Source organism: Pituophis catenifer, unplaced genomic scaffold (assembly GCF_029215685.1).
Source record: "Pituophis catenifer annectens isolate HBS135680 unplaced genomic scaffold, rPitCat1.0.hap2 SCAF_11, whole genome shotgun sequence".
NCBI lineage: Eukaryota > Metazoa > Chordata > Lepidosauria > Squamata > Colubridae > Pituophis > Pituophis catenifer.
This window is the reverse complement of record NW_027256891.1, coordinates 17,825,011-18,113,368: the sequence shown is the minus strand read 5'-3', so window position 1 is coordinate 18,113,368 and position 288,358 is coordinate 17,825,011. Positions and strand designations below refer to the sequence as shown.

At 43.2% G+C, this 288,358-nt stretch overlaps 1 protein-coding gene across 1 annotated transcript; it reads right to left on the bottom strand.

The window, feature by feature from the left end:
* Positions 1 to 132,126: 132,126 nt before the first annotated feature.
* PCDH19 (protocadherin 19) lies at positions 132,127 to 279,160 on the bottom strand. Its single transcript, XM_070951726.1, has 5 exons — positions 277,314 to 279,160; positions 272,432 to 272,759; positions 195,351 to 195,409; positions 184,399 to 184,568; positions 132,127 to 132,765 (listed from the first exon to the last, which is right to left on the bottom strand). Exons 1-5 carry the CDS (start codon positions 279,143 to 279,145, stop codon positions 132,173 to 132,175), a joined length of 2,982 nt encoding a protein of 993 aa, XP_070807827.1. The 5' UTR covers positions 279,146 to 279,160; the 3' UTR covers positions 132,127 to 132,172.
* Between the last annotated feature and the right edge of the window lie 9,198 nt (positions 279,161 to 288,358).

Here is a 288,358-nt window from a genome sequence, read left to right as displayed (position 1 = left end):
AAGTTAGATCAAGCACCTTATCAAATGCTGACATTTTCCTTGGTTTTTCAGTCACAAATCCTGTTTTTAAAAATGAACTAGAATACTAGAGAAGAGAAGAGAAGAGAAGAGAAGAGAAGAGAAGAGAAGAGAAGAGAAGAGAAGAGAAGAGAAGAGAAGAGAAGAGAAGAGAAAAGGAGGGGAGGAGAGGAGAGGAGAGGAGAGGAGGGAAGGGAGGGGAGGGGAGGGGAAGGGAGAGGAGAGGAGAGGAGAGGAGGAAAGGGAGGGGAGGGGAGGGGAGAAGAGAAGAGAAGAGAAGAGAAGAGAAGAGAAGAGAAGAGAAGAGAAGAGAAGAGAAGAGAAGAGAAGAGAAGAGAAGAGAAGAGAAGAGATCTTTCCAATAACCATGATTTTTTAACAAATATTTTTTTATAAATAAATATTTTAATAAATATTTTTAGATACTTAATATATCTATAAAATATTTTTATAGATATTTTTATAAATAAATAATTAACCAATACATAAAATTATCAATTATTTCACACATTCTTTTACAAATGGCAGATCTCTGAATTTTACTTACCCTTCCAAGCACCCATTGCTTGACAGTCCTTAAGATTCTCCTATTTTATTATATATTTAAAAATGTTATAATTAGATCATCTCTCATCTCTCCTCTCTGACATAAGTAAAATGAGGTAATTAATGCTTAACCTACTCTGCAGTAATTGAAAGGGCCAAATTGATCCAAACCTATTTTTATGGTCTCCCACCAACAAAATAGAGATTTTTATTCCGGTTTTCAATATCCTGGGAGATTCTTTTAATTTAGCTGCTGCTGAAGGCAGAAGCTTTTATGGATAGATGAATTAATCTGTTTCCAGACCAGTCTATTTCTAGTCCATATCATTTTTCACACTGTTATTATTAAGTTTGCTCTAACCCATTATCACAGTAATTTACCGTAATTTTAAAATTTATGTGAAACTTCACACGTACCGGTGTTTTACATTCGTACTTTTTTAAATATATATATATATATATATATATCGGTGCATTTTTAAAAGCTAAGCCATTTTAAAGAAAAATGCAGGCCTCTGCGCATAACAATTGGCTGGCACAAACCAACATCCATTTTTCGTGCATTACATACAGGCTTAGGATCTTTCGAGCAGTGGTGAAATGTAAAATTTGTTATTACCGGTTCTGTGGGCGTGGCTTGCTGCCAGGGTAATGTGACTGGGTGGGCGTGGCCAACTTTTTTTATTATTATTTTTACTTTTAAAAGCATTTTTTCTACGTCTTCGGCTAAAGAGGCCGAAGAGGTTGTAAAAAAAAAAATGCTTTTAAAAGGCTCTGACGATCCCTTCGTTCATGTCCATGTTCATATTCATACCTGCTATCTTGTACATGTTTGACAAGCTAATAAATACAAATACAAATATTTCCATCTCAGTTTCCATGTGTTTAAAACTATAGGGAAAGTAGGATAGTTCTGGATATGCCCAGGGCTTTAAAAGAATGAAATTGTAGGCAGTCGGTGATCCCTTCCTTTGGGGAGCTATGGCTTTAACCTCCTTTTTGCCTCTTAATTCCTGAATTACGTTATTTTGTCACCCTCTTCCTCCACGTACACCATACTACCACAAGATATCAATTTCAAGGCAATTGTTTGCAAGCAAACAAACAAACAAACAAACTCACAACCCTCTAATAACCAGCAAGCAATTGATCTCCAAGAGAAAGGGAAAACAGAGAGGATTCATTTAATGGCTGCTCACTTCACCTAAGCTGCTGGCAACAGAGAAGAAGCAAAAAGAATCCGCAAAGAAGCCACACAACCAGAATCAATTCTAGCTGTATTCCACCCTTCTTGTAATGACTACAACAAACAGCTACGGTTGGAGTTATTTAGAAAAATGCCTGGATGGCAACCTGCTATTCTCCTCAGATTCAGACTCACTGTAGTGTTTAAATAAAAGAGAAAAAAAAATAAAAGAGAAAGAACACCTTCGCGACAGGCTACTATTCCCCCCAGAGCAGCTGCTCAGGTATTTTTGTAAACAATGCATACAACATGTGCGGAAAAGACATTTTCTTTGAAGGGGGGGAGAGATCCTAAGCAATTTATTTTCTTTCCCTTTGATGCAAAGTGCAAATTTTTCCCCCTCTTCCCAGAGCTGGAGGAAGCTCAGGGCAGTGAATGAACAGGTTTTTTTGCAGCTTCCTCCTGGTCAGTTAGAAGAAGCATTGCTTTATAATATGTTCTGTGGTGCGCTCTGATCTTGGATGTTTTCTTGCAGACATTTCATTACCTAATTAGGTAACATCATCAGTGTTAACAGAGGGTAGGTATCAGTGGTGTGATTCAGCCAGTTTACACCTATTCGGGAGAACCGGTTGTTAACTTTCTAAGCAGTTTGGAGAACCAGTTGTTGGAAGAAATCTTATTTTGTTTTTTCCCGCTTGACAGGGCTAATCCTGTAAGGAAGGCAGGAAGGAAACATTCTGGTGGTGTTTCTAGCCTAATCTTTATTGCCCTGCTTATGGAAACTGCCTCTGGTTAACCCTTATTACATTGTAACAGCTAAGGCGAAGCGCCCAGCGACGTGAGTGATGTTGAGTTGGCCACGCCCACACAGTCACATGAACAATGGACTCAGGTACAGCATTTCAGGCATTGACCACTCTGTTGCTGAAGTCGTATTTTCTGCAGTCGAGTTTGAAGCGGTTTACCTTGAGTTTGTATGGATTGTTTGCCCGTGTATTATTGAGGTTGAAGCTGAAGAAGTCGCTGACAGGTAAGACATTGTAGCAGATAATTTTGTGTACTGTGCTTAGATCATATCGCAGGTGGCACAGTTCCAGATTGTCCAAGCCCAAAATTTCAAGACTAGTGGCATAGGGAATTCAAGTCAACTTTCAACATCATGGGCTTCTAGTCTGGTCAAGCTTTCAAATGGGTGCAGAATTCTCTTGCGGAGAATCATTTTCCATGAGATTCAATAACCTTCACCAAGATCTTCGGCAGAAGATCCCCCGCTTTTGACAGCCAAAGTGCAGACAGTGTTATCCTTAAAGAAACATTCAGAATGCCAATGAAATGATTTGTTGGTTAAGTTTGAGAACAAATGGGGAAAAACGCTCACACAGTTCTGCATCATTGTTCATAAGCCATCGATGGCCCTCCTCACTATAAATGTGATCATTTCACGACATTCATCAGAAAAGAGACTTTCGACTTTAAAAATAACTTCCTTAATTCTGAAAAACTTCAAAGAACACTCTGCGGAGAGAAATGGTGCAATCTGCAGAGAATATTTCCAGCAGAATGTAGAGAAATGTTCACGCTTAAGTGCTAACCGAAGTTGAGAAGGTTACTCTAAGGTTACCCACTATGTAATCCTGATGCTATCAGTCACTGCCACCCAATATCATTTTTTATATTCCTTGAACGTCTCTTTCACGTTTGATTTTGAGATGTCACATTTCTCCCTTGAAACTCTGTGTTTTGTAGCTGACTGTACCCATAAAGAACAACCCACTTTAAATATATCTTGATAATATCCATGAGCTGAGATGATATTCAAGAGATGCTAACATTAGTGGACATCAAAGGCCTTTTTTTGCACATTCACTCAAAATTAAGTCTATATGGGAATCGACGAAATACAAATTCCTTTGACATCTTTAACCGTGTTGCTTTGTTTTCTCCAAGATATACATTGTATGGATAAATGTAAGACCTGCCTTTAAATGCCTTCTTTCATGGTGGACAAGGTGTCAACATTTATCAATATAAACATCTATAGGCTAGTCCAAAAAAAGGAGCATGTGCACACACCAGCAGCTATGGACATTGACAGAAAGAGCATGGGATGATGGATGAAAGCAATATTTTTCAGCATCTCTTCAATAGCAAGCCATAACTTCTGTCCTTTTCTCACTATAGTGATCAAAGAGCACTTGCAATCCAATTGAAAAAAAAAAACATTTTAATTTTGTAGCATGAACATTGCTGGCTATATTTATTTTATTTATTTTATTTATTTTATTAGTTCAATTTATATGACGCCCTCCTCCGAAGACTCAGGGCGGCTTACAATGCACTTATAGCAATAGCCTTCATTCTTTTATATATGCCTGCTTATTAGGGCTTTTAGCCCCTCATAAGCGGTGTTTCTACAAAGTCAGCTTATTGCCCCCACAATCTGGGGGGCATTATAAGTTATATAAAATAATTTATATTTCACTGATAAAGAACTAAAGGGAGATTAGTATAGATCTATTTCAAGCTATTTAGCTCTCATCAGCTAGCCATACCCTTACTTGGATTCGAACTTGGGCTGCCTGCATGTTAGGCAGTTGTATTAACCTCTGAGCCACAAATTCTCCTCCCTTCATTATTAAGTCATAATGGATCACCTTGACAATAACGAGCCATTATATTTCTATATGTCACATTGGAGATAATCAGTGGTGGGTTTCTACCGGTTCGCCCCGGTTCGGGAGAACCGGTAGTGGCGGTGGCGGGAGGCTCCGCCCACCCTCCCGGATGTCATCATGGATGCCCTGTGCATGCGCAGAAGTGCCGCTCGCGTGGGAAGCCAGCGCATGCGCGCTCACAGTTCTAAACCAGTAGTGAAGGTAAGTGGAACCCACTCCTGAAGGTAATCAAGAAAAATAGAAACCAGGTGTTTCTTGAATCTTGCCCTACATTTCGCACTGTTACATTTCCTTAAAATCTTAATGGATTTCTAAACTTTCCGCAATCCTGTGGTAGCAGTGGTTATAATAGGGAAAGGGAAAGCATCCCATTATATAGGAACCATTGAAATATTTACATGTACTGACTGCAGCTAGAATAGTATTTGCATAACAATGGAAAAGTGAAGTGATCTCTGAGTTCCAAAGTGACTCTGTCCATTTCTGCGCAGTTAAAGATTTTCAGTAATATTAATCACTTTGGAACTCAAGGATAAAAGTGAAACTAAGTACTACAAAATCTGGGAACAATTTTATGATTGGATAGATAACAAGAGGGTAGCCAAGACAAATGTAGAGTATTAGAATAAAAATATAGATGTTGTTATAGATAAATGTATGCTTAAGAGATAAATAAATATACAGAAATAAGGGAAAAAGTATTAATATCATATCATATTATGTTTAAATAGTGAACAAAACTTAAGAACTATATGTTTACATGAGTACTAATATTATTGTAAAGTGATGTCATATCTATGTCCAATGTTTTTTTTAATTTTGTATTATTAATAAAAAACTTTTTAAAAAGGAAAAGGAAAAGTGAAGCGATCCCAATGGATGAAAAGGTGATTTAAAAAATACTAGAATGTGCAGAAATGGATAGGCTAACACTTATAATTAAGGAAAAGAAAGAAATTGAATATTTTTTTTTTACTTGGGACTTATTTTACGATGGTTAGCTGACAAAAACAGGAGCTAGAAAGAGGGCAATATATGAAAGAATCAGTGATATAAGGAAGGTATGTTAAATTGATTAAACATATATAATTGTTATTATAAACTTTTATTCATTAAACATGAAACTCAGTCAACTGAACATTTAAAAATGTATCATAAATACCATTTACAGGTGCTAATGGCTGATACGGGTTGCTGCCAGCGTCCTAGGTATCAACCAAGTTTATTATTATTAATATTATTATTACAATTGATACAAAGATGATGAATACTGTTGTAAACACTTTGATTATTATTTTTTAAAATGATTTGTACCCAGACAACACACTGTTCAATTGAAATTGGAATGTTTGTATGTTATAAAATAAAATAAAAACTTATTATAAAAAAAAAGAAGAGAAATATTATACAGCAATCACCCAGTGAGTTTCTATAACTGGGCTGGAATTGAATCTGGATGTCCTCAGTCCTAACTGAATATCTTATTCACTAAACCTCCCAGGTTCTCTTTTATTTATTGTACTGTATCCCTTACCATTTGGCTTTAACGAAAAATAAAAGCAGCTATCGAAAGATTAAAAACCCAATGGAAAATATTTTAAAAGCATAAAAAAAAAGAGCTTGAAAAAAGATGCGTATCTAAACATTTTCTAACTAGCGAGCCAAAGAAAAGCATATGCAATTCCTAAGATATTGTGTTCCATAACTCAGAGATCTGCATAATGCAGGCATTATGCAATTCCTGCATCCTGCACCTTCTTCAATGATGCCACAAAGATTGACTGTCTTCACCCAAAACATTAAATCATGATTTAAACATTGTTTACTGAATAAGTTATACTTGCCTGGATTCACACAATACACTAAACCATAAATTACATTTATATACCATACTGATGTAATATTATGCATCACGCCTATAGTTTCCAGTAGAGGGAGGGGGAAGCATATTTTTAAACTAATATATTCTTAAAATGCCCCAAAACTCTTCAGCATGATGTAATTTATATATGCCTATTTTTGCTTGCTCTCATAGGCACTCGTTCTCATACATATGCACTTTTTCCCCCGGCAGGTTTGACAATGATACAGTAAATGGATGAAAACAAGAACGATGTGGGGGGGGGAGGGACCCCATCCCTTCACGAGAAATTAAAATGCACCAAGGATACAGCTGGTATAATGACACACACAGTGCTTGTTGATAACAAAAACAAGTGACTTGTCTTGTTTCAAGATCAGTACAGCACAGATTCATCAAAAGCAGATGAATCCATATATTCTTCATAGGTATGTTGATTTTGTTCTGCTCTCATTATGATTGACAGAAAGCGACGTGGTGGCTCAGTGGCTAAGACGCTGACTTTGTCGATCGAAAGTTCAGCGGTTCAAATCCCTGGGGCTGCATAATGTGGTGAGCTCCCGTTACTTGTCCTAGCTTCTGCCAACCTAGCAGTTCGAAAGCACGTTAAAAAATGCAAGTAGAAAAATAGGGACCACCTTTGGTGGGAAGGTAACAGTGTTCCGTGTGCCTTTGGCGTTTAGTCATGCCGGCCACATGACCACAGAGACGTCTTTGGACAGCGCTGGCTCTTCGGCTTTGAAATGGAGATGAGCACCACCCCCTAGAGTCGGAAACGACTAGCACATAGCACGACTCGCACGAGGGGAAACTTTACCTTTACCTTTACATTTATGGTTGACTGAGCACCCAGCCATTTTGTATCATATCCATATAGTCTTCCCCAAAATCAGAGCAGAAGTTTAAAAATTACAATTAGAATGAGCTCAACCCAAGGAAATAAGAGTGCAGTGGAAGCACCAGGTATTTGGTTATTCCTTCCAGGCTGAATTCAATTAAAATTAAATAACAAATGTAGTTAGAAGTCTTAGCTATGAACTTGGTTAAAATGATCAGCATCCAGAAAAAAAATTCCTGCATTTTTCTCCATTCTCATTCAAGTTAATGAAAGGGAAATGGTCTTCTATTTTTATTTTAAAAGAGGAGAACATTTTTTGGCGTTCTTACAAGGTAGCCACAGGTTGCATGGAAAAAGTCTACCTTGCTTTGTTTAACCCACTTTCCAGTCCTTTGCAGTCTCCCAGGTTTCTCTTACTTTTGTTAAATTCCATTGTAAAACTTTAACATAAGACCCCTCCAATTGAGCATAGCAGACTGTGGAATCTGGGTATCCAGAGATGCTTCAGAACAAAGTTGAGGTGTATGATGCAAAACACAGCAGTAGTTCCCACTATCACATCCAATGAGGAAGCAAGATTTAAAAACCCCAAGAAAATCCAAAAAAAAGCTTTCAAACATGCTGAGAATTAGATAGGAAAAACCTTTTTCATTGGCAAAAGAATAATAATAATAATTAAAAAATTCCTGCAAAGCAGAGTGTTAATTAAAATGGGTATTTGTGCAAAGAGTTTTAAAAACGGGGTTTTTTGTTTTGAATATATTCTATTTTTAAAAAAGAAAACTCTGCTGTTTTGGTTTGGAATACTGTTTTCTATTTTGATTGAATTAATGTTAGTAGTATGGTTCAGTTGTTATGCTTGCCGCCTCAGTAAAATTAGGATGAAGGATGTTCTAAAAATATTAGAGTAATGACAGTATCAACAGCAAAATTGGAAAGAATGCCTGTTTATTTCCCAAAGATGTTCTGGTCATTTTGTGTTCACTTCAGGTTATTGTAGTTCAAAGCAGATGTAAATTCTCAACCGTCCTGCAAAACTGCATTTTCTCAGCTCGGTTTTAATCAATAAACTGTCATTTTCACATCTAGCTAACACAAGCCTGGATCAACTTCTCTATCAACTGTGTGTCATAAAGGTCATGCTATCCTTTGTGTTTTGTTTGTAACAGCACAAACAGAGCAATTAACTTCCCCTGGCCATCTTTCCCAAATAAAACAAGACGGCTGCATGTTGGAATTTGGCGGTGCCCTTTATACCACAAATTTGTTCTCTCTGTTGCAGCATTTCAATAAGAAACATGACATAGATGAATGAGAACTGTCATGGAATAGAAGGGAGGGGAACCGGGGAGAGATATTTTTAGATGGTGTTTCCCAAAACTTAAGATCATTAAGGTGTCTCCTCCAAATTGACATGGACCTCTGTTTTCTTTTATGACTGAAAGAATTGAACCTAAAGTTTTTCTTTTTTTTTTTTTATTGAAGCAAATTCCCCTGACGTTAGCTTGCTTTTAAAAATATAACTGCAGGAAATGAAGAAGCTGAGCTGGAAGGTACGGTTAAACATGTTATGGTTTAGAGCAGTGGTGGGTTCCTTCCGGTTCGGCCCGGTTCGGCCAAGCCGGTAGCAGTGACGATATGACGTCACCGAACCGGTTCTCTTTGTTTGGGAGCTGGGCCCTTCTGTGCCCCCCCCCCCCCCGCGTTATTCTTATTTTTTATTTGGCCCCACCCCCAATCTATTTGCTGCCTCCTGAGTCCCAGCTGATCGACTAGAAGGAAAAAAAAACTGTTTAAACTCTTGCTGCGGGGCTTCAAAGGGCCGCCCTACAGCTGATCAATGTTAAAAGGCAGTGTGGTGGTAGACCAGTGCCACTCGAAAAACAAATGAGTAGACCGGTGCCTCCAAAAACAAATGAGTAGACCGGTGCCTCCAAAAACAAATGGGTAGACCGGAACGTTCCAAGAACAAATGGGTAGACTGGTACAGCTTTGCAAGCAGTTAAAAGCCTGGTAGACTAGTACCTCTGCTAAGCCCTAAAGAATTGTCACATGACCATCAAACCACACCCACAAAATAAGCCATGCCCCTGGTTTAGAGTCATTGCGTTGTCACAAAAGACCTAAGTCCAGCCCTCCATGAATTCTGTTGACCTTTACCTAGTGCCAACGGTAGCTTTGATTGCTAATTGACTAAATTCTTGAATTAGAGTTCGCAATAATAAACTCTTATGTGTTTTTAATCACTACCGGTTTACCCAAACCGGAGTGAACCGGTAGCATTTCACCCCTGATACAAAGTCCTTTAAAAAAAAAAAAAGCATTGTTTTGTGAACTTGATTTGTTTCTAGCATTTGCATCAGGGTTTTGGAGTTCTTTTACCTCTGGATTCAATTTTATTGAATTCAGTGACACACAAGATCGACCAAAGGGATGGCAATTAGCAGGTACCTTTCAGATGCTATAAAATAGTTCCATGGGAAGACGTCTCCAAGGTCAGCTTCCAGCCAGATTGGGGTCTGTTTTCAATTGTTATTAATAGGACGAGTGAGTAAGATGTCTAGTTAATCAGCTTTCACCAGAAATGCTCCGTTTCCATGATAACCTGGTTTTGAGGGAGAAATGGAATGCTGACTGTCAGGTATAAATGCTCTGCCCGTGCCAGGGATCAGCTATAGTGCAGTAGTGCAGGGGTTAACCCAGACTCCCACCTGGTCAGCTCCTCCCATAGGCCCCTCCTTACCTGAATCCCCGCCCACAGGTATAAAAGGTGGGCACACCTCTCCTCACCCCAGTTCCTGATGCATTCAAGTGATGATGTGATGAACCTGCAAATAAAAGAGTTATATTTTACCAGATGACTCAAGTCTCTTTATTGGGCCTGATCCACCATTCCTTGTAACAAAATGGTAGCAGAGGATGGTTGGTAAGGCCCAAAGATCCCAAGCCACAAAACAAGGACCCATACCTACCTGCAGAATGGCGACACCTCCGAAGCAACGGGAGAGCAACCCATCGGACTCGCCAGGGAAGGCAGGAACCTCAGCCACCCCCAAAGCCACAGCGACAGAAGAAAGGGGGGAGATCGAAAAAGGAAAAAGGGCCCACCACCACGACCAAGAGGAAGAGAAGCTGCGACTCGACGTCCTGCAGCTGCTGAAAGAGCGAGCCGGTGACAAGAACCTCCTTGCCGACCTGCGGAGCTTCATAATCGACCGCGAAGTGGCAAGGAGCGAAGAGGGCTCGGGCTCTGAACTTGAGGAGCTGGACTCGGTGAGTGGATCGCCCAAAAGGGCACTTCCAACGGCCACCGAGCCCCAAAGCCCCGCTCTAAATTTGAAATGGCGGCCATCTTTGTCCACATGGTCAGACAAGATGGCCGACCCCCAACCAATCAGCGATCAGAATTCAAAATGGCCGGCGCGCGAAAAATGCCGGGCCATAAACAATGATGAAAGTGACCAGGGAGAGGGAACCGAATCTGACTCCGACCCCTGGTACACCCCCAGCGAGCGGCAAGTCGATAGGGCCATGAAGACCCTTGCCGCCGCCTTCGGCCCAGGCCTCAAAATTACCAAAGAGAAGCCGGAGAGGCCGAAGCAGAAGGGAAGACGAGGAGAGGGACAGCGGAGCGCCCACCCAAGAGCCACCGACGCCCGCGGCGATTCGCCAGCCCACCTTCGCACCCCAGGGACACCGCGCCTCCGATCGCCCAGGCCGCGCACCCCGGACCGCATGGATTGGGGCAGCTACTTACAGCCGTCACCGGAGCCCCAACGCCGCCAGGATCTTCACTCGGGAGAAGCAGCCGCTGGACGACGCCCCCAGGAGCACATCTGGACCCCCAAGTACGAAGCCGAGGCCTACCCGACCGGCAGAGGCCTCCACAGCGGAGCCGCGATGAACAGGTCCTTCCTCGGCGACGGCGGAGCTGAAATGGACTTCGCGCATGCGCTCTTCCACCTGGAAGAAGAAAAAAGAAAAAAATTACAAAGCGGGACTTTTAAATTACCGGCAAGCGTTCCTATGCCCTATTGCTGCTATAGAGACATAAGGAACCATGGACAGCAGCCAGCAGTAAGTAATTTTACTACTAGTGCTGGGAACTTACCTGTTGACTTTCCCAAGTTGAGGATGGATGGGGGCAATATCCTAGAGTGGTCACAGCAGCTCCAGGTGGTATTTCTGAAAGAAAACATGTCTCATTTTATTAATGACCCCCCTGAGAGACCATGGACTTTAGAGCTAGATTGCATGCACCATAAGGCATTCTACCTTTTAATTGCCAGTATTTCCCCCACCATTTACCACTGTATTGGCCACAACCTCACAGTATCCGAAATCATAGGGAAAATGTTTGGGTTGTTTTATAGTGAGAGTGTGTCCACCACCACACAAATTTCCAAGGAATTCTTTTCCGCCAGACTTAAGCCAGGGACACCCATGAGTGAGCACCTAGTGTCCTTAAGCGGTACCAGAGCAGAGCTACATCTTAGGGGAGAAGTTATTTCTGACCAAATCATGAAGAGTGTGATAATCAACTCTTTAGATCACTCATGGAATAGCTTCCTGACACACTTAGACACCGTCAGCCTAGGGATGCTGTCTGTGGAGAGGCTATCCAACAGGCTCATCGCAGAAGATAATCTGAGGAGGGGCCACCCCGGCCCTCCCAGAGAACACAAGAGTGAGAAGAGAGTAGTCTTCCAAGAGAAACAACACAACACGCCCGAGTGCTACATCTGCGGGTCGAGGGGACACATCAAAAGGGACTGCCCCAAGAACTATAGGGAGAGAGGCAGGCCAGAGCATAGGTACAGACAAACAGAAAGGCACACATCCGAAGATAGGTATAGGCGTAGAGACTCACCCATCCCCAGGGATAGGAAGGGAAACAGGGACAGCTCACGCGACAGCAGGACAGGGTCCCTATATGGGATAGGGGAGCACACACACACCACACACCAAAACAAAGACACCAGCTCTTGGCTCCTGGACTCGGGAGCCTCCAACCACACCACATACAATCAGGAACTCCTCTCATCATTCAAGAGAGAGGATTTTTCTATCAAAGTTGCAGACCAAAACCAAGTTAGAGTAACAGGCAAAGGGGCAATTACATTACCAGGCGTAGGGAAAATAGAGGGGGTACTACTAGTCCCGGAGATACCCCACAACATCCTGGCTGCAGTAAAACTTAGCAGGGAATCAGGGATTGAGATGATATTCTCAAAAGGCAACGTGAAGGTTAGCAAGGACGGGAAGGATATAGGGAGAGTAACCATTGACCAAGGGTTACCATACATAACTTTCTGTGAGGATTACGCCCACAGCATAAACACCAGCTCAGAGAATGCAGAAGACACTGACCAAGGCAGGGCTGAGGGTGAACAGGTAGACGGGAGGGAGGTAGATAACAATGACAACACGACACCAGAGACACAACACAACAAATACACCCAAAGGAGACCCTCAATAGGCAAACCAATGCACGACAACTGTGCCCACCTGCTGCATCGCAAGCTTGGACACGCCAGTTTTCCTGTGATACAAAAAATGGCCAATTGTACCGAGGGTGCCATAATAAAAAACTGTGAAAACTACCTCGAGTGCTCGGTGTGCAAGTGTTCAAAACTAAAAGTAAAACCCAGACCCAAGAAGTCATTACGCGCCGCCAACCAAATATTCGACCTAGTACACATGGACCTGGTAGGGCCCCTAAGGCCATCCATAACTTATAAAAAAAGGTACTTCCTCACCATAGTGGATGACCATAGTCGATATGGCTTCGTCTACACCTTAAGAAAAAAGGATGAGGCCTTCCAAAAATTCAAAGAATTCTATAAAAGAGTAGAAATCCAAAACAACAAACAGATCAAACAGATCATGACCGACAGAGGGTCTGAGTTTCTATCTAAGGACTTCTCACATTGGCTCAGGTCCAAAGGCGTGATTCACTTTACGTCGTCCCCGTTTTCCGCCTTTCAGAACGGGGTCGCAGAACGACGGAACTCCACGCTGCAAACGATGGTCAGGTGCGCCCTAGAGGACGCGGGAATTGGCCAACACTTCTGGTCTGAAGCCCTGGTCTACTCCAATTATACATTAAATAGAACATGGTCCAGTGTGATAGACAAAACACCCTACGAGGTCATGTATAACAAGAAGCCGCAGATAGCACACCTACATGTGTTCGGTGTAACGGCTGATGTACACATACCCAAGCAGTTGCGCAAGAAAGGGGATAAGGTGTCCAGAAGGCTCAGGTTTATGGGGTACGAGCCAGGAACCAAGGGCTTCAGGTTTGTGGACAATAATAATAGGTTTGTGGTCTCCAGAACAGCGGCATTCCATGAGCAAGCCAACTGGTCCAGGTTACACCTAAATGAGGTACCCACCAAGCAGGAGGATAGCCCAATCGAGCAAACCCAAAACAAAAACAAGACAGTGAGTAAGCAGGAAGGGAGCAGGCCCAAGCCCGACCTCCAAGGCATCAAGGTTGAGGGATGGAAAGAGAATCATCCCAAGATAAGTGTCGAATCACTGACACAAAGAGAAGCCAGATATCTGCATGACACTGAGCAGGCAGCAACCAGGCCGGTCAGATCGACCAGAAACCAGCTGCCAAAAAGGTTAAATGATTACGTGATGCACGTGCATGCAAACCACGTTACGCCAAACTCATACGAAGAGGTGCTAAGACTACCCCAGGGGGAGAGGGTAAAGTGGGAGTTAGCCATGGCCAAGGAACTGGACAGCCTGAGGAAGCTGGAGGTGTACACCCCCACCAAAGTCCCAGAGGGCAAGAACACAATAGGCACCCGATGGATATTCAAAGTCAAGAACTTAGAGGGAGGCCAAAGCCTATACAAGGCAAGATTAGTTGCCCAGGGGTTTGCTCAAAGGTTTCCGGAGGATTACACAGACACCTATTCGCCCACCGTAAGAACAGAGAGCGTCAAGAGCGCCCTGGTCATCGCATCCTTGCTAGGGCTGGAAGTACACCAGTTCGATGTGCAGACCGCTTACCTGCACGCCAACCTAGACAAGGAGATATACATCAGAGCCCCCCACAGCAAAGAAACCAACAGAGGGGACACCTGGTTACTTCATAAGAGCCTGTATGGACTAAAGCAATCAGGCAAACGGTGGTACGAATGCCTGGTAGAGGCCCTGAAGTCTATGGGATTCACGGCGACCATAGCTGACAACTGTTTCTTCACCAGGAAAGAGGGGGACTCACCAGAATACATCCTAGTTTACGTGGATGACATTCTATACATCAGCAAACACGAAGCCAACCGCAACACCTTCGCCAGCAGGCTGAGCGAGCATTTCACCCTAAAGTACCTTGGGAGGATAAACCGATACCTGGGAGTACAAGTCAACCAGACGCCAAAGGGTTTCCAACTGTCGCAGAAAGAGAAGATAGAAGAGTTGCTCCATAAATGCAACATGGCAGACGCCAAGGGATGTGATTCACCCATGCAGGCGGACTTTCTAAAAAACATGCATGATGAATCACCCGAATTTGGAGACAACACGCTGTACAGGTCAATCATAGGCTCCCTCCTGTATATCGCCAACTGGACCAGACCGGACATTGCCCTATCCGTTAATTTACTATCCAGGCACGTGAGCAAACCCACCACATACCACTGGGACGCAGTGAAAAGGGTACTAAGATACCTGAAACAGAGTGTCAATGCATGCTTAACCCTAGAGCCTGAAAAATCCGAAGAACCCATCCTCTCATGCTACGCTGATGCTGACTGGGCCGGAGACGCCAAAGGCCGCAAAAGCACATCTGGGTACATATTCTACTTAAATAACTGCCCAGTGCATTGGTACTCAGGCAAACAAATCCTGGTGGCAACTTCGACTACCGAAGCCGAATACATATGCCTCTCCAAAGCCGCCAACAACCTCATCTGGTTCGACGACCTACTTGCCAGCGTGTGGAGAGAACCAGCTTACCCAATAAATATATATGAAGATAACAAAGCCGCCATAGAGATATCCATGTCCGATGCTGTGGGGCAAAGGTCAAGGCACATAGACATAAAATATAAGCACGTTAGACAGCTCTCCAGAATTGGTTTCATAAAAGCCATACACTGCGATACAGAGGAACAGACCGCAGACATACTCACGAAACCCCTACAAGGCAAACAACACTCACACTTAGTTTCCAAGCTCAACATCCACCCCAGGGTACCAACTAGTCAGTCAGGCCTACAGACACGGGTCAGGCATTTAGAGGGGGATTTGTCAGGTATAAATGCTCTGCCCGTGCCAGGGATCAGCTATAGTGCAGTAGTGCAGGGGTTAACCCAGACTCCCACCTGGTCAGCTCCTCCCATAGGCCCCTCCTTACCTGAATCCCCGCCCACAGGTATAAAAGGTGGGCACACCTCTCCTCACCCCAGTTCCTGATGCATTCAAGTGATGATGTGATGAACCTGCAAATAAAAGAGTTATATTTTACCAGATGACTCAAGTCTCTTTATTGGGCCTGATCCACCATTCCTTGTAACACTGACAATGGACTGCTTCGATAAATCTTGAGATCATTAATGTGGTCCGGCTGACAGCTTTTGTTTGCCTTTATTTGAGTGATCTTAGAAATCCGTTTTTAAACTAAATGCCAAGTTGGCTTATCAGCTGCCAGAACAGCGACCACTTTAGCCTGCTGCAGCAAAAAATCAGCAGAGAGGTCTGCGGCCTCCTAAACAGAAGCAATTTATTATCACATCAGCTTTGGTGAATCACAGTTCATTGCATCAGAACTGGTGGAATCTGATCTTACTTCTATTATCTCTACAGAGGTAGAGCTTAAGCACAAGATATGGGAGGATGTGATCCACAAGGGCATGGTGGCTATCGGTCTTGACTGCCCGAACAAACATTCAAAGAGTCAGGAGCGAGTGAAACAAGATATAAATCAGCCTTAGTTCAACCTGACTATGTATATCTTCAATCCTGAATGTGTGCAATATGTTGGCATAGAATTCATCATCTTGAACAATCTGTTTTCTTCCAAAAGGGGAGGGGGGAAAAAAACCTAAAAGCTTAAAAGAGCAAAGATTGAATTGAAACTGTAAGCGTGTGTAAAGCTGAATGGATGCTTCAAAACTAAAGTGAAGGCCAGAGCAAAGGCAGAATTTGAGCCCTGTAGCAGACAAGGATTCATCCCATAGAAGATGCTCAATAAAACGTTTCAGCCGTGAACCAGAAGTCAAAATCAAAGAAACGATCAGTGATCAGAAAGTGTGGGGGGGGGGGGGAAGGTGGAAGCCGAAAAATGAACCTGTGGCCAATGCAACATCATGTCAGGGGGCAAAGCTGAGAAGCAAGCTAAGAAACACGACCAATGGGAGATGGAGGAGATAGGGATTCATTGTATCTGGGGAAAATAATTTAGAACTCAGACAAGATTCATTTGGGATGGGAAGCCATCTGGGGAAGGTGATGAAGGGAGGGAGGGAGGGAGGGAGGGAAAAGGGAGGGAGGGAAGAAGGGAGGGAGGGAGGAAAAAGGGAGGGAGAAAGGAAGGAAAAGGAGAGGGAGGAAGGAAGGAAGAAAAAGGGACGGAGGGAGGAGGGAAGGAAGGAAAAGGGGAGGGAGGGGAGAGAGGAAAAGAAGGGAGGGAGGAAAAAGGGAGGGAGGGAAGGAGGTAGGAAGGAAGGAAAGAAGAAAAGAAGGAAGGAAGGAAGGAAAAGAGATGGAGGGAGGGAGGAAAAAGGGAGGAAGGACAGAAGGAAAAAGGGAGGGAGGGAGGAAGAAAGGAAAAAGGGAGGGAGGGAGGGAGGGAGGGAGGGAGGGAGGAAGGAAGGAAGGAAGGAAGGAAGGAAGGAAGGAAGGAAGGAAGGAAGGAAGGAAGGAAGGAAGGAAGGAAGGAAGGAAGGAAACTTGTCTTGATGTTGCTGCAAGTCACTCTGAGTTTTAGGAGATGATTGAAGCCAAAGCCTAATAATAAAATTCTCAACCGAGGGACGGTTTATATTCTCAGCAACCAGGAGCACATAAAAGACTCATAGTTCGCAAATTAGAGGAGAGGTTGAAAGAACTTTGCTCGCTCGAAAAAAATGAGCAAGACAACATCAGAAAATCTACTTACAATATTCGTTGCCCTTGGAAGGGACCTTTTTCATAGAACTTTATTGTTTGAGGAACGTTTTATATTTTGCTCACAGAGGAACATCTAGAATTTGCAACGTGCTTTCTTTCCAACTGATAAATTGTTATGGATAGCAGCAGGGGTGAAATCCAGCAGGTTCTGACAGGTTCTGGAGAACCGGTAGCGGAAATTTTGAGTAGTTCTGAGAACCGGCTAATACCACCTCTGGCTGGCCCCAGAGTGGGGTGGGAATGGGGATTTTGTAGTATCCTTCCCTCAGGAGTAGGGTGGGAATGGAGATTTTGCAATATCCTTCCCTCAGGAGTAGGGTGGGAATGGAGATTTTGCAGTGTCCTTCCCCTGCCACGCCCACCAAGCCACACCCACAGAACTGGTAGTAAAAAAAATTGGATTTCACCATTAGTTGTTGTTGTTGTTGTTGTTGAAGTCAGCCAATTTGCACAGTAAGTGAATCAGGTAGAAAAATGCACAGGAGGGCCCTGAACGCCGCATTTTAACACCTCAGAGTTACAAAATCAGAGTCCTTGGCAAAGCATTTTGTAAGGAAAAAGTAAATGTTCCAACACCAGCAAGGTGAGGTAGCTGTTCAAATGAAGGGCTTTACTATCAGATTTTGCTCTGATGTGCTCCAAATTTATCCTGCAAGGTCGGGGTGACAAGTTAGGTGACTGTGGAGAGCTTCACAACTCTTCTCTGTGGGAAAACGAAGCAATAAAATTCATTGTACGCTATCTTTAACACCTCAAAATTTTAGCCTGTGAATTGTTACGGGTAGCTTCACCTGAGCGAATAGTGCCATGGTCTTTTTTCCGAGTTCCACTCATGAAGAATAAAGAAGTAACTTCCTAGGCCTGATACAATATTGATCTCTTTCTCCATAGGACCCAAAACATTTAATTATGTCTGCCACAGCTTCATACCAGTAGTGAAATTCAATTTTTTTTACTACCGGTTCTGTGGGCGTGGCTTGGTGGGTGTGGTGTGGCTTGGTGGGTGTGGCAGAGGAAGGATACTGCACAATGTCCATTCCCACCCCACTCCAGGGGAAGGATACTGCAAAATCCCCATTCCCTCCCCACTCCAGGGGAAGGATACTGCAAAATCTCCATTCCCACCCCACTCCAGGGGAAGGATACTGCAAAATCCCCATTCCCTCCCCACTCCAGGGGGAAGGATATTGCACAATGTCCATTCCCACCCCACTCCAGGGGAAGGATACTGCAAAATCCCCATTCCCACCCCACTCCAGGGGAAGGATACTGCAAAATCTCCATTCCCACCTCACTCCAGGGGAAGGATACTGCAAAATCCCCATTCCCTCCCCACTCCAGGGGGAAGGATATTGCAAAATCTCCATTCCCAACCCATTCCTGAGGGAAGGATATTGCAAAATCTCCATTCCCACCCCACTCTGGGGCCAGCCAGAGGTGGTATTTGCCAATTCTCTGAACTACTCAAAATTTCCTTCACCGGTTCTCCAGAACCTTTCAGAACCTGCTGGATTTCACCCCTTCTTCATACCCCTCTTTGTTTCACAAACAAACAAAAAAAGGAATGTATCTAGAATCACATTAATGTGCCCTGTTTTTACCCATGAGATGATCTCAAACATTTCGCTGTTCAAAGACTAAGCTATACTTCTCTTTCTGCACGCAAAACCCACATTCCCCGTATCTGCCCAAATTTATGGACTAGTGTACCACGCACTAGCCACATCCTCTAACTTTTTTTTAAAAAAGCATCTCCTAAGAGCAGTAACACAATAGACAACAATATTTCAGAGATTAGGACAAGCAATTAGAGACCATTCCATAAATACGATGACAGCTAGAATTTATTGGCATTGGGCCTGCCAACACGCAATTCTTTAATCCTTTTTTCGGGCATCAGAAAATGAGGAGAAGGGGAAATTACCATTTTAATCATCCTGGAGAACTCTCCCATGCTTTCTTATTATCTAAACGGAAGCTACCAAATGGAGGCAGTTTTCACATTAAATCAGCTTTAAAAAGCTCCAAAGTAATAGCTGCCAATTTATGCTTTTCATGGTAATGACACCACTCTGGTCTATTTTCTCAACAAGAAGCAAAACGCACACACACACACACACACACACACACACACACACACACACACCACAAAAGTAATGGGTAAAATGCAAATCACAAAGGTGACTTATTTACCAGAGTTTGAATGCTAAACGAGTACCAGAGATTGATACTAGAGAATTGGAAGGGAGCATGCATTGCAGTATCACATAACACATTGTAGAAAGTTAGCACCCAGCCCTCTCCTAGAAGAATGAAATATTCTAGGAAATATTAAAAAGGCAGAATATCTCCCCTAAAAGAGAAATAAAAACCTTAAAGGAAACAGAAACTCAGCCCCAGCACCCTGCCTCCAGCAGATATTTTGGTGCCAGCTTATCTACAAGACAAAAGACTGGGCCAATCTATCTACAAAACAAAAGATCTTCACCCTCCAGGACATAATAGGATTATCTATCAGCAGAGCTCACCACATGGCACAACCAAGCCCGTTCATTACATCACCCAGCAAGATTCAACCAAACTTGATCCAGACAAACATGACTCCCCCTGGGAATCTGACAGCCAATAGAATACATGCCCTTGCCACAGGAACAGGAAGCTCAAGTTCAAAGGCCCAAGAGAGGGTATAAATAACAATCACTCTCCACTGCATGTGGTCAGCTACTCAGGACTTCAAACCCATGTGGTCCTGTTCACCAATAAACCATCTTTCCAACCAGCCTCCATGTTTCCAGTGTCTTTCTCCCCACTTGGAGCTGAACCCAGATGGACATTTCTTTAAAAAATATCTATTTTTAATACAGTTCTGAATTCTTGTAAGATTCAAAACTAATGCTAACTGGTGTGGTTTATTTAAAGATACACGTAGAGATGTTTTCCGAGAGATCTCTGACAGGAATGAGCTGAACTTAACCAATTCTGGCTATTTCTTAACTTTTGATTAGTTTATTGCTTAAGTAGAAAAGTTCTTTTGTTTTTCTCTATATAAACTTGTGGCGCTTTTAGATTCCTTGATTATGAAACCGAAATCTAGAAGGCAGCAAAAAAAGGAATGTTTTCAATACTCTACTGAGGGAGAGCAGGATAGGAGAAAACCAGGCTAAGGTTGAGGGAGGGCTCAAATGTGTCATCAGTCTCTAGTCCCTTCAAACCCAAAAGAGATCTAAGACCAGCCCACCTTGAATTCCATTGGCTCTTATCTACTGCCAATTTGCTTTGAATGTTAGTAGTTCAGATTCTTGTAGAGACCTTAATCCTGCAATAAACCTATATATTCATTTGAACGGCCTGGAGTCCTGATTTCCTGAGCATGACAAGGAGTTTGTCAGGCAAGCTGAGAAACAGCCGAGAGCTTTAGCTGAATTACAGTGTATTACTGAATTATAAAGCATGCAAGAGGGGGAAAAGGGCTACCTGGAATTGCTTAGCATTTCAGAAGCTCTTTTCCATGAGTTATAATTTTTTTTGTTTAGAATGATTGTGTTTATGCAGATAAAAACGTGATTACATGACATGAATCAAGTATTTTGGAGATAAAGCAGCAATCTAATTTTTGGATCAGAAAAAGGTGGTGTTTAAAAAAAAAACCTCTAGTAATCAAGTCACATGATACTAAATGTTTCTGACATTGAAAATTCCAGTAAACAACCCACTATAGTCTTGGAAATAAATATATCCACAAAGACATGTCCCATTTACAGTGTCTATTAGAAATAATTTGCAAGTTCTAAGCATCCCTTCTAATGTCATGCAAGATTATCCACAGCAGGCCTTATTGAAATTTTATAGTTACCGGTTGTTGTTGTTTTTTCCTTGTCTATTCATTTTTGTTGTTTTAATATTGCAGCTGGAACAAATAACTGAAGTCAAAGCTTCTTCTCTGGAATAAAAATGACACCAGTAAGGGAAGAGGTTGTTGTGGCTCCATTACCTGAGCCTGTGTCATCGGCAGGAGAGGATTCCAAGAGTGAAGGAGAGGAGTTGGCAAGGCCTCCCTCTCCAGGACCCTCCTCTCTGGCAATGCCTTCGGTGTCCACTGAAGGGCAAGAGATAGGGCCGGGGCCAAGCACGTCCACACAGTCACAGATGGACAGTGATGAGGGTAATGAGTCTTGGCTGGATCTACGCCAGCGTCGCAGAGATAAGCGCACGCAACAAAAGAAAAGGCATGCCCGAGATTAGGCTGAGTCACTGGACCACACTCCACAGGGTATAAAAGGGAGCGTGGTGGCCAGTCAAACCTTGTGACGAACAAAGCTGAAAGCTTCCACGCCATTCTGCATTGCCGGACTTTTGCTATAGACTTTGCTGGATTATCTCTGGACTTGATTAACTCCATAATTATTGAGCTGTTTCTTTTGATGTATCAGAAGTGGGGAGAAGTTATCTCTCCTCTTCGTAAATAATAAACTCTTGGCAGGCAGCCATTAGGTTGTTGCCAAGTTCCATTATCATAAGGAAAAGGATTTTGCCGGCTGGTTTGGTCTTTAACTCTTGAACGTCTGTTGGTGTGTGTGCGTGTGGTTGGGGACAGAACAGAGGTGCATTTTAAGTTTTTGCAAACTTGGACATAGAAAAAAAAGAGTTTTAGTTTCAGTTCACCTTCCCAGTTTTAGAACTCATTAATATCGTTTCAACTCTAAATTTAATTTCAGTTATTAAAAAAAAATTCCTACAAGTTTATATGTTGGAGTTTAATTTTGTGAACTTAATCTTTTACAGTAAGAATCTATTTTTATAAAGTCTACATTCAGTCTTGTTCTCAACTTTTTTAAAAAATCTAAATCTTGAGTTGAAGAGAAAGACAAAACTAACAGAGATACTATTACAATACATGTTCCTACATCCAAATCAAATAGGCATGCTTTTAAGCCACACAGTTGTGAGTGTATGATTATATGTTCTTCCACAGAAAAAAGATTTTAAAATCCAACAATATTTGGAGACTCAGTTTAATGAACTTTTAAATACTCATGCTAGACAATTTACAGTTGAATGACAAAAAGCTTTTATGTCTGCTAAACTGGAACTTGATTCTATTTATAATTTAATACAGAATATCTGATGAGTTGTACAAAGCAGAGATGTTGAAAGTAAGGAAAACACCTGATAAACTATTACGACTGAAAGCACTAGCAATATTAGTTCTATCAGAGTCGGAACTTAATAACTCTGATTTAATAAATCAGCATTTTTTTTAAAAAAAATCTATATCAACCAGTTTCTTCATCTTGACAGCGACTTCTGAGAGTAGACACACAGACACACATATAACATTTCTGAGATATAAATCCCACTTTTCTGTTTTTGAAAGAAGGCTAAAATGACCTTATCCTTTTGTATCTTTGGCCCAAGCTGAATGAGACCACTATGACTATTAACACGAATTTATATTAGTTGCAGAAATTAAAAGACGCTTGCTCCTGGGGAGGAAAGCTATGGCAAATCTAGACAGCATACTAAAAAGCAGAGACATCACCCTGCCAACAAAAGTGCATATAGTCAAGGCTATGGTTTTCCCAGTTGCAATGTATGGCTGTGAAAGTTGGACCATAAGGAAGGCTGAGCGCCAAAGAATTGAGGCCTTTGAACTATGATGCTGGAGAAGACTCCTGAGAGTCCCTTGGACTGCAAGGCGATCAAACCGGTCAGTCCTAGAGGAGATCAACCCCGGCTGCTCTTTAGAAGGCCAGATCCTGAAGGTGAAACTCAAATACTGTGGCCACCTAATGAGAAGGAAGGACTCCCTGGAGAAGAGCCTAATGCTGGGAATGATTGAGGGCAAAAGAAGAAGGGGACGGCAGAGAACGAGGTGGCTGGATGGAGTCACTGAAGCAGTCGGCATGAGCTTAAATGGACTCCAGAGGATGGTAGAGGACAGGAAAGCCTGGAGGAGCATTGTCCATGGGGTCGCGATTAGTTGGACACAACTTTGTGACTAACAACAAATATTAGTTGTGGTTATTTTAAATACTTTTGGTGTGTGTGTGGAGGTCTATTGTCTGCAACCCAGAGTTTGCCAGCAGTTTTAACATGCTTCAAAATAAATTAAATAAATAAGCAGTAGAAGCACCGAGTTAAAGGTCACGGGGCGGGGGGGGGGAAGCATTTGTTGAACAATAAAGTTTGTCCAAAGATTGCAGGCAAGCAAACTCTTTATTGAGTTGCACCTTTGTATCTTTAGGAAATAATAGATATTCTTAAATTGCTCAAAACAGGAAAAGTTCCTGGTGCTGCAAGCTATATTAGTGAGTTATGGAAGACATGTATTGATCCTTTTCTTCCCTATCTTATCTGGGGAGTTTATAAAGATTCCTTTCTGAATAAAGAATTTCTGATTCCTTTTTAATGAAATGCATTTATTTATTTTGACAGTAATGGGCCAGTCCAATCAGAGCAACTATGATTTTGAAGACTGTGGTCCAAGCTATTGTCCAGATTTCTTATTAACTGTTGATGCCAATGTTATGACAGTGAGCCCTGGTGGCGCAGTGGTTAGAGTGCAGTACTGCAGGCTACTTCTGCTGACTGCCGGTTGCCGGCTGCCTGCAATTTGGCAGATAAAATCTTACCAGGCTCAAGGTTGACTCAGCCTTCCACCCTTCCAAGGTGGATGTGCTGTTCAGATGGTGAATTATAGCGAATTAGTTATCTTAAGAGTTAAGAGCTGTCTCCTTAAGAGATTGCCTTGTGGGAGATGTAGGGAGAGATTACATTACGGGAAATGTAGTCCATGACATGTGACTACATCTGTGTGTCTGATTGGCCACTGAAGCTCTCTGCTTGGGGTGTAGAACAAAGCCATTATGTGCTTGTTGACTTCCTTAGAGAAAGATCTTTAATAGCATAGTAGCCAGCAATCCTAGGAACTATTCTGCTGGCAGTTTAGTAGTTGTTAAAATAACAACAACAAAGAAAAACCAAAGAAAATCTTTTCCCAGTCCCAATTATTGTTGATAAGCGAAGACTACCTGTGTTTGTCTAGCTATATAGCTAAGCATGAACATAACAAAACTCTAAATGAAATGAAAATATTAGAGAAAAATGTTGGAATATTTGAGGGAACTCTCATATAATAGATTTGGGCTTATTTAATGACTTAAGTAAGGGATGCGGTGGCTCAGTGGCGAAGACAGTGAGCTTGTCGATCAAAGAGGTCGGCAGTTCAGTGGTTCAAATCAATGCTGGGTTTCAAAAAATTTTACTATCGGTTCTGTGGGTGTGGCTTGGTGGGCATGGCATGGCTTGGTGGGCGTGGCTTGGTGGGCCTGGCAGGGGAAGGATACTGTAAAATCTCCATTTCCTCCCAATCAGCTGGGACTTGGGAGGCAGAGAATAGATGGGGGTGGGACCAGTTAGAATTTTTACTACCAGTTCTCCGAACTACTCAAAATTTCCGCTACCGGTTCTCCAGAACTGGTCAGAAGCTGCTGAAACCTCTGGTTCAAATCCCTAGTGCCACATAATGGGATGAGCTCCCTTTACTTGTCCCAGCTTCTGCCAACCTAGCAGTTCGAAATGACTTAGGTATAAAAAATGATTGCTGGAAGGGTATGTCTAATTTGACAAAAAGAAGGACTAGGGGAGACATGATAGAAGTGTTCCAATATCTCAGGGGCTGCCACAAAGAAGAGGGAGTCAAGCTATTCTCCAAAACACCTGAAGGCAGGACAAGAAGCAATGGGTGGAAACTCATCAAGGAGAGAAGCAACTTAGAACTAAGAAATTTCCTAACAGTGAGAACAATTCATCAGTGGAACTACTTACCTCCAGAAGTTGTGAATGCTCCAACACTGGAAGTTTTTAAGAAGATGTTGGATAACCATTTGTCTGAAATAGTGTAAGTTTCCTGCCTAAGCAGTTGGAAGGGACCTTCCAACTCTATTATTCTATTCTAATACAATAGCAGCCAAAAGAAGTCACAACAACAAGTCACAATTCCGGCCAGAGCTGTTTCTCAAATTTCAGTCTTGACAACTTAACACATATCATATCTTCAACAGAGTCCAAAGGGGGTTGGACTAAAAAGACCTCCAAGGTCCCTTCCAACTCTGTTATTCTACTCTACTCTACTCTACTCTACTCTACTCTACTCTACTCTACTCCATTCTACTCCTCTACTCTACTCTACTCTACTCTACTCTACTCTACTCTACTCTACTCCATTCTACTCTACTCTACTCTACTCTACTCTACTCTGCTCTGCTCTGCTCTACTCTAGATGTTGAACAAACTTCTACTTTCTCAAAATAGGCAAGGAGAAGCCTTTTCTCCAGGTAGGCTATGGAGGATAAAAGCTGTAATGTAATCTATCCAAAGGGCATCAGGATATAGTATGGTTCATTGACATCACACTGAACCGAAGTTCCTTATTTGGGAAACTGTGATCAATTAATGGTGGAAGGATTTCACCTAAGGAAAGGGGGGGAAAAACCTGAACGCCTTGCTTTTGTACTTCGAAGGATAAACATTGGGCAGGAGTGACAGGCTTTCTTTTGAGATCTCGCTTTCAGTCTCCCCAAAATACACTTGAAAATGCTATCAAGTGTCACCAAATTCCTATCACGGTTGTGTTCACTCTCAACGCTCTAGACATGAATTCTATCTGCCTTCCCTTTCACTTCACTCCATGCACCAAATTGCTTGATAGATAGCACAGTAAGGAGAAAGGGAAGGCAAACATTTATTTTGGAGCAGTAAAGAGGACATTCGCAAGATGTCACAACTATGAAGCACAAAAGACACTGCAGCACCACCAACACCAATTCAATCATTCAATTAAGAGATGTTGAAAATCAATAAGGAAAAATTGGCCTCTGCCCAGAATACAGAGATCTTGAACTTCATGGAGAAATAAATGAGTTCACATCTTCCATATAAGCTTTTTTTTCCCCTCTCCCATGTCAACATTTACTTTCATAGTTTCAGGTTTGGAGAAAGCTGGTTTTGATAGCTCAAAAGTAAATGCAATTTGTATACCAAAATAAAAGCTAAACATAGGCCTCTGATATACCTTCTTTTTTTAACTGAGTGGGGAAAAAAAGAGCTGTTATGCGAGAAGCTGAATGCAACGATACTATCAATTTTGAGCAGATTCACGTGGGTGTGTGAGCATACTAAAGATTCCACAGAAACAAAAGTTACTCTAACGCCAGATGAGAGTCTTGTAAAGTTTATTGAATGTCAGTTTTTGACAGAAGGTGTCTTAATGCTGCTCTGTCGACAGATTGGGGCTGAGAGTGGCCTTCCAATATAATAGCAGTCGCACAGAATGCATAATATCATTCTTCAAATGAGCATCATATTCTTAAGATTTCAGATATTCCTCAACCCATTGCCAAAATGTTTCTCTGCTCCCAAATACATACAAACATACCAATGGTGAAATCCAATTTTTTTTTACTACCGATTCTGTGGGTGTGGCTTGGTGGGCAGGGCAGGGGAAGGATACTGCAAAATCTCCATTCCCACCTCAATACAGGGGAAGGATACTACAAAATCCCCATTCCCTCCCCACTCCTGGGGCCAGCCAGAGGTGGTATTTGCCGGTTCTCCGAACCACTCAAAATTTCTGCTGCCAGTTCTCCGAACTGCTCAAAATTTCCGCTACCTGTTCTCCAGAACCTGTCAGAACCTGCTGGATTTCACCCCTGAAACATACACAAAGAAACAAGGGCTCAGTGAATCTGCCCAGTCTGTTTATTAGTTGCATATCAAACTCGAGGTGTTGTTTTGTCTTTAATATACACCAAAAAAATGTGAGTGTATTTTAGAGCATGTTTCTTCAAAAGACTTCTTTGTTGTTTTGCAATTTAGCTGAAGGTCCAGAGCTTTTCTAAACAATATTTTTAAAAAATACATTAGGGTGCCTTGTTTTCATGAATATGTGCATTTTCCATTAGGGCTTTCCTTTAATCAAAGTTTTAATGCATATTGTTGACGAACTGTGTTATAACATTGGGGGAGTGTGAATTTCAAATTATCACTAAGGTCCTAGCTGCAAATTCAGAATCGGAATTTGCCTTAAAATGCAAAATAAATTAACTTTTCTGCCATCCAATATATCACACACCCCCTTTTTTTTTTTTTTTTTTTTTAAAAAGGGAGGACCACTATACCAGAAAACAAAATATGTTTCTACAAGGTTAGAAAAACCATCTTGAACAGAACAGAATTGTGATAGAAATTGTCCCTTCCATGGCTTATAAATGGTGTTGTCTAATCAATGTCAGCCACAGCTGCATGCTATCTAGATGGGATCAGAGCCATTTTTTTTTTTACATTGCTGGTGGATAAATTCATCAACCTTGTTATTCACGGTACTCCTTCACTGCTTCATAATTAAGCTCAGTAATCAGAATTGTTTTTGATATTCCATACGATCATATTTCTCATTGTTTTCCCCTTTGTTTGCCATGAATTGTAGCTGATTGCATAGTATTTAAGTATCATTTTTAAATATACTTTTTCCCCCCTAAGGAGGAACATATTTAAAATGGGTCTTACTACTTTTTATGCTGTAAAGTATATTGGAGTCAATAGGTATGAAAATTCCTTACACAGGGAAACCCTATACCCGTGATGGCGAACCTATGGCACACATGCCTGTTCTTTCCCAGCTCCAGATTTCCGAGGATATTGACACACACCAACGGTCCTTATCAAATTTATTAAGTAACAAGAATAAACAAGACCGGCAAAGGTTGGCAACCAGCCAAGAAAACAAGATATGATAAACCAAAATACTCTGATAATAATACAAGTTGTTTCCAGCAAGAACGCACTAGCTGAGTGCGACTTAAATAGGCTAAGGGAGTGGCCAATTATCCTCAAGCCCTACTCACAAGTAGACCTCCTCCTCCTGAGTAGCCACTCCTGCCTTTTGGCAGCCCTGCGTGCCCGAGCATTGAGGAGAGGCTCCTCCACTTCGCTCTCTCCACTGGAAGGAGCCTCTGGAGGTTCTGAAGGCCCTGGCTGAGTCTCTGCCTCTGGCCCCACATCCTCTTCAGCCTCCTCGCTGCCCGATGCGAGCGCTGGCTGTGCAGGCTGCTGGAGCGACACCACATCAACCTCCTCTTCATTGGGATCAGCCACAATCCGTGCAGGCCGCTGGCAGGCCATGACAGTGCCACACAGAGCCATATTGGTGGGCATGGGAGCGTTGCCCTAGCTCAGCTCAGCTGATTTTCGGGCCTTCCGGGCCCACCGGAAGTCGGGAAACAAGCTGTTTCCGGCCTCCGGGGGTGGTGTGGGGAAGGTCCATTTTTCACCCTCCCCAGGCTCCAGAGGCTTTCTAGGAGCCTGGGGAGGGTGAAAACAGCCTTCCCCACCCCCCTCAGAAGCCCTCCAGAGGCCAGAAATGGCCCGTTTGCCGACTTCCTGGTCCCACCAGAAATCAGGTTAGCCATCACTGCCCTGTACCATTCCAAATAAATGGCTGTCCGGTCCCTTCTTAAAAACCTTCTGTGATGGAAGACCCACAATTTTTGAAGGCAATTTGTTCCATGGATTAATTGTTCTCACTGTCAAATTCCACCTTGGTTCTAGGTCGGATGTCTCCTTGGTAGGTTTCCGTCTTTTTCTTCTTGTTCTGTCCTTAGAATCGGTTTTATAAAACTTCAGGAGCTTAAACAATGTGCCATCTACTGTCACACACGAGCGGAAGGCAATACTCGCCAGCCTAATTAGAAGCATCACAAATGTCTATGGAGCTTCCAGTCATCCCGGTGGTCATGGTTGTCCCCAAGGTGTTTTGGTGTTTTTTTTTAAAAAGATACCTGGACTTGCTTTGTTTTTGCTTGAAGACGTTTCGCTTCTCATCCAAGAAGCTTCTTTAGTGACAGAAACATCTTTAAGCAAAAACAAAAAAGAGTCCAGTTTCCTTTTGAAAAAGCACATGTTTGGGACAAACATCCAAGAAGATGTTGGATAACCATTTGTCTGAAGTTGTGAAGGGTTTCCTGCCTAAGCAGGGGGTTGGACTAGAAGACCTCCAAAGTCCCTTCCAACTCTGTTATTCTATTCTATTCTATTCTATTCTATTCTATTCTATTCTATTCTATTCTATTCTATTCTATTCTATTCTATTCTATTCTATTCTATTCTATTCTTCATTCCAATATTCTATTCTATTCTATTCTACTCTACTCTACTCTACTCTACTCTTCATTCCAATATTCTATTCTATTCTACTCTATTCTACTCTATTCTACTCTACTCTACTCTACTCTACTCTACTCTACTCTACTCTACTCTACTCTACTCTACTCTACTCTGCTCCTATTCTCTTTTATTTACACTCATTCTCTCTCTCTTATTCTCTCACTCTTATTCTCTCCCTTATCCTGTCTCTCTTTTATTCTTTTATTCTGCCTCTCTTATTTTCTCTTTCTCTTTCCTTTCTTTCTTTCTTAATTTTTTTAAAATTTTATTATGACACAGTATGACAATCACATAACATACAACATATAAATATCTCCTCTTTTTTAAAACATTGTTTCTTCATGGTCTTTCCATTATTATATCTTTCCTCCCATCTCTCTCCATTTTTCTTTTCCATTGTCCCCTTTTCTTTGGTTACATTAATAAACTTAATTTTATACATTTCTATACATTTATTATATACATATTTTATACTTTTAATTATATCCTTAATTTTATACATTTCTATACAATTGTTATATAGATATTTTATTTCTCTTTCTTATTCTCTCTCTGATACATATATACATCTTTTCTCTCTCTTTCGCTCTTATTATTTTCTCTCTTATTCTCTCTCTTTCTCTCTCCTGTCTGTGTGACAAAATAAACCAAAATAATGAAGCAATTCATGTAAGGAAAGTATCACAAATATTAATTTTATTTCCCACTCCTTACAGCCTGCGTTCTTTAAAAAAAAAAATTAAGACATCCAGCTACCATATATAATAGTTCTGGATCATGGAAGTCAGTTCGTCTGGGACAACCTTCAGATGTTCATGCCACAAATAGGCACGGATTTGTTTGAAACAGGACAGTTCAGCAAGAGACACATTGCTTCTGCTCTCCCAATTTAACCACTGTCTTCAGGGGACAATTGTCTGTCTCCATTCCCCTTCTTTAAAGCACCCAGTTTATTATTTTTTCAATATCTGACCTAAGAGCGCAGAACAGGTAACAGGATATTAACAATATTTGACACATAATCTTCTCCTCTTAAATTTTGCAGCATTTTGCATCATCTGCTTTGCAGGTACCAGCATATCAACTCCTTCTTCTTTTTCTTTTCCCTCAACCTCTGGAGGCATTTTTCTACATTTGATTATGAGGATGATCAAATACATCAATAACCCTGGTAACGGCCACAGCTCTGCAATTATTAAACCAGATTCCCAGCCCTGGAGGGCTTTCTCAGAAACATCCCTACTTTATCAGAAAAATAAGAGAGAATTATTGAGCAACCATACACTAGTTTTGTACAGTTTGAAAGTCTTATTTTATGGATTTGGATGTGTAGATTTGCGCGCTACTATTGAAAAACGGGTCAGGTTTCTTCTCCTCTTCTCTACTGTTTCAAATTGACTCATATATATCGGGGTAGGGATGCGGTGGCTCGGTGGCTAAGACGCTTAGCTTGTCGATCGAAAGGTCGGTAGTTCAGTGGTTCGAATCCCTAGTGCTGCATAACAGAGTGAGCTCCCGTTACTTGTCCCAGCTTCTGCCAACCCAGCAGTTCGAAAGCACTTTAAAAAAAAATGCAAGTAGAAAAATTGAGGGACCACCTTTGGTGGGAAGGTAACAGCATTCCGTGCGCCTTTGGCATTGAGTCATGCCAGCCACATGACCACGGAGGCGTCTTCGGACAGCGCTGGCTCTTCGGCTTTGAAACAGAGATGAGCACTGCCCCCTAGAGTCGGGAACGACTAGCAGGTATGCAAGGGGAACCTTTACCTTTACGGTTGACTGAGCACCCAGCCATTTCATATCGTATCCATACAGTCTTCCCCAAAATCAGGCCAGAAGTTTAAAAATTACAATTAGAATGAGATCAACCCAAGGGGTATCATTTATTTATATCAGGGGTATGTTTGCGCGGTGACTGCAAACATCCAACACCTCCCTTGGTACCTTATTCTCTCATAAAGCTATTGCATAGGAAACTTGACTCGCTACAAAGATCAACACAAGCCTTTAGCATAATATTTATTTGCAGCAACACTTTTAAGATCATCCAGAATACAAAAAGAAAAAAAGAAAAAGCATCTTGAAAAATCTATTTCACATTCCGCTAAATCAGGGGTCAGCAATCTGCGGCTCTGGAGCCGCATGTGGCTCTTTCACCCCTCTGCTGTGGCTCCCTGTCACTCAAAATATGTGTCACAACCACCAATGTGCAACACCCACTGGCACGCGATTTATTGAGCTTTTCAACCCCCAGTAGGCCAACCATGGATAAATCCAAGAAAAGAAAAGTTTCAGAATATTTAATTCAACTACATATACTAGTTTTGTAGCCACTCAAGAAATAGTCAGGCAGGGAAGAGTTTTGTGGCTCCCGGTGTTTTCTTTTCTGTGGGAAACAGGTCCAAATGGCTCTTTGAGTGTTTAAGGTTGCGGACCCCTGCACTAATTTAATTTTGGGGTAAGGACATGGAAGCCCCTCCCCAAACGATCCCTGAACTTAATTTTTAATGAGATAGAAAAGGATTTTTTTTCTCCCCCAAAACTGCGACATTATGATTTGTCTTTATGATTGTTTATTGCCCAGAGTTGCATCTTTGAGAACTTGGTGATATCTTTATACGTTAACCTGAAAATAAACTTTGTGGAACAGAAACAGTCTTCTTTTCAGGAAGAAATCATACGATGGCGCTGAACATTAAACCCAAGGAAGCTAATAAAAATATAATCATTAACGGTTTTCAACATCATGAAAAAAAGGACAACCATCCACACATATGGCCACACCACATGTAACATCGTAGGCATGATACTTGATTAATCAGATATTGGGCTGGTTTGCTCTTTTATATTTATCTCTCTCCTTTTTTCCGCATATTTTTAAATATGTTTTAGGGTTTTTAAAACTCACTGTTCAGAATCTCAGGCCAAAAAAAAAAGTAAGTTGCTTTTTAAAGATGTTTGCAAGAAATTTATGCGTGGGCTTTAACTTCCAACATTCTAATGATGAGAAACAAATAAGTCGCTCCTTGAGGGAAATGTGTGGTCTAAAAACATAAAATGTAAATAAGTAAGCAAACACTGACACGAACAGTATTGTTCTAATAGGATTAATGGCTCAGTCCAGGTAGTAGAATAGAATAACAGAGTTGGAAGGGACCTTGGAGGTCTTCTAGTCCAACCCCCTGCCTAGACAGGAAACCCTACACCACTTCAGACAAATGGTTATCCAACATCTTCTTAAAAACTTCCAGTGTTGGAGCATTCACAACTTTTGGAGGCACTGATAGCACCAGGATCTCCTACGCCACTAAAAACTCAGGCAGAAAGAAAAAAACTCCAAAGTGATTGTTTTGGCATCAAATGGAAGAAAAAGTGTTTTAGAGGGAAATGCCGAAGAAATTTCCAATCGAAGGCTAGAGGAAAGAACCTCATAAAGTAAGAAGTTTGAAAGTATAACCTTTGAAAAAGTAATCCCTAAATGCAATATACCGTACAGGCAAGCCAAACGTATAAATCAACTTTTGGACAAAAAACAGCGAAATTGTTAGAATACAGTTGACCTTTGTTGATAGCATTGCTAAAGCTGTTATTGGACATTACTGAGATATAGCACAACAAATTATCTCAAAAATATGCTGTTTTAGAGGGAAGAATTTAATTTGGAAAACCAGAAATGCTCAGACTTTTATAAAAGGCTCATGAGCAGATTGCAGGTACAGATGGAAATCTGTTCCTATTTGTTGTTTTTTCATTGATGAGTCTGAACATTTCAATTACAAATGTTATTTTACCTGAACTCTATGCTTTAGCTTCCTCAATTACTATCTTTCATTGGAGCTAACTAAATAAAAAAAAAATAGGATAAGTTCAAGGGGGAAAGAATGCATAATTACGATCATGATGCCCATATGGACTTTCACACATCTTCACCAAATAGGAATTTCCCTTAAACTATGTTGAAATTCTTAACCTTTACATATATTGTACATCCATATATTTTCCTCCACCTTGATTTCTGAAACAATGTTCAAAAGGAGTCTTTTTAAATAATAATAATAATAATAATAATAATAATAATAATAATAATAATAATAATAATAATAAAAATAAAAATAAAAATAATAATAACCCGTATCAACCATTAGCACCAATCAATGCTATTTGTGATGCATTTTTGAATGTTCAGTTGACTGAGTTTCATGTTTAATGAATAAAGATAACAACAACAACAACAACAACAACAACAACAACAACAACAACAACAACAACTTGGAACTGGTTAAGATCAGGAGTACTGAAAAAAGAAACAGAAAGCTGTATTTTGGCAACTCAAGAACAAACCTTTGCCACAAACTGCATGAAGACAAAAATTCAACATGTTACCACCAACAGCAAATGCCGCCTCTGAAATGAGAAAGATGAGACAGTCGACCACCTGATCAGTGGGTGCAGCAAAATTTCACAAACTGACTACCTACAACGCCATGACCGCATTGCTAAGATCATTCACTGGAAATTGTTGCATAAGCTTGGATTTGAGTACAGCAAAAACCACTGGGAACATCAGGTTGAGAAAGTTTTAGAGAATGAGAAACTCAAGATCTTGTGGGACTTTAGGATTCAGACTGACAGGCACTTGGTCCATAACACACCTGACATAACAATAGTTGAAAAGAAAAAAGTATGGTTCATTGACATTGCAATACCTGGTGATGCACGGATTGAAGATAAGCAGCAAGAAAAAATCACAAAATACCAGGACTTGCAAATTGAAGTTGAGCAACTGTGGAAAAAGAAATCGTGTGTTGTCCCAATTGTAATTGGAGCCCTTGGGGCAATACCCAAAGGGCTACCCCGCTATTTAGAAATTCTAAATTTACCAGACTTGAACATTTTGACTCTACAAAAAACCACCTTACTCGGAACAGCTTACATCCTCCGACGATACCTTAACAGTTCCTAGGTCCTTGGTTAGGACTCCAGCTGCTGAGCTATTAACCAGCCTCAAAGGCTGTGAATCTCACTAAAGATTAACCAATAATAATCCACCAGCTCCAAATTATAAAGAATTTTTTTAAAAAAAAAAGTGAAGCATCATGGCAGTAAGACAGAAAAGGAGAAACTGCCTCATCACACCCTTAATTCAAACATACTGTTATTTACAACCTGCTTCTTCCTTTCGATGTTCCCACATTTCAAGGCATTAAACTGTTCTGGCTTTATAGCTGTGGCAGATCTCATTTCTCAAATACTAAAATGTTTAGGACTTCCCATTAGACTGATATGGAGGACTTAACTTCTCTAGCACAAGACGCCACTGGGAATCTCTTTCCTGCCTCCGTTGAGTAGTGAGAGGAAGACGTGTGTCCTTTGAAGGTCAAAGCCTAGCCAGAGGTAAATGGAGTGGCCGGATCTACTTTTTCTGCTGGAAAAGAACAACGGAGGAAGAAGCCCATGAGTGGAGCATAAGAGGCGGGAGAGAGGCAGCATAGTGTCATCCATCAAAGGCAGCAATAGCAATAGCAATAGCCCTTAGACTTATATACTGCTTCACAGTGCTTTACAGCCCTCTGTAAGCAGTTTACAGAGTCAGCACATTGCCCCTAACAATTTGGGTCCTCATTTTACCCACCTCGGAAGGATGGAAGGCTGAGTCAATGTTGAGCCAATCAGGATCAAACTGCTGGTAGTGGGCAGAGTTATCCTGCAATATTGCATTCTAACCACTGCGCCACCAGGGCTCCTAATAGCAATAGCACTTAGACTTATATACCACTTCACAGTGATTTACAGCCCTCTCTAAGCAGTTTACAGAGCTAGCACATTGCCCCCAACAATTTGGGTCCTTATTTTACCCATCTCGGAAAGTCGGAAGGCTGAGTCAACCTTGAGCCTGGTGAGAAGAAGTAGCCTGCAGTACTGCACTCTAACCACTGTGCCACCACGGCTCAATGTGCTCACAAATATCTTTCATGGGACTACTGGACTTCTGCTTTCAGAAAGGGCTGTAGGACCACTTGCTGTGACCAATTCACCATGGCCAACTTGCCATGGCCAACTCATCTTGGGACAACTCACCAGCAAGACAATTTGACAAATAAAAAAGTTGACATAATTTCAACAGAACCATGGCCAATAATAATAATAATAATAAAATAAAGGCCAGAAACACAAGAGTTACAATAACAACATTTCCTAACAAAAACATGGTCACCAGTAATAAAAGTAAGTGAATGAAACGATTAATGCAGTGTTGAATTGTCCTGTGGCAAATTGTCCCACTGAGAGTTGGCTGCGGTGAGTTGTCCAGGGGAAGGATACTGTAAAATCTCCATTCCCTCCCCAATCCAGGGGAAAGATACTGCAAAATCCCCATCAGCTGGGACTCAGGAGGCAGAGAATAATAGATGGGGCTGGGGCCAGTCAGAATTTTTACTACCGGTTCTCTGAACTACTCAAAATTTCCGCTACCGGTTCTCCAGAACTGGTCAGAACCTGCTGAAACCCACCTCTGCATTGAATGCTTCTGTCTAGGTATTTTGCCATCTGGATTGTTGATATCAACCCTCTTTTCTAGCACTTTCCCGGCTTCCCGCAGTCTCTCATAAAGAGGCACAAGGAACTGACTTGTGGTGGTTTTTGCTCAGCTGTGTGGCCATATGCCCATAGAAAAGAAAGCATCAAATATTCTGGGTAGCGCTAGCGAGGTTTATCATTGCTTTCTCTCGGGCTTGGTGGCAGGTCAGGGAAATTATAATTGCTAATATTTACCTTCTAATACATTGTGTGGTTGTGATCACACATTCCAGTAACTTTTAACTGGCAGCTGTGGCCAAAGGCTCTATTAACTACCATATTAACTACAGTGTAAAGCTGTTTCCCTCTCCCCCCCACTTTTTTTTTTTATTAATATAATGCACTGCACAGATTTTGTTTACATTTCCATGTGTTATATTTCTCCTTTAAGGGAAATTGGGGGATTTTTGTTGTTGTTGTTGTTGTTGTCCAAAAATAAATAACTCCAGGGCTCCAGTCATTGACAACACAAGCTGTGTTGCACTATGAATTGGAAAACTCCTCTGTAGATATTTCACAAAAGAAGAATGCTGAATAAACTTTGCATACAGAGAAGCTGTTGAATTCCATGGCTTGCTGCACCTGTCAAAAAGATGGACAAGAGCAAAGGACCAAAGATACAAGTCGCAATGGCACACCAGCTTAGCTCTACTCGTCAATAGTGTAGTGGTGCGTTGATTAATATGGGCCAACAATGAGCCGAGGTGAGGGGGAAAAAAGCCATGCAAAAATTCATTCGGACAGATTACAGATTAACAGAGTTGGAAGGGACCTTGAGGGTCTTCTAGTCCAACCCCCTGCCCAAGCAGGAGACCCTACACCCGTGATGGCGAATCTATGGCACGCGTGCCACAGGTAGCACACGGAGCCATATCTGTGGGCATGCAAGCATTGCCCTAGCTCAACTCCAGCGCATTTTCGGGCCTTCCGGGCCTACCGGAAGTCAGGAAACGGGCTGTTTCCGGCCTCCGGGGGGTGGGGAAGGCCGTTTTCACCCTCCCCAGGCTCCTAGAAAGCCTCTGGAGCCTGGGGAGGGTGAAAAACAGGCCTACCGGGCCCACCGGGCCATCACATGCCAAAAGTGGGGGGAGTGCAGGGGGATCACGTGTGCCTGTGCAGGGGGTGGGGCGCATTGAATTATGGGTGTGGGCACATGCATGCACAACGCCCCTGCTCTCCCCCCACTTTTGGCACACGACGGCAAAACAGTTAGCCATCACTGCCCTACACCATTTCTGACAGATGGCAGTCCAGTTTCTTCTTGAAAGCTTCCAGTGATGAAGCTCTCACAACTTCTGAAGGCAACGTCTGTTCCGTTATCAATGAATTCAAGGGACTTATTCTCAACTAAGTGCACCATAGCACCTAAGAAACCTTCTCACACATATTCAATTTTTTTTAAAAAAAAAGTTAATTTCTCAGATGAACGCATTCTCATGTACCCAATAGCTAACTTCGATTCTCTAGCTCAAGCCTGTCAAGATGATGTCACCCATATTGTTGGACTATAATTCTCAGTATAAAGATCAAGGTTTCCCCTGTCGAGTGATGTCCAGTTCTAGGGGGCAGGGCTCATCTCTGTTTCTTAGCCAAGGGAGCTAGCATTGCCTGAAGTGATGTGGCCAGCATGGCTATATACAGGGGTGGACTTCAAAAATTTTAGCAGGGGGTTCTTTGCTCGGTTGCTGGGTGGGCGTGGCCATGGTGGGTGTGGCCTAGTCGGCCTCCTGCACCATAGCAGGCGGGGCATTTTGCCCTCCCTGGGCTCCGGAGGCTTTCCTTGAGCCTCCGGGAGGGCGAAAACGGAGGCCCGTTTCCGGCCTTCCCGAATTTCTGGTAGGCCTGTTTTTTTGCCTCCCCAAGCCTCCGCGCGCGTCCTGCACTTACCTGCATCCAAAATGGGCCACGTGGGGACTCCTGGGAGGGTGGGAGCGGGGTGGGCAGGGCAGGGCCAGCTAGGAGTGGGATTTGGGGGTTCTCTGAACTGCATAGAATCTTAGCCAGAGGTTCTCCCGAATCCCTGCGAACCCCCAGCAGCCCACCCCTGGCTATATGCCAAAGGCACTCAAAATGCCATTACCTTGTTAAGCATTTGTCCAGTTGAGGAAGGATACATGAACAGAATCAAAAAGCCTACACAGAGCCCAATTCCAAACTCCAGAGGGGGGAGGAAAAAAGAAATTTCCTTTTTTTCTCTTGGGGGGGAAATGAAAGCACTGTTTCCTTTGTAGTTTACTAGAAAAGATAGGGAAGGGAGAGAGAGCAAGAAAAAAGGAAGAAAAAAATTGCTTGCTCTTTTTTTCCCTGCTAACCATTAAAAAAGTGCTTTTTAATGTCTCTTATGACAACTCGATCAGCAGACACAACATAATTATGGCAAATTGCTTTGTCTTTTAATTGTTCCTGCAAGGCAATGAAGCAATTGTTTTGTTGACTATTCAAGAGTGGATTGTTAATGACTCTAATCCTGTGATAAACTGACGATCATAATCAAAGTAATTGTGTGCCTCAATTGAAGAAAGTTAGAGGAGAAACAGGTGAAAGAAACTCAGTTATTCCGACTGTAATGGACTTCTGCATTCTCCCTTGGTTGCATTTTATTAAATTGGGGACAGTTATTTAATTTAAGAGAAGAGGGGCAGCTGGAGGCCTCCCCAAGTCCTCTTTTGAACCTTTGGGAACCTATCTCTTACCGTGATTGTAAATTAATGGCATATTTTCCTTTCATTCTGGAACTCAAAACGTAAGAAAAGAATAGCCTTAATAGAAGTCTGGATTTTTTTAAAAAAAACAATGAAAATAATAAAGTCTCACAAATCTCTCTCTAAAAGGGTCTAAGGCCACTCCTAAATATAAAGTATTCCCAGCGACTTCTTTACCCTCAGCCTCTCCCCTGCCATGAGTGGTCGTTTTGGAGCCTCGGCAGTGGTGAAATCCTCCGCAGTTTGCCACTGATTCACTGCCCACACATGTGCGGTGGGTGCCAAATGCACACTGCGTGCATGCATGCACAGTGCGCGCCAAATGCATGCTGCATGCACATGCACAGTGTGCACCATATGCATGCTTTGCACAGAAAAAGGATGCTTAGCAAGGTAAGTAGAACAGTGAGAGGGGACAGCTGTACTACGCTATTTAGATTCACTAGAAAGCAGAATTTCCTGCTTTCTAGTGAATATAAATTGCGCAGCACAGCTGATCATCAGAAATACCGGTTGGGACCAACCAGTAACTTTTTTCGGTAGGATTTCACCACTGGGCCTCGGTCACTCCAAAGTTGCCCATCTTGGAGCAACATAGACGGGATTTTGAAAGTCCCTTAATAAATAACTGATGAGACTTCAAACACAGTATGCTGGTCAAAAACCAAGAGAGATACCTACTGAATCGATTGAGAGGCGGTGTTGTGACCGAGGCCCAAGTAGTGATTACCAAGCACAATTCAGTCCTCAACAAACTTATTTTATTAAAACAGCTGAGAATGAATTCATTCTCAGCTTAGTCCGAAACAAATTCTTCATAACCTGTCCTACGGCCTTATTACCAACCTTTGATGTTTTTGTCAACCTGCCAAAGGCTTTTCTTGGCAAAAATCCTACAAAGTTCAAGAGACGCTGGCAAGAAGCATTGGAATCAACGTTGCTTTTCTACAAAGAACCCAAGAGCTCGTTGCTAGCCTTTTAAGCCTTATGGGAGTGGCCAATCATCTTCTGGCCTTACTCCCGAGTCGTCCTTTTTGCTTCAGCTGCTCTTGCCTTCTGGTAGCTCTTCACATTTATGCAGTAGGAACAGGCTCCTCCTGTTCCTCTGCCTCTCTGTTATCCGCCATTGGAGGCTCCGGAGTCCGTGCATCACTCCCAGATGTCCCTGGCCCATCTCTGCCTCCGACACAGAGCCCTCATCCGGGCCTTCCCCAGACTCCAGGACTGGCCCATTGTCTTCCCCAGACTCCTCACTGTCCGACTCCGCTGCCAGGTCCGCAGGCTGCTGGCGGACCACAACAGGCGGTATGTCATCCATCTTTGTGTAGTAATGAATGTTGTTTAGGAGGGGATAAAAATAAAATAATGAAAGGCACGAGACGAGGAAAATAAAATGAAATGGGAAATCTTATTCCCCACCATCACTGTTCATTACACTTCTCCATATCTGGCCTTGTAAACCATGCTTATTTCCACCAAATCCATGCATAATTGTGCAAATTCCAATTGGTTCTTTATACTTCTTACATCTCTTTTCTGGACATCCACTTGGCTCTTCTTTCCCTCTCTTTTAACCCCTGCAACCTTCATGTATTTGTTTAATGATTTGGTCCTCATTTATTCTCTCTATATGATCAAATCAGTAGTGGGTTTCAATTTCGGCCGCTACCAGTTTGCTTGTGGGTGCACGCTTGTACACACGCGTGATGCTTCTGTGCATGCACAGAAACCTCTGTGCATGCGCAGAAATTTCTGCATGTGCACAGAGACATCCAGGGCGAACCAGTAGCAACCCACCACTGGACCAAATGTCCACACTATACTTCTTTTGCACTGGTCACTGGCTTTTAAATTTAATCCGCCAACATTCAGCATCTTATCTCTTCTTGTTCAACCATGCACATTTCTTCTTCTTTTTTTAAAAAAAAAAATATTAAACATTTTTTAAAAACAAAAAGAAAGCTTTAACACTTTCGCATCAGTCGAGAATTTCATACTTATACATTTATTCGCACATTACTTAAGTAACCCATTCTTACCGCATCCCACTTATTTCTATCTTACTCCTAATATACCCAAGTCTCAGTTCCATCTAAATAAATCAGCAAAAGTCACACTCTGACACATAACCACTTTTAACTTACATGGATAAATATTCATTGCTCACACCTGCTACCCATTATCTTTCCTCCAATGGTCCCATGTTTTAAAATATATTCAACATAATTTTCTCAGAGGCCCATGAAACATAAAAAAAAAAAATTCACTCAGAAGGGTGAAGGGTGTAGGAGTCGCATCCAATTCTGATTCATATGATGCATCTCCACATTACATTAAGAGCATTGACAGATACATACCTTTTCCTAATAAGCTATAAACAAACATTCAGTATTATCTCCAAAGAGTGATATCCCAAAAAGGTGTGTGTTCTTCCTACAAATCAGTGGTGGGTTCCTCCCGGTTCCATCCGGTTCCACCAAGCCGGTAGCGGTGACGATATGACATCACCAAACCGGTTCTCTTTGTTCGGGACCTGCCCGCCACCGTGTTATTCTTACCTTTTATTTGGTCCCGCCCCCAATCTATTTGCTGCCTCCCGAGCTCCAGCTGATCGGCTAGAAGGAAAAAAAAACTGTTTAAACTCTAGCTGCGGGGCTTCAAAGGGCCGCCCTACAGCTGATCAGTGTTAAAAGGCAGTGTGGTGGTAGACCGGTGCCTCCAAAAACAAATGGGTAGACCGGTGCCTGGTAGACCAGTGCCTCCAAAAACAAACGAGTAGACTGGTGCCTCCAAAAACAAATGAGTAGACCAATGCCTGGTAGACCGGTGCCTCCAAAAACAAATGAGTAGACCGGTACAGCTCTGCAAGCAGTTAAAAGCTTGGTAGACCAGTACCTCTGCTAAATCCTAAAGACTTGTCACATGACCATCAAACCACGCCCACAAAATAAGCCACGCCCACAGAACTGGTAGTAAAAAATTTTAGAACCCACCCCTGCTACTAATGGCAATCTCTACAATCTTTGTCAATGGAACACTTTCAAGTCAGTCAGATAGTGAGCAGATAATAGCTAGAGTACAAAAGGTTTGAGGGTTGGTTGGTTACTTTTTCAGATAGAAGAATGTGATATTGGAACTTTACACAATTACAGGCAATGAGATCAGTGAAGGAAAAAGCAATACCTGCATTTAGATAAATGGAACGTATTTCATACTAGTAGTAGACCCCAATGAAATTCATCTTGAAAGCTCCAGGCACTAGCAGAGACAATAAAAGCAGCATTTACAATTACTTCCAAGAGTTTGTCAAGGACAGATGAGTGGAGAAAAATAAATATCTTATTTTTCAGAAGGTTAAGAAGGGGTTTAGTGAATAACTGCATCAGCTAAAGTTTTCTTGCAATGCCCAATCAAATTCAAGCATGTTTAGATACCCTAAAGAGACAGGAATATATATATATCTATATATATACAGAACTTTAGGAATAAGACAGCCATCTTATACTGAAGTTTCCCAACCAAAAGGCCAAGGCAACAGGGATTCTTTTCAGGGGAAAATCAAACTAATTCCAAAAATTCAGCCAAGTGAAAATCAACATTGTGAGAAGCATCTGAAGACATGGAGAAAGTACATAAGAATTTCAAGAAAGATTAAAGAAAGAAGCATTGCCCTCTGCTCTTTTGTACCCATTGGAAGAAATTCAGTTGACCTGACTCATACATCAAGTCAAACTCAACTAACTTGACGCGTCTCTCCCAGCTTTTGGGGAAAATAACAACAATTATTTTCAATTATTCATAGCAGGAACATGATGAAGTTTTACTAATATTAGACTTGCTGAGAGTAAGTTGACATTGCAAGCCAGACAATGTTAAAACAAAACAAACAAACAAAAACTATGAAAGAGAAATCAAAATCAGAATAGGCAACGCTGTGTCCTCCGGATGGCTATGATAACAGAGAATGACGGGAACTGATATCCATAGACAACTGGACAATATCAGATATTTTACATATAAACAATAGTTAATACAATATCTGTTGTGGTCCGCCAGCAGCCTGCGGAGCTGGCAGCAGAGTCGGACAGTGAGGAGGCTGAGGAAGAACATGGGCCAGTCCTGAAGGCTGGGGAAGGCCCGGATGAGGGCTCTGCGTCGGAGGCAGAGATGGGGCCAGGGCCATCTGGGAGTGATGTGAGGACTCCGGAGCCTCCAGAGGCTGGCAGTAGAGAGGCAGAGGAACAGGAGGAGCCTGTTCCTAGTGCACGCATACGAAGAGCTGCCACTACCAATTCGCCCAAACAAACAAAGCAAAGCCAACAGGGAAACCAGATTCACTTAACAACCATATTGCTCATTTAACAACTGCGGTGATTCCCTTAACAAATGTGGCCAGAAAAGTCGCAAAATGGGACCAAACTCACTTAGCAAATTTCTCACTTAGCAACATACATTTTGGGATCAGTTGTGGTCGTAGCAGGAAACTAGCCTGTTTCCCTGAAAATAAGACATCCCCTGATAATAAGCCCAATCGGGCTTTTGATGGGCTAAAATAAGCCCCACCCTGAAAATAAACCCTCCCTGAAAAGAAGCCCTCCCCGAAAAATATTTAAATGCATGCGCAGCTGGTCCCTGCCATTCTCTCTGGTTTGGGTTAGGGAGACAGAGCTGGAAATCAGGTAAGACGGCAAGAGGAGCCCCGTCTTGCTCCATGCGCTCCAAAATAATAAGACCTCCCTGAAAATAAGGCCAAGCCAGGGGTGAAATCCAAAGATTTTCCCTACCGGTTATGTGGGCGTGGCTTGGTGGGTGTGGCAGGGGAAGGATATTGCAAAATCTTCACTCCCACCCCACTCCAGGGGAAGGATACTGCAAAATCTCCATTCCCTCCCTTCCTGGGGGAAGGATATTGCAAAATCTCCATTCCCACCCCACTCTGGGGCCAGCCACAGGTGGTATTTGACAGTTCTCCGAACTACTCAAAATTTCCGCTACCGGTTCTCCAGAACCTGTTAGAACCTGCTGGATTTCACCCCTGGGCCAAGCACTTATTTCTGAGTTCAAAAAAAATATAAGACAGGGTCTTATTTTCGGGAAAACACGGTACCTGTATACCACAAATGCTAACATTCGATTTCCTGCTTCCTAAGGAGGTCTGCTCCACGAATCAATTCCATCCAGTAATTTCCCTTCACCATTTGAAGGATGGCAGGGAGCACAGAATGTCTGTGTATCTCCATTCTATAGGCAATATGATGGAAGAGTGACAACATTTGCCACATAGGGATAAAATAAATTACAAGATTGATAAATGGAAGACAGGGCTTAGAATCAGTACAGTGAGAATCAATAGGAATGTGGGGGGGGGAAAGAGTAGTGAAAGAATAGATGTGTGGAGCATTTGAGATCACATGTACTTCCCTCTCAATGTTTCCCAGTGGAAAAAAAATGGGACACACTCTGAAACCTCTTCTCTGCATGTTGCACGTTAAATTGGCTGCAAAGGGGTGTTTTTTGCCCCTACTCCAAAAATAATGTTCTAACAGAATGCTTAATCTTACAGTGCATCAACTGAAGAAGAGGTGCAACTCTAAGCACATTTGGTAATAGTTACTTTTCGGTGAGACGATTGCCCAGGAGGTGGTGAAGTAGCTGAAACGAACTGAAGTCTTTTGGAAAGGCAGAGTTGGGGAAATTCTGAGCAAGCAATAGGTAGTCACGAAAAATGAAGCAGTAATTGACATTTTTGTTGTTGGCTGTTAACGGTCCCTTACAAGCTGGGCTTGTATTGTCAATTCTTGAAACGACTCTAGATGAAACCTTAAACATCGTGGGCTGCCCCCTGATACCACTAGAAGAGATCGCTAGGGCTCGTTGCCTTAGAAGAGTGAGGAAAATTCTCAGGGACGACTCTCACCCTGGTCACCACTTCTTTACCCTCCTACCAGAAGTGGGTTTCAGCAGGTTCTGACCAGTTCTGGAGAATCGGTAGTGGAAATTTTGAGTAGTTTGGAGAACCGGTAGTAAAAATTCTGACTGGCCCTGCCCCCATCTATTCTCTGCCTCCCAAGTCCCAGCTGATCGGGAGGAAATGGAGATTTTGCAGGATTCTTCCCCTGCCATGCTCACCAAGCCGCACCACGCCCACCAAGCCACGGCCACAGAACTGGTAGTAAAAAAAATTGGATTTCACCACTGCTTGGGATGGTGTGTGTGTGTGTGTGTGTGTGTGTGTGTGTGTGTGTGTGTGTGTGTGTTCCAGTGCCAGCTTCTTTCATAACCTGTATTGCCAGCACCACTAAGGTTTTGGGAGACACCCACCCCCCAAAAAAAGGAAGTAGAATTTCCTGACTGTGAGAGCTCTTAAATGGAACAGCTTGCCTTCTTAGGTCATGGGTGCTCCATCACCGGTGATTTTCAAGAAAAGTTGGTCAGTCTGGGAGGATCTTGAGGATTGGACCAAAGACTTCTAAAGAACCTTCCAACTCCTATGATTCTAAGTGCTGGGAGGTGTTCCTGGGGCTCCAGGTTTAAATTCATCCTTATTGGTGGAAGTTCATGGCGTTTATAAGGGAATAACCTTGGGAAATATGGAGGAAAGAGATGCTGCCTAGGGAATGATCAGATAAAATGGTGTTGTGGCCTGCCAGTGGCCAGCGGAGCTGGCAGCAGATTCAGACAGTGAGGAGGTTGGGGAGGAACATGGACCTGTCCTGGAGTCTGGGGAAGGCTCTGACGAGGGCTCTGCATCGGAGGCAGAGAGGGGGCCAGGGCTGTATGCCAGTTATCAGCTGCCTTTGAGTCAGACCAGTGGTGGGTTCACCTCGGCTCGCACTGGTTCTATAGAACCGGTAGTAAAACCAGTGGGAGGCTCCGCCCACCGACCCCAACATCATCAAAATACTTCTGCTCATGCGCAGAAGAGCGCACACATTCAAACTGGTAGTAAAGGTAAGTAGAACCCAACCCTGAGGCAGATGAACAGCTGGAGCCTCTTCCCAGTGTGTGCATGCACAGAGTTGCCAGACGAAGGGAACAGCTAAAGAACAAGGGTCAACTTGGGAGTAAGGCCACAGGTGGACGATGAAGGGCCCCTCCCAGAGGGAATAAAAGAGGAGCGAAAGGGGAGTGGAGTTTGCAGGAGACAATTAGTTCATTCCTGCATTCTTGCCAAGTATTGCAGCGTCTGAAAGATATCGGCCTGGCCACTCCCCAAGCCTGATAAAGGGCGGTCATTGTGAATTATCTTGAAAGACTGTGGGAGAGGAAAGACTTTGCTGGAGAGGAATTCACTGTAAATTAAATAAAAGGGGTTTATGGGGACGAGGATTCGGCTTCGTGCTGCTGAAGGTAAGAACAGTCGTGGCATAGCCCATAGAAATGAATCTCCCTAGCTTCTCTGGCTGTAAAAGAGGCAATGAGAGCACTTGCAAGATTAATATCAGCCTTCCCAGATAGACCAGACAGGAAATATGAACTAATTCTACTTTATTGTAAGGCTACATTAACAGAATCTTGCAAGTTGGAAAATAGAAATCTCCTGTTGTTCCTTGTTTACAACGGGAATGAACGAAGCAAGTGCGTGCACCTTGCTTCTGCGCATGCGCAGATCGCCGATAATGACATCTGGGTCAGTGGGCGGGGCCTCCCGGCGGTTTTACTACCGGTTCTTGCGAACTGGTCCGAACCGGTGGCAACCCACCACTGGTGAGAACCTAGGAGGGGGTTCCTGCTAAGCCTCTCCCACCAACCCATTTTTCAGCTGCAGGCTATGACCTCATTTATCTAATAAGTAGTATCCACATACTGTTGCATCAGATGAATTTAAGCACTATTTATATGCCCAGCTATCCTTACACTGAATGAAATGAATTGCTAAATAAACGAATACAGGAAGGTACATGTCCATGCATGAACCTCTTCAACATGACCAATTAAGTCTAGCTTCCAAAGCCAAGTAAGTGGTGTGGACAGCAAGAGACATTCCTCTGTAAGCAAACTGTATTTCTGCAATGCTGATATTTCTTTCCTGCCAGGCTGGATACCCCATAATACCTGAAAGCCCTCAAGCGTGAGCAAATAGTTTAACGACCAAAGAGGTTTGCGATGATGAATGTTTAGGATACAGCCAGAATGGTACTGCAGCCTCTTCAGATCTGAATAGCTCAGTCAAACCTCTCTAAGTGGAACAAGAATATGAATGCTGGAGGAAAGCAGTGGCTGGAAGACAGCCAAGATACAGCCCACGGCATGGGAATAGTAAAAGTTGGTCAGAAGCACTGTGGAGTTTCCTGAGCAACTGCCAAAAGCCAAAACTTAACTCTCTGCCAAACTAATATTCCAAGGTATGTTTTATTACCTTGTAAATGGATTGAAACAAATGGCTGGCAGGGAAGGAAAGAGCATTTAAGGTTTTCATTGAAAACCACTGGAAGACTTTGCTAGCTTTGTCCTTTACTTCTGATTCCCCTATTTAGAGGGACGGAGATGGAGATGATGGAGATGGAGTTGACAGATGGAGACAAGGCCTTAAGACAGATGGCCCCTTACTGCTTCTGCTGCTACCCGTGTTTCCCCAAAAATAAGACCCTGTCTTATATTTTTCTTTTTGAACTCCAAAATAAGCGCTTGGCCTTATTTTCGGGGAGGACTTATTATTTTGGGGCACGTGGAGCAAGATGGGGCTCCTCTTGCCATCTTATCTGATTTCCAGCTCTGTGTTTAAATATTTTCAGAGAGGGCTTATTTTCAGGGGAGGCTTATTTTAGTACATGCGCTCAAAAGCCCGATTGGGCTTATTATCAGGGGATGTCTTATTTTCGGGAAAATAGGAGATAGGTTTAGAGTCAAATTTCCCAGCCTGGGCCATCCAAACAAGGACTTCAACTCTTATATCTCCTAGGTTATATTGGAGGGTACTAGGAGCCGTGCTGGCACAGTGGTTAGAATGCAGTATCGCAGGGTAACTCTGCCCAAAACCAGCGGTTCGATCCTCACCAGTTGACTCAGTTTTCCATCCTTTCGAGGTGGGTAAAATGAGGACCCAGATTGTTGGGGGCAATAGGCTGACTCCATAAACCTCTTAGAGAAGGCTGTAAAACACTGTGAAGCAGTATATAAGTCTAAGTGCTATGGCTATAGTTGCAAAAGGGGCCTTGCTTCTGCTAGGGGACATAAAGTGGACCCCTTAGCAAGGAATTGAGCTGTGAGCAGAGGCAGAAAAGTTACACTCAAAATTCAGCCAGTAACAGCAATAGCACTTAGACTTATATACTGCTTCACAATGGTTTACAGCCCTCTCTAAGCGGTTTACAGAGTCAGCATAAGGCCCCCAACAATCTGGGTCCTCATTTTACCCACCTCAGAAAGATGGAAGGCTGAGTCAATCAGGATCAAACTTCTGGCAGTCAGCAGAATCAGCCTGTAATATTGCATTCTAATCACTGTACCACCACGGACGGGTGGAGAGAATGGAAGGAAGGAAGGAAGGGAATGAGAAGGAAGGAAGGAAGGAAGGGCAGTAGCTATACCACTTAGACTTATATACCACTTCACAGTGCTTTACAGCCCTCTCTAAGTGGTTTACAGAGTCAGCACATTGCCCCCAACAATCTGGGTCCTCATTTTATCAACCTCAGAAGGATGGAAGGCTGAGTCCACCTTGAGCTGGGATAGATAGATGGATGGGGAGAGGAGGGGAGGAGGAGGGCGGGGGTAAGGAAGGAAGGAAAATAGCCAGTCACTTAGACTTATATACCACTTCACACTGTTTTACAGCTCTCTCTAAGCGGTTTACAGAGTCAGCCTATTGCCCCCAACAATCTGGGTCCTCATTTTACAGACCTCAGAAGGATGGAAGGCTGAGTCAATCTTGAGCCTGGTGAGATTCAAACTGCCAAATTGCAGGCAGCCGGCAGTCAGCAGAAGTAGCCTGCAGTACTGCACTCTAACCACTGCGCCACCGCAGCTTTTTAAAGATACATAATATGTTTATTAAGAACAGCACCTGCTGAGTGGGCAAGTTATGCATCATGGCACCCCACCAATTTATGTTCCTCCTTTGAGGTTTAGGAGCTCAACTCAACATAGAGTTCCTTCTTCCCAATTATGCCAACACAACAACCCTATGAAGGTGGGTTGAGAACGTGGCTGGACCAAAGTCACCCACAGGTTTTGAGGCCGAGGGTGGGCTTGAACTGGGTTTCTCCACTGCCAGTCCAATCCCTTAACCAGTACACCTGGTTCTGGTTCTCACAGAAATGGCACGAATTACATAGTTTACAAGGGGACATGGTGGCTCAGTGGCTAAGATACTGAGCTTGACGATCGAAAGGTCGGCAGTTCAGCGGTTCAAATCCCTAGTGCTGCGTAACGGGGTGAGTTCCCATTCCTTGTCCCAGCTTCTGCCAACCTAGCAGTTCGAAAGCACATAAAAAAATGCAAGTAGAAAAATAGGGACCACCTTTGGTGGGAAGGGAACAGCGTTCCGTGCGCCTTTGGCATTGAGTCATGCCGGCCACATGACCACGGAGACGTCTTCGGACAGCGCTGGCTCTTCGGCTTTGAAACGGAGATGAGCACCACCCCCTAAAGTCGGGAAAGACTAGCACATATGTGCGAGGGGAACCTTTACATATTTTACATAACATCAGGACATGCTTGGCATAACTGTGAGCAGATGGACAGGGTTTCTTTCCCCAGCTGTGTCTTCTCCTGTAGTGGCCTGCTGCAAACGATAGCAATGCAGGAGGAAAACTTAACTAAGTCTCCAACATTGAAACAGGGTAGGCTAATCTCATTGATCCAGATCTGACTGGTTCCCTTGCCCTCGCACACCCTTTGGCTACCATCATGTTTGTTTTGCTAGCTGCTAGCTTTATTATTCAGAATAAGCATTCCGTGCGTAATTTATTTGTCTTAACAAGCAGCAGAAACAGTAGTAGTAGCATAATGATGGGGAATTGTAACAACATGTTGGTACATTGTGTGTTTCCTGTTAAGAAAGCTCCATTCTATTCTTCCTTTTTTTTTTCTCTCTCCTCAAGAGTCAATTAGCATTCGGTGCCCACTGAGTTGGCGCAACCCTTTAAGACTTTACCTAAGAAAGGGAAGTAGGTGGCACGTGGTTTCCTATTTTCCCTGAAAGCATTTGAGATATAATTGCTGCCGCTAGGATTCGAAGCCAGTGGATATTGTGATTCGACTTATTTAATTGTCTGTGTCAATTAGCTGCTAACATTTTATTGCTCATGTGTAAACCACAGGTAATTGTATTTGGAATGCAATAGCTTCGGAAGGGAGGGAGGGAGGGAGGAAGTCTGTGCGCCCTAGAATTCTCAAGTATTTTGACAGCTGCCTATCATGCATGTTGTCATGAATGAAGACAAAAATATGTGTCGCACAGGATAATTGCAGGATCCGATCTGAGTCGGTCACTGGAATGAGATATTTATTCTTACAAGTTTTCAACTTGTGTTGGAGCCCGTCTTCAAGGAATTTCTCTCTGTGCACACTGAATTGTCCCATGTGTAGTATTTATATGGTGCTTGGTTGTGCGTGGCTTTTAGTTGTTAATTGGGGTGTTGATGCCTGGTTATTAAGTCATTCATTGTTGTTTCCTTGTGCTGCCAAATCCTCAGTTCCTGAGTTCCTAGTAAGCTGGTGGTAAATCAGCACACCTATTGAATGACCAGGGGACCCATTTCCCAGGCTTCAATCATTTCTCGGGCTATTTTTGTCCCTGCTCAGCCAACAATCTCATTAGCTGCGAACTTGAATGCATGTCCTTGTTTATTGTAATGTGAAGTAACCAAGGAGTTCAGGTCTCCTCATTGAACTGCTCACTCGTATCCTCGCAATCTGGTGGTTAGCTTCCTTCCCATCTGTCCTACATAGTCTATATACTGTATACATTTTTTTAACAGAATGAATTTTCAAGCTATACCCCTAAAAAGAAATGTTGTTGTTAGTTGCGAAGTCATGTCTGACCAATCTCAACTCCATGGACAACATTCCTCCAGGCCTTCCTGTCCTCTACCATCCTCTGGAGTCTATTTAAGCTCCCGCCGACTGCTTCAGTGATTCCATCCAGCCACCTCCTTCTCTGCCTTCTTCTTTTGCCCTCAATCTTTCCCAGCATTAGGCTCTTCTCCAGGGAGTCCTTCCTTCTCATTAGGTGGCCAAAATATTTGAGTTTCATCTTCAGGATCTGGTCTTCTAAAGAGCAGTCAGGGTTGATCTTCTCTAGGACTGACTGATTGGATCATCTTGCAGTCCAAAGGACTCGCAGGAGTCTTCTCCAGCACCAGAGTTCAAAGACCTCCATTCTTTGGTGCTCAGCCTTTCTTATGGTTCAACTTTCACAGCCATCCATTGCAACTGGGAAAACCGTAGCCTTGACTATATGCACTTTTGTTGGCAGGGTGATGTATCTGCTTTTTAGTATGCTGTCTAGATTTGCCATAGCTTTCCTCCCCAGGAGCAAGTGTCTTTTAATTTCTTGGCTGTAGTCCCCATCTGCAGTGATCTTGGAGCCCAGGAAAATAAAATCTGTCACTATCTCCATTTCTTCCCCATCTATTTGCCAGGAATTGAGAGGGCCAGATGCCATGATCTTAGTTTTCTTAATGTTGAGTTTCAAGCCAACTTTTGCACTCTCCTTCTTCACCTGCATCTAGAGGCTCTTTAGTTCCTCTTCACTTTCTGCCATTAGAGTGGTATCACCTGGATATCTGAGGTTGTTGATATTTCTCCTGAAAGTTGGTACTTTATCTTCTCTAAAAAGAAATAGCAGGAGGCGTCTATTCCAGCCTTTAAGAAACTCAGTTATGAGCAAGGGAGGTCTTGAAAGAGCCATCTCACCTATTGAAGCCACCAGAAATCCAAGGCTTGCAAAGAGATGTTTCAAGGGAAAAGGGGAGGGGGTAAACATTAGAGGAACTCAGGACTTGCTCCTCCCTTAAGCGGGCTTTGATTACTAAGGACATTTGCCTGAATGGCGTGCTATTCCCTGCCTCTCTTCCTTACATGGTGACCTTTAAAACTACCAGCTAAGCTATTTGCACAGCTTAGGCCAGAAGCTTCAGAAGATGGTAGAGAAAGACCAGCATTAAATTTAATGGCTAAATCACCGCATGTCACTCCAGAGAGCAGCTCCTCCTCCCTCCTTATGTTTCCACTCCAGACCCAGCTGCAGAAAGGATGTGCCGTGTTTTTTTAGGCCAGTTTTGGAAAAGAGCACTTAAACATGTACAATGTATGATTCATCGAGTCTGAGAGGGGGGCGGAGAAAACATTTGGTTTCAGGCAAGGCTTCTGCATCTTAATTACTTTTCTATTAAAAAAAAAATGCATTATCTCTTTTTTTCATTCCAGGCTTCAGCCAAAAGGGATCCCAGAACATCTTATAGATCAATACGAAAAAAAATCCTTACCAACATGCTTAACAAGCATGATCCCAAAGTAAGCAGTGGGTAAGGAGTCAGAGAGAGAGAACAACAACCAAACTCAGCCACCAAGTTTTTTTTTTTAATCATCATCATCATCATCATCATCATCATCATTCATATTTTATTTCATAACCTTGGCTACTTGGATTTGATTTTCATTGGTTGCCAAGTCTGTTCATGCGTTTGATTTGTTATTTAGTATATTATTATTGTATTAGGGACACGGTGGCTCAGTGGCTAAGATGCAGAACTTGTCGATTGAAAGATCGGCAGTTCAGCGGTTCAAATCCCTAGTGTTGTGTAACGGGGTGAGCTCCCATTACTTGTCCCAGCTTCTGCCAACCTAGCAGTTCGAAAGCACGTAAAAAACGCAAGTAGAAAAATAGGGACCTCCTTTGATGGGAAGGTAACTGCTTTCCGTGCACCTTTGACATTGAGACATGCCAGCCACATGACCACGGAGATGTCTTCGGACAGCGCTGGCTCTTCGGCATTGAAACAGAGCTGAGCACTACCCCCTAGAATCGGGCACGACTAGCACATATGTGCGAGGGGAACCTTTACCTTTACCTTTATATTATTATTGTAATGTTAGCTGTAGCCAGATGCAGGTAAATTCATTGATTTAAGGGACTTGCTAGAAAGCGTTTGGTTAAGGGACCCTTCATACATCCAATTAATGCTGCTCTTGCAGTTCAGTTGCTTATTCTAAGGTTATCTTAGAAACAATTACATGTGCAGTCACAGACCCACACTGTCATTTACAGCAATCAAACAAGCAAATGCTGAAAGAGGAAATAGGAGAATGTCTCAGCTGGTGATCCATACCATAAACCAGAGTTTTTCAACTCTGGCAAGTTGAAGATGTGTGGACTTCCAACTCCTTGAACTCTTGAGAGTTCAAGTCCACCCATCTTCAAGCTTCCAAGACTGGGAAACACTGCTGTAGGAAATAACATCTGGCTGAGACTGTCGCATGAACAATACTTGAAATGATCTTCTAGTCTTCAGGATTGTGTTCCATGAACTTTGGGTTTGGACTTGGACTTTCCTTTCTTGCCTAGAGAGGAACCTCTCCTCATTTCTGAATGGTGACTCTGTCAGAGTTTGTTGCAGAAATCACATCCAGAAAGCACACACAGATAACTTGATTCAGCAGGATTCATTAACTTCTCTTTATATACATAATAACACATGAATAAATGTACAATACCAACAGCAGATTCTTCCAATGTGGTAGAGAGTTACAGGCAAAAAAAAACCACAGGCAGAGGAGAGAACAGCAGAGATGAATTTCGGTTTAGCAGACAGACAAGACCAGACTAGTTTAATTCTCAGCACAGAATCAGAACTGTAGGGCTAAGCCATGCCCAGGCTCCAGTCTGTTTCAGTTTCCAAATAGTCCCCATTGGCTGACCTGTTACCATGCCTATTCATCGGCTGACCTTGTTGCTATGCCCTATTCCAGTTCATGAAAATTCTGACAGACTGTGACTTTGGTTAAGATGCCCCTTATGGCATTAAAAGTTTTTTTTTTTAATTTTCAGGTGTGTGATTTCTTTACTTAAGATCGTTGACTCACACTGGCTAGGCTAGGGAATTCTGGGAGTTGAAGTCCACACACCTTAAGGTTGCCAAGTTTGAAAACAGAGCCATGTGGTAAAAAACAAAAATAGCATCCCAATTTCCTGCAATCAAATAATTAAGGATTCACTCTCAGCCACAGTCACGATGCATTGCTCTACTCTCCACTTTGCTACGTAGCAGCCTGTCTATGTTGTGGCCCGTCAGTAGCCTGTGCAGTTAGTAGCTGATTCCGACAACGAGGAGGCTGGTGTGGTGATGCGCCAGCAGCCTGTGCAGCTGCCACTCAAGTCAGACAATGAGGAGGCTGGAGAAGATGTGGTGCCAGAGGCGGGGATTCAGCCAGGGCCTTCAGAACCTCCAGAAGCTCCCATAAGTGAAGAGGAAGAAGAGGAGGAGCCTCTTCTTGATGCATGAGCGCGCAGAGCTGCCAAAAGGCAGGAATGGCTCCTCAGGAGGAGGTCTCCTCGAGAGTAAGGTTTGGGGCTAATTGGCCACTCCCCTAGCCTATTTAAGGAAGGACGACGACTGAGGCAATTTGCAGGAAACAACTTCGTCCATATTACTTTGCATCTTGATTCCAGAAACGTCTGATCGGCTCTTGCTCCTTTCTTGTCAGTTTTCCTGCAAATTGCTTCTGGGCATTCTGCCAACCACAGTAAGATTATGTTTATCTGAAATACTGTGCTTCAGAATTGAGTTATTATTCTTTGGATTCTTGTCCGCTGTTAATGAAGTTAAATTAACAGCCCTTATTCAGAAAAGACTGATTTAAACTGTACTTGTGTTCGAACAACTACTAAGAAAATTAGTAGTCCTTAATTAGTAAACTAAGGTTTCTACGGACTTTGTGTGTGCTGCATTCTTTGGGGTCCGTAGCTGGGGCAGAACAGTCTATAGAAACAGAAAAGTCTCAGCTCTGAGACTTTTCTCTAAGTTAGATAGCATGGACTTTTCTTGGCGGCCCCAGTTCTTCCAAACATTTTAAATCCATTTTTTTCTTAAAGTCCAGCTTTTGAACATCTTCTTCAATGTTGTCTGAGTTCCCATAAATTGGCAGAAGACCTTTGTAAATTATCTCTGTTCCAAGATAAGCACATGCAGATAGTACCTTATCATATCATTTCAGTCATCCTAAATAATGTTTGAGAATATTGAAAATAAAGATGAACTTTAAAGAACAAGATTAAAAAAAAAACCCCAGTGTTCACATAAAATCACATTCTGAGCCGCCTCAAAAAACTTTCGGCGGCTGTATTTAAAATAAATAAACCAGCACACGCGCTTATATCCTGCACAAAAATTGATGCAGCTTCCAACCATCTATTATTTATATTAGCAAACATTTCCCCTCCCAAATCCCTGAACACTTAAGTTTCAGCTTCATCATGCATCTGAAGACAAATGGAAAGCTTCTTCATTTGCCCCTAATAGAACTGTAATAAAACAATCTATATTTAGAAAGGGTTAATCTGAAAATATGAAAGGTAGACGAAGGGCATGCTAATTTGTTTTTCTTCTTTTGTCCTAGAGTTGCCGGACTTATGAGACCTAAAAACAGATCTGTGATGTTAAGCAAAGGAAAGGATAAGCAAGCCAACATAGCTATTTATCTCATTTCTACAGAAAGTGCTTTAGAACTCGTTCAGAAAGCTTTTAGGATAGACAGGATGATGGACAGCCATTTGCCTGAGGGCACTTGGCATCAGCCAAGTCTTACCATTTCCTGTGGCTGTTTATTTAAAGTTTCTCCCCCACCCCCACCCCAAGGGGGAAGGTTAACCCAGAACTTTCAACTCTAAGATCCCCAAGGTGGTTTATAACTCAGAACTTAATAACCCAAGAAGTACTGCAAAACAACCAAAAACAAATCAACTAAAGCAAGAAAAAAAAAAAAGGAAAACACACAGTATTTAGCAATAATGCTTTGAAGAAAACCCATGGAAATGTAAAGGTTGTATAGATATTCGGAGTTTCCAAAGCAAATGCCTAAGCAGGCCCATGATACTAACAAGAATATAGAATAGAATAGAATTCTTTATTGGCCAAGTGTGACTGGACACACAAGGAATTTGTCTTTGGGATGTGTATGAATATATTCGGTGCATATATGAAGATATATCTAGAGCCCTGGTGGCGCAGCAGACTAAAGCACTGTTATTAACATCAGCTGCCTGCAATTACTACCAGTTCAAATCTCACCAGGCTCAAGGTTGACTCAGCCTTCCATCCTTTCTAAGGTAGGTAAAATGAGGACCCAGATTGTGGGGGCAATAAGCTGACTTTGTATAAAATATACAAAAGTATGAAAGCTATTGCTTAACGCATTGTAAGCCGCCCTGAGTCTCCGGAGAAGGGTGGCATATAAATCAAATTAAAAAAATCAAAAAAAAAATTTTTAAAAAAATCTATATCTTCAGTCCAGAATTGAAAATACAAAATGCCCATGCCCTGTTCTTAGTATCTAACTTTCTTATATCTCAAAACAGGCTGCTTGGAGATATAAAGATTAAATATATTACTATATGTTTAGGTTTTTTTTTAATCAATTTATCCTCTGTTGCCTGAAGAATTTTATCTAATTCGTATGTTCCCTTTTGAAATTCAAATTGTGCCAAATCTGTCCTGTATCTAGATTTTATTTGCATATAGGGCCACCAATCAATGTCTATACCCATATTACTATATGTTTAATATAGGATGTTAAATATTACTTTCACATCATACTCATGCACATAGATGTAAGTCCAACTCACATTTTAGATGTCTGGAACTCTCTAATATTTATTTATTTCTATCCCACTTTGATTATTTTTTACAAAAAACTCAAGAGGGTCAACACACACAATACTTCTTCCTCCTCCTATTTTCCCCACAACCACCACTCTGTAAAATGGGTTGGGCTGAGAGTGTGTGACTGGCCCAAGGTCACCCAGATGGCTTTCATGGCTAAGATGGGACTTGAACTCTACCTTGCTATGCCAATACCTCCTTAACAACCGTCAGTATCATTCATCCCATAACTCACAGCCACCAATATATAGACATTTCCAATGCTTTCCTATAGTAGCAAGCAGTGGTGAAATCCAATTTTTTTTACTACTGGTTCTGGGGGTGTGGCTTGGTGGGCGTGGCTTGGTGGGCATGGCAGGGGAAGGATACTGCAAAATCCCCATTCCCATCCCACTCTGAGGCCAGCCAGAGGTGGTATTTGCCGGTTCTCCGAACTGCTCAAAATTTCCACTACCAGTTCTCCAGAACTTGTTTGAACCTGCTGGATTTCACCCCTGGTAGCAAGGAATCTATACCATTCTAAGCATAAACAGTGACTGCTGAAGCCCAAGTCTAATTTTGTCATCCAAATTAGAACTTTCTATCACCTGGGAGGAAACAAATACCACTTCCTTTTTATAGATATTGTGCCTAGAGGTTCTTTCTGTTTATTGTTGGTTGCTCATCACCTAGCTGAAAGGCCAGCTTAGACTGGAAAGTAATTACACCATCTTTGCAATATCCAAGTGTATGTTTTTTGTTGGCCATTTTCTTACAAGCCATCCATCTTTACAAGCTAAAGATTGAAACTCACTGAAATCTGAGTTTCTAACAACTTGCATATTAAAAGGAGTACTATTCATATCTAACTGCTTCAACCACAACAATACACGAGCACACAATAGATACAAACATAAGGTAAACCACTCCAAACTCGATTGCAGAAAATACGGCTTCAACAACAGAGTGGTCAATGCCTGGAATGCACTACCTGATTCTGTGGTTTCATCCCCACCCCCCACCCCCAAAACTTTAACCTTAGACTGTCTACTGTTGACCTCACCCCATTCCTAAGGGGTCCATAAGGGGCATGCATAAACGAAACCAGCGTGCCTACCGTCCCTGTCCTAATGTCCCCATTTATTCGTAACCATCTCATGTATTCATAATGATGTTTATACATTTCATGTATTCACAATTATGTTTATACTTTTATCTTTAATCTTATATATGTTTGACAAAATAAATAAACAAATAAAAATAAAATGAATAAATAACTGCCTATCAATGGAACTAATTGCCTTTAGACCAGGCCAGGAAACATTTAGGATTACAAAAATTCATATTTGAACTGGGTACAATGGTTCAATTGTAAGAATACAATAATAATAGTAATAACAAAAAGGGCCTGGTGGCTCAGCAGACTGATAGCATTGTGATTAACACCAGCTGTCTGCAATTAAAGTAAGATCGAATCTTACCAGGCTCAAGGTTGACTCAGCCTTCCATCCTTTCTAAGGTAGGTAAATTGAGGAGCCAGTTTGTGGGGGCAATAAGCTGACTTTGTATAAATATACAAAAGTATGAAGGCTATTGCTTAACGCACTGTAAGCTGCCCTGAGTCTCTGGAGAAGGGTGGCATATAAATCAAATAAAAAAATAAAAAATAAAGTGTGTTGCCTTGAACAGGAAGTCCTTCACTTACAACCACAAATAGGACCAGAATTTATGTTAAATTCTAAGCAAGATGGTTGTTAAGTGAGTTGCACTTTTTGCCAATTACTGAAGTTGTTAAATGAATCTCATGGTTGATAAGTGAATCCAACTTCAACACCAATTGGAGTTCTGCACAACTTCAAAAACATAGCTCTTCTACATGCAGAGTAAATATTCGAGTGCTGGTCTACCTTCTATTTCCTTTGAATCAAGGGTCATTTATCCTTCTGCCCTTACTAATACTTAAATTCCTTTCAACAACTGTGGCACCTCAGTAGCAGAGGTGATCATTCATTCTGAATATCCAAAGATCTCCTCAAAAGACCAATTTCATTTTGGGGTGATCAGTCTCTGGAGCAAGCCCCCAAACCCAGGTGGGTAGAAAATAAAGTAGGATCTGGCAATTTTTTTCAATAAATCAATACGGATTTGCAATTCCTTCCCATTTTTAGCAATGACGAAAACCATTAATCTCATTTGAAATTGGATTATTGAAAGAATACAGCTGTATGAAAGAGAGAAGTGAGGAATGAATTCTATCAGAAAGGAATGCAAAAAGCATTCCATTCTGGCACGTAGAATAAATTCACGGACTCGGAGTGGTGAAGAGGAACTACCAGCTCCTTTGGAGTAAGCCACAGCAGCAGAATTTGAGTGACTGCAGATTCAGTGTTTGTTGAACATTAAGGCTGCTCTGAAGGTTCATGGGTGAGGTTTGGAAAAGAAGGTTGATGGAGATTCCAAACACCAGAGGACAACAAAGAGAAACCTGCAGAAAAAGCACCTGCTGGATTAGCTTTATCAAGCCTGTGTACTAGAACTCCCACATCCATCAACACTGCCTGACCTTGATGCATCTCATAGTCCAGGCAGAAAAGAAAGCTGGTTTAAGAAAAAGAAAAAAGGCCAGAGACTACACCATTAAGGAATTGCTCGCACAGTATGCCCATAGCTGAGACTGGAAGTTTTATTGAGACTTAGTGCTAGTGTAAGTTCTTGCCTCTCCAATCTTCCCAAGAAAGCAGGACTCTTGAAACAGCAGTGGTTCCAAAAGGAGCTTTTATTGAAAGGTTTGTGATAACAAGAGATCTAGGCAAGAACTGAAGCTTCTCACTTAAGACCAGCTATTTAAAGCCATGCTAACCAAACTGCTCCCACATTACATCATTGCAGGGAAACAGAAACTTCACATAGAGATTAGCACAGTAATGCAGGAAACAGAAACAGAAACTTCATATACAGATGACTCCATTCCTTCCCCCCCTTCCTCCCACCAAAATGCCTGTGTCCCTGTAGAAAAATCTGGGACCTGACAGCAAGAACAGGGAAACAAGCCTCAAAACTGCCATTTCCAGATTGGCGTTTTATTTCAAATGATACTTTGAGTTCTTGGTTTAGGTCAGGTGTCAGCAACCTGCAGCTCCGGAGCCACATGTGGCTCTTTGGGCCCTCTGCTGTGGCTCCCTGTCGGGTGACCCTACCACTGGCTGGCCCTGCTCCTCTCCCTCCCCCCCAGTCACTCCTCGCCTGGCCTGAGAAGGTAAGGGCGATGGCGGGTGATGGAGAAGTGGCCATGGCAGAGACAGAGAGAGGAGGAGAGAGGAGGAGAGAGATAGAGATAGAAAGAGGTGGGGAGAGAGGGGGAGAGGGGGAGGGAGGGAGAGAGAGAGATGTCAAAAGGTTTTTGTGATTCCCAGTGTTTTTTAACAACCGGTTCTCTTCCCTAATGACCGGCTGGGTAGGCGTGGCTAGAGGGTCATGTGACTGGTGGAAGTGAGTGACATCGAGTTGGCCACGCCCACCCAGGTTTTGTGGCTCCCGGTGTTTTCTTTTCTGTGGGAAATGGGTCCAAATGGCTCTTTGGGTGTTTAAGGTTGCAGACTCCTGGTTTAGGTAGCTGATTTGTTTTCCAACCTCTCTCCCTGAATGCTCAAGGGACTGTGCGGAATAAATTTCAGTAAGCTCTCCACACTTTTGGGAGAGTCCATTGTTTGCCTTCTGTCATTTGCTAGTGAGCCCCCACCTCTTGTCTACATTCAATTTCAATTCTATGAGGATAAAGTAACCTCTATATTCCATACTGATTATATAGAACGGCTGAACGTGCAACAAGAGGAGCTGAAATTCAGAACTCTGGACAGCTCCCTAGGCATACAGAAAGGTCTCGGGACCACGGAAGGCAGCTCTATCGTGGGCATTGCTTTGCAGCAGCTGACAGCTTTCTGCCTGAATCCTGTATCTGCTTTTGTTCACAAGGTAACCCTCTTTCTGGTAGTGCTTGACTTCATCAGGGAGCTGCCTGTCTAAAGATTTATGGTTCTTAGTAAGAAAGCAGCCATTTTTTAAAAAAAGGAATATACAAAGCAGTAGAATAAGCTATTCTCGTTCAATGAAAGTTCCAGAGCAACTTCTTTTAGAATTAGGCTGTGGGTTCCAGATTGAATTCTCTTATCTGAAAGAGATGGTTCCAGATTGAATTCTCTTATCTGAAAGAGATGGTTCCAGATTGAATTCTCTTATCTGAAAGAGATGGTTCCAGATTGAATTCTCTTAACTGAAAGTGATGGTTCCAGATTGAATTCTCTTATCTGAAAGAGATGGTTCCAGATTGAATTCTCTTAACTGAAAGTGATGGTTCCAGATTGAATTCTCTTAACTGAAAGAGATGGTTCCAGAATTGGGCTGTGGGTTCCAGATTGAATTCTCTTATCTGAAAGTGATGGTTCCAGATTGAATTCTCTTAACTGAAAGTGATGGTTCCAGATTGAATTCTCTTAACTGAAAGAGATGGTTCCAGATTGAATTCTTTTATCTTAAAGAGATGGTTCCAGATTGAATTCTCTTAACTGAAAGAGATGGTTCCAGATTGAATTCTCTTATCTGAAAGAGATGGTTCCAGATTGAATTCTCTTAACTGAAAGTGATGGTTCCAGATTGAATTCTGTTATTTGAAAGAGATGGTTCCAGAATTGGGCTGTGGGTTCCAAATTGAATTCTCTTATCTGAAAGAGATGGTTCCAGATTGAATTCTCTTATCTGAAAGAGATGGTTCCAGATTGAATTCTCTTATCTGAAAGACATTGTTCCAGATTGAATTCTCTTATCTGAAAGAGATGGTTCCAATTTATCATATCTCTATATTGCCCACCTCACCTAAGTGACTCTGGATGGTTTACCTCAGTCAATGGTTCTGGCATGCTCTAATTATGGTTCTTTCTCATACAAAGTTGAAGTAAGAAACAACACTTTGACGTAGTCCCATCTAGTCTGTTTTTAAATTTTTAATTTAGTTGAGACAACAACATCGATACCACCATGGCTTGCTAATTTTTCCTTCCAAATTACCAGGTCAGGAGAAATGGCAATGTCACAAGAGGTAAAATCAAGGGTAACGGAAGAGTCAGTGAAATATCCAAAATAGTACTATTATGTTGACTGGCTGGGCCAGGGGTCTGCAACCTTAAACACTCAAAGAGCCATTTTGACGTGTTTCCCACAGAAAAGAAAACTCCGGGAGCCACAAAACCCTTCCCGTGCCTGACTATTTCTTGAGCGGCCACAAAATTAGTGTATGTAGTTGAATTAAACTTTCTGTTTTCTTCTGAAAATTTTCTTTTCTTGGATTTATCCATGGTTGGCCTATCAGGGGTTGAAAAGCTCAATAAATCATGTGATGGCAGGTGTCGCACATTGAAGGTTGTGATGCATATTTTGAGTGACAGGGAGCCACAGCATAGGGGTGAAAGAGCCACAAGCGGCTACAGAGCTGCAGGTTGCTGGCCCCTGGGCTGGGCAATTCTGGGAGTTGACATTCATGTGTCTTGAAGTTACCAAGGCTGAAAAACACTGATCCAAAGAGCAGTTAATCTCTACCATTCTGAAGACTTATTATTTCAAACTTTGAATGAATTGCTTTGTTTAGAATTTATTTGGAATTTGCTTTGAATAAATTGCTTTGTTTGGAATTTAGCTATGTCCAGCTTTTAATCTGTCTAGAAAATAAACTAGAAAATAATCTAGTTATTTTCCTTTTTAAATGTGTTACTCTGCTGCCCGTTTCTATATTTTTTGTATTGTTTTATTCCACTTAAAAAGTTATCATCTTGATATTTTTCAATAGGTTCCTGAATTTTGGATAATGATTGTATCATTTGAATAACATTGTTTTAACAAATTGTCAGCCAACATTTGATGCAGGACAGCCTATTAAGTACAAAGTGGAAGAAGGAGAAGGAGAAGGTGGCAGAGAAAATGGAAAGAAACAGGAAGGAAAAGGGAAGGAAACAAAAAAAAATCCTTCATGATATTTGTAATTTCCATTATTTCCACGTTCGTTGTATAGACTCCAAACACTCACAGATCCTTTCCCTAAATCATAAGGAATTCCTCATTAGACTTTATCAACAGACTTAAAGTGTAATTCTTGCTTCCTGATCCATTAATCATCATTCTTTAAAATCTAATCCACTGGAAATATCTTTGTAATGGTTTAAGTAGGGAACAGAGGTCACCATCACTTTCTATCCATAAACCTATTTCAATCCAACCCACAAGCAAAATAAATCTGTGACTAAAAGTTTAGTTCCCTATACTGAATTAGTTAAACTCACTCGTGACATATAGTTGTTGGGGCTTTCTAAAGCTATAGTAGAATTGTGCAGCATATTTTTAAGGCTTGGGATTTGGGGAATGAGTTCGGTCTTCAGCCACCTAATTTCAAACTCTTACGCTGGAAATTAACGTCTTGGGGTTGATTCAATGAATGGCATCTAATGGCACTAAACAGTGTGGCTCAATGGCTTAAGGCGCTGAGCTTGTCGATCAGAAAGGTTGGTGGTTCGAATCCCTAGTATATGTCTCCTGCGTGAGCAGGGGGTTGGACTAGATGACCTCCAAAGTACCTTCCAACTCTGTTACTGTTACTTCCAGAGTGTTGCACAAAGACCATCCGCTAAGGCTTATCAAATATTAGAACCCAGGTTGTTGAACAGGGATTGCTAATTGTTCAGTATTCACTGCTGCATGTCAGAAACTGCCAAATACTAACTACCAGTGCATGTCATATATTATATATTACCAAAGGTTGGTAACTAGTGTCAGACATGATTCATGTGCTAAATCCTAGAGTGCAAATGCTCAGTGTCAAGTGCTCTGGATGAAGATAAAAGACATGCCAAATATATACTGATATTTGCACATTCAGCAAATACACACTGTCAAAATAATAATTCACGGAGGAGTGAGGGCCAGCTCAGTTCAAGATTACATACCCATCCCAAAACATTGCTGTTTGTTGTTTCCTTTTCTAAAACAAAGAAAGCGATATATTTTATTCCCTCTCCCTCTTTTTTTTTTAAAAAAAATATATATCTTGATTTAGAGCGTTGTTTATCTACATTCATCAATCAGTGTAGGCTCTTAAGGGGACCTCTGGGAAAAAAAAAAAGAACACAAATGGACTTTATGAAAGATGCAGACAATACTGGGTGAGTCGCATTATTAATAGGCATAAATGCAAGGGAAAAAATGTCCCTTCCTTATTACTCCAATATCTTCTGGGTTTTTCTTGTCCTATTCAATAAATCTTTGCAAGGCTCATTGGCTGGTTAGATCTGGATTATTTTACTATTGGTACAATCGGGGAGAAGACTGAACAATGGATGCCAATTTTGATTACCATCAAAATTGGCATCCATTGTCCAGCCTTCTCCCTGATTGTACCAATAGTAAATCAACAGTCCAGCTACATTAATCTCAGAATGAGTCTGGGGGACATTCTTTGCCTCATCATGTCATCATCATGCCCCACCTACATATAGTTTAAATCAGGGGTGGGTTCTAAATTTTTTTACTACTGGTTCTGTAGGTGTGGCTTATTTTGTGGGCGTGGCTTGATGATCATGTGACAATTCTTTAGGATTTAGCAGAGGTACTGGTCTACCAGGTTTTTAACTGCTTGCAGAGCTGTACCGATCTACCCATTTATTTTTTGCAGGCACTGGTCTACTATGTATTTTTGCAGGCACTGGTCTACCCATTTATTTTTGCAGGCACTGATCTACTCATGTATTTTTGCAGGCACCGGTCTACTCATTTGTTTTCTTTTAACACTGATCAGTTGTAGGGTGGCCCTTTGAAGCCCCACGGCAAGAGTTTAAACAGTTTTTTTCCCCCTAACCATCAGCTGGGACTCAGGAGGCAGCAATAGATTGGGGGTGGGGCCAAATAAAAGGTAAGAATAATGCCGGGGGTGGGGGTGGGGGTGGGGAGGCGGGGGGGCAGAACCAGTTCGGTGACATCATATCATCTCGGCTAATGGCTCGGTAGAACCGGAGGAACCGGGAGGAACCCACCACTGGTTTAAATGCAGGTCCCCAAAGCTCATGTATAAAGTCATTTCCTCCCCTCCTTTTTTTTTTTTTTCCATTGGAAACCACACATCACACAATGCCTTTGGTTAGCATTGACATCCTATCTACCTTTCCGAAATCCCATTCCACTTTTTCTTTTTTTTTTTTTAAAGGGAAGAAAACGAATCTTTTCAAGACAGGTTGCTATAGAAAGAGGATTGGCAGGGGAAATGCAACCCTCTCCACTTGTTGAAAGTCAAAGGTCAGTGCGGCTGGAAATTCAGAATACCGAGCTACAATCTTGCAAGGGGCCTCCGGGCAGCCCTTCATTTGCATCTTGAGTTCCCATACATTTTTAATACAAAACTCCCCGGTTAGCTGGCATGGCACCTTTTTCTTAATAAATAGAAATTCCTTGTTTGAATTTGCTGGGAGAGACACGCAGAGCAATGTGCCCGCTGACTGCTGGCCGGGTCCGTCAGGTTAATCAGGTCTGGCTCAGCCAAGCAATTACTGGCAACAGGTAGCCAGTGGCTACGTTTTATTTATCGGGGAGGGTGCGTTATTTGGCCTCAGTTTAATGAAGTACGTAAGACACAAGAAACCTGGAGGGCAGGAACTGTTTGCCAAAGGCAAAACACACACAGGCGTTTTTCTTCAAGGCAGCATCAGCAGGAAGAATGGACGGAGGGAGCCGTTTTGCAGCCACCTCTCACTCGAAATCCATTAGGGCCTCTTAATTAACGGCAATTACTTTAATGAGAGGAAAACAACAAATTCAAGAAGACACAGACTCACTCCGTGGGTGGGGCTGGTGTTGCAAAGGGCACCAACCGCTTCCTTTCTGAAATGAAAAGGCTACGTCCTCATTAGCAAATTGTTGGGAGTTGTACTCTTCTCTGCTTTTTTTTCAAAATAGAACCAGTCCTGGGAAGGGACCTGTGGGCATCGAATCCAACTCCTGCCCTAAAATAGCACAGCCTAAAATTCATTCTATCTACAGACCCCTTGCATCCTGGACATAAATTGTTTCAACTTCTACCCTCAAAACGACATTGCACACCAGAACAATTAGACACAAGGACAGTTTTTTCCCCACGTGCCATCCCTCTGCTAAACAACTAATTCCCACAACACTGTCAAACTATTTACTAAGATTGTATTACTATTCTTCTTCTCATCCTTCTTATTACCTATCTTTTTCTACTTATGACTATAAACTTGTTGCTTGTATCTTTATGATTTATATTGTTTTATTTAGTTTCCTAGTATGATTTTGATTGTTTATTTAATATCCTATGACTATCACTGTTGTATCTTATGATTCTTGATGAATGTATTTTTTATCTACACTGAGAGCTTATGCACCGAAGACAAATTCCTTGTGTGTCCAATCACACTTGGCCAATAAAGAATTGAATTGAATTGAATTGAATTGAACTCTATTCTATTCTACTCTACTCTGTTCTTGCATTCTATTCTTATTTTTATTCTATTCTATTCTATTCTATTCTATTCTATTCTATTCTATTCTATTCTTCTATTCTAATTTTAATTCTAATTCTAATTTTTATTCTAGTCTAGTCCAATCCAGTCCAGTCCAGTCCTCCTCCTCCTCCTCCTCCTCCTCCTCCTCCTCCTTCTTCTTCTTTATTCTATTCTATTCTATTCTATTCTATTCTATTCTATTCTATTCTATTCTATTCTATTCTATTCTATTCTATTCTTCTATTCTAATTCTAATTCTAATTCTAATTCTAATTCTAATTTTTATTCTAGTCCAGTCCAGTCCTTATTCTTATTCTTATTCTTATTCTTATTCTTATTCTTATTCTTATTCTTATTCTTATTCTTATTCTTATTCTTATTCTTATTCTATTCTTCTTCTTCTTCTTCTTCTTCTTCTTCTTCTTCTTCTTCTTCTTCTTCTTCTTCTTCTTCTTCTTCTTCTTCTTCTTCCTCCTCCTCCTCCTCCTCCTCCTCCTCCTCCTCCTCCTCCTCCTTTTCTTATTCTATTCTATTCTATTCTATTCTATTCTATTCTATTCTATTCTATTCTATTCTATTCTATTCTATTCTATTCTATTCTATTCTATTCCTTACTAGAGAGACTCTTATCTTCTGAGGACACCATTTTTTTAGGCTGAACTTTGCCCTTGGTTGGGGCTTCACACTAAAGCATTCAGAGGTCGGAATAGGCTGTGAAATAAATTTGATTCAACTTCATTTACATTTCTGTGCAATTAAAATGAAATTGAGTTAATAGGATCAGCCTCCAGGCATGTATTTAATTTTTTTTTCACTCTTCTATCACATTAAAAATTACAATTTGGCAACAGGTTCTAAGGTCTTTAGGGGCTGCATTTAAAGATTACAGGGGAGGCAGTCAGTCTTGGGTTGACTTTTGCAAGCCATATGAGATGCTGAGCGAACGGCCTTAAGAGCTTGCAAATAGCTCTTCCTCTCCTTCCCAATCAGCAAATGGGCTACAAAATAAATGCTTGCACACCCCGTTTTCATACTCATATATGAGTTTGTGGGCATTGTAGGCAAAGAACCATGTTTATCTATGGTACCAAAAATTAAAGGAGTCTGTTAGCATCTTTTCAGACTACCGTATTTTTCGGAGTATAAGACGCACCGGAGTATAAGACGCACCTACCTTTTTTGGTGAGGAAAAGAAGAAAAAGAAATCTCCCTCCGCCTCTAAGCAATTTTGCCTCGTTGCAGCAAACAGCAAACAGCCTGCTTTACTTTCATTTTCATTTTCAGCATAGCTTGATTAGCACAAGGAAAAAAAAATCTGCTCCAGCAATTTACTTCTTTGCAGCAAGCAGCAGAGCCCTGCGCAAAACAGCTGAGACCAAAACAGCTGAGAGTCGGGAGGCCGATGGAATCAACTTGTGCTAATTAGGCTGTGCTGAAGCTGAAAGGAGCTGTTTTTCCTTGCTGTTTGCTTGCAAGGAGGTAACTGCTGTGAGGCAGAGGCCAAAGGGTGCGGGGCAGTGGATGGCGGGGCTACATTCGGTGTATAAGACGCACCTAAATTTTCACCCTCCTTTTAAGGGGGAAAAAGGTGTGTCTTATACTCCAAAAAATATGGTAACAATTGTTCTTAAAAGACATAAGCTTTTGTTAGCCTCTGCTCCCTTCACAAGATGCATTTTGTGCAGTGAGTTGTATTCTCACAAACATGTACCGTATTTTTCGGAGTATAAGACGCACCATAGTATAAGACGCAGCTTAGTTTTTGGGGAGGATAAAAGGGGGGAAAAAATCTGCCTACCAGGTATTCATCTGGCTAGCGTCCTTAGTCTGGTCAGCTTCAGCACATTAGTTTGCTGGTTTTTATCCCCTGCTTGGGGATAATAAACAGCTTCTAAAGCACAACTGATCTTTGGAGAGAGAAGCAATGAGAAAAGCAGGCAAACCACAGAGATCGCTTCACTCGCTAGTGCCTGGTTAGGGCTGGAAAAAAAAACTTCACAGCTGAGAGTGGGAGGGAGCAGGCAAAGCACGAGATCGCTTTGCTCACTAGTGCCTCCTTAGGGCTGAAAAAAAGCTTCGAAAAAGCTACATTTGGCATATAAGATGCACCAAAATTTTCAGCCTCTTTTAGGAGGGGAAAAAAGTGTGTCTTATACTCCGAAAAATACGGTATGCCTTTTAATAACATTTGTTAGTCTGAAATGGCACCACTAGACTTCTGAGCTTGTGTTAATGGGATTCAACATGTCAGGTTGATTCTTTTATCCTCGAATTAATGATTGTTCAGGACAGATGAATTTCAGTTTTATCTCCCTTGTTTTCTGGGAAATGTCATCATTTGGGGGTGGGGAATTAGGAGCCGTCTACAAATCCTACATTAAATAGGGTGAAAAGATAGTTGTTATATTGTGGCTATAATTGGCTATTCATTTCTTTCTGGTTTGGAATACTTTGAAAGCTATTTTAGAAAATTCTAAAGCCAACCAAATATTAAGACAAGATATAATGGGGAAAAATCAACTTTATGTGAAGGAAATAATCTTTTTTTCCTCCCCCACATTATGATTGATACTCTTTCTGCTCTTGTGCAAAATTTTGATCCTGAGAAAAGAATGGAATGGAATGGAATGGAATGGAATGGAATGGAATGGAATGGAATAGAAAGATACAACACTTAGTGATAGTCACGGTTAGTAATAAGCTAGCAAATCGTACTAGGAAACAAGTAAAAACAATATAAATTGAAAGATACAAGCACATGGTTATAGTAATAAGTGAGAAAAGATGGATACTAGGAAGGAAGAGAAGATTAATAGTAGTGCAGACTTAGTAAATAGTTTGACAGTGTTGAAGGAATTATTTGTTTAGCAGAGTGATGGCGTTCGGGAAAAAACTGTCCTTGTGTCTTGTTGTTCTGGTGTGCAGAGCCCTATAGCATTGTTTTGAGGGTAGGAGTTGAAACAATTGATGTCCAGGATGCGAGGGGTCTGTAGATATTTTCACAGCCCTCTTTTTGACTCGTGCAGTATACAAGTCCTCAATGGAAGGCAAATTGGTAGCCATTGTTTTTTCTGCAGTTCTAATGATCCGCTGAAGTCTGTGTCTGTCTTGTTGGGTTGCAGAGCCAAACCAGACAGTTATGGAGGTGCAGATGACAGACTCAATAATTCCTCTGTAGAGCTGAATCAGCAGCTCTTTGGGCAGTTTGAGTTTGAGATGGAATGTAGTCCAGAGTCACCGGATGGAGGGGCTCTTTCCTAGAGGGCAAAGAGGCAGCAGAGCTTGGAATGTCTGGTAGGCAGGAAGAGAGCAAGGCTGGGCCCTCCCTAGCAGTTCACGGAGTACACCTATAGTTATGCAGAAAGTTGCTTTAGTCTGACAAGATTCTGTTAATAGGTGAACAACAATAAAGAAATACTCTGAAGTAACTACACATGTTGTTCTTGGTTCTTTTGAACCTGACAGATATCTAGAGGAACTTCTAAGCCTGTTCTCATCCCGGCGTTATCAAATACCATTAAACAAATGGCTTACAATATCTTGTAGCAGCAGCTTCCACAGACAGCAAAGGAACATGATGTCTCCCTTTCATCTTAAGCATGTGCCATATCCCTGTGAATACGGAGGGAGGAAGCCTCTCTTGGATAGGCAGATAAAGGTATGGGAATTCTCTTATCAACTTCTACTGGTTGACACAGGGGTGCAAGCAAAGTCCCCAAGAACTAAATGCCTTTTTTTTTCTTCTGCTTGTTAGGCTCTTCTGCAGTTGTGGGAAGATGTTCAACAGAAGGCACATAAAGCCCACAGTAAAAGGGAGCAGCAGAACATCTGAAAAAGGCCAGGGGTACTGTGGTGATCTTGCAGCAGTAAGGTGGATAGATGTGACATCCAGTAGCATGTCTGCTTTAAGGTACAGAACGATAAAGAAAATTGCCACAGATTTCTGTGGGAGCAGATTTATTTCATCCATGAAAAGGACTTCACTAACAGCAAAGAGGGCATTATTAAACTTGAGTTCACTAGCTTCTGCTAAATGTCAAAACACGGGTGAAGGCTGGTTTTTGTGAGGAGGTAGAAGTAGAGGCTTGAAAGAACGTAGCACATCTTTTATTCAAAAAGCTAACTGGGGATCATTTCAGCCACATCTGGAGAGTACACAGGAATGGGATAAGTTGATGATAACTTCAGCGGAGACCTTGAAAAAAAGGAACCTTTGCAAATTTTATGGCGGAGGAAAATATATGCCTTTATTAAAAAGCCCTCCCAGCAGGAAAAGACATAGGAAACAAACAGCATCAGTAATGTTATTTTGAAAGCATTTCTTTTGGACCATGGAGCCAACTCATGATGAGAAGAAAGCTCGCAACAGAGTTACCTGGTAGGGTACTAACATAAACGCTTAAGAGAGCTATGGCCGCTTTTGAAAGCAGCATGCATCTGGGCCATTAACACCCCTGACCACAGACAGGTTAGGCATCATGCAAAAGGCTGGTCACTTAGGAAAGCTTTTTTTTAAAAAAAAAAATCTAAAATTAATTTGGGAGTTGTTGAGAGGCCAAGAGGTCTATGTATGAGAGTGAAAAAACCCTGACTAAACAACTTTGTACTATATGTGCCATCCAGGGGACCAATGTACTAGATATTACTGGAAGGAAAAGTTTAAAAAAAAAATCCTAAAATGTTAGGTTTGGGGAAATGAGCTAATTAGAAACTTTCTACTATTTTCCAGGAAAGATGGAGCTTTAGAAGAGCCTTCTTGGTTGAAACAGCAGAGTTGTTCTATTAAGAGCAATAGCAATAGCATTTAAGACTTATATACCACTCCATAGTACTTTACGGCCCTCTCTAAGCAGTTTACAGAGTCAGCATATTGCCTCCAACAATCTGGGGCCTCATTTTATCCACCTCGGAAGGATGGAAGGCTGGAAGGCTGAGTCAACCTTGAGCCTGGTGAGATTCGATCTGCCAAACTGCTGGCAGCCGGTGATCAGCAGAAGTAGCCTGCAGTACTGCACTCTAACCACTGCGCCACCGCGGCTCAGAGATGCTAAGATGATGGGTGGAAGGTCATTAAAGAGAGATCCAACCTAGAACTAAGAAGAAATTTCCTGACAATGAGAAAAAATAATCAGTGGAATGGATGAAAACTGAGCAAAAACACCACAGTCAAGAGAGAGCATGGTACAGTGGTTACAGTGGTGGTTTTCTACCGGTTCGCTCCGGTTCGGGCGAACTGGTAGTGGGGGTGGTGGGAGGCGCCGCCCTCTCACCCAGACATCATCACGGTTCTGCACATGTGCAGAAGCGCCCCACGGGCTCCTGGTTCTGAACCAGTAGCAAAGGTAAGTGGAACCCACCACTGAGTGGTTAGCATTGGGCTAGGACTGGAGACATCTAGATTAAAGTCCCTTTTGAGGTGAACCTGGCATAGTTATACATTGTTTCTAAAGGGGCCACCATACTTTGGAACAATAGAAAAGAATAGAATAGAATTCTTTATTGGCCGAGTGTGATTGGACACACAAGGAATTTGTCTTGGTGCATATGCTCTCAGTGTACATAAAAGAAAAGATACATTCGTCAAGAATCATAAGGTACAACACTTAATGATAGTCATAGGGAACAAATAAACCATCAAATCATATTAGGAAACAGTCAACATAAATCATAAGGATACCAGCAACAAGGTTACAGTCATACAGTCATAAGTGGGAGGAGATGGGTGATAGGAACCATGAGAAGATTAATAGTAATGCAGAATTAATAACTAGTTTGACAGTGTTGAGGGAATTATTTGTTTAGCAGAGTGATGGTTTTCGGGGAAAAACTGTCCTTGTGTCTAGTTGTTCTGGTGTGCAGTGCTCTATAGCGTCATTTTGAGGGTAGGAGTTGAAACAGTTTATATCCAGGAGGCGAGGGGTCTGTAAATATTTTCACAGCCCTCTTTTTGACTCGTCCTCAATGGAAAGCAGGTTGGTAGCAATTGTTTTTTTCTGCAGCAATTGTTTTTTCTGCAGTTCTAGTTATCCTCTGAAGTTTGTATCTGTCTTGTTGGGTTGCAGAGCCAAACCAGACAGTTATGGAGGTGCAGATGACAGACTCAATAATTCCTCTGTAGAACTGTATCAGCAGCTCCTTGGGCAGTTTGAGCATTCTGAATTGGCGCAGAAAGAACATTCTTTGTTGTGCTTTTTTGATGACGTTTTTGATGTTAGGTGTCCATTTTAGGTCTTGAGATATGGTAGAACCTAGAAATCTGAAGGTCTCTACTGTTGATACTGTGTTGTCTAGTATTGTAAGAATATTGTACTTTGGAACAAGCTTGAGAACAAACTGAAGAACAAGCTCAAATCAAATCATATTTTTTTCAGAAATGCTGTGTGGGACATTGACATACTGTACATCCTGGCTGGATTCCCACAACATGCTAAACCATAAACCATAAGTCAAGCAATGGGTTTATGCAACATGCAAAGACAAATCCTGGCTTGATGCTGCTGTAATTTATTAATTGCTGTTTTTACTATACCGTGTTAATATTTTAATGTTTATTTTATTGCTTACTTTGAAGTTTCATAAATGAATGTTAATGTATATTTTAGTAGTTTCAACTGACTGTTTACATTGTACATTGCTCTGAGATCTTTTTAATGAAAAGCCACATAGTCATGGTTTAATAATGTCAAACCACAAACCACTCAACTCTATTTTAGCCTAGTGAAGTGTTGCATGAACCCAAGCCTAGAGAAAGCAAGGAGGAAGGGAGACGGGTCCAACTCTCAAAAAAATAATGTTCACTCTTAACAGTTATTGGATCAGACAATCTTTCTCATTCTTCTTTCATTTCTCCCTTAAAAGGAGTCATTTTGGAGTCTGGGGCTATTATCTCTCCATGATTTCTCACAGCCTGCACGGCCAAATCAGTTTACAAGAGCATCAGACGTTTGTAAGATGGACATGGATGACAATCTCGGCAAGCAATTTCATTCAGCACTAAATTTCAGACTGGGTGTCATGGCAATCAGCAATCAGAAGCACAGATCTCCACTGCTCGCTTCTGATCAGCATAGTTTTGAATGCTCATCAATGGTAGCTCTGTGAACAGCATCCTGCAACGGTCTTATTAGGAGAGGCCAAACCATGTTTAATGTATTCCTTGAATGCTACATGAAGAGGCTGAGCCATACATTACGGTTTCCTTAAGGGTGTGGTGGAGGAAAAATTGGTTGAGACTACGCATCGACTCCAAGGTCCCTCTCACAGTTACTGTTTTTGAGATAGGCCTTGCCTAATCTGTACTTAGTGTCAGCATTCCGGAAAACCCCAACTACAATTAAAAACTCTAAGGCAAGCATTTTCTCAAAGTTCCATTTATTAGAGTAGGTATACTGGCCCATCTGGGAGAACCCGAATCTGAGAGTTCCAGGTTTTCCCTCAGTAAATCAAAACCCCCCAAACCATCCCCTCACTCATCACATGGTCCTGTTGTGGTTTGCCGGCAGCCTGTGGAGCTGGCAGTGGAGTCGGACAGTGAGGAGGCTGAGGAAGAACATGGGCCAGTCCTGGAGGCTGGGGAAGGCCCAGATGAGGGCTCTGCATCGGAGGCAGAGATGGGGCCAGATGAGGTGCGGACTCCGGAGCCTCCAGAGGCTGACAGCAGAGAGGCAGAGGAACAGGAGGAGCCTGTTCCTAGTGCATGCATGAGAAGAGCTGCCAGAAGGCAAGAGCAGCTAAAGCAAAAAGGACGACTCAGGAGTAAGGCCAAGAGATGATTGGCCCCTCCCATAAGGTTTAAAAGACCAGCAATGGCTCTTGGGCTCTTTGTCGGAAAACAACATTGATAGATTTGTTTCTTGTCTTGCTGCATTTATTTCTTGTCGGCGTCTTCTGCTTCTGAAGTTTTGCCAAGAAAAGCCTTTGGCAGGTTGCCAAAGTAGACCAAGGTTGGTGATAAGGCTGAAGAATTGTGTTATGAAGAATTTGTTTTGAATTAGTTTGGACTAGCTGAGAATGAGTTAATTCTCAGCTGTTCTAATAAAGTCTGTTTGTTTAGAACTGATTGTGTCTGATAATACCTACTTGGGCTTAGTTCACCATCTGTCCCATCTCGAGACATCACTCCAGCCACTCCTTCTCTAGATGCAGGATTGTCCTGACCTTGACCGAAAGGAAGAATGCTATTTTGTCTAACTACATTCCTCTACTAAATCCCCCCTCCTACTTTTCCACACATGAGAAGGTGGCAGCATGGAAGCTTCCGGTCTAATATGGCTTCCAAAGCTGACACTTATACCTTTTATTCAGGGGTGAAATCCAGCAGGTTTTGATAGGTTCTGGAGAACCGGTAGCGGAAATTTTGAGTAGTTCAGAGAACCAGCAAATACCACTTCTGGCTGGCCCCAGAGTGTTGCGGGAATGGAGATTTTGCAACATCCTTCCCCCAGGAGTGGGGAGGAAATGGGGATTTTGCAGTATCCTTCCCCTGGAGTGGGGTGGGAATGGAGATTTTGCAGTATCCTTCCCCTGCCACCCCCACCAAGCCACACCCACCAAGCCACGCCCAAAGAACCAGTAGTAAAAAAAATTGGATTTCACCACTGCTTTTATTATATTTTATTCTTTTTTTCAATCTAGCTGTTTTTTGAGGTATTGAGTTTTATAGGGGTTTTTAGATTTTACATTTTAATTGTACACTGCCCAGAATCACATTGTGAGATGGGCGCTATCTAAACTCAACAATAAATAAATATAAACTACACAGCACACCAATGTGACTTCATCATAAAGCTTCTGTAAAGCTTTACAAAGTAAAGTTTCTGTAAAGCTATTGTAAAGCTTCTGTAAAGCTTCCACATTCTTTGGTAGAATACCGAACCATTTTATTTCTCCTCCGATAAAGGCAAACAACCCTTGGGAAAACATTTATTATATAATTAACATACGCAATCATATTTTCTCCGTCCCCAATCGTTGACATCAGTCTGCGCTGGCATGAGAATGTAATGAGATGTTCTCATGCAAATTGCTTATGATGAAAAATACATTAAGGAGGCCATTTGTTCAAAAACACCAACTTCTGACAAATGAATTTATTAAAAAAATGTTCTGCGTCCTTCACTGAAGACTAATATCCTTGATCACTGCTAGCCAAAAATCAGATCTGTGATGTGTATTAGGCATGTGACATGAAAAATCGAGCTAAATGTAATTTAAGGAATGCCTCTTTTTTTTTTCCTAATTGTAAAATCACCATGTGAAAGACACAGTATGATTAAGAATCATTTCTTTTTTAAAAAAAAAAAAAGTGGCATTATTAAGGAAGCATTTTCCATTGTTTGGTAAGAAATATTGCGTTTACAGAAAGGCTAACAGAATCTTAAGACCAGGAGTGAAATGCTCCCGGTTCGGACCGGATTGCCCGATCCGGTAGTGATGGAGACGGGTGTTTCGGAGAACCGGTAGCAAAAATCCCTGCCCCCCCCATTGCCCAGCTGAGCCGCGCAATCATCAGAGGCTTTTTTTTTTTAATTTTTAAAAGCATTTTTTCTACAACCTCTTTGGTCGAAAAAATGCTTTTAAAAGTAAAAAAAATGCCTCTGATGATCGAGTGGCTCAGCTGGGATCATCAGAGGCTTTTAAAAGCATTTTTTCTACAACCTCTTTGGCTGAAGAGATAGAAAAAATGTTTTTAAAAGGAAAAAAAAGCCTCTGCTGATCAGGCAAGTCAGCTGGGATCATCAGAGGCTTTTTTTTAAAAAAAAAAAAAAAAGAAAGAAAGAAAGCCTCTGCCGATCAGGCAAGTCAGCTGGGATCATCAGAGGCTTTAAAAGCATTTTTTTTACAACCTCTTCAGCCAAAGAGGTTGTAGAAAAAATGCTTTTAAAAGTTAAAAAAAAAAAGCTGGCCACGCCCACTCAGTCATATTACCCCCCTACCAAGCCACGCCCACAGAACCGGTAGTAACAAATTTTACATTTCACCACTGCTTAAGACTGCACATCGCTAGAAGTTTAGGAACTGAAACAAAGGACCAGAAAGGTCATCCAAGAACTAGAATCTAAATTTTACAAGGATTGCTAGAAGCAGCTGTGTAGATTTAGCCTTGAGAAAAGGCAGCTATCATAATACTATTGAAATACCAGAAGTAATTGTTACACCAAATATGTCTGTTTTCCATGGAGCCAGAAGGCAGGACATAGACTAATGATCTTAACTTATAAGAAAAAAGATTCTGGTTGAATGTTCAGAAAAGCATCCTAATGATGAGAGCTGTTCACCAGTGAAACCAATAGCCTAGGGATAGAATAACTTCTCTTCACTGAATATGTTCAAGTAGAAGCTGGAGATCCATCTGTCTAGGATGCTTTCATATGAATTCCTGCACTAAGGAGGCATTTGAGTTCAGTGGCCTAAACACATCCCGGTCACTAGGATTCCATAAAATAAATGGAACTTACTTCTCATGTTTGAGGTTACTGTATTTTTCAGAGTATAAGACGCACCTTAGTTTTTGGAGAGGAAAATAAGAAAAAAGCTGATTGGTGGATGGATCGGCCTCCCGGAATACCCCCAATCAGCTGTTCCCAGAGGTGAATTTTAGCAACAGGTTCCTTGGTTGTGAGGTCTGTGAAGTAAGAAAATTGATACTGTACCTTTACAGGGAGGATACATAAGATATGGGTGTGGCCTACTGATGAAAGCAAACGAGCTAGAAATGGATCTATTTAGGTCTCCCACCTAGCAGTTAGAGCTTGCTAGCTGTTAGAAAGGAAAAAAGCCCAGAACCGAGTAGATATGATTCTACTGAGCTGGAGCTACAAAAAACCTTGGTTACGTAGGGAAAACCTGGCTAAAAGAAAAACACACATAAACCCTACGAAGAAGTAAGAAAATATACTCTTCTTTCCTAATAATCTTTATTCTTTATTTCTAGTCTTAAACCATTTATACCATTTATTCCATATTGTATAATAATCTGATTTTCACCCTCTTTTTTGGGGGGAAAAGGCGCGTCTTATACTCCAAAAAATACGGTAGCTTAAAACCAACTGTATGTTATGTGGAATAGCCCAGTTTTGATAGCGATTATAAAGAATGCTCTTATGTGACTTTTCATCCAACTCCAAGAATCTTTGTTTGTTCCTTGTATACTTAGTGTTGGTTTCTTACAGTATTAACAGATAAATCTTGACTTGAATACATCTGAGCAGCACTTCATAGACACCCATTCCACTAGAAATCATTAGCCGTGCTTCTAAATTGCCTATGAGATCATTTCAGGAGACGCTCCAGTGTATTGCATTTCAAGAATACATATATAGAATAATTTCATAAAAACTTTTCTGGCCTATTAAAAAAAATGTGAAACTGAAAGTTGATTAGGCAAACCATAAGTAGAATTTTCTACTTTTCTGTTCCTTGTAGACAACTCTTGACAGATTAGAATTTAGAACAGAACAGAGCTGGAAGGGCCCTTGGAGGTCTTCCAGTCCAGCCCCCTGCTCAAGCAGGAGAATCTATACTATTTCAGATAAGTGACTGTCTAGCCTCTTCTTAAAAATCTCCAGTGATGGAGCGTCCACAATTTCTGGAGGCAAGCTGTTCCACTGGTTAATTGTCCTCACTATTAGGAAGTTTCTCCTTAATTCCAGGTTGTTTCTCTCTTTGGTTAATTTCCAACATTCAGAAATTGAGAAAGTCTCAAAAAAGTGGAGTTTAAAAAAAAAACCTCAAATATTAACATCATAAACTAAAAAGAATAAAATTGTTAGTGTTATTGTTCTGAGGTCTTCCTTCCTTCCTTCCTTCCTTCCTTCCTTCCTTCCTTCCTTCCTTCCTTCCTTCCTTCCTTCTTTCCTTCCTTCCTTCCTTCCTTCCTTCCTTCCTTCCTTCCTTCCTTCCTTCCTTCCTTCCTTCCTTCCAGAAGGAGGCTCCAGTAAAAAATACAGCAACTACCAGGTCCAATGGAATATTGAAAAGATCCCAGACCAGTGGCGGGTTGCTCCTGGTTCGTCCTGGTTCGTGAGAATCGGTAGCGGCGGTGGGAGGCTCCGCCCACCCAGACATCTGCGCATGCGCAGAAGCTTCTGCGCATTTGCAGAAGCGCCGAGCACCCGCACACTACCGATAGCAAACCGGTAGCCCCGGGATTTGAAACCCACTACTGCCCCAGACATATTTTTAATGCAACATACAGCAAGATACATTTTCACTAAATATTGTGCAGCTGTAGCTTTTTCTTTTAGATAACAATTTTTCCTTTAACCTGTGTTCCAATCTCAGCCTATTTAATCAACCTATTCAATCAGGCCCCTCCCAATCCTAAATATACTTTCCTCTGTCAAATACTTAAATGTTCCCCAACATCTCAACATTGTCAACTGGTGATGTGATGTAGATATTTGGTAAAATAAAGCGTATGTAATCCCAATAAAAGAAAAATCAGCTAATCTTGGAGTAAGGAGGACAAAACCCACAGAATAAAGGCTTTCAATAATAGTAGTAGTAGTAATAATAATAATAATAATAATAATAATAATAATAATAATAATGCAGCTTCACATGTTCTCATTTCAGCACAGACCATTTTGACAACGGGCAAAGCTGAATGGTTCAAGGGCCTCATCCATTTTCCTCTTCCAATTCTGACAACTCAGTACATGGTCGAAATACAAAATACTTAGTTTGTTCTTGCAGAAGAAAAACAAATCAGGACAGAACATCCTGATTCAATTGAAAAGGGACAAAGAGGAAGACAGCATTTGCTTACACCTATCTGAGATGCAATTATGTGAATTATATCTCTTAACTCCTATCTAAGAGGAACTCTCAAGAGCATTATTGCTTGAGATCCATGTTTGCATATGGATATTCACACACTCAGTTTTTAGAATTGGTATCTCTACTCATTCTGCAGACACAGTTCTTTTTTCTTTATTGGACGGATTTATATTCTACCTTCCCTTCGAGATCTCAATATATGGCGCTCTTTGATTTTGTTTAAAAATAAGGGGGGGGGAAAGCTAGGCTTAGTAAATTCTTCTGTGGTAGGATATGTGCCACAGTAAACAATCTGCCTATGGAGACTATAGGTTCTTCATATCTGGTGGGGGGGACTTCAAAAAGAGACTAGATAACTACATCTACATCTTGGTTTTCTTGGGCATTGGAGGAGATAGGACTACATTATCTTTGTGGTCCCTTCCAACTCTACAATTCTTGCCTTCCCCCTCCCCCATGAATCCCCCCCCCCATGATCTAGGCAAGGCTAAGAGACAATAGCTGACCTCAGCTCCTATGACTGAGGGTGGACTTCAAGCAGTGGTGGGATTCAAATAATTTAACAACCGGTTCTCTGCTCTAATGACCACCTGGGTAGGCATGACTTGGTGGCCATGTGACCGTGTGGGTGTGGCCAACTCAACGTCACTCGCATCGATGGGCGCTTCGACTTAGCTGTTACAATGTAATAAGGGTTAAACAGAGAGGCAGTTTCTGTAAACAGGGCAATAAAGATTAGGCTAGAAGCACCACCAGAATGTTCCCTTCCTGCCTTCCTTACAGGATTAGCCCTGTAAAGTGGGAAAAAACAAAATAAGATTTCTTCCAACAACTGGTTCTCTGAACTGCTTAGAAAGTTAACAACCAGTTCTCCCGAATATGTGCGAACTGGCTGAATCCCACCACTGACTTCAAGTCTCCCTAGGACAGGGGTCTGCAACCTTAAACACTCAAAGAGCCATTTGGATCCGCTTCCCACAGAAAAGAAAACTCCGGGAGCCACAAAACCCTTCCCGTGCCTGACTATTTCTTGAGCAGCCACAAAACTAGCATATGTAGTTGAATTAAACATTCTGTTTTCTTCTGAAACTTTTCTTTTCTTGGATTTATCCATGGTTGGCCTACCGAGGGTTGAAAAGCTGAATAAATCGCGTGCCGGCGGGTGTCGCACATCGGCAGCTGTGATGCATATTTTGAGTGACAGGGAGCCACAGCAGAGGGGTGAAAGAGCCACATGCGGCTCCAGAGCCGCAGGTTGCTGAGCCCTGCCCTAGGGCCAACCCAACACTTTATCTACTACATCAGATTGGTCTTAACTTCAAGCCCTTGCAAAAGCCATGACAGAAGGCATATAACCCAGAGTGATCGGTCCTGAAAACATGGAATTTTTGTAAGTTCCAAGGGAAAAGAGTGGGTTTAAAGAACAAGGTGGGTTTGTTAAGTTTGGCATATGCGTTTTGCTCTTACGACAAAAAACTGAAAAATCACATCAGCAAATAACCAGTGATGTTGAGAAAATTCAGTGGCTGTAAAACTGGAGGTGGGGGCCACACACAGTTTTTCAGTTCTCCACTCCAAGTTTAAATGCACAGCCCTTCCCAAAACAGAAATGTGTACATCTGTTTTACATTTCTGCTGAACCCTTTTCCTGCCTCTCCCATCCTATTGGAAAACACCAAGGAACATTCACCTTTCTAATCTGCAACAGCCTATTTGTCTTGTAAAGAAAGTGCCCAAAGGAAAGAGAAGGAGAAGGAGGAGAAAATAGAGAAAAAGGGATGAGGATGAGGACAAAGAGAAAGACAATGAAGCTACCATTTAAAATAATTGGCCACCCTGCAGGGGTGAAATCTAAAATTTGTTACTACCGGTTCTGTGAGGGTGTCTTGGCAGGGGGAGGTGTAATGTGACTGGGTGGGCGTGGCCAACTTTTTTTTTTTTTTACATTTAAAAGCATTTTTTTCTACAACCTTAAGAGGTTGCAGAGAAAAAAAATGCTTTTAGAAGCCTCTGACGATCAGGCAAGTCAGCTGGGATCTCCAGAGGCTTTTAAAGGCATTTTTTTCCTACAACCTCTACGGCCAAAGGGGTTGCAGAAAAAAATGCTTTGAAAAGCCTCTGACGATCCCAGCTGAGCCACGCAATCATCAGAGGCTTTTTTTTCTTTTACTTTTAAAAGCATTTTTTTGGCCGAAGAGGTTGTAGAAAAAATGCTTTTAAAAGTAAAAAAAAAAAAAAAGCCTCTGATGATCACGTGGCTCAGCTGGGCATGGGGGGGTGGGCGCAGAGATTTTTGCTGCCGGTTCTCTGAACCACCTGCTGCCATCGCTACCGGATCGGGCGATCCAGTCTGAACCAGGAGCATTTCACCCCTGCCACCCTGTCAGGCCAACAAGCAAATAGCTCTTGATTTTCACCTCTAATTTCAGCAATCTCTACTAATGCTGAGATAGATACGTCCTCTTTTATAAGATCGTAGCCAGCAATTATTTCCAGAATCCCTTCATCTCTGTTGAGAAAAAAAAAATCACTCCAGGCTAATAATTAAAGAGCACTTCTTTCACTTTGGCACCAGTTTTATCTTTAAAAAGAAAAAAAAAAGAAATGAAAAAGAAGAAAAGAGGGAGGGGAATATCGCTTCTGCTATTGAATTACACAAGCATAAAACAGGGAGTTTGATTCTCTAAGAGGACACAGTTATTCAGATACAGTGAATAAAGTGTGTGGGGGGTGGGGTGGGGTGGGGTAGATTTTACAATTTTTAAAAAACCATCCTATGTTTTTAAAATCAAGGAGAGAAGCAAATGTTTCTGATTTTGGTCTTTTTCACACCTCTTCCTTCTATAAGTCTTCATCGTTGGACTGTTTGTTCTTTTTTTTCCCCCTCCTTTTCACTAGCAAGCCCAAATTTGTGCCATCAGCGTTAAATCACAACGCTCTGTTGTTCCATAATGGCTGGTAACTCACCTGCAATCCATAAATGGCTACAGAACTGTCTGGTTGCTCAGGAAACTACTATCAACACTATCGTAGCAGCTTGAAGGATTTAATATTCAGAAAGGGTTCCAGACCTGGATGGCAGGACTGCAAAATTTAAATATCCACACAACCCTCTTCCGGATCCTGCATCTATTTAGGGAAACAGGTTCTCTTCCCAAAACATTTTTTTTAAAACAAGAGAAAGCTAAGTCAAGCCTCTCCATCCGAGATGATTGCATCTATAAGTGTGTCTTCATAATCAAGGTATCTCCCCTGCCAGGTAAGCACATAACTACAGCGCAGGTGGCCAGATTCTGCGCAGTAGCACTGGGGATTCATCGCAAACATGTCAGAGGTGGTATTCAGCCAATTTGGACCAGTTCGCCCAAACCGGTAGTGGAAATTGTCCCACCCACCTGCTCCGGCTCTATGCCGTCCTATTTAGGCACGCTTTTGAGGCTGGGAGCATGCACGGAAGGTGCGCAAACGAGCTAAGCGAATGCATCAGGGGCGGTTCTACTTACCTTTACTAAATGGGCTGCGCCGAAGCATTTTGAGACGTTGCTGTTGGTAGGCGGAGCCTCCCGCCGGTTTTACTACCGGTTCTATAAAACCGGGGGCAACCCACCACTGGCATGCGTGGAAGGCATGCGCATGGGAGGACGCGTGTGTGCTCACATTTGCGAACTGGTCGGGAACATAAGTGAATGCCCCTCCTGAAACACGTGTCTTCTCCACCATAGTTATGTTATAACACAAATGTGTTTGCACTGCTTAGTCCTTTCCCTTTTAGCATTGAACCTATAACAGGCCACACAGTTTATGGATTGTAATTTTAATATAGGTAAAGGTAAAGGTAAAGGTTCCCCTCGCACATATGTGCTAGTCGTTCCCGATTCTAGGGGGCGGTGCTCATCTCTGTTTCAAAGCCAAAGAGCCAGCGCTGTCCGAAGACATCTCCGTGGTCATGTGGCCAGCATGACTAAACGCCAAAGGCACACAGAACGCTGTTATACATTCCCACCAAAGGTGGTCCCTATTTTTCTACTTGAATCTTTTACGTGCTTTTGAACTGCTAGGTTGTCAAAAACTGGGACAAGTAACAGGAGCTCACTCCGTCACATGGCACTAGGGATTCGAACCGCTGAACTGCCGACCTTTCGATCGACAAGCTCAGTGTCTTAGCCACTGAACCACCACGTCCCTATTATTATAGTTTGTATTATTAGTTTATATTATATTTTATATTTATATAAAGAGAAGAAAATAAATATATATAATATAATATATATGTAGTTTATATTATATTATTAGTATAGTTAGACCATGTTTAATTGATAGACTGGATTTTATTATAGATTTTAGTTGTTATTTATTATTTTATACTAGAATTTTTAATTGTATATTTACTGAGCGTTTTTATTTGTTCTGGTCTCTGGTCTAAGACTGTAAGACTGATCGATTGATTAAAGTGTGTCTGTCTTCCCAATCCTCATATAGTCATCTAAGCATGCAAACAGAGTTTATCCATATGCAATTCTGAAAAAAAAGTGGTATCACTTGGAAGCATGCAAAAATAAAATCTTCCCTGGATGCAATCTCCAGATGAGACAAACAGAGGGAAAACAGATTCCTTTCTCCAAAACCCATAAAAGTCAATGACAATTCTGAGATGTATTGAGAGTACTGATGAAGTTACCTAGTTTGGCAATAAAATGTCTGGAAGAAAACCATTAAGCTCAAAGAGCGCCAAGGGCCTCACAATTCTGAGTTAATCTGATTCAGTTTAAGACAGCATCCCACATTTCTGTTCATGTCAATACTTTCTCTGCATGATCAAGAATGCAGAGATTTCAAATCATATAGAACCTGTGTGCTTCATGATGAGTGACACATGGGATTGAAAAATGAGAGACCTTCTGTACCGTGGTGAAATCCAATTTTTTTTACTACCGGATCTGTGGGCGTGGCTTGGTGGGCGTGGCAGGGGAAGGATACTGCAAAATCTCCATTCCCACCCCACTCCAGAGGAAGGATACTGCAAAATCCCCATTCCCTCCCCACTCTGGGGCCAGCCAGAGGTGGTATTTGCCAGTTCTCCGAATTGCTCAAAATTTCCGCTTCCGGTTCTCTGAATTCCTCAAAATTTCCGCTACCGGTTCTCCAGAACCTGTCAGAACCTGCTGGATTTCACCCCTGCTTCTGTATTCAACAACCAAAAGTAACAGCCAACATGAACAGAATATAAGGACTACATTATGGTGACCAGAGCAGCAAATTTACTGGTAAATTTCATCCCTGTGTTGCAACGTGGTTAGATATTAATTTAATGAAACATAAACAAGTAATATTAAAGATTGAACTGACCCAGTGGTGGGATTCAAGTAATTTAACAACCGGTTCTCTGCCCTAATAATTTCTTCCAACAACCAAACTGCCAAACTGCTCAGAAAGTAAACAACCGGTTCTCCCGAAGTGGTGCGAACTGGCTGAATCCCACAACTGAACTGACCCATATTCTCCATTGATATACCCCAATAATGGTGTGCACCAAAAGTGTCTCTTTTGGAATTTGTTTAGATGGCAAAGGAGCCCCTGCCAGTTTTATGAACTCCTTTTTCACTTTAAGTCAACAAGGACAGGTAAAAATCAATACGATCTGTTCAGAAAGTGCTAGATTTATTTATAGAACACCAAATCATCACTTACAACATTGTTTTATACAGACTGCAGATATCTTTTTAATGCAATGTGTCATAACAGCTTCCTTCCATAAGGGCAGCGTGTCATTCTGATGGATTTTAAAAACACAGGGTATATCTGTGAGAGGAAGGCATCAAGACAGGCCTGGCATTTCCTTTGCTCAGCAGAAATATTCCAAAAAGCAAGTAAGAATTAATGCAAAAAAATACCATGCATAATGTCTCTTTCAAAGCAACAGATCTGAGGAAATCCTGAAGATATCTCAAGGCAGATATTTGGCACCGATAGCCACAGAGAAACAGAGAGAAAAAAAACACGTTCTTTTGATATTTTGTTTGCTTAATAAAGCAAAAGAGAAATAGCCACAAATGCATTTTTAAAGCTCAGTAAATAAATAAGCACACAACACACAATTTTGTCTTGAAATGATCGGCATCAACCAAGCTTCTGCACCACATCCTAATTCAAACACTTTTCCCTTAGCTTGCAGCAAAGTCTAGACTTTGTTAACACAAAGAAGTGAGACAGCAGAGATTTTAGTGTCTTGCGCATAGGCTGGTGTTTTGCTCTGATTTCATAAACGCTGGCTTAATTCACACTGACAAGATCTGGGCAGTAAAACAGTAGAGGTGGCTCCGTTTTGCCCTTCAACCGGCACAATGAGTTCCATCTGGGAACGAAACCTGTTGTTTTTAAAACTGCAGCAAAAGGTAAACATGTCAAAAACAATTTTAAAAAGAATAATAAATTAGGACGCTTTCAAAGAGGGAGGAAGGGCATGTTGTTCTAGAACAGTGATGGCGAACCTTTTTGGCACCAAGTCAGTGGTGAAACGTAAAATTTGTTACTACCGGTTCAGTGGGCATGGCTTGGGTGGGTAATGTGACTGGATGGGCGTGGCCAACTTTTTTTTTTTTTTACTTTTAAAAGCATTTTTTCTACAACCTTAAGAAGGTGCAGAAAAAAATGCTTTTAGAAGCCTCTGACGATCAGGCAACTCAGCTGGGATCGCCAAAGGCTTTTAAAGGCACTTTTTTTTTCCTACAACCTCTTCGGCTGAAGAGGTTGCAGAAAAAAAATTGCTTTTAAAAGCCTCTGACGATCCCAGCTGAGTTGCCTGATCGTCAGAGGCTTCTAAAAGCATTTTTTTCTGCACCTTCTTAAGGTTGTAGAAAAAATGCTTTTAAAAGTAAAAAAAAAAAAAAGCCTCTGATGATCGTGTGGCTCAGCTGGGCATGGAGGGCGGCAGGGATTTTGCTACCGGTTCTCTGAACCACCCGCCGCCATTGCTACTGGATTGGGCGATCCGGTCCGAAGCGGGAGCATTTCACCCCTGCACCAAGTGCCAAAAAGGGAACATGTCTATGTGTGCGCTCTGCGCATACTCATTTGGGCCGCAACCCAGAAGAGGAACTGCCCAGGGGACATGCATGACCGAACTTCTGATTTTTGGCACTCAGCAAATCTTCCAGTTACTACCATGCATGCTCACGCCGGAAAACGGAAAACCAGCTCCTCCAGTTTCTGGCACTGCTGCATGCACAAAGGCCAGCTGATTGTCGCGTGTACATGCACGCCAGAAACCCAGAAGAGGAAAGGGCAACGTCACACATGCCAGATGACATGACTCTGTGTGCCACTTCAGACACATGTGCCATAGGTTCACCTTCACCATCACAGTTCTAGCAAATAGGGTGTGTCTGCCTCAATAAAAAAAATAAAATAGTTTGATCGTTCTAGGATGAAAATAATAAAGTGACCTCCTAGTTCAAAAATAGAAACTAAAGCTCACAGTATCTACAGTTCCAATATTAAACTGGACTGCAAAATAATTGCAGTGCCAGCTAAAAAAAAAAATCTCTATTTTTTTGGGGGGGGCGGGGGAACCAAGTACACCTAAAACCCCAGGTTTTAGGAAAATAAGCTCCTTTAAACAGGGAGGAAGTAGCTATCATCTTATCATCTCATGTGGTTTTGAGTGTTAAAGGAAAGAATTAAGTGTATAATTTTCTACAGCTTCTCTAAGTACCTTCTTTCAAGTGGATTCCCTCCCCTGTCTCCCAAGCCCACATGCTCTTGTGGCAGAGGAAGTCTCTGCTTCTAGAGGTGAATTAGATAAGTTTTCTGTAAATCTTAATATTTCCCTTCAATTGTCCTTGCTTTAAATATAAACAGTAGGTAGGAAGCTTCTTCCGGGTCTCATACAATAAGGATGAAAATGGTGCCTAGGTGGTATTTTAATTGTAGAAAGCAACATTTGTGTGGTTGAACCAGGGGTGGGCTGCTGGGGGTTCGCAGGGGTTCGGGAGAACTCTAGCTAAGATTCTGTGCAGTTCGGAGAACCCCCAAATCTCACTCCTGGCTGGCCCCTCTCCTCCCAGGAGTTCCCACGTGGCCCATTTTGGATGCAGGTAAGTGCAGGGCGCGCACAGAGGCTCAGGAAGAGCAAACAACGGGACTACTGGAAATTCAGGAAGGCCAGAAATGGGCCTATTTCTGGCCCCCAGAGGGCCTCTGGAGCCTGGGAAGGCCGTTTTCACCCTCCTGGAGGCTCAAGGAAAGCCTCCAGAGCCCGGGGAGGGCATAAACGCCCTCTCCCCCACCGTGGTGCAGGAGACTGACATGGTCACGCCCACCATGGTCACACCCACCCAGCCACCGGGCAGAGAACCCCTTGCTAAAATTTTTGAAGCCCACCCCTGTGTTGAACTACAAACATTCCACGTGTTTTCTTTGTTGCAAGTTTCCTTTCTGTGTGCCCTGCCTTTCAGATGACAGTCCCTCAGTGCGAAAAGCTGCCAAAGACATTTCTCTATCCGAAAGCATCTTCCAATTGAAAGGCTGTCAAGATGAAAATTCGTTTACGGCTAAAGAATCTTACGAGGGAGAAGTTTAAGCACTGACATTCTCCATCGAAACAAACACATCACCAGTTGGTCCAAGATTGACAAAATACACTAAACCCCTTTTAAATGATGAGCACATATATATATATATATATATAACGTAGTAGCTGGATACCTGTACTTCACTACTTATGACCATTTTTCACACTTATGACCATTGTGGCATCCCCAATGGTCTTGACAGACTCTTGTTGTCATCATCACCAACAAAATATATCTGGAGAAATGAAGGCTGCTGCTGCTGAGGCCCCACCATGATACTCCCTATCCTGTGGTAGACCTGCCCCTGCACTTTGAATGTTGGCATAAAATTTCCCTTCTTCACCCTATAGCTCCAAAAGACGTCATTTGGAAGCATTTGTTGTACTTCCAGTCAACAGAAAGACAGTCTTTTAACTGGTGTTACAGTAGAAGGAGAAAGATTGAGGGCAAAAAAAGAAGGAGACGACAGAGAACGTGGTGGCTGGATGGAGTCACTGATGCAGTTGGTGTGAGCTTAAATGGACTCCAGAGGATGGTAGAGGACAGGAAGGCCTGGAGGAATGTTGTCCATGGGGTCGCGATGGGTCGGACACGACTTCTCAACTAACAACAACAGTAGAAGGAACAGATTTGTCTAAACTGAGGAGGACAGTGTAAGAAGTGAGTTGGGGCTGGGACGCTATGCAGGAGAAAATCGGTTCACAATCCATTGGCTCAGTGGTGGTCGGTGATTGAAACACATAAGGGAATATCTCTCCCACTGCCTTGAGTCCGGAAGCAGTTCCATCAGTGGAAGGCATAATCATTTTGGTGAGGTACTGACATTTAGTACTGTAAGGAGCCCCAGACCTCCCCTGAGTGAAGGAGTGGAACGTCTGCCAGTTTGACCTGAGGTAACGGAATATGAGACAAATGGCAGTTGGAATCTTTTTCAGGTGGGGAGGGGAAGTAGAATGTCTAATTCAGTGATTCTCAACCTTGGCCATTGGAAGATGAGTGGACTTCAACTCCCAGATTTCCCAAGCCAGCACAGCTGGCTGTAGAATTCTGGGAGTTGAAGTCCCCACATCTTCTGGTGCCAAGGTTGAGAAACACTGGTCTAACTCCTTAGCATCAGAGCGTGTTAATAATAATAATAACTTTATTGTCATTGTACATGTATACGCAGTATACCCATACAACGAAATTCACTTAACACCCAAAGACCAGGTCCAACACACATAACAATCCTCAAACACACTCCCACCCATCACAATTCCCCATCCCTAAACCACCCAAACATCCACACAACAGACCAAGTAATGCTGTCCAACAGCTCACGGATGGTGGCCCTTTAATTCATTGTTGAGTGCAATTATAGCTCTGGGATAAAAACTATTCAGAAAACGTGTGGTCCGATATAATATACTGTATATGAATATACTGTACATGAAATACTAATGATCTGGTGGTCATTTTGAAAAATCCTTTCTTAGCGAGCGCCAAGAAGCCAAGAGGAACATACGTACCAAATTTCAAATTTGTAGGCTTTATTGTTCTGGAGATTTCGTGATGAGTGCATGGATTTCACTTTTATATATATAGATTAATATATTCCCCTTCTCATCCCTATGGGAAGGAGGTAACTTTTTTACCTTTGGTGGTACTTGGATGTTTTTATCCATTGGTGGTATTTTGGTGGTACTTGGATGTTCTTGAGATCTTGGCTCCTCATTGTAACTCCTATGGGACTATTCTGTTATTCTTTTTTGCCCTGCATGAGTGACTACCCTAACTCTGAGTACTATTTTCAACACACACATAGCTGTGGTGATGAGACAGAAGGAACTGAACCTTCAACCTTGAACAGCTTGACTTAAATAAGGTGTACACTTAGGTTATACTTGAAAACCAGTTTTCTGGTTTCTAAGATGATTACTTTCATCTTAGTTTGGCCATCCATCTCAATCAATCAATCAATATCTATGAATATCCTATCATTTGCCTAAAGGTGCTTTTTCAGGAAGCGACTGGACTTCCTTGTTTTTTTTTCTTTTGAAGAAGTTTTGCTTCTCATCCAAAAAGCAAAACATCTTCAAAAGAAAAAAAAACAAGACAGTCCAGTCACCTCCTGAAAAAGCACCTTTGGGACAGCCGTGACCTGGATGATTGAGAATCTCTACAGAATCCTATCATTTGGTTCAAGCTAATACTGTGATCTAAATGTGGGAAGATTCTTTAAAAAAGAAAATAAGCATTAGATTCATGTTAATCGTATGTATTTTATTCAAAAACCCAATGTGTGTTTTTTTTTCTTTCATTGCTTAAATTGCATGAGAATAAGGGATATATTCTAATTTATCAATTAAGAAAACATCATGGGATTTCTTATGCCATCTAGGACCCAATGGCACCAAGTCTGATTCATTTTAATTTATGTTTTCTCATGCAGAGGTAGGAGAAGAGCAGGCAAAGCTGGGGGGGATAGAGTTAAGCACGTCATCAGTTTAGAGTTGTTGCATTCCCACAAGTGCTGCAAGCCTGACCTCTCCTGAATTCCATTGACCCTTATCTGGCGCCAATTTAGCATTGAACTTTAGCTGACCAGATTCTTGTGTACAGGCTTGAATAAATGCTGAAACTTTTTGAATGGTCCTGGTTCTTTACACCTGACAACAGTTGGAGAGAAAAATGGTCTACTTGGCATTGAATCCTCCCTGTAGATTCACCAGGGAGATAGAGGTGGCAAATTAACTGTTTAGAATAAGCTTCTTTTGACTTCCAAGGCAGGCATCAAAGCCTGTGCACATCCAAGGTTTGGATGTTGCATCAGGTAGATGTCAGGGTTCCAAGTAACACCTCCAACGAAAGAAGACTCTGAGACTTGAGTTTCCTCAAAGTTCCATTTCATTGAAGATGTCATATTGGCGCATCTGGGAAAACCCGAATATGAAAGCTTCTAGGTTTTCCCCACCCAAAAGAAAGTCCAAGTCCCAGCACCCACATGTCCATCACATGATCCAATCAGGCACCATCCAAAACTGAAGATACCTCCCAGTAACCTCGTGCAGCTGCAGGGCACCTTGGCCTTGACTGTCTGAGAAAATAATGTTATTTTGACTATATATCACCCATAATCTATACAATCCCCCTGTTGTGGTTAGCCAGCAGCCTGTGGAGCTGGCAGTGGAGTCGGACAGCGATGAGGCTGAGGAAGGACATGGGCCAGTCTTGGAGGCTGGGGAAGGCCCAGATGAAGGCTCTGCATCGGAGGCAGAGATGGGGCCAGGGCCATCGGGGAGTGATGTGTGGACTCCGGAGCCTCCAGAGGCTGACAGTAGAGAGGCAGAGGAACAGGAGGAGCATGTTCCTAGTGCATGTATGAAAAGAGCTTCCAGAAGGCAAGAGCAGCTAAAGCAAAGAGGACGACTCGGGAGTAAGGCCAAGAGATGGTTGGCCCCTCCCATAAGGCTTAAAAGACCAGCAATGGCTTTTGGGCTTTTTGTCGGAAAACAATGTTGATAGTCTTGCTGCACTTATCTCTTGTCGGCGTCTTCTGCTTTTGAACTTTTGCCAAGAGAAGCCTTTGGCAGTCTGCCTAATTATACCAAGGTTGGTGATTAGACTGAAGAATTTGTGTTATGAAGAATTTGTTTTAATTTAGTTTGGACTACGCTGAGAATGAGTTAATTCTCAGCTGTTCTAATAAAGTCTGTCTGTTTTGGAACTGATTACTACCAATGCATTGATTACTACCTACTTGGGCCTGGGTCACAACAGCCCCCTCCCATTTTCCCACAGTAGAAAATGTGGCAGACCTGAAGGCCCAACTGTAAAAGATGGCTTCCAGGTCTGACAGTAGAGATTTAAATGAGTAGAATTACAACCAACCAGGTTTATAAATTGTTGATAAAGCAGCCCATTTCATCCTCATTTAAACTATGGCAAGGTATGGGCATCATAGGAAGCCCAACCTCTTAAATTATGTAAATCAAATAAAATTCCATTTGTATTATCAGATTCCTAACAGAGTCTTTGTACATCCCTACTAATCATATTGCACCATTCAAATTATATTCCAGTTGTATATGCTTTTGGTGGAACCCATATGGTTAATGCATCATTTCTTTGAGAGGTTTACAGAGTATCCAAGATGAGAATTATGAGATCTAGGAAGGATTCTGTTTGGAATTATTTATTTTAAATGTAAAAAATATTATTTCTAGCCTCCATGTACTTACTACTCTAGGAAAACTTAAAGATATTATCTGAGCACCGTATGCACTTCAGGTCTAGAAACTCACACCTTGGCTTTGAAGCAGAAAAAAAGCTGTCCACAGCTCCAGCAATGAGAAGGTGGAGTGAGGTTACTGCAGCGAAGGTAAACATGGGGTGAAGAGGTGACAAGAAAGCCTCTTGATAGCTGAAGGTAAGGCTGAGGAACATTTGCACAATCACTTCTCTGGGAACAGAAAAGGGACTTGTTGCCACTTACATTAGAAGATGACTGCTTAAAATTTTAAGAGATAGTAGAGTTGATCACTCACTTGGGTATGAAGACCAAAGGCCAAGCATGAGAGAAGCACCACTTCAGAGCTAGCAGTTTCTTCTTCCCATCATGTTCAAAATAAGGCAGAATAATAACGCTGAAAGAGGCTCTGAAGCAGGGGTGAAATGCTCCCAGTTCAGACCGGATCGCCCGATCCGGTAGTGATGGTGGCGGGTGGTTTGGAGAACTGGTAGCAAAAATCCCTGCCCTCCCCCATGCCCAGCTGAGCCACGCGATCATCAGAGGCTTTTTAAAAAAACTTTTAAAAGCATTTTTTCTAAAACCTCTTCGGCCGATTGCTATTATTGCTATAATTCCATGATCAACAGCAGAAGTGAGAAGAAGGATAGCATATACTTATATAAGTACCAATAAAGGAGAATATTTGTAGCTGAGGGTTTCTCGCAATCATTTCACTACCCAAACTAGCACAATCAGTGCTACTGATGATGATTCTACCTAGTTTGCATAATGAAACATCTGCAAGAAAATAACCAAGCTCAGAGAGCACCAAGGATCCCTCGCTTGTATAAGTATACCTGAACTTCAAGAACAATATCTAAATCCATTTTTCCTCCTCCACAATTTGAGACTTCCACTAACACTGACAAGGCCAGTCTCCCAACTGTATATAAAAAGAGAGCAAACCCCATTCCCTTCTAGCACGGAAGATGTTACCCCATTCGGTAACGAAAGAAAATCTGCAAGAAAAACAACCAAAAGCTCAGAGAGCATCAAGGACTCTATAATTCAACTCTGACCTACAAACTGTCAGCTTTGGAAGCCATATTAACCATAGAAGCTTCCACGCTGCCAACTTCTTGTGCTTGGGAAAGTAGGAGGTTCCCTTCGGTGAAGGTCATCTGGAGGAGGAGTGGTTTCAGTGATGGCTCAAGTTGGGATGGACATTGATAGGGCCATGTGATGGACTGATGGGTGCAGGGGCTGGATTTGGGGTTTTGATTTACTGAGGGAAAACTCAGAATTCTCCAATTCAGGTTTTCCCAGATGTGCTAGTATACCTATTCCAATTGAGATGATGCTTGTCTCAGAGTTTTCTTTCTCTTTTTTTTAATTTTTTTTAATTGATTTTACAACAACACAACACAACACAACATAACATATGAAACACAAACATGTGATATGTGTTTCTTTTTAGGTATCAGTTCCCCTTACTTTCTACTATATACCTTCTCCATTTTTCCCATCCTTTATTATCATTATATTTATGGTCCCTTTATTTTTAATTTTCTTCATTTACAATATTTTACATATTTGTCACCTTCTTCTCTCCATCGTTTATTCACATTTACATACTTTCCCTAATCTCGAGCCACTCATACCACTTAGTCCATACTTGACAATATTCTGTATCTTCCTTTTCTTTTATTTCTTTCATTAATTTATCCATCTCCGCACAGTCCAGGGTTTTTTTAATTATTTCTTCCTCTGTTGGGATCTTTTCACTTTTCCAGGACTGTGCCTAGACTATCCTTGCCGCTGTAATTATATGCAGAATCAAACATCTAATTTCTTTGCTGTAAGTTCTGTTCAATATCCCCAGTAAAAACGTTTCTGGTTTCCAATCCGCATTATAGCCAATTATCTTGTCTTGTCTCTGAGTTTTCTATTGGAGTTGGGTCGTTCTGGAACCCTGACACAAACCTTCTCTTGAATCCCAAGAAGACCCCAAGAAATCTCAGCAGACGTCTCCTCACAAAACACTCCTTACCAAGCTAATGTAAGAAGCAGAGATGGGAGAAACCATCTTCTATGACAGAGTGGAAAAGATAGAGGAGCAAAATTGGAGGTCACCAATGTACAGCCATGAGTTTTCCAGTCCAGTGACTTGGAACATAGTTAGCATGAATATATTTTCTATTTCACTCCTGCCCCAAAAAGCAGCAGCGAGAATTGCACGAAGGCAATATTCATTTGCTACCAGAACTCTAATTATAATCCATTCCAAAAGCATTAAAGCATTCACACCAAGCAACGAGGGAAAACAAGTGCACGGTTTCACTGCTGTGAGAGCTCTGAAAGGCACCTCGCTCAACCATAAAGTGGAAAGCAGGTCCGAAACATTGGTCCACTGTGCCCTCTTCGCTCTACGCTTTTCATGCACCAGAGGAAAGAGATTAAAAGCTTCTATTTCAGCTTAACAACAAGCCAAGGCTTTCTATCAAATCCGCACTGCTGGGAATTGCCGTTGGTTTAAATGGTGGTTAATTAATATCGGCCCCAATCAAAACACAGTTTTATATTTAGTTTGATTCTGTAACTGGAGTTTCAGCAATTCATGTACCTGGCCTGCCCCTCAATTTTGTTTCCCACACGCTAGTAGTATGGAAATGGCGATGGCAACTCACAAAACTTCCCTAAGTATTTACAGCCCAAACAATCATAAAACAACCCATTATATAATAAGGTAAAAGTTCCCCTCGCACATACGTGCTAGTCGTTCTTGACTCTAGGGGGCGGTGCTCATCTCTGTTTTGAAGCCGAAGAGCCAGCGCTGTCCAAAGATGTCTCCGTGGTCATGTGGCCAGCATGACTCAATATCAAAGGTGCACGGAATGCTGTTACCTTCCCACCAAAGGTGGTCCCTATTTTTCTACTTGCATTTTTTTTTACGTGCTTTCGAACTGCTAGGTTGGCAGAAGCTGGGACAAGTCACAGGAGCTCACCCCGTTATGCAGCACTAGGGATTCGAACCGCTGAACTGCCGACCTTTCAATTGACAAGCTCGGCGTCTTAGCCACTGAGCCACTGTGTCCCATCATTATATAATACAGAGGTCCTAAACGAGCAAAATGCTGCAAACAAGCTACTAATAAAATCTCACAACTGAGTTCATAGGGAGCGACCCTGATCTTATACATTCTTACTTGAAATGCAATCCACAGAACTGAAGGTCTTTAGTTCAATTAGCTTCATATGATCATTAGAAAAGCAGATTTTGGATAGAATTAGTCAGGATAAAATAAGGTAATTATTAATAAACAGAAAAGAAGGATTCAGACTTGGATTTGTGTTTCTACCTTTTTTTGGTACTAATATGACACAAACAATGAAAACCAGGAGCATTGTTGTTACCGGTAGTCTTCAATTTACAACTTTAATTGAACATGAAATTAGAGTTGTAAGTCATTGGGGTCATAAGTTGAGGCATCATGTAACCAAATCCATTTTTTTTGACATTTTTCATAGTGGTCAGGTTGTTGGGTAAGTCCATTTTCTCCAGTAGCTGCTGGAGGAACTGGAGGAATCTAACAATCATCCTTCCTGAGGGGTCACAACAAAACCAAAACAATACTTCAATGAATAAGAGAGAAAGACAGTAAGGAAGAGGTTGAAGGGCAATGTATTGACATCCAGTCATAGTAGGAGAACCATTAAATCAAAGACTAATATGTCTATATGACAGAGACATTAGAGAACCCATCCATAATCTACACTGATAGTCACCTTCATTTGTATAAGGATTTACCTTTAAATCAAAGCAAGGAAATATGCAACCAACTAGATCACAAATGGAGTAGTAGGATGCCAGAGAAAGGGACAATAGAATTTAGTGGCAAAATTTATTTATTTTCAGCAGTGTGAATTTTGGGCGGAATGAGAGCAGATCCACTCCTATTTGCTTCCTCATATCCTCTAGATAGTGCATATAATCAAGATTATGGTTTTCCCAGTTGCAACGTATGGCTGTGAAAGTTGGACCATAAGGAAGGCTGAGCATCAAAGAATTGAGGCCTTTGAACTATGGTGCTGGAGAAGACTCCTGCGAGTCCCTTGGACTGCAAGGCGATCCAACCGGTGAGTCCTAGAGGAAATCAACCCTGACTGCCCTTTAGAAGGCTAGATCCTGAAGATGAAACTCAAATCCTTTGGCCACCTAATGAGAAGGAAGGACTCACTGGAGAAGACCCTAATGCTGGGAAAGATTGAGGGCAAAAGAAGAAGGGACGACAGAGAATGAGGTGGCTGGACAGAGTCACTGAAGCAGTCGGTGTGAGCTTAAATGGTCTCCTGGAGATGGTGAAGGACAGGAAGGCCTGGAGGAAAGTTATCCATGGGGTCATGTTAGGTTGGACACAACTTTGCAACTAAGAACAACAACAATCCTCTAGATAAGGCAGACTTGTCACAACAAAATTGGCAGCAAAATATCTGACTTTTGGTGGCACAATCTCAAGGTGTACAGGGGAGGTGGGAAGAATTTGTCAACACAAAGTTGACAAATTAAAATAAGTAGAACCAGGGGTACTTACCTTTACTACTGGTTTGCAACGGGATTGCGCATGCGCAGAAGCTTCTGCGCATGCACAGATCACTGATGACAACATACAGGGCTGTGGGCGGGGCCTCCCGCCGGTTTTACTACTGGTTCCTGCGAACCGGTCCAAACCAGGGACAACTCACCACTGGAACCCACCCTTGAGGGAAGGATATTGCAAAATCTCCATTCCCACCCACTCTGGGGCCAGCCAGAGGTGGTATTTGCCAGTTCTCTGAACTATTCAAAATGTCCGCTACCGGTTCTCCAGAACCTGTCAGAACCTGCTGGATTTCACCCCTGAAAAAATGGTATACAATAGGATCTTTTTCTCATGGAAACTCTTCTCCGTAGTATCTTCTGGAAGAAGAAAAGAAAAAGGAGGGGGACCAAAAAAAAGTACACATGGACCAGGCAGCACATAATTGCACTTGGACTCTGGTGAGGAACATGACTGAACACATGTCAGCTCAGTGTGGTTCCAGCAGCAAACTTTATCACTTACATAATACATTTCACATCCATTTGACAAGCCTGCCAACAAAGGACCTCAAAATGTGGCATCTTGCTTTGTCTCTGATAATACCCTGATGATGCAACAGAAATAGATAAGTTCAGAGGTGTTCCGAGATGAACAGAAACCAATTGTTCCTCCAAATGTTCTCAAGCTGAAATGTTCTCAGATTAAAAGAGGATCAGCATTGATGTCGTCTCCCTTCAAAACTGGCCTCCTGATGGACTGCAGCAGCACTGCCCAGCAGGAACCAGAGAAAATGGAAATTGGATAAGGTGTCTCCAATGTTCTATTTACAAGCCTCCACCAAAAAAGAAAAGAAAAAGAAAAGAAACCCACCAACCAAAACCCAAGAACAACAAAGGATGAGATCAAAATGGGATACTCGCTTTTGATCTCTGTCTTTTTTTCTCTCCCCCATCTGATCCCTCAAATTAATTTAATATGTTAAATTTGCATTTCTGAAATAGTTTTAATGCAGAAGCTCCCAAGACATTCCTGCAAGCGTTTATTCCTGTAATAGGCACGGCTGGGTAAGACTTCAGAGCAATCTTTCAAATAGGTCAAATGGGGAAGGTATAAGGCAGCAACTGCCCTATTCTATCTTTTCTTTCTATTCTTTCTATTCTATCTTCCCTTTCTATTCTACACTGAGAGTGTATGCACCAAGACAAATTCCTTGTGTGTTCAAACACACTTGGCCAATAAAGAATTCTCTTCTCTTCTCTTCTCTTCTCTTCTCTTCTCTTCTCTTCTCTTCTCTTCTCTTCTCTTCTCTTCTCTTCTCTTCTCTTCTCTTCTCTCCTTCTCTTCCCTTCCCTTCCCTTCTATTCTAATTCTCTCTTCCCTTCCCTTCCCTTCCCTTCCCTTCCCTTCCCTTCCCTTCCCTTCCCTTCCCTTCTCTTCTCTTCTCTTCTCTTCTCTTCTCTTCTCTTCTCTTCTCTTCTCTTCTCTTCTCTTCTCTTCTCTTCTCTTCTCCCCTCCCCTCCCCTCCCCTTCCCTTCCCTTCCCTTCCCTTCCATTCTATTCTATTCTATTCTATTCTAATTCTCTCTTCTCTCCTCTTCTCTTCTGGACTCTTCTCTTCTGTTCTGTTCTATTCTCTTCTATTTCTCTTCTCTTCTAATTCTCTCTTCTCTTCTCTTCTACTCTCTTCTATTCTATTCGAATTCTCTTTTCTCTTCTCTTCTAATGCTCTCTTCTCTTCTCTTCTCTTCTCTTCTCTTCTCTTCTCTTCTCTTCTCTTCTCTTCTCTTCTCTTCTCTTCTCCTCCTCTCCTCTCCTCTCCTCTCCTCTCCTCTCCTCTCCTCTCCTCTCCTCTCCTCTCCTCTCCTCTCCTCTCCTCTCCTCTCCTCTCCTCTCCCCTCCCCTCCCCTCCCCTCCCCTCCCCTTCCCTTCCCTTCCCTTCCCTTCCCTTCCCTTCCCTTCCCTTCCATTCCATTCCATTCCATTCCATTCTATTCTAGATGCTCTCCAAATATGCCAAAGAAACTCACTGGCAGCAAAGTGTGATAAGATGAAGAAGAGTCCCCTTCTTTTCAGATATAGCTCAACCGCAAGACAATAACAACTTTTGTTCCAATTACTCCAAGAGGAAAGTGAAGGCGGACATTGCCCACTCTGCACGACCACCTCCATGATGACCCAATGTCAACCAGATGCATTAGAAAGCAGATGTGAAAGGGTGACAACCACTTGCCTGCGCCTATCTTCCATCTGAGTTCGTTACTAAGTGGTCGGTCATGAATGTTTGGTCCTCGGAGTTAAAATTGCTGCCTGCTACGGTGCTTGAACTGTCATCTTTTAAGTTATACACTGGTGACTTTGCCCATCTCTGTTGTGGCCCGCCAGCGGTCTGCGCGGATCATGGCTGATCCCGATGAAGAGGAGGCTGGTGTCGTGCCAGCAGCCTGCGCAGCCAGCGCTCGCGTTGGACAGCAAGGAGGCTGAAGAGGATGTGGTGCCAGAGGCAGAGACTCAGCCAGGGCCTTCAGAACCTCCAGAGGTGCCTTCAAGTGGAGAGAGCGAAGTGGAGGAGCCTCTCCTCAATGCTCGAGCACGCAGGGCTGCCAAAAGGCAGGAGTGACTACTCAGGAGGAGGAGGTCTACTCGAGAGTAGGGCTTGAGGATAATTGGCCACTCCCTTAGCCTATTTAAGTCGCACGCAGCTAGTGCTTTCTTGCTGGAAACAACTCGTATTTATTATCAGAGTATTTTGGTTTATCGTATCTTGTTTTCTGGGCTGGTTGCCAATCTTTGCCGGTCTTGTTTATTCTTGCTACTTAATAAATTTGATAAGGACCATTGGTGTGTGTCAATATCCTTGGAAATCCGGAGCTGGGGCAGAACAATCTCAAAACATCTTGGGCCATCCCTACTCTCGATTGCTAAAGATTGGCAAAGATCACATGTTTAACACACATAAAGGTAACAGTAAAGGTTCCCCTTGCACATATGTGCTAGTCATTCCCAACTCTAAGGGGCGGGGCTCATCTCCATTTCAAAGCTGAAGAGCCAGCGCTGTCCGAAGATGTCTTCGTGGCCATGTGGCCAGCATGACTCAATGCCAAAGGCGCACGGAACGCTGTTACCTTCCCACCGAAGGTGGTCCCTATTTTTCTACTTGCATTTTTTACATGCTTTCGAACTGCTAGGCTGGCAGAAGCTGGAACAAGTAACGGGAGCTCACCCCATTACGCGGCACTAGGGATTCGAACCGCTGAACTGTCGACCTTTCAGTCAACAAGCTCAGCATCTTAGCCACTGAGCCACCATATCCCTATCTTAACACACATACAATCTATTATCTCTTTGGCTTATCATGTTGTATAAGCCCAGCCAAATCATGGTTTATGACCAATACAGCCATTTTGGAGTCTCCTGCTTTAGATCTCTACTGAAACATTTTTAGGACAACAAGAAAAAAAAGACGGGAAAGGGAAAGGATCTAGAAGCTTGCCCTTAACAATGTACTATCTTTCATATTTGTTTCCTTTTCCTTCAACATACAGTAGAAGCATCATTCAAAAGCAAGAAGGTAGGGAAGCACCAAAATAATATCCTTGGAAACAATAGAACAGCTGGGTGCCATGTCAGTTACTGCCAAATGCTTTTAGAAATAGGCCTTTTTCATCACTTCCATCTTCTGGAACCTTCTCCTTCAGGGCTTTCATTTGGTCCTCACACTTCAGCAGATTGCAGTGCCCGGCTGATTTTTGCTGCCCACAAAGTCAACAAGATTCAAACACAATTTGAACACAACTTTTCCTCTCTGGTTTCAGGACGTTCCATATCAATCAGACTTACAAAACGTAAATATTTCAGCACCTTTGCATGTCGTTACCATAAATTGATCTTTGATTTTTTTTTAATTTGCATACATTATTTTATCCTTGAGCCTTCCACAAACAGACAGCCTGGAGAAAGATATAAAACTAAGCAGAACTTACAAGTTATATAAGTAAACTGTTCTAAAATGCTGTTCTCTGGGGAAGAATAACAAGGAAAAGTCAATGCCTTTATGCCTTGCTGATGACTTTTTGAAGAACTTGGTGGTCCAGAAACCAACAAGATGTTAATCTTCAGAGTAGCTCCAACTCAAACAAAAAAAGCCAACATTGTACAGCCAAGCATTTTTCAAAGCAAATAACTTTGATCATGGGCTGAATTTGACAGAAATGGAGGGGGTGGGGTTAGAAAGAAGATGCAAGGTTTAAGAAATACTGACGCATTTAATTCTGTAGTAGAAAATGAGAGAGTAACAGGAGAAAAAAGGACCAAAACATATATTGTAGCTTTCGAAACGATGCTTGAAGTAGGCCCTGGATTTCACTCCCTGCAACTCTTATCATTTTTATTTGATTGATAGATTGATTTTGAATCCATGAATAAAGTACCACGATGAGAACTTTGTTTCTGTCATATTTGGAACAAAATGAAATGCCTAGTGTTCCTTCTTTGCCAAATGTTATTATTCTTTAGATTGCAATATGGTGCTTTTGATGAATACTAAAAGTCTATGTTAAAATGTTTTATTCTATAAAAAAAGAAGAAAAAACTAGAAGAATTTCATGCTCATATCACAAAAATATTTGGCCATAGAAATAGATTTGTATATATCCGTGATGGCGAACCTATGGCACGCGTGCCACAGGTGGCACACAGAGCCCTCTCTGCGGACACGCGAGCTATCACCCAGCTCAGCTCCACCATGCATGCGTGTGCACTTCCTGCCAGCCAGCTGATTTTCGGGTCTCTGGCGTGGGGGTGCGGCACATGCGGGAGACGTGCATGCATGCATGGGGGTCTTGCACGCATGTATGGGGATGGGAGGGGGTTTTGCGTGCATGTGCAGGGGTGGGAGGACCGGGGGTGGAGCGGTGAACCTCCACGCCAAAATGGGCCACAGGGGTGTGTGGCATGGCCCCCATCCCCCCGCGGCCTGTTTTTAGTCCCAAGAGGGTTCAGAGAGGCCTGCCAGGCCCAAAACGGGCCACAAGGGTCACGCATGCATGCACAGAGGGGGTGGGGGTTGCATGGGGGGATCGTGCACATGTGTGGGGGTGGGGGAGCACAGGAGGATCACACGCTCATGCACAAGGGGTGTGGTGTGCGGGGGGGCATTGCATTATGGGTGTGGCACGCGCACACCAGCGGTGGGTTGCTACCGGTTCTCCTCGGTTCTTGCGAACTGGTAGTGGAAATTTTGAGTAGTTCGGAGAACCAGTAAATACCACCTCTGCCTGGCCCCCTCCCCAATCTATTCGCTGCCTCCCGAGTCCCAGCTGATCGGCAAAAGGAAAAAAAACCTGTTTAAACTCTTGCCACGACGCTTCAAAGGGCCGCCCTACAGCTGATCAGTGGTAAAAGGCAGTGTGGTGGTAGACCAGTGTACTCAGAAAACAAATGGGTTCTGCAAGCAGTTAAAAGCCTGGTAGACCAGTACCTCTGCTAAATCCTAAATAATTGTCATATGACCATCAAACCACACCTAAAAAATAAGCCACGCCCACAGAACCAGTAGTAAAGAATTTTAGAACCCATCCCTGGCACACACATGGCCCTCCCATATTCCCCTCACTTTTGGCACGTGGCGGCAAAACAGTTAGCCATCACTGGTACATATGCTTCATAACCGCAATGTATTAATGCTGTATTTTACTAGAGCAAAGCCCACTTCTTAAATCTCTAGGGATCTTAGTTATCTAGGCATAAATTATCGAATCTTAACTTATCTGGGAATTTTTCCAAATGCTGTTAAGTGGATTTCAAGTAGCAGAGAAGCCCTTTTCTGGAAAGAAACATCGTTTTGCAAACTCTGATGCATTGAAAGGGTTAGTAAGGCAGACTCTGAACACCCAGTCACTTAATCCAGTAGGAAAGAACTAGCTCTAGCCAAATTAGTTTATTATTTTAGAACAGGGGTGGGGAGCCTTCAACTCCCTGAAGTTTGGAATAAAAATCCCAACATTCAGCTGGCTGCGGTTGATCAAGTCCAAAAACCATTAGAGTCACGGCTCCTTCATCTTTTATTCATAGAACGAGCTGTCTAAAGCCATCAACTCTCGTTGCTACCCCAAAGAATGGAACAAATGCCTCAATCTGTGTTTTCTTAATAAAATAAATCTTCTCTAATCCTTGCCCCACCTCCTAGCAGTTCAAAAGCATGCAAATGCGAGTAAATAAATAGGTACTACGTCACTTGAGAGGTAATAGTTGTTGTGGCCTACCGGCCACCGGCCCCTCCAGCAGCCGAATCAGAGGAGGAGGAGGAGGCAGCGTGGGAGTCAGGGTCAGCATCAAAGCAACCTGAGAGCTCTGAGGAGGAAGTGGGAATGGAGCTGGCAGAGAGAGAGAGAGAGAGAGAGAGAGAGAGAGAGAGAGAGAGAGAGAGAGAGAGACAGAGACAGAGACAGAGACAGAGACAGAGAGACAGAGACAGAGACAGAGACAGAGACAGAGACAGAGACAGAGACAGAGACAGAGAGACAGAGACAGAGACAGAGACAGAGACAGAGACAGAGACAGAGACAGAGACAGAGACAGAGACAGAGACAGAGACAGAGGAGGAGCCTAGGCTGTCCGTCAGCCCTCAGATGGAGAGTCAACAGCCCCCAGGTCTGGAAGTGGCTGATGAGGAAGAGGAGGAACAGCTGGGTCCAGTGCCTGACATGCGGATGCATAGAAGACAAAGGAGAGGAGAGCAGTGGAAATCTATGGACCGGTCCTTGGGACGGAAGAGCTACCGCTGCTAGCGAAGCCCCACCCTAGCTCTGGGGATAAAAAGCAGGGGGCAGAGATGAATAGATGTGGCAGACAACTATTCATCTTCCGGCTGGCCGGACTTGCTAGCCTGCGGTGAGAGAGAAACTTTTTGCCAGGGCAGCTGGTGCTCCTCATAAAGGAATCTTTGAGTTAACTTCAGAGGGTTTGTCGTGTTTGGGGAGCTGGGTTAAAACAGTGGTGTTCAGTGCACCAAATGACCACAGAAGTATCTTCAGACAATGTTGGCTCCCTCAGCTAAAAAATGGAGACGAGCACCGTTCCCTAGAATCAGACACGACTGGACCTTTTATTTAATTACCTGTATCCTCTTCAAACAATCTTTACCACTGAAGATAACAGTGCAATTAGGAAGTAGTCTCTTCTACACTGTGCATCTTAGACAATTTAGGGAGACTGGAAGTAAGTCATTGCATCTCTGGTGATGCAGTTTCAAGGAGACAGCCAAGTATTTGGTGCTACTCCACAATCGGCATTACACACTGTCCCCCACCCCCCAGTTTCATGTATCTGGGGGAGTCGGTCTGCTTTTTCATCTTTTTATATGGGTCAACTGCAGCAGCCTTCCAATTGCCCTACCTCTGGCATGGATAAGGTAGCTCAAGTGAAAGGTAGCAATAAGACTTTATATATCGCTCCACAGTGCGATTTCAAGCTATTTAGCTCTCATCAGCTAGCCATACCCTTACTCAGATTCGAACTTGGGCTGCCTGCATATTAGGCAGTTGTATTAACCTCTGAGCCACAAGTTCTCCTCCCTTCATCAGCTTGAGCCAGTGTTGGGCTCAAGACTGAGTCCTCATTTTACCAACCTTGGAAGGGTGGAAGGCTGAGTCAACCTTGAGCTGGTGAGAATCGAACTGCTGGCAGTTGGCAGAATTAGCCTGAAATACTGCATTCTAACCACCATGCGCCACCATGGCTCTAGGTCAGGGGTGTCAAACTCAAGGCATGGGAGCCAGAGCTGGCCCATGGGGTGCTTAGAACTGGCCCGTGGGGCCGCCCTGGAGACAGCAAAGAACTGCCCCACAGTGTCTCTGCCAGTGAAAATGGAGCCATTGTAGCCAAAAATAGAGCTCGCAAGGGCTGCGGGCGTCCCTCCCAATTCCGTTTTTGCTGGCAGAGGGTTGCAGGAGGCCATTGCAGGCAAAAACAGGGGGCTGTGGACAGCACTCCCAAGCTCCGTTTTCACTGGCAGAGGGTTGCAGGAGGCAGTCGCAACCGAAACGGAGCTCGGGAGCCCGTTTTCGCTGGCAGAGCTCTAGGGCCACTACAGGTGCCCCCGACACAAGTGCCGTCGAGCTGGCCATGCCCACCCTGGCCACACCCACCCTGGCCCCCCAAGGTCAAACACAACCCTGATGTGGCCCTCAATGAAATCGAGTTTGACACCCCTGCTCTGGATGATAGAGAGAAGAACTATGCCAGTGATGGCTAACCTTTTTGCCATCGTGTGCCAAAAGCGGGGGGAGTGCGGGGGGGTTGCGCATGCGCATGCCCACACCCATAATTCAATGCCCCACATATCCCGCCCCCCCCACGCATGCATGCATGACCCCCCTGCGCCCCCCCCCACTTTTGGCACGCGGCGGCAAAAAGGTTACCGGTGGGTCCAGTAGACCTGTTTTTCGCTCTCCCCAGGCTCCAGAGAGTTTTTGGGACCCTGGGGAGGGTGAAAATAGCTTCCCACCCCCACCCCCTGGAGGCCCTCCAGAGGCCGGAAGCGGCCCGTTTCCTGACTTCCGGTGGGTTTGGAAGGCCCGAAAATCAGCTGGCTGGTGTGTGCATACATGTTGGAGCTGAGCTAGGGCAACGCTTGCGTGCCTACAGATACGGCTCCGCATGCCATAGGTTCGCCATCACGGAACTATGCTGTTCTGATCTCTTTGGAAAGAAGGAAAGGGTTTTAAAGAAATTGATGCAAGGCATGTTTCATAAGAAATAAGAATTTTAAAAGTGTGAATCCTCTAGCTTGAATCCTCTGACCATCGCTGACCAGGCAACTGTGGAAGCTTGCAAAAAATCCTATTCAGAGCTAACCTCATAGTAGAGACCACATTTGAAGCAGACTGTAACCAGCTTTTACTCACTGTTTGCTACCCCTGTGCAGTTACCAGCTCTAAAATTTTTACTGTACATTAACAATTCATCAAGCTTCCCTCTGGTCAAGACCAGACACTTCAGGTGTGAAAGACAATATGCAATTCTAAGATACTTTTTTTTCTTCTCAAGTTGGTATAAAGGTAACAAATATGTTAACAAATCAGCGCTCTTTAAATGTGAGAAATCTTGCAATGAAATATGCTTACAGGCCTTTGACAAAATAACATTCAAGATACTGTCAGAAGATACAGACTTAGCAGAAGGGAGGGAGAAGCAAAAAGTTTTTAAAGATGCTGCCCACATATAGGGAGGGAAAGAGGGAGGTATATTTTTTCAGTGCCATTCAATGTAATTTTGAAAAGTCACTAAATGAACTATTGCAACTTGAGAACTACCTGTACCCAGTAGTGGGATTCAAAGTTTTTTACTATCGGTTCTGTGGGCGTGGCTTGGTGGGTGTGGCTTGGTGGGTGTGGCAGGGGAAGGATACAAATCTCCATTCCCTCCCCACTCCAGGGGAAGGATACTGCAAAATCTCCATTCCCACCCCACTCCAAGGGAAGGATAGTGCAAAATCTCCATTTCCTCCCCACTTCAGGAGAAGGATACTGTAAAATCTCCATTCCCTCCCCACTCATGGGGGAAGGATATTGCAAAATCTCCATTCCAACCCCACTCCAGGGGAAGGATATTGCAAAATCTCCATTCCCACCCCAGTCCAGGGGAAGGATACTGCAAAATCCCCATTTCCTCCCCACTCTGGTGCCAGCCAGAGGTGGTATTTGCCGGTTCTCCAAACTACTCAAAATTTCTCCTACTGGTTCTGCAGAACCTGTCAGAACCTGCTGAATAGCACCCCTGCCTCTACCTCTGGTGGCTTGTCCTGTTAAGAGTATAGCATGATATCGTGACCATAGATGAAACAGCGGGATGATTCAATGCTTAGATATGGCTGCAATAATTTTTCCCTTTGTCCCCAGCAATGACATTTGTAGTGGTAGAAGATAGGTTCTGGGTTAAGGATACCTTAAGGCTATTGCAGAACATATTTAGAACTGGGAAGTTCTTCCTGCAGTGGCCTTCAGATTCCTAAAAATTGTGACTTTGTTTACATGGAATCAGGATTTTTTTTCTTATCGTAAGGATAGGCTTTACACTATCATTCATGCCAAAGTGAACCAGGCACAATTACTTCTTAAAAAGCATACAAGTATACATGTTAGAACCTTTTAGGTTTTTTTTTTTAATACTTCAAAAGATTAGCCAGAGAATGTACCACCCAACACAAAGTGTTTGATGATCCATTTACTCTTAAAACCACGCCGTCCTTCCGCATACACATTCCTAATGTTTCCCGATATAAAATTACTGGTCAGATTTTATGCAAAAGAATAGTCACCCTGCAATCTGAAAGAGTCACATTGGGAATGGAAGGGAAGTGAAAGAGAGTTTCCACTCTCCGGGACACACGTTCTCTGATCCAAGTGACAATCCTTGACTAAAAGGATTGCAAAAACCAATTTATTCCTAAAATAGCCAAGCTAAACTTCTTCTGAAAATCGGACACATCAAGCATAAGCCAACCAGCATAAGGGTCTAAGAATGGCATGCAATTCTGAGGGTGGCTGGTGGTTGAAGCCCCACCCCTTTCTAATGTTTTTCATTTTTTGAAAGCCTGTTCAATTTTTTATTTTCTTTTAATTCTGTTTTTTTTAAAAAATATTTTTAACTGTTATTGTATATGTTTGTATGGTTTTCTTTGTAAACCACCCAGAGCCCCATAGGTGAGAGGGTGGCGTATAAATTTGATAAATAACATAGACGCTATTTATCATAAAGAAAGATCAAAGTTAGTTATCTCTTGATCAATGTTGATCTGTCAATTTGATACAAGATTCTCAGTGGCCCTTTTAGTCTAAGAGTCGTGTTGGCACAGTGATTAGAATGCAGTATTGCAGGTTAACTCTGCTTACACTGCCAGCAGTTCAATTCCTTCGAACCTGACCAGGCTCCAGGTTGACTCAGGCTTCCATCCTTCAGAGGTTGGTAAAATGAGGACCCAGATCATTGGGGGCAATACTCCTGTATGCTGATTCTGCAAACTTCTTAGAGAGAGGGCTGTAAAGCACTGTGAAACGGTATATAAGTCTAAGTGCTGTTGCTATATTGCCCCGTCCTTCTATTCAGGATCAATATTTCACAACGAGAAACCCTGCAATGGTAGACATTTGGAGTAAGATCTCTAAAGATGGTCACTTCACAATCAATTTTTTTGTAAAGTGGTTTAATTGACAGATTTTGATGAAATGGACGAATTGACTTTTTTGATGAAAGACATTAATCTTTAATCAGGAAGCATCTGGGTAGCCTCCAAGAAGTTGCAAGGAGGGTTCTGCACTTCTCATTCCCTGCCACTCTTTTTTTAGAAAACAAGAATTTTAAAAAGGAGGAGGAGCCCTGAGATAGTCCAGTCAGCTCCATTTCTTTCCCATGTTTCATGCATGCATGCGTTAATGTAGACATACACGTAGCCAGATCTCGGGGGGGGGGGAAAGGCAAATCTGAAATACTGAGTTCTAAACCAGAAATTTAACTCCAGGATTTCTGTTCTGGACATTTAGCAGAAGAACCTGTTAATCCTAAACTTCAGATAATAATAATAATAATAATAATAATTTTATTTCTATACCGCCCTTCTCCCGAAGGACTCAGGGCGGTGTACAGCCTATTTAAAAACACAAAAAACACGACAACAATTAAAATTTAAAATCATTAAATAATTAGGCTCCAATTAAAATCCCAGAAATTTAAAATACCCCAATTTAAAACATTATGTTAATAGCCCTGCCTGGCGGAACAACAGGGTCTTCAGAGCGCAGCGAAACACCCGGAGGTCGGAAATCTTTCGTATTTCGGGGGGCAATTCATTCCACAGGGCTGGAGCTCCCACAGAGAAGGCCCTCCCCCTGGGTGTCGCCAGCCGACATAACTTGGCTGATGGCACCCGGAGGAGACCCTCTCTGTGGGAGCGAACTGGTCGGTGGGAGGCTATTGGTGGCAGAAGTCGGTCTCGAAGGTACCCGGGTCCTATGCCATGGAGCGCTTTAAAGGTGGTAACCAACACCTTGAATCGCACCCGGAAGACCACTGGGAGCCAGTGCAGCTCGCGCAGGAGGGGTGTCACATGGGCACAACGGGTTGCACCCATAACCACCCGCGCGGCCGCATTCTGGACCAGTTGGAGCCTCCGAGTGCTTTTCAAGGGGAGCCCCATGTAGAGAGCATTACAATAGTCCAACCGGGAGGTGACAAGGGCGTGAGTGACCGTGCGCAAGGCGTCCCGATCCAGAAAGGGCTGCAACTGGCGAATCAGGCGAACCTGATAAAAGGCCCCCCTGGCCACGGCCGTCATATGCTCTTCTAAAGACAGCCGTGCATCCAGGAGGACACCCAGATTGCGAGCCCTCTCTGTGGGGGGCAAAGATTCACCCCCAATAGTCAGCGATGGCACCTGCTGACCATATCGGGGCGCCGGAAGCCACAGCCACTCGGTCTTGGAGGGGTTGAGTCTGAGCCTGTTCCTCCCCATCCAGGCCCGAGAAGGAGAGCCTAATTTAACCCCAAACCATCTAGGGCAGGACTGTCAAACTCATGGCTTGTGGGCCGGATACATCATGTGCTGGTCACGCCCACGCCTGGTTTAGCAAAGGGAGGAAAGTCCCAATACGTCATGTGATGCCATCGTGATGACACAAGTTTGACACCCCTGACCTAGGAGATATTTGGGATGGACATCCATCTCCTATAATTATGGTGTTGTTGTAGCCCGCCAGCAGCCTGCGCGGATCGTGGCTGATCCCGATGACGAGGAGGCTGATGTGGTATCGCGCCAGCAGCTTGCGCAGCTGGCGCTCATGTCGGACAGCGAGGAGGCTGAAGAGGATGTGGTGCCAGAGGCAGAGACTCAGCCAGGGCCTTCAGAACCTCCAGAGGCTCCTTCAAGTGGAGATAGCGAAGTGGAGGAGCTTCTTCTCAATGCTCGAGCACACAGGGCTGCCAAAAGGCAGGAGTGCCTACTCAGGAGGAGGAGATCTCCTCGAGAGTAAGGCTTGAGGATAATTGGCCATTCCCTTAGCCTATTTAAGTCGCATGCCGTTAGTAAGTTTCTTGCTAGAAACAACTTGTAATTATCATCAGAGCATTTTTGGAAAAGTCTTGCTTTCTGGGCTGGTTGCCAATCTTGCCAGACTTTGGTTTATCCTTGCTACTTAATAAATTTGATAAGGACCGTTGGTGTGTGTCAATATCCTCGGGAATCCAAGGATTCCCGAGAACAGGTGTTGACAGGATCTTGATGTCAACATGCCATGCTACTCTGTCTTGATTTGGTTGAACGTAGTATACTCACACTATATGTGCACTTAGAGAAAAATGGGATGCGTAGCTGAGCTGCTGTACACCTATGAACCATAACCCAATGTTCATCTCCACTCCCAAATGCTACTGTAGACTCCACCATACCCAACTAAAAAACACAGACCTGGATTTACTTCAGCGTAACTCTTACCATCCAGCCCTCACAATTCCAGGCAAATAGATGGGGAAGAAATGGAGATAGTGACAGATTTTATTTTCCTGGGCTCCAAGATCATCGCAGATGGGAACTACAGCCAAGAAATTAAAAGACGCTTGATCCTGGGGAGGAAAGCTATGGCAAATCTAGACAGCATACTAAAAAGCAGAGACATCACCCTGACAACAAAAGTGCATATAGTCAAGGCTACGGTTTTCCCAGTTGCAATGGATGGCTGTGAAAGTTGGACCATAAGGAAGGCTGAGCACCTAAGAATTGAGGCCTTTGAACTATGGTGCTGGAGAAGACTCCTGCAAGTCCCTTGGACTGCAAGGTGATCCAATCAGTCAGTCCTAGAGGAGATCAACCCTGACTGCTCTTTAAAAGGCCAGAACCTGAAGAAGAAACTCAAATACTTTGGCCACCTAATGAGAAGGAAGGACTCACTGAAGAAGAGCCTGGGAACGATTGAGGGCAAAAGAAGAAGGGGATGGCAGAGAATGAGGTGGCTGGGTGGAGTCACTGAAGCAGTTGGCGTGAGCTTAAATGGACTCCGGGGGATGGTAGAGGACAGGAAGGCCTGGAGTCGCAAGGGGTCAGACACGACTTCGTGACTAACAACAACTCTTACCAATAGGAGTCAGACGAGACATGCAAGCAAATAAGTCAAATACATGGGCAAATTGAATACAGCATAGCTTTCAAGGAGAGCACGATACTGGATAATTGTGAATCACACAGCAGCATGGAACAGCTAATGTTCCGTGCACCACCAAGTCATCTTACAGAGGCACATGAAACAACAACACTAAGTTGGGGCCATAAGCTCAGCTGCACATCACAGCTCAGTTGCAGAAAATCTTATTCTTGGCACGTTCTGTTAATAGAGACACATGGCAAACAATATTAACCCCATCACTAATCAAGCTTAAAAGCTTTTCCTGGAGAAAAAATGTTGAGAAATTGTTGTTAAATAATTGCCGCATGGGTTCAGAACTCCAGAGGGCAGCAGTAAAATCCAAATTGCCAAAAAAATTAAAATAATAATTCATCAAATTTATATGTCCGCCCATGTCACAGAAAGCGACTCTGGGCAGCATATAACAATTGAAAGATATGTATATAAACAGTCATTATTAAAAAATATAAGACCATTATGAAAAGAAAAAAATCAGACAACATAGGGGAAAATGAATATCTACTATGCACAGGGGTATCAAACTGGTGGCCCGCAGACCAGATGCGTCACGTGCAGGCCACGCCCACCCCAGCTCCGCAAATGAAAAAACGTCACGAAACATCACACAGCGGCAACGTGTGCTATGCTGTTATAGGTCTTGAGGAACCTCTGGAACAGTGATGGGACACCATGGCACAAAAGACCCACTTCCTGGAACCCACCAAATGTAATTCCTTGGCAAACTGGACCCACAACATGTGTCAACTTGCAAAGCATCCCTGGCCTGCTCTTGGGTTGCCATAAGCAAGGGGGGATGGGAAATCGATGAAACGGTACAGCAGCCAAAGACAGATGCACATTCTAGATTTATCTCTCTCAAGGCTGTATCCCAGGGTTACCCACAGTGGCCAGAGGGGAGTGATCTCTACAACCCGCGAAATTGCTCTGTTGATTGATGACACACCCTGGGGGGGAGGGGGAAACAGGGTCATGATTGGGGCATAAATTACATAGGGTCAGAGCTGGCTTCACTTGGGAATGTGCCAACATGAAGCTCCTAATAAATAACTGGATTTCTTTTGAAGCTCGAGGCTCATGATTTAATTAGGGCATCTGTCTGAACCCTGACAACATGCCTTCTGTACCACATCTGATGGGACAGGCAGATATAACCAGGCAGAGGCCCAGTCCCATGCCATGAAATGTTTTATAAAGTTAAAACCAACATCTTGAATTGGACCCAGAAGCAAACTTGCCACTCCGTTGCATTCTGCAAGAGTTGAAGCTTCTGGATGCTCTTCAAGGGCAGGCCCACACAAGTGCATTACAACAGTCCAATCTGGAGGTGACTAGAAAGCAACTAGGAGCAGAGTTCCCCACTCCCCCATATCTAGGAACAGGCGCAACTGTCACACAATGCAAAGATGTGCAGATTAGACATAAGTGCACAATTCCAGCACTATCTTGAAAACATTCCCCTGGCTTTCTGATGACAATGTTTCCACACAATTATTGCAAAATTGTATATGAGCATTAAGAGCTCTTCCCTTGTGCATTTCAGTATCATACACATGATATGTCCCTGCTCTATATTATTAAATACTATGCACGAATCTGACCCTGAACGCTTTGCATATGGTTGGCATAGAAGCTTGCATGATTCCATCCATCATTATCCTCACTACTGTTGCTTTTTAAAGTTGTATCTCAGCCTGCCATTGGCCAAAATGGCCAACAGCATTTTTTAAAACCTTACAGAGAATTAAAAGTGTCATTTACATTTGCTAAACCAAACAAAATAGATTTCCTTTGATGGCCCATTGCTTTAAATCAACACGTCTGGCATCCTATCACAATTCTGATAGATAAATGCAAACATATGCAAGGTGCAACCCATCAATGCTAAGTTCAGTTGTTGCTTCTGTTTATAAGGTCAACTTAGCAAATCTCTCACCTGAAACATCTTTCTTCCATGACAGTTCTGCCTTCTGTATCGCCAGCCTTCCAGCTGCTTCAGATTTTCTCTGTTCTCCTTCAAAGCACTGCCAATCTTTTTCTTCACACGCTGCATACCAGGACAAGCTGACTTCAATATGCTTTCTCCATTTGAGGTCCAGAGCAAGTAGCCACTGCTGCTACCTCCTACTTTCCCTTGTCTGGTCAGGACACTTTGAGATAAAGCTGGGTTGGAAAGATAACATGGAAAATGCGAGACTTCAATGCTAAGGCAAGCGTTTTGATCTTTGTCAGCCTCGAGGGGCCACAAAAAAAGTGCGGAAAACATCCTCATCCCTCCCTCTTCCTGAACAGGAAAAAAACTCCCATTCTAGATTGGCCTAAAATAGTGGACACTGTCATCCTTTTCTCAGGGAGATAATATTCCAGAGATTTGGAATATCGGAGATAGACCTCAACACAGATGCTTATTTAGCAAAAAAAAAAAAAAAAAAAAGTGATGAGATAAAAAGGACAACAAAACAAAAACAAAAACTTTTTGCTGGGCTGTTTCAGAAGTCAGCTGCCACTCGTTTTCTTCTTTTTTTTCTTCTTTTTTTAATTTTCAAAAAACAATCTCTTCCAATGAAAAAAGGCTTTTAAAAGTAAAAAAAAAAGCCTCTGATGATCGCGCGGCTCAGCTGGGATCGTCAGAGACTTTTCAAAGCATTTTTTTCTGCAACCTCTTTGGCCAAAGAGGTGGTAAAAAAAAAATGCTTTGAAAAGTCTCTGATGATCCCAGCTGAGTTGCCTGATCGGCAGAGGCTTTTCAAAGCATTAGAAAAAATGCTTTGAAAAGTTTTTTTTTTTAAAGTTGGCCACGCCCACTCAGTCACATTACCCACCACCACCACCAAGCCATTCCCACTGAACCGGTAGTAACAAATTTTACATTTCACCCCTGAGTGAAACCCACTATTGCAAACATCTCATTCAGCCACAATTTCTGGACACAGCTGCCAAGACTTGTCATCACCTCTGAGCCACAGAAATCAAAGCCAAATCACCTATCTCCTTCAACTTGCTTCCTTCAGTAGAATCTGCCACCGTCAAGAGAGTGTGATTTAAACTGATCCGTTTGGGGGTACACTGGTATAATTTTAAATCGTTTTTTAATTGGGTTACTGATTTTAATTTGGTATTGTATTGTGATTTGTATTGAAGTTGTCATTTTGTAAGCCGCCTTGAGTCCCTAGGGAGAAAGGCGGCATATAAATCACAATCAATCAATCAATCAATCAATAAATAAATAAATAAATTTACAAAGGTGGGCAATGAATAAATGTTGGATTAAAGCTTCCATCATGAATAGCTACAGTATTAGCCGCATTGCCTGGAGATAAGGAGCACCGTAGTCCAAGACATCTGGAGAGCAGCAATCACTCTTCAACTTAACTATGGTTTACTGAGTTAGGCTAGTGACCTGGGTTCACATGGCAGAAAAACTAGTTCCAGCCCGATTAGCCAGGTCAGTTGAAGAACAAATACACATTTTCATACAACGTGCTTATGTTTTAAGCTACATGCTGCATGAATCCAATGCACAGCTTCAATGCGCTGTGCATGTGCAGAAAATGAGGCCGTTAAACAACCACATTAAGTACATTTGCAAAAAAAATGGGTCACTGAGCCAACGATCTAGTTAACTCCATTCTAGCTATGAACTTGTGCAGCCTTAGGCTAAATCCGGCACCATGGTTAAAAGCTTCCCATTTTAAATCCATCCATAGTATTAACTATTTCTACTTCTTCTGGAGGACCAGGGTTTCCTTGGTACCTTTCAGGTGTGTAAACCAACTCCCAGCTTTCTCAAAAATTGCCATGTCAAATACTTTCTTAATTACTAAACCTTCAGAAGGTATGTTTGTATTTCTCCAACATTGCACAAAAGCTAAGCTTGCTGAGGTTATTATATGTAAAATGAAATATATTATTCTTTTATCATACTTACTTTTAGCTACTCCTAGGAGAAACAGTTCCAGAGTATATTCTATCTAATGTCCTGTTAGTTCCTGTAACCATCTTTGTATTTTCTTCCAGTACTTCTTCATTTCAGGGCACAACCACCATGTATGATAAAAGGTGCCTTGTTTTTGACTACATTTCCAACACTTCAGGCTTAAATTTGGATATATTTTCACTAGCCTAGAAGGTGCCAAGTGCCAGCAATAGAACATTTTATATTGGTTCTCTTTGTATTTTGCCAATTTAGTTATCTTATAATTTCTATTCCAAATTTTCTACCAATCCTCCATACAGGCAGGTGTTTATAATTTGGTTAGCAAATTCCTTAAACTAGCTCCTCCTCCTCAGATTCTCTATCAGTGTTCTTAAAGAAATAGTAGCCATTGACTCTGGACTGGACTCTGGACTGGAGGAATAAGGAATGCTACCCGTGGAATCCAAAGAAATATATAGCATTTGGAAATAAGTTGTGGCATCCCAAATAAAGCTGTGAGAATCTGATTGTATCCTCTTTCTCAAAATTGTTGCCATCAAGTCCTAGAATATGATCAGTAGTGGGTTTCAATTTAGTTTGCTACCAGTTCGCTCACCTCCCACCCGAATCGGGGCAAACTGGTAAGCAACCCACCACTGGATATGCTGCACAGAAAGAAAGCACCACTGAGGCTAACTTCACAAAACCCACAAACTAGGCAACCAGGTTTTAGAGGGTTGGGTGAACCCAGTTCACATGGCAAGCTTACAGTTCACCATGATATATTCGTGCTGCAGTGGCACAGTGGTTAGAGTGCAGTACTGCAGGCTACTTCTGCTGATCACCGGCTGCCAGCAGTTTGGCAGATCGAATCTCACCAGGCTCAATGTTGATTCAGCCTTCCATCCTTCCGAGGTGGGTAAAATGAGGACCCAGATTGTTGGGGGCAATAGGCTGACTCTCTAAACCGCTTAGAGAGGGCTGTAAACAGTGGTGGGTTGCCCCTGGTTTGCGAACCAGTAGTAAAACCAGCGGGAGGCTCCGCCCACTGACCCGGACATCATCAGAAGTGATCTGCACATGCAGAGAAGCTTCTGCGTATGCACAGAAGAGTGTGCGCACACAGGGACGGGCACGATATGAACTGGTAGTAAAGGTAAGTAGAACCCATCCCTGGCTGTAAAGCACTGTGAAGTCTATATAAGTCTAAGTGCTATTGCTATTGCTATATATTCAGACCTAGACAACTGGATAGAGCAAACTATGATTTAGTTTGAATAAGCAGGTTGTATGAACAGTGCCAAGGAAAACTGAGGTTATTATAGTGTTTCTTTGCTCCTCTCTTCCGGCTCAATTTTCCCTAGTTTAGCACTGCCAAGTTTTGTTGGGATTGCAAAAGAAACTTTGGCCGTGCCAAAGGGGAACTCTTGAGTGTCACCAGCCCAACCCATTTTCTATTCCAAGCTGGGAAAAGGTTGCTTTGAACAAACACTCCTTTAATCCCGCATCTGAAGTAAACCTACCAGACTAATCCTAGCAAACTGCCTTAAGAAAACCTTGTCATTCATCCAAATTCCTGCTGGACTTGTACTGCCAGACAGCGAGAGAGCTTTATTCATTGGAAAGAGAAATGTTTTGGTTTTGTGTTGCCGTTGTTTGTCCTTCTGGCATGCTGATTTTTTAAATTCCCCTCCCCTAGGTCATCGGGCTTCCTGAGATTGTTCTCATTAATGGTTACAGTCAAAGCAACAATGCTGAGTTTTATTTATGTGTTTTTTTTTCTTTTAGCTTTGCAGACTCTCATTCCTATAATCAGGCATAGGGACTATCACAGGTCTTTATTAAAGAAGCCCAATTAGCTTGACCCTGACTCAGGAGAGACTCAAAAGCACTGGGTCCTGGATCAGGTCATTTATTTGTATAAAGAATGGGAGACCGTTTATTTTGCAAAACAAAAACACGAAAGGGAAATGTGAAACTTAAAACTCTTTAAGAGTGAGAGTTGCCTATCAAGTCTGTCCTTTACAGCACATACATCCTTGACTTACAACAGTTCAAGGGGAAACTCACCAAATTTGCAGATGATACTAAGCTGGCAGGAATAGCCAACACTCTAAAAGATAGGCTCAAGATCCAAATGGACCTTGACAGACTTGAACACTGGGTCCTGTCTAACCAAATGAAATTCAATGTAGAGCAGAGGTGGGCAACTATGGCCCTTTTATGACTTGTGGACTTCAATTCCCAGAATTCCTGAGCTAACATGGCTGGCTCAGGAATTCTGGGAGTTGAAGTCCACAAGTCATAAAAGGGCCATAGTTGCCCACCCCTGATGTAGAGAAAAGTAAAGTCTTATACTTAGGTAAGAAAAACCAAAAGCACACATATAAACTGGGGAAAACCAGGCTTAGTGGCAGTGACTGGGAGAGGGATCTTGGAGTCTTAATGGACAACCAGCTAAATATGAGCCAGCAGTGTGGCGGCAGCTAAAAAAACCAACACAATCCTAAATTGCATTAACAAAGGGATATGATCAAGGGAGGTACTAATACAACTCTATAAAGCCCTAGTAAGACCACACCTAGAGTACTGCATCCAGTTTTGGTCACCACACCATAAAAAAGATGTTGAGACTTTAGAAAAAGTGCAGAGGAGAGCAACCAGGATTCCTGAGGTAAAAGATGAAATGGGCGGGAAAAAAGGCAGCACAGGTGAAGAAGTCACAGGGGGAGGGGAGGGGGAGGGGGGTTAGGGAGGAGGGGGGAAAAAGGGGGGGAAATTGTATTTGAAAAACTTTTTCAATAAAAAAAAAAAAAGAATTGGTCTAGCAAATGTTTTGTATGCTCTAGTTAGTAGTACAAAATTACCAGAGAAGAAGCTACACAAGATTAGGTTAACAACTCTTAATGCCTTTTTGGCAATGTTGTTACAGTGGTCTCTGGCCACCGTACCAACATATTACCAGCTGATCAGATGCAATAGCTCATTCTTCTCCAGTTTGGCCCCTTCCAAACAATATGAAATCTTGACTTGCAGATTGAGATGGTGGCTAAAACGTCACTAAAGGAAGTCCATTGCTTGTTCTCCAATCTGCAAACCAGCAAGGGAGTAAGGGAGAGAGAGCCACATATACATACAGACATACTCATAAGCCCCTCTCTTAGATCCACAGCTGAAATATTCTTTTTTAAAAAAATGTTTTTTTTTTTATTCATTTCCTATTAAAATATTAGACACAGTGCGACCGTCCTGGCGTTATCTCCGCCATACACATTAAAATATAAAACAAATATCATATACCGTATACTCTTCATACATTACTGATTATATACAATTATTCTGCCCAATGTACTCATTTATATTTACATATATTACATCACATTTCGGGTCTACCAATCCTGATTATTTCCTGTTCCAACTCCCACCTCTCATTTCCAACCATTGGTAAAATCTATTCCATGTATCATGATCTTCTGTCTCTCCTTTGTTTTTTTTAATTCTAACGTCAATTTATCCATTTCTGTGCAATCCAACATTTTTTTTTATTACCTCTCTTTCTGAAGGTATATTTTCACTTTTCCATTGTTGGGCGTACACCATTCTCGCTGCTGTTATAATGTGTAGTATTAAATATGTTGACCCTTTATCATGGCCCTCTGTTATAACTCCTAATAGAAATAATTCTGGTTTAAATTCTAACCTTTGTCCAACCATCTTTTCTAACCACATCTGAATCCGTCACCAAAATTCTTTTGCTTTTTTGGCATGTCCACCACATGTGGTAATATGTGCCTGGTACCTGATTACATTTCCAGCATTTTGGGGATATATTACTGAACATTTTAGCCAATCTTGCTGGCAGAAGATGCCACCTATAAAACATTTTATATAATATTCCATATTCCATTCCCCATTGTTTCTACTACAAGAGCCTCCGTCTTCACACCTGCTTCAGCACCCTGTAGAACGGTGACGTATCTGAGAAAGTGATTGAAAATGTGGAAACAGAAGGTTTTCCAGTAAACATTGATGGTGCTTCTAATGCCCAAGTGAGCTGTGGATTTGCTTTGTACACGGGCTATAGATCACAGACTCATTAGAAGCTCAGGCTCTGGTCTTCCAACAGCACAAAACAACATCACTGCTGTGGTTTTGGAGGAGTCACGCTGCCTTAACACCAGCGGTCTGGATCAAACATTGCTTTGTTTGATGCGGCCACTGCCCTTGAAAAGAATAACGCGGAGCACTTTCCCTCCAGACAGAGCGTGACTCCCTGGAACTCTTTTGTGTGTGGGGGTCCATAAATCATTTGTCTCACCTACCCTGCATCTCTAAGGCCTGTTATTTATGCAACTTCAATACCAACGTGATTATCATCTCAACATGCTGCAGACAAGGGAGGTCCCAGATTGTGCTGGAAGAGACAACGGTTGTTGACAGCCAGCCAGGAAAGGCAGGAAGGGAAAGATGTCACAGTATCACAGCTTTGCTCTTTCAGACAACTCCACGCTGGTAGTCAAGGGTAAATCCAAAAGACCAAAGCTATACAACCACAAAGGGATGTGGTGGCTCAGTGGCTAAGACGCTGAGCTTGTCGATCAAAAGGTCAGCAGTTCAGCGGTTCGAATCCCTAGTGCAGCATAACGGGGTGAGTTCCCGTTACTTGTCCCAGCTTCTGCCAACCTACCCTGTTTCCCCAAAAATAAGACATCCCCTGATAATAAGCCCAATCGGGCTTTTGAGCGCATGTGCTAAAATAAGCCTCCCCCCGAAAATAAGCCCTCCCTGAAAATATTTAAATGCAGAGCTGGAAATCAGGTAAGACAGCAAGAGGAACCCCATCTTGCTCCACATGCCCCAAAATAATAAGACCTCCCCGAAAATAAGGCCACACTCTTATTTCGGGGTTCAAAAAAATATAAGACAAGGTCTTATTTTCGGGGAAACACAGTAGCAGTTTGAAAGCACGTAAAAAATGCAAGTAGAAAAATAGGGACCAACTTTGGTGGGAAGGTAACAGCGTTCCGTGCATCTTTGGCGTTTAGTCATGCCAGCCACATGACCACGGAGATGTCTTCGGACAGCGCTGTCTCTTTGGCTTTGAAATGGAGATGAGCACCACCCCCTAGAGTCAGGAACGACTAGCACAAATGTGTGAAAGGAACCTTTACCTTTATACACCACTTAGTGTCATTGTGGATCAAATATAGAATCCTGAATTTCTCTGCTTGAAGGAATGCCAGTGTGAGCTCTTATCGGTTGCATTATTCCTCCGGAGTATCAATGAAATTGAAATGATGAAATGAAATTGGGATTTTTAAGAAGAGCGATAAGCCTCTGGGCTCTTTCTAATGCCTTTCTACACTTTCATTTGATTTCTTTTTCCAAATCAAAAGCCAAGATAGTGTAGGAAGTTAGCATCCACCCCACTCCTAGGAAAATGAGATATTTTAGGAAATATTAAAAGGGCAGAATATTTCCCCTAAAAGGGAGGCAGAAACTCAGTCCCCCCCCACCATCACCACCTTTGTCAATGGGCCATTAAGGCCTGGGCCAGTCCATTCTACATAACAAAGATCTACTTCCTTCAATAGAAATTGCCTAAAGCCCATTCATTACATCATCACCCAGCAAGAGTCAACCAAGCCTGGGACTCAAAAGACAACCTACAAAGTTACCCCTGCATGGCCCCATGGGAGTCTGACAACCAATCAGAATACAAGCTCAAATTCAAAGCCCAACAGAGGGCATAAAACCCAGGCACTCTCAGCCTCTCTGCCCCTTTTTCTGCCCAGGATCTCAAGCCATGTGATCCTGTTCATCAATAAACCTTCTTTCCAAGCAACTTCCATGAATCCAGTGTCTTTTTCCCCACTTGGAACTGAACCTAGAAGAATATTTCTTCCAACAATTTATGCGGGGGGAGGGGGGGGACAGGTATTGCTGGCCCAAATATCTCAAAATGCCTCTTCTCAATCGGAGAGAGATGGAGAGGCTTCCCTTATTTTCAATTTTTAAAATTTTATTTTATTTTATTTTATTGATTTATTTTGCCTTTCTCTCAAGTTTGAAGTTGTGTTTGCTGGCTGCTTCAGAGTGAAAGGGACAGATTATGATTTATGAAGATAGCAGCCTAAATCATGCCTTTTCTTCAAGAGAGAGGCATCTGGGGAGGACCAGAATAGCTCTCCCCTTACGCTGGCATCTCTTCCCCCCCGCCCAATTCCATCAATAGTTTAAAATTTTGGAAACTCGATTGTCGCTGGCTGATAATCCAGGCAGCTAATATGTTCTGGATGAAAGCTTCAGGATGTATGAAAGTTCCCTCAGTTTTACAATTCGTGTATTTGAATGCATGCACATCCGCACTAAAATTCTTTATGAAACTTCCTGGGGCATCTTCTGCCGAGCATTCAAGACTGCGTTATTTTATATTTAACATTTGACATCCAAAGGTTTTATGCCACAGGAGTCAACATTTGACAGCAAATGTCTGGCATTTTACTAAATTCTACTCCGAGTCATCTATCAGAAACTGTCAAGAGATGCACTGCCACATTTGACAGACCTGAACAATGACGTGCAGTGGAGTTACCAACAGCAAGATAATACAACTCATCTTGGCCATCAAAAACAGACCATGTTTCAATTATTTCCCGGTGAATTTTGGCTTGGCCATCGTTGGTCAAATTTGGAATGTGGAGGAAGCAGAATCTTATCTTTCGTGGACCTGCCTTTTCTTACCCTGATGTACATTATTGGGGGACTTAGCTGAGAATACAATATCTTGCTCTGCTAATAGGAAAAATAAAATAAAATCCATCTTGATAATTTGGAGGCATGTCATTCCAACTAGCCAATTTTCTTCCATAAAGCATTAAAGAAGCAACCAGAAATTACAGAGTTGAGGTGGCTCAGTGGTTAAAGTGCAGTACTGCAGCCTACTTCAGCTGACTGCTAGCTGCAGTTCAGTTCAAATCTCACCAGGCTCAAGGTTGACTCAGCCTTCCATCCTTCTGAGGTGGGTAAAATGAGGACCCAAATTATTGGGAGCAATATGCTGACTCTGTAAACCGCTTAGAGAGGGCTGTAAAAGCACTGTGAAGCGGTATATAAGTCAAAGTGCTATTGCTATTGCTACTGTATATTTGCTGCCCATGATGGGCAGGAATAATGGGACAATACACCTGAAAGGCATGAAGTGTAGAAGACTGTTCTATATCAACTCTCCGGTTTTACTCTTCCGTGTTCAATAAAATCTATGAATTGGAAGGGGCTTTGCAGCTTTTATCCAATTTGTTACCACCTTCAATCATCAATGATTTAATCATCAATTGAACTCCTTAATCAGGATGAGAATTCACTAAACCATCTCCAAATCCCATTTGGAAACTTCTGTTGTGTAGAATATAGAATAGGAGCCGAGGTGGCGCAATGGTTAGAGTGCAGCACTGCAGGCTACTTCAGCTGACTGCTAGCTGCAGTTCGGCAGTTCAAATCTCACCGGCTCAAGGTTGACTCAGCCTTCCATCCTTCTGAGGTGGGTAATATGAGTACCCAGATTGTTGGAGGCAATATGCTGACTCTGTAAACTGTTTAGAGAGGGCTGTAAAGCACTGTGAAGCGGTATATAAGTCTAAGTGCTGTTGCTATATTGCCCCGTCCTTCTATTATATTTCACAACGAGAAACCCTGCAATGGTAGACATTTGGAGCAAGATCTCTAAAGATGGTCACTTCACAATCAATTTTTTTGTAAAGTGATTTAATTGACAGATTTTGATGAAATGGACGAATTGACTTTTTTGATGAAAGACATTAATCTTTAATGAAAGGGCTGTAAAGCACTGTGAAGCAGTATATAAGTCTAAATGCTATTGCTATAGAATGGTGGCTCTCAACATTTTCTTCATCATGGACCACTTTAAATACCTTTTGTGGTATGGACCATGGCCACAGACCACCAAGATGTAACTCAAGATTTAAATTTCTTCAAGCTTTCATGGATCCCGTGATAACATCACAGCCCACCAGGAGTCCATGGATTACAGATTGAGAATCACTGATCTGCAACTCTAGGAACATAGAGTCATTCAGAACCAACCATTAAGATGTTTCTTTAGCTAGTATAGTGTAGTGATTAAAGCACTGGGGGCTATGGAGATCCAGGTTGAACTGAATTGAGTAGGTGATTTGGGAGCCAATCATTCCAGTCTTCCCATCAAGTTGTTGTTGCTGTGTAAAGAAAGTTCAAAACATCCTTAAAGATCCATCTCATCCTGGGCACCCTTTTTTTGAACTATTACCATCTGGCAGACGGTACAAGATCATAAAAACAAGGACATATAGGCTGAAAAACAGCTTCTATCCCAGCGCAATTGCCATATTGAATTCTATGGTATAGTGCAATATCGGGTTATCAATTTCAATTATATAGAATGTGAAGGATGTATGTTTGTGTTTTTATTTTTATAGTTATAATGTACACTGAAGACGGCATTTAAGTTTGTGGTACCATGTGCAATGACAATAAAGTAAACTAAACTAAAGACATGGCGGAGAACGCCTATGTAAATTAACCTTTGTTCCTGAAGAAAAGGTAGGATATCCATCAAATCAATAAATTCCAAACTGCAGGATGGGTGCACAATTGATCAGCTGTAGACAGACCTCTTTTTCCATTGACAAGCAGATCCACACGGGCATGTTTAACCAATTCCATTTTTTTTTTTATTCAAGAATTGCCTTTAATACTAAAATGCCATTGAGTTTTGAAGCAGAGGAAAAAGAAAAGTCACATCAAAAAGAGGGAAACAAAGTTTTGCATCAGATTTTTTTTTAAAAGAAATAAAAACTGAAGGAGGGGGGGAAAAAAACAAACCAACATGGCATGTTACACCGATCTTTTTTTTTATAACAGTTGTAATAATTTAATAAAGCCATTTTCTCTCTCTCTCTCTTTTTTTTTTTAAATCATTTTTCAATAAAATAGACAGCATGGTGATTCTTCACCCACCCCGAGTTTTCCCTGTTTACAATGATTCAATCACTGTGAAAATGTACATAACATACATATCAGCATATACAACAAGGTTTGTTCTTTGTATCGTCAGCAACAGACACCGTGAAGAAACCGAATGTAGACAAAGTCCCACCGAGATCCATCCTTCGCGAAGCCACAATTCTCAGTGACATTCAGGCTGTGTCCCTCGTCCCTTTTTTTTTTTTTTTTGCTGTAGGACTTCTGGCATTTCCATCCTGCCACTTTTAGGCCTTAGATTGGATGAGCGGCAGGTCAATTCCATTGCAGAAAAGCTCAAATTAGTGCCAAGTCATCTCTTTGTCATAAAGATTACAACATCCCCGGCTTGAATCAACTGAACATCAGTTGATGCCAGAAATAAATCCATCTTTCCCCAATGACACGCATATATATATATATAAAGTTTTTCTATCGAAGCACCTGGTCTACCTCAATATGTGGGAGGGAGCATACTGCTTCCCTTTCGCCTTTCAGCTCCAATCCAGGAGCCCTCAAGCAGTCGCACTTACGACAAACCATATATATATATTCATTCATTCATTCATTCCCAGGTTCCTCCGCTAAAGCGAACACAACTTTGACATTGGGTCAACAACTATCTAACGTTGCAAAAGGCAGCTGCGGAGACACAATCATCCTTTAAAGTTTCTGCTTGGGAAGAGTTCTCTCATTTCCTTTCCTCCCTACTGGAGATATTCAGCATATCCATGGAGTAATGAATTCTTTACACTTTTTAAAAAAAATTCTTATTTTTGTTCGGGAAGGGAAGAAGGGAAGGGGTTGGAAAAAGCACAATGCAGCACAATGTGTGTGAGACCCTCGAGCCTTTTTGCCGGCTGTACGATTTTTTAAAAAAAGAAAAGAAAAAAAAACACAGAGAAAAAGCAACAGCCTCATCTGGATGACATAATTAAATTACGTACGTTTCCCATCGCATCCTGGATCGTCTTTAACCAGATCTTCCCATCCGAACAAATGTCACGCAACAACAACAACAGCCCAAAATGAAAGAGAAAGAATCTAATTCACCAAAGGGACCTGCCTAATCACCGGTTGATCAAAGGGAATGAAAGATGAGATTTTCATGTTGTTTGGGGTGGTTCGTTTTTTTCCCCCCTCCTCTCTACAAGGAATCTCTCTTAAATTCACTCATGTTATGCTATATTTGGAGCTGCCTACTCAGAGAATAGGCATTGATTAAAGTACGATGGCATATAGGAAGCTTTGTTTGAAATCAAAAGCATATTATGCCCAAGAGAAAAAAATGCAGAGTGGATTCAACAGGTGAGCAAAGCAATTCTAACAGAAACAGGAGGAGGAGGAGGAGGAGGAGGAGGAGGAGGAGGAGGAGGAGGAGGAGGAGGAGGAGGAGGAGGAGGAGGAGGAGGAGGAGGAGGTAGGGGGGCATTGCGTTTTATGATGATTTCCAAGAATGAAATTATGGAGTTATAATGCTAAGAAGATATGCATTTGTTTTCCTAAAGGCAACCACCAATGGCTCAGATAAAACGCTGGTTTCACAAGCCAATATACTCTTTCTAAACATAAGAGGATGCATATGCTAGCCCCCATAACAGGTACTTCAATCCAACTCCAAGCACCAAGGACCCTTCAAGATTCAATCTAATTCTCAGGCCCAACAAAACATTGTATGAGCAACAAGATGGACAAAAATGGTCTGAAACATGGCTTGCTTAAAACGGGGCCAGGTTCTCACGCTGTGCTAACCAGGTTTGACAATCACAAAGAGTTGGCTTTGCTTCAGTTGCTAAGCCGTAAGCAAAAACATTGTAGCCCAACGTGACAACCAGTGATAACCCATTGGAAGGTCAAGGCTGTATTTTGCATGGAAGAGATCCTGGGTTCAATTTCTGGCGTTTCCAGGAGAAAGATGCCTGAAAACATGGGAGATAAGGTTGTCTGCAGGAGGAAGAGAAGAGCAAGGGGACACCTCTTTCATAATGACAACTGTGCAAATGACACCAATTATTCATTTGATGATTACATCATCGTGTAAGGTGTCTTATCAGACACCTATGCCTAGAAAGTCACACTTAATCAGTATAGTAAATGTTGAAAACATAAAAGCAATAATCTGACTCTTTAAAAGCCGTTCCCTAATTTTTTGCAAATGTTTTAGCCTCACGCTGCAAAAAAGAAGAAGAAGAAGAAGAAAAGAAAAAGAAAGCTATATTGGAATCTGCATCAAAATCTCTGCTTCCTTACTGCAGTGAGAGTGTGAACCCAGTCAAATGATTGGTGCCATCCAAAAATCACCAACTTGTTCACAGATAAGGACACCGAAATGTCTCTTTCTCTTCGCTCATTTCCTAGAATAAGCTGGCATTGTTACAGGCAGCTGTTCCAATCAGCTTTTAAGCATGGAACTAGGCTTGCAAAGAATTGAATCAGGGCCCGCAGCTTTGACTGACAGCCTCTTCAAAAAAAAGGAGAACAAATACAGCACTTTGAAGAGGTGAAATCAGAAGCAGGAGGAAGTTTCTGGAAAGTTTGCACATCAATTTTCTGTTAACGTTCAAGGCAGAATTATTTCCATCCTTCTATATCCATCCGTCAAACTTCCATGCCGGGGACAAGTTGCTGGATCTGAAACTCCAGCCAGGCTGAAGAATGCTGGTTAGATGGAGAACATACATTGGAACTTGATTTTCATTGCTTCCACTAACCGTCTGCCATTTCCCCTCTCCCCCCTTTTTTTTACACAAAGCATTGTGTTTACACTAAGCAGTGACCAAAATGCTTAGTGGAAATGCCCTCGATGTGGATCAGTGGGGCAATTCAAATTTTTTTACGACCAGTTCTGTGGGTGTGGCTTGGTGGGCATGGCATGGGAAGGATACTGCAAAATCTCCATTCCCACCCCACTCCTGGGGGAAGGATATTGCAAAATCTCCATTTCCACCCCACTCTGGGGCCAGCCAGAGGTGGTATTTGTCGGTTCTCTGAACTACTCAAAATTTCTGCTACCGGTTCTCCGAACTATTCAAAATTTCTGCTACCAGTTCTCCGAACGACTTAAAATTTCTGCTACCAGTTCTCCAAACTATTCAAAATTTCTGCTACCAGTTCTCCGAACTACTCAAAATTTCCGCTACCGGTTCTCCAGAACCTGTTAGAACCTCCTGGATTTCACCCCTGGTGTGGAACATTTGAAGACAGGGAGTAGCCAACATCTCGTCATGACTTCTCACAAGGCAGCTAGGATGTCACTAAAGCTTTGGACTGCAGTCTCATTTTTCAGACTTAATGAGAAGATATAATGCAAAACAAAACTGTTCATTGTCAAAATCTAGAAGACGGAAAAGCAAGAACTTCATACTTAGCTATCAACATAAATCAGAACCCAGGGTGTGATGTGATTGAGGAATGCAATATCGCTGTTAGCTAGGACTTCCTCTGATTATATTGAGATAAATGCCCAGCATCCCTGTTTATTATGCACGCTGTTGGCTTCTGGACATGGTAATTTAACATTGAGACCTGATTTGGTCTTGTATTGAAGGCAGCAGAGTAGAATCCAGGAGACTGAGAGTTGTAGTCCTGCATTTGGCTGGGTGACTTTGGGCCAGTCCCTCTCTCTCTCTCTTATTCAATCCAATTTACATAATTTTTGTAATGAGGAAAATAGGAGGAGGAAGGAGAATTAGGTGTGTCCGCCACTTTGAGTTATTTATAAAAATAATAAAGGTGGGATTTTTTAAAAAATCTAAAAATAAATAAATAAATCCAAGGGTTACAAGTTGTTCCATCCCTTCAAAAGACCCCCCCCCACCCGCACTTCCTCTATCTCTACAATGTTTACAGATGAGATGTGGAATAATCTCTTCTGGATTCTCAACTTCGGGTTGATCTTTTGCCCTGTTCCACAGATTCTTCCTTCAGGCACGTTTTTCTTTCGACTTATTTTTCTTATTATGTCCCTATTGTTCCTTTTTCTTTGTGCAATGCAATGCAATGAAACAAAGCAAAATAAAATAAAGGGGGCAGGGGACAAGGGGCCTCTTTATTCCAAAGGTATCCATGAGTAATATTTCTTTTTGCTTCTGCTGCAGTCCTACAGCAGTTTGCACGCTACCTACAAACAATTAAAAGGGTCTGTGTGTGATTCTTATTACAGATTTCTTTTTTAAAAAAATTCAAATAACCAGGCAATCCAAATTTCCTGACAGCGTGAGAAACACAAGGCAAAGCAAAACACCCAGCTCTATCTATTTTTCAACTCTCTTTTTTTCTCTTCTTTTGAAAAAAAAGAAATTACTCCAAGCTTATTTGATTTCCAGGACCAAAAAAAAAAAAAAAGGAAAAAGGAAAAAAATGGATGTTATTTTTGTGTAGCTTTTAAAAAACATATTTAAATAAACCTGGAGAACTTTCCTTTTTTTAAAAAAAAAATAATAATAAAGCTAGAGAAAGACCATAAGAGTTGTTCCACAAGACACTTCCTCCCCCCGCTTTTGATTGACAGAGCAAATATTTGAAAGAAGTCAATATATCTTTCCATCGCATTGATCTTTAGTCTCTCTTAAGCAAGCTGGGAGCAGAAAAACACGAACTGGAGAAGGAAGGTGACAAAACGTCAAATCAGTTCTATCACTGTGCCTCCTACATTATCATCCCTATCCCTGTTTAAATTTGTCCCCCCCCCCGCTCTCTTTTTAATAAAATGTTTCTTAACACAGTTGAGAAGAGATTTTCATTTTGTCTTACGGGAGAGGACAAACTCACAAACATTATATGTGCATATTTAAGATTTTGCGGATCTCTTTATACAATGACTTCATTGGCCACACCTTCATGCTTTCTAGCTTGTGATCTAAAACTCATCATTAGCAGTAGGAAACCCACAAGAACATCACAGTCTTATTTCAGAGCAGGTATGGGTTGAGGTCAAGTACTTTGGCCACCTAATGAGAAGGAAGGACTCACTGGAGAAGAGCCTAATGCTGGGAAAGATTGAGGGCAAAAGAAGAAGGGGACAACAGAGAATGAGGTGGCTGGGTGGAGTCACTGAAGCAGTCGGCATGAGCTTAAATGGACTGCAGAGGATGGTAGAGGACAGGAAGGCCTGGAGGAATGTTGTCCATGGGGTCGCGATGGGTTGGACACGACTTCGCAACTAACAACAACAAAATGGGTTGAAGGCCCCCAACTTGTTCTTTGGGTGCCTGTCCTATTCCTAAATCTAGGTATGAAATGTAATTAATGCTGAAGTTGAAAAGGCCACACACGTGCACACACAAACACACAAATATATTCATTTTTGGTTCTCCCTTTCACAAGGGGATCATCCTGGAAATTGTTCTCCCTTTCCAATGGCTATTTTGTTCCCTAAATCTTCAGCCTGATGCAGGATGAATGGATTGTCTGAAACCTTGACAACACACGCAATGGAAACGGGCTGGGCATTTGAACGGTTGCCTGATGCTTCTCCTGAATTTAACATCTGTAACTGATCTTTCCAGCAGTTGGACCACTGGTGTTAGGAATGAATCAAGCTGCCTTCCCTGATTTATGTCTTCGGAAATTACTAATTCTGTCGTTGCATGCTTTTAATTAGGAGGCAGATGCACTAAAGGATGGTGGAGCTTCCTTCCTTTCTGTTATGGGCTCTCAAACTCCACCATAGCAGGAATCTGCGGATAATCTCAGAGAGAATGAGAGAGTTCGTATCTCTTGTATCTGAAGATCAGAAAATTCTGAAATAATGGTCAGCAAGAGAGGCCTGTTTTTGAAGCCAGAGGGAACCTTTCCACAAGTATTAGAAGTAGTAGTTTCACAATACTTCTGAGAAACTACCGTACGTTTCGGAGTATAAGACACACTTTCCCTCCCCCCCAAAAGAGGGTGGAAATGTTGGTGTGCTTTATACATCGAATACAGCCATTTTTGGCCTCCCGAAACCCCACTCTGCACGTCCCATTTTCGGCAAAAACAGGCCCAGTTTTTGCAAAAACAGGACACACAGTGGGTTTGGGAGGCCTGCAGAGTGCTCCTGGGAGCCGGGGAGGGCAAAAACCAAACGCGCGGAGGCCAATAACTATTTTGTCTTGTTTTCCGCTTCAAAATCTTGGTGCGTCTTATACTCCAGGGTGTCTTATAGTCCGAAAAATACGGTAATTTGGCCCTCTCAACTGCCTCTACTATGGACATTCTGAAGAAAGGAGTGATCTACTGAACTGGGCCCATAGGAGTAGAACTGGGAGAAGTTGGTGGGTGGAAACAGCAATGTACAAACACCTGCAAAAACCACAACAGTCTTGTCCATGTAGCCAATCTGAAACCTGCTACCCTTCCTAACTTGTTAGAAAGCCAGTAGTACCATTAGCTCCAGGCAGAGATGGGAATCTGGATTATTATTATTATTATTATTTACTACCAGTTCTCATTCAGCTTGATGAAAAGGACTTTGATGTCCGCATTTCTTTCAAAGGCAAGGAGAATTTTGGAGAACTTCCATGGGTGACGTGCGATATCCTTATATGGATTTCATTGCAAAGCGGCAGAAGGATGCGTCCCAAGGTCCACCAACCACATTCCATCCCTCACTACCTCGTTGCAAGCAGCCCTTGAGTTACAACCATCATTGAGCGCCCCCCCCCCCCGATTTCTGCTGCTAGGCGAGACCGTTGCTAAGTGAGTTTTGCCTCATTTTACAACCGGTTGTTAAATGAGTAACACGGTTGTTAGGTGAATCTGACACCACCAGCCCCCCCCCTTGACTTTTGCTTGTCGCAAAAGGGGATCATGAGACCCCCGGGGCACTGCAATAATCATAAAAATAAACCTGTTGCCAACCATCCAAATTTTTGATCACGCGACCATGGGAATGCTGCAACGGGCCATGTGAAAAAACAGCCGTGAATCCTTTTCTTCAGTGCTGTCGTCATTTTGAACAGTCACTAAACGAGCAGTTGTAAATCAAGGACTAGCTTTACAGCATAAATCAGATATCTTCCAGTTGTAAGTTACCTTTAATTTCAAGGGAAGCTGGCCGGAGAGAACCTGGTCTCTTCAAATAGGAAGCATGTTTGGACAGGGTGATGGAAGGAAGTGCAACGGAAAGTAACAGCACTAACCATAACATCCTCTACCATCTCCACAAGAAAGCCGGGATTGAAATGCCACCCAGGGAAATTCTCAAGCACCCTGAGAATTAAGGTAGAAAAACAGAAGCGTCTTTTGGCAAGGAAAGGACCACTTCTGAGAAACTGCAAGGCAGATTTTAGCCCAGCAAGAAGTACAACGATCTGGGCCACTGGGCTTTACCCACACTACATACAAACAAGACAATCTACGTAGTTTAGTGCATTACTCGTAATAAGATACTCATGGAACGCTGACCTATGTATGGTGTATATATAACAGGGGTTCCCCCAACTCCCAGGTCATGGACTTGTACCAGTCTGCGGTCTGTTAGGAACCGGGTCGCACAGCTGGAAGTAAGCAGCGGGCAAGCAAGCAAAACCTAAGCCATCCCCATTCCACCCAGTCCATTGTCTTCTACAAAACCAGTTACTGGTCCAAAGAAGTTGGGGCACCACTGATATATTAGGATTCACTTATTAAGTTATAAGCTCAGTTCATTTCTCTGAGGCTCTGGATAAGCCAAAAGAGTTTAAATATATAGGCAAGGTTCAACGCCTGGAAATCAAAGTTTGGAGAAATAACATCGTCTCCTTCCTCGGGGTTGTAAGAAAAAGAAAGAAAGAATTCGACTTCCTAAAAATGTCAGCACTTTTTGCATCTTTGCAAATGACATAAGAGAAACCAAAGAAGAGAAGGGGAGGAAAAAAAGAAGAATGTAAAAAAAAATAATAATAATAATAATAAAAACACCACCTGGCCAAATGATCAGAAACTGGGAAAGGGCTGAATTTTTGCAGGTTCCCCCAAGTCTTAGATTGTTGTTCATAGAACACAACCACAAGCACAATTACAACAGCAAAAAAAAAAAAAAAAGGAACCCAAAAAACTTGAAACGCCTTTTGTTTTTCCCCGACCGCCCCCCCCCCAAACACTCGACACACAGGAGTTTGCAATATCAAATACGATAATAGTACAGAGAAAGCATGTGGCAGCAGAAAGCTCTCCGGATTGAGGGGGTGATTCATAGCAAAAGAGCACCATCTCAGAATATGGATTCACTCTGGATACAGGGCAGATCAGAAGCTCCATAGGATTGGGGATAGACTACAAATGGTTTTGATTCCCACACTGAACCCTAATGAAGGGAGAAGGGAGGCACTTTGCCCACATCAAGAGGTCCTGAAATAAGCACAACCAAGTTCCTAGCGCATAGCCGCCCCCGTCTAAAATCAAGGGCACCGCATTACACATCGCCTAAGACGGAATTGGAGGGCTTTTTTTCACCCCACAAAAAAAACTCACGGGAGACCCAACTGTCAACCCATTTCTTGCCAAGGTTGCTTGATCTGGAAAAATACAGGGGGGAAAAAAAAATACTTTGCGGATAATACTTCCGTCAACCGAAGGGCCCTAACGTCACTTACCCCACTAGAGAAGAAATAGGGGGAAAAGGAAAATAAAACGGTGTTCGTTTTGCTTCACTAGCCCCCTGATGAACCACATGAGATTGTCACATTAACGATCGCTTCATTTTTTTTTTTTTTTTTATAAACAATACATTGAAGGAAAGCTTCTAAATACAGCAACTTTGCCTGGTGAACTGTCAGTAAGCTCTTTAAAAATGGTGAGACGTGTTTGGTGAGGGCGTTTTTCCTTCCATCCGCTTTAGAGTACAATATCCTTTAGCCTCTTCACGCCAGGCGAGTCTTTCTCCCTACATTCTTGTAGGAGAGGGTTAATTTCATGCACTGTATTCTCACTGTCCGCGCCCCTCGGCTCTGCTTCCATAGGCCTGGAGGGACCATTGGTCACAAACGGCTCTAAGTCGCGACTGGACGGGCAGTGAAATAGGCTGTAGGACACCGACGGTTTGCTAGACGAGGGACTCTTCAAATGGACGGGCGAGGTGATGGGACTGATAGCCTCACAACCGTTCCCAGCCTCCCGGATGGCCCCGTTCACCTTTGGACTACAGATGGGTGGATCCAATGTCCTTTTCCCTTTGACATTGATCGGGCCCCGTTCCTCAGAAACAGGGTCACTCCTGTCTTTGCCAAATGTTGCAAAAGTTCTCTTTGCAGTAGAGTCTTCGTAAAGCTCCGTATCCACAGTGGAAGCTCCTATAGAGAGGGACATGACGTTCCTTCCATGTTCAGGAGATTTGCCTCGGGCGGGGGCGGGATTCCGGGGCATCCAGCATCGGTCAGAATGGCCAAGGATCCGACACTCTTCTCGACAGTGGAATCCTTCACTCTGATCTAAGGTCAGGAGACAAAAGGAGAGAAGAATGTTATTAAAGGGTTGCGTGATACACGTGTTTTGTTTCATGTTTGTTCACGTCCCAGATGTTCAGTCATGCTCTTCGGGTGGATTCAGCAAACCAGAACCTAGGATATTTCTTCTAGGATTTGGTTGTAACAAAATCTGGAGGGGCGGGGAGGGTTATCTTATGGGGTATACATTGCTCTTTGTCCTTCTCTCCTTAATTCTCTGGGAAGTAGAACAGGACAGGACAGGACAGGACAGAGTAGAATTCTTTATTGTCCAAGTGTGATTGGACACACAAGGAATTTATCTTAGGTGTATATGCTCTCAGTGTACATAAGTAGAATAAAATACATTCATCGAGAATAAAAAGATAGTGATAGTGAAGGTTACTAATAAACTATCAAATTGTATTAGGAAACAAACAAACAGAACAGAACAGAACAGAATTCTTTTATTGGCCAAGTGTGATTGGACACACAAGGAATTTGTCTTTGGTGCATACGCTCTCAGTGTACATAAGTAGAATAAAATACATTCATCAAGAATAAAAAGATAGTGATAGTCAAGATTACTTATAAACTATCAAATCGTACTAGGAAACAAATAAAGAATAGAATAGAATAGAATAGAATAGAATAGAATAGAATAGAATAGAATAGAATAGAATAGAATAGAATAGAACAGAACAGAACAGAACAGAACAGAACAGAATTCTTTTATTGGCCAAGTGTGATTGGACACACAAGTAATTTGTCTTTGGTGCATATGCTCTCAGTGTACACAAGTAGAATAAAATACATTCATAAAGAATAAAAAGATAGTGATAGTCAAGATTACTAATAAACTATCAAATCGTACTAGGAAACAAATAAAGAATAGAATAGAATAGAATAGAATAGAATGGAATGGAATGGAATGGAATGGAATGGAATGGAATGGAATGGAATGGAACACAACAGAACAGAACAGAACAGAACACAACAGAACAGAACAGAACACAACAGAACAGAATAGAATAGAATTCTTTTATTGGCCAAGTGTGATTGGACACACAAGGAATTTGTCTTTGGTGCATATGCTCTCAGTGTACATAAAGAAAAAATGAAATACATTCGTCAAGAATCATAAGATACAACATTTAGTGATAGTCATAGGATACTAATAAGCAATCAAATCATACTAGGAACCAATAAAAACAATATAAATTGTAAAGATACAAGCAACATGGATATAGCCATAAGTGGGAAGAGATAAGTACTAGTAAGGATGAGAAGAAGAATAGTAATACAGCCTTACGACCACAATTGAGCCCGAAGTTTCTGTTGCTAAATTGAATCAATCCAGTTGTTAAGCTAGTAACACGCTTGTTAAGTGAATCTGGCTTCCCCCATGACTTTGCTTGCCAGAAGGTGATAAAAAGGGATCACGTGACCCCAGGACATTGCAACTGATGGTCATAAACATGAGTCAGTTGCCAATTATTTGAATTTTGATCACGCGACCACAGGGATGGTGCAACAGTCGTTAAGTGTGAAAACGGGTCAGAAGTCGCTTTTTTTCAGTGCCATTGTCACTTCGAATGCTTCACGAGAGGAACCATTGTTAATCAAGGAATTCCCAGAAAGGCAAGAAGAGCTTTCAGATTTGCAAGATCAGATTTGTGTTAGCAATCATGGTTTTGGTTTCTGGCTTTGACTACCTGGAAGGGCTGACACAGAGGCATCAAGTTTCCTAAGAAAATGGCTACAGCATATAAAGAGAATTTGTATAAAATGTTTTATAGATGGCACATGTCACCGGAAAGATTGGCAAAAATGTTTAAAGATAAATCAACTAAATGTTGGAAATGCCAACAGACACCGGGATCATACTATCATATGTGGTGGACATGTCCAGAAGCGAGAAATCATTGGGCAAAAATTCGAGCATGGTTAGAGAAAATGACACAGCAACATATTGATTTAAAACCGGAGCTCTTCCTGCTGGGTATCTTATTGGAGAAAATTAGTAAAGGAAATATATATTTGATCATACATGTAATAACTGCAGCAAGAATTGTATTTGCACAAAATTGGAAAGCAGAAAAAATTCCTACAAAGGAATTTAAGAGGTAATCAAGAAAATATTAGCATGTGCAGAAATGAATAGATTAACAATGGCAATTAAAGGGAAGGAAGAATCGGAGTATTGCAATACATGGGGGAAATTTTATCAATGGATAGAGATTGAATATAGACAAAAAACAGCATAAAATTTAAGAAATCTGGAAAGAACATGTTGTAATAAATTAAATTAAAATCTAAAAGCAAAGAGATATATGAATTAAGAAAATGGTGGTGAATGTGGAATATGATGACACAAAAATCTTGTACTCAGATGACACACTGATTGATTAATGATGTGCCGTTTGTTTAAAAATAAAAATAATAAACTTTCATCTCCCCAAATTTCCTAAGAAATAAGAATATCAATATTCAAGTCTCGTTGTTGAAGCTTCCTGGGGGAGGAGCCCGCAAAACCGCACTGTAATTTTGCCTAGAGAACAGAGGAGTTGCCATTCGCTCACCCTCCTCTATAAAACGCCTCCCGTTTCCTGTAACAAGCTGTAGACATTTGTGAAATGACATTTTAAAGGGTTTTTTTAAAATCCCGGCGGCTCCCCCTTCTCTCCCTCCCACCCACCCCCTTTTCTTTTAACAAGTCGAAGTTCAACTTTCAACAGACTACGGTGTCAGCTGGCATTTCTACTGCTGTTGCTGTGCCTGTCAGAAAAGAAAAGCTGGAGGGAAACAAGTTGCAATGCGAAATAAATTAAGCCCGTATTTGTGAAGTCAGCATTTTTCTCCCCCTTCCCGATGCCAGCGCTAAGAGGCATGGGGCTTTAAACCCTGCCTGACGTGAGATATCCAGTTATAAATGCCACAATTAAGTTTACAGATTCTCACGCCTCCCTATCCAATGTTTTATTTAATTGCTTCTTGAATTAGTACAAATTCGTTGAAGATATCTCTGGCTTGCTATACAGGTAGTCTTCAACTTACGACCACAATCGAGCCCAAAATTTGTGTTGTTAAGTATTTCCAAAGGTGTTTTTTTTCCCCCCCGGGAGGAAACTGGGAAAAACTTTCTTGTTTTTTTCTTTGAAGACGTTTCACTTCTCATCCAAGGAGCTTCTTCAGCTCTGATTGGATGGTGGGGAATGGAAGGATTGATACTCCTTGCAGACAGCTGGTCATTTGCATCCTTTTAGAGGGTCGTTGAGGCCAGTTGTGTCCTCAGGAAACAAAGTCCACTTGCCTCTTGAAAAAAGCATCTTTGGGGCAACTATGACCTGGATGACTGAGAATCTCTATAGATTTTTTTGCATCTTTGCAAATGAGCATCCTTCGAATAGTGTGGGAGTAGGAATGGATTTCCAAAAAACTGCAGACTACAGGAACCATTTGCACTACTCAGGTGACCCTGAGGACACAGATAAACCTCCAAGTGCTTCAACGACCCTCTAAAAGGATGCAAACGACCAGCTGTCTGCAAGGAATATAAATCCTTCCATTCCCCACCATCCTGTCAGAGCTAAAGAAGCTTCTAGGATGAGAAGCAAAACGTCTTCAAAGAAAACCAAGAAAGTCCAATTCCTTTAAAAAAAGCACCTTTGGGACAACCATGACCTGGATGACTGAGAATCTTTACAGACTTGTGGTCTTAAGTGAAACATTTGCTAACGTTAGTTTGTCCCATTTTATGTCTTTTTCTTGCCATGACTTCTCAAAAATACACCTCTTAACCCTTAAATGGGACTTAAAGGTAAAGGTTCCCCTCACACATATGTGCTAGTCATTCCTGACTCTAGGGGTGGTGCTCATCTCCGTTTCAAAGCCGAAGAGCCAGCGCTGTCCGAAGAAGTCTCCGTGGTCACATGGCCGGCATGACTCAACGCCAAAGGCGCATGGAACGCTGTTACCTTCCCACCAAAGGTGGTCCCTATTGTTCTACTTGCATTTTTTACGTGCTTTCAAACTGCTAGGTTGACAGAAGCCGGGACAAGTAACGGGAGCTCACCCCGTTACGCAGCACTAGGGATTCAAACCACTGTTCTGATCGACAAACTCAGCGTCTTAGCCACTGAGCCACTGCGTCCCTTGACTTACTGCTATGTTCACATGCAGAAGGTTGCAAACTATTTATTAAACCTTCTATATCCTCTTGCTTTCTGTTCTTTCAGTCAACCAGGGAGTCTAGGCGAAGATGTAAAATTGATTAGGCAAATGGTCAGGGCAAAAGAGGGCAAGGAAGTGATTAATTATGCTCCAAATCGTATGCTGCCCCGAAAGGCAGTTCAAATTCCATTAAAGGGAAAACCCAGCAAAACTCCATTAAAAGACAGTAGGATGTCTTTGTGCCCTACTTTACAGTAGCCGTATGACTCCGTTGTTATGCAACAGCACTTGCTTTGTTGTAAGAGCTGAAACTCAGCCTGAAGGGTTGTTCAGACCTTTGGGACCCCACTTAAGAAGCCATCCTAGGAAAAAGGTCCATGTTTCAACAGCAACCATCATCCTTTCTAATTCTGGTCCTCATCATAATCATCTCAGCCAGTCATGTAATTTCCCAACTAAGGCTTTGTCAAGAGTTCATTGCAAAAATCAAATCCAAAAAGCCCACACAGCAGGGGTGAAATGCTACCGGTTCACCCCGGTTTGGGTGATAAAAGCTAGCAATTCGGTCGAACCGGTAGTTTAAAAAAGCTACCAGTTCATCCAAACTGGTATTTCTGACGATCAGCTGTGCCGTGAGGTTTATATTCGCTAGAAAGCAGGAAATCCTAAACTAAATCATGCGGCACAGCTGTTTCCCTCACCACTACCTAGGGAAGTCTTCTTTTTCCATGTGAAGCACACATTTGATGCGCGCTGCACACGTCCTCCTGTGGCTTTACTCCCGAGTTGACCCTTGTTCCTTAGTTCCTGACAGCTCTGCGCATGCACACATCGGGAACAGGCTCCAGCTGTTCTTCTGCCCCACTGATGTCCGACTCCGAAGGCAGCTGATAACTGTTGGACGGCCCTGGCCCCATCTCTGCCTCCGATGCAGAGCCCTCATCAGAGCCTTGTCCAGACTCCAGGACTGGCCCATGTTCCTCCCCAATCTCCTCACTGTCTGAATCTGCCATGGGCTTCGCTGGTGGGCTACAACACCAGGTTTTAAAGTTGCCAAGGTTGGACACCCTGATATAAACATTTCTGATCCTTTTAAAAAGAAAACATAGGAAAAATACACACTCACATACACAATTACTTGGACAAAAGACAGCCAGTGGACCTGGTCTTCGGTTTTAATATTAGTGTTAACTACATTCAAACGACCACCAAGCCTGGATAAAGAAGGATATTCTACAAGGGAGCCATGTGATTTCTCTCTCTCTCTCTTGATACTTTATCTCCATCCTGAAATATAACCTCCTTCACTTCAGGTTGGATCACATACAGATAGTCTGAAGTTCAACTTCTGGCGTGCATTTCCAAGTAAACAGCAGATGATGGGATCCATTTCTGCATGAGAAAACTGAATAGCCATTGTCGGTAGTGGGGTTGATTGACAAAATAGTCTTACCCTCTCTAGGCATTTTCTGATGCAGCTGAAATAGAACGTTTTTCTCCTGGCCCTGAGTAATTTTGGCATGCACTTTCCTGTCTTGGGATTCAGCCAAATCCCTTTAAGAAAAGCTCTTTTCTTTAATGGGCCATCTCCTAACATCACTCACTCCGCTCTCTTTCTCCAAGCAAGCCGTAAAGGGTTAATGCTAACCAAGCAGAGTGGAATTTAGGCCTTGAAGGTTTGACGTAGCCGCAAACTTTCAAAACCGTGCTGCCAACTTCACTAAGGGTTCGCAGCCCAACCGTCTGAGGACAGTTCATTTGGATGCTTCGGTGTATCTGCGCATTAATTCCAGCTTTTCGGCTCCATTTGTATTTCCACCACACTCCAGCAGCAGCAAAAAAAGAAAAAAGGAAGGAAGGAAGGAGAAGAAGCAGCAACAGCAGCTAATAAAAATTCTCGGCACACAACCCAATGCAGCAAAATGTGTATCTGTGAGCGGCTTTAGGACTTAAGAGGGAATCCACTCGCTGAAAAGCAAACCTTAAGGCACTCGCTTGGAAGATGGAGGGAAGGGAAGGGAAGACGCAAAGAAAGAACCGACTGCTTAGAATCCCACATCTCAAGAATATTCTCTGCTCCATCATGTAAAGAGCAATACAAACAATAACACTAGAAGTGAGATTCTGAAGTTCCTGCTACAAGACACACACAGAGAGACAGAGAAATGTCTGCCTAACAATAGTTGAATTGTTAGGCTGCATAAACAGAGGGATAGAATCAAGATCACGTGAAGTATCAATACCACTTCATAATGCCTTGGTAAGGCCACACTTAGAATATTGCATTCAGTTTCGGTCGCCATGATGTAAAAAAAAAAAAGATGTGGAGACTCTAGAAAGAGTGCAGAGAAGAGCAACGAAGATGATTAGGGGACTGAAGGTTAAAACATATGAAGACCGTTGCAGGAACGGGGTATGTCTAGTTTGATGAAAAGAAGGATTAGGGGGTGACATGATAGCAGTGTTCCAATATCTCAGGGGCTGCCCCAAAGAAGAGGGAGTCAAGCTATTCTCCAAAGCACCTGAGGGCAGGGCAAGAAGCAATGGGTGGAAACTAATCAAGGAGAAAAGCAACCTTGAACTAAGGAGAAATTTCCTGACAGTGAGAACAATACAATGAGCCTTGGTAGCACAGTGGACTAAAGCACTGTTATTAACATCTGCTGCTTGCAATTACTGCAAGTTCAAATCTCCCCAGGCTCAAGGTTGACTCAGCCTTCCATCCTTTCAAAGGTAGGTAAAATGAGGACCCGGATTGTGGGGGCAATAAGCTGACTTTGAATAAATATACAAAAGTATGAAGGCTATTGCTTAACGCATTGTAAGCCGCCCTGAGTCTCTGGAGAAGGGCGGCATATAAATTAAAGCAAAAATAAAATAAAATAACAATAATCAGAACAATTTGACTCCAGAAGTTGTAAATGCTCCAAAACTGGAAGTTTTTAAGAAGAGATTGAATAACCATTTGTCTGAAGTGGTGTAGGGTTTCCTGTCTAAGCAGGGGGTTGGACTAGAAGACCTCCAAGGTCCCTTCCAACTCTGTTATTCAAATTGGAGCTGACATACTAGTTTTGTTCTCATGAGCTAGAAAAGCCCTGTGGAGGATATGAGCTCGGTTGTTTGCTTGCAGACCTCTCATTACCCAACTAGGTGACATCATCAGTACAAGTGAGTGTGAGGTTTGGTGCCTATTTATATATAAGTAGCCCTGTCTGTTTATATAGGGTAGCTTGGTGGAGGTGTGGTTTCCTCCCTAGTAGTTCCTTGATGAGAGATTATTTTCTTCCTGATTGGTCCTTTTTTTTTTTTTCTTTACTGAAAAACACATCCCCTCCAGTAGCCCACATACAGATAAGCAAGGACTAGTATATGTTCCTCCTCAAGTCTCAAATTCTACAGTGCTATTCCAAAGAAACCTTAGTGCTCAGTTTCTCTTCTCTTTAATTTCAACCTGCCACACTCTGAGCTAAATATCTATAATTTCCTCCCAATGCACGTATCCATAATTGTATGACAGGTTCCATGTTTCTGGTTGGGAACTCATTGTTCACCAAGATGTGCTCTTAAAACGCCCTCAGGCTGCACATTTAGACACTAAAGCTTCCATTTCAAAAAAAAAGAAAGAAAGAAAGAAAGAAAAGAAAACTTACAAGGGAGGGCTTTGTGTCTTAATTTATTGAAGCCAATCTTCTCTTTGAAGGACTCTTAAAGGACAGTTCTCGATTTGAAATGCTGTCCAGTCCAAATCCAATTTTTTAAAGAAGTTAACGAATCGGGAGCAGAAAACCATGAAGTGATCTATTAATACTGAACAGCAGATCATCAAACCGAACAGCTCAGCCAGTCCCCAAAACGATGGGCTGAACGGCATTTATCCATAGATTGCACTTACACAACTCGTATCTGTTAGATTGTATAACCTGTTATCCAGTGATGGGATTCAAATAATTTAACAACCGGTTCGCTGCCCTAATGATCAGCTGGGTAGGCGTGGCTCGGTGGTCATGTGACCATGTGGGTGTGGCCAACTCAACATCACTCATGTCGATGGGCGCTTTGCCTTGGCTGTTACAATGTAATAAGGATTAACCAGTATGGGAGCCGGTACGCTCCCATAGAGAGGGCCTCCTCCGGGTGCCGTCAGCCAAACAATGCCAACTGGCGGCCCCCAGGGGGAGAGCCTTCTCTGTGGGGGCACCTACTATCTGGAACAAGCTCCCCCCAGAGATACGGAGGATCCCGGATCTGCGCACCTTCCGCCGCGCTTTAAAGACCTTACTATTTCACCAGGTGGGCCTGGCCTAATTTTCTCCCTCTTTTATAAAAGATTTTTAATTTTTAAATATCTTTTAGTATTTTATACATTCAATTTTAAATTGGTTTTAAAAGTTTGGGGTTTTAAATTTGTCGGGGCCAAAATTATTTAATTTGATTTTATCCTACTTTTAAATTTTGTATGTATGTGTTTTATTGTTTGGCTGTGCACCGCCCTGAGTCCTTCGGGAGTAGGGCGGTATAGAAATCAAATCAAATCAAATCAAATAAATAAAATAAACCAGAGAGGCAGTTTCTGTAAAATTAAGCTAGAAACAACACCAGAATGTTTCCTTCCTGCCTTCCTTACAGGATTAGCCCTGTAAAGTGGAAAAAAAACAAAATAAGATTTCTTCCAACAACCGGTTCTCCAAATTGCTTAGAAAGTTAACAACCGGTTCCCCCGAATAGGTGCGAACTGGCTGAATCCCACCACTGCTGTTATCTATTACAGATAGGCCTTGACTTACGACTACAATTGAGCCCAACATTTCTGTTTTTCAGCGAGACATTTCTTAAGTGCGTTTTGCCCCATTTCACGACCTTTCTTGTCTCAATGGTTAAGTGAATCACACTGCAGTTGATAAGTTAGTAACATGATTGCTAAGTGAATCTGGCTTCCCCGTTGACCTTGCTTGTCGGAAGGTCACAAAAGGGGATCTTATGACCTTGAGAAACAGATCTAAGCATAGTACACAAAATTGTCTGCTACAATGTCTTATTTATCAACGACTTCTTCAGCTTCAACCTCAATAATACAGGGGCAAACAATTGATACAAACTCAAGGTAAACCGCTCCAAACTCGATTGCAGAAAATACAACTTCAGCAACAGAGTGGTCAACGCCTGGAATGCTCTACCCGACTCTGTGGTTACATCCTCAAATCCCCACAGCTTCAACCTCAAACTGTCTACCGTGGACCTCATCCCGTTCCTAAGAGGTCTGTAAAGGGGGCATGCACAGGCACACCAGCGTGCCTATCGTCCCTGTCTTACTGTCCCCATTTATTTGTATTCATTTCCTTCGTTCATGTCGATGTTCATATTCATACCTGCTATCTTGCACATGTTTGCCAAACTAATAAATAAATAAATAAATTTGAACCAATTGCCAAGGATCTGAATTTTGATCGCATGAACGTGAGGATGCCGCAAAGGTCATAACTGTGAAAAACGGTCATACGTCTCATTTTTCAGTGCCTTTGTAACTTTGAACAGTCAGAGGTCGGCAACCTTAAACACTCAAAGAGCCACAAAGGTCCTAACCGGAAGCCCCCATTCAATTCTGGAGCCGACCAGAAGTCCAGTTCCCCTATCATAGTCTCCTCCTAGCGCGGCGTCCTTTTTCCTCTACATGTCCTAACCGAAAGCCCTATCAATTGTGGAGCCGACCAGCAACAGGGAGCCACAGCAGAGGAATGAAAGAGCCACATGAGGCTCCAGAGCCGCAGGTTGCTGACCCCTGCATGAGACAAACCGTTCTAAGTTGGGGACGACTGTTCTTTGCCATAGAGCTCACCGGACATCTCAAAGCCTCTTCTGCCATTCGCAGAGCATGATTCCGAATTCACAATGACCCAGCACACCAGGAAAGTGATATAAAGACTGACCCGTTCACCTTTTCAAACCCTCTAAATTATTGCTGATGGAATCTCCGCCAACGGCCCAGAAGGCAAGTTGAAACCGAGTGTGATACAAATGCTTGAGGATTCAATAGCACTGTGTTCAATTTTGCCTGCTTACTACCCAGTTTTGCATGTAGCTCTGCAGCCTGGATGTTCACAATAGAAGTTTTAAGCATTTCACTGGGAGGAGGTGGGGGAGTGAAATGCCTTCCAATCCTTGGATGTATTTTGTGGGAGAGGCATTTAAGTAGAACATCCAGAGGTATGAAATAAGGATAAACATAAACTTTAAAAAAATAAGAATAAATATAAACTCTGCATAAACAGAGGGATAGATTCAAGATCACGTGAAATGTTAATACCACTTTATAATGCCTTGGTAAGGCCACACTTGGAATACTGCATCCAGTTTTGGTCACCACGATGTAAAAAAGATGTTGAGACTCTAGAAAGAGTGCAGAGAAGAGCAACAAAGATGATTAGAGAACTGGAGGCTAAAACATACAAAGAACGGTTGCTGGAATTGGATATGTCTAGTTTAATGAAAAGAAGGACTAGGGGAGACATGATAGCAGTGTTCCGATATCTCAGAGGTTGCCCCAAAGAAGAGGGAGTCAAGCTATTCTCCAAAGCACCTGAGGGTAGGACAAGAAGCAATGGGTGGAAACTAATCAAAGAGAGAAGCAACTTAGAACTAAGAAGAAATTTCCTGACAGTGAGAACAATTAATCAATGGAACAACTTGCCTCCAGACGTTGTGAATGCTCCAACACTGGAAGTTTTTAAAAAGAGATTAGATAATTGTTTGTCTGAAGTGGTGGTGGGTTTCCTGCCTAGGCAGGGGGTTGGACTAGAAGACCTCCTGGTCTACCCAATGTGAAGAGGAAAGATCAGGCCAGCCTGACTTCGGCCCAGTCTACCCAATGCGAAGAGGAAACATGCCAGGAATTTGGGGAGTGGCATCAAGGTGGCCATGCCCACCCAGTCAACCATGCCCCCGCCCCCGAGGTCAACCGTAGCCCTGATGCAGCCCTCAATGAAATTGAGTTTGATACCCCTGCACTAGATATCACTTTCACTAGAAAGTGATAGCACTCTTGAGTGCTCTGGTCTATGACTGTAATAAACTGAATTGAATTGAACTGAACCCATAAACCATAATGTTGCTCTGAGAATTCAACATTAAAATAGGAGTGGTGATTCAGAAACAGAGCCTTAACAAAATGTAAGACATTCAAAAAGAGGGGTTTTTTTTAAAAAAAAAATTGCCTTTGTCTTTCGGATTCCTGAAATAAAGAGCCAATGCTTATCGATTACCCTCATTCTAAACTGGCTTTCTACTTACTTACTTACTTACTTACTTACTTACTTACTTACTTACTTACTGATTGATTGATTCGATTTATATGCCGCCCTTTCTCCGGAGACTCAGGGCAGCTTACAATGCGTTAAGCAATAGCCTTCATACTTTGGTATATACCTGCTTATTAGGGCTTTTGGCCCCCCCTAAACAGTGTTCTTTTTTATACAAAGTCAACTTATTGCCCCCACAATCTGGGTCCTCATTTTACCTACCTCGGAAGGATGGAAGGCTGAGTCAACTTTGAGCCTGGTGAGATTTGAACTTGCAGTAATTGCAGGCAGCTGGTGCTATTTAACAGCACTTTAGTCTGCTGTGCCACCAAGGCTCTTATAAGGTTAAAGGTAAAGGTTCCCCTCGTACATATGTGCTAGTCATTCCCGACTCTAGGGGGCGGTGCTCATCTCCGTTTCAAAGCTGAAGAACCAGCGCTGTCCAAAGACGTTCTCCATGGTCATGTGGCCGGCATGACTCAATGCCAAAGGCGGCACGGAATGCTGTTACCTTCTCACCAAAGGTGGTCCCTATTTTTCTACTTGCATTTTTTACGTGCTTTCGAACTGCTAGGTTGCCAGAAGCTGGGACAAGTCACGGGAGTTCACCCCGTTACGCGGCACTAGGGATACAAACCGCTGAACTGCCGACCTTTCAATCAACAAGTTCAGCGTCTCAGCCACTGAGCCACCCCATCCCTTTCTTATAAGGTTAGGTAGTCCATTTTGACCGATCTGACCATACGCGATTCAGAATTCATTGGACAATCTCCAACTAGCTCAAATGAAACATTTCCACGAGAATGCAAAACATCTCCATAGCCACAAAGCTAGCAAATTAAAAAAGGAAGGAAGAAGATTCACAAGTGTCAAAATGACTTTCTTTCCATCCCCAATCTATTTTGGATCCAAAGAAATAAAAGAGTCATTAGCTTTAATTAGCTACACCTATTTTAGGTGTAGGGTAAGAATCCTGCTTTAAAACAAGAGAAGGAGAGGTTGGGATTTAGAAGGCAGTAGCAAACTTTGGTGCACTTTTGGCAACCAATATGGTGCAATCAGCAACGGCATCTTTTCTGGGTATCAGCAAACACCACGATCATTAAAAAATTCATTTCAAAAATCTTCCCGGAAGCTAATAAATTTTTACAGCACTTTCTCATTGCAACAAAGGAAGGCTTAGTTCCAGACAAATTAAAAGTAAATTGACTGCCTTGGGGAAACATATTCAAATATCACTTTTCTATGTTAGAAAAATCTCGTTCCCTAAAACAGAGGGAAAGGGAACGAGAAGAGCGGAATGAGAGAAACCGTATGGAAATAGCAGAGCTTCAATTCCCCGTTTGCAAAAATTGGGTAGTAGGTAGGGGAAAAAAATATCAGACTTAAAAATAAAATGCAAATATGCCACTGGGGTCCAAGGCCTAACATTTGTGCTTGAATGTATGAATAATAAATATGAATAAATAGTAAACATAAAGGGATCAAACATCGCTTTCAGTGTTCACCCTTGGTTATCCATTTCTCCCAGACTACATAGACAGAAATATTACATTTTGCTTCAGGCTGAAAGGGGAGAAGGAAGAAAGACCATTTTATTCTTTAGAGGCAATTCAACAAAAAGCCACATTTAGGTGTCCAAAAAAAAAAAAAAAGGTTCTCATCCTATTTATGACCATTTCGTATGAATGTCGGTACATTTATTGCGCATAATGAAGGAGCAACGATGGCTCAGCAGTTACAAGCTGAGATTTATGCTGGAAAGCTAACAGCCTGGGGTTTGAGACCCAAGTGCCGTGAGATGGAGCGAGCTCCCGTTACTTGCCTCAGCTCCTGCCAACCTAGTCATTCGAAAGCATGCAAATGCGAGTAGATACCATTTCGGTGGGAAAGTAACAGCTTCCCATGCCTCTGGGAGTATGCTGGCTACATGACCACAGCGACATGCTGGCTACACGACCACGGAAGTGTCTTCAGACAACACTGATTCCCTCGGCTAAGAAATGGAGAGGGATCTTGGAATCCTAGTGGACAATCACTTGAATATGAGCCAGCAATGTGTAGCCGCCACCAAAAAAGCTAATACAATCCTGAGTTGTATAAACAAAGGCATAGAATCAAGATCACGTGAAGTATTAGTGCCGCGTTACAAAACCCTAGTAAGACTGAAATACTGCAACCAATTTTGGTCACCATACTACAAAAAAGACGTTGAGACTTTGAAAAAAGTCCAGAGAAGAGCTTCTAAGATGATCAAAGGCCTGGAGACTCAAACTTACGAAGAACATACAAACCCACCTCAACCTCTGCATGTTGGCAATATGTGACTGAATTCATAGAGTTGCGCCCTCCAGCTTCCCAAGCTAGTTTAACACTATGCTTGTCTGTGTGCGTGTACATTATTCTTCCATATAGCATTAAACCAACTCTCTACAATCTGAGTGAAGCCCTACTCAGCTATTTACAGACACAAGCACACACACACACACACACACAAGATTTCTGTTTAAAGACATATGCTTCTTCACGTGGACCTTTGATGGATAATAGAAGCTTGCAATCTCTACAGAAAAATGAGTGCTCAAAGGAACACACCATGTTCATTGTTCTTGAACAATCATCCTACCCTTGAGTATTTTTTTGGAAAGAGAGCTTCAGCTAGTCAAACTCCTACATGTACGTCATTAGAAACCCTTATAACAAACCTGGGCACTCAATTGATATGATTAGTCCCATACTGCCGTTTGTGGGAAGGGAGAGGCGAAACCTGAAATAATGCATTTGACTAAGGTGAGAAGATCCTGGAACGCTGCCTGCATTCTTCGGTACAGTACAATAAAAGGGAAATATGAGAAGTGGCTTTTCTTTTCTTTTTTTAATCTATTGTTTTCCTCTCTCTCTCCCCCACACCTTACCTTCCCCCCCCCCAAAGCTATGAATCAAACAATAAAGTCAACCAGGTAAATAAAAACAAAGGATTACAGAACACATATATCTCACGTCTTTGATCAATAAGCACCACTCATACATTCAACCCACAGCTCTGAATGCATCTCTGGGGCCATTATAACAGATGATACTTTCTAACAAATCATCCCCTGTTTTAACTCTGTTTTATAACAGAAGGGAGGTGTGTGGGGGGGGGGGAAGATAGGTCAATTCAGTTCTTTTGAAAAGTTTCCAGATACCAGGAAGTGGTTGTTTGATTCCAGGAATTGTTATCTGAAAGTTTGCATTTCACAATTAAAGAATTTTTCTCCAGTGGGACAGGAAAGGGAAGGGAAGGGAAGGGAAGGGAAGGGAAGGGAAGGGAAGGGAAGGGAAGGGAAGGAAAGGAAAGGAAAGGAAAGGAAAGGAAAGGAAAGGAAAGGAAAGGAAAGGAAAGGAAAGGAAAGGAAAGGAAAGGAAAGGAAAGGAAGGTGAATGGGAAAGGAAGGGAAGGGAAGGGAAGGGAAGGGAAGGGAAGGGAAGGGAAGGGAAGGGAAGGGAAGGGAAGGGAATCAGGAATCCAACATGAAAACAATTAAATCAATGTCCCAAACTATAATTGCATCTCAATAATGGATAGACAGCTTCAGTTTGTCTAAGAAAGAAAATTCCTACTTGTTTTAAGAAAGTTTCTTTTATCCTATGTGAATCACAGGTGGGGTCAGAGAATTTAAACCATTAATTCCTTTCCTAGGGTCCCAATCAGCAAACCATCCCTGGTGTATCCCCCTATATACATAAAACAAACAGAAGTGACCACATGTGAAAAGTCATTTAATTTAGCTGCCAAACAGATCTTTATAGCTCAGTGCTGGCGAACCTTTTCGGCACCGAGGGTCCAAACTGGAACTTACGTGCATGTGCGTACACGTGTGCACACCGGAGCACTGGAAACCTGAAGACCACCTGGTCAGCATGCACATGCCTGTTTTTGGCTGTTTTTTGGCCGTTTTCAGGCCAGTTTTGGCCCAAAAAACTCCCGAAAAACGGCCTGAAAATGGCCATTTTTCAGGCCATTCTCAGGCTGTTTTGGGGGCCATTTTCAGGCCATTTTCTGGGTTGTTTTTTGGCCATTTTCAGACCATTTTCAGGTGCTGGAAACCAGAAGAGCAGGGTGGGAGGGGCGTGGCCGGCATCAGGCGATATGGTGTGGATTCTGGGACTCCAGGAGAACACTGATATCCTAGCCAATTTTGGGGATCCCCAGGGATCATAGATGTCTTGTGGAGACAGCGAAGAAAGAAGATGCTGGTTAGGGAATGAGCAAGTTGCCTGAAGTGCCGGCATTAGTCTTCGACCCATCAGCGAAGGAAGGCAGCCATTAAGGAGCTGTCACAAGCCAGAACTGCCACAATCAGAAAGAGGGAATGTCGGAGCAGTAATTGAACAGAGTATTGTTGCCGGGTGAGTAATTAGCCAATTCACAGGTAAAAAGGAAACCAGAAGAGCAGCTGGCGATGGCGCACATGCCCACAGAGAGGGCTTTGCATGCCACAAGTTCGCCATCATGGATTGTTCTGTCCCCGTCCCACACACGCACCCAACCAGCCAGCCGAGGGTTAAATAAACTCTTCAAACACTCAACGTCAGTGATAAGGAACTTGGAAGCAACTCCGTGGCTGCCTGCCAAGAACTTTTACTCCGATAACACAGACAAAAATACACACAGTTTGAATAGTCCAGTTTGTAATTAAATCCACAGCAAATAGGCGTTGTGTCCAAAGGTGCAATGTGACTCGCCAGAGATTAGCTTTGTCCGTCACAGAGTCCGAATGGCCACCACACTCCCTTTTATAGCCTGTGGGGTGTGGTCCAGTGACTCAGCTTAATCTCTGGCACGCCTCCTTTTCTGCTGCACACACTTGTCTCTCCGACGCTGGCATGGGTCCAACCACAATGTTTCTTCGTCACTATCTGACGGCTCGGAAACACCTGGCTCCTGGCCAATCTCTTCTCCTTCAGGAGACACCTGAGGCATTGCCAGAGAGGAGGCTCCTGGAGAGGGAGGCCTGGCCATCTCCTCTCCTTCATGTTCGGAGCCTTCTTCCTCCGATAAGATAGGCTCGGAGGACGGAGCCACAACATGGATATAGCTAATGGATCTTCTCTCTCGCCCTCATTTTTTTGTCCATTTTGCAATTAAGAGGATGGCTGATCTTTAAAAAGTTCAGCACCCTCAGTTCTGGGTAGTACCCAGATGAGCATGGGAAATTCCTACAATCCTACAGCCGGAAGCTAGAATGGGTAATCGGAAACACACCCCAAAACAAGAAATCATATCCAGAATGTTGCCAAGAAAACTATAGAGCCATCCAAGGTACTTCCTTCTTATAGCTCCTTTCTTTGGATTAGCTTGGTTGTTTTGTAAGTTTAGATGTTTTATTTTCCCAGGAGACAACGTGGAGGAGATATTACAAGACATGTGGCACAGAGAGATCAGTACAGCTTGCAAAGGCATCAACATCTAGACATCCTTTGAGAAATACAAACCACCTTCAGCTGATGAAAGTCACCACCCACTCATAAATCAAGAAGCACCTTCTCTTCTTAATCCCCTCATATGACTTAACATCCAAAGACCAACTGAAAGGGAATGAGTTCAGAATCAGAATGGAGCAGAGAAGGAACCTTGAGGTCTTCTCATCTAGCCCTCTGCTCAAGCAGGAGACCCTATACAGGATATTTGTATTCTATAGGGTCTCCTGCTCAAGTATTGCTTGAATATTGTAGAATATTTCTCACCCTTAGCCTGTTTCATTCATTCCTAAGAAAACTTGAGCCTGGCAAGGCAACCAATCCAACCCAAATTTCCTTATTTAGATGACGGTTAGGAAGTGTGGATAGCTGGAGCCAGTGATTAATTCTTCATATAGCGATTTAAAATCTGGTGGGTAAAACAACAACAGCATGGGCAATTTAGAAACAAAAAAAACCCAGAATGCTGACCCCTGGATCAAAGCTGAGGTCCCCTTACTCTCAATTATGAACTCTTGGCAACCTAAGAAAAACAACTTGTCTTCGCTTATCATGGAGGCGGCTGAGGATTGAAGAAGTGGGAATTCCAAATTAAAACAAATGTCAACGCTTGTTCCTTTTTTTGACCAGCACTAGTGATAGAGCTCATGTCCAAAAAGCGGATAGATTTATATAGTTAGATTTGGGAAGCATTTATCAACAATGTGTTCTACATGACATACCAATACAATTCATACAACTGCCCATTTCTCTCTCTCTCTTTCTGTCTCTCCCTCTGTGTCTGTGTCTCTCTCTGTCTCTCTGTCCCCCTGTCTCTGTCTCTGTCTCTGTCTGTTTCTGTGTGTCTCTCTCTGTGTCTCTATCTCTCTCTCTGTCTCTCCCCCCCTGTCTCTCTGTCTGTCTCTCTCTATGTGTGTCTCTCTGTGTGTGTGTATCTCTCTGTGTCTGTCTCTGTCTCTCTCTCTCTGTCTCTCTCTCTCTCTCCCTCCCTCCATGGTTACAGAACTCACTTGTGGGTGAAAACATTTTGGCAAAGCAAAGAAAGAAATCAAGAGCCCCAAATTCTTTCATTGTGCTAACCCAGAAGGTGACCTGTTAGTATGATACCTGAACCCAGAACCACTGTAGTTTCCAAGCCAAGGGACCTGGTGAGGGGAGGCAGGGTAGACGTGGCCAGGGTGAGCATGGCCAGCTCAATGTCATTCATGTCAGGGATGCCTCTGGTGGCAGAGTGCTCTGCCAGAGGAAACAAGTTCCCGAGCTCCGTTTTCGGCTATGATAGCTTCCTGCAACCCTCTGCCAGCGAAAACAGAGCTCAGGAGGACCATTTGCACTGGCAGAGACACCACAGTCTGGTCCTTTGCTGTTTCCAGGGCGGCCCCATAGGTCAGATTTTAGCATCCCAAGGGCCTTGAGTTTGACACCCCTGCTCTAAGGGGTTGCCACAAAAAAAGGGGGGGGCAACCTATTCTCCAGAGCACCTGAGGGCAGGACAAAGAGCAACGGATGGAAACTAATCAAGTAGAGAAGCTCCTTAGAACTAAGGAGAAACTTCCTGACAATGAGAACAATTGACCAGTGGAACAACTTGCCTCCAGAAGTTGTGAATGCTCCAACACTGGAAGTTTTTAAGAAGAAATTAGACAACTATTTGTCTGAAATAGTATGGGGTCCCTGAGTGAGCGGGGGATTGGATTAGAAGATCTCCAAGGTCCTTGCCAACTCAATTATTCTGTTATTCTTTTTTTTTTTCCAGAAACCAAGGATCTGAGGACCTTAACAAAAATCAGAACGTGCAAAAGAGGAACTTCCAAGGTACCAATAACCAGCGATCTGAATGCAACTCTTGTGCCCTCTAGTTCAGGCACGTATCTGAAATGCAGAAAGGGAATTAAATGTCCTGCTTGGGATAAAGCTCAGCTGGATTACTAAAAACAACTTTATTGAGTCAGTTTATTTATTTCATCATTTATTCATTCGACTTTATTGAACTGGTGGATTTACAGCTGTCAATGCTAATCCATCTTTTTGCATGCATTTTATGCAGGGGGGGTTCCCCCCCTTCCCTCTCTATCCCAATGATGAGTGTATATGTGTGCAGTTGCTGGCGAGTTCCTGCTTTTATTGCAGCAATTTTCCTCTAAGTCAATACTGATTACACCTAATAAACACTATCCAATTACAACAAATACATTTTTATAAGAGGGCTGGCTGGGGGAAAATTGGACTAGCTTTGCAGAAACAAGAAACGGGGAGAGAATATATAGCGAGTAAGGTCAGCACGCAGAGGGTATAATATCTGTTGTTCCAGCACCCGGGAATTTAAGATGCAACCCTTAGCTTAGCTGCCAGCCACCAAAGGCCCCCCAATCCTGCTTTATTAATGAGTTCTAGTGATTATCCATAAGAGTCCCTCCTTCACCATCATTGGAGCTTGTAGCCTCTGCCCTTTGTGGTCTAGATAACAATGCAACAAATATGTCCAGACCAAAGAAGGTACCAGAATGGTGGATCTAAGAAAGGTGTCTCTCAATTCCACCAGTGGGAAACACCCAACTGACCTTCACTCAGGAGTGAAATGCTACTGGTTCGGGGGATTCGCCCGAACCGGTAGTGAAAACGCTACCGGTTCACCCGAACTGGTAGTAAAAAAAATGCTTTAAAAAATAATAATAATAAAAAAAAAAGTTCCGACAATCGCGCAGCATAGTTGATTGTTTGGACTTTTTTAAAGCATTTTTTTTACTACCAGTTCGGGCAATAGATAGTAAAAAAATGTTTTAAAAAGTAAAAAAAAGGGGGGGGGGGTTCTGACAATCAGCTTTGGCAATCGTGGGCCCTTTTTTGTTTTACTTTTTAAAGCATTTTTTTTTACTACCTATTGCCCAAACCGGTATTTTTGTGTAAAGTGTAACAGTTTGTTTTTGAGCTCTCTGTGACTCTGCGAGGTTCCTGCTTATTGCAGGGGCCGTTTTGTGTAAAGTCCAACTGCTTTTGCATTGTGAGTCAGTTGTGTCGCTTTTGTGTTATTTTTGTGTAAAGTGTGATCGCTGGCTTTCCCATGTCCAAGCCATGCCTACCCAGTCCCATGACCACCAAGCCATGCCCACCAAACCACGCCCACAGAACTGGTAGGGAAAATTTTTGAATTTCACCACTGCCTTCACTGATGAAAAACTAAATTGCCAGTTCTTGGATGGGAGATCTCCAAAAAAATACAAGGAGAGTTGGCTATGTTGGGAAGTCAAGTAGACCAATAGCATGGTGGAGTGGTTGAAGTGTTGGATTGGCTCCAAGAGACCCAAGTTCAGGTTAGGGTTAGGGTCAAACCGTAAGGTTTACTGCTCAATTTTGGGTGTGTCACTTTCAGTCCAACCTGTCTCGTGAGATGGCTGTTGGAAGGAGGGAGTCTATTGACTTGAACTCTTGAACCAAAGGTAGAAAATAGATCTAATAAATGAACAAACTAGGCACTGGGGCACCACTATCATATTGCTGCCCAAAGCCAACATGGATCTGGTCACAACGTCTTTGGGAATCAAAATCAACTTGTGGGAGACTTTAATTATTGATTATAATCTATACCAGTGATGGCTAACCTTTTTGCCACCAAAGAGTCTCCCCTTAGCGCGGGATCCTTTTTCCTCTACCTCTCCTAACCGAAAGCCCTATCAATTGTGGAGCTGACCAGCAACAGGGAGCCGCAGCACAGGGATGAAAGAGCCACATGCGGCTCCAGAGCTGCCAGTTGCTGACCTCTGAACTAGGGTATCCATGCGCCTAGTATTCAAGTCCCAAACCATCGTCAGTGAAACGGGTTAGGATAATCAGCTGGGCTGATTAAAGAGCAATGAATTTGATAATCTGACAGGGTGTTTTTTTTTTCCCATTCTCTTTTCATTTTGTTTCGATATATTTTGCGAACCAAATTCCCATTAATGCTAATGGGAGTTACTATACCAACTTCCATTCACCGACAATAAGAATGCAGGCCTTTGACTTCATTACAGAACTTTAAAATTCATTACTACAGGATACTGAGGGATTGCCCTAAATACCCTTTCTTTGTTATATATTTCCTTGTTAATGCAACCGTTTGAGTGCACCATACCCCGCTGAGCAGGAAACATTTCCGAAGCTGTTTAAAACACATTCTCCTACAATTGGAAGCAAACTCTTTTGTCTCCATTTATGCCTTTGACACCAGCTGCCTCCAGCTTAATGGGACCAGAGTAGATAAAAGCAAATTAATCTTTAAAAGGTAATTTTTCCCCCCTCTCCTATTGTCAAATCTCATACAGAAAAATTTAAGTATTCCCGGTCTTCTATGTGATTCAATGCAAACCATGCATTTAAATCTGCACCGCAACAATGAACCCAATTATTAAAACATCCTATTCAAATGTATTGCGCTGATCAAAAAATGGCCACTACATTATTCTGGGGGTTTTATTAAAAAAAAAAATGCAGAAATTTGAGAATTTGTGGAAGGATAATAATAGGAGCGAGTCAATGGACTCTGAACAGCAGCTGGGCAGGATTTTAACTGGGGCGAACTGGAATTAATTTGCAAAGGATCTGAACGCTAGTCTATAGAGCAGGGATTTTTCTCTTCATCTCCCATTCACATATCAAGAAGGTTCCACCCTGCTTAGCTTTTCAACTAAAATAATCGTTAGCTGGATGTAGTGGAATGTAGTCCAGCATCCCAGGAGAGAGAGATTTTTTTTTCCCCAGGGAGTAAATAGAATAGAATGACAGAGTCGGAAGGGACCCTGGAGATCTTCTAGTCCAACCCCCTGCTTAGGCAGGAAACCCTATAGCATTTCAGACAAATGGCTATGCAATCTTTTCTTAAAAACTTCCAGTGTTGGAGAATTCATAACTTCCAGAGGCAAGTTGTTCCACTGATTAATTGTTCTAACTGTCAAGAAATTTCTCCTTAGTTCTAAGTTGCTTCTCTCCTTGATTAGTTTCCACCAGAGGTGAGGTTCAGCAGGTTCTGACCAGTTCTGGAGAACCGATAGCGGAAATTTTGAATGGTTCGGATAACCGGTAGTAAAAATTCTGACTCCCCACCCCTGCACCTATTCTCTGCCTCCCAAGTCCCAGCTGATCAGGAGGAAATGGGGATTTTACAGTATCCTTCCCCTGGATTGGGGAGGGAATGGAGATTTTACAGGGAAGGAAGGAAGGAAAGAAGGAAGGAAGGAAGGAAGGAAGGAAGGAAGGAAGGAAGGAAGGAACAAAGGATCTTAATTTAAACAAGGATCTCAGATGGGGAAGGAAGGAAGGAAGGATCTGAATTTAAATAAGGATCTCAGAAGGGGAAGGAAGGAAGGAAGGAAGGAAGGAAGGAAGGAAGGAAGGAAGGAAGGAAGGAAGGAAGGAAGGAAGGATCTTAATTTAAATAAGGATCTCAGGAGGGAGGGAGGGAGGAAGGGAGGGAGGGAGCTACACATAAACACACCAAGCTAGATATTCTCCTTCGGGAGAAGAGAATTTGAATTTCCTTCAAAAGGATTACCTAGGACAGACTAACATAAGGTCCCTAATCTCTACTACTACTTTCATCTTCCGCATTACCTTAGCAGCAGTTCAATCTCCCTTCCCCTCCAGACTCTCTAAGAAAAAAATGCTGCTAGGAGGAAAACATGAGAATTTAAAAAAAAAAAAAAAAAAGCTGCAAGGGGAGATCAGGGCTAAATCTGGACGACTTTCAAATGCATTTATTGAAATAGAAAGCTAGCTTTGGCTCAATCCGGGTTCACGGGAGGCTTTCTCAGCGATCTCCCTGTTGAAGCAACCAACAGGAGATTTTAAAGCCACACGGGTGATGTTATTATCACCTCTTGGGATCAGCAGGAGTTAAAAGAGACTCTCAGAAAGTAAGGGAGGGAAGGAAAAACCCTGGCTGGGGCAGCAGGAGATATGATGCCTGCATCCAGTCCTTCTGTGTGTGACACCAGTCCTGGCCTCCATCGAAATTTAGGAGCAAGGAACGCAGCCCTATGGAAACAAGATGAATTTGATTGAAATCATGCTTTAAATCATTAGTAAAAAGGCGTGATTTAAATCAACTCGTTTTAAATCATCATTTTTCAAGAGCAACTGTCATCTCCGTCGCGCAGCAGCTCCTCCTCTGACCCACTGTTGACTCACTGACCGTCCCATTCACTTTAATGGAACGGCTGGTGATGCAACAGCTGGGATTCAGCCGATTTTGTCCGGTTCGGGTGAAGCGGTAGTGGTGACTGCGGGAGGCTCCGCCTACCTGCCCGGACGTAATGAGCAAGCAAAGAGCATGCACGGAGGCCGTGCCCATGCGCAGAGGAGCTCACGTTTTGTTCTGCCCCAGCTACGGACCCCAAAGAACGCAGCACACACAAAGTCTATACAAACTTTCGTTTACTAAATCAAATCGGTCTTTTTCAAACAAAGGCTGTTAATTAACTTTCTTAACAGCCTACAAGAATCCAAAGAATAAATAATTGTAAGCTTACTAGGATTGGCAGAAAGCCCAGAAGCAATTTGCAGGACACTGATAAAAGAACTAAGATCCAGACACGAAGGAGAGTGAACTAAGTTGTTCCCTGCAAATTGCCTGTCATCGTCCTTCCTTAAATAGGCTAAGGGAGTGGCCAATTAGCCCCAAGCCTTACTCTTGAGGAGACCTCCTCCTGAGGAGCCACTTCTGCCTTTTGGCAGCTCTGCGCGCCCGTGCATCGACAAAAGGCTCCTTCTCTTCTTCCTCTTCACTTATGGAAGCTTCTGGAGGTTCTGAAGGCCCTGGCTGAATCCCCGCCTCTGACACCGCATCTTCTCCAGCCTCCTCATTGTCCAACTCGAGTGCCAGTTGCACAGGCTGCTGGCGCAGCACCACACCAGCCTCCTCGCTGTCGGAATCAACTACTAGCTGCACAGGCCACTGACGGGCCACAACATATTTGTGAACCAGTAGGGAAGGTAAGCGAATCCAACTTCTGTGTGGCAGTGACACAACAAAGTGAGGGACGTGGCAGGCAGCAGGTGAGTGGATGCCCGCTAACAGGCGCTGCCATGATGGATCAGAAATGGCAGGTGCTCTTTCAACGTAAGGACTCATTCTTGCTGGTAGTTAGAATCTTTAATATGATTATTTGCAAGCAAAACGAAGGTTTCCTAGTTGGCTTGCAGAGCTTGGATTCATTGAATGAGTTTGCCAAAAAGGTAAATATTGCAGAATATACAGCCTCGTGCTACATAACTAAGCTCCATTTCATGCTGCATATGCTAAATTATTAATGTATCTCAAATAGAAAACTATCTTTAGATAGATTTTTTTTTTTACTCCAAAAGCATTTTATTAAAATATTTTTGCTAAAAGTAATAAAAAAAATCCGATATAAATTTTAAAAAATCCGATTTAAATTAAAAAAAAATCCAATTTAAAAAAAATAATAATTGATTTTTATCCCCCCCCCCCCTGTATGGAAATCGTTCCGGAGAATTCCTGCAGGAAGCTCTCCCTACGCCTCCTCGTTGTCTGGCATGCACAGATGCAACGCCGCCTCTTGTCACTACGAAAGTCTAAGTCATTTAGAAAACACTTAGCCATGCAGCAAAGCAACGGAATTAAAAAAACATTAAACTTTGGAAGAAGGTTTGGATTGGGGGAAGGAGGCGAACTTTGACAAGCTGCGCCAGATACTAAGTATAATTAATTAAATTGGATGGGGCCCAGGAGAGATGGGAGAAAAGAGGATGGCAGCAAAGCACAAATGTACGGCGTTCCATTTCGGAAGGGAAAAGTAACACACGCTGGTGGCAGTACAAGTGGCAGAGGTTTTGCAGGATGCAAGTCACGCAGAGGCTGCCAAGTTTTTGCGGCGGGAACGGAAGGGGAGAAGGAAAGTAATGAAGTGCCTGGAAAGACAGGAAGCCAATAAAATAAGGAGGTCAAATAAAAAAAAGCTATATTGGTTTTATATTGGTCACCACAATATATGTGTGTGTGTGTGTGTGTGTGTGTGTGTGTGTGTGTGTGTGTGTGTGTTTTCTATCGAAGCATCTGGTCTACCCCAATATAGGAGGGAGCATACTGCTTCCCTTTCGCCTTTCAGATCCAATCCAGGAGCCCTCAAGCAGTCGCATTCACGACAAACCATTTTATACCAAATTTATATTTGCTGATAAAGAAATAAAGGGAGACTAGTATAGATCTATTTCAAGCTATTTAGCTCTCATCAGCTAGCCATACCCTTACTCGGATTCGAACTTGGGCTGCCTGCATATTAGGCAGTTGTATTAACTTCTGAGCTATAAGGCTGAGCTACAAGGTGAGAAGCAACCTGGAATTAAGGAGAAACTTCCTGACAGTGAGAACAACTAACCAGTGGAACAGCTTGCCTTGAGAAGTTGTGGGTCACGGGAGGTGTTGAAGAAGAGACTCGACAGCGATTTGTCTGAAATTGTATTGGGTCTCCTGTTCTGTTGGACTAGAAGACCTCCAAAGTCCCTTCCAGCTCTGTTATTCTATGTTCTACCTAGAATCAGAATGCTGTAAAAATGTAGCTTTAGTCCATTCCCCAAACAACTTTTGAGATGTTAGATTTTTAATTGTCTATGGGTTTCAGTTGGGATGTTTTAAATTTTGGACCAAAGTTGTGTAATTCTTTTAACAAATTTTAAATTTTGTATTGGGATGTTTTTTATTTTGGCTGTGCACCGTCCTGAGTCCAGCAGGAGAAGGGCGGTATACAAATTTAATAAAATAAAATAAATAATAACAAGGAGTGCATTGTGCTCTGAAGAAGAGAGTGGCCAAGCAGTCAACATCAGCACAGATAACGGACTATTTGGATAGAAATTGACAATGATCTGGTCTGAATGATGAACAGAGGTGGTATTCCGCCAGTTCAGGCGAACCGGTAGCAGAAATCGCATGGCCCGCCCACCCGCCCAGCTCTATGCCATCCTATTTAGGCATGTTTTTGAGGCTGTGCGCATGAGTGGAAGTGGCGTGTACGCTCACATTTGCGACCGGTAGGGAAAGTCAGTGAATACTACCCCTGATGATGAACGCAAAGTCACAAAGAGCTTTATGTAGTGAAAAGGTTTTGTGTACAGGCTCATGGCTGGAGAGAGCAGGCAACGCAATGAAAGCCATGTAACCAAGTTGGTTTCTGCAACCCGACGGGAGGAAAGACTAATGGTTAAATGTTAGGTGATGTTTATCAGTCCTCATTCCTTGCGAGAGGCTCGTGAAAGGCAAGGAATTACAAATCGTTTTGTAACCTTCATTATTTGTAAATTCTGCTTCCATGGATTCACTTGCACAGTTCTATAAAAGGGGAAGCTCGTTTTTCGTCACACGTGGTTGAAGCACGACTATACGCAACCAACACAGTAGGGGGAAAAATATATATCCAGGAGTCTTATTGTGCAGCATCAACACAAGCTACACTAAGGGAAACCGCATTCTTGCTGTCACTGTGTTTGTTGTATTAAGAAGCCTTGATATCATTCTGATAATAGACCGTGTGATCTCACCAGGATCATTGCTTCAATAGCTCCATTTTCTGTTTCCCTAGGAGTTTTTATATGATATACAAGCAGGAAGCCATGGCCTATTCTTCAGCAAACCACCATTAGAAAATATGGCTTATGATTGACATAAGAATTGGTTGACATTTGAACCCGAACTAGACACAAGAACAGTTTTTTCCCCGAATGCCATCACTCTGCTAAACAAATAACTCCCTCAACACTTGATTGATTTACTAAGTCTGCACTACTATTAATCTTCTCATCGTTCCCACCACCCATCTCCTTCCACTTATGACTGTATGACTGTAAATCTGTTGCTTGTATCCTTACAATTTATATCGATATTGTTTCCTGATTGCTTATTTGTACCCTATGACTATCATTAAGTGTTGTACCTTATGATTCTTGATGAACGTATCTTTTTTTTATGTATACTGAGAGCATATGCACCAAGACAAATTCCTTGTGTGTCCAATAACACTTGAATAATAAAAAACTCTGTTCTATTCTATTCTTTGAATTATATCTGAACTTAAAAACCATCATTATTCCAGGATTATTGTTGTTCTCATCCTGCGGAACAAATGATGATAAACAAATCAGGAAGTGGCTAAACAAATGATGATTACTGAAAGTATTTTTCGGACTATAAGATGCACCTAAATTTAAAAGAGGAAATCAAGAAAAAAAGTTTTTGGCCTTTGCGGGCCCCATTTTCAATTTGAACTGAGCCAGCTGTTTTGCCAACTCTTTCTCATGATGGCTGCTTAGCTCCAACAACTGCTTCCTGTTGGGATCCTAAGGTGCCTGGGTGGGCAGGAGAGGGGTGAGTGGGAGGGGCAAGTAGAGACTGGCGAGGTGCCCTTTGATGTGAGTGACATTGGGTTGGCCATGCCCAGTCACATGACCACCTAGCCACACCCACCCAACCAGTCATTAGGCAGATCATATTAGTGGTCCGCGGAATTTAAAATTATGAATTTAGTGGTCCCTGAGGTCCGAAAGGTTGGTGACCCCTGATCTAGAGGGCACAAACAGAGCTGAATCTTCAAAGAAGAAGAAGAAAATTCAAGCCAAGATACCCAGAAAGTCTAGGTATGAACTAAACCATATATTCCCTTAGCTGTGTAGAAGCCTCAACAGCTGGCTCTTTTACAGTTGGGGGAAGAGTGAAGGAGAAAGTCTTATTTTCCCCAAAATATGTCCATCTATCAGCATCCCAGCAGAGGAAAGGAATAGACCTGTGGGTTGTACAGCAGAATCCAAAGTCCCTTGGTGGGGGGGGGGGGAAACTGGCCCACAATCCGAGAGGCAATCCTATGAGACAGTGTCAGAAAAGTGTCAGCTACAAGGAGGAGGAGGGGCTGTTTCTCTCTTGAAGGGAGGAAATTGCTTGCACTAATTACATTTTTCCAATTAAGCAGAAGGTTCCCAGATGCTCCCCACAATGAGAGTACGGTATTAAAAAATATCCTACCTGTAGGAATGCTTTCCTTGAAGTGGGGGGAGGGGGCTTTGAAGTAAAGGGGAAACAGTGTTTTTCTTGGATTCTAGGAAAGCGTTAGAGCCGGGATGGCGAACCTGTGGCACGCAGAGCCCTCTCTGTGGGCACATGCGCCGTCATCAGCTGTTCTTCTGGTTTCTGAAAAACAGCCCCAAAACGGCCCCAAAAAACGGCCGGAAAACTGTCCAAAAAACTGCCGGAAAATGGCCCAGAAAACAGCCCAAAAAATGGCCTGAAAATGGCCCCAAAAACGCCCAAAAAATAGATATGCACACGCCAGCCAGCTGGTCTTTGGGTTTCCGGTGCTCCGGCCTACACACATGCACATGTATTCCGGTTTGGGCACTCGGTGTCTAAAAGGTTCGCCATCATTGAATTAGAGGTATTATTCTGTGGAAGATCAGCAAGTTACTGATACCCTGTGGCCCACTGATAGGGAAGAATTACTGACATAGAATTAATAATTTATTAGATGCAAAGCACACGTTAGTCAGATAATTAATCTCGGGCAACTATTTTAGGGGGGGGGAAAGAGGGACGACTAGTAAACCTTAAACAGTAGAAAAATCCACTCTGAAATTTTCTCCCCGCCCCACCCCCCTTCTTCTAGTAGAGGGGTCTGCAACCTTAAAACACTCAAAGAGCCTTTTTTTTTTTAATTTGATTTATATGCCGCCCTTCTCCGGAGACTCAGGGCGGCTTACAATGCGTTAAGCAATAGCCTTCATTCTTTTGTATATTTTATACAAAGTCAGCTTATTGCCCCCACAACTGGATCCTCAATTTACCTACCTTAGAAAGGATGGAAGGCTAAGTCAACCTTGAGCCTTGGTGAGATTTGAACCTGTAGTAATTGCAGGCAGCTGGTCTTAATAACCAGCTTAATAACAGGGTGCCTTAGACCACTGTACTACCAAGGCTCTTGTTTCCCACAGAAAATAAAACACTGGGAGCCACAAAACCTGAGTGGGTGTGGCCAACTCGACATCACTCACTTCCACCAGTCACATGACCCACCCACCCACCCACCCCCCAGCTGTGCCTACCCAGCCAGTCATTAGGGCAGAGAACCGGATGTTAAAAAACACCGGGAACGAAAAAACCCTTTTGATGTCTCTTTCTCTCTCCCTCCCTCCCTCCCCCCTCTCCCTCCCTCCCGTCTGTATCTCTCTATGTCTCTCTCTCTTCCCCTTTCTCTGTATCTCTCTGTCTCTGCCCCGGGCCACTTCTCCATCGCCCGCCATTGCTTTTACCTTCTCAGGCCAGGCGAGGAGTGACTGGGAGGGAAGGGCGAGGGGCAGGGCCAGCCAGTGGTGGGATCACCCGACAGAAGGCCAAAAGAGCCGCATGCGGCTCCAGAGCCGCAGGTTGCTGACACCAGTTCTAGTATCTATACACTGTTATATTCCTGACAGTGAGAACAATTAATCAGTGGAACAACTTGCCTCCAGAAGTTGTTGGTGGTACAACACTGGAAGTTTTTAAGAAGACATTGGACAACCAACCCCCTGCTCAAGCAGAAGAGTCTATATCATTTCAGACAAGTGGCTGTCCAGTCTGTTCTTTAAAAAAACCCTCCAGTGATGAAGCCCCCACAATTTCTGAAGGCAAGTCATTCCCCTGATTAATTGTCCTCACTGTTAGGAAATTACTCCTTAATTCTGCATTACGATTAATCTTCTCATCGTTCCTATCACCCATCTCCTCCCACTTATGACTGTATCCTTGTTGCTGGTATCCTCACAATTTTTATTGACCGATTCCCTATGACTATCATTAAGTGTTGTACCTTATGATTCTTGACGAATATATCTTTTCTTTTATGTACACTGAGAGCAGATGCACCAAAGACAAATTCTTTGGGTGTCCAATCACACTTGGCCAATAAAGAATTCTATTCTATTCTATAATTCCAGGTTGCTTCTCTCTTTAGTTAGTTTCCATCCATTATTTCTTGTCTTGCCTTCTGATACTTTGGAAAATAAATTGACCCCGTCTTCTTTGTGGCAGCCCCTCAAATACTGGAGTCCTAGAGTAAGGTGCTTAACCTTTCTCTACTTTTTATCACCTCTCTTTAATTTAATTTCACCTCTCTCATCGTCTCACTTGTGCATGCAATCATAACAATAATAATAATAAAAATCCTCATAGAAAAAAAAAGGAAGAATCTGAAGTGGTACAAATTTAACAGAGAAGGCTTGCAGTGGCAAAAAACCGACAACAGATAAAATAGCCACAATTGCCACCTCCCTCCAGTAAGCAAATGCCTACAAATAAGATGCATTTATTGTACTATGAAGAATTGGCAGTAAAAAGAGGATTAGACAAATCACGAAGAAACAGTGCATCAACAACATTCAGACAGAAGATTCAAAGCCTACAATATGTTACAATATGCAAATCAAGGAGACGGGAATGAGAGTCAGCTTATTTATTACGAAATGAAGCTTCCACTGCAGCTGTCACATAGAAGACAAAACACCCAAGCAACAGTGCAACGTAGGAAGGAAGGAAGGAAGGAAGGAAGGAAGGAAGGAAGGAAGGAAGGAAGGAAGGAAGGAAGGGGAGAGGGAGAGAGGGAGGAAGGAAGGAAGGGGGGAGGGAGGGAGGAAGGGAGGAAGGAAGAAGGAAGGAAGGGGGAGGGAGGGAGGGAGGGAGACAGACAGACAGACAGACAAACAATCTGCTGAATATAACCAGTGGTGGGATTCAAGTAATTTAACAACCGGTTCTCTTCCCTAATGATTTCTTCCAACAACCACTTTGCCAAACTGCTCAGAAAGTTAACAACCGGTTCTCCCGAAGTGGTGCGAACTGGCTGAATCCCACCACTGAATATAACTCTGCACTGGCGACAGGAAGGGCATCCGGCCAATAAATACTCAGCTCCATTCAGTTCCCCACACTCCACCCCGCAAGGGATTATGGGGTCATTAAAAGGTGATGACAGACAGACAGACAGAAAAAGAAATCTTCCCCAACATAATTTAGATACGAGGCATTTGTCCCAGTCAGTGGCATGATCTGGTTGATCTTGGCTGATCTTCAAGACACCCTCAGGGCCTGATTCAGCTCTTCCACGAATGGAAGCCTTTCAAGAAATGCAAAGATTGCAGTAGAGAAATTTAAATGTGAAATTCTAGAAAGGCAGCAGTTGCAAACCTCTCCACGTGCTATTTGTTTTAATTAAAGACTATTAATAAGGGGCCCAAGAATCCTGCGTGGGTGACAACATTTCCGATGCCCTACCCCAACAATCTGAGTCATTTTGTTATTCGATAAACAAAAAGAAGATTTGTCTTTTAAAAACAGGGGGGGAAACGAACTCCAATTGACTTTAACTTTCTTTTTTTCAATTAATATTCACATCATCGGCATTCCAACGCACACAAACCTACAGACCAGCTCGTGTTTACAATTACTGTTTTAATACAGGGGTCTGGGCTTTCAGAGAAGCAGCAAGACTGATCCAGGTTGCTATGGCGAATACACAATTTCCTATTTAACCGCATAATCAACCCCCTCGTACAATTCACTGCTTTCCGAGCAGGCACACTCCTCATGCGGTAATGCGCTGCTCGGGTGAAGCAAGTCACCCCTGCTATTAAGTTATCCTAGCCGTTTTAATTGGAACGTTATTTTTGGTCTTTCTTGATTTGTTTTGCAGCCCTGCAAATGCAACACTTTCAAGCCATATTCTTCCCCCCTTCTCCCGATTTGGAACCGTAGGTAGGTAGGTAGGTAGGTAGGTAGGTAGGTAGGTAGGTAGGTAGATAGGTAGATAGATAGATAGATAGATAGATAGATAGATAGATAGATAGATAGATAGACATATAGACATATATACAGATAGATAGATAGATAGATAGATAGATAGATAGATAGATAGATAGATAGATAGATAGATAGACATATATACATATATACAGATAGATAGATGATAGATAGATAGATAGATAGATAGATAGATAGATAGATAGATAGATAGATGTATACATTATTGTTTCAGCCAGGGTTTTTCCTACGTAAATCAAGATGTTTATATAGCCATAGTTCAATGAAATCCCAATTCACTATTTTCTAGGCTTTATCAGACATTAACCAGCATTTTGCTGTCTGTTGTAAGACTTAAGGGAGACTATATTTCTTCAACTGGGTATTTTCCTACGTAAACCAAGTTTCTCAAATTGCAGCCATAGCTCAGTGAAATCACATCCACTATCCTAGGCTTCTTCAGACAGCAAGCATGCATTTTGCTACCTATTGGGAGACTAATATAGATCTATTTTGGACTGATTGGTCCTCATCAGTTAGCCACATCCTTACCATATGTTCCCTCCCTGGGGATATATATATATCCCCTATCTGGAGATATATATCCCCAGCTAGATAGATAAAAGTTAGATACATATATACATACATACATATATATCCCTATATATGTGTGTGTGTGTGTGTGTGTGTGTATATATGTATGTATGTACATATATATATATATATAATATATATATATATATATATATATACGTACATATATATATATATATATATACGTACATATATATGTACAGTATATATCTACTGAGCTGGAGCTACAAAAAACTTTGGTTACGTAGGGAAAACCTGGCTAGAAGAAAAACATATATATATATATATATATCTCCCCCCTGATAGCTATAGATAGATAGATAGATAGATAGATAGATAGATAGATAGATAGATAGATAGATAGATACACACATACATATATCCCCATATATGGGGATAGATATATCCCCATATATGTGTGTGTGTGTGTGTGTGTGTGTGTGTGTGTGTGTATATATATATATAAAGAGAGAGAGAGAGAGAGAGAGAGAGAGAGAGAGAGAGAGAGATCTCCTGAATGTAATTTACAAGCGGTTCCAATATATATCTTTTTTTTTCTCCTTCCCCCTGCTGTTTTCAATGCTGCTAGACTGCCACATTAATCAGCCATACCTCCAGTGAAAAGCAAGCCTCTCAATTAAGAAGCAAATGCGGTACGCGCAAAGGTGAGCCGGGGAAAGGAGTCGTGGGTATGAAAATTGCTATTTCCGCTTTGAAATCCAACACAATATAGTTCCCGTTTCAGCTTTAATTAGTGTCACGCACAAAAAAAAAAAAACCACACCGAAAAAGGTTAGCAAGAGACTGTTAGTTTATAACGCATGCTTCCCTGTGCCACCTCTGGAGGTCCAGCCTGTTTTTCAGACTTATTAGCTATGTAGACTGATCATGGTTTCCGATCGGGGATTTGCTTCTGTGCTGTTTGAACAGAAGGTCTCTTTTCATCCGCACACCTACCCCACTGCTAAAATATGAAATGGACATCTAGCTTTTGAAGAAGAAGAAGAAGAAAAGGAGGAGGAGGAGGAGGAAGAAGAGGAGGAGGAGGAGGAGAAGAGAGGAAGCAGAAAAGAAGAAGTAGAGGAGGAAGAGGAGGAGGAGGAGGAGGAGGAGGAGGAGGAGGAGGAGGGGAGAGAGGAGGAGGAGGAGGGGAGAAGGAGAGGAAGAAGAAAAGAAGAAGTAGAGGAGGAGGAGGAGGAGGAGGAGGAGGAGGAGGAGGAGGAGGAGGAGGAGGAGGAGGAGGAGGAGGAGGAGAAAGCTGCAATATCCTTCAACCAAAGGGAAGAAACACCTCTGATACTTAATGGGGTAAAATTTTTCTAAACAAGAGGCTTAAAACAATTACGGAATAGTTTCTTGAATCTCAAGACGGAACAGGATTATTTCTGTTGGCGAACAGAAAGACATTTGCAGGAAGATTTCTCAGCAGCTTGCCAACCAGAGATGGAACATCATGAGAACGTCAATGGGAAGAGCATTGGAGATTCAAAAACAGCAATCACACTTAGACTTATCTACAGTGCTTTACAGCCCTCTCTAAGCGGTTTACAGAGTCAGCCTATTGCCCCCAACAATCTGGATCCTCATTTTACCGACCTCGGAAGGATGGAAGGCTGAGTCAACCTTGAGCAGGTCAGGATCGAACTGCTGGCAATGGGCAAAATTAGCCTGCAATGCTGCATTCTAACCACAGGGAGGGAGGGAGGGAGGGAGGGAGGGGAAGGAAGGAAGGAAGGAAGGAAGGAAGGAAGGAAGGAAGGAAGGAAGGAAGGAAGGAAGCTATAGCACTTAGACTTATTTTTTTTATTTTTTTTAATTTGATTTATATGCCGCCCTTCTCCGAAGACTCAGGGCGGCTTACAATGTGCTCAGCAATAGCTGAGTTATACCGTGTTTTCCCCCAAAATAAGACATCCCCTGATAATAAGCCCAATCAGGCTTTTGAATGCATGGCAATAAGGCTAAGCGCTTATTTCAGAGTTCAAAAAAATATAAGACAGGGTCTTATTTTCAGGTAAACATGGTATATCGCTTCACAGTGCTTTACAGGCCTCTCTAAGCAGTTTACAGAGTCAGCATATTGTCCTCCAATAATCTGAGTCCTCATTTTACCGACCTCGTTCAGTGTTTGGCTTTGCTGATCAGAAGGTCGCAAAAAGGAATCACATGATCGCGGGGACAAATTTAACGATCGTTATAAATACGGAATCAGTGGCCAAGCGTCTGACCCCGTGACCGTGGGGACACCGCAACAGTCATAAGTGTGAAACAGGATCATAAGTCACTTTTCCCAGTGACGTTGCAACTTGGAACCGTCACTAAATGAACTTTTGAAAGTCGGGAACTATCTGCAACAGGTTGCACAACTGTGAGCGTATTCAAAGCCCCAACACTTTTTCTTCCAATCAAAATCATCTTTGGGAACTTTCCATAGCAAGCGAAAAGCAAGGAGGCCTTATTTAATTTTCTTTGTTTTCTTTCCTCTTTGCTTTAAAATCCGGCGATGATGATGATGATGATGATGATGATGATGATGATGATGATGTTGATGATGATGATTTATGTAATTTATATGCCACCCTTCTCCCAAAGGACTCAGGGCGGTTTACAAAAGGAACATAAAAAATTACATAAACATTAAAATCAGTTTAAAATTGATTAAAATAAATTCAAATTCAATTTTTTTTAAAAAAATCACCCCTATGAATTCAGCCCATTTGGTGAAAAAGCCACGTCTTCAATTCACGGTGGAAGGAGAGGAGGTCAGGGGCTGTCCTGAGGCCGGTGGGCAGCCCATTCCAGAGGGTCAGCGCTCCCACAGAGAACGCTCTCCCCCTGGGGGCCACCAGCCGACATTGTCTGGCTGACGGCACCCTGAGGAGGCCCGCTCTGTGTGAGCGCACCGGACGATGAGAGGATGGCAGGAGATGATCCTGCAGGTACCCCGGGCCTAAGCCATGTAGGACTTTATAGGTGAGCACCAGCACCTTGAAACAAACGCAAAGAGCCACCGGTAGCCAGTGCAGATCGTGCAGAAGAGGTGTCACACGGGAATACTGAGAAGCCCCCGTAACAATGGGGTGCGATGATGTCCTCTGTTGCTTTATCCCCCCCCACCCCATCAGTATCCATCCCTAAGTGCTTGTCCCTCTGATGCTACTTAAATGATAGAGGAACTCTGCAGGTGTTAACAAAAACAAGAACATAAAAGGTGAGAATCTTAAATGAAAGCCAGCATTTTCTTTCTAATTAGCTGCAGTTCCCTCGATACCTGTATTTTCTAAAATTATTTTCCACACTGCCACAGAGCTGAGAGGCAGACACGGTGGCCAACACAGCAGTCTTTTATTTTTAAACACGGAGAGAAACAGGGGAAATATATATATATATATATATATAATAAAACAGAAAACAATCTTCTAAGCCAGAAAAGGCCACCTACTCCATTTTCATTCTCCTCTCCCCCCTAACTCAATGGCCTTTAAAGAGATGGAGACGTCATCACCACATTGCCATCTGGGACGCCGTGCTCTGTCCCATTGCCAGCATGAAGGCACAATTACATCCACCGTCGCTATCAAACTCCTGTCATCCCAGATTCATTCCCAGACTCTAGAAAAATTGCAGAGAAGAGCAACCAGGATGATTAGGGGACTGAAGGCTAAAACATACGATGAAGGGTTGCAGGAATTGGACATGGCTAGTCTAGTGAAGAGAAGGACCAGGGGAGACAGGATAGCAGTCTTCCAATATTTGAGGGGCTGCCACAGAGAGGAGGGGGTCAAGCTGTTTTCCAAAGCACCAGAATGCAGGACAAGGAATAATGGATGGAAACTGACCAAAGAGAGATTCAACCTGGAAATAAGGAGACATTTTCTGACAGTGAGAGCAATCAACCAATGGAATAGAAGTTGCCTGCAGAAGTTGAGGACTTATGTTGTGTTCAGAATCAAAGGGCACGAAGGATTGTACTTGGGTTAGGCTTCAAGCCAATGGTCTACAAGAGATTTGTTCAGACGCAACTTTAATCTTTCTCTTTTCCCACCTTTTGCATTTTCTGCTGGAAATAGTTGCAATTTGGTTTTTATTTTTCTTGAAGGGAAAACAATAAGCTACTTATGGTATATGATAAGCTGCTTATTGTGTAACCTGGCTGTCAAGATTCCTGTGTGTGTTGTGGTGCACCGCTTAAGCTCCAGGTGAGGAGATACATATTTCATATTTCGATCCAAAGAGCTCAGATCTGATTTTTGCTCCCTCGCGTTATATCTCTGCCCAAGTATCCAGCCCCTGACCAGGTTTAAACATTACTATGCCAATGTATGTTGGGTTTCATTTGGGCTGAGTGTATTGTGTGAATAAATCACAGTTAAATAAGATGAGGTATAGTACAGATCCATTAACAGGGGATGTGGTTGGCAACCCTGTCACATACAGTTGCTGAGCTTCAGAGACAGACAGAAAGAGAGAGAGAGAGAGAGAGAGAGAGAGAGAGAGAGAGAGGGAGGGACAGACAGACAGACAGGGAGAGAAAAAAAGAGAAAGACACAGAGACACACAGAGAGAGGTAGACAAACACATACAAACACAAAGAGACAGAGAGAGAGACAGAGACAGAGAAACAAAAAGAGAGACAGACAAAAAGAGGGACAGACGTGACAGAAAGACATGGAGATAAGAGATAGATAGATAGATAGATAGATAGACAGACAGACAGACAGACAGACAGACAGACAGACAGACAGACAGACAGATAGATACCGTGTTTCCCCGAAAATAAGACCCTGTCTTATAGCGCTTGGCCTTATTTTCGGGGAGGTCTTATTATTTTGGGGCACTTGGAGCAAGACGGGGCTCATCTTGCCGTCTTACCTGATTTCCAGCTCTGCATTTAAATATTTTCAGGGAGGGCTTATTTTCGGAGGGGAGGCTTATTTTAGCTCATGCGCTCAAAAATCCAATTGGGCTTATTATCAGGGGGTGTCTTATTTTTGGGGAAACGGGAGAGAGAGAGAAAGAGAGACAGAGAGACAGAGGGAGAGGGAGGGAGGGAGAGAGAGAGGGAGAGATGAGAGAGAAAGAGAGAGAGAAGGAGGGAGGGAGGGAGGGAGGGAGGGAGGGAGAGAGAGAGAGAGAGAGAGAGAGAGAGAAAGAAAGAAACAGACCATAATCTTAGCTTCTTTGCTTTTTTCTTCATATATATTTCTTGATCCTGCCATTCCTACCATACTATTCAAATAATATAACTTCAGACCATCTAACATGAATGAAACTGATCTACTTGCATATGCTAGAAATATGTTAGAAACGAGCATTTCTCAACTGCTTTGAGTTGCTGGGCTAAAAGCTCGGCGACAAAAGCCTATTGAAGATGCATTATATTTTCCCTTCCTCAATCTCTTTGTACCGAACTGAAGTATCTCCACTTGAGGAACAGGGGAAGCTTGGAATACACTGTTTTCAGCATCTTTTTATTTTATTTTATTTTTTATGCATGCGATGTGAGCGAAACCAAAGGAGGAATAACTCCATGAATTGCAAAAGAGGATATCCAGCCTCCGAGATGCTAATTCGGCCCCTGAGGGATCTAATCAACCTCTTTGTAGAAGTAAAGATAAAACTTTCTGACAGCAAATGCTATTCTGATAAAATGGAATTTTCAATTATGCTCTGAGCATCTGGTCCACGCCACCATTTATGGAGCACGGCACCGCACAGCTTTGCAATGTCAGAAGCTATTCCAGACAGACAGCTTCCCTGGTGGCTCGGCAGCTGAGAAAGAAAACTACCGTATTTGAGGCTGTTTGAATCCAGTTGGCTTTCATAAGCCCAGCCTCAAAATGCTCAAGCAAGGAATTGGAATATATTGAGGACTCAATGGATAGCCGTAGCACTTTAGACTTATATACCGCTTCACAGTGCTTTACAGCCCTTTCTAAGCAGTTTACAGAGTCAACATATGGCCCCCAAACAATCCTCATTTTACCAACCTTGGAGGGATGGAAGGCTGAGTCAACCTTGAGCTGGTGAGGATTGAGCTGCTGGCAGTGAGCAGTGAGTTAGCCTGCAATACTGCGTTCTAACCACTGCACCACCATGGCTTAGGTAGCAATAGCACTTAGACTTATATACCGCTTCACAGTGCTTTACAGCCCTCTCTAAGCAGTTTACAGAGTCAGCATATGGCCCCCAAACAATCTGGGTCCTCATTTTACCAACCTCGGAAGAATGGAAGGCTGAGTCAGCCTTGAGCTAGTGAGGATCACACTGCGGGCAGTGAGCAGTGAGTTAGTTTGCAATACTGCATTCTAACTACTGTGCCACCACGGCTTAGATAGCAATAGCACTTCGACTTATACATTGCTTCATAGTGCTTTACAGCTCTCTCTAAGCTAGGGGTCTGCAACCTTAAACACTCAAAGAGCCATTTGGGCCTGTTTCCCACAGAAAAGAAAACACCGGGAGCCACAAAACCCTTCCCGTGCCTGACTATTTCTTGAGCGGCCACAAAATTTGCATATGTAGTTGAATTAAACGTTCTGTTTTCTTCTGAAACTTTTCTTTTCTTGGATTTATCCATGGTTGGCCTACCGGGGGGCTGAAAAGCTCAATAAATTGCATGCCGGCAGGTGTCGCACATTGGCAGTTGTGACGCATATTTTGAGTGCCAGGGAGCCGCAGCAGAGGGGTGAAAGATCCACATGCGGCTCCAGAGCTGCAGGTTGCTGACCCCTGCTCTAAGCAGTTTACAGTGTCAGCATATGGCCCTCAAACAATCTGGGTCCTCATTTTACTGACCTCGTAAGGATGGAACCTTTGAGCCACAATTTTGGGCTCAATTGGGGTCATAAATTGAGGACTACCTGTGATTTTTTTTTTTAAAGATGCATAATATATATTGATATATATTTTAATTATTGTAACAGGCTGGAAGATCTTAAAACCTTCAGACTTATGTTGAGCCTTGTTTTCCCCCTGAACTGACCCAGCCTCACAAAAGTTCAGAATAATGGAAGAGCTGGTAAATAAAGATTGGAGTACATTTGAAGTGGGAGTCTATTGGAACTTTGGAAATCAACAGATTATTAACTTGTCGGCAGGTGCCCTTCTGCTCCTACCGCCAAAAGAAATTTGCGTATGTGTGTGGGTTCTGGTATATATGCCATTTGATATCAATTAAGGAAAGGAAAACAATTCAGTGCAGTAATGAATTCCAAATTGGGGTGCATATTACAGCAATTAAAAGCAATTTATCCAGCTGATGAAATTATTTTAATCAAACAGGAAGACCAACAAAAAGTTAAGAAGGCCTGGGCACAATTCTGACAGCTAAATGAGATTAGAGGCAGAAGTCAAAAAGATTCCTCTTGCTCGTTGGGTTCCTTACTACCTTCCCTACTCAAACTTCATAATATAGCTCTGCTTTGAAAAAAGGAAGAAGGTGGAGAAGTTGCGTTCTTGATGTCTATGGAGATTCTCAGTCATCCGGGTCCTGGTTGTCCCAAAGGTGTTTTTTCAAAAGGCAACTGGACTTTGTTTTTCCTTGAAGACGTTTCGTTTTCTCATCTGAGAAGCTTCTTCAGTTCTTGGATGAGAACTATTCTTCTGTGCAGTGGTGGGATTCAAAAATTTTGACTACCGGTTCTGTGGGCTTGCTTTGGTGGGTGTGGCATGGCTTGGCGGGCGTTGCAGGGGAAGGATACTGTAAAATATTGGGGCCAAACATATTGGGGCCAAACATATATATATCTTTTTAAATTGTTTTTAATGTTTGTATCTATGTTTTTTACTTTGGCTGTACGCCGCCCTGAGTTCTTCGGGAGAAGGGCGGTATATAAATTTGATAATAAATAAAAATAAATAAAAAATAAATAAAAATCTCCATTCCCACCCCACTCCAGGGGAAGGTTACTGCAAAATCCCCATTTCTTTCTGATCAGCTGGGACTTGGGAGGCAGAGAATAGATGGCGGTGGGGCCAGTTAGATTCCACGACAAGTGGTATTTACCGGTTCTCCAAACTACTCAAAATGTCCGCCACCGGTTCTCCAGAACTGGTCAGAACCGGCTGAATACCACCTGTGCTTCTGTGCTTCTTGGATGAGAAGCAAAATGTCTTCTTCAAGGAAAAAACATAGTCCAGTTGCCTTTTGAAAAAGCACCTTTGGGGCAAAAAGATACCTTCTCTTTCTTTTCTTCCCAACCTTCTCCTCTTCCCCACAACTTCCCCCCACCACCACCATCTTACCCTCCATTTAATCTCACATGAGTCTACCACTTCTATGCATCTGAGGAAGGGAGCTACAGCTCACGAAACCTTAAGCTGCCTAATAACATTTGTTAGCCAGAAAAGATGCTACCAAACTCCTGGTTTTAAGAATGGGAAACCATCTGAAAACTTAATGGACACCATCTTTGAATTCTAGTGATGAAAAGTGGAGACAAGCAAGTGGTCAATTAAGAAATATGTCAACAGATACCTAGGTCATACTTTGTCACTGTAGAAGCAAAACTATGCTCAACATACTATGCAGCATTAAAACAAACTAGCCATTCTTATTTAAGTCACCATTCTTATTTAAAGACAATAACACAAAGAAACACAACTGCATAACCTTCACTCTCCAAGGAAGAAATGGTGAGCTGAAGACTGGAGGCAACAACCAGAGCAGAATGAAGAGCTGACAAATAGACTGTCTCTTCGTAATTTTAAGAAAAGGACTTCACTTCAACCACAAATAATCCATATGGTTGTTATTTATGAGGATACCACAAGACAGTGGTTTCCAGTGGGCTTAGAGCTCTGGAAGGTGAGGGAATAGCTATCTTGCTATTGCTGTCTTCTCAGGCTATGATTGGCACCTTTAGAAGGTCACTAGGTTTTCATACTTGCTTTTCTAATCATTTTTGAAAATTGCTCATTAACTGCTTTTCAGCAATTAGGATCCTTTGGAATGATAAGTCTGAAAACACTGGGTAAATTTAATGAAATAAGTTTTAAATACAGTTTTAAGTCCTTTATTGGAAAGGACTAAGGATCAAGATTGTTAAGAGTATAATGGGTAGGAATATGAAGTTGGTTTCTTTGATCAAAATTAAAATAGATCTGTTATCACTGGTAACAGTTACAAGATTTTTGCTGACCAGGACTGAATGACAAGGTTTTAAGGATTTCTTTAGAAATTTGAGATGAGAAATAGGAAGAAGAGATCGTTTGTTGCATTTTAAGAGAAGGTGATAAGTTACTAAAATTGTTTATACTTGTTGAGATGAAGGAGAAATCGTTTTTTTTATATATTTCTTTTTTTCTTTATTATATTTTTACTTTTGATTCTTTTCTATTTTGCATTCTTTTTTCTGCACCTTCTATTTTATATAGTTAGCCTTCTGTTGTTTTTAATTTGTCTTACCGCAACTGTCATTTTTAATAAAATTACTGCTAAAGTTCCATCCCCACCATCATTCCACAAACCCCCCCTTGAATGGAGTGGTAGAAAGTCTCAGAAAGTCACCTTACTAAATCTGCATCTAAGAGAGTTAACCGGAGAGATTAGAACGGCAGGGGATCTCCAGCCCAAAATCTGTGAAAAAAGCTAGCAGGTCCCGCAGAGCTGTGGTAGATTTACATATCTCATTCACACCTCCATATAATTTACATAACATTTGCACTGAATGCATTAAGGCATTTGGCACTTCCTCTATACACTACTAGGTGAAAGACTAACAGTAGCAACTTCTTCTCTTAAAAGGACCTCTGTATCAGCAATTTCTGCCACATAATAAAATATTTGTTCACACACAAAAATGGCAGCAAAGGGTGAATTTACTCTGGGGGAGGGGGAGCTAGAAAAAGGAGGAAGAAGAGGTCCCACCTGGAAGCACCTTGATTTCCACTCGCATCTCCATCCCAGGCATCCTAAATTCTAGCCATTTACAATCACCATACGGAGTGGAGTGGAGTGGAGTGGAGTGGAGTGGAGTGGAGTGGAGTGGAACGGAACGGAACGGAACGGAACGGAATGGAACAGAACAGAATAGAATTAGGAATAGAACACAATTAGGAATAGAATAATAAAATTAGGAGTAGAATAATAATGGAACGAAACAGAACGGAATGGCGTAGCATAGAACAAAACAGAATTAGGAATAGAATAATAGAATTAGGAGTAGAATAATAATGGAATAGAATGGAATGGCATAGCCAGAGGTAGGTTTCAGCAGGTTCTGACCAATTCTGGAGAACCGGGTAGCAGAAATTTTGAGTAGTTCGGAGAACCGGTAGTAAAAATTCTGACTGGCCCCGCCCCCCATCTATTCTCTGCCTCCCGAGTCCCAGCTGATCGGGAGGAAATGGGGATTTTGCAGTAATCTTCCCCTGGAATGGGGTGGGAATGGACATTTTACAGTATCTTTCCCCTGCCACGCCCACCAAGCCATGCCATGCCCACCAAGCCACACCCACAGAAGCGGTAGTAAAAAAATTTGAAACCCACCATTGGGTGTAGCATAGAACAGAACAGAACCAGAGGTGGTATTCAGTAGGTTCTGACCAATTCTGGAGAACCGGTAGCGGAAATTTTGAGTACTTCAGAGAACCCGTAAATACCACCTCTGACTGGCCCCGCCCCCATCTATTCTCTGCCTCCTGAGTCCCAGCTGATCGGGAGGAAATGGGGATTTTGCAGTAACCTGTCCCTGGATTGGGGAGGGAATGGAGATTTTACAGTGTCCTTCCCCTGGAGTGGAATGGGAATGGAGATTTTACAGTATCCTTCCCCTGCCATGCCCACCAAGCCATGCCATATCCACCAAGCCACACCCACAGTAAAAAAAATTTAAAACCCACCACTGAACAGAACAGAATTAGGAGTAGAATAATAATGGAACACAATGGAGCAGAACATAACAGCCAAGTAAGATTAGACACAGAAGGAATTTGTCTTTGGTGCAGAAGCTCTTGGTGTGCATGTATGTAATTATGAACTTCATATAATTAATGAACACTGCTAATCAAGTACAACTGCTTTAAAATGACCACTTCCTCCCCATTATTCAGCAATTCCCTCCCAATCATTCTTTCCCATAAACTTCTTATCTTCCAATATCTTTTTGGAAGATAAAATACCTTCCAAAATCTTTTTTTTCCTTCACCGCTGGAACCACTAAGCTATTTCAGCAAGGGTTGAGGGTCTGGAAAAGGATTTAAACTCTCAGAGCGCTATAAATGTTTAATCTATAAATGTTTAATCTCTTCATCTCTGCCCATAAGATGACTGTCCAGAAAATACATTATTGCAGAGAATGCCACCAGTGTCCCATTAAGCAGGGATGATGGACAGGAACGCCAAAATCACCTCCGTGAACTCCCGTTTAGAAGGGTTTGTGAGGGTTAAGTGGAATCACTTTTTTGAATATACCCAGAACTGAAAGTCTGAGGTGTTTTTCCCCCCCCCAAAATAAAAGTATTTTACCACCACAATAGTGAAAGAAAGTCAGCCTTTATTTCCAAGGCTATGGCCAATGCTCCTTGTTAGTCAAAGTCAGTGGTGGAATTCAGCCAATTTGGGCGAACCGGTAGTTAAATTTCTGGCTGGCGCTGCCCCTCCCTACCCTTTCCAGAAGTCCCCATGCACCGCATTTTGCCTCCCAGGTAAGTGCAGGCCAAAAATGGGGCACACACCCACCCCCCGCGGCCCATTTCCATTCCCAGGAGGCTTCAGGAAGGCCTCCTAGGCCCAAAACGGGATGTGGGGGGGCATGTCTCCCCCCCACTGCCCGTTTTTGCTCCCAGGGACTGCAGGAGGCCGAGTTCTGCATGTCACACACCCTGACCATGCCCCCCTGGCCACGCCCCCCAAGCCAATCATTAGGGCAGAGAACCGATTGTTAAATTATTTGAATCCCATCACTGTTCAAGGTCTTACCAAGAAATGGATAGAAAATGAACCAAATAGCTAATAGCACCTCCTTGACAATTCAGAATAGAAAAGCCAGCTACGAACAGGCAATATATAAATAAAATTATCCCAAATGAGCCAATGCCTTCGCCTTCCAAAAAATAAAACCCTCCAGAAGACAGCTTTTTGTACCCAAGTGAAGATGCCAATTCAGAAATAATAGATTGCAATTTAGAAAGCAATTCAAGATATCCCTCCATACAGGAACCAAGTGATCTGGGTTGCTACTCCTCAATCTGCTGACAGCATGCTAAGGTTGAGTCACATATTCGAGACAATTCTCTGTATATTTTTATCATTCCTCTTAGGAACCTAATTATTTTTTTTAAAAAAAAAAACCCTTCTCTTCTTTCAAAAAAAAAAAAAAAAAAAGCCCATGAATGCATCTTCATCTTACGTGAGATTCTGAAAGCTTGTTTGGAGGTTCTAGCAGAGCCTTGGTGGTGCGGTGGTTAGAGTGCAGTATTGCTAGCTACTTCTGCTGACTGCCGGCTGCCTGCAATTTGGCAGTTCGAATCTCACCAGGCTCAAGGTTGACTCTGCCTTCCATCCTTCCCAGGTGGGTAAAATGAGGAGCCAGATTGTTGGGGGCCATAGACTGACTCTGTAAACCACTTAGAGAGGGCTATAAAAGCACTGTGAAGTGGTATGTAAGTCTAAATGCTATTGCTATTAGGATCCCTGGTGGCACAGTGGATAGAATGCAGTATTGCAGGCTAACTCTGCCCACTGCCAGCAGTTCGATCCTGATTGGCTCAAGGTTGACTCAGCCTTCCATCCTTTCAAAGTTGGTAAAATGAGGATCCAGATTGTTAGGGGCAAGATACTGACTCGGTAAACCGCTTAGAGAGGGCTATAAAAGCAGTGTGAAGCGATATATAAATCTTATTGCTATTGCTAGCAAGGGAGTGCCACCATCAAGGGTAACTTGACCAAAGAACTATATTGCTCCCAACAAGGATGGTTTCCTTCTTCCACTCAGTCTTTCAACAACATTCATGGAAAAGTGATGGACATCTGCCCAGCTAGCCAGATCAGTCAAATCAACCCACTGATTTGGGTGAGAGATGTTGCCGCCAGATCAGCTTCACATCTCTACAGGAGATTTCTCTCCTTTGTAGAACCTTATCCAAAATTAAATGGTGGTTATTCATCAATGTGTTAAGTGTGTGTATGCCTGGGTGTGAATGATATGCTGTCTGTCTGTTTGTCTGTCTGTCTATCTGTCTGTCTATACAGTATCTAGCTAGTTAACTAGATATCAGCTATCTATAATCTATCGTCCATCCATCCATTTATCTATCTATCTATATAACATCTATCAACATTTATCTATCTATCTATCTATCTATCTATCTATCTATCTATCTATCTATCTACCTACCTACCTACCTACCTATCATCTATCACCTATCAACATCCATCCATCCATCATCTACCATCTAATATTATCATCTATTTATCAGTGTCTATCTATCTATCTATATCTATCTATCTAAACATCTACCTACCTACCTACCTATCTATCATCTGTCATCTATCAACATCCATCCATCCATCCATCATCTATCTATCAACATCTATCTATCTATCTATCTATCTATCTATCTATCTATCTATTCACACTGGTGCAATAGGACTGCGTGTTGGTTAATAGGATTTATTGGGTTAGGGATTTTCTGTCTTCACTGTGAGTTGTATTGTGTTGGGGGGGGGTGCACTGAGGGAGCTCCACCAATCTCATTGTACATATGTTGTGCAGTGACAATAAAGGTTCTTATTATTATTATTATTATTAAGTGCTTTGTGAGCACGTTGTCTGGGTTAATTTGCTTACATAATATTATTTTTCCACTTCCTAGTTTCTACCTCTGTTGTCTAACCATTGGTAAAACAAGTCCCATGTTTGAAAATAGTCTGTGTCTTCTTTTCCCTTTATCTTCAGTGTCAGTCTCTAACTGGGACATCTTAATACAATGGCAAAAGATTATTCAATCCCTTTCTTTAAATGAACCTGGAACTGCCTTATTTCTCCCATTTGGTGGCGCACAAAAGTGAAAACGCCCCATTTCAAGTGGTTTCAAGGGCAAAACCACCAACTCATGGTTCGAAACCATCGCAGATAATTTAACAACCGGTTCTCTGTCTTAATGACCAGCTGGGTGGGTGTGGGCATGTTGGGCATGGCCAGGGGGTGTGACAGGCAGCAGTCGACCTCCTGCACCCCCCAGGGAGCAAACACAGGCACAGGGGGTCGCGCCGCTCCCCCATGCCCCGTTTTGGGCCTAGGAGGCCTCCCTGAAGCCTGCTGGGAGTGAAAACGGGCTGCGGGGGGGGCACACCGTACCCCCCCCATGCCCTGTTTTGGCCCTAGTAGGCCTCCCTGCACTTACCTGGGAGCCAAAATGGGGTGCATGGGAATTCCTGGAAGGTGCAGGACGGGGAGGGGAGGGGCCAGTCAGCAATTTAACCACCGGTTCACCTGAATTGGCCCAAACCAGCTGAATACCACCACTGATGAGAGCTCTTTATGCATCTCTTTGCAGAAAAATGAGAGAGAGATAATGGTCTCCTCACAGGTATTTAGAGAGAGAAAGGGAGAGAAGAAAAGTCCTCTCACACACTTGTTAAGGCTGTTCTTCACAAGGATGAATGATTAATACATACAAAGACCTGGAGGCTTTTTAAAAAATCTTGCTTGGAGGGCACTTGAAGGAAAAATGTAGAAGCCGATCTTAAGACATCTCTCTGACACAAACATTGTTGTTTTCCTTTTGATAGAACAGCACGAGTTTTATTTAAGGTTGAAATATTATTATGAAAGTGAAAAGAATTTGCAATCTGGGCTGAAGGGAAACCCTCTTAACTTCCGGCAAATTGCTTTTCAGACTTTTAGGAAATGCCTCACATTTTGAAATTATTTGTGGAATTTTTTTTTCTCAAGCTTCCTCTATACATTCACATTTGCTAAATTCCTAGAGTAAGGAGGAGGTAGAATATCTCCATCTCACACTCAGGCCCACAAAATGTAAACTCCTGGAATCAGCTTTGAATCCGGGATAAGTAAAATATAGATAGATAGATAGGTAGGTAGGTAGGTAGGTAGGTAGGTAGGTAGGTAGGTAGGTAGATAGATAGATAGATAGATAGATAGAGTGATAGAGTGATAGAAAGTGATAGAGTGATAGATGGGTGTGATGGATGGATGGATAGGTAGGTACGTAGATGGATAGATAGATAGATAGATAGATAGATAGATAGATAGATAGATAGATAGATAGATAGGAGATCGGTGGATGGATAGATAGATATAGATGGAAATAGATAGAAAGATAGATAGATAGATAGATAGATAGATAGATAGATAGATAGATAGGAGATAGATGGAGAGAGAGAGAGAGAGGGAGGGTGGGTGGATGGATAGATAAGATAGATAGATAGATAGATAGATAGATAGATAGATAGATAGATAGATAGATAGATATAGATAGGAGATCGGTGGATGGATAGATAGATATAGATGGAAATAGATAGAAAGATAGATAGATAGATAGATAGATAGATAGATAGATAGATAGATAGATAGATAGACAGACAGACAGACAGACGGGTGGGTGGGATGGATGGATGGATGGATGGATAGGAGATGGATGGATAGGGAGGGAGGGAGGGAGAGAGAGAGAGAGAGAGGAGATAGATGGAGAGAGAGAGGGAGGGTGGGTGGGTGGATGGATGGATGGATAGATAGATAAGATGATAGATAGATAGATAGATAGATAGATAGATAGATAGATAGATAGATAGATAGATAGAAGATAGATGGAGAGAGAGAGAGGGAGGGTGGGTGGATGGATGGATGGATGGATAGATAAGATAGATAGATAGATAGATAGATGATAGATAGATAGATAGATAGATAGATAGATAGATAGATAGATAGATAGGAGATGGGTGGATGGATAGATAGATATAGATGGATAGAGAGAGAAAGAGAGAGAGAGAGAAGATAGATGGATGAATGGAGGGAGAGATGGGGGGGGAGATATTTCAGATTTCAGATTACAAGCTGACACTGGTATCATTTGTTTGTTTGTTTTCCTTTAGAAAAAAGAAAATCTAAAATGCCATTACTGTCCAAGAAAAAAACCCTAAAACCTGCAGCATTTCAGCATTTCTCTTTCAGAACTGTGTTTGTATCCACCTTAAACATCTCGGCCAACAGATTGACTCTAACATTATACGGTCTTAGGCAGCATGCAGAAACAAGGCTCTTTAAACAGACATTTGGCAAAAAAAACTTTTAACAGCCTCAAGATGTTTTATCTGTCAGACCCTTACTGCTGTTCTTACTAACACTTCCAATTACAGTTTATTTTCTTTTGATTGCTTTAAACATTGCTAATTTTGTCCATTGCTTCCTCCGGGAAATGGGCAGTAAAACTTTTACAGTCAACAAATAAACGTTTTACGTAGGAGAATGTGCCATAAAAGAAAGCAAGGAACAGTTGAAATATTTCATCCAGCTTTTTGCTTTTTCTCCCATTTCCCCAATCAGTTTTTCTCTTCACGGAGAAACCTCGTATTCTTTCGCCTGCTGCGGTTTCCTTCCACGAGGGTGTTTTGAGATGCTGACAATTTTCCCTGAACACACCAATGTCTCTCTTCCTTCTCATTAGCCCCATTTTGACTCTCGCTGTGGTAACTCAATTAGTAGATTGTCTCAGCCAATTCACAACTCTACCTGTGTAATAGACCAGTCTGGAAAGCTTTAGGCAGAGTTAAACCTCCTAAATAAAGAGATAACCTCATCAATAAAGAGATCACTTTCCCCATTTTTTTTTCAGCTAGAATCTAGCTGAAAACACAGCAAACATTTAAACACTGCAAGTCGTATTTACTGGCCCACGTGTCCTGCCCTTTGCATGTGTGACACACGTATTTCAATGTATAAGTATGCCTGAAAATGGTATTCCCAGTTGCAATGTATGGCTGTGAAAGTTGAACCATAAGGAAGGCTGAGCGCCAAAGAATTGAGGCCTTTGAACTATGATGCTGGAGAAGACTCCTGCAAATCCCTTGAACTGCAAGGCGATCCAACTGATCGGTCCTAGAGGAGATCAACCCTGACTGCTCTTTTGAAGGCCAGATCCTGAAGAGGAAACTCAAATACTTTGGCCGCCTAATGAGAAGGAAGGACTCCCTGGAGAAGAGCCTAATACTGGGAAAGACTGAGGGCAAAAGAAGAAGGGGATGGCAGAGAATGAGGTGGCTGGATGGAGTCAATGAAGCAGTCAGCATGACCTTAAATGGACTCCAGAGGATGGTAGAGGACAGGAAAGCCTGGAGGAACGTTGTCCATGGGGTCACAATGGGTCACACACGACTTCGCAACTAACAACAACAATGCCTGAAAAACCTGGGTATATTTATCTCTAAATGTACTGTATGTTTACATACACTTTGCCACCTTTACAGAACTGGGTGCCCTGAGATCTAGCCATGGGGGAAAAAAACAAGTTTTCAAATGACCTTGAATGGCAAAGGGGGAATAGCAGTACGACAGGTGAAAATTGGCCATCTAGGACTTCAATTCCAAGGCAGAAAAAAAAATAAATTACAGCCGGTTGGAGCAACATCATGGATCAAGCATCACACCCATCCATGGCTTTCATGATCTCGTGTCTGAGTAAGGAGCAACAAGGCCGCCATTTTGTGGAAGCCCTCCTTTTTTTAAATGAATGCTAGCAGTATGAAACTGGTGCTGCTCACCCAAAATGTTTGAGGGACTTCATTCTGAGCCAAGCCACTTGGGGAAACATTAGGCCTTCTAAGACAGTAATGGCAAACCTTTTTGGTACTGAGTGCCCAAACCGGAATGTGCATGCATTGGAGAAATACCATCCAGGTAAGAAGGAGCTCTTATCAGAATATGACCCTAGCATCACAGTTACAACCTGCAACATTTTCTGCACTGTCAAGATACACGGGCAGGAGGCATCTAATCTTCTCTCTGTAGTAATCAATGTTTTTACAAAGTCGGAGTCACTATGCAAACCACTATCACGTTCGTTATAAAGTACCAATTTCTTTTTCTTTTTCTTTTTTTTAATTGTGAATAAAAAACACAATAAAAAGAAAGGCGATTTCAATACCTCCCATAAAATCCTGTGGGGAAAAGGTTCCCTTTAGAAGCTTTCTGAGGCATAAATGATAGTGCACAGTTTTATGTTTTCGCCGCACTGATCTTGAAAGACGGGTCAGAAACATTAGACTGGAATTCGAAGCTTAAACGCAGGGCAGGTGACTTTAAAGGTAACATTCAAAGAGCCATTCCTTCCCTGAACCCTGTTAGCTTTTCAGTTTTGGCCAGCTCATCGTCTCGTTTTCTAGGACAGCTTCCAAAATCTCCTTAGGCCACCATCTGCCCTCTCTTGACATCCTTGTTTACTATAGTGACCTGAAATGAATTGTTCTCATATACCCTTCCCCTTCCTTCCCCATGGATGTTGCTACTTTTGTTAACGTTCATTGCTAGTTCTTCCTTCTCAAGCTGTTGGGATGTTCATCAACGTTCTAAGACAGCAGCATCAGATGGAACATGATGTAATAGTTCTACAGAGGAATTATTGAGTCTGTCATCTGCATCTCTATGACTGTCTGGTTTGGCTCTGCAACCCAACAAGACAGACACAGACTTCAGAGGATAATAAGAACTGCAGAAAAAACAATTGCTCCCAACCTGTCTTCTATTGAGGACCTGTATACTGCATAAGGCAAAAAAAGGGCTGTAAAAATATTTACAGACCCCTCGCATCCTGGACATAAACTGTTTCAACTCCTACCCTCAAAACGACTCTATAGAGCACTGCACACCAGAACAACTAGACCCAAGGACAGTTTTTTTCCCAAACACCATCACTCTGCTAAACAAATAATTCCCTCAACACTGTCAAACTATTCACTAAATCTGCATTACTATTACTATTAATCTTCTCATCGTTCCTATCACCCATCTCCTTCCACTTATGACTGCATGACTGTAACTTTGTTACTTGCATCCTTACGATTTATATTGATTGTTTCCTAGTATGATTTGATTGCTTATTTGTACCCTATGACTATAAGTGTTGTACCTTATGATTCTTGACGAATGCATCTTGTCTTTTTATGTACACTGAGAGCATATGCACCAAAGACAGATTCCTTGTGTGTCCAATCACACTTGGCCAATAAAGAATTCTAATCTAATCTAATAACTCACCAACCGGATCATGTGGTTTTTGTTTTTTGTTTTTTTTGGACTAAGCAGGTTCTACCATACCATGCTCAGCATTTGCAAAATGAAGGCAACCTACCTTGTTCGGGCACCTGAGACCCCATGGAGGTGACACTGGTATTCAAAACATCATTAATAGCTGTGTCACAGTAGAGGCCCCGCTGAGCATCATGTTCACTGTCCGTCTGGTCACTCTCTTCGTGCCCGCTGTCCTTCAAGCTGTTCCCCTCCAAATCTTTGAACGTCGAGCTGCTGGGTGGAAGAAACGGGAGTTATCTTTTTTTTTGCTCTGCAGAGCCAAATCGGAGAAACTGCAATCACACCGTTCCTCCCCAATTTCTACCCGGAGGGGATCCAAAGCCTGGGGCAGGTTTTGCAACACTTCGAGCTTCCCCCTGGGAGAAACAGGCTGTCACAAGAGACCATTTCCAGAACAGCTACACTCTGCTCACTGATCTTCTCCTATAGTGTACAGTGTAGCAGCTGGAACTGGAGACAGACCCAGAAGATTTTTAAGAAAGAAAAAAAAAAAGATTAACCTGAAAGTATACCTGCTTATGGAACAGAGTGAGGACAAGAAGAGTGTTTAGACTGAGAAGAACCAAAGAAACATCGCAGATATATTGGAGGGAAGGTGCAAAAGCACCAGGAGACCTTTCCCAGAAAGTGGGAAGCAATTAGAAGAGATCGAGCACAATAACAAGCCATCCTATTGACATTGTCCATGCTACAGGTTGAACAATTAGCCTTGTGAGGCAACCAGAACAATCTTGAACTAAATACACTCAAAACCGTAGAAATGGTGGTGGATTTTAGAAGAAACCCTCCCATACTACCACCTCTTACAATACTAGACAACACAGTATCAACAATAGAGTCCTTCAAGTTTCTAGGTTCTATCATATCTCAAGACTTAAAATGGACACCTAACATCAAAAACATCATCAAAAGAAGCTCAACAAAGAATGTTCTTTCTGCGCCAACTCAGGAAGCTCAAACTGCCCAAAGAGCTGCTGATTCAGTTCTACAGAGGAATTATTGAGTCTGCCTTCTGCACCTCCATAACTGTCTGGTTTGGCTATGCAACCAAACAAGACAAATACAGACTTCAAGGGATGATTAAAACTGCAGAAAAAAACAATGGCTACCATCCTGCCTTCCATTGAGGACCTGTATACTGCACGAGTCAAAAAGAGAGCTGTGAAAATATATACAGACCCCTCGCATCCTGGACATAAATTGTTTCAACTTCTACCCTCAAAATGACACTATAGGGCACTGCACACCAAAACAACTAGACACAAGGACAGTTTTTTCCCGAATGCCATCACTCTGTTTAACAACTAATTCCCACAACACTGTCAAATAATTTACTAAGGCTGTATTACTATTATTCTTCTCTTCCTTACTAGCATCTGTCTCTTCCCACTTATGACTATAACCATGTTGCTTGTATCTTTCAATTATATTGTTTTTATTTGTATCCTAGTACGATTTGATACCTTATTAGTAACCTTGACTAAGTATTGTATCTTTTTATTCTTAATAAATGTATTTTATTCTCCTTATGTACACTGAGAGCATATACACCAAAGACAAATTCCTTGTGTGTCCAATCATTGGCCAATAAAGAATTCTATTCTGTTCTGTTTTACACAAAGAGAAGCCTATGTTCATTCAATTCACCCAAACAGAAGGCCCCTATGAGTATCACTGATGTAGAATAAATACAATAAATGAGGTTTAGTTATGTATAGAATTCTGAGATTAGGTCTCAGGCACAAATAACCAGAATCACTCATGAATAATATCAAGCAGAAGGTTTATTGTCAGTCATCTAAATTACAAGAATGTCGCCAGATTGACTGCATTCCCTTGGAAATGGTTAGATAAAATTTCAAGGATCCTAGGGGATGTCCTGCCTGTACCTCTTTCTGCAATGCAAAGACTCTAAGCTTTAGCCTCTCTTAACACCTTCCTCCAGTCTATCTGGAGATTCCACTACATCAGGAAATAGTAAATACCTAAGAAGACAAAGCAGCTGAGTGGAAGGCCCACCAAACGAATGCAATTATTAAGAATACACAGATTTTCCAAGATGCCAGTGACAAGAAAGACATCATTTTCCAAGCTAGCTATAGTTTTCAAACTACTATAGAGGCCTGAGAATTTACTCATTGACACATTTGGTTTAAATTCAGCTCAAATTCAGCTGGTTCAAATTTTTGCTCAGATTATATTGTTCATTCATTCATTCATTCTTTAATATATTTATAGGGATACCCACCTACCAAAGTACTATGAGCTGCAAACAAATAATAAAGTAACAAGAATAATTTCTAGGTTCCTAACTGGAATCTGAATTCAAAAACATTATTCTTTTTGCTTGTTCTTTATATGATGTTATTCCTTAATTTTTTTAAAAAATTTATAATCATCTGATAATAGCAACAACAATAATTTCAGCGCTTAAGAGGACTTCTGTGCTAAACATTATGTCCAGGCCAATTAGGGAGTTGCTCAGCCCTAAGCAGTTTAGTATTAGTGCAAATGCTTGATCCTGGAAAAAGGTGTAGCTACTTTAAAGAGTTGCAGGCGGCTCTATAAGACCCTGAGCTTGTCGATCAAAGGGTCGATAGTTCAGCGGTTCAAATCCCTAGTGCCGCGTAACAGGGTGAGCTCCTGTTATTTGTCCCAGCTTCTGCCAACCTAGCACTTCGAAAGCACGTAAAAAATGCAAGTCAAAAAATAGGGACAACCTTTGGTGGGAAGGTAACAGTGTTCTGTGAGCCTTTGGCGTTGAGTCATGCTGGCCACATGACCACGGAGACGTCTTCAGATAGTGCTGGCTCTTCGGCTTTGAAATGGAGATGATCATTGCCCCCTAGAGTCGGGAACGACTAGCACATATGTGCAAGGGGAACCTTTACCTTCACCCCTTAAGTACCTTTTTATGAAATTTAAAAAAACTCATCCCATAAGAAAACCATAGCAAACTATTTCTATTGTTAACCAGGAAAACCACATGGGGGTCTCCGTGAAGTCATCAAGCCTTGAGTTCAACTCAAAACAGGACTTCCCCTTTTGTCTTGTGTGAACCCAGCCATCAGCACCACAACTGCACGTCATCAGGCAGCAAAAAAAAAAAAGAAGAAGAAGAAGAAGAATTCTAAGGTGCTTATCACAGTTCTCCAAGTTAGATCAAAGTCAAATCTCTTACGGGTCATGTGACTGAGAGGAAATGGCTTGCTAACCTTACAGTTCCAATTAGCTGCCATCAGGGTTGCTAATTAGAGAACTCTTCTTCCAATAAGGCGGCAGCTAATCAGCCAGAAATTATGTGCTTGCAATGCACCTGGGGAAGAGTCTGATTGGCCATGGTGGCAGCTGAACCTTGGAAAGGAGTCAGACTTGAAAGGCAAGATTTCAGATAGACAACCTACTGCAAAGCCCAAGTCAAAATCTCCATCTAAACCATCAGGATAGGCTGTCTTGCTGGAGCCGAAACTGAAAGAAGGGAAGGGAAGGGAAGGGAAGGGAAGGGAAGGGAAGGGAAGGGAAGGGAAGGGAAGGGAAGGGAAGGGAAGGGAAGGGAAGGGAAGGAAAGGAAAGGAAAGGAAAGGAAAGGAAAGGAAAGGAAAGGAAAGGAAAGGAAAGGAAAGGAAAGGAAAGGGTAGAGAGAAGAGGAGGGGAGGGGAGGAGAGAAGAGGGAAGAGAGGGGAGGGGAGAGAGAAGAGGGGAGAAGAGAAGAGGGAAGGGAAGGGAAGAGACAGGAGAGGAGAGGAGGGGAGGGGAGGGGAGGGGAGGGGAAGAGAAGAGAAGAGAAGAGAAGAGAAGAGAAGAGAAGAGAAGAGAAGAGAAGAGAAGAGAAGAGAAGAGAAGAGAAGAGAAGAGAAGAGAAGAAGCTTCTGCAGATCCAGACACAGCACATGTGCCAAGCCTGGAACATCTTCAAACGTGACCTTTTAAAGTAAAGACATCTTTGCCAAATCCCTTTAAGTCTAAGATTTATCCAGCATGCCTACGCTACAGAAAGCTGGTAAGAAATCAATTCAGAAAAGACTAAACAGATTAAGGAGTAAAAAAGTTTTAAGATTCCATACCGCAACGTTAAGGCAGCAATCACTCCTCTCCAGAAAGAGTGGGGCATGTGTGTGAGGTTTTTTTTTTTTGCTGGATTAAAAACACACCCGAGGATTAATAGCTGACATTTCAGACTACATCATTTTTGTGACACTCATTAGAATAATACCTCGGCAATCCCCCTTTGCTGACATCCTTACCCTTTCTCTTTCTCTTGGTTTTATCCCTTAATATCTAAGGAAAAGGTACTTAAGAGACTGAACGGAGACTTGTCATTCCACAGGCACACTGATCCATCCTGCACGCAGTGGTGGGATTCAGCCAGTCCGCATCACTTCGGGAGAACCGGCTGTTAACTTTCTGAGCAGTTTGGTGAACTGGTTGTTGGAAGGAATCATTAGGGCAGAGAACCGGTTGTTAAATTATTTGAATCCCACCATTGCCTGTACGGCATAGGTATCGGTTCTCCAGAGCATCACGTGAGGTCCACTCTGGTTCTGTTCCCTGGCAGTTCAAAGACTAGAAATCCTAGACCCTAAAACTTATGAAAGAACCTAGAACAGGAGGTGTCAAACTCAAGGCCCGGATCTGGCCCATGGAGTACTTAGATCTGGCACATGGGGCCACCCTGGAAACGGCCCACAGTCCTTCTGCCAGCAAAAACGGAGCTCGGGAGGGCCACGTGCTCCGTTTGCGCTGGCAGAGGGTTGCAGAAGGCTGCGCTAGCTGAAAACTGAGCTTGGGAGCCTGTTTTCGCTGGCAGAGCGCTCAGGCCGCCACAGGTGCCCCCGACACGAGTGATGTCGAGTTGGCCACGCCTGCCTCGGCCCCCCAAGGTCAAGCACAACCCTGATGCGGCCCTCAATGAAATCAAATTTGACATCCCTGACCTAAAAGAATCTATGTCATTTTGTTAACCAACTCCTTCAGGGCCTTTAATTCGATGCTCTCCCCCAACTGTTATCAACTAACATCCTTTAGCAGCATGCCAAGGATAAACCACACCCTCTTTTGATGTTGCTCTTGCATGAAAAAATAAACCCTAAATTCCGTTTAATTATTCCACGGAAGAGATCTAGAAGCTCTTATATCTGCCCCCTATATCAACCTAAACAGGTGTGGCAGGAGAAGGATCCTGCAAAATCTCCATTCCCACCCCACTCCAGGGGAAGGATCCTGCAAAATCCCCATTCCCTCCTCACTCTGGGGCCAGCCAGAGGTGGTATTTGCCTGTTCTCCAAATTACTCAAAATTTCCGCAACCGGTTCTCCAGAACCTGTCAGAACCTGCTGGATTTCACCCCTGTGGAAAACCACAAAATATCTTTTGGTGTGATCCTCGTGGAAAAGAGTTGTAATGTGACAGACCGCCAGGTTTCTATGGTAATCATCAGCAACTGCTCCTAGCATTCTCGGATTTTAGTAACTCTTCTCTGCAAGCCCCATGCAGGCTCTGTGATCTTCTCTGGGGCCATGAAACAGTTGTGGCAATAGGCATTCCTGAATTCTTATCAGTATCATTGGAAAGTCTGAGTTAAGAGGCATTCAGTGTCGAAATAATTGTTCCCAAGGAAACATTGGGTATCACATACTCAATGAAGCAATACATCAACATTCAGATGGTCTGTTGGACAGTGCTAGAACAAGATGTACAACTGTTTGCTTCCTGCCTTTAGCTTGACTTCCAGTTCCCTGGTATCTTTTCCATTTCTGGATGCTTTGTTCTTGAACTTTTGATTTTTTTTTCTTTCCTTGTTCTTAAACTTAACTACCCTTGGAGAATTGAGTTCCAACAGGGAATATACCTTACTTCAACTTTTGCAGATCTGGGCAATACATTTGTTTTCAGTCAATGACTGTAATAAAGTCTGGTTTGTTCAGTTCACATATGTCTTCTAGCAGCAGAAGACTCCCAAAAGGAGGGAAATCAATTCTTTGCACTCCAAGCTCATTTTTCTCAAAGTATACTCAGTTTTTTCTCCGCTTAAAGACTTCCCTACCACCCTCAGCTCTGAGCCTACAACATTTTCACTGTCCATTTCCCGTCAGGATGGCTCCGGAGGAGAAAACCATGAGTAGTTTCGCTCCCTGGAAGAAATCTTTATTGGAATACAAGAAACAAGGCAACACACGAGGCGATTTTCCCCTACTAGCAATTACCACCATGGTTAAATATGATGAACTATCCTATTCCTTCGGAATGGACGCTACTTCTCATCTCCTGCTTACAACCGTCATACTCTTAAACGCATGGGATTTTTTTTTTAGGCAGGAGGATAATCAGATCTTCCGAAAGAGCAGAATGAATTCCACCAACCCATTAACAATAATTCCTCCCAGATGACCGACGCAACCTAATAGGAGAGAGCTGGGGGAAAAGAAGGAAAAGTAGTTACTGCAATGCTAATTAAGACTGCCGTGTTTGAACCAATTCATCACTTCTAACAAATTGATTACGAAAAACGATTTTGATAGATTTCAAAATCACCGCCAATTAATCGAGTTCAGGGACTCGGTGGCTCAGTGGGTAAGACACTGAGCTTGTCGATCAGAAAGGTCGGCAATTCAGCGGTTCGAATCCCTAGTGCCGCGTAACGGGGTGAGCTCCCGTGACTTGTCCCAGCTTCTGCCAACCTAGCAGTTCGAAACCATGTAAAAATGCAAGCAGAAAAATAGGGACCACCTTTGGTGGGAAGGTAACAGTGTTCCGTGCGCCTTTGGTGTTTAGTCATGCCATCCACATGACCACAGAAAAAGGCTTGGAAAATATCAGGGGATTGCAAAAATATTCTGGGAAATAAAGAGTCAAAAAAACTTAATGAGACTCCACTTTAATGAACTTGTTAATAAATGGGGTGTGGAGATCCTTGATGCAGTTTTCAAGTTTCTATAAGATAAAGGTAAGGTTCCCCTTGCACATATGTGCTAGTCATTCCCGACTCTAGGGGGTGGTGCTCATCTCCGTTTCAAAGCCAAAGAGCCAGCGCTGTCTAAAGACGTCTCTGTAGTCATGTGGCCAGCATGACTAAATGCCAAAGGCGCACAGAACGCTGTTACCTTCCCACCAAAGGGGGTCCCTATTTTTCTACTTGCATTTTTTACCTGCTTTCGAACTGCTAGATTGGCAGAAGCTGGGACAAGTAACGGGAGCTCACCCCGTTACATGGCACTAGGGATTCGAACCGCTGAACTGTCGACCTTTCGATCGACAAGCTCAGCATCTTAGCCACTGAGCCACCGTGTCCCTTCAAGATTCTACACTGTAGCTCTAATTCTTGCATTAAAATGTTGTTCAGAGGTTGAACAGTTACATTAACTGTTACCAACAGAAGGGAATATTTGTAGCTCGGAGTTGAACTGTCCTTGGTGCTCGCTGAGCTTGGTTGTTATCTTGCCGATGTTTTATTATCCACCTGGGTAACATCAAAGCTAGTGTGAAATGTCTGCAAGAAAATATCCAGGCTTAGAGGGCACCAACGACCCCACAAATCTTACCCGTTGCTTCCACCAATTGTTCCCTTCCATGGAACAATTTGAAAATGGAACTTGAACTTGAAGCTTGACCTGTGTCCCTTTAGTTCTCGAATGCAATCCTTCTGATAGACCAGCAAGTTTCCCCTCTAAATACAGGTAGTCCTCAATTTATGATGGTAATTGAGCCCAAACTTTCAGTTGTAAGTCTTGGCAGTTATAAAATGGGTCGCCCCATGCCTGATTTTACCTGACTACAGGTGGAAGGGTAGACATTAGAACCTTGAATTCGGGTCGTAAGTCTCATTTTCAGTGTCCATCATAACTTCAAATGATTGCTAAGCAACCGGCCATAAATCAAAAACTACCTGTAATTACTAAGATGGGGCAGAGAAGAGAGGGTGCCGTTTGTCAGAATAGAAGATGTTGTTAAAAGGAATCAATGATCAGGAAGTTCCAAGTCACGATGCTTGGAAACTACAAGCAACGTTCCTAATTATCTAAATCTCCATTTCACCTCTCCTGCACTCAGGTTTCTACTTCCTAAAAATAAAGATTAAGTCTGAACCCCAACAACAACTATAAGAACAAGATGCACTAAAACATTGCCTGATTGCTCAAATTCTGACAAATCTCGTACACTTCAGCCGCCTGCCCTAACTCAAGAATCTACGGGAGTTTATAATCTAACGCATTTTTGCCAGATGGGACAAGAATATAAACAGTGCGTAATTCAACCATGCAAATTTAAAATCGCAGCAAACCTATGCTTATTCCCTTTTCGTGTACGGGCATATGGGTTAGAGCAGCCACCCTACTGTGTGAATTAAACGGAAGATTTCCTGTGACAACCGAGATTAAATTGAGAAAAATTCCAAAGTATGTTGTAACCGGAAAACAGCGAGAAGTCTTCTGCTGTTTCAGAGATAAAAACTAGTAAGATTTACGTTGACACTTGGACAATTTTGACCGTTCCTTCTCTCTTCTCACTCTCTCTCAAAGTCACCGACCTCAGTGGGTTGTTACTGCAAGCACATTTAAGGAGAGCCCAAAAAAGCAAAATCCAGATTTGGCAAACTGAATTTTGGTCAAAGAAAGATGAGATGAAATAAAAGAAATGATGAAAGCGATCCAGGAAGTGCCTCGGGGGGTCTCAGAAAGAAATCCATTTCCTACCTCCAGCCTGGAATTGAAGTAAGCAGCAGGGTGTCACCTCAAAAAATGTATCGGTTGATGGAATGATTATGATTCAGCCCAGAAAGCCAGATTAGAATTAAGTAAAATGTGATGTGTTTAAAAGAAATCCAAGCTTAGAAGGCATTAAAAAGTCAAGGAGGGAGAAAACTTCAAGCAGAGAGCAAGCTTCTTACACTCTCTGTGCTCTTTGCACACATGGACCATTAATTTGCTTGGTTCCGCAAAAGAATCTTTGCTCATCCCATCAAGCAGATAGAAGAAGATGATTATCTCTTTCAGATGTAACAACTTAGTATTGGTCTGCTGAAGCAAACAAACACACACCTAAAACCCCTTTACACCGCCACCAATTTTAGACTAAGACATTCAGAATTCCGTGGCCATCCTCATGCTGGACTCTAAACTACATTTTTGGGACCTTTGGGACAACCATAACCTGGATGACTGAGAATCTCTACAGACTTTTAGCTACACAATTTGGAATGAACATCCTTGGAATGGTGTGGGAGTAGGAATGGATTTCCAGAGGGGGAAAAAATTGCAGATTACAAGAACCAGGAGCACTACTCAGATAAAACCTCCAAGTGCTTCAAGGACCCTCTAAAAGGATGCAAATAACCAGCTGTCTGCAAGGAATATAAATCCTTCCATTCCCCATCATCCAGTCAGAGCTGAGGAAGCTTCTTTGGATGAGAAGTGAAACATCTTCAAAGAAAAAAACAAGAAAATCCAGTTACCTCCTGAAAAAGCACCTTTGGGTCTAAACCAGGGGTCCTCAACCTTTTGGACCTCAGGGACCACTAAATTCATAATTTTAAATCCCACGGACCACTAATATAATCTGCCTAATGACCGGCTGGGTGGGCGTGGCTAGGTGGGCATGTGACTGGGTGGGCATGGCCAACTCGATGTCACTCAGATCAAGGGGTGCCTCTCTGGCCTCTACTCGCCCCTCCCCTCCCAGCCACTCCTTGCCTCCCCGCCCGGGCTCCTTAAGGCCCCAACAGGAAGCAGTTATTGAAGCTAAGCAGCTACCACGAGAAAGAGTAAAAAATGCAAGTAATTTTTCTGTGGACCATCAAAATTTTCTCACGGACCACCAGTGGTCCACGGACCACCAGTTGGTGACCACTGGTCTAAACCACATCATTCCCAGCCACAATGCTAAGGCAGATAAAAGCAGAAGCTCCTGTAGGGTCAAAAGATGTTCATCCCTTTGAAGACCTGGTGAGGTTGGTCGCTGAAGAAGCAGATTCCAAGTCCCTGGCAAATAAATCCTATTTCAGAACTTTTATTTAAGGATCTTGAAAGTGGAGGTATTGGATGGATACAAGAAGGAAAGAATCCGAATGAGCTCTCGTTCCAACGCTCGAGATAATGACTAGTGAGATGTTAGTAATGATGATTATTATCAACACATCCCCAAGGGACCACATTCATTTTCTTGTTTATGCTCGAAAGAAACTGGGCAATAAACAAATCCTTTGAAAGAGGAGGCAATCGTTGAGTTAAAGAGGAATAGTAGATGGAGACACATCATAGTATACAAATATTATTTTTCCTGGCCATTCAAACAGTTCTTAAAAAAAAAAAATAGGTGCAGGATCAATCCGTTAGGAGTTCCTCGTTTCCCTTCTCTCTTCCTCCAAAGCAGAGAGGGTACTCCAGCTCCAGCACCCTCCTTTTACGTTTCGTGCAGAGAAATAAACTTTACAAAATTTTTAAGTTTGTCAGGATAATTGAATTTTGCCTGACTCTACATCACGCCCACCCTGTTTCCCCGAAAATAAGACCCAACCAGAAAATAAGTCCTAGCATGATTTTTCAGGATGCTCGTAATATAAGCCCTATCCCCAAAATAAGCCCCAGTTAAGATTGTCAGCCAGATGGATGCATTTAGTACTGTATTTCCCCCCAAAATAAGACCTAACCAGAAAATAAGCCCTAATGCATCTTTTGGAGCAAAAATTAATATAATACCCGGTCTTATTTTGGGGGAAACGTGGTATGTATGAAGGAAGCATTGCTCAAGAGTGAGTTTTGGGATTGGGTTTGGTTGAGTTTGCCATTAAAAGCCTTTAAAAGCCAAAAACGGTGAGGTTTTATGAAGATTGTACATTTTTACTTATTTACTTTGAGGAAGCCTGTCTCCTCCACCACTATTACCGCCCCATCCCCAAACCAAGTGAGCAGATCTTGCCTAGAAAATAAGAAGCCGATGGGAATGAATTAAGCGATTTGGCGTTGATGCCCCCCAAAATGCACCCAGTGCCCCACCTACCTTTTTATTAAATGAGCTCGGCTGTTCACATAGTTGGAATCAAACGAGTAGTTTTCGGTCTGAAAGGAATGGAAGAAAACAGAGATGGTTACACACATTGTTCGTTGGCAATTTGGAATAGCTAAGCCGGTTGGGACAAAAAAAAAAAATTGAGAGCATGGGAGAGAAATATTGGACACAGTTTGAACTTTAATGAATGGGAAGAAGCCTGGAATAAAAATTATAAATTAACTAGAGCAGCCACGTATAAGGAAAATCATTACAAAATGCTTCATAGGTGGCATTTAGCACCTGCAAGACTCGCAAAGATGTTCCCCAATGCGCAGCCAAATTGTTGGAAATGTGGCCATGGTCATGGCACCTTCTTTCATATGTGGTGGACATGCCCCGAAGCAAAAAGGTACTGGAGCAAAATTCGGAGATGGTTGAAAGATATACTTAAAGAAGAAATCGATTTGAATCCAGAAATATTTCTCCTGGGAATGGTAAAGAAAGGGTATGGAAAGGAAAAGGTCCACCTCCTAATACACATAACTACAGCTGCCAGACTGGCGTACGCTCAATACTGGAAAAAGAAAGACCTACCACCAGATGACCTTATAATTAATAAAATATTAGAGTGTGCAGAGATAAGTAAATTAACACACAAGATAAATGACGATGAAAATTCCGATTATGATACTGTGTGGGGAAGATGGTACGAATGGATAAATGATAGAATTAAGGAAGGAATAAAAGGTACAGAAATTAATTAGAAATGTATAGTATAAATGACACCAGACATTTACTCATGTATATATGTATAAACACTGCGAATCCGATGTCAAACAGAATTGTTACTATATTTTACTTGTGTAAAAAAATCAATAAAATTGTATTAAAAAAAAATCATAAAGGGGAGCTTAATCAGAGCTTAGCCATGGGTCACCATCAATGTGGTTGTTTCAGGGCATCACAACCCAATGAAAGCCACGGAGAACCCCAAGTCATTTGCTGCCTGTTAACAGCAAGAGGGTTCGGACCGTGTCATTGGTAATGAGATTCAGGTAATCCCTAAGGATTACTTCTGAGACCGTCTTCTCCCATTCGTTTCTATCCATCCAATTCAGGCCGGTAGACCGGGCATGCTGAGGATCCCATCAGCCAAGAAATGAAGGCGAATATACGTGTCCCAGGATAATGTTGCAGGATCCAATCCGGGTCGGTCACCGGGACCAGAGGTTTAGTCTTCAAAGCTTTCAGACTCGTGCTGGAGTCCATCATGAGAGATTTCATGAGAAACCTCTCATGATGAAATATGAAATATTTCATCATGCATATAAATCAAATTAAATCAAATTAAAAAAAATCATGCATATAAATCAAATTAAAAAAAAATTCAAATATTTCAAATATTTCAAATATGAAATATGAAAAGTCCATCATGAGATATTTCACGAGAAGAGTCCTCCATTCCTCTACCCGCAATAAAGTACCTTATGCCACCAGGCTTGAAATTTTGGGCTTAGACAATTTAGAACTACACTGCCTTCAATCTGACCTAAGCATAGCACACAAAATTATCTGCTACAACGTCCTACCTCTCAATGACTACTTCAGCTTCCACCACAACAACACACAAGCACACAATAGATACAAACTTAAGGTAAACCGCTCCAAACTCGATTGCAGGAAATACAACTTCAGCAACAGAGTGGTCAATGCCTGGAATGCACTACCTGACTCTGTGGTTACTTCCCCAAACCCCCAAAACTTTAACCTTAGACTGTCTACTGTTGACCTCACCCCATTCCTAAGAGGTTTTTAAGGGGCGTGCATAAGCGCACCAGCGTGCCTTCCGTCCCTGTCCTACTGTCCCCCATTCATTCGTATCCATTTCCTGTATTCAAAATCATGTTTATACTTATATCTGAAATCTTATACATGCTTGACAAATAAATAAAATGAAATGAAAATGAGTCCAAAAGCTCAGAAGACTAAATTTCTGGTTACGGTGATTGACCCAGATTGGATGCTGCAGCCAAGAAATGTTGGCTGGCAGGAACCAGCCTTCTTTGCAGTTTGTCTCTACCTTCAGAAATAGTCTCTCTTTGGATATCAGAATGACTATCTCCAACCATGTTGGCCTTTCATAACCCCATGAAGACTAGATTGTACACCCGGGCCTGGGTCCTTGAGTGTGTCAAGGGCTTCATTTCCTGGCTGTAATAAATTCCAAAGCAGCTGTTTTTCTTAGTGCCAAATATATTTACTTTGCAACATTTTAATCATTTTTATAGTTTATGATAGGGATTCTGTGGCTCAGTGGCTAAGACACTTGTCGATCAGAAAGGTCGGCAGTTCAGCGGTTCGAATCCCTAGTGCCATGTAATGGAATGAACTCCTGTTACGTGTCCCAGCTTCTGCCAACCTAGCAGTTCTAAAGCATGTAAAAATGCAGGTAGAAAAATAGTGACCACCTTTGGTGGGAAGGTAACAGCGTTCCGTGCACCTTTGGTGTTTAGTCATGCCGGCCACATGACCACGGAGACGTCTTCGGACAGCGCTGGCTCTTCGGCTTTGAAACGGAGATGAGCACCGCCCCCTAGAGTCAGGAACGACTAGCACATATGTGCGAGGGGAACCTTTACCTTATAGTTCATATAGTACACTGACCAGAGGCACTTGACAAAATGGCGGCTATAGAAATCAATATGTAAAGCTGTGGCGCAATCACATTATTCCACCACCTGTTTCCCTCTTCAACAGTCAACAAGTTGTAACCACATCATACAATCTGCTCTTTTTTTCCTAGCTGATCATTTTTAAGAGCTATAATACAGAAAAAAGTGTCTACGCTTGGTTTTTTTTTTCCCCTCTCCCCCCCCCCCTTCCTTATTTTTTCTCATAGGTAAGTGTGTAAGTTTGACCTTTGGCAAAATACATACACTGGTGAGGCTTTCTGGCTCAAGGCAGACATAAAACTGTTCCAAATAAATAATTATAGCCAGCCACACTGTGTAGGTCAGTGATGGCGAACCTTTTCGGCACCGAGTGCCAAAAAGGGAGCACTTCGTGCGCTCATCAGGGCCACAACTAGGAAGAGGAGCTGACATGTGGGCATGCACAAACTGGATAAGGTAGTGAGCACTAAATTGGCACTAGATAAGAGTCAATGGAATTCAAGAAGGGTTTGACTTAGACTGTTAGTAAGAATGTAATGATTCTAGGCTGATTCCTTGCTTGACTCCATCTCCAGGCTCTGCCTCTTCTTCTGCTACATGTTGTTTGTTGGTGTGTTCTTGCAATTTTAGAAGATTGGGGGGGGGAGAGGGAGAGCACGAACTAGGAGGTTCTCCAAGTTCCCCATGCTTAAGTTGGGTGGGATTCATTACAACCCTGACCAAAGAAAGACATATCTGGCAGCTATCTCCAAAGCTGAAATGAATGGAACCATTAATCTAAGTTAAATGGAGCGTCCAAACTCCTACACCATTTTTGGGGAATTGTGCCAAAGTTTACGGTTTGCATTTCTCAGGCTAATCTGTCTCACTGATGGTTGTATTTAGCTCCTGCAATTAAAGTGGGAGATAAATCATGGGAAATAAATACCACTCTTCCCCCGCTTCTGGCCTTCATGCTGGGATGAAGAAAAACTACAATTCTTATGGAAAATTTTGCCCATTTGAAACAGGGACAAGCCGTTTGTTCCTTTGGTCAATGGCCATATTCTTCTAGAAAGTGAATTGGTAGGTGGGGCCAAGGTCAGGAATAGGTGGAATCCAAGCCAAAAGTGGGCAGAGCCACCAACTGTCTTTCATTTGGCCATTCCCTCTCCTCCTTTTTACTTATTGCACTTGGTAATTCGCATGTATTTATGACAGTTAAAATGGTCTTGGAAATGTTGGTGATCATCATTTGTAACCTTCCCAGCTTTCAATAAGCCAGGGATGTCAAACTTGCGTCATCACGGTGGCGTCACGTGATGTATCGGGACTTTTTTTCCCCTTTGCTAAACCGGGAGGGGGAAAAGCCACCACGTGACACATCTGGCCCATGGGTTGAGAGTTTGACACCCCTGCAATAAGCAAAATCAATGGGGAATAGAGTACAGTAGAGTAATAGCAGAGTAGAGTAATAGCAGAGTAGAATAAAGTGGAGTAATAGCAGAGTAGAGTAATAGCAGGGTAGAATAATAGCAAAGTAGAGTAGAGTAATAGCAAAGTAGAGTAATAGCAGAGTAGAATAAAGTGGAGTAATAGCAGAGTAGAGTAATAGCAGAGTAGAGTAATAGTAAGGTAGAGTAATAGCAGAGTCGAGTAGAGTAATAGCAAAGTAGAGTAATAGCAAAGTAGAATAAAGTGGAGTAATAGCATAGTAGAGTAATAACTGGGTAGAGTAATAGCAGAGTAAAGTAATAGCAGAATAGAGTAGAGTAGAGTAATAGCAAAGTAGAGTAATAGCAGAGTAGAATAAAGTGGAGTAATAGCAGAGTAGAGTAATAGCAAAGTAGAGTAATAGCAGGGTAGAGTAATAGCAAAGTAGAGTAATAGCAGGGTAGAGTAGAGTAGAGTAGAGTAGAGTAGAGTAGAGTAGAGTAGAGTAGAGTAGAGTAGAGGAATGGAATGGAATGGAATGGAATGGAATGGAATGTTGGAAGGGATAGGCTTACCTAAAAACTGTATAGGCTTACCAAAAAACTTCCAGAATCGGAGCAGAAACCAGATTCACTTAAACGGCCACATGATTGACTTAACCACAGCAGTGATTCACTCAGCAACTGTGGCAAAAAGGTCGTAAAATGGGGCAAAACTCACTTAACAACTGCCTTGCTTAGCAATGGAAATGTTGGGCTCAACTGTGGCCATAAGTCAAAGACTCCTTGTAACAAGATGCCAGGCCTGTATTTAAGGGCCGCCTAAGACATATTTGCATCAGGCTTCTTAACCTCTCTCCTTTTCTGCCTTAACTCTTGCAGGAAAATATTTATTACCTTTAAGGCCAGGTGGGGGGTGGGGAGCTTTTAAAGAGGCAAACAGGTGAAGAGTTGTGCAACCCTGAGAAAGGAGAACAATGGAATGGCCCACCTTAACTCAGAAAGCATTGCTAAGCATTTGATGGGCACAAGGGGTTACGAATAAACTGAGGGTCCATATAGCCAGAAAAGTTAATGAGATATCTCAAAAGAAAGGAAATACTTGATCACAACAGATTGTGCATCGTATCTGCCAAAGCTAATTTTCATAAACAGAAGTCGTTTCAGAACAGCTTCTATAACTTACACCTACTGAAATACGTTACACTTCATCAAAGTGGAGGAGGTCATTTTAATGGAAAGCTCTCCCCTCCCACCCAATGAAAATCTGATGGAAGATTTCCTGTTCCAGTTGGCTTCCAACTTTATTCTAAACACGGACCCACCTGTGCCATGTTCTCATTGCTTTTTAGCAATGATCACACCCAGGGGTGGGCTGCTGGGGGTTCGCAGGGGTTCGGGAGAACCTGTAGCTAAGATTCTGTGCAGTTCAGAAAACCCCCAAATCCCACTCCTGGCTGGCCCCACCCACCCCGCCCCTCCCAGGAGTCCCCATGTGGCCCGTTTTGGATGCAGGTAAGTGCAGGGCACATGTGGAGGCTCGGGGAGGACGAAAAATGGGCCTACCAGAAGTTTGGGAAGGGCGGAAACGGGCTCATTTCCGGCCTCCAGAGGGCCTCTGGAGCCTGGGGAGACCATTTTTGCCCTCCCGGAGCCTCCCAGGAGGGCCATGGTGCAGGAGGCCGACTAGGCCACGCTCACCATGGCCATGCCCACCCAGCAACCAGGCAGAGAACCCCTTGCTAAAATTTTTGAAGCCCACCAGAGGTGGGTTTCAGCAGGTTCTGATCAGTTCTGGAGAACTGGTAGCGGAAATTTTGAGTAGTTCAGAGAACTGGTAGTAAAAATTCTGACTGGCCCCGCCCCCATCTATGCTCTGCCTCCCAAGTCCCAGCTGATCGGGTGGGAATGGAGATTTTACAGTATCCTTCCCCTGTCACGCCCATCAAGCCATGCCCACCAAGCCACACCACGCCCACCAAGCCACGCCACGCCCACCAAGCCACACCCACAGAACCGGTAGTAAAAAAATTTGAAACCCACCACTGAAGCCCACCCCTGATCACATCTCTAGTTGCATCCTACCTTGCTTTGGGAGCCGCAGTCAAAATTACAAAAACAAACGGCACCCTTTTAAATTTATACAAAGACTACAGGAATGAAGTGTGAACTCAATTCCGGGCTCTAGAAATCACTTCTTTCTACACATGTAATACAAAGTTAACATACTTCTGTAAAGATCAGGGGGTACCATCATTATTTAACTGGGTATAGGAGAAAAGCAGGTGGAGATGGGGGGGTGGAGTTAGGTGTGTCATCAGCCTAGAGTCATTAACATTGCCACAAACAGTCCAAATTCCACCCCTCTTTGAATTCCCTTGACTCTTATCTGGCGCCAATTTAGTACTGAACTTTAGCTGGCCAGATTCTTGTGCACAGGCTTGAGCAATAAATCTTAAAAACTGCAATTTAAGGTAGGGCCCTGATTCTTCGCGCTGACATTGGGTGGTTTGTTTTTTTTACACTCTTTACCAAAATTCCATTGTCCGGTTAGGAAAGGCAACTTCAGAGTTACAGCGTATTAGGCTCTGAAAGTGGTTCCCAAGAGGACACACAGCAAGGCATTCTGTATTGCTTGGCTAGATCAAAATCGAGTTGGACATGAAGAAATATCCAGCAAGGAACGGTATGTGTTGACTAAGAAGCTGTGACAGCTGTTTTAACTTGGAATCTATATTGGCAATAAGACCTTTTTTTCCCTCTCTCCTTCACCTCAAAACACCCCAGTCCTATTAAATCCCAAGGATCAGGTCCTGGAAGAAAAAAAATCCCAACTCCTTTTATCTTGAAATATAATAAACTAAACACAAGATGCAACCTTTCTATCAGCTGCATCTCGCCTGCTGATCGAGCCCCTATGACGTCTCAGAATGTTCCCAAACATTCAGATTTCTCGGGGGAGGGGGGGATATATCAACCGTATGAAAAAGGCAGAAACAGATCAGTTTATAAAAGGGTAAGATATGCCCAAGCTGCAGTGGACAGGAACAAAGAAGAAGCAGATAAGAGAGCAGAGGAGGGAGAAGGGGGGAAAAAAGGAATCAAAGCAGAAGAGCAAGGAGAAGCTAAGAGATAAAGAGATCTGGAGAGGAATCCGTATAAACATTACAAGAGGAATGGCCAAAACCTGGAAGATGGAACAGGACTAGAGACTAGAAAAAGCAGGGTTGCCAACATGATCATGACGTATATAGAAGAAGGAGGAGGAGGGGGGGGGGAGGGGGAAGGAGGAGAGGAGGAGGAGGAGGAAAGGAGAAGATGAAGGAGAAGGAGAAGGAGAGGAGGAGGTGGAGGAAAGGAGGAGGAGGAGGAGAGGAGGAGGAGGAGGAGGAGGAGGAGGAGGAGGAGGAGGAGGAGGAGGAGGAGGAGGAGAAGAAGAAGAAGAAGAAGAAGAAGAAGAAGAAGAAGAAGAAGAAGAAGAAGAAGAAGAAGAAGAAGAAGAAGAAGAAGAAGAAGAAGAAGAAGAAGAAGAAGAAGAAGAAGAATACAATTAAGTACAATTTTCAAAAAAAAATACAAGCACAGTACAATGAAGAGAAACAAGCACCACCCAGGGAGAAGCACATTATCTGAAGGAGAACCGGTTTGATCTAAAAGCAGTCTGGTCTAGTGGTTAAGGCACCAAGCTAGAAAGCAGAAAGATGAGTTCAGGTCCCACCTTAGTTATGAAACCCCAGATGAGTGAGCTTGGGGCCAGTCCCTCTCTCGCTCTCTCACAGCCCAGCACACCTTCTGGGATTGTTGTTGTTGTGGGGAAAACAGAAGGGAGGGAGATATGTTGGATATGTTCGCCGCCTTGAGTTATTTGTAAAAATAATCAAGACAGGATACAAGCAACCTAGGGGGAATTGGCTTCGCCAACCTGGCTCAGTTATTGTTCTGGCATTGTAATCCCCGCTGAATAGTCAAGCTGGAGACTTCGTGCAGAAAAGCCCTCAACCTTTGACATGCCCTCCTTCGTGTTCTTGCAGGATGGTTTGGCAATCAAAGAACTCAAAGCGTCTCAGTAGGAAAATGCTCTTCCCTTTTCTTTCTTTTCTAAAATGCTGCAGCCTCCAGTTTATGAAACTGGATTTTTGGCAGCGTAGCCCATTTTTCTAAGATGCTGTCATGGCTACAGCTGTGCGAACCCAAGAATGAGAGAGAGAGAGAAAAAAAAACCAAGGACATCCTATGCTGGGCCCAAGTCTGTCAAAAGGGTGCAAAGCAACGAGAAAAACGAGGGTTGCGGAGGAGATTCAACCCTCCTCTAGTTTTTTTTCTTTGCAAACATTGTTGCTCAAGCTGGAATCACTTTGCTCTATTAAAAGCATGGAAAAGATGGCGTTAAAAGAACCGCAAAAGAAACGAAGGGTTAAGTATGTTGACTCTCAGAATTGACTGCCACAATGTCAGGTTAGCCAACCTTAGAGAGGGGGTTCCAGCAAACTCCTTCTCAGAGTTTATAGAAGTCTAGGCATGTTTGTTCACACCGTGTGGCCAGTGAATGGATTAGCGCCAACGCACACAGGAACCACACTGACTGATGTTCGGCAAGCAAAATGAAGGTCTTTGCAGACCAGTGTGGGTTCCAACCGGTGTTACCACTGGTTCTCTTCGTGCATGCACTTTGCGCACGATCACCGTGCACCTGCTCGCTTTGCTCACACGCGCGCCAAACTTGCGCTCTGTGCAAGCGCATTAGATTTTTGTACACAATATATGTACAATGAGATTGGTGGAGCTCCCTCAGTGCACACACACACCAACACAATACAACTCACAGTGAAGATAGAAAATCCCGAACTCAGTGATGCCAAACCTTTTTGGCACCGAGTGCCTTAAAGGTCACATGGAAACCTCGTGCACGTGTGCGCACGCTCGCCAGGGTCCAACTCTGGAAAAGTCGAACTTCCAGGTTGTAGCGCGCATGTGCACCTGATGATCAGCTGACTGGTGCACATGCACAGGCTGGTTTTTGGAACTGCCATGTGCGCAAAGGGTTCGCGCTCCGGAAAAGCTGAACTTCCAGGTTCTAGCATGCGTGCGCGCCCGATGATCAGCTGGCCGGTGTGCATGCGCAGGCCAGTTTTTTGCACTGCCATGCACACAAAGGGATCGCGCTCTGGAAAAACTGAATTTGTGGGTTCTGACACGCATGCACACCCAACAATCAGCTGGCTGGCACGCATGTGCACACCAGTTTTCAGCACTGCCACAATGGGGAGGACAGCTGATAGTCGCGCGCGCATGCGTGCCAGAAACCTGGAAGACAAACAGGCAAAGCCGTGTGTGCCAGGCGACATGGCTTCGTGTGCCACTTTGGGCATACGTGCCATAGGTTTGCCATCATGGCCCTAACCCAATAAATCATATTAACAAAACACCCAGTCCTATTGCAGCAGTGTGAACATGTTACACATTGTACCAGCCCTGCAAGTCCATAGTACTATATAGTTATGTTGTTATTTCTCATTCAGGAGTCTGACAGCCCACGGATAAAAACTGTTCTTCAGGGTGTTTGTGCGGCTGGCTATGCTTCTATACCTCCTTCCTGATGGTAGGAGGATAAAGAAGTGGTGACCAGGGTGTGAGTCATCCCTGAGGATTTTCCTCACTCTTCTAAGTCAGCGAGCCCTAGCGATCTCATCTCGTGGTATCAGGGGGCAGCCCACGATGTTTTGTGCTGTGCCTCTGTAATGTTTTTCTATCATGCATCACGTGTGAAAATGCACCTTTAGATGGAGTAAAAAAAAAAAAGGTGATCAATTTCATGAGGGAAAATCTACCACGGATGATTAATTGTGCAGCCGCCGTGTGCTCATGGGCAAAACATTGTCATCTCCACATCCTGCTTCAGAGGTATCTGGTAGGAAATATTATGCCCCTAATTTTTTCTTATTGAGTCCTTCAAACTGGAACTCCTGTTATTTTCTACAACAACTCAAAGGAAAAGATATCATTCTTCAGGGCTGCCAGCTTCCGATACAAATTCAAGGTATTTGTTGCAGTCGTAAATCTTTAATCAAAGAAACACAAAGTACACAGAAAACTCAAAAGTTTCCTGAGCAGCTGTCAGCCTCGTGTGGTAAACCAGATAGGAATCACAATTAGATGAGCTAATTCTACTTTGTTGTAAAAGCTACATTGACAGAATCTTGCAAGTCTGGAAGTATAATACTTTCCCCCACCTTATGCAGCCCAAAGAGGGACACGGTGGCTCAGTAGCTAAGACACTGAGCTTGTCGATCGAAAGGTCGGCAGTTCAACAGTTTGAATCCCTAGTGCCGCATAATGGGGTGAGCTCCCATTACTTGTCCCAGCTTCTGCCAACCTAGCAGTTCGAAAGCACGTAAAAAAAATGCAAGTAGAAATATAGGGACCATCTTTGGTGGGAAGGTAACAGCGTTCCGTGCACCTTTGGCATTGAGTCATGCCGGCCACATGACCACAGAGACGTCTTCAGACAGCACTGGCTCTTCGGCTTTGAAATGGAGATGAGCACCACCTCCTAGAGTCGGGAACGACTAGCACATATGTGCGAGGGAAACCTTTACCTTTATGCAGCCCAAAAAACTAGGGAGGGTCTCTTCAGAGCCCGAGCCCTGCCCGCTATCCAACTGAGGGCTATGCTGTCCTTTATCTGACTGTTCCCCAGGCAGTGGCCCAGTCTCCCAAGGGCCTTGCCACACACCATTACATTGGCAAACAAGCACCGGAACGTTAAAAAAAAAAGTTCAGAGACACAAATCCACAACAAATATGTTCAGAAATATCAAAGAAAAATTCATTTATGGTCCAGGGTTCCAGATAATGCAATGACAGCAAACAAGCAGAGTCATAGGTAGGGAATTAAAAGGTTCCTTGCCCTAAAGAGACAATCAAGCTGCTTTCTTATAACTCTGACAACCAGCCTAACTAATTTGCTGAGTCACACTTCTTCCAAGTAGACAGGTTGGATTATTTTTTGCTGTTCTCTTTGTCATCTGCAGCATATCAGAGGGCTCAGGGCCTCTTGTACCCCAGACTCTGTGCTAAGTCAACCTGCACCTGGGTCTCCTTAAGTACTTCTTCCACCATTACTCAAACTTCAATTAATTCCTGTAAAGCAAATCAAGAGGGAGTCTGGCCGTTCTTCAGCCTCTGAATATGAAGAGCAGAAGTAATATTCAGCCGGTTCAGACCAGTTCGGGCGAACCGGTAGTAGCGACCTGCGGGTGGGACCACCCACCCGCCCTGCCGCAATCCCATTCTATATCACTGTGCTTTTTACGCCACATGCATGCATGAATGGTGCACGTGAGCGAATTGCCGTGTTGTTTGATGTCGCACACATGCGCTCACATTTCCGGGGCTGGGCAGACTGGTTGCTACAGCATGTGAAGCCCACCTCTGATGAAGACACAGGCTGATCTCTAACAGCCATGGAAGCCAGACTTTAAAATCTTCATTTAAAAAAAAAAAAGTACCGTATTTTTGGGAGTATAAGATACACTTCCCCCCTCCCCATAAAAGAGGGTGGAAATGTTGGTGTGTCTTCTACACTGAATGCAGCCATTTTTGGCCTCCCAAAGCCTCGTCCCGCTCGTCCCATTTTTGCAAAAATGGGCCCGTTTTTTTTGCAAAAAATGGGGTGCGCAGAGGGTTTGGGAGGCCTGCAGAGTGCACTGGGGATTGGGGAGGGCAAAAACACTCCCCTTTTTGCAAAAAATGGACCCATGTTTTGCAAAAATGGGGGCGTTTTTGCCCTCCCCCAGCCCCCAGCCCCCAGCCCCCAGGAGAACTCTGCAGGCCTCCCAAAACCTCTGTGGGACCCATTGTTTTGCAAAAATGGGCAAAAAAAGGGGGGGCATGCAGAGGGTTTGAGAGGCCTGCAGAGTGCTCCTGGGGACCGGGGAGGGCAAAAACATTTTTTTCCCTTACTTACCTCTTCGAGATCTTGGTGCGTCTTATACACCGGTGCATCTTAGAGTCTGAAAAATACGAGTATGTCTCTAAGCATGTCCCTCTCTCAACTTTGCCATCTCCAAAAGATGTTGCAATGGCAGCATCCAGGATTCCCAGCCATGCAAGCTGATCGTCTGGGGAGCTGCCATCTCAGGGCCTCTGGAGCATGCCAGCTTGGGGTGGGCTGGGGGAGCAGGCTGCTTAAACACATGCTCTGCTATTTAGAGACCCAGTTCTGTCATTGGCAAGCCTACTATTCCTGATGTTTCCCCTAAGCCAGTTTTCCCATACACGTTCCCCCAAGGCAGCTTTCCTGTTAAATACATTTTCAGGCGTATTTAGGAGACTACAGGTTCCAGAATTCCCAAGAACCAGTTTGGGGAAAACTGATCTAATCATTCTTCATTTAACTGATTTGCAGAAGAGCCCGAGAGCTGAAAACCTTCAACTCACAAATCATCTAAGACCCTGCATCCCTATCTTTTGCTCTCTTTATCTTTTTAGAAAGCAAATATTCTCCCAGCTTTCATCTGCACCAATCTTTCAAACCTTTCCCTGCTGCCAAGATAGCGAAGCATTTTCAAAACTTCAGATGGGGACTCACACATCAAAAGAGAGAGAAAGAGACCTTCAACTCTTCTCCTTCAAATCTTCCTTGTCTAGAATCTAGATTCTTGTCTAGAATCAGTGAAGTTGAGGAGCATCAAGCTTCAAAAACAGGAAGACCAACTTCATCTCTGGAGCGCCAATGAATTAAATTGCCATCTGTGATGTGTTTCATGCCAAAATTGTTTTATCTATTTAACTTCTGCCCCGTTGCAATCCAGTGGCTTTTGGTGGTTTACAGGACACGTAAACAACAATTCAAAGATTCGTGGTGACGTTAACACTAACCAAACCAATTGTAAAAACGATGACCACATCAGCTTACACATAAAAGCATGTCAGCCTTTTAAGAAGTTCTGATCAGGAAACAGACTCCAGGTAAAATAGTAGAATTTTACAATAGGGGTGAGATGGCCAGCTATATAAATGTGTTTAATGGGACGCGATGACTCAGTAGCTAAGACGCTGAGCTTGTCGATCAAAAGGTCGGCAGTTCAGTGGTTCGAATCCCTAGTGCCATGTAACAGGGTGAGCTCCCGTTACTTGTCCCAGCTTCTGCCAACTTAGCAGTTCGAAAGCAGGTAAAAAATGCAAGTAGAAAAATAGGGACCACCTTTGATGGGAAGGTAACAGCGTTCTGTGCATCTTTGGCGTTGAGCCATGCCGGCCACATGACCACAGAGATGTCTTCAGACAGCGCTGGCTCTTCGGCTTTGAAACAGAGATGAGCACTGCCCCCTAGAGTCAGGAATGACTAGCACATATGTGCGAGGGGAACCTTTACCTTTACCTTACCTATAAATGTGTTTAACAAATAACATTTATTTTATAATTTTTTTAAAAAAAACAGGGCCTCGGTAGCAGAAACTTGAAAGCTCGATGGCATTTGCCCTTTCTTTCTGTCTGATGCCGAAGAAAGTCAAGGGACGGCAATCTTGAATTTCTTTCAAAACCTTTCAGGCAATTCGTGTTTTTGCTAATCATCCCCCTGCAGTTTTTTCCAATTTCATCCTTGTGGTTCTCTACAAACATCACCGGAACAAAAAAATGAAACAAGAAACAGAAAGCAAGGTGGCATCGAGCAGAGATTCAAGCAAAGGTTGTCCAAAATCATTCAAGTTTTCCAGAAAACCAACCGGCGGGGGGGGGGGGGGGAAGGGAGGGGGACAGCTTTAGAGGCTGTTTCCAACGACTGGCGCTGCCACCGGGGGAAAAAAAAATAATGTGGAAGGCAGAAACGTAGTGACAAATTGGCAGGGCACGTTGGTTTAGAATCCAGCATATTGTCATCCCTGGGCTAGCTTAAATTCTCTCATTCAGTCTTGAATCTTCCCCTGGCACATTCCCTCAGCCCACGGTTCCATCAGACGGATCTGCAAAGCAGGTGGCATTAGCGTGTGCCACTGAGGCAGGAAAACATTGTCAGAAGGGCTTCAGTGCATTTGTCCTCTACTGGGAGCCATTCAGATGATCTTATGCTGGCTCTGGCGAAATCGGTCTACTCCCCATCTCCTCGGGCCAGCTGCTAATGCCCAGGCTGTTCTGCTCCCCATCTGTGCAAAGGCGTGCTGCGTGCCAGCTCTGTAGGCTGCCTGCACATGCATTTACACACACGGGCACACACACACATACGTACCCTTTTTATCTGACTCCGGGCAGAAGAGATAGGGAAGTTCTCTGCAAGAATGGCTGAAGTTAAAAGGGTGAGCAGATGGGAGCCTTCCTGCTAGGGTGGAAACAGAGCAATGCACCTTTCAAGATCATTTAAGGCAAGGGGGGGGGATGTTGTGTGAAAGAGGTGATTATAAAGGAGCTTTCGCCAGCGCTAATGCAACTCTTCTACACTTCGGAAGGATGCTGTCTGATCTCTGTGTTTGCAAAGACTTCTGGGGAAAACATTAAACAGAGAAAGACTGCAGCAATCTTTTAAAAGGAAGGCAGCACAAAAGGGTTATCAAACAACTGCCAAAGAGATCCGGGACGGTAACAATATGCAGAGAGCTTTCTACAACAGCACAGATTTATAAAGCAAGGATAAAAGTGGGGCCACTTAAACAAGAGACGTTTGTCTGATGTGTGATGGCTGCATCAGTCTTCACCTGCCTCCTTTGCTAATCCCAAACCAGGAGGTTGAATTTGTCACATCTACTTTGAAGTTCCCCTTCTTCTCCAAAAAAATCCCCCTCTTCCAACAATCATCTCCATTAAATGACCCCATAATCCCTTGCAGGGTGAAGTCTGGGCAACTGAATGCAGCTAGCAGTGTGTTTTAATGGCCGGATGCCCTTCCTGCCACCAATACGGAGTTTTGTTCAGCAGATACATTCTCAGTGTGCCCAGAGAGAGAAATATCTGCCTCCACCTAGGATCGAACTCACAGTCTCCTGATTGTGAGGCCAGAGCTCCACCTCTAGGCCACCGCACCACCCCTTCCAACAATGAAATCACTAAAGAACTTTTGTATCTGTTAGGAAATGATTTTACCTAACTTATTGGGTTGGCAATATATAAACCATAAATATAGCTTTAAGACTGCTGTGTTGCTGTATTGCATCATACTGTGTCCTGATTGGTTAGCTCTGTACCAATGTCCTTAAAAGGGAGCTAGAAACCTGGTTTGTTTCTCTTTGCTTCTTTTTGCTGATATTTTTGCTGTGTTTGCTATTGTTTGCAACTGTTTATAGTGTATGACTACAACAACTGGTAAGAAGACTTTGTATTTGGATTATCCCTGGACTATTGTTTAACCATCTACTGCTTTATCTGTGTATGACCTGGACTGTTTATTGGACTGTGCCTTATTACTATTTCCTGAAAGTAAACACAACTCAAGTGTATCTGTGTGTTGGCTGTGTTATTTCCTAACTACTCTCAATCGCTTTTCATGTGCACACTCTTGCTACTCAAGGGTTGCTCTGCGAATTCCTCAACAGTATCAACCTGAGATCCGAAGGCTACATTAGCCCACAGAGTTGTTGCTAATTGATGAATGTTGTGTGAAGGAAGGAGAAAAGACCAGGAAAGTGACCACGAAAACTGACTTTGGTTCGACTGGGTTTGAATTCAAATTTAGCTTGATAGTCTTGGCACACCCCATTTTATACTGACATGCCATTCAAGAGCCAAAGGGTTCACCTCAGTCCCAAACCAGTTTACCAACAGCAAAGGATTTAATCCCTGCACATCACCTGTTGGTTTCTCTACCACCAAGGCTTTGCTGAATTGATCTGTGGCTGGGAATTTATTCCTCTTGAAAACCACAGCCTTGCCCATTTAATTTTAAGGACTCTACGCGTTCAAAACAAAGGAAGTGGTTTTATTCTGGGGGAAAAAAAATACTAAGACATCATGCAATCACAAAACAGAAGGTTGGAGAGTTGGAAAAAGTCTTGGAGATCATTCAGTCCAAGCTCCAAATCATTTCAGGAATCCATCAAACCCGTGATGGTGAACCTATGGCACAGCCAGCTGGTTTTTGTGCGTGCATGCGTGCCAAAAACCAGAAGACCAGGTAGCCAGTGTGCATGTACACACCGGAAACCAGAAGAGCAACTGCCTGGCACACGCATATGCACTAGGCGGCTGATCTACTGGTTTCCTGCATGCGCGCATGAACACGCTCCCGTTTCAGCACTCCGTGCTGAAAAGGTTCACCAACACTGCATCAAACATTCGATGGTGATATCTACCTTCTCCTTGAAAGCCTCCAGCGAAGCTTGACTTGGTCTGAATCGCCTTCTTTTCAATTTCAAGATGCTATTGGTCCATTTCTACAGAGGACGTGTCCCTTGGCTGAATCTAGTATCCCTTTTAATGGAGTATGTCCAACTAAGTTTGGAGCACCTCCGGAACATCATATCCTCCACTTAACCCAACAATTCAGACCTTTGGGTCCCCACTGCTCTTGAGGACTCTTGACAATAGGTCATCCAGGTTTTCACCAATGAAAAAGGAGAAATATCCCAAGTATACCTCCATCTCCACCTTCCTACCACAACTCACAATATACTGTCTGCACCAGTGGTGGGATTCATATATTCTTTCCATTGATTCGCCCCGCACACGCACTTGCACGCCTTCCGTGCATGCACCCAGCCTCAAAAACGTGACTAAATAGGAGGTGGGTGAGCTCACCCGTGATCTCTAGTACCAGTTTGCCCAAACCAGTATGGACCAGCACTGGTCTGAACCTTTGTAATCAAGTTCTTCAGGATAAACTAGTAACAGCAAGAATGCCTCCGACTGCTTAAAACTGAAACTCAAACCAAGTAAATTTCTCTCTGACACACACATAGACACACACACAAATAAACATACTGTGCAGTTTGATTTCTACAGGCAGGCATTTATCCGTCGCTCCATCAACGGAAAAAGCCTCTGAGCCCCATGCAGCTTACTAATATATAATTTCTCAAAGTGCTCTTAGCTGTTGTCTTAGCAACACAAAATACAAATATATCAACAGAAGCCCTCCGAAACAGACATCCAGCAGGGACATTTTTAGATGGATTAATTTCTCTCTCTCTCTCTTTTTTTTTTTATTTACTTATTAACTAGTTCCAGCCTTCTGGAGAGAACAAGGTTGTTCATTAAGAAGAAAAGGTCCCTGGGCTGCAGGACTCATGTCACAAGTCACAGGAATTCCACCGAAGCTAACAACTGTGAGATGCCCCTTCGACATCCAAGCAACCCTCCAACTAGAAGGAACTTTGAAGAAAGTCACTCTAGTTCTTCCCCCAAAGAAAAAAAAAAAGGGGGGGGGGGACATTTTTTTTAGTCACCGTAACTAAGGGATTAATAAAATCCAGTCCAGTTATTATTTTCTTCCCATACCCTTGAGTCCTAAGTCTGCCACCACAGCAGGGAAGAGAAGCAAAGCTTAATGCTAATTTCATAGACTGCATGAAACTGTGGTCTATTTTCAATGATTTCTGAAAAAAACCCAGTAGTTAGATTCACACAACAGGCTAAATCAAAACCAAACATAGGACGGTGTGTGGGATAAAAACAGGCATCAGTTGAGTGTGTTGGTTGATCAAACTGTACATTATCTGCATTGATGGGTCTCCCATTATGGTGTCTTACTTTATTTATCAAATGTCTATACTGACCATCACACTTGGGATGCCTCTACTAGGTCTGCTTCAGAATAACAAAATAACCAGGTTGGAAGGGACCTTGGAGGTCTTCTAGTCCAACCCCTTGCTCAAGGAGACCCTATACCCATTTTAGACAAATGGCTGTCCAATCTCGTCCTAAAAATCTCCAAAACCCAAAACTTCTGGAGGCAAGTTGTTCCACTGATTAATTATTCTGATTTGTCAATAAATTTATTCCTATTTCTAGGTTGGTTGTTTCCTTGATTAGTTCCCATCCATTGCTTCTTGATCTACCGTTACATGCTTTGGAAAATATGTGGACTCCCAACTCTTCTTTGTGGCAACCCATTAGATATTGGAACATTGCTATCATGTCTCCCTTAGTCCTTCTTTTCATTACACTAAAGGTAAAGGTTCCCCTCGCACATATGTGCTAGTCGTTCCCGACTCTAGGGGGCGGTGCTCATCTCCGTTTCAAAGCCGAAGAGCCAGCGCTGTCCGAAGTCGTCTCCGTGGTCATGTGGCCGGCACGACTCAATGCCAAAGGCGCACGGAACGCTGTTACCTTCCCACCAAAGGTGGTCCCTATTTTTCTACTTGCATTTTTTTACCTGCTTTCGAACTGCTAGGTTGGCAGAAGCTGGGACAAGTAACGGGAGCTCAGCCCGTTACACGACACTAGGGATTCGAACCGCTGAACTGCCGACTTTTCGAACAAGCTCAGCGTCTTAGCCACTGAGCCACCGCGTCCCTTCATTACACTAGACATATCCAATTTCTGCAACCATTCTTTATATGCTTCTGCCTCTGGTCCTCTAATCATCTTTCTTGCTCATCTCTACACTCTTTCAATCACGATTATTCCATATATAAAACTAGGCTTATTTGCAACTAAATATAAATAAAATGAAATCCAGGTGAGTTTTTGGCAGGTCTCACCTCTGGGGCTGTGGTGCCATTTGCCAAGAAAACATGGTCTATTCCTATGATCAGAAGAGTCATTTGATTTGATCAGATCCAATAGTTTGCTAAATAAACCACAGTTATCTGGATTTGCCCGATATAGACCACAACACTTTGTTGTAACACTTGTTGTTACATGCCAACTACACGTTGGTTAGGTGCAAACGCAGCTCTCAAAAAAAAAAAAAGCCAGCAAAAAATGTTTCATCTGGCATGGCTCATATCTGCCTATTTGTAGAAGAATTTAGATCTGGCGATTAGAAGGAAGTGGGAGAGGAAAAACAGTTGCTCGGCCTTGGGGAAAGTTGAAAGAGATTCAAGAAGAGCCTTCATGGGCCTCTGAAAGGATTTGGACTATCTTCAAGATCCTCTTAATTTACCCTTTAACAATAAAGTAGCATTCCTGGAGTCCCCTGTGTCTGTCTCTTCACTTGACCTACCTCAAAGGCTGACCCCCATCAAGGAAGTTATAGGTAGAGATCAAAAGGTGTTTTCCCCCAATGAGCTATCTAAGGACATCTGATCCCCCTGCTTGTTCTGACCTAGGCTTACTCAGAAGCACAAAGCCGAGTCCTCATCCCGATAAACCCCTTTTATTTAATTTACAGTGAATTCCTCTCCAGCAAAGTCTTTCCTCTCCCACAGTCTTTCAAGAGAGTTCACAATGACCGCCCTTTATCAGGCTTGGAGAGTGGCCAGGCGGATATCTTTCAAATGTCGCAATACTTGGCAAGAATGCAGGAATGAACTAATTGTCTCCTGCAAACTCCACTCCCCTTTCACTCCTCTTTTATTCTCTCTGGGAGGGGCCCTTCATCGTCCACCTGTGGCCTTACTCCCAAGTCGACCCTTGTTCTTTAGCTGTTCCCTTCGTCTGGCAACTCTGCACATGCGCTCACTGGAAACAGGCTCCAGCTGTTCATCAGCCTCACTGATGTCTGACTCCAAAGGCAGCTGACAACTGGCATACAGTCCTGGCCCCCTCTCTACCTCCAACGCAGAGCCCTCATCAGAGCCTTTCCCAGACTCCAGGACTGGCCCATGTTCCCCCCCAACCTTCTCACTGTCCGAATCTGCTGCCAGCTCTGCTGGCCGCTGGCAGGCCACAACACTGCTGTCCTGCCCAGATACCTCTCCCACTTTCCAGATTGGCTGCCAGAGACAACATACGTGACGCAACCATGTTCTCTGAGCAACACGCAAGGACCTACCTCATAAACAGCATCAAAACCAACTGCATAAAAATGACATCGTCCCCTCATCTGTTTGCACAGCTGATGAAGAAAACTCCCACATAACTCTTCGTCACCGAAACAACGTAAAGCTTTCCACAGCATGGAACCAAGACCCATCTTGCTCACTGTTGTACAGACCTTTCAAGAAAGGGTAACCAACCAGAGCTTCCCCCCCCCCTCCTTCCCAGTTTCATCTTGGCATGCCCAACATGTCAACATCCGTATTCATCATTCATCATCAGAGTGTCTGAGTTTACGTCAGGCCGATAGGCTTATTCCAAGAAACCCAAGAGGGAGAAAGGGGGAAGCCAAACCAAGTAATCCAATCATCTGGCCAAGAGCATGCAAAGTCCTCCCCGCAGGGGGGAAAAAGCCCCACTTGTAAGATCACTTCAAACACCAGAGGGCAGGATAAGAAACAATGGATGGAAACCAATCGAAGAGAGAAGCAACCTGGAATTAAGGAGAAACTTCCTAACAGTGAGGACAATGAATCAGTGGAACATCTTTCCACCAGAAGTTGTGGGTCCTTCATCACTGGAGGTTTTTAAGAAGAGACTGGACAATCACTTGTCTGAAATGGTATAGGGGTGTCAAACTCAAGGCCCACAAGCTGGATCCGGGCCACGGGGTGCTTAGATCTGGCCCACAGGGCCACCCTGGAAACAATGAAGGACCAGCCCGTGGTGCCTCTGCCAGCGAAAACAGAGCTCGGGAGGGCCTTCGAGCTCTGTTTTCACTGGCAGAGGGTTGCAGGAGGCAGTCGCAGCCGAAAACTGAGCTCAGGAGCCTGTTTTCACTGGCAGAGCGCTCAGGCCACCACACACGCCCCCGGCAGGAGTGATGTCAAGCTGGCCACATCCACCCTGGCCATGCCCACCCCTGCCCCCTCGAGGTCAAACACAACCCTGTGAAGAGCCTCGGTGGTGCAGCGGACTAAAGTACTGTTAAGTGCTAGTACTTAGCTGCCAGCTGCCTGGAATTAGTGCAAGTTCGAATCTCACCAGGCTCAAGGTTGACTCAGCCTTCCATCCTTCCGAGGTGAGTAAAATGAGGACCCAGAGTGTTGGGGGCAATAGGTTGACTCTGTAAACCGCTTAGAGTGGGCTGTAAAGCACTGTGAAGTGGTATATAAGTGTAAGTGCTATAGCTACTGCCTTCCCTCCCTCCCTCCCTCCCTTCCCTCCCTCCAGTGGCTAGGATTCAGTGTTGCAGGCTAATTCTGCACATTGCCAGCAGTTTGATCTTGACTGGCTCAAAATTGACTCAGCCTTCCATCCTTCCGAGGTGGGTAAAATGAGGATCCAGAGTGTTGGGGGCTGACTCTGTAAACCACTTAGAGAGGGCTGTCGAGCACTGTAAAGCGGTATATAAGACTAAGTGCTTAAGTGCTTATTGCTTATCAAGACAGCTGGCCTTATTTGGAAAATGCTAATTTCCAAAGGCAGTTCAAGTCTGAAGACTTGAGTGGGAGACATGATAGGTGTCTTCAAGTACTTGAAGGGCTGCCAGAGGGAAAGAGGGCACCTCGGTATTCCCCATAGCACCCATAGCAAGGTAGGACAAGAAGCAACGAGCAGAAGCAGAAGGCGCTCCCCATCCAATCTCAAAGGAGCTGAAAACTTCACTCAACCATCAAGTTCATTAAAATGAAAAAGGCGAGATCAACCCATCTGGACCTTCACACGATGGGGGTCCCACTTGTCATTTGTTCCGTCGCTTGTCAGCAATATATCCCCTTACATCAGATCAAACTGGTCCCTTTTACATCTGAAGACAAATCTGGGATCAGAAATGATTATATTTTTTAAAAAAAAAAAAAACCCGACAAGCCATCCATCACTGACCCTAAGGTGGCCTTCCGTGAACAAAGGAATTACAAAGATCGATTTCCTTCAGAAGCAGCAGAAGTGGAATTCATTAAAAGCTATCGGCTTGTACAAAGACAAAAGGGGGTTTAATCCCTCTGCGTGAGTTCATCAGCTCACCAGTGCTGGTTTTGCAGACAACAGCCTCTTATGGGAAGATAGTCATCAGTGGCTCTACTACCTTCTCCATCCTGCCCATGTATCACCAGGCATCTTCTACAACAGCGGTCACCAACTGGTGGTCCGTGGACCACTGGTGGTCCGCGAGAAAATTTTGGTGGTCCACAGAAAAATTATTAGCATTTTTTATATTGCACTAAATCAGGGGTCCTCAGACTATGGCTCCTTGGACGGATATGTGCAATGAATGTTTGTGTTGCTGCAGAGAGTCTCCCCCTTCGGGATCTTCTTGTGTGGGTTGGAAGGGGAAAGAAATTCTGACTTGGGGTCTGCTTCAGCCTCATGGTGCAGGGCTTTGGTGAAGGCTGGAGGGAAGTGCTGCTGGTCGCGAAGAGCTGGAGGGTCTCGTTCCAGTGGGACTGCATCATGGTCTGGAACTGGCTGACCATCTCAGCCTGCTGAGCCTCCAGGCGCCTGTATACCCGGCCTTGCACTCCCGCAGGTCTTCCCTCTGCTTGGAAAGCCTATGCTCGTAGTCCTCAGTGAGGTGCTTCTGCTGAGCCTCCTTCTCGGTCAGATCCAATTTGAACTGAGCCAGCTGTTTTGCCAACTCTTTCTCATGGTGGCTGCTTAGCTCCAGCAACTGCTTCCTGTTGGTGCCCTAAGGAACCCGGGTGGGGAGGCGAGGAGTGGCTGGGAGGGGAGGGGTAAGTAGAGGCAAGCGAGGCGCCCCTCGACATGAGTGACATCGAGTTGATCACGCCCACCCAATCACATGACCACCTAGCCACGCCCACCCAGCCGGTCATTAGGCAGATCATATTAGTGGTCCGTGGGATTTAAAATTATGAATTTAGTGGTCCCTGAGGTCCGAAAGGTTGGGGTCCCCTGTTGTACATCACACCCATGATCTGCAGGAGATGCTTGTAGAACACATTGGCATGGCATAGTTCAACACACAGTTTAATAACTTTGAAGTCTTCTCCTTCAGACCTGCCAGTCGCTCTTATTAACTAACACGATCCCATTTTTTTTTTCACAACACAAAACATGTTTGTTTGTTTTTTTGACACTAGCAGAGACAAAATATCTCGGGGAGTATGTTAAGGCTGCAAATACCATACCAAAAAAAAAAAAAAAAAATGCCTTCAGATCCTTTTTTTAGGTGCTGTCTTTTTTCATCAGCTTGTTTGTTTCCTAGCTCCTTTCACCATACATGTTGGGTTGAATTTTTCATAGGGGGAGGTAGGGCTGTGGAGATTCTCAGTCATCCAGGTCATGGTTGTCCCAAAGGTGCTTTTTCAAGAGGCAACTGGACTTTCTGGTCTTTCTTCGAAGACGTTTCACTTCTCATCCAAGAAGCTTCTTCAACTCTGGCTGGATGGTGGGGAATGGAAGGGTCTATACTCCTTGCAGACAGCTGGGCATTTGCATTCTTTTATAGAGTCACTGAAAGGGGATGCGGTGGCTCAGTGACTAAGATGCTGAGCTTGCCGATTGAAAGGTCGGCAGTTCAGCAGTTCGAATCCCTAGTGCCGCGTAACGGGGTGAGCTCCCATTCCTTGTCCCAGCTTCTGCCAACCTAGCAGTTCGAAAGCAGGTAAAAAATGCAAGTAGAAAAATAGGGACCACCTTTGGTGGGAAGGTAACAGCTTTCCGTGCGCCTTTGGCAAAGTGTTCAGGAATTGTATTCCATCCCTTCCAATTATCCAGAGCAACGTTGGCATCCTCCAGCTGGCAGGAAAGGGTTTTGTAGTGCTTGCTATGCAATGGTACCCCTGGTGGTATTCTGCCGGTTCAGACCAGTTTGGGCGAACCAGTAGTGTTTTACCTGCAGGTGCAGGAGGGCCCGCCCCGCCCAACTGCCCCAGTGCTATGCCATCCTATTTAGCATGTTTTCTAAGACACGTGTATGCGTGCAAGCCACACGTGCGAGCAACACGCATGCATGGAAGGCCGTGCGCATGTGCGGAAGATGCACGCGCGTGTGAAGCGAGCGTGCGAACGCATTCACATTTTCAGTGTGCGGCGAACCGGTGATAAAATGATGTGAAATCTACCTCTGGATGGGACCTGTGGAAGGTCTCAGCCTGTCTCAGAAGGACAGGCTGGAAAAACTCCCACCTCAAACCCGGAAAGCCACTTCGAGTCATGGATGACAAAGCAAGACTCATGGAATCCTGCTGGTACACAACAGGTTTTGTTTTGTTTTGTTTTTTTACGTTGATGGGATCCTGCCAGGTTCTAAAGCAATAGATTGCTTTGAATCATCCTGCTTTGAACGTTTGTGGCTCTGTTCCACCTACTTCCCTTTCTGCTTCATCATCCTCACTTCAATTTCTGTTATTTATTCCTTGAGGATGAATCCTGCGGAGCTATCATGATCTGAAGGTCATGGAGATGGTATGCCTTCCTTCAATTTGACCTCCGCAATCAATATATTGATTATCTAGTGAAGCGAAGGACCAGGGGAGACATGATAGCCGTCTTCCAATACTTGAGGGGCTGCCACAGAGAAGGAGGGGGTCAAGCTATTTTCCAAAGCAGCTGAAGGCCAGACAAGGAATAATGGATGGAAACTGAACAAGAGATTCAACCTGGAAATAAGGAGAAATTTCCTGACAGTGAGAACCATCAACCAATGGAACAGAAGTTGCCTTCAGAAGTTGTGGGAGCTTCATCACTGGAGGCTTTCAAGAAGAGACTGAACTGCCATTTGTCAGAAATGGTGTAGGGTCTCCTGCTTGGGCAGGGGGTTGGACTAGATGGCCTACAAAGTCTCTTCCAGCTCTGTTAATCTGTATCTGTATCTCCTGTCAGATCAGTTGGAAGAAGCCAGGGTGTCAAAATCAAAGTTATCTAACAAAAAGCTATGGTTGAGTTGTAGTTTGTCCAACACCGACATCACTTCACCATCTTGGCTCTCATTGAACCACCATCTAATCTTGTACTGTTTATAATCTGGCAGGGGTACTAAAGGCCCCTCACCTCAAAAGAAGAAGGGTATCTCAGTAACAAGAGCATCCAGATTGTATGCAAAGGGTCTCGCATTCAATCTTCAACATCTCCAGGCAGGACAAGAAGAAAGCAAAACTCCTGTTCTAGCTTCAATTTTTTTGAGTGTTTCTGCCAAGTGGACAGAAATGCACAGCTCCGGATGCACGGAAGAGTGCTGTGCAGAAATGCTTTCTTTCAATCGATGGCAGAGTTTTATTTAATTTTATTCCATTTAAAATACAGGTATCCAAGATTGACCCTGAGACTTTTTGAATGCAAAGTGTCACGTCGCCATCAGAGTCTGAATCTGCGGCGGAAGATGAGCTGGAACAAGAACTGACAGCGAGTGAGAGGGCAGCTCCACTGGCCTTGGAGGAAACTGGGGAAGGGCAGAGTCAATCCAGGCAAGGCTGTTCAGAATTAGCAAGGGCTCAGAGAGTGCAGGCAGAGAAGGCCACATGTGAGGAGAGTGCCCTGCCCAGCTTTACCAGGCACACCTGGGGAATGACACTTAAGGAGACACCGTGGGGAGGGGCATTTGTCGGGAACAAACATTGAGTTCCTGAAGTGTTGTGTGCCGATGTTTGAACTTGCCAAGAGGAGTCCTTGTTGGCATTCTGGACTAATTATCTGGATCTTTTGCTCTCTGAACTCCTTGCTTGGCTCTTGTTTTGCCAAATACATTTGGGATTTGTTACCGTGCAGCCTTGGTACATACAGCGCTGGGCTGGATTAATTGCAGCCAGAGGCTGCTTGAGGTTTGTGTGGGGGTTTGTTCTCCCTCTGCTCTGGGACTTGCCAGTAACATGGGAGCGTTTGGGAAGATTTGGAGCAATACAGGGGCTGTTTGAACTGCCAGATGTTTGTGTTATCTCTGTGCCGTGCCCTGGGTCATCACACAAGGTTTTCGTTCTGCAGCAATACTTTGTTTATTCTTACTGCTCTCATATAGATCCAACTTCATCCATCTGGAGGCGCTTTCCTTGTTCCAAAACTCACAACACCCTTCTGAGTTGGTACAATACACTGCACTGATTCAGTAACCTAACAGTCAGGCCTTCCATAACGCTCTAAAGCTCAAAAGAAAGGTCAAAAGATCGAACTAACCAAGGTACGCATACCACATTACACAGTTCACAATTCCCCTGGTTGTGGGAAGACAACCAATAAAGAGAATTCCTACTCCATCTTCAACTCCGGACACATACCGTGTTTCCCCAAAAATAAGACCCTGTCTTATATTTTTTTGAACCCCGAAATAAGCGCTTGGCCTTATTTTCAGGGAGGTCTTATTATTTTGGGGTGCGTGAACCAAGATGGGGCTCCACTTCTCATCTTACCTGATTTCCAGCTCTGCGTTTAAATATTTTCAGAGGGCTTATTTTCGGGAAGAGGCTTATTTCAGTGCATGTGCTCAAAAGCCCGATTGGGTTTATTAACAGGGGATGTCTTATTTTTGGGGAAACAGGGTAGTTCAAACACAACATTATCCAATGCCCAGTCTTGCTAATCATACCGTAGCAGAATAGGAGCAACTATTTTCCAAAGCACCAGAAGGCAGGATGAGAAGCAATGGGTGGAAATTAATCAAGGAGAGAACCAACCTAAAAAATAAGGAGAAATTTCCTAGCAGTGAGAACAATTAACCAGTGGAATGGCTTTGCTTTCAGAAGTTGTGTGTGCCAGAAGTTTTGTGTGCTTCATTTGGAGTTTTTTTTTAAGAAAGACAAGTGGACAGTCATTTGTCCAGAATGATGCAGGGTCTGCTGTTTGAACAGGGGGTTGGACTAGAAGAGCCTCCAAGGCAGTGGTGGGATCCTTCCGGTTTAACAACTGGTTCGGTGATCGCCCGTGCGCAGTTCAACGAAAAATCATCTTCCGCGTTAGTGCTACAGCAGGGGTCTGCAACCTTAAACACTCAAAGAGCCATTTGGACCTGTTTCCGACAGAAAAGAAAACACCGGGAGCCACAAAACCCTTCCCATGCCTAACTATTTCTTGAGCAGCCACAAAACTAGCATATGTAGTTGAATTAAATGTTCTGCTTTCTTCTGAAACTTTTCTTTTCTTGGCTATATCCAAGGTTGGCCTACCAGGGTTGAAAAGCTCAATAAAACACATGCCAGCAGGTGTCGCACATTGGCGGTTGTGACGCATATTTTGAGTGACAGGGAGCTGCAGCAGAGGGGTGAAAGAGCCACACGCAGCTCCAGAGCCGCAGGTTGCTGACCCCTGTGCTAGGCAATTAAAACAGCTGAGGCACAGCAATCCGCTCTGCTGCGCTAATCAGCTGCAAAGATAAAGGTGAGTAAAGCACAGGGGCGGGTGGGCAGGCCCAGCTGATCATCGGAGCAAACAGGTTTGCTCCCAGCTGATCGTCGGAGCTACCAGTTCACCCGAACCGGTCCGAACCAATAGAATCCCCTGCTCCAAGGTCCCTTCCAGCTCTCTTATTCTGTTATTCAACATGGTCTCCAAAATGAGACTGAATGGTAGACAGGAGGCTATTCAGACCGCCATCTATTATCAAATTTAACCGCCAGTCACCCAAATAGGCTCAATAATGGCTGAAAGAAAATTCTATTCTTTTCCGTCTTTCCTAGAAACCATTTTTCGACCCATCCTTCCTTTATTGCAAATTCTCACTCAATCGTCCCGTTCGCTTTAGCAATCAAAAGCACCTCATTTTCTCGCTACCGAACGCCAGGCACCGGCTATTTCTGATATTGACGTTTTGTAATTACAGCCAAGACGGTTGTTTCCATCTCCGCTCTGATCAATGCAGAGCTGAGCTCGCTCTGCTTTTCGTCAGGCACCCCAGTGGCTGCTTCAACCGAAGCAGAGCCCGAGCTCCCAGAGAAGGGGGAAGGGAAGTGAGGTACATGGACGCAGTGTCCATTTTAGATTTACTGCCCAGAAATATAAACAGAATACTTATCCCTGACCTTTTGAAGTCCTAATTCCAAATTTAATGAGCCACAATGAATGTTTCTCTGAGTCAGTCTCGGTGGCTGCTTAACTCCACTAACCTTCTAATTATTGCCGCAGTAACATAAAGGCCACTGGATTTTTGATGGGAGATTATTAAAAGAGAGTGAGATGACTTAGATAAGCTTCTATTGTCTCCCAATAAAATTAAAAAAAGCACTAAGAAAGATGGTGGACGGGAGGGGGGAAATTATCCTAGCATCTTTCAGGCAAAAAGAGAAGATCGTTTTGCATATGTGCTAATCCCCTGCAATTCAAGCCTTCTTCCCAAATAAACAGCATTATTACGGTCATAGATGAGTTAAGATTCGGAGGGGGGCGGGGGTGTTTTCTATCTCTTTATTGCATTTTCACTGGAAGATAAAAAGCAAAAATGCTAAGGGAACATAAAGGGGTAGGTTCTTGTTGCGAAAGGGAATATTGGATAAGGAACTCAGATCAGGGCTGCACCTCATAATGAGGTTATAAATATGTTCCCCTGGAAATAGCGAGTAACACCAGCTATTTATCAGAGTTGAGCTATTGGAAATCTTTACTAAAAGAGCAAGGTTAAGTTTAAAACCTGGGTATAAAACAGTGATGGGTTTCAAATTTTTTTACTACCAGTTCTGTGGGTGTGGCATAGTGGGCGGGGCGTGGCTTGGTGGGCGTGGCATGGTGGGCATGGCAGGGGAAGGATACTGCAAAATCTCCATTTCCACCTCACTCCAGGGGAAGGATACTGTAAAATCTCCATTCCCTCCCCACTCCAGGGGAAGGTTACTGCAAAATCCCCATTTCCTCCCAATCAGCTGGGACTTGGGAGGCAGAGAATAGATGTGGGTGGGGCCAGTCAGAATTTTTATTACCGGTTCTCTGAACTAATCAAAATTTCCACTACCGGTTCTCCAGAACTGGTCAGAACCTGCTGAAACCCACCTCTGGTATAAACTTGCAGAGAGTCCTGAGCTCTGAAGTTTCAAATCAAAACATGCCTGATGTCAAACCTGGAAGCCATCTTTTACATTTGGGCCTTCAGGCCTGCCACATTTTCTACTGTGGGAAAACGGGAGGGGGGATTGCATAAAGTACGGGTGATATGTAGTCAAAATAACATTCCTTTCTCAGAGAGTCAAGGACGCCTTGCCCTGGCACCTGGAGTCGGATGACTGGATGGTGTCTCCAGTTTGGACGGTGGATGATTGGACCATGTGATGGACATGTGGGCGCTGGGCAGGGATTTGAACTTTCACTTGGGTGGGGAAAACCTGGAAACTTTCAGATTCGGGTTTTCCCAGATGTGCCAATATGACATCTTCAATAAAAAGGAACTTTGAGGAAACTCAAGCCTCGGAGTCTTCTTTTGTTGGGGGTGTTACTCGGAACCCTGACATTAACCCAAGTCTCCTTTTTTAACTAAAGCAGCCTCCCCGAACTTCAGGGCACTCTCTGGGGTCCTGAGACCCAAGCGTGACACCTGAAATTCTGGGTCAAAATTCCATTTAGCTCCCACACTTGGGCTACCCAAGTAAGGTAATTGTTTGGATTATGCTTAAACTAAAATTAGAAATTATGAATGTCAGGGAGGGAGGGAGGGAGGGAGGGAGGGAGGGAGGGAGGGAGGAAGGAAGGAAGGAAGGAAGGAAGGAAGGAAGGAAGGAAGGAAGGAAGGAAGGAAGGAAGGAAGGAAGGAAGGAGCAGTGAAATAGCGAAGCAGGGTAATTCACAATCCTTTTCACTATGGCTAAACTTACGAAGATGAATATAGGGCTCAAGAGGAATATTTGAGTAGATTATTAAAGCTGCAATAAATGCACTAACATGCCAGGTGCAAGGACTTTATGTAAGTATGAAGGAAGTTAACCCCACAGAAGCAGAAATTTTTTTCTCCCCCATATTCTCAAAACATCAGCTCCTGCTTTGGCTGATAGGGCTGATTCTACTTTTATAGTTGCTTAAGGTAGGATGGAATGGATGGAAGGATGGATGGATGGACGGATAGGTAAGGGTAATCCCCCCTCATCTGCCCATTGGATTAGAACAGGGGTGAGCAATTGTGGCTCTTTTACAACCTGTGGACTTCAACTCCCAGAATTCCTGAGACAGCTTGGCTGTCTGGGAGTTGAAGTCCACAGGTTGTAAAAGAGCCACAATTGCCCACCCCTGGATCCAGTGAGAACAAGGAAAAACCCACAAACCCTTCATGGAGATTCTCAGTCATCCAGGTCATGGTTGTCCCAAAGGTGCTTTTTCAAAAGGCAACTGGGCTTCCTTCGTTTTTCCTTGAAGATGTTTCATTTCTCATCCAAGAACCTTCTTCCGTTCGCTGTTCAATTCTCTGAACTGAAGAAGCTTCTTGGATGAGAAGCGAAAAACAAAGGAAATCCAGTTGCCTTTTGAAAAAGCATTTTGGGACAACCATGAGCTGGATGATTGAGAATCTCCATAAAGGATTTGTGGGTTTCTGCTTGCTTTCACTGGATCTTCTAATCCAATGGGCAACTGAGGGGGAATTCATCCATCCATCCATCCATCCATCCATCATACTTTAAGGAACTAAAAAATACTTCTCAGTCCCATCAGCAAAGCCCTTCCTTGTGTGTTCTTCGCTTCTCCCATAATTACATTCCAAGTTAACCTCTGAATTAAAAAATTGTGTTCCTTCAACATCTTCCTTTGCCGCTCTGAGGTAAAGCCATGATCTAACGTTCCTGGCAATTTACCTCAGAATAACATAAAGTTGACGTTCAGAAACATTTCCACAGATTCCTTTTTTGTTCTCCTCAGCTATGTTTTTCACATAACTTTTTCTTTATCTTAAAATGTGCATTGCTTTGTGAAATCAATTAATGCAACAACAATGAATACAATACATGTAAAACAGCCAAGTTTCAGATATAATTAACTTGTCCGCTAATAACTAGGCTGAGAAAAGAGCTATACATTTTAGTACAGTTTGGGTTGCTTGCTAACCATTAGCACGCTAGCAGATTTTTGTATATTCGGTGTTTTCCTTCCATTTGAAACAATGTGTACACAGCCTTGAGTTGTTATGCCTTGAAACATCTGCAAGTCTTTTATAAAAGCATGTTTTAAATTTAGACTGCTTCACAGTGTTTGCTATAGGTTTGTTTGTTTTTCTAACCTAATATTTTAAGACACATGATCCTGGAAGAATAGGGCAGGAAAAAAAGATCCAATAAAATATTGAGAGGATGCTATGAGCATTCACAAAAATGCTAGGCTTGGTGGCTTTGTCCAGTACCAAAATATAAGTGTGAAGGTAAAGGTTCTTCTCGCACATATGTGCTAATCCTTCCCGATTCTCAGTTTTCCTACAGCTGAACAGTAAGGTAAAATAGTGGTGAAATTCAAATTTTTTTACTACCGGTTCTGTGGGCATGGCTTGGTGGGTGTGGTGTGGCTTGATGGGCGTGGCTTGGTGGGCATGGCAGGGGAAGGATACTGTAAAATCCCCATTCCCTCCCCACTCTGGGGCCAGTCAGAGGTGGCATTTGCTGGTTCTCCGAACTACTCAAAATTTCCGCTACTGGTTATCTGAACTACTCAAAATTTCCACTACCGGTTCTCTGAACTACTCAAAATTTCTACTACTGGTTCTCCAGAACCTGTCAGAACCTTCTGGATTTCACCCAAGGTGAAGGTAAAGGTTCCCCTTGCACATATGTTCTAGTCATTCCCGACTCTAGGGGGCAGTGCTCATCTCCGTTTCAAAGCCAAAGAGCCAGCGCTGTCCAAAGACGTCTCCGTGGTCATGTGGCCAGCATGATTCAATGCCAAAGGCGCACGGAACACTGTTCCCTTCCCACCAAAGGTGGCCCCTGTTTTTCTACTTGCATTTTTTATGTAGTTTCGAACTGCTAGGTTGGCAGAAGCTGGGACAAGTAACGGGAGCTCACTCCGTTACGTGGCACTAGGGATTCGAACCGCTGGACTGCCGACCTTTCGATCGACAAGCTCAGCATCTTAGCCACTGAGCCACCGCATCCCTTTTAAAATACAAGTGTACCAAAAGGCAAACAAAGCTTTGGGCATTGTTTATTTCCTACAAATGACTCTGGTCTTCAAGTGATGCCCAGTGGGTATTTTTGAAATATAGTTAATCCTCGACATACGTCGTAAAGGAACCTGCCCATTGCAGCCGGATGTCATAAAATGGGACACATCCCCGACTTGATTTCCTTGTGGCGGTCTTTAAGCAAACACCTGAGTTGTTAATCAAATCAATGGTTTGCTATGGACACGGTTTTGCCCAAAATTCAAAGTATCCGTTTTGTACAAAAATTATAAACCACCGTCTTATGACAGACATGTAAGTATACTTATATATTATATATTTACATGCTGAACACCTTAAGTTCAGTCTTGTGACCGTAGAGAGGGCTCAAGCATCAGAACTTCAAATCCAGGAAGTCTCAGTTGTAACTTCGAATGGTCGCTAAGCGATTGTTGAGGACTATGGTAACAGCTTTGCTTAAGAGAGGTGCTTTGCTTCGGATTCATTTACATCCTGATTTGTAAAAAAAAATATATATATAATATTTTTTTAAATATTAGACGGGTAGGGAGTTCAATAGTTAATTGACATCCCAGATATTACACCAGGAGGTATCTAAGGTAGGTGGCACCTTAACTGCATACGTTAATGTACCACCTTAATATTTAATATTTATTCTTTATTGGCCAAGTGTGATTAGACACACAAGGAATTTGTCTCCGGTCATAAGCTCTCAGTGCACATACAAACAACAAAGTGATAAATCAAAAATCATAAGATACAATCATAAATCATAGGCTACAAACAACAAAGTGATAAATCATAAGATACTAATAGGAGAAGGTAATAGGAAAGATGAGAAGAATAGCAACAGAGTCCTATTACATGGATAAATATCCCACGAAGTAGGGATATAAATATTGCTTATTTGCCTACTGCTAGATACAATGTATATTTAGCATATACAATGCTAAAACTTAAATTTGGGTTCAGAAATCATTGTTGCTATATTCCCAGTTTCATACACTGCCCAACAACAAACATCATTATGTTTTAACATGGTGACCTGGATCGCACAAAAGAGTAAAAACGAAACAAGACTTTTTTTTAGTTAATTCAGAACACCGCATAACCTTATCACCTTGGCTAATCTCAAAATAAAAAAATAAAACGAAGCCATATCAGACCTCATTAATATTAGAGACACCAAGAAATCCCATGACTAATAATTAGGTTGAGAAATTGAAAAGTGCCTTGAACTCATATTTTCAAGAGAACTACTTATCTTATCTAGGCCTTATGTAAGGAACAGGCAGGGGTGGGCTTCAAAAATTTTAGCAAGGGATTCTCTGCCTGGTTACTGGGTGGGTGTGGCCATGGTGGGTGTGGCCTAGTTGGCCTCCTGCACCACGGCGGGGGGGGACGTTTTTGCCCTCCCCCGGGCTCCGGAGGCTTTCCTTAAGCCTCCAGGAGGGCAAAAAACAGCCTTCCCAGCCTCCGCAGGCCCTCTGGAGGCCCGTTTCCGGCCTTCCTGAACTTCCAGTAGGCCCGTTTTTTCGCCCTCCCTGAGCCTCCGCGTGTGCCCTGCATCCAAAACGGGCTGTGTGGGGACTCCTGGGAAGGGCGGGGCAGGGCAGGTGGCCAGGGTCAGCCAGGGGTGAGATTTGGGGGTTCTCCGAACTGCACAGAATCTTAGCTAGAGGTTCTCCCGAACCCCTGCGAACCCCCAGCAGCCCCACCCCTGGGAACAGGCCTGAAGCTTGACTTAAAGATTTTAAGATTTCACTTTTATGTTTAAAGGCAGACCAAGTTGGTCACCATCCTTCTATCTGGTGGAGATGCCCTCCCCAATTTATATTGTGTTTTGTTTTTTTTTCCTCCTCCTGAATTTCCCATCAATCAGTTTGCGGAATAATCCAGCCTTCCATTGTTATGAAATAATAACATCCTCATTTCACTGTGTTATCCCCACAGACAATGGGATCAGTGAGTAGGCATGTACCAGATGTCATTTTGAACAATGGAGCTCCTTGGCTAGCTGCCATGTTTAAGAACAAAATAAGGGAAAGTGGAGCAAAGGACAAATGGAGCTGAGTTGCATGTTCACTGTTGATGCAGCTCACTGAATATTGTGATAGATGTTTCATAGTAGAGATAGTAGAAGATGTGACCTTGATGATGCTTGTTTTTTATATTGTTATCTGGATTGTTTGACTATTATTATTATTATTATTTACTTTATTCATTAAACATAAAACTCAGTCAACTGGACATTCAAAAATGCATCAGAAATACCATTGACTGGTGCTAATGGTTCATACAGGTTGCTGCCAGCGTCCTAGGTATCTGATATTAATTAATTATTAATTAATATTAAGTATATTATTATTATTATTATTATTATTATTATTATTATTATTATTATTATTATTATTATTATTATTATTATTATTATTATTACTATCTGCAAGCCATTTAAGAGTCAGAAGGATTGAGGATGGATAAGAGGGGAAGGGAGGGGAGGGAAGGTAAGGGAGAAAAGTGAGAGGAAGGAAGGAAACTAGGAAATAATAGGGAAGGAAAGGGGAGGGGAGGGGAGGGAATTAGGAAATGATAGGGAAGGGAAGGGAGAGGAAGGAAATTAGGAAATGATAGGGAAGGGAAGGGAAGGGAGGGAGGGAGGGAGGGAGGAAGTTAAGAAATGATAGGGAAGGGAAGAGAGAGGAAGGAATGAAATTAGGAAATGATAGGGAAGGGAAGGGAAGGGGAAGGAAGGAAGGAAGGAAGGAAGGAAGGAAGGAAGGAAGGAAGGAAGGAAGGAAGGAGGAAGTTAAGAAATGATAGGGAAGGGAAGGGAGAGGAAAGAAATTAGGAAATGATAAGGAAGGGAAGGGAAGGAGGGAGGGAGGGAAGGAGGAAGGAAGGAAATTAGGAAATGATAAGGAAGGGAAGGGAGGGAGGGAGGGAGGGAGGAAGTTAAGAAATGATAAGGAAGGGAAGAGAGAGGAAGGAAGGAAATTAGGAAATGATGGGGAAGGGAAGAGAAGGAGGGAGGGAGGGGAGGGAGGGAGGAAGGAAGGAAGGAAATTAGGAAATGATAGGGAAGGAAAGGAAAGGAATAATAGGGAAGGGAAAACAGGAAATAGGAAACAAGGAATAAAAAGGAAGGACCATGTACACAGGTAGTCCTCAACTTACAACAATTCGTTTAGTGACCAAAGTTACAGTAGCATTGAAAAATGTGATTTATGACCATTTTTCAGTTGCGACCTCTGCAACATCCCCATGATCATGTAATCAAAATCCAAACGCTGGGCAACTGTTCATACGTACGACCATTGCTGTTTCCCAAGGTCACGAAATCCCCTTCTGACAAGCATGGTCCATGGGGAAGCCAGATTCACATAACAACCAAGCAATTAACTTATCAGGTGCAGTGATTCACTTAACAACGCCGGCAGCAAAAGTCGTAAAATAGGGCAACGCTCACTTAGCCAAATGTCTCGCTTAACAACAGAAATGTTGGGTTCAATTGTGACCATTAAGTTGAGGACTGCCTGTATTTAAAATTGTCTTGAATAAATTCATTTTCTTTCAGTTACATCCCGGCAATAGATGCAATGTGGAGGGTTTTTTGCAGAACCCCCATCAATAATTGTAAAGAGCAAAAACAACAGTTATTAACACTTGCAAGTAACCTGATTGGTAAGATCTGTTTATGCAGCTGTTGCAACTGCTCTGCTCAATCTGCCACAAATGGGCTTTTTCCTGTCCATTCAAATTAATCCCCAATAATTACCAACTTGGATCCCCAATCTAGAGTGATCACAATGATTGAGCGAGGTCACTCAACCGCTCCTCCCCACTGTCACCTGGGAAGGAGTGTTGATTAAATTCTGACTCTTTGAGTCGCTGTTGAAGAGAGAGAAAGAGAGAGAGAGAGAGAGAGAGAGAGACAGACAGACAGACAGACAGACAGACAGACAGAGACAGACAGAGAGAGAAACACAGAGAGAGAGAGATAGCTAGAGAGAGAGGCAGACAGAGAGAGATCGCTAGACAGAGAGAGAGAGAGAGAGACAGTCAGAGAGCAAAAGAGACAGAGACAGAGAGAGAGCTAGAGAGAGAGACAGAGAGACAGAGAGATAGCTAGACAAAGACAGACAAAGGGAGAGAGACAGAGAGATAGCTAGAGAGACAGAGAGAGAAAGACAGAGTCAGAGAGTGAGAGAGAAGAGACAGAGAGAGAGAGAGAGAGATAGCTAGAGAGAGAGGCAGACAGAGAGAGATCGCTAGACAGAGAGAGAGAGAGACAGTCAGAGAGCAAAAGAGACAGAGACAGAGAGAGAGCTAGAGAGAGAGACAGAGAGACAGAGACAGACAGAGAGACAGAGAGATAGCTAGACAAAGACAGACAAAGGGAGAGAGACAGAGAGATAGCTAGAGAGACAGAGAGAGAAAGACAGAGTCAGAGAGTGAGAGAGAAGAGACAGAGACAGAGAGAGAGATAGCTAGAGAGAGAGAAAGAGAGAAAGACAGAGAGAGAGACCAGCCAAAGGTTACCCAGCTGGCTAAGTCTGTAAGGCAGGACTAGAACTCACAATCTCTTGTGGCACTGATATATCTACAGTTTCATGTAGGCCGTCCCTGTTTTAGCCAAGTTGAATAGCAATAACAATAGCACTTATATAGTGCTTTACAGCCCTCTCTAAGTGGTCTACAAAGTCAGCCTATTGCCCCCAACAATCTGGGTCCTCATTTTACTGACCTCAGAAGGATGGAAGGCTGAGTCAACCTTGAGCAAGTCAGGACCAAACTGCTGGCAGTGGGCAGAATTATCCTGCAATACTGCATTCTAACCACTGGGAGGGAAGGGAGGGAAGGAGGGAGGGAGGGAAAGAAGGGCAATATCAATAGCACTTAGACTTATATACCGCTTCACAGTGCTTTACAGCCCTTTCTAAGCAGTTTACAGAGTCAGCATTTTGCCTTCAACAATCTGGGTCTTCCTTTTACCAACCTCGGAAGGATGGAAGGCTGAGTCAACCTTGAGCCTGGTGAGATTCGAACTGCCAAATCAGCAGAAGTAGCCTGCAGTACTGCATTCTAACCACTGCACCACCACGGGTGTAGTCCTCACCTTGGGATCATTCATTTAGCAACCCTCTGAAGTTACAAAGACCCTGGAAAAGCGACTTACAACTGGCCCTCGCACTTACGACCGTCGCAGCATGCCCAGTCCCATAAATCAAAATTCAGATACTTGGCAATCAGTACGTAATTACAATGGTTGAAGTATCCTTGTATCATGACAGAGACAGAGAGAGAGACAGAGATAGCTAGAAAGAGAGGCAGACAGAGAGAGAGAGACAGAGACAAGAGAGAGAGATAGCTAGAAAGAGACAGAGACAGACAGACTGGTGGCCTTCCCAGCCAGCTTCCAAGATCTTACAAATGTTCCTTCCATTTAAAACTTTTTGATCTTTATGGTCCCAAAATTCAGAGTTTTAAAGTTGAAAAAACAGACAACAGATTTTCTTTTTTCCTCCCTCTTTAGATTTGGAAGCATTAAAAAAGGGGATTTCCCCCCCCCCTCCTCTCATCCTGATTTGATATCTCCTAAAGCGATCGATGGAAAGAGATTGTAACACATTAACATAAGGGCAGGAGAAATGAAAATGTATATTAAAACCAGAACATGTCTCCTAATATCCTAATATTTTCAAATCTCTTAAAAAGTGATTGTCTGCTAACCTGCCTAAATGTCTTCCTTAAGCCATGAGGACTAGAATGCCTATTATTCTGACTTAACTTGAAAATCTAGCATTACCGAATGAATTGGATTCCATTTTGCCCATAAATCCAAGCAATCAAGGTTTTTTTTTTAACCCCAATCCATGGTCAACACACTTTTCTGTTTCAACTTCTTGATAATTCTCAAAGCAGAGAGGTCTTTTCCTTGCATTTCTTCTAAATCTACCCAATTTCTACAACTTAAGCCTCTGGTTTATCCTCAATACTTGGGGGTGCATTAATAGTATTGTAGCAAGTCCTCATAAAATCAAGACTTCTCATTTACATAGCTGGGCTAATGCCGCAAAGAAATGTCAAAAAAATCCATTCAAATCCGTGTTCATCGCTGGTAGCCTTCCAAGCTGATTAAATGCCTGCTTTGTCGCACCTCTCAAATCACAATCGTACTTTTTTTCTTTTTCTTTTTTTCTTTTTTCTTTTTGGGTGGAAGAAGTTCGTTTTCTCTCTCTCTCTCTCTCTCTCTCTCTCTCTTTTCCTATTATTAATCACCAAGTTAAAGTTTGCAAAGTGTTTTATGAGGTTTGGGCTCCTGTACTATGGCAGGAGAAAATACTTCCAGTTAAAGACAAGAGAGCCACCGTGGTGTAAGAGTTAAGGCACCATGCTAGAAACTGGGTGATGATGAGTTCTAGTCCGGTCTTGGGCACAAAGCCAGCTGGTTAACTTTGGGTCAGTTTCTCTCTCTGTCTCTGTCTCTTTCTGTCTCTCTCTCATTTTCTCTCTCATTCTCTTTCTCTCATTCTCTGTCATTCTCTCTCATTTTCATTCTGTGTGTGTGTGTGTGTGTGTGTGTGTGTGTGTGTGTGTGTCATTCTCTCTCTGTCATTCTCTTTCTCTCATTCTCTGTCATTCTCTCTCATTTTCATTCTCTGTGTATGTGTGTGTCTCTCTCCGTCTCTCTCATTCTGTCATTCTCTCTCTGTCACTCTCTCTCTGTCATTCTCTCTCTGTCATTCTCTTTCTCTTTCTCTCTCTCATTCTGTCATTCTCTCTCATTTTCATTCTCTCTCTGTCTCTGTGTCTCTTTCATTCTCTGTCATTCTCTTTCTCTCATTCTCTCTCTCATTCTCTCTGTCATTCTGTGTCATTCTCTTTTTTCTCTCTCTCTCATTCTCTCTCTGTCATTCTCTGTGTCATTCTCTTTTTCTCTCTCTCTCGTTCTCTTTCTCTCCCATTATCTCTCTCTCATTCTCTCTCATTCTCTCGCTTGGTCTCTCATTCTCTCTCTCATTCTCATTCTCTCTCTCCATTCTCTTTCTCTCTCTCTCTCCCTCCCTCCCTCTCTCTCTCATCAAGAGTCAACACTAATTTGAAGACACAAATACAAAAAAGAAAACTAAAGAAAAAATATTTAGTGACCAACAGGGAACTTGAGATGGAGCAGATTCCAGTTTTGCTCTCCAATGATGAAGAGAGGATTATTCTTTAATATGGATTGTCTTTATTGGGCTAACCACTTGGGATCAAAATACATAGGCTCTGTTCCAGCAATCTTGGTAGCTTGGATATTTATAGAGATGATAGAAAAAGAGTATCTAGCAACCTTCTACCCTTATTTTTACGATGGCCAGGCGTTTCTCCTTCTCTATGGACCAACAGCAGTACAGATTCCCCAGACTGACGACATATTGTGTCAAATCATGGAAGGCTTACTTTAATTCTTGAATATAGCACAAATGCCTAGTTCATAGAAGACTCTAAAACCAAAAGGCATGAATTAAGGTCTCCAAAAATGGTAAGTGGACTCCAAACATTTTGGGAGCAGCCCACAAACCCTCACTCACAAATTGTCACCAGTTTCTAATTGTGCAGGTCATCTATACAATCAAAGTAACCATTACAGAGCCGAGGTGGCACAATGGTTAGAGTGCAGCACTGCAGGCTACTTCAGCTGACTGTGAGCTGCAGTTCGGCAGTTCGAATCTCACCGGCTCAAGGTTGATTCAGCCTTCCATCCTTCCGAGGTCGGTAAAATGAGGACCCAGATTGTTGGGGGACAATAGGCTGACTCTGTAAACTGCTTAGAGAAGGCTGTAAAGCATTGTGAAGCGGTATGTAAGTCTAAGTGCTATTGCTATTGCCCGCTCTCCGTCCCCTCCCTCCCTCCCGGTTAGAATGCAGTATTGCAGGCTAATTCTGCCCACTGCCAGCAGTTTGATCCTGACCGGCTCAAGGTTGACTCAGCCTTTCATCCTTACGAGGTGGGAAAAATGAGGAGCCAGATGGTTGGGGGCCAGATGCTGACTCTGTAAACCGCTTAGAGAGGACTGTAAAAGCACTATGAAGCAGTATATAAGTCTAAGTGCTATTGCTATTGCTACAACAGTCTTCTTCTTCTCCTCCTCCTCCTCCTTTCTTCATTTCTACATTCCAGAAAATCCCCCCTTCAATATGGAAATAGATTATGAAAGGAAAGGAACAGGAAGTCTCCAACGAACAGACTTCCTTTAGCTTCTCTGTCCTGCTTCTCTGTCCTCCAGAGTCCAACAACAATTGACACCATCTTCCAAATTGTTGCAATCTCTATTTTGCAAGTCGATGTTTTCTCCTCTTTTTCCCATTACAAAATATGAATAATTAATAGCCATAGTAATTTAGACTTCCTTTCTACCCCCAATAGGAACAGCAAACCCCCTGCAACTATCTTCCGTTTTTTTTCCCCTTCTTAAGTAGCATCAGGAAACTACCTTCACAGCCAAAGTCATTTTCTAAAATACACCTCCGTCGAAATAGCACTTTTGTGTTATTTTGAGTTTTTAGTTTAAATGCAGGGATTAGAGTTTGCATCAGATGGAAAGTAGATCCCATTAATGCCAAACTGATTCACGGACGCAGAAAAGTAATTTGCTTGAACCACGCATGGAGGGCAAGTCATTGTCGAGATGCCATGGCAAACACTGTCCAGCTGGGCTTCCACATTGTCGTGTTTTGTTGTGTCAAGATAACCTGACCAAGTAACAAGTGGCTGGATTGGCCCCGTACAGATAGTCCTTGCTTAACGACCATACGGCGCTGAAAGATGGGGCTTACAACCAGGGGTGAAATCCAGCAGGTTCTGACAGGTTCTGACGAACCGGTAGCGGAAATTTTGAGCAGTTTAGAGAATCGGCAAATACCACCTCTGGCTGGCCCCAGAGTGGGCTAGGAATGGAGATTTTGCAATATCCTTCCCCCAGGATTGGGGAGGGAATGGGGATTTTGCAGTTTCCTTCCCCTGGAGTCGGGTGGGAATGGAGATTTTGCAGTATCCCTTCCCCCTGTCACACCCACCAAGCCATGCCCACCAAGCCACACCCTCTCTCTTTCCTTCTCTCCCTCCCTCTCTCTCTTCCCCTCCCCTTCTCTCTTTCCCTCCCTCCCTCTCTCTCCCTCCCCCCTCTCTTTCCCTCCCTTCCTCTCTCTTTCCCTCCCTTCCTCTCTCTTCCCCTCACTCTCCCTCTCTTTCCCTCCCTTCCTCTCTCCTTCCCTCCTTCTCTCCCTCCCCCTTACGGGAGAAACACGATGGAGGCTGGGCTGGGGTGTACCCATAGAGAGCACTGTGAGTGCCACCTCTTGCATGCGTGCCATAGGTTCGCCACCACTGCCTTAGGCACTATTTGTGTAAAAAAAATAAAAGGAACTTGTGACTGGTGGCTTGGATAAACTATAGAAAGAAGACAGAATAAGTTATAGAAAGAAGAGAGTCATGATGGAAGGCCCAGCTGCCCCCTGAAGTAATGCAATGACCCTCGAAAGCACTTATGTTCTGGAGAACCAGAACATACAGTCAATTCTCTGACATCATTCCTTACTTCCCAAGTCCTTCAGCATATCAGGATACGCTTGGGAGTTGTCCCCAACCTTCAAAATATGCCGCTTAAAATGGAAACGTCACTGCTGTCCACGTTTTCACAATCTCTTCCATGAAGCAAAGAACACAATGCAAAACCACCATTAGGAAATGATTTTACCTAACTTGTTGAGTTGGCAATATATAAACCATACATGTAGCTTTAAGACTGCTGTGTTCCTGTATTGCATCACACTGTGTCCTGATTGGTTAGCTCTGTAGCCAATGTCCTTAAGAGGGAGCTAGAAACATGGCTTGTTTCTCTTTGATTCTCTTCGATATCTTTGCTGTTTTGCTGTGTTTGCTACTGCTTGCAACTGTTTATCATGTATGACTACAACGACTGGTAAGAAGACTTTGTTATTGGATTAACCCTGGGACTATTGTTTAACCATCTACTGCTTTATATGTGAACGACCTGGACTGTTTATTGGACTATGCCTTATTACTATTTCCTGAAAGTAAACACAACTCAGTGTATCTGTGGGTTGGCTGTGTTATTTCCTAACTACTCTCAATCGCTTTTCATGTGCACACCCTTGCTACTCAAGGGTTGCTCTGCGAATTCCTCAACAAGCACAACAATCCTGAACAAAGTCATTCCCTACCACTGGGGAAGAGTAAAAACAGCTATCTCTGACAATGGATCTAGGGTATCTTTTCACTGCCAGAATGCAGAGAGGTCTCTGTCCAACGTTTTGGCCACATCAGTTGACCGTGTCCAATTTCACGTCTGGCTTTGAGCAAGAGACAAACGTGACTTAGGAAGGAGGATGCTAAACCACCCCGTCCCTAAGTTAATTACATTAAAACTCAACATCTCTCCCCAAAGTTATCTTCCTGCAGCAGACTTGGCAGCAATTAGTTGGTTTCTAATAAGAAATTTCACGTACCACCATTTAAGTCTTTCTGTCTCTCAGCAAATGCATCCGAAACTCGGCGTTTAACAAGGGCAGGGTTTCGATTATCGTAGGGGTGGGGGGAAACACTCATTGCAATTCTTTCCACTCTCAATCAACCGTCACCCCATGTCCCCGAAAGCATGTCTGAACTAAGAAAGAAAATCTTTGCCATCAGTCATCGGCCCTGCGCTGACATTTACAGTGCTTCCAAGCTCCCTCTGCTGGGTCTACCGTAAGTGACACCCAGCGTGAAGCAAAACTCCATTCCTCCCAACTGCAATTATTTCCTTGCAGAGATGGGCAACTCCACATGCACAGGGCGTTATTTTTAGGGATGATGAGGCAAAAGGGAGATGACGGATCATCCTTCACCGGGGGAAGAGAATGCATCAGAGGTAGAGTTTCAACTCTGAAATATCAGATGGATCGATACTTTCCAGCCAAGGCACTAAAACTAATCAGGGAACATCTAAACCCAAGTGTTATTTCAGTATTTTGAATTACCTCACACACTCGTATTGACAGTGCCATTAACTTCAACGGACAAGAGGCAATGGAGAAGAATAGTGTGGACATAGAATGCAGGGGAGAGAGGGAGGGAGGAGGAGAGGGGGAGGGAGGGAGGAGGAGAAAGAGAGGGAGGGAGGGAATGAGGAAGGAAGGAAGGAAGGAAGGAAGGAAGGAAGGAAGGAAGGAAGGAAGGAAGGAAGGGAAAGGAAAGGAAAGGAGGGGAGGGGAGGGGAGGGGAGGGGAGGAGAGGTAGAGGAGAGGAGAGGAGAGGAGAGGAGAGGAGAGGAGAGGAGAGGAGAGGAGAGGAAAGGAAAGGAAAGGAAATGAAAGGAGAGGAGAGGAGAGGGGAGGAGAGGAGAGGAGAGGAGAGGAGAGGAGAGGAGAGGAGAGGAGAGGAAAGGAAACAAAAGGAAAGGAGAGGAGAGGAGAGGAGAGGAGAGGAGAGGAGAGGAGAGGAGAGGAGAGGAGAGGAGAGGAAAGGAAACAAAAGGAGAGGAGAGGAGAGGAGAGGAGAGGAGAGGAGAGGAGAGGAGAGGAGAGGAGAGGAGAGGAGAGGAGAGGAAACGAAAGGAAACGAAAGGAAACGAAAGGAAAGGAGAGGAGAGGAGAGGAGAGGAGAGGAGAGGAGAGGAGAGGAAATGAAAGGAAACGAAAGGAAACGAAAGGAAAGGAGAGGAGAGGGGAGGGGAGGGGAGGGGGAGGGAAAAGGAAAAGGAAAAGGAAAAGGAAAAGGAAAAGGAAAAGGAAAAGGAAAAGGAAAAGGAAAAGGAAAAGGAAAAGGAAAAGGAAGGCTCAAATGAACAGACTTTCTTTAGCTTCTCCGTCCTGCTGAAATTGTAGCCTTCCTTTCTAATTCCTTTGGTTTTGCTTTTATCAACAGGCTGGGCAAAACAAAGATTTTAGTGTCACATGGACAAAGGAATTCGAAGTCTGTGGAGAAATCCTGCAGCTTCCCAACCCCCCTCGTCTCTTTTGCTTCTCTGCAGCCGACAGCACAGAGAGCTAACTTCTCCTCCCAAGCTTAACAAGCTTAGCTTGTTGACTGATTGCTCCATCAGCTTTATTATCTAATGATTCCGATTTTTATATTGATTATCATGCTCAGAGGGGATGTTTTATTTGCTTGCGTGGGATATTATTTACTGTAGGTCTTTTAACTATTTCTGACTGTGAAGTTCTATGTTAAGATACAACAATAATCCAAGCACAATAAACAAATACAGTAACATCTATCAAAAATAACTTTGCCGTCTTCACAAATATTGTGTGTGTGTGTGTGTGTATACCCGGATTTCTGAGACTGGAATCAATTTTTCTTTGCAAGCATTCTATAACATTACAGCAGCTTCTTAAGGGTTTGGCCCACAGGTCTGCAACCTTAAACACTCAAAGAGCCATTTGGACCCGTTTCCCACAGAAAAGAAAACACCGGGAGCCACAAAAACCTTCCCATGCTGACTATTTCTTAAGCGACCACAAAACTAGCATATGTAGTTGAATTAAACATTCTGTTTTCTTCTGAAACTTTTCTTTTCTTGGATTTATCCATGGTTGGCCTAATGGGGGTTGAAAAGTTCAATAAATCGCGTACCGGTGGGTGTCACACATTGGCGGTTGTGATGTCTATTTTCTGTGACAGGGAGCCACAGCAGAGGGGTGAAAGAGCCACAGGTTACTGACCCCTGGTTTGGCCAATAAGCAAGAAAAGTGAAACACTGATATAGGTAGTTCTCATTTACTGACCGCAATTGGACTGGCAACCTCCTCACTAAGCAACAGGGTTGTAAACATCATGAGACTGTGCCGATTTACGACATCAATTTCAGCCATGGACAGTAAGCAAACAGGTGCAGGTGATTAAACTCAAATGTCATGTGGATCACAACTTATGACTTCCTGCCAGCTTCCCCAGTGACTTTGCTTGTTGCCAGTTGTGAAGGTTGCAAATGATGATCACATGACTGCACATTGCAATGGCATGCCAGTTGCCAAGCATCTGAATAGTTAGCACACAACCTCAGGGATGCTGCAATGGCCAAACCTTCGAGTGCTGGTTGTAAGACTCCTTCAGCGCTATTGTAACTTCAGACCATCATCCTTTATATGACTGGTTGGTAAACATGAAAGAATTTGGGGTCATGATATAGATGGGATTCGTGATGCGGTAGCCTAGAGGTGGAGCTCTCACCTCACAATCAGGAGGCTGTGAGTTCGATCCTAGGTAGAGGCAGATATTTCTCTCCCTGGGCACAATGAGAATATATCTGCCGAACAAAACTCCGCACTGGCATCAGGAAGGGCATCCGGCCAGTAAACACTCAGCTCCATTCAGTTGCCCAGACTCCACCCCGCAAGGGATTATGGGGTCATTAAAAGAGGTTGATGGTATAGATGGGATTCAAAGATTTGGAGGGGAGGTTGCCCAAGAATGAGGAACAGCACCCAATTAAAGATCTTGTTGTGGCAAATATTCCAGCAGCCTAAACACAATCCTGTTTATTTGGAGATAAGTCCCCATGAGATTTGGGTTCTTTTCCACTGAATAACACTTTTTTAATATTGTATTTAATATATACGGTAAATCCTATGGGAAACTAGCTTGTCAGGAGATTTCCATCAGGAGATGAAGGCTCTGTAGTCACATCAGGGGTAAATCTGTTTTATTTTTGTAGTCTGTCAAAAGTATGGTGGAATCTACCTGGTGGTAGTGTTGTGTTTCAATCACCATGCATAATTTTGTGTTCTACCATCTGATCAAATTACATTATTGTACGTCGCCAGGGGAAAACGGAAGCAAACATTTCCAAATTCAACAGCGGCACCGTTCGTATGCAATGCCCCCGGAAGCCAAAGTCGGAAATTTGCATAGGTTTCTTCTCACAGTATTCAACTCGGCTACAGCTTACAGATAAGTAATACGGAGCTTAAAGGCATCCATATGCCAAGTGGCAGGTTTTCTCTGCACCAAACTTTTTGTTGTTGTTGTTGTTGTTGTTGTTGTACTGAAGATTCTGTTTAGTTTTGTATAATACGAGAAACTCTTGAAATGCTGCAGATCAAAATGCTGGTTTCTGAGCACATTTTTATATCCGAGAATGCTTCCAGGATGTACAGCTATTCTTGGACAATAAAAATGGTGCACCATAGTTTGGGAATGAGTCCACCTATCCAGAATTTAGGAAAAGAGGGAAGCAAAGCTTATCCCGGGAAGATAAAAATTCACCGTATTGATTTCTGGGGAATGTTTTCCTCATGGCAGCCATTTTGTGAAAGTGATTCCAACTTCCTTTCAAAGGGCATCCCTAGGATATAATGGCTTGCCTACTCCTCTTCTAATGGGGGAAAAAAATCCCTCTGCATATTCAAAGTTCTCTTCTGCATTCATAGCTATCTTTATCTTTTAATATCCCAAGGATGAATTCCTACATCCAAAGGGGGGGAAAATGCCAGGATGAACCCAGATCAGGCCAAAATGACCTAGCCCCATTGGTGTTTTTCTAACCAGGTGTGATGGAATGTGCACCTGGAGAAGCAGTGGAGGGAAGTTTTCCCAGGGAAGAGGTAGCACTTCCCAGAAAGGGGACCTAGACAAGAGACTGCACAGTCCCAAGCTGGATGGGAGGGGTGGAGAAGAAGCTCAGAGTAGGTGCATCCTACAAATTTCTCAGGGTGTACTGTACTTTTTGGAGTATAAGACATACTTCCCCCCCCAAGATTCTCAACAAGAGAATAATCATGGAAGCCATCGAAATAGAGAAACACCCCCATAACATGAATAAACGCGACGATACCTCCCGCCTACCGGACATCTGGAAACTAGCCCTAGTCAACAGAAGAGTCCCAGCCACGAAGATTAACACCGGACCCAAGATAACACATGACACCACCACCAATCATCCTCACCAGATTCAAACCCAAACCCATCCCATAGAAGAAGTGTAACCACCATCCAGAAGCCAGACCACGGCGGCATCACCAGCTGCTGCACCCCCCCCCCCACCGATCTCCACACAAAGCAAACTGACACACGCCATGAACACATGGCAAGACCTCAAACTCGGAGCTAAACCAAAGCCCTGGATGTGGCATCACAGCCATCTGCTCATGACATTACATCAAAAAACTCAGGATATCACAACACTAGAACTCAGGATGTTAACACACAGCCCATTACCCAGGTCGTTAAAACACAAAAGACTAATGGGCACACATCAAGGACCTCACCCACACAGGATGTTATGAAACATCGCTGCCTCATCTTTGGGCTTGGGCCTGACCCCAGCAAAGAAAACAAGGAGAGACAAAATAGTAAACTTAAGTCAATTCCCCAGATCAGAAATGTTCCTTGGCAGACTGACAATCAAGAAAAAGATCGATAGGGAGAATTCAACATTGAGTTTTCGTTTGCTTTTAAATAACCCAACTGGCTGGGTGTTCCATCCCATTCCTTAAATCTGATCAGGGGACAGAGCCTGTTCCCAAAAATTTCTTCTGCATTTTTTCTTTCCTATCAGTTTTCGCTTTTGTTTATGAAAAAGCTTTTATGAATTTGTTTCTCCAATGTCATTCAAAAGAATAAAGAAACTTAGACACATTCTAGACCCCTGATGGCGAACCCATGGCACACGTGTCACAGATGACACGCAGAGCCCTCTCTGTGGGCACGCAAACTGTCGCCCACCTCAGCTCCACTGCGCATGCATGCGTGCTTCCCGCTGGCCAGCTGATTTTTGGGTCTTCTCTCTGCCCTGAAAGTGGGAGACGTGTGTGCATGCGTGGGGGGGGGCTATCTTTCTCCTCACTTTCTGCTGCCTGTGCCCGTGCCTTCCGGAGATTTCCCTCCCAGCACTATTTTGGGAGGCGAAGCTTTTTCCCCCCCTCCCAGCCCTGTTTTGGGACGCGAGACTTCCCCTCACCCTGCCCTCCCAGCCATTTTGGGAGGAGAGGCTTCCCTCCCCCCAGCCCTGTTTTGGAATACGAGGCTAACCCCCCCCCCAGCCATTTTGGGACACAAGGCTTTTTTTCCTCTCCCAGACATTTTGGGAGGAGAGGCTTTTTTTTTCCCCAGCGCTGTTTTGGGAGGCAAGCCTTTCCCCCCCCTCGCAGCCATTTTGGGAGGCGAGGCTTTCTCCCCCCCCCCCCCCCGGCACTGTTTTGGGACGCAAGGCTTTTTCCCCCCTCGCAGCCATTTTGGGATGTGAGGCATTTTTTCCCCCAGCGCTGTTTTGGGATGTGAGACCAAGGGGGGGGGTCACACGTGCATGTGCAGGGGAAGGGGAGCGCGGGAGGGGTCACGGGCACATGTGCAGGGGAAGGGGCATGCAGGAGGGGCATTGCATTATGGGTGTGGGCACCCACGCTTGCGCGATAGCGTGCACGCACGCTTTTGTCACCCAAGGGTTCTAGACAGTGGAGGTGGCATCCTTGCAATGATCTAATGGCCAAGAGTAGATGGGTGGGAACCAGAGGAGGGATTCACATTATATTGCTACTGGTTCGTTGTGAACGCACGCTCGCTTCGTGTGTGCAACCGCCCAGTTTGCATGCGCGCCTGCCTTATGCGCATGCGCCCGGCCTAAAAAATGTGCCTAAATAGGACGGCATAGAGCCGGGGTGGGTGGGGCAGTCCCACCCACAATTTCCACTACCGGTTCATTCGAACTGATCTGAATCGGCTAAATATCACCTCTGGTGGGAACCTTTCTTTCATTGGACAATTTTCTCCCCAGCAACCTGCAGCCTCCCTTGGCTTCTCCATTCAATTATAATGGGATGGGACTCATGAGATTTTCCCAAAGACCTCTTCTAAACTGGGAAGTGTGGGCAACCAAGGAAGCTGGAAAAGGGAAGGAAAGATGTGGAAGAGAGAGGAACCCTATAGAGTACCATCTGCCGCCAAAGTCTGCTGAAGTTCCTCACTGGAAGACGCACCAAATATAGCCTCCAACACCCCGAGAATAAGATAGTAAAACAGAAGCTTCCTTTTTACAGAGGAAGAATTGAGTGAGAAACTGCGAGACAGATTTTGACCCACCAGCAATCTCTCTCTAATGCATGTGGCATCAATGAAAATAGGCAGAATAATGATTTTCCAGAGTAATCGTTTTAAAACCCTGAGCCATCTTCACAATTCTAAGGGAGGGATTCCCACAATTCGGAGGGACGCATCAGGGTTATATTTGACCTTGGGGGGGCGTGGCCATGGCCAGGGGGCGTGGCCAGCTCGATGTCACTCATCAAAGCTCCCTTTTTGATCGTGACAGCCTCCTGCAGCTGTCTGCTAGTGAAAATGGAGCTCGGGGAGGCTGCGTGCGGCCCGCCCGGGCTCTGTTTGTGCTGGCAGAGGGCTGCAGGAGGCTGTCGTGGCTGAAAACAGAGCCTGAGTGGGCAGTGGGCAGCCTCCCTGAGCTCCATTTTCGTTGGCAGAGGGCTGCAGGAGGCCGTCAAGGCCAAAACTAGAGCCCGGACAGGCCGCATGTGGCCCTCCCGAACTCCATTTTCGCTCGCAGAGGCACCATGGGCCATTCCTTCACTGTTACAGAGTGGGCCTGTGGGCCAAATCAAAGTACCCCGCAGGCCGGATTCGGTCCCCCTGCCTTGAGTTTGACACCCCTGTCCTATAGGTATCCTGGATGCCAAAAATGCATTTTTGACTTCCCGTAGTCGATTAATTAACTCCAATATTTGCATACATTAACTTGGCCATATACAAACTGTGTAGACACATCACGCTAAAGCATAGACCTCTTCACCCTAGTTTCACCCTCAACCAGCTGTTTTGCACATCGTGCACACTGAAAACCAATCAAATCACTTTATGGCATCGTGTTCTATATGAATCAGTCCATAACAAATGATAATGTTCCATCACGCAATTTGTACCAGGTGATGATACAAGCAAATATATAGATGCACACACTGCTGGAAAAACCCAACATAGATTTCCCATTAAAGTATTGATTCTTTTTTGTTTTCCTTGCTTGCAATCAGGCATAGAGACCTGACATTTCAGCTCTAAAGACTCATCAAATCTAACAGATGTGTGGGACTTCAACTCCCACAATCCCTACATGGTATGATCATTTATGTGTCATTGAAATTCAGCCTATGATGATGGCAATATGATCTCCAGTTATCTCTCTGTTTCAATGTCCCTTCAAGTTCACAATCTGGAGGATTACAGGCAGGGATGGCTTCATCACTGGAGGCTTTCAAGAAGAGACTGGACAGCCACTGGTGTCAAACTGTATAGGGTTTCCTGTTAGAGCAGGAGGTTGGACTACAAGGCCTCCAAAGTCCCTTCCAACTCTATTACTCCGTATTCAGTATTCAGGACCTTAGAGTTCCCACGACTCATGAAACTCAACTGATCTGTTGGATTTCAACCTGTTGTGGCTCCGTTACCTGTGCGTGTGTGGGACCGGGACAGAACACAACCACCATCATCCTCACCACCCATAGTCACCGTCCAATTGAATTTCCCTCTCCTAATTCCAATCAGACGTGAACCTCATGCAGCCGCGTAGGAATTTTGAGCTAGATGCTATAAAATGGCAGGGCAACTGACCTCAATTCCATTGAAGGCAGGCGAGAGAAACCACTCGCCAGGAAAATGGGCTAAGATTAGACTCCGCGTTTTCATTATCTTGTTCATTTTGGAGCAGTCACCAAGAACATCATTTTCCAAGAACATTATGCAACGATAAAAAGATTCAGAACCATTTGATCTTTCCCGTCTAGCACTTACGGCTACGAGCCATCTTCTCTCCCCTTCTTGACCTAGAATGAAGAACCATCTGCAAAGCTTTATTTTTTTTTTCAGCAGCAACCACCACAAGGAAGACAAAAAAATAATAATAATAAAGACTGAGCGAGACAGAAAGAAGAGTAGGGGGTGAGGAGTGGGGTGAAGTAAAGCTACACTTGACAGAGACAACTGCAAGAGATCACAGGGCAAAGACGAATGTTATCGTTTCAAAACCATGATCGTTCCCCTAATAGATCTGCCAGCCCATCTACGGTTCTCTTAGCCTGCAAAAGCTCTAGCCACGATGAGAGGACGCCAGAGGGGATTTAGCTTAATAGAATTTCCGTACACCTGATTTAGGGTGAGTTAATGCAATTTACCCAACACTGCAATTGTAAAGTTGGCCCTGTGGCAAACACCTGCCACTGCAAAGATGGGAGATAAACAGATCTCCCAGGAGAACGAAGTAGAATTTCCATCCAATCTCTCCCATGATCAACGCCACATAGAATAGAATAGAATAGAATAGAATAGAATAGAATAGAATAGAATAGAATAGAATAGAATAGAATAGAATAGAATAACAGAGTTGGAAGGGACCTTGGAGGTCTTCTAGTCCAACCCCCTGCTTAGGCAGGAAACCCTACAACACTTCAGACAAATGGTTATCCAACATCATCTTATAAACTTCCAGTGTTGGAGCATTTACAGCTTCTGGAGGAAAGTCGTTCCACTGATTAATTGTTCTAAGTGTCAGGAAATTTCTCCTTAGTTCTAAGTTGCTTCTCTCCTTGATTAGTTTCCACCCATTGCTTTTTGTCCTGCCTTCAGGTGCTTTGGAGAAAAGCCTGACTCCCTCTTCTTTGTGGCAGCCCCTGAGATATTGGAACACTACTATCATGTCACCCCATGTCCTTCTTTTCATTAAACTAGACATACCCAGTTCCTGTAACCGTTCTTCATGTGTTTTAGCCTCCAGTCCCCTAATCATCTTTGTTGCTCTTCTCTGCACTCTTTCTAGAGGCTCCACATCTTTTTTACATCGTGGCGACCAAAACTGGATGCAGTATTCCAAGTGTGGCCTTACCAAGGCATTATAAAGTGGTATTCACACTTCCCGTGATCTTGATTCTATCCCTCTGTATATGCAGCCTAGAACTGTGTTGGCTTTTTTTGGCAGCTGCCGCACACTGCTGGCTCATATTTAAATGATTGTCCACAGGGGTGAAATGCCCTTAAGTGTGCTACCAGTTTGCTTTGCTACCGGTTTGCTTTGTGCGCACATGCGCAGTGTACACCAAAAGCGAGTTCACACACATGCACACCACAGGCACTACCTAATAATGAGGATTAAGAAGCCTTTTCTAAGGTAAGTAGAACAGCAAGGGGAGGGAAACAGCTGCGCCACACGATTTATATTCGCTAGAAAGCAGGATTTCCTGCTTTCTAGCAAATATAAATCCTGCGGCACAGCTGATCATCAGAAATACAGGTTCGCCTGAACTGGTAGCATTTTTTTTACTATCGGTTCAGGAGAACCGGTCCGAACCGATAGCATTTCACCCCTGGTTGTCCACTAGAACTCCAAGATCCCTCTCACAGTTACTACTATTGAGCATTAGTCTCTCCTGAAAACCCAAAAGGGAACCATCCCATTTCTAAGGATGAACCTCACTCAACACGAGAAGCTTTACAAACAACTGTTGGAAGTTTTTATTAGGTGAGAATGGAGACTGGGGTCCTTTTTTTTTTCCTTCATTTTTTTTTTTTTTTTTTTGCTGCTGCTTCCCCCATTGTCTGCAACCCTGGGCCTTGAGCCAAGATTCCAGAATTCCACATTAAACAGAGAATTAATTTCAGGCCGAGTAATAATCACTTGTCTGGCTGACAGAAGCTATTAGTTTGCTCCAGATTGCAGGTTGTTTAAAAATGCTACCAGGGTGAGGCCGGAAAGCCCTCTTGTTTACGCGGAAAGCAATTTTCCCACCAACCTCAGGAGTGGCATTGCCTCTTTAGATGCAGGGGGGCTTTAGATGCAGGGGGGGTCACAAGCAACTCACGGAGCAGATTAAAATGATAACGGGGTGGTACGAGAATGAGAATAGATAAGAATGCCTTCTTAAATGAACCGTGCAAAGAAATAGAAGAAAACAATAGAATAGGGAGGACCAGAGATCTCTTCAAGAAAATTGGAGATATGAAGGGAACATTTCCTGCAAAGATGGGCATGATAAAGGACCATAATGGCAGGGACCTAATAGAGGCAGAAGAGATTAAGAAGAGGTGGCAAAATTACACAGAAGAACTATACAACATCCCTGATAACCATGATGGGGTGATCACTGACCTCGAGCCAGACATCCTGGAATGTGAAGTCAAATGGGCTTTAGGAAATCTGAGCAACAACAAAGCTAGCGGAGGAGACAGCATTCCAGCTGAGCTATTCAAAATCTTAAAAGACTGATGCAGTAAAAGTGCTACACTCAATTTGCCAGAAAACTCAACAGTGGCCACAGGATTGGAAAAGGTCAGTTTACATTCCAATTCCAAAGAAAGGCAATGCCAAAGAATGTTCAAACTATTGCACCATTGCACTAATTTCACATGCTAGTAAGGTTATGCTTAAAATCCTACAAGCTAGGCTCCAGCACTATGTGGATCGAGTACAGGCATGATTTCGAAGAGGCAGAGGAACTAGAGATCAAATTGCCAACATACACTGGATCATGGAAAAAGCTAGGGAGTTCCAGAAAAACATCTAATTCTGCTTCATTGACTATGCTAAAGCCTTTGATTGTGTGGCTCACAACAAATTATGACAAGTTCTTAAAGAGATGGGAGTACCAGACTATCTTATTTGTCTCTTGAGAAACCTATAGGCGGGTCAAGAAGCAACAGTGAGAACTGGACACGGAACCACTGATTGGTTCAAAATTGGGAAAGGAGTCCAGCAAGGCTATATACTGTCGCCCTGCCTATTTAACTTATATGAAAAGCACATCATGAGAAAGGCAGGGATAGATGAATCAAAAGTTGGAATTAAGATTGCCGGGAGAAATACCAACAACCTCAGATATGCAGATGATACCACTCTAATGGCAGAAAGCGAAGAGGAACTAAAGAGCCTCTTGATGTGGGTGAAGGAGGAGAGTGCAAAAGTTGGCTTGAAACTCAACATTAAGAAAACTAAGATCCGGCCCTCTCAATTTCTGGCAAATAGATGGGGAAGAAATGGACGTAGCGACAGATTTTATTTTCCTGGGCTCCAAGATCACCACAGAGGGGGACTGCAGCAAGAAATGAAAATACACTTGCTCCTGGGGAGGAAAGCTATGGCAAATCTAGACAGCATACTAAAAAGCAGAGACATCACCCTGCCAACAAAAGTGCATATAATCAAGGCTACGGTTTTCCCAGTTGCAATGTATGGTTGTGAAAGTTGGACCATAAGAAAGGCTGAGCACCAAAAAATGGAGGCCTTTGAACTATGGTGCTGGAGAAGACTCCTGCGAGTCCCTTGGACTGCAAGGTGATCCAATCAGTCAGTCCTAGAGGAGATCAACCCTGACTGCTCATCAGAAGGCCAGATCCTGAGGATGAAACTCAAATACTTTGGCCACCTAATGAGAAGGAAGGACTCCCTGGAGAAGAGCCTAATGCTGGGAACGATTGAGGGCAAAAGAAGAATGGGATGACAGAGAATGAAGTGGCTGGATGCAGTCACTGAAGCAGTCGGCGTGAGCTTAAATGGACTCCAGAGGATGGTAGAGGACAAGAAGGCCTGGAGGAAAGTTGTTCATGGAGTTACAATGGGTTGGACACAACTTCACAACTAACAACATGACGAATGAGAAAAAATGGAAGAGCTTGCATTAACATTCAGGGCATGGATCTCGCTTCAAACACAGTCTCTTCTAAAAGCAAAATTAGCCAATTTAAAGGAAAAAATCCATTCCACCAACTTTGTTAGGTTTTCTATCAGGATTATGATCTTGGCACTTCTGTGCTCCAAGTCACCTGTTTAAAGAGCATTTGAGCCAACTTGGACTGCCTGAAATTCGGTTACTAAGCAATGGGGGTCATTAAGGGAGTCATCACGTGACCAGACCAATTTTACAACCATTTTTTTACTATGGCCATTCGACGGTCATTAAGCGAATTTGGGGCCCGGGTTGATTTCGCTCATCTGAAACCCATTGGGAATGCTGCCAATAGGGCTTAGGGTTTCCTGCCTGAGCAGGGGGTTGGACTAGAAGACCTCCAAGGTCCCTTCCAACTCTGTGATTCTGTTTAAATCATGGTCACGTGACCTCAGCAATGCTGCAGCCAACATAAATGCAAGCTTGGCTACCAAGCTTCCAAAGCTGCAATCATGTGTCCATGGAAAGGGGAGATGGGACATAGAACAGCTTACAAATCAAACTTCTTAAACTCCCATTTCCCTCCTAGAAGGGCTCTGGGCAGAGGTGAAATTCAGCAGGTTCTGACAGGTTCCGGAGAACCGGTAGCAGAAATGTTGAGTAGTTCAGAGAACCAGCAAATACCCCCTCTGGCTGGCCCCAGAATGGGGTGGGAATGGAGATTTTGCAATATCCTTCCCCCAGGAGTGTGGAGGGAATGGGGATTTTGCAGTATCCTTCCCCTGCCATCCTTCCCCTGACACGCCCACCAAGCCACATCATGCCCACTAAGCCATGCCCACAGAACCAGTAGTAAAAAAAAAAATGAATTTCACCACTGGCTCCAGGCGATGTAAAATTTAGTCAATACAATAAAATTTAATATTTTTTGCCATTAGAAGAAAGAACCCATAACACTCACTGTTGGGTTCCAAAGCTCTAACATTTTCTTTTTTTCAGTACTGTCATAACTTCTAACCGTTGTGAAACAAACGGCAAGAACTAACTTATTTTGGTGTTTCCCCCAAAATAAGACCTAACCAAAAAATAAGTCCTAGCATGATTTTTCAGGATGCTCGTAATATAAGCCCTACCCCCCAAAATAAGCCCCAGTTAAAATTGTCAGCTAGATAGATGCATTTAGTACCATATTTCCCCAAAAATAAGACCTAACCAGAAAATAAGCCCTAATGTGTCTTTTGGAGCAAAAATTAATATAAGACCCGGTCTTATTTTCGGGGAAACACGGTATGTACGCCAGAACAAATGTAGTCAAACAATCACTATTCAATTCTGGCAGGAAACCACATGGCCAATGTTTGGTGGTGCCCACTTAAAGGGTCTTCAAGGGCTATTTGAGATTGAAATTCAGGAATTTTTCCCCCCCGGTTCGTCTTGCTATATGCCTGCTTCAATGACGACATCCCATTCTATTCTGAAATGTACCGCCGAAGCAGCTATTATACAGAGCCATTTGTTTGGCGCTAACAAATGTATTTATTTCTTGCTGACAGAACGAGAGAGTGTATGGGAGGGGAAGCCTCCCAACATGGACTCTTGAGAGGCAGGAATCTGCACACATCAGAAAAAAAACAGTCTTCGGTAAAAGATAGATTACGATTGCCAGCTGCTATCCCAGAGCATGGCCAAAATAGCTATTAACTGTGGTCAGAAACTGCCTGGAGACACTCGCGAAGAATTGCAGAGGCTCCAAGAGAGAAAAAATAGAATAAAATTGGAGTCTTTAGGGGAACGGGGGAGGGGGGAATGCAAAACCAAAAACAGAGATTCCATCCAGTCTGTTCACCTTCTTGGCCCTGACCCAACATTTTGGAAGGTCATCTTCAAAGCTGAAAAAGGCAAGACCTTAAACAGCAAACTAGACATGACTTTGTTGTTGTTTGAATGCGTAGAAAAAGTTTTGGTCCCTCAGGGATGTAGAAAGTGTCTTAAGCAAGTCCCCTGAAGCAGTGGTAGGATTCAAATAATTTAACAACCAGTTCTCTACCCTAACGACCAGCTGGGTAGGCGTGACTCAGTAGTCATGTGACCATGTAGGCGTGGCCAACTCAACATCACTCACGTCACTGGGTGCTTCACCTTAGCTGTTACAATGTAATAAGGGTTAACCAGAGAGGCAGTTTCTGTAAGATTAGGCTAGAAACACCACCAGAATGTTTCCTTCCTGCCTTCCTTACAGGATTAGCCCTGTCAAGTGGACAAAAAACAAAATAAGATTTCTTCCAACAACCGGTTCTCCGAACTGCTTAGAAAGTTAACCTTCCAGTTCTCCCGAATATGTGCAAATTGACTGAATCCCACCACTGAACTGAACCCTAGAAAATACTTGGGAAGTACAATAAGCCAAGGAGAAAATGGGTTCACTAGTCCACCAAGGGATCAGAACCTCTCTTTGTCTCTACAGGTAATCCTCGACTTACAACAGTTCATTTAGTGACTGATCAAAGTTACAACAGCACCGAAAAAAGTGACTTATGACCATTTTTCGCAGTTACAACCTTTCTAACGTCCCCATGATCACGTGATCAAAATTCAGATGCTTGCCAACTGGTTCACCCTTACGACCGTGGCTGTGTCCCAAGGTCGTGTGAATTCCCTTTTGCGACCTTCTGACAAGCAAAGTCAAGGGGGGGAAGAAGTTACTAACTTCTAAATCCCTAAAGTTACTAACTAAACCCCTAAGTTACTAACTTATCAGCCGCACTGATTCGCTTAACAACTGTGGCAGGAAAGGTCGTAAAATGGGATAAAACTCACTTAGCCAATGTCTCGCTTCAAGTCTGTAGTATAAAGGAGTATAAATCCTTCCATTCCCCCACTATCCTGTCAGAGCTGAAGAAGCTTCTTGGATGAGAAGCAAAACGTCTTCAAAGGAAAAAAAGCAAGAAAGTCCAGTTGCCTCCTGAAAAAGCACCTTTGGAATGTCTCACTTAACAACAGAAATTTTGGGCTCAGTTGTGGCCGTAAGCCGAGGACTATCTCTATTTTGCTCTCTCTTTTTGAGCTCGGCCTTGTAAATCTCTCCAAAAACAAAATAAGCTAAAACACATGAGAAAATCACTCTCCTCATCGAGATCCCTCATAGGGATCCCTTGAGTGATCAATGCTTACTTGCCTTCATAGCAATGGGACTATCTCTTCAGGCCATCTGCCAGGAATCTAGTGGGCTTCCTTATAGGAACAGCTGTCCGGTCTGGTTGGATAGGAGGGGAGGGGAGGGGAGGGGAGAGAAGAGGAGAGGAGATCTTCTAGTCTAACCCCCTGCTTAGGCAGGAAACTCTGCACCACTTCAGACAAATGGTTAACCAATCTCTTCTTAAAAACTTCCAGTGTTGGAGGATTCACAACTTCTGGAGGCAAGTTGTTCCACTGATGAATTGTTCTCACTGTCAGGAAATTTCTCCTTAGTTCTAAGCTGCTTCTCTCCTTGATGAGTTTCCACCCGTTGCTTCTTGTCCTGCCCTCAGGTGCTTTGGAGAATAGCTTGACTCCCTCTTCTTTGGGGCAGCCCCTGAGATATTGGAAGACTGCTATCATGTCTCCCCTGGTCGTTCTTTTCATCAAACTAGACATATCCCGTTCCTGCAGCCGTTCTTTATATGGCATGGCGAGAAAAACTGGGAAGGGGTTGAAGAAACCAAGACGACCTCCTAGCTATTTTTAAAAACCACCGTTCATCTTTTTTTTTTTTTTGGAAGCTTTAAAAAGCAGGTTCACCCCCTAGACACAAATTGGCATCTGCGCACCACACGGCATAAAAGACAGTCAAAACGAAGCAAACAAAGACGTGCTAATTGAGGAAGGGACCTGTTCACGCAGGTCTCGTTCGCTGCAAAGCTGGGAAAAAACCAGGGATGAGAGACAGTGACCACCCTTGAAAGAAAAACAGATACTTGAGCAAGGTAAGAATAAGACTCCACCCCCCAACGAGGTGCCCAGCGCTGCTGATCATGGTTTAATGACTAAGTATGAGCTCTAAAGCCAACCAGGAACATGGCCCCTCTAAGAACAGTGATACTTCTGCCTACGACAGGAGTAAGTGGGATCTAAAGAGGGAGGAAAGGACTTTGCCATTGGTAAAGGTAAAGGTTCCCCTTGCACATATGTGCTAGTCATTCCCGACTCTAGGGGGCGCTGCTCATCTCCGTTTCAAAGCCAAAGAGCCAGCGCTGCCCAAAGACATCTCTGCGGTCATGTGGCCGGCATGACTCAACGCCAAAGGTGTACGGAACGCTGTTACCTTCCCACCAAAGGGGGTCCTATTTTTCTACTTGCATTTCTTTTTACCTGCTTTCGAACTGCTAGGTTGGCAGAAGCTGGGACAAGTAACGGGAGCTCACCCCGTTATGTGGCACTGGGGATTCGAACCACTGAACTGCCAACCTTTCTGATCGACAAGCTCAGCGTCTTAGCCACTGAGCCACCACGTCCCCTGAAATGCGAGAGAAGTCAGTTTCTTGTTTTCTCTTTGTGGGAAAGTGTTTTTTCCAGTGAGACCGATCTATCAGGGCAAGCTGGTCTACCCAAATACGGGACGGAGCATACTGCTTCCGCTTTCACCCTTTCAGCCCCAATCCAGGAGCCTTGGCAGGCAGTTGCTTCCGTGACGAATTATTGTGTGTGTGTTAAATTTAAATTCACCGACCAAGAAATAAAGGGAGACTTGTATAGCTATTTCAAGCTGTTTAGCTCTCATCAGGTAGCCATAACCATCTGGGATTCAAACCCAGGCTGCTTGCATATTAAGCAGATGTATTAGATGTATTAACCTCTAGACAGCGGGCTCTCCTCGCTTTGTCGGCTATACCAGGGGAGAGATTAAGTGTTTTTCTGGTGAAACCCATCTACCAGGGAAACCTGGTCTACCCAAATATGGGAACGGAGCATACTGCTTCGGCTTCCTCTTTGTGGGAACTACAGATAATCCTCAATTTACAACCATGGCTTTCACTTTACGTGACCTTGATTCCATCCCTCTATTAATGCAGCCTAGGATTGCTTCGGCCTTTTTCGGTGGCTGCAGCACAACTGCTTCCATCCGTTCATCTACAGACCGATCTCGTTCATCGGCAACTGGAGTGAGCCAGTCTTAGAACAAGATCTGTTTTGATAGCACACAGTACCCTGAAAACTGTCTGATCAAGAGGATTTGTCAGTTCTACAGACAGCATTACTCATAGGCAACCGCCTTCCAGTTCTCTCCTTTGTAATCGCCCGCTATTCTTTTGGCCCCTGCTATGCTTTTAAATGGCACCATTTGTTATCATTATTTCAACGTTCCCTATGCCAGATGCAAGCCGACTTCCACAAACGGAGCACATTAGAGGAAGTACACTCGCTGGAGTTGAAATACGCACCTCCTCCTCACACACTCACATTCACACCCCGAAATGAAACACTTTGACCAAAAAAAAATTTTTTTTTTCCCCAAAGGTAGACAATGAACAAGAGAACAAAGAATAGGAGGATAAGTTGAAGGGAGAGTAAGTAAGAAAAGGACAGAGAAGAAAGCACGCGGTTCTGTTTTCTCAAGCACTTAGCAATTTCTTCTTCACCGAAGACAATTTCCAGAAATGTTCACAAAACCAGAAAGACATCACTGGAAACGGATGATGGATGGCAGGATGAAAACCGGCATTCATTTTACCTTGAAGCAGGGGTGAAATCCAGCAGGTTCTGGCAGGTTCTGGAGAACCGGTAGCGGAAATTTTGAGTAGTTCGGAGAATTGGCAAATACCACCTCTGGCTGGCCCCCGAGTGGGGTGGGAATGGAGATTTTGCAATATCCTTCCCCCAGGAGTGGGGAGGGAATGGGGATTTTGCAATATCCTTCCCCCAGGAGTGGGGGGGGGGAATGGGGATTTTGCAAAATCCTTCCCCTGGAGTGGGGAGGGAATGGGGATTTTGCAGTATCCTTCCCCTGGAGTGGGGTGGGAAATGGAGATTTTGCAGTATCCTTCCCCTGGAGTAGGGTGGGAATGGAGATTTTATAGTATCCTTCCCCAGGAGGGGAGAGGGAATAGAGATTTTGCAATATCCTTCCCCTGAAGTAGGGAGGGAATGGAGATTTTGCAGTATCCGTCCCCTGTCACGCCCACCAAGCCACGCCCACAGAACCGGTAGTAAAAATATTTGGATTTCACCACTGTCTTGAAGGCCATATGCAGATCAACTAACCAACAAGGGATGAAATCCGCCTTAAGTCTTAGGAAATAAAGGTAGTACAGGCAGTCCTCAACTTACAACCTAAATGACTGTTGCTCAGGGAAACATTTGTTAAGTGAATTTTGCTCCACTGTTACGACGGTTCTTGCCGCAGTTGTTAAGTGAATCGCTACAGTTGTTAAGTGAGTAACATGGTTGTTAAGTGAATCTGGCTTCCCCCACTGACTTTGCTTGTGAGAAGATCACAAAAGGGGGATCACATGACTACTTCTGCTGACTGCCGGCTGACTGCAATTTGGCAGTTCAAATCTCACCAGGCTCAAGGTTGACTCAGCCTTCCATCCTTCCGAGGTGGGTCAAAGAAGGACCCAGATTGTTGGGGGCAAGATGCTGACTCTGTAAACCGCTTAGAGAGGACTGTAAAGCACTGTGAAGCAGGATATAAGTCTTAAGTGCTATTGCTATTGCTAAATGAACTGTTGTTACGTCAAGGACTACCTGTATTTGGAAGAAACTCAGGAAGGCTCCTCTAAGATTTATTGGGATGTAAGATACAGGGAAGGTAAAGCACAATCTGGTTGGCAAGAATTCATTTTATACCCAGAGATGGGATTCACGTACCTTCCCTATCAATTCACAAATGTGAGCATGTGCGCACGCGTGCTTCGCTCGCACGGCCTTCTGCGCATGCGCAGTAGTCGCACATTACATCCGGGCGGGTGGGCAGAGCCTCCCGTAGTCTCCGCTACCAGTTCGCGCGAACCGAACAAAACCAGCTGAATCCCACCACTGTTTATACCCCATTCTCAATCAAAGAGAGTTCTACCCTTCCAATGAAGTCTATTTCCTGATCTTGTTCTACTCCCCAAGGACTGACACCTCGCTAGAAGCTGAAGTTGTCTCCTACATGATGATGTGTCACTCTCAATTTGGGCTACGTCTGCAGAAAGGCTGCAAGAAAATGGAAAATACGCTAACCATCTCCCTAAAGAGGAAGCTGAGTGACCTGAAAATAGACCAGCGATCCAGGAGATGCCTTGACAAACACTAAGAGAGGCAAGGTACTAAGGTTTATCAATTTCCTGCCACCGAGTGGGTCAACTGGACCCCCATTTCGAGAGCGGCTTCAGAAAGCAATGGAGTGTCCATCACGACCCTCTGATCAAATAATTATCTGCAGGCGGCCACAACTTTGTATTTAGGGGACTGGAGGCTAAAACATATGAAGAATGTCTGTAGGAATTGGATAAAGGCAAAGGTAAAGGTTCCCCTCGCACATATGTGCTAGTTGTTCCCGACTCTAGGGGGCAGTGCTCATCTCCGTTTCAAAGCCAAAGAGCCAGCGCTGTCCAAAGACATCTCCGTGGTCATGTGGCCGGCCTGACTCAATGCCAAAGGCTCACAGAACGCTGTTACCTTCCCACCAAAGATGGTTCCTATTTTTCTACTTGCATTTTTTACGTGCTTTCAAACTGCTAGGCTGGCAGAAGGTGGGACAGGTAATGGGAGCTCACCCCGTTACACAGCACTAGGGATTTGAACTGCTGAACTGCCGAACTTTCGATCGACAAGCTCAGCCTCTTAGCCACTGAGCCACTGCTTCCCTTAGGAATTGGGTAGGTCTAGTTTAATGAAAAGAAGGACTAGGGGAGACGTGATAGCAGTGTTCCAATATCTCGGGGGCTGCCCCAAAGAAGAATTGGTCAATCTATTTTCCAAAATACTTGAAGACAGGACAAGAAGCAATGGATGAAAACTAATCAAGGAGAGAAGCAACCTAGAACGAAGGAAAAATTTCCTGACAGTGAGAACAATTAACTAGTAGAACAGCTTGCCTCCAGAAGTTATGGATGCTCCATTACTGGAGGGTTTGTAAGATGCGAGTAGACAATCCTTTGTCTGCAATGGTGTACATATCCTGCTTCAGCATAGGGTTGGACTATAAGACCTCCAAGGTCCCTTACGACTTTGTTATTCTGTTATATACCACTTTGTTCTGAATCCATAAAAATAGCATTGTGCGCATCATATTATCAGCATGAGTTTTTAGCATTTTCACTGAAGCTGCAGCACTTCAATCGATGAATCAAACTGAGTGGTTCTTAAAGGGGTTTTTGTTTCCCCCTTTTGCAAACCACTTAAAAATTGCAAGGAGTCTCCAGAGACCCCTTAATAAACTTTTTGTTGTTGTTGTTGCTATTGCTCTATAAATCAAATCATACACATTACTTGTGTTTGGATCATTTTGCACGATATTTTCCATCCATCCAATGTGACTGACAAAGCCCAAAATAAATACCCAAAAGGAAAAAGAAAAAAAGCAGAAGCTTAGATCATGGGAAAAGAGCTTTTTAATTGTTCATTTGAAGGTGGGGGGAATAGCACAGTGCTGGTGATTCTTACACCAACACTTTGCCCACCTGTTTAAACACTCCAGGCCTCACCAAAATAACATCCATCCATAGCAACATAGAAAATAACACGGATCCAAATGCCAATAAACTGCTCTGCAATCCAAAAAAAAAAAAAAAAAAGGGATCTTGTGAACAGAGTAATAATCCTTTAAAACTTCATTTTTTAGAAACAAAACGTAAAAAATTTTTTTTAAAAAAAAAATGTCAACAGTTTGTATTAAAAATACATATGCTCATTTTATGAGCAAATTTCCAAATTGGTGACAGTTATTCGCAATAGAAATAGAATATATCTCACTATCGTGGGAATGACTGAGACCAGATGCCAACTCAATCTACTCTCCAGATGTTGGACTGTTGGACAGTTGCAATCACATTCTGGATTTTTAAAATGTGCCAGAACTCGCCTACATAATATAAAATGAACAATTCTCCTATAGCTGAACAGTAAGGTAAAATAGTGGTGAAATTCAAATTTTTTTACTACCGGTTCTGTGGGCATGGCTTGGTGGGGGTGGTGTGGCTTGATGGGCGTGGCTTGGTGAGCATGGCAGGGGAAGGATACTGCAAAATCCCCATTCCCTCCCCACTCTGGGGCCAGTCAGAGGTGGCATTTGCCGGTTCTCCGAACTATTCAAAATTTCCGCTACCGGTTCTCTGAACTACTCAAAATTTCCGCTACCGGTTCTCTGAACTACTCAAAATTTCCACTACCGGTTCTCCAGAACCTGTCAGAACCTTCTGGATTTCACCCCTGAGGTGAAGGTAAAGGTTCCCCTCACACATATGTGCTAGTCGTTCCTGACTCCAGGGGGTGGTGCTTATCTCCGTTTCAAAGCCGAAGAGCCAGCGCTGTCCAAAGACGTCTCCGTGGTCATGTGGCCACCATGACTAAATGCCAAAGGCGCATGGAACACTGTTACCTTCCCACCAAAGGTGGTCCCTACTTTTCTACTTGTATTATTTTACGTGCTTTCGAACTGCTAAGCTGGCAGAAGCTGGAACAAGTAACAGGAGCTCACCCCATTACGCAGCACTAGGGATTCGAACCGCTGAACTGCTGACTTTTTGATTGACAAGCTCAGCGTCTTAGCCACTGAGCCACTGCATCCCATTGCTGAACAGTAAAAGCCGCCAATCATTTTTGTATTATTATTTTTCACCAACTCCAATGATAGTTTGAATAACAGGGCAGGCTGGGTTATAACGGTGTGTGTTTGTATATGTTTGTGTGTGCGTATACATACAAACACACACATACACACACTCATTATCCAGATGCCTATGCAAACTGCAGATGGCAAGCTCCATCTTTAAAATAAAATTCTACTACATGCACATTCTATTCCTTTCAAACAAAAAAAAAAACCCTAAACTTATTTATTTAACTCAATTTTACACTTTGGGGAGAACATTTGCATTGCAATGTGAATAAGGCAAATGCCCTTTCATGCATTGTTCTTAATTAACACAAATTTCAATTAAAATAGATGTGATGTTTGAGGGTCGTTAAGTTTTTTAAATTTTGGGGGGGAGGATTAAGATTTAAACTTTTATAACAGATACTTGGCAAAATGACCCAACTGTTGAAGAATTGAGGGGGGTAGGTTTCTGTTTGAAGGATCATAACAGGGTATCTCGGCCCAAAGACCACTTTTTAAATCAACCCATGCCAAGGAGAATGCTTTTCTAGCATTTTATAACACAGTGGCTCAGTGGCTAAGTCGCTGAGCTTGTCAATCGAAAGGTCGGCAGTTCAGCGGTTCGAATCCCTAGTGCCGTGGAACAGGGGGAGCTCCCATTACTTGTCCCAGCTTCTGCCAACCCAGCAGTTCGAAAGCACGTAAAAAAATGCAAGTAGAAAAATAGGGACCACCTTTGGTGGGAAGGTAACAGCGTTCCATGCACCTTTGGCGCTCTGATGCTACACCTTCACTAAACCGGGCGTGGTCGTGGCCAGCGTGTGACTCATGCTGGGACATTCTACTCCCCCTCCCCCTCTGTTCCAACTGCCAGTTGCCTTATATTAACATGCTCTGATGCTACAGAGTTACATGTTCTACATTAAGTTTCAGGCTTTAAGTGTCAATTTATCACGCCCAATCACATAGTTTCGTAGCGAAACACAGGTGTCCAGCTAGTGTCTGATATTGTAATTAAGAAAAAAAAATCAGATCTTAGGGGTCCTTGATGCTCTCTGAGCTTGATTATTTTCTTTTATATATATATACATTTATTTATATGTATGTGTGTATATATATATTCGTGTGTGTGTGTGTTTTCTGTCAAAGAACCTGGTCTATCCCAATATGGGGTAAATATAAATTTACCTGTATCAGCAAATATAAATTTGGTTATATATGCTGTATATATATACAGTATATATATTAGCGAAGGGGTAGCATCAGAACGTGTTAATATAAGGCAACTGGCAGTTGGGACAGAGTTCCTTTCAGGTGGGGAGGGGGAGTAGAACACCTAATTCCTTAGCATCAGAGCGTGTGAATATAATACTGTATATGAAATGATAATGACCTGATGGTCATTTCGAAAAATCCTTTCTTAGCGAGCACCTAGAAGCCAAGAGGAACATACATGCCAAATTTCAAGTTTGTAAGCTTTATGGTTCTGGAGATTTGATGATGATACGTGAGTGGTATTTCGCTTTTATATATATAGATAGATAAAGGAGAAGATTTGTGGCTCAGAATTGAAATGAGGGTCCTTGGTGCTCACTGAGCTTGCTTGTTTTCTTGCAGATGTTTCATGACCCAAACTAGGCAACATCAGGACTAGCACCAATGATGTTACCTAGTTAGGGTAAAAACAAAAAAGTCTGCAAGAAAACAACCAAGCACAGAGAGCATCAAGGACTTCTCATTTCAACCCCCGATATTCTCAATTTAATAAAACATCAGTCTTTCCCAAAATGCAGGGTCTCAGAAATCTGGACAAACCCTGGATATAAAGTTGCCAAGTGGAGAAATGAAGAGATTTTTTTATGGCTACCCTTTTTTTTGGGGAACAAAACCTGGTGAATAACAAAAAAGGACAATCAGACGCACTTGCATTATGTAACATTCTGGCCTTGAATCTTCAGCCAGTTTGTTCTTCAGCTGGTTTGGCTGTTCTTCAGCCGGTTTGAGTTACAATGGTTCGGAATTTGGAGAGCTTCCGTTTTTAGAAGGAAGATTAGACCTCCCCTATATTATAAAGCAGCTTTAGAGTATATAATTCTATATCTTAGCCGGGGGGGGGGGGAGAGGAAGGTAGAATAAAGTCTGTTTTATAGAACAAGAAGTAAGCTTTAGTAACACTTATTCTGTAGGGACTTTTTTTTTTTTACTTCAAGGTTCTTAACTACTACAATAAAAAGGAGTCTTGAGATTTAAAAGACCAGCTGCCTAACAACTCAAAGTCTTAGCCTTTCTCTGGCTAAAAAAAGGTAGAGAGAGATGTTCTATTATGTGATTTTTCTCTCTTTCTCTCTTCCTTTAAAGACACCCACTTACTACCAAGATACTATATGTGGCATATAAAGCTCATTTAGGTTGACTTGACTTGAAATGCTTGCCCCAAGCAGCATTTCATCTACGGATCCTAGCAATAAGAGGAAAGCCACAGTTTACCAGAAGCGTTCAGAAAAATCTCCATGGCACTCAAATCTATAAGTCTCTTAGTGGTTACGGTGCTAGGCCAGTTACCAGGAGACTAAGAACTAGTCCTACCTTAGGCATGAAAGCTGGCTGGGTGACTTTTTGGCCAATCATAGGAGACTGTGAGTTCTAGTCCCACATTAGGAATGAAAGCTGGCTGAGTGACTTTGGCCAATCACTAGGAGACTGTGAGTTCAAATCCCACCTAAAGCATGAAAGCTGGCTGGGTAACTTTGGGCCAATCACCAGGCAACTGTGAATTCTAGTCCCACTGAAGGCATAAAAGCTGATTGGGTATCTTTGGGCCAATCACTGGGAAACTGTGAGTTCTAGTCCCACCTAAGGCATGAAAGTTGACTGGGTGACTTTGGGCCAATCACTGGGAGACTGTGAGTTCTAGTCCCACTGAAGGCATAAAAGCTGATTGGGTGACATTGGACCAATCGCCAGGCAACTGTGAGTTCTAGTCCCACAGAAGGCATAAAAGCTGATTGGGTGTCTTTGGGCCAATCACTGGGAAACTGCGAGTTCTAGTCCCATCTAAGGCATGAAAGTTGACTGGGTGACTTTGGGCCAATCACTGGGAGACTGTGAATTCTAGTCCTGCCTTAAGCATGAAAGGCGGCTGGGTGATTTAGCCAGTCACTCTCAGCCCAGCTCACCTCACAGGGTTGTTGTTGCAGGGAAAAAAGGAGGAGGAAAAAGTATTGCATAGCCTCACTGCTTTGAGTTAATTAGCATAATAAAGTTGGGATAAAAATCTAACATAAATAATAAAACTAAAATGGACAGCGCCCAAGAAAATACACCGTAAGGAAAACGAACGGGCGAAAACAAGCAGTCCTATCTCCTGTATGTTATCTTTAGCAGTTCCACCCAACTTTCAAAATTCTTTGCTAACAGCAAGTAGCCATTAGAACGACCATTTCCATGTAATAAGCTTTGTAAACAGCTCGTGAATTATTACCCTCCTTCTGGTCATCGTCGTCATCTTTATAAAGAGTGCTGATGTCAATGAGAAAACAGTTCTCTGCTACCCCAGGCTCACAACTGAAAGGAAGGCAGAATCACCTACGCAAATTTGCTTCTGAAACCCTAGTCGTGCAAAGTGCCATTCAGTTATCTCTTCCAAGTTTAGCCCCACCGTTCGTGCCACAAGTAATTCTGCAAAGTGCTTAAATGTTATTGTTGGCACTGCTCCAAAGGCCAACGAACACGCCGACGTTTTTCTCAACTCATTGAACCATTATAGGTTTTTGTCGCTAACGATTTGCATGACATAACTCAGATGTGGATGTTAAAGACACATGCTAGGCATCTTGCATCTTCAGAAGTTGTGGGAGCTTCATCCCTGGAAGCTTTCAAGAAGAGACCGGACTGCCACCTGTCAAAAATGGTGTAGGGTCTGCTTAGGCGGGGGGAGGGGGGGTTGGGCTAGATCAGGGGTCCCCAACCTTTCGGACCTCAGGGACCACTAAATTCATCATTTTAAATCCCACGGAATGGAATGGAATGGAATGGAATGGAATGGAATGGAATGGAATGGAATGGAATGGAATAGAATAGAATAGAATAGAATAGAATAGAATAGAATAGAATATTTAGGAGTGGAATGGAATGGAATGGAATGGAATGGAATGGAATAGAATAGAATAGAATAGAATAGAATAGAATAGAATAGAATAGAATAGAATAGAATAGAATAGAATATTTAGGAGTGGAGTGGAATGGAGTGGAGTGGAGTGGAATGGAGTGGAATGGAATGGAATGGAATGGAATGGAATGGAATAGAATATTTAGGAGTGGAGTGGAATAGAATGGAGTGGAGTGGAGTGGAGTGGAGTGGAGTGGAGTGGAGTGGAATGGAATGGAATGGAATGGAATGGAATAGAATAGAATAGAATAGAATAGAATAGAATAGAATAGAATAGAATAGAATAGAATAGAATAGAATAGAATAGAATAGAATAGAATATTTAGGAGTGGAGTGGAATAGAGTGGAGTGGAGTGGAATGGAGTGGAGTGGAGTGGAGTGGAGTGGAGTGGAGTGGAGTGGAATGGAATAGAATAGAATAGAATAGAATAGAATAGAATAGAATAGAATAGAATAGAATAGAATAGTTGGAAGGGATCTTAGAGGTCTTCTAGTCCAACCCCCTGCTTAGACAGGAAACCCTATTCCATTTCAGACAAATGGTTGTCCAATGTCTTATTCAAAACTTCCAGTGTTAGAGCCTAAACTATTATCATATTCATACTGCCTGGGTTTGCACAATAGTCCCAAGACACCAAAACAAATCAAGGTTTGGAACTTGGAACTAACCAAGTTTTGCACACTGTACCAATGACTATAGCTTTTATTTGACTTTGCTAACTAAGCCTCTTCGGCAAACACAGACATTCCGTTGCAAAATGGCAAAGGGGTGTGATGTATATTATACTATCATCTTTCCCTTTGTAGCCTCTTTGGCTTCCTGCACCTGCATTAAATGCCAAAGAGGAGAAAGAAAGAAGCTTTCCTATGTTTTTTTTTTTTTTTTTTTTAGTCTTGAAAAATGCAGGCAACCAGAAACACCCTTCATCACATCCAGTCAGAAAGCAGGCTCAAAAACATCACCAAATGAAATTTGGAAGAATTTCTCAAGGAGACACCAAAATAGCCGGATCGGATTCTGAGTTCCTAGATTGCAACCGTTGCCTTGCAGAACATGCCTTGAAGCCTTGGTTTTTATATTGATTGGTAAGCATCCTTTCGCTTCGGCTCCACTGCTTCAAAGAATCTTGTGAAACTCAAAAATTTGATCTTCTTCCATCTCATCGCAGTTGTCAAATAATAACCCAAGTACAAGATCGTAAGAGCAGCTACCTTTGAAATACCTGGATGATTATTCACAGGTCGATGCCATTCAATTGCAGTGGAGAAACTTGATTATGCATCCCGTATCAACACTGGCACTGACATGGAGATTTAATTCTCTGGAACGGTGTGATATTACATCTGCTGTGTGCCCTTAATTGCATTTTTTTTTAATTCTCCCTCACTGCCAACTGCTACAGACTGTTGAGTTCACTATTGGCTCCAAGCACTTCTGCAGAGATTCAGAAGTTGCCTTGGTGCTGGTAATCTTAAAGAGGCCAAGTGCCGGACTTGGCATGTAAAATTCTTGGGTGTGGTATGATGCAATCCGAAAAGGGAAAACACAGAGGAAAATGCAGCCAGAAGAGCAGAAGGGGAAGAAAAGGTAAGGACTATTGGAAGGCATTTGGTTGGTTGGGTTGGGTTGGGTTGGGTTGGGTAGGGTTGCGTTGCGTTGCGTTGCGTTGCGTTGCGTTGGGTTGGGTTGGGTTGGGTTGGGTTGGGTTGGGATGGGTTGGGTTGGAGGGTTGGTTGGTTGGATGGATGGATGGATGGATGTCAACAATGCAAACATTAGGGAGATAGTCCCATATTTCTCACAGAACTCAAAGGGAATGGAGACCAAAAAGGGTTGCACGGTATTCATCTTGACCTTCCATCTTAATTTCTGCTGGCTGGGAAAATTAACCCCCAAGCCCCCAAGAGGTTGCCTATTCCCCTCCCCCCAACAAGTAAGAAACCATCATCATCACAATACTGCAGATGGAGAGACTGAAGTCAACAGACAGCAAGGTCGAGCTTAAGCATCTAATAAACCCTTCGCAGAAATAAACTAATGTACAAACAGCTGTCATCTTTTTTTCAGATTTCCAAACCGTAGCATGAAGCCAGGCTAGAAATAAGCCCCATCAACACTCTTTTTTCTCCCTGGTACTTACTTCAACCCAATGGAGAAATATCCAAGACTGCCTCTATTTAAATCAGGGGTCCTCAAACTACGGCCCATGGCCAGATACGGCCTGCTGAAGCCATTAATCTGGGCCATTTTTGGCCTCCCCAGCCTCCAGAAAGAGGGAGGGAGGGAGGGAGGGAGAGAGACACACACACACACAAACAGAAGTCCCTCACACACATACACACACCAAGGCAGCCACATCTCTTCACTAACCACCTTTCACCCCCAGGAACATAACAAATTAAAATTTAATTTGTGTGTATTGTTTAATGGACTGCTAAATTGGCCATGCCCATCCAGCCGGTATGCCCCCCCTCCCCATAGTCTGAGGGACAGTGAACTGGCCCCCTGTTTAAAAAATTTGAGGACCCCTGATTTAAATTGTTAGGCCAAAACCAAAACGTACTACAATTTACTACGTGCTGGGCAGGAATGAATGATACTAGTAATTGATCTGCTCCTTCAGTCATCGGTGATCATTATTCCACCATGGTAGCTTTCTGAGAACCAGTTTGGTGTAGTATTTAAGGCGCTAGGCTAGAAACCAGAAGAATGTGAGTTCTCATCGCACCTTAGGAACCAAGCCAGGTGGGGGACTTTGGGCCAGTCCCTCTCGCTCTCAAATCTAGGAAGACGACTATGGCAAATTACTTCTGAAATCTTTGCCCAGAAAACTGCAGGGATGTATCCAAGCAGTCACCAGAAGTCAAAAAACTGACTCAAAGACACACGCTAAAAGAAATAAAAATGGTGAATTTTCGCACCAGTTCAACATTCTTGTTCCCACATCACATTCATCCAATAATAATAATAATAACTTTATTGTCATTGTACATGTATACACAGTATACCCATACAACGAAATTCACTTAACACCCAAAGACCAGGCCCAACACACATAACAATCCCCAAACACACTCCCACCCACCACAATTCCCCACCCCTAAACCACCCAAACATCCACACAACAGACCAAGTAATGCTGTCCAACAGCTCACTGATGGTGGCCCTTTAGTTCATTGTTGAGTGCAATTATAGCTCCGGGATAAAAACTATTCAGAAAAATACCAGGTTGCCAGTCCCAGCTTCAAACAAAGTAACAGACTGTGTTTGCCCAACACACTCATATCTTAGTTAAAGCTCATTAAAAACGTAGTTCTGCATCACACATATCTGAGTTGCTAAAAGACTTACCAAAAGGATCCCTTTTCCACATTCACTCAATACACAGGAGGATAAATTAACAAATGGATTTGTGCAAAACTCTACCCAAAAGTATATAATCAAGATCAAGCTAAGCTTGCCTTAGCAAGTTGTGCGAGTATAGCTTATATATATATATATATATATATATATATATATATATATATATATATATATATATATATATATATATATATATATATATGTATGTATGTATTTCTCTTTAGCCAGGTTCTTCCTATGTAAACCAAGATTTTTATGCAGCCCTAGTTCAGTGAAATCCCAATCTACTAGTTTCTAGAAATACACATAAAGGCCTACGAAAAAAAAAGAAAACAAATACTGTACCTTTACAGGGAGGATACATGGGATGAAGGTGTGGCTAACTGATGAGGGCTTATAAATCCGAAATAGATTTATCTTAGTCTCCTTAGTCTCCCAATGGGCAGCAGGGTGCTTGCTGCTGCCTGAAGAGAAAAAAAAAAAGCCTAGAAACTAGTGGATTGGGATTTCACTGAACTACGGCTGCATAAAAATCTTGGTTTACGTAGGAAGAACCTGGCTAAAGAGAAATACATACATACATACATACATACATACATACTATACAAAATGTATATTTTGCTGATAAAAGAAATAAAGGGAGACTAGTATAGATCTATTTCAAGTTATTCAGCTCTCATCAGCTAGCCATACCCTTACTTGGATTCGAACTTGGGCTGCCTACATGTTAGGCAGTTGTATTAACTTAATAAGTTCTCCTCCCTTCATCAGCTTGAGCCAGGGGAGAGATTAAGTGTTTTTCTATCGAGGCACCTGGTCTACCCCAGCATGTGGGAGGGAGCATATTGCATCCCTTTCACCTTTCAGCCCTCCCTCCCTCCCTCCCTCTCTCTCTCTCTCATATATATATATATATATATATTGCAAAGAAATAAGCCTGGAATTCATATATTTACCCAAGTACCCAAAATGAAATCAAAACAAGAAGCAGTATGGAACAAGGTCATCAATATTTCACAGGCTTCTTAGCTTTGCTATTCTATGTAAAGTCAGAACTGTGACAATGCCATTATAAAAAAATTATTACTTGATATTTACTTAATGCCAAGTAATAATTCAAAGAGAAGCAAGCCCGTGTTAATCAAAAATGTCCAACAGGACTGGGCACATACTGTAGACGAATGAGTATTTTTCAACTCCCAGCAGTGAAGGGGAAAATAGAGCTTGTCTTCTGATAAAATGCTTTGATATAGCACGGTGTGTTTCTCCAACAACCATCTCAACCCCAAGAAGATGAGGAAAACAAGGTATTTCCACTTCAAAATTAAAAAGGATGGATGGAGGAAGAGTATCCTTGGATTAGTGGCTTCATTTCAAGGAAATCTGCAGTGGTATCAGTCATACAAGTCAGTCATTCTACATCTCCTCAAGCACCTAGCAGCCAAATCTCAATGTCCTTGTTGGAAGTTCAAAATCCCTCTGGATCTTTCTTGTACCATATCATGCAATTAATCCAGGAATTTCTATACTTTTGACTCTGATGGGTAGCTAACCCCAAAAGTTCAAGGAGAGAACATCTCCCCATCATTTGTGACCTCCAGGTTGAGGAACTGAGAACTCATCACTATAAATCGATAAGGGATGCTTCAAATCATGGTGTCAACTCGCAAAGCATCCTTGGCCTGCTCTCGAGTTGCCATTGGCAAGGGGGATGGGAAACCGATGAAGCAACATGGCAGCCAAAGACAGGAGCACATTCCAGACATATCTTTCTCAAGGCTGTCTCCCAGGGTCACCCACAGCAGCCAGAGGGGAGTGATCTCTACAACCCATGAAATTGCTCCGTTGGCGAATGTGATTGATGACACACCCTAGGGGGAGGGGGGAAACAGTTTCATGATTAGGGCCATAAATTACATGGGGTCAGAGTTGGCTTCATTTGGGATCATGCCAACATGGAGCTCCTAATAAATAACTGGATTTCTTTTGAAGCTTGGTTCCGAGGCTCATGATTTAATTAGGGCATCCGTCGGAACTCTGGCACATGACTCATCAAAAACTACAAGAGTCCCTGATCTTAAAGATGCTAGAAGCTGAACGTGGAACCTCCTGCATTGCAAGATGACTGTCTCGCCACATGACTAGAGCTGTGTCCCTAAGCTTCCTCCATTTCAAAGTCCCGAAGGTGCTTTTTCAAGAGGCAACTGGACTTTCTGTTTTTTTTTTTTCTTTGAAGACATATCGCTTCTCATCCAAGGAGCTTCTTCAGAGCTGAAGACATTTGATATGGAACTCTGATCTTTTTAGACATCTGCCTTCCCCTATGAATTCCCAGATTAAACTTTGCAACGTAAACGTATCTCCTACAGAAATCATCACACGTCAATAGGCTGCACTCACAACAGACGTAACCAATTCAGGTGTAGTGTGTATACTCAGTAGCTGCATTCTTGCAAGCTGCTATGCATTACCCAGCCAGTGTGGTTAGTTTACCACTCAAAATCCTGAGCAAATAGAAAGTGGTTTTAAGCTTTGTGACCTGAATGTTAACACCCCAGTGGCATTTTCCGTCTTCTATTAAAACAAGTCTTGCCTAAAATGGAAGCTTGTTTAATAAGGACCAACATGCATCTAATCACGTTCCAACCAGTCCTTAAGCCCAGTGGTGAAATCCAAATTTTTTTACTACCGGTTCTGTGGGGGTGGCTTGGTGGGCGTGGCTTGGTGGGCGTGGCTTGGTGGGCGTGGCTTGGTGTGTGTGGCAGGGAAGGATACTGCAAAATCCCATTCCCACCCCACTCTGGGGCCAGCCAGAGGTGGTATTTGCCAGTTCTCCAAACTACTCAAAATTTCTGCTTCCGCTTCTCCGAACTGCTCATAATTTCCGCTACCGGTTCGCCAGAACCTGTCAGAACCTGCTGGATTTCACCCCTGCTTCAGCCACAGACTTTCCAGGCCTTTTCTCTTGACCCAAAGATGTTAATGAGCATTCTTTGGCCATTGGTCAATCTTCACTGGACCATCTATTCTTTGAACAAGACACATTGCTTACAACTATTCATTTAGTGACCATTTCAAAGTTACAACACCACCGGGGAAAATGACTTATGGCCTTTTTTCACACTTACGACCATTGCAGCTTCCCCATGATCATGTCATCAAAATTCAGATGCTTGGCAACTAGCTCTTATTTATGACCTATGCAGTGTCCTCTTGGGGGTGATGGGATCCCCTTTTGGGACCTTCTGATAAACAAAGTCAACAGCGAAGCCAGATTCACTTAATAACCGTGTTACTTAGCTCAACCGCTGCAGTGGTTCACTTAACAACTAGGCCAGGAAAGACAAAACTCACTTAACAACTGTCTACCTTAGCAACAGAAATGTTGGGCTCAATTGTGGTCATAAGCCAAGGACTACCTACACAAAGTTAATTGCATTGCTCACTCAAGGGTTGGTGGCATCATTTTGGCCTCATACACATTGGTATTAACAGCCCAAATGTCAAAAAGGGCAGGAGTAATGCTATGGTAATTACCAAACTCTGGAAGCTAATACTGCCATATTGGACCAAGTTATTAAGGGTCCTTCTCTAAATTTGGCAGGCTTTGGAGTTAAGACAAGAGCCTGCTATCCTTAGAACTGGAGCGGTAAGAATTTATTTATTTATTTATTTTACAAAGACAGATGAGGTCATAATGAAGAATTTGCTATGTTTGGTGAATAATATTGAGTCTGTCATCTGCACCTCCATAACTGTCTGGTTTGGTTCTGCAACCCAACAAGACAGACACAGACTTCAGAGGATAATTAGAACTGCAGAAAAAACAATGGCTACCAACCTGCCTTCCACTGAGGACCTGTATACTGCACGAGTCAAAAAGAGGGCTGTGGAAATATTTACAGACCCCTCGCATCCTGGACATAAATTGTTTCAACTCCTACCCTCTAAATGACGCTATAGAGCACTGCACACTAGAACAACTAGACACAAGAACAGTTTTTCCCCGAACACCATCACTCTGCTAAACAAATAATTCCCTCAACACTGTCAAACTATTCACTAAATCTGCATTACTATTAATCTTCTCATCGTTCCTATCACCCATCTCCTTCCACTTATGACTGCATGACTGTAACTTTGTTGCTTGTACCCTTACGATTTATATTGACTGTTTCCTAATATGATTTGATTGCTTATTTGTACCCTATGACTATCATTAAGTGTTGTACCTTATGATTCTTGACGAGTGTATCTTGTCTTTTTATGTACACTGAGACCATATGCACCAAAGACAAATTCCTTGTGCATCCAATCACACTTGGCCAATAAAGAATTCTAGTCTAGTCTAGTCTAGTCTAGTCTAGTCTAGTCTAGTCTAGTCTAGTCTAGTCTAGTCTAGTCTAGTCTATTATTCTACTCTACTCTACTCTACTCTACAAACAAAAGTATTTCAGACCTCTAGGTCCCTTCCCATCACCGGTCTGCATGGATCCAACCTGTCACCATCAACACAACACTGACATGTACTAATTGCTGATACATTATTCAGTCTACTTTTACAACTGTTGGATGGAAGAAAACCCCTGAGAAAGCCACAACGATGCAAAGGATGCACTAGTCCTCCACATAACAAACTCAAGTCAAATCAAATCCATTCTTTTACAAGATATCCAAACTAAGTAGCAAATATAAACAAGCTCAGTGTTAACCCAGGTCAAGACTCATTAAGCTTGTTTCCCAGAGTGGCCAATCAGAAAAGCCCATAGAGACAGCCAATAAACTCCAATTTTCTGCACTCAAGAATTTGCATGGATCCAGGAGGAACCTGGACATATAAATCCCACATTGTTATTATCATAGCTAACAGCCACTTCTCTTCGGTGGGCCTGTCACGCCCAACTTGGCATTCTCCAAATACACTGGACCCTACCATTCTCATCATGAAGGTGATGTGAATAGGAGTTCAGGTCATCTGGAGAACATCACCTGGTCCAATTTTTTTAAAAAAGTCACCCAAAATGGCAGCCAAACATCCGACTCAGAAATGTTTGGCTTCTATTTAGCCCCCCAAATAGTTGCAGCCCCCCTACCAGTTGCAACCAAAGCTCGTTCATTGTTGCCATTTGGGGACTTTCCAGAAGCCCTCTTCAATCCAAGAGAAGCGCTCACCTCTGGGAGAGGCATCCCGTTGATAATGAGATCCGGTTGCTGGGGTCCCTGACCCGTGAAGGTGTGGTGGTAGTTGTGGTTGGAGCCGGCGTTCCGGTTGTTTTGGTTCTCCACGTTGAGAAAGGTGCTTTCTGATCGGCGGCAACCCAGTGGCAGAGTCTGTTGGTGATAGTCAAAGTAGTTGAGGGATGACGTCAAGGAGGAACAGCTGACAACGTTCATTTTATCAGTCTCCTCTACATCCCGGGGCACTAGGCGGATGTCGTTCTTGCTGATTTTTTTCTTCTTGGAGGATTTCTTTTGGTGGCCGTAGGAGTACTCTGCAATTCTGCAGGACAGAAGAAAGCAAAGTGAGAACCTTACGTCATCCTCAAACCGCACACTAGTCAAGAGGGCATCTCAGAGAGGCCGATTTTCCCAATCCACATGCAGAGAGGGTGATTGATGGCTCAGCTCTTTTTGACAGCGAAGGGTCTCGGGTGTTATCTCTCATAAGCTCATAACGAGTTTGTGGATCCGACACACACAAGAACAACAAGTGAGGAAAATAAAGGAAAGGGAAGGCAATATTCCCCTTCGTTTTGGTTTTGGTTGGGTTTGGTTTTGGGGTTTGGTTGGGTTTGTTTTTTTTTCTGCTGCTGAGAACGGTTGGTATCTAGTTACCCGAGATATAGTTCAGCCTGCAGAAAATGGAGAGGGAAAAAAAAATAATAATTATGTGAAAATCCACGAACTGGAAAAAAAAAAGAGTATGCAAATGCATTTCCTTTGGTAATAAGGATCAGAAAAAATTATTTAAATGGATTCACAGAAATGGGGAAAGCAGCGAGGAAAATCGGCTGAGAGATTGTTCTGTATCATTTCCCGTAGCAGTAAACCCAGTACGTCCCTTCAGCCTGGCCAAAGGTGTTCTATCTAGATAATACACGCTTATAAACAGCCACTGGAGTCAATTACCTGGCACCGGGCTTGTTCCCCGGCAGCCAGAATTTCTGCAGGCCAATTATCTTGTGAACTCAATTTGCCAGATTAATACAGTATTCAAAAAAAAAGATCCATCTGGTAGGTTTTGTTCCTTAGTGGTTCATTTTTCTCAGCTTGAAAACATCCCCCCTTGATCCTACATTCTTCTTCTCTCTCCCAGCCTCTCCCTCCAGATGTCTGGACTCCATTTTTTTTCCCCCAGGATTCTCAGCAAAGGCTCTGAAGGTCAGGAATTCTGGGAGATGAAGTCCACCCATCTGGCAGCATTCCTGCAAGGCTGGAATTCAGCGGTTCCTAGAACGGAGAGCTGGTGTGTTTCGAAAGGGACACGCACATTTTTCGACCTTTAACTGGTTAAGCGAAATACACAAGTGATTTATCTCTCACGCAGGGGGAAAAAAAAAAGAAAGAAAATCAAGAGAAAGAGGAAAAAGCAGGAAGAGAAAAGTTATCAGTAAACAACAGCCAGGAAAAAATAATTAGAGACACGAAGGCAATCAGATGTTATCTTGATGAGTTAGATTGAAGGAACTGTGACTCGGTGTGTTTACTACTGGGGACCATGTCTTGTTATCAGTGCCACACAGACGTAGATATTGAAGGGAGATGTGAAGGCAGCGTGGCCAGGCTTTTAAAAGTCAGAAATAGATCTCACTGGTACCAAAGGGTGGAAAATGTTCATTTTCCAAAGTCATGCCTGCTGAGCTTTTAAAAAAAAAAAACTCCAAAAAAACCCAAAAACCTGCCACTACTACCATCAAAATTCATCGCCTAGGCTAGCTTTGCAACAAAACCGCAAGACAAATGATTCCAAAGTGTCTCTTCTTCAAAGTGGATGCACTCCAAAATAGAGGGGGGGGCATGGACAGCTTTCACTCCCACAATTCCCCCAGCCAGCATCTCTATAGAGTGCAGAATTCTGGGAAGGGTATCTATGAGAATCTCTGTCCAACAGATAAAGACACTGTGAGACTTTTGCTGAAGGGGGAAAAGTCAAGGAGAACATCCGAAAGATCTTTCTCTCGTCTCCAAAGAATAAAAACACGCTTTTTTTCTTTCTTTCTTTCTTTTTTTTAAATAAGACACGTCCTACTGCAGGTTAATAGTTAGGCTGTGTGTCACTGCAGCGTGAGATGTTTTCGAAAGGAATTGCAAGCCCAGGAAGAAGCTTGGTTTGCCACTTAAATGCAGGACTGGGTGAATTTCGTAAGGGTAGAAACCCAGAAAAAGAACAAACGGAAAGTGCTAGTATTGTTTAAGGCTCCCTAAATTATCTGCTCAAAACTAGATCGCTCCAGCATTGCAGGCTCAAACAGCTGTTGCTTAACCCCAAATTAATGCACCCCAGAGAACGAAGTAGCTAGAACAGGGTTGACCATTTAGCAACAGGTATAGAGGTAGAAATCATCCAAACTGCCTACACTGGATGCTTGAAGAGATCCAGAAAGCTTATGCAAATTCTCAGCACCTGAGTGGAAGCATCCACTAACCTGCCTACACCTGTCACATCCCTGTCCCTGGTTTGGAAGACAAAAGGGACAGGGCCTCCCTACCACATGCTATGGGTGTGGAGGAGAGGAGGGGCACCTTCTCCTAACCCTGATTTCAAACACACAATGGAGAAATAACAAGGGATGTTCTTTCGCAGCATGCCCATTGGCTGCATTTTTTAAAGAAAACCATCGGATGCTTCTGGGGAGGAAAATCTCAGCACACTTTCTATCAGCGGCTCATATTTTTAAACACCATATTTGCACCCTTTCCCCCACCACCCACCCACCCACCCACCTCAAGGAAATCCAGTTGAACTTGATGGAAGTTCACTTCTGGAAGGAGTCATACAGACTTGCCCTGTTTCAGCGTCTCTCGTGGGTTGGAACGCTTCCCGCAAGGATCTTGAGACCTTGCTTACTCAGGCATTCACTGGCGCTTTATTTGTGTGTTTTTCTCCTTCTCCTGGCCAATTATTTAATTAAAGTGCCCTTCATTAATCCCCTCCAAGCCATCACGCTAAACCGACTAGTTATACCCAAAGTGGGAACTCTGTTGGGGGGGGGCATTGACTCAATTGAAGATCAGCGCCTATTCTTGCTTAATGGGCTGAGCCGGTAAGAAATTCGACATATTAGATCTCTTAAAAAGCCGAACCCCTGGAAATACGGGGCGGCTTTTATTTGTAGAGGATGGCCTCTATCATTTCACACCCTGAAACTGTATGGTCCGGAGGTACAACAAGACATTGTAAAAAAAACCTCAAGAGTGAGAAATACAATCCCTGAACTCTGTTAATATGAAGAGTATCAATAAGTCCCTGAAGAATGCCAGACTTCAAATTGCTGGAGGGCAATTCAGGATTTTTTTTATTTTTTTTTTTCAAAAGAGAGGACAACATTCATTTCCATCCCCTGAACTGAAGGAATGGAGAAGTTATGGCTATTTCATTCCTAACCGGATTAAACCATTTATAGGCGGTTGCAGCTGTTCCTTTATGGCACCCAATTGATATTCATGTGTGGTTAGCCGTTTGTCTCCTAACTTGTGCAACACAGAGAATAGCAAAAGACAGACAATGATCACACACAGCTGTTAAATATTCAGGGGATCCCAAATCCGTGTTTTAAGATTTCGAAAGCAGGCGGGGTGGTGATGGGTGGGGGGGCGAGAGACAGAAAAAAAGGCTACACGCCACTCTACGTCTTGGGCAAACACGTCCCTAAATGCAGGCAATATTTATAATAAAAAAAAATAAGTCCGGGCATCATTCAAACATCATTGGTGGAAGGGAGAGGAAAAAACACCAGGGAAAAACAACTTAAAAAGCCACCCTAATTTTTTTTTTTTTTTAGCAGAGAACAGACAGATAAAAGTTGAAATAGGGAAAAAGGATTTAAAAATAAAAAAGAAAGAAAAAGAAAGAAAGCTTCCTTATCATTGTTCTCCTTGCAAGAACAGCAGAGGAGAAGAACCGAAATTCTCTGGATGGTGTTTGTTTGGGGTTTTTTTCCCTATTTCTTCTCTCAAACAGACCATTCAAAAAAAGTCCTGCCAAGACTGTCCCCCCCCCTCTCTCTTTCTCTCTCTTCCCCACACCAAATATATATCTATATATTTCTAGCCTTTTATCTTCTCTCCAACCAGATTTTATTTTTTTATTTTTTTTTTACAGCCAACCCTTTCTGGAGAAAACAAGCTGGCTTCTAAAAAAACACCCACAGTGACCTCATCTGGCGGGGACGGGATAGCGATAGGACTGCAGCCGCGGTGAAGAAAAGCATGGCTAGCAATTGCCAAAAAAGCTTGAACGCAGCACTCATCATCATCGCTACCCAGCCGGCTCTCAAACTAATCCAAAGAGCCTTTTTTTTTTTTTTGAGCCTTCCCTTTTTCGGGAGGGAAAAAAAGGGGGAAAAAAGACAAAGGGAAGCAGTCCAAACCAGAACAGAGAGCGAGAGATGCATTACCGTGCACGTTCAACATTGCACATCAAAAGCCTTGCTGTATTATTACAATTTCTTGTATTTTCCCTCTTTTAGTACACTGATGCCATGGCCAGGGGGACTCTCTCTCTCTCCCTCTCTCTCCCTCTCTCTCTCTCTCTCTCTCTCTCTCTCTCTCTCTCTCTCTCTCTGTGTGTGTGTGTGTGTGTGTGTGTGTGTGTCTATGTTTTTAATAATCCTGGATAGGCAAAGAATATAAACCAGCCTAATAAATCCACTTTTAACTGGAGTTAAAAGAATTCACGGTTGACCTTTTTTAATACGGCCTATCTCTTGAAAGCAGGGAAGGGACGTTCCTGGGTTAGGAACGGATGGACACAATTATTGAACGACACATTTAAAAGGTTGGGTGTCAAGCAAGCCCACCTAAGGGCTAATATCGAAAGAGGTCAGTACTATACCTGCAGTTGTAAGTCCTGATTTCTTTGTTATCCCGTTTGCATTTGACAGCGACAAAGATCATGGTGACAAACAGAATGGCAGCAATGGAACCCAGGGCAATAATAAAAATCAGGGACAAATTTACAGATCCTATGGATTCTTGGGCATCCAGGGCTGGAGAAAGATATATCAAAATCAAGGCCGATGCCGAAAGCGACGTTTTCCCGTGGTCGTGGGCCACGACAATCAGCTCGTAAGTAGTCTTGGAGTTTTCCCCAAAGGCTCTGGTGGTCCTTATCTCACCATTGACCTGGTCGATCTCAAAAAACCCTCGATCCCCTTCAGCCATCTCGTAGGAAAGTCTCCCGTTCTCCCCTTCGTCATAGTCATCTGCCTTGACCACGGTCACCAAGTAGCCAACACCAGCGTTCCTGGGGATGTAGACCTCCGCGGTCCCATTGACTAAAGGAGGGGCTGTTATCACGGGAGTGTTGTCGTTGACGTCCAGGACAATAACTCGGATGGTGGCGTTGCTTTGCAAGGAAGGGTTGCCTCCATCTTTGGCCAAGACCTTGAACTCAAAAGATTTGGTCTGCTCATGGTTGAACGATCTCAAGGCGTAGATGTCTCCCGAGTTGGGGTTGATGGAGACATAGGTGAAAACAGGCATATCCCTGACTTGGGATGGGACAATCTGATAGGAGACACTGCCATTTAGACCCAGGTCAGGATCCCTGGCAGAAACGGAAAGGAGGTAGGCCCCGGGGGTATTGTTCTCCTGCACAATGACCTGGTAATAAGGTTTGGAGAAGTGAGGGTGGTTGTCGTTCTCATCTGTGATCTTGACAGTAAAGGACTTTGTGGCCTGCAAAGAAGGGATCCCATTGTCCTTCGCTTGGATGGTTAGATTATACTGGTCCCTCTGCTCCCTGTCTAAACGTCCATCCACTAGGATGGTGGAGAAACTCTCGTATTCCTGCAAGCGAAAGGGCACGTTGCCTAACAGTTTACATTGCACTCGGCCATTGGCACCAGCATCTCTGTCGGAAACTCTCACCAAGGCGATGACGTAGCCTGGTGGTGCGTTCTCGCTGACTTCCACCAGCTCGCTATTGACAGAGAGCAAGTTAATGAGGGGTGGGTTGTCATTGGCATCCTGTATAGTGACAGTCACTTTGCAATGGGCTGGGATGGAGTTGGGACCCAGATCTTTAGCCTGTACGTCCAGTTCGTAGGCGTGACCTTCTTCGTAGTCAATCGCCCCAGTGACCGTGATCAAGCCGGTCTGAGGGTTGATCTGGAAGAGGTCCCTGGCCTTCTCGGAGACGTAGCTGTGGATGGAATACAAAACCTGCCCGTTGGTGCCCTCATCGGGGTCTGTGGCATTGAGGCGGATCACCGGTGTGCCAGGAGGAACGTTCTCCAGCACACTAACAGTGTAAGAGGGCTCTTCAAAGAGAGGGTTATTGTCATTGGAGTCAATGACTCTGATGGTTAACTCCACCGTTCCAAAGTTGGGCGGGTCCCCCCCATCCAAAGCTGTGATCATGTAACTGTAATGAGATTGGGTCTCTCGATCCAGGCTCTTCTCCACCACCAGTTCGGCAAAGCGAGAACCATCCCCTCGGGTCTTGGTTTCCAAGCCAAAGAGATCGTTGGGAGTGATCTCATAACTCTGCACTCCAAAACTGCCCGAGTCTGGATCGTAAGCACTTTCAAGTGGTACCCTGGTCCCCGGGCTGGCTGTCTCGGAGATCTCCAGCGCAATTTGATCTGTGGGAAAACTGGGAGCATTATCATTGAGGTCTTTAATCTCCAGCTTGATCACACAGATCTCCATGGAGCTTGACATGACCTCTAAAGAGATCACACACTTGGGGCTTTGTCTGCAAAGTAAGTCCCGGTCAATCTTCTGCTTGGTCACTAGTAAGCCTGATCCAGGGTTGATGTCCACCAGGTGAGGCGCTGAGTTGGACACCACTCGGAAAGCAGTGGGTTGCCGAGGATCCAGCACGAAGCCTGCGTCTCGGGCATCTTTGGCAATATTTGCAATCACCGTGCCAGCTCTTTGCTCTTCTTCCACGGAATACTTCAAGTTGATCAGAGCTCCTACACCAGACCACCAAACAGCGAGCAGAAATTGGAGGAGGGGGCAGAGAATATCCATAGTTCACCCCCTCCGTGTCTCCTCCACCACCTCCTCCTCCTCCTCCTCCCTGTGTCTCTCTCCGGATGCCTGTTGATTTCGTGCCTGGGAAAGGAGGGGAAGTCGGAAGGCTTGTGGAAGGGACAGAAGGAAAGGAGTGAGTCAGAGGGAAAGGGAGGAAAGAAAAGAAGCCGTTCTAGGGGGGGGGTTACTTTACAAGCTCATGTCTTCACTGCGTCTGTCTCCCTCTCTCAGGTGCACCGCCTTATTCAGCAACCTCCCTAGCCTTAAGGAAAACCGGGAAGAAATGCTTCCCTTCCACTCGCCAGATCGGGAGGAGTTACACAATTCGCAAATCTATTTCCAATTCTTTTTTAGAAAGAAAAGAAAAAAAACACACACACACAATCCTGAATTGGGGAGGAGGGACCTCAGCCGACTTACACCTGGCATGCGCAAATCTTTAAAAAAAAAAAAAACCTTTACCCCTTCCTCTGTCTCCACTCCCCACCCGCCCCCCTTCCTCAATTTGCACAGACCCTTAATGAAGAAAGTGGAGTACCTGGGAAGAGGAGGAGGAGGAAAGGAAGGGAAAGGGGAAGGGAATCCACGGACGAAGGTAGCAAAGCCAATTCCGCGGAAGAAGAAGGGACCACGGCGGTGGAAGATGGGGATGGAGGGAGGGAGGGGATAGTAACTAAGGCTAAGATACGGCGAAGAGCTGGGGAAGGGAGGAAGGGAGATTAGAGAGGAGCCACTTCGGAGAGGTTTGGGTGGGGAAGGAGAGAGAGACACGCGTGGAAGGAGGCCGGCGAGAGGAGAAAACCTTTCCGGAGAGTTTTTTTGTTTTAGCTCTGGAAGTCCATCCGAAAGAAGGCGAGGCGGCGTTCGCGGTCCCAAATCGTCGGATGCGTTGGGGGAGGCATCGGGGAGGCGAGGGGGGGGGCGAGGAGACACGCCGGACCCCCCTCCTCCTCCTCCTCCTCTTCCTCCTCCCTTCCTTCTCTCTTCTCTCTTCCTCTGTCCGTGGGCAAAGAAGAAACCCGCAGCTGGCGGCGGAGAGGAATCCCCCCCCCCCGGCTTGCAAGGCAAGGAGATGGGTGGGGGGCTGTCGGGGGTCCTCGAAAGCTTTCTCGGCTGGGCAGGTGGGAAGCAGGGCGTCGAGGGGAGGGGGGGCGATGGTGGAAAAAGGCACTCAGGAGCGCCGCTGGCAGCGATGCCGAGCTGCTGCTTCTTCTCCTCCCGGTCTCCTCCCGGCGGCGGCTCCTTGCGGGGCCCCCATCCTCATTATCTGGCGTTGAGCATCCTCCGAGCAGCCCAGCGCCGCAGGAAACAAAGCAGCAGCGAGGAAAGTTTGCTGGCGCAGCTCATCGTCCGTGTTGTCCGTCCCTTTCCCACCTCCAGACGGAGCAAAAAGGAGGAGTAGCGAAGCCAACCCCCCCACCCCAAAAAATAAATTATTTTTTTAAATTTAAAATAAAATTTAAAAAAAAAAAAAAAGCTCTCCGGGAGGCAGCTGCAAAGAGGAACGCCGGATCTTTCTCGCCTTCCCCACCAGTTGGGAGTTTTTTTCTTTTCTTTTCTTTCTTTCCACCTTCTTTTTTTTCGGGGGGCGGGGGGGTCAATGGGAAGTTGCACGGCGATCCCGAAAGCTCCGGGCGGAGAGAGCCTTTGCAGAGGCACCGCAGCAGCTTTGCAAAGAAAATAATAATAATAATAAATATATATATATATATATATATATATATATATATAAAGGTGGCTCGCCCCGCCGGCTTTCCAACTCCTTAGCCCCGGCTGCCTTTTCTGCTGCAGCCGGCTTTCTGCTTTCAGCCGCTGCGGCAGCTTCGTCGCCGCCTGCCTTCCGATTTCTCCCGCCGCTCCTCCGCTGCTTTCCAACCGCTCTTCGCTACTCCCGTCCGCCTCTTTTGCCTGGCTTTTTTTTTGCCTGGCTTGCTTTGCCTTGCCAGCCAGCCAGCCGGGCTTTTTTCCCCCCCGAGCGCGCCGCGGCTGCCGCTGCCGCTGCTTGCTGCAAAACTGCTGGCCGCACACACGCGAGCTTGGAGCTGGTACAGCGGCGGCGGCGGCGGCTCCGGTCCCGAGCTACGGCAGGGCTTCGGCCAATCGGAGCGCGGGGTGTGTGGTTGGGGTGGGAGGGGGGGAAGAGAAGGCGCGTTCCGAGCCCGAAAGGGGAGGGGGGTGTGGGGGAGGAGCCGGAGAGGAGGAGGAGGAGGAAAGGGGCGGGGCCCCGGCGGCGGGGTGAAATAGACCAGCGGCGCGGTACCCGAAGGAATCCCAAATCAAAGCGGGAGCCTGGATGGGTTGGGTCGGCGTGTGGCTGAGCCGACGGTGCAAAAGGGGGTGGAGGGGGAGAAGCAAACCCCCACCCCCAAAAAAGGATTTTTTTTTCTCCCCGGGAGCAATTTCCTTTCTTTCTTTCTTTTTTTTATTCCTTCTATCCCTTTCTCTTTCTTTCTTTCTTTTTTATTCCTTCTCCTATCCCTTTCTCTCTTTTTCTTTCTTTTATTTTTATTCCTTCTCCTATCCCTTTCTCTTTTTTCTTTCTTTTTTATTCCTTCTCCTATCCCTTTCTTTCATTCTTTCTTTCTTTTTATTCCTTCTCCTATCCCTTTCTCTCACTCTCTTTCTTTTTATTCCTTCTCCTATCCCTTTCTTTTTTCTTTTTTTTATTCCTTCTCCTATCCCTTTTTCTTTATTCCTTCTCCTATCCCTTTCTCTTTCTTTCTTTCTTTCTTTCTTTCTCTTTTTTATTCCTTCTCCTATCTCTTTCTTTTTTCTTTTTTTTATTCCTTCTCCTATCCCTTTCTCTTTCTTTATTCCTTCTCCTATCCCTTTCTCTTTCTCTTTCTTTCTTTCTTTCTCTTTTTTATTCCTTCTCCTATCTCTTTCTCTTTTTTCTTTTTTTTATTCCTTCTCCTATCCCTTTCTCTTTCTTTATTCCTTCTCCTATCCCTTTCTCTCTCTCTCTTTCTTTCTTTTTATTCCTTCTCCTATCCCTTTCTTTTCTTTCTTTCTTTTTATTCCTTCTCCTATCCCTTTCTCTTTTTTTCCTTCTTTCTTTTTTGAAAAAAAATTGGTCATTTTGGACTGGAATTGCGTTGTGCAACACAACATCGGACAGTTCCCCACCACCACCACGGTGCCCCCAAAGCGTGCAAGAGGACCAGCGCCCCCACCCCCCAGATGCGCCACAGACGCCAAGCTCTTAAGCCCATCTTTTTTATTTTCTCCCCCACCCCCATCGTCCCCCTCCCGGCGTTACTCCCGGGAGCAGAGAGAGAGAGAGAGAGAGAGAAAAGTCCTTGCTCTCTTTTGTTTCCCAAATGTCCCTCTTGCGCTTTGCCTGGGCTAAGGGCGCGCAGCGGGGCGGCTTTAATTGGCTTCTTTGGTCCTGGACGCCTTTTCTAAAGAAAAAAAAGTGGGGGGGGGGAAGCTTTGGGTGAAACGGATTTGTTCCGCGAACGGGAAGCGGTTGGGCAGCTTGGCTGGGGATGGGGATGGGCAGGAGGGGAGAGGAAGGGAAGGAAAGGAGAACCCTCCAGACACTTTTCCTCTCCCCCCCCCCTTAATCCTCCAAAATGCGACTTCTTCAGGAATCTGCTTCTAAAAACCCAGCTTAAGGCGAAGCTTTTTTTAAAAAAAATAAAAATAAAAAGGGATTTTGGATTTTGCACACACACACACACACACACACACACACACACACAAATTGTGTATTGCACTGCAGTGCTGTGCCTTTTTCTCAAGATGGTCTGGTTTCATACACTGCACCAAGTCATAGTCTTGTTAGTAAAAAAAAAAAATAAATAAACTCCTTCCAGAGGGCTTTGGGCACACCTTAAACCGCTGTCAAGGAACTGGGTTCTTCTGGCCATGTTGCTAGGCCAAAAAATCGCTTTATTTTATTTTATTTTATTTTATTTTATTTTATTTTATTAGTTTGTTTGTTTGTTTGTTTGTTTATTGGTTCGATTTATATGCCACCCTTCTCCGGAGACTCAGGGCGGCTTACAATGCGTTAAGCAATAGCCTTCATACTTTTTGTATGTACCTGCTTAGTAGGGCTTTCGGGCCCCCCTAAGCGGTGTTCTTTTTTATACAAAGTCAGCTTATTGCCCCCACAATCCGGGTCCTCATTTTACCTACCTCGGAAGGATGGAAGGCTGAGTCAACCTTGAGCCTGGTGAAATTCCAACTTGCAGTAATTGCAGGCAGCTGGTGCTACTTAACAGCACTTTAGTCTGCTGCGCCACCAAGGCTCTTGTGGAGTTAGTGCAATGTTTGAACCCGCTTACATATTTAATACAGTGGGGCCACGGAAGGCTAAACTGCAAGGTGGCATTTAGCCATAATGGACTTCACCTGCTTTGGCTTTGGCAAACCCAGCCAGCTGTTGGGATCCTAAGCTATCATGCACAGGTGAACCCAGCCCCATTGCATTTTATTCAACAAACCGTGATTAAACAAACCAAGATTTGTGCAATGTGTGACTCCGCTCATCAAGGGTATCCTGGTCCATCGTAGTTATTTGGGGGAATGTGTTTTTAACCCTGCAGGGTTGTTGTTGTTGTTGTTGTTGTTGTTGTTATTATTATTATTATTATTATTATTATTATTATTATTATTATTATTATTATTATTCATTCCATGTCATTTGAAGCAACCTACTTATACATTCACCACTGCTATGAATGAAGCATTCACAAGATAGCTGAGCAATGAGACCTGAAGGCAGCCATGAAAAATATGTCTTATAATTCTACTGAAATATAGCATATTAATTCTTCTTCAATCGAAGGGCCACTTCCTTCTTTTCCAGGAAGAAATCTATTTCAAAGCCAATTTTTTTTTAAATCTTTAATCTGCAAACAAAAAAACAACAACAACAAAAAAAACCAAACCTCATAGAGGCTCGGTCAATAGAGGAGAATGCAAGGGATCTGTCAACGCCCCCTCCCCTCCCCCCAGAATTTCCACACACACTTTTTGCTTGAGAAAGGGCTCCAATAACAGATACATCTTCATATTTTTATAGGAACCGAAGGGTCCCAACCCATGTTGTAAATGAAGCGATATGGTTCTTTTCGCTGCATGGAGCAAAACACTGCCTGGCGTCAGTTTGCATATTTCTGTGGCCTCTGCTCATTCCAAGGAGGGAATGTGCCTTGAATGAGGTCAGTTCTCCTTAATGAATTTAAGGGCTATAAAAAGAAACGGAAAGACACCTCCTCCTCCTCCTCCTCCTCTTTCTCCTTTCCTGGTGTGTGCTTGTTAATTACAGTCGCTAGATGAATAGAATGCCAAAGTTGTAAAGAAGATGTTCCAGAAGTTCCTTTCAAACACGCTGAATCCTTAAATCAATGAAACTTAAAAAGTATGCTTATAAATCAATCTGACTGCCTCGAGAATTGATTTCCCTGAATAAGAGCCTTGTCCGGGGGTCTATTCTGTTTGATTTTAGTTTAGTTAGGCTCACTATACTGCTTTCTGTGGTTTGTCTAATGCAGTCCTGACCCCTTTCGGGGAAGAGCAAACCCAGGAAAGAATGAAAGCCTTAAAAAAAAAAAAAAAGGATGAGAGAGAGAGGGGGGGGGGGGGAGAGAGAGAGAGAGAGGAGGGGGGGTAATTCCTGCCATCTGCCCCCACGGCAGGTATTTTTTCCCACGCAGCCAGAAACAACGTCACAGTATTTATTTATTTATTTATTTATTTATTTATTTATTTATTTATTTATTTATTTATTTATTAAATTTCTATACCGCCCTTCTCCAAATAGGACTCAGGGCGGTGCACAGCCAAAGTAAAAAACAGAGCATACAAAATTTAAAAACAGTATTAAAATAATTAAATATTTTGGCCGTAAATTAAAACAACCCAATTTAAAATCAATTTAAAATTTGACTCAAGCCAGCCCAGCTAGTTGAAATAAATAGGTTTTCAGGGCCCGACAAAAAATCCGGAGGTCTGTTATTGTACGTAACTCTGGGGGGAGGTTGTTCCAGAGGGTGGGCGCCGTCACAGAGAAGGCTCTCCCCCTGGGGGTCGCCAGCCGACATTGTCTGGCGGACGGCACCCTGAGGAGGCCCACTCTGTGCGAGCGTACTGGCTGGTGGGAGGCTATTGGTGGCAGAAGGCGGTCTCGTAAGTACTGGTTCTGAGATTTTGGAAGTTTGGTTTCTTTCTGTCTGTAGGTTTAAACTTAATCTGGCACATCACAAAGGGTGACTCATCTAAAATTTAAAAGAAAAAGAGCAGATGATCAAGTTTAAATGGAGACCGGCCACCATGTGCTTCCTCTAATTGACACAGTACTGGGGCCGAGTAAACTAATAATTAGATCTTGAGACAATATGGATGGAGCCGTTAACATTGATCCGCATGGGCATCCCGAGACCGGTCCAAAGTTAAAAATAGATTCATAACTTTTTATAGGCCGGACCATGCAAAAAGCATCTCCTCTAGAGAGAGAGAGAAAGCATCACCAGAGAACGATTCGGTCTTATATGAAAAACAATGTGCCAGAGCTTCAGGAAACTCACAGCTAGGCTCATATCTAATCAATAATCAATGGTGATGTAATAGAACAAGGCAATCTTTTTCCTTTGTTTTCATAGGATGAGCAACACCGGAGTCTGAAGACATATAAGATAAAAGATGAACATTCAGATGGGGATGGCCACAACGCAACACATTATTAAGTGCTCATTGATTTTAGTGCATTTAACTATGTGCCCGGTTTTATATACATACATACATACATACATACATACATACATACATACATACATACATATAATTACCCGTTTTCCTAACAGCCTATTTCTCAAAGCAATCCATAATGGGAACCACAGTAGAAATGGTCAGTAACGTCCTACAAATGTTCTAAGAATGCCTTCTAGCACAGGTGAAATGCTACTGGTTTGGACCGGTTCGCCCAAACTGGTAGTGGCGGCAGTGCATGGTTCGAAGAACCGGTAGTTGCGGCAGCGTGAGGCTCCGCCCACCTGCCCGGATATTGTTACTTCCTGGTTTTAACCAGGAAGTAACCTTTTTTTGACCCTCTGCACATGCGCAGAAGGCTTTGCACATGCGCAGAGGGTCCAAGCGTACACGTGACTCTTGGACTTCCGAACAGGTAGGGAAGGTAAGCAGATTTCACCCCTGCTTCCTAGACCTAGTGTCCTAGGAGTTAGCCCCTTGCCCCTAAGGGATTCAGTGGGACTAACAGCTGAGTAAGCATTTGTAGAACTGGATTGGCTCATAAAAATGGGACAATAATGAAAACAATGAATTTCATAGAGTTTCACAATGCCCCTCCAATGAACTATAAATGTAAGGATGGGTTTCATGTTCTCAGATATTCAAAGAATTCACTTTGGTGCATTTGCCTAACACACATAACAAATCACATTTTGTTCTGTGTGTTGGGATAATCCCAATTTGTACGATTCGTGTTTGGTTTGCTGTGCTGCGCAAAGCCAGAACTTTGGATTAAAAATGGAGGAAGCTGATTATTTAAAAAGAAAAACACAATTAGGTTAATCACAGGCTAGGTGCAAAGACGGCGGTGGTCTCGTTCTGATGTCTACAACAAGCCTGTAGGGTAGATTCGACATATTTAGGAAGATGAAAGAGATGGAGAAATGATGGCAAGATGGTAGTTTTCTGACAGCCTTTGAAACGGAGTCGCGTCGTGAAAGAAATGGTGTTCAAATCTTTTCATCTGGATCTCGCTTTTCCTTTGCAGAGAGTTATCTGTGTTTCTTTGCCCCTATGAAAACTCATGGGATGTCTGTTGGTTTAGATGTTTCCAGCAGCAGGCTAATGAAAAGGATTCAGCGTCGTCTTGCAAGGTCTCACAAGCCAGGAGCAGTGAGAAAGTAGGACCAGGAACTGAGTTTTGTGGAGATCTTACCACATATGTGTTTCATCCCTCAAGAAGTGATTCAGAAGAAAGGAAACCATCTTACATAGAATCAGATCATTAGTTTGCCAAGCTGAGAGGAGCACAGAGATAACTCTGAAGAAAATGTATGGCCACGGTTAGTAAAACAGGAGCTAGTCCAGGAACATGTGAGAAAGAAACTCATGACTGAGCTGCCTTGATTCTCTTTGATATAATAGGAAGGGAAGGAGAAACACTGTCAGGCTTTCAAGATGTTGTTATTATGGTATAAGCTATTTCAATAAAGTAGACTTCTACTATCCCTTTGTAGTCTCTGTTTCTCAGCCGGTCTGCCTTGAAGAGCTGGCAGAAATGATGCTATGCTGACCAGTGGCATCTCTTTAAAACCTTAAACCTGACCAGCATTGATGATAATTACCTAGTTTGGGTAATGAAACGGCTGCAAGAAAACAAGCAAGCTCAGAGGGCACCCAAGGACCTCTCACTTCAGTACCTTGGACAAGGATTTTCCCCAGCTTTCTACCCTGTTTCTCCCAAAATAAGACATCCCCTGATAATAAACCCAATCGGGCTTTTGAGCGCATGGCAATAAGGCCAAGCGCTTATTTCAAGGTTCAAAAAAATATAAGACAGGGTCTTATTTTGGGGGAAATGCAGTATGAAGATACCAATAGGGTTAAGATAGATAGAGAGAGAGAGAGAGATAGAGATAGATAGATAGATAGATAGATAGATAGATAGATAGATAGATAGATAGATAGATGATAGCAGGTTTTCCTGAAAATAAGACCCTGTCTTATATTTTTTTGAACCCTGAAATAAGTGCTTGGCCTTATTGCCATGCGCTCAAAAGCCCAATTGGGCTTATTATCAGGGGATGTCTTATTTTGGGAGAAACAGGATAGAGAGATAGATGGATGGATGGATGGATGGATGGATGGATGGATGGATGGATGGATGGATGGATGGATAGATAGATGGATAGATGATAG

Coding starts and splice junctions, on each gene's coding strand:
- PCDH19 (XM_070951726.1), bottom strand. CDS start 279,145: ATGTCAAGCTCCATGGAGATCTGTGTGATCAAGCTGGAGATTAAAGAC. Junction 184,569..195,350: donor CGAGCTCATTTAATAAAAAG/GTAGGTGGGGCA, acceptor TCCACCCAGCAG/CTCGACGTTCAAAGATTTGG. Junction 132,766..184,398: donor GTCTCAGGTGCCCGAACAAG/GTAGGTTGCCTT, acceptor TCCTGACCTTAG/ATCAGAGTGAAGGATTCCAC.